This window comes from Hemitrygon akajei, chromosome 14, assembly GCF_048418815.1.
Source record: "Hemitrygon akajei chromosome 14, sHemAka1.3, whole genome shotgun sequence".
Taxonomy (NCBI): domain Eukaryota; kingdom Metazoa; phylum Chordata; class Chondrichthyes; order Myliobatiformes; family Dasyatidae; genus Hemitrygon; species Hemitrygon akajei.
Genome location: NC_133137.1, coordinates 20,264,758 through 20,499,786, shown reverse-complemented (window position 1 = coordinate 20,499,786; position 235,029 = coordinate 20,264,758). Strand labels below are relative to the sequence as shown.

The following is a 235,029-nucleotide window of genomic DNA, read 5'->3' as shown; positions in this document are numbered from 1 at the left end:
ACTAGTAAGAATTATTAGAGAGTGTGATTGCCTCGTTATTCAAGGAAAAAATGCAAATAAGTAGTGAATTAACTTTGCTTCGCAGTGAAAATTATACTTCTGGAGGACCTGTGATGGATGTTCTATGAAAACAGTATAATGTATTAATACTGGCAAAAAGTTTAAGCAAGCAATATAATTGCAAAACTGCACAGACATGTTTAATACTCAGTCTTGTGTTTACCTGCTCAAAATGTAATTTTTTTATACTAAATGCTGATTGTGAATGTGTTAACTGGGTTATTTTATTTGAAGCATTTTCAGTTGCACTTCCTTGTAAGGTTTACTGTGAAAAAGAATTGAAAGAAACAATCTCGACTTGTATGATTGTGATCTGTCCATTTCTGTGAGAAAGTTTGAGCTTCCACGCAGGGTGTTAACTTCTACTACACCGCTGTGTGTAGAAAGACCATTTACAATAAACCACTTCAGAAAACATTTTCTGGCTACGTAGTGATGAATATTAGCATAGGTCTACTGTTGTGGCTTGTAGGATTTTGTCTCTAAAAGTAGCTATTTGTTATCTCTTTGTCAGAAATTCATCTTTTTTTCAAAATAGATATAGTTTTAATAAAAAGTCAATAATATTTTTTTAAAAAGCATGCAGATTCATTAACATGCGAAGGCGATAGATGGTGTGTTTCACCTTTTTATCAACATGTAAACTTGGACTGTAAGTAACCAAAAAAAAATCAAAATTCTGACAAAAAGCATCATAATTATTTCAGTCTTCTGACAAAATGTGAATTTGCAGCTCAATATCAGCGTTAACCATTCAGGGATTTCTTTCCATATCTTTTCAACAAGTTTAATTTTATCTCGCGCTTCAGTAATGTAGAGTGGTAAAAAAGCCTTTACTTTGATCTATAACTCTAGGTAGTCTCATGTGTTTATAGATGATCTAAAGTATTAACCCTCAGGAGGACCACGGCCTTGTAGGGTTTGGCGGCTTGCATGCCTCAATGACCCGGAGAGCTATGTTGGCTGGAGTCAGGGCTTTATGCTTTGGCTCTTGGTAGGGTCAACCATGTCAATCAGGTCAAAGGGTAGAGGTGAGAGTCCCACCAGTCCTCCAGGTTGGGAGAGAGGGTTTAGCTCAGGGTTAACAACCCTGACTGGTCAAACAAAATTATTACAGAAACCGCAACGAAGAATCCTCCTACATCTGAGTGTGCAGTATTCTTGAGTCTCCGCCTAGGACTTGCGTGACTGACAGTCGTGAAAACCGGGAGGAAAGCCCTGAATGCCACCAGAGATGGAGCACCTTTATTGCTGCCCTAAACGCCAGTGGCATATTGGGCAGTAAGTAAGTAAGTGAAGTTTCAACATCTATATCCCTCTTTTCCAAACTTAAATAATTTACTACAGGTGGTATTTAATCATGCAAGATAATTTTGTTTCCTCTTCCTGCTTCCAATTTAATGTTAGTTAAATTACAGTAGCAAAATTTAACATCAACAGATTCCCAGCCTGAATAGTTGCTGTGTATATACTCTATTTCTTAATAAGGAATAATGATGTATACGGAAATCTTTTAGAAAACAAGAAAACTATCTGTTAGGGTCAGGCGCAAATGTAGCACAAATTCTTATCCAAGAATTGATGTTCTATTGTTTTGTTATGCTATAGGGACCGAAGTATCCTCGGTCTTTTTACCATGTATTTAACAAGAAAATAGAGCATTGATTTTGTATTTGGGCCAAAAAAGCTATAAAGCCTATTTTGGTTTTTAAACTAACACTCACAAAATGCTGGAGGAACACCGCAGGCCAGGCAGCATCTATAGGAAGAAGCACTATCGACGATTCAGACCGAGACCCTTTGTCAGGACTCGGCCTGAAACGTCGACAGCGCCTCTTCCTATAGATGCTACCTGGCCTGCTGCATTCCAACAGCATTTTGTGTGTGTTGCTTGAATTTCCAGCATCTACAGATTTCCTCATGTTTGGTTTTTAAACTGTTATTTTCTCAATGGCCATCATATATTTCCCGATTCAATCTGGATCTTAATTTGACACCTGACAAAATGTTTCCATCATTCCATCATATCCATGTGGGGTGATTTTTGCATGGTAGTTTTGTAGGATGCATGATCCCTGGTTTCCAGAAAAATTGAATTTTTCATGAATGGACGTGATGTAACCAAATGTTAGTAAGTGGGTCTTGTATTTGACTCTCCACTCAAAAATGATGCTTATAACCACCAGGTGTTTCTCTTTACTGGAAGCCTACTTTAAATAAGCTAAATAATAGCTCCTTCAAGGGTGATGTCCCATATGGGTGGCAAACGTGGAAGACCCTGAAATGGCATACACTGTTAAATTGCTTTGGTTGATTTTTGGAATTCACCACCAAGTTTTCCCATCACTTGCTTTCCCTCCACCCCTCCCCCCATTCCAGTACCTTTGGTTTGATTTATGAAGTTCACCACTAAATTTTCCCATCATTTGCTTTCCCCCACACCCTCCCCCCTCCTCCCCCAATCCCAGTACCTGTCAGAGTCGTAATGTCAGAACTTACTCCAATTTTCCTCCATTTTCTTCAAGATGTCTCCAAGCTCACTTTGCCCATGAAGTCCACCTTCTGCTTTTTTAGCCGTATTCCCACTTAACTATTGTCTGCAAAACATCTTTATGCGGTTCCCTAACACAGCTGATTAATTGAAAAAAATTTCCTTATCCCCTTTTACAAATCAAAATGCCATTTCCATTTTATTGCCTGAGCTTTCAATAAGTGGTTAAACATTAAATAAGTGGGGTTAAGCAGGAACAGAAATTTCACTGACATTGTAAGTTTCCAATCCACTGTTCTTAAACACCCCCCCCCCAGTATTATTCATTCCCTATCTACAAGCCTGATGTATTTGCCCCATGGTGAGATTTTACTGTTCACATCTGTGCCTTCATTGGGATGCTTTATTTCCCACCTCTTTACCATGTTGGTTCTGTCTCTCTGTCAACTATTGCTCAAAATTTCACACATACTTTTGTTTCCTCCCAACTTAATTATTTCAAAGGTTTAATCTAGACAATGCTTTAATTCTACACTCATAAGGTTGCACAGACTTCCAACTGTGCATTAATTAGCATCAGGACCTGTTCACCTATCACCCCATTCATGCTGACCCATTCTAACTCCTTGGTTCACAGGCTTGATTCTAAAATGCTCACCTTGTTTTCAGATCTCTCCATACCCTTTCTCGTTTTATAGTTCTTGCTTTTTCTTGATTCATTGTTTAACAATTTAACATTTTTACTGACTCACTTTTTGAAACAAGTTCTGCTCTGGATGGAGAATGTTGCTTCAGGTGCCAATGGTTAGTGAACCATTAACCCTGTCATTGAATGACATTTGAATTAAAGTCAAAGTTTTAAAAAGCTTGTAAGTATTTGATAGCAAGTTCCTCCAAACATAGCTGCCCCATACACCAAATGTCTCTTTCTGCCCAAATTAAATGCTCGCCGCACTTGCAGGCAAATATCCTTTCTTATTATATTGTTTTGCTGTAAGGAGGTATCTACACTAGCCATCCTTGCCACCATTTGAGTTTACTTATGGGGTGGCCTTGATCAAAAATTGATCCCTCACCTAGAGCTTGACTGTAGAGGTGGTCTTCCTGCCACACCAGATAAAATCAGAGAGCTCAGCACAAAGGAATCATGCCTGACCTTCTGAACGGAAATATGAACTGTATAATTTTTGACATTATATCCCCAAAGCATTCTTCACATGGGCACGTCTATTTAAACATTCAACACGTGTAAGGCCACATCTCTTTTGTTCTTGCTTTACATTTGAATAAAGTAATGCTGAGACACAACCTGTTTGAAAACAAAAGTATGCAAACAATCAAAAATTTGCAGGTGCCTGAATGTAATTGAATGCTGGTGTGATATTTCATCCATGTAAATATTACTTATTCACATCAATTATAATTCTTCAAACTTACTCATTTTTCATTAATCATATAACAATCACAGCACGAAAACAGGCCATCTCGGCCCTCCTTCTAGTCCGTGCCGAACTCTTAATCTCACCTAGTCCCACCTACCCGCACTCAGCCCATAACCCTCCACTCCTTTCCTGTCCATATACCTATCCAATTTTACCTTAAATGACACAACTGAACTGGCCTCTACTACTTCTACAGGAAGCTCATTCCACACAGCTATCACTCTCTGAGTAAAGAAATACCCCCTCGTGTTTCCCTTAAACTTTTGCCCCCTAACTCTCAAATCATGTCCTCTCGTTTGAATCTCCCCTACTCTCAATGTAAACAGCCTATTCACGTCAACTCTATCTATCCCTCTCAAAATTTTAAATACCTCGATCAAATCCCCCCTCAACCTTCTGCGCTCCAATGAATAGAGACCTAACTTGTTCAACCTTTCTCTGTAACTTAAGTGCTGAAACCCAGGTAACATCCTAGTAAATCGTCTCTGCACTCTTTCTAATTTATTGATATCTTTCCTATAATTCGGTGACCAGAACTGTACACAATATTCCAAATTTGGCCTTACCAATGCCTTGTACAATTTTAACATTACCTCCCAACTTCTGTACTCAATGCTCTGATTTATAAAGGCCAGCGTTCCAAAAGCCTTCTTCACCACCCTATCTACATGAGACTCCACCTTCAGGGAACTATGCACTGTTATTCCTAGATCTCTCTGTTCCACTGCATTCCTCAATGCCCTACCATTTACCCTGTATGTTCTATTTGGATTATTCCTGCCAAAATGTAGAACCTCACACTTCTCAGCATTAAACTCCATCTGCCAACATTCAGCCCATTCTTCTAACCGGCATAAATCTCCCTGCAAGCTTTGAAAACCCACCTCATTATCCACAACACCTCCTACTTTAGTATCATCGGCATACTTACTAATCCAATTTACCACCCCATCATCCAGATCATTTATGTATATTACAAACAACATTGGGCCCAAAACAGATCCCTGAGGCACCCCGCTAGTCACCGGCATCCATCCCGATAAACAATTATCCACCACTACTCTCTGGCATCTCCCATCTAGCCACTGTTGAATCCATTTTATTACTCCAGCATTAATACCTAACGACTGAACCTTCTTAACTAACCTTTCATGTGGAACTTTGTCAAAGGCCTTGCTGAAGTCCATATAGACTACATCCACTGCCTTACCCTCGTCAACATTCCTCATAACTTCTTCAAAAAATTCAATAAGGTTTGTCAAACATGACCTTCCACGCACAAATCCATGCTGGCTACTCCTAATCAGATCCTGTCTATTCAGATAATTATAAATACTATCTCTAAGAATACTTTCCATTAATTTACCCACCACTGATGTCAAACTGACAGGTCTATAATTGCTAGGCTTACTTCTAGAACCCTTTTTAAACAATGGAACCACATGAGCAATACGCCAATCCTCCAGCACAATCCCCGTTTCTAATGACATCTGAAAGATCTCCGTCAGAGCTCCTGCTATCTCTACACAAACTTCCCTCAAGGTCCTGGAGAATATCCTGTCAGGACCCGGAGATTTATCCACTTTTAAATTTCTTAAAAGCGCCAGTACTTCCACCTCTTTAATTGTCATAGGTTCCATAACTTCCTTACTTGTTTCCCACACCTTACACAATTCAATATCCTTCTCCTTAGTGAATACCGAAGAGAAGAAATCGTTCAAAATCTCTCCCATCTCCCTCAGCTCCACACATAGCTGACCACCCTGATTCTCTAAGGGACCAATTTTATCCCTCACTATCCTCTTGCTTTTAATATAACTGTAGAAACCTTTCGGATTTACTTCCACCTTATTTGCCAAACCAAACTCGTATCTTCTTTTAGCTTTTCTAATCTCTTTCTTAAGATTCCTTTTACATTCTTTATATTCCTCAAGCAATTCCTTTACTCCATGCTGCCTATATCTATTGTAGACATCCCTCTTTTTCCGAACCAAGTTTCTAATATCCCTTGAAAACCATGGCGCTTTCAAACCTTTAACCTTTCCTTTCAACCTAACAGGAACATAAAGATTCTGTACCCTCATAATTTCACCCTTAAATGACCTCCATTTCTCTATTACATCCTTCCCATAAAACAACTTGACCCAATCCACTCTCTCTAAATCCCTAAGCATCTCCTCAAAGTTAGCCTTTCTCCAATCAAAAATCTCAACTCTAGGTCCAGTCCTGTCCTTCTCCATAATTATATTGAAGCTAATGCTATTGTGATCACTGTTAAGTTTGATGTTAATGTAATTGACTACATTAAGTTTGATTAATTAATTAAGTTTGATGTTAATGTAATTCTTCATTAAATTTGCTTTTAATGATCTCTTCTGTAAAACTGAGGGAACAAGACATAATAAAATATTTTCTAGAAGTGCCCACCAGATTCTTTGAGTTACATTTTTGAATAAGATTTTGGCGGAGCAGACTGAATGGGCCAAATGGCCTAATTCTGCTCTTATGTCTTAAGATTTTGGAAAACCTTGTGGTAACTAGCAGAATAGAACTTCACAAAGAATTATCACTAACATCTGCAAACAGAAGGTAACTTAACTTCCAGTTCGACCACTGCACTATTTTATGGAAATTGGATCTCTAAATGACTAACTGATACTCCGGGAAAGGAGATAAGACTTTTTTTACCCCAGCCTTCAGCAACTTTGCCTATTGATTGTGCAGTGTTTTAGTTTCTGCAGGTATTAGCTTACCCTGCTGATCTGGTTTTTCTTCCTTTCCCACTTCAGAAGCTCATGTTAATGTGCAGTGTTCTGCTCATTGCTGCATTCCTAAAGTATGTGCTTAGATTATGATATGACTCAGAATGTAATCTGCCTGGGGGGGTGGGGGTTAACACATTGAACCATGCTACTTACTCACTGAGCAACATCCAAGTCACTGCTGAATGGGGGTGATCATGACCTATAAAAGTTGCTTGCATATTTGCATTTCAGCTACAACAGCGATGGAATGGCTCACAATACCAATGTGAAAGCATTGTCTCAAATTCCTGCAGAACAAACAATAACTTTAGACGCCTGGTGTATGTGATATTTATTGCCAATCATTGTCAAACCTTCTATAATGCACAGGTTCCCAACCTTTTTTATGCCATGGACGTCTACTGTTAACCAAGGTGTCCATGGACCCCGGTTTGGGAACCCCAGCAGTAGAGAGTTCATTTTGTTACAGACGGCATCTGGAGAGAGAAGAGCAGAGGTGAAGTTCCAAGTCAAGGACCTTTCATCAGAACTGGAAAAGTTATGGATAAATAGATTTCAGATGTTTAAAAGGGAGGGTGGAGGGGGGGAGAGAACAAAAGGCAAGGCCTGTATTAGAGTGAAGAGTAGCAGGGATTGAATTACAAAGGACAATGATAGAGCAAGGAGGTAGACAGTGTGAACAAGTCAAAAGGCTGGAATAGAGAAGAGATAGGTAGTAGAGGCAGAAAAAAGGTCCACACTGTCCCAGTTTTGACTGAGGTTCTCAGACCTGAAACTGTTCCACTCTCCACTGCAGCCTGACCTGCAGAATAGTTCCAACGTTTTCCTTCTTTGTTCCCCAGAAGTACCGTCTTCAGATTTAGGATACTGAGTTCACTGGCGGAAGAGATCAACGAGCAGGCTGATGAAGCTTCAGGTGCCTCCAATGATATAACTTCATCACGTGGACAGACCAAAGTTAGATCACAAAACATAGGAGCAGAATTAAACCATTCTCTCTTTTTTGTATGGCTCAGTTATCCATCATTTATGTGATTTGACAAGGCAAAGTTGCTTAGTTCTGTATAGTAGGACCATAAGACATAGGAGCTGAATTAGGCTTTTTGGCCCATCAAGTCTGTTCCACCATTCAATCATGGCTGATTTATTATTGCTCTCAACCCCATTTCTCCCCATAACCTTCAACACCCTGACTAATCAAGGACCTATCAACCTCCACTTTAAATATACTCAATAACTTGACTTCCACAGCCGTCCATGGCAATAAATTCCACAGATTCATTACCTTCTGGCTAAAGAAATTCCTGCTGATCTTTGTTCCAAATGGATGACTCTCTATTCTGAGACTATAACACCATGGGCTCTTGTTAAGCAGCCTCATGTGCGGTGTCTTGTCAAAGGCCTTCGGAAAATCCAAGTAAGTAAGCTCCACTGGCTCTCCTTCATCTATCCTGCCTGTCACTTTCTCAAAGAATCCCAACAGATAATGTCAGCCAAGATTTCCCCTTAAGGAAATCATGCTGACTTTGGCCTTTTTAATCAAGTATCCCAAAGCCTCATTCTTAATAATGGACTCCCATGTCCTCCCAACCACTGAGTTCAGGCTGACGGGCCCATAATTTCCTTTCTTTTGCCCCATTCCCTTCTTAAAATCTGGAATGACATTTGGAATTTTCAGTCCTCCAGAAACTTTTCAGAACCTATTGATTCTTTAAAGATCTTTACTCGTGTTTCCACAATCTTTTCAGCGACCTCTTTCAGGATCCTCTAGGTGAGTTGTCCACCATTTCATCTTCCCCTTAGTAATAGCAACAACACTCACTTCTGCCCCCCGACACTCTCAAGTTTCTAACACACTGCTAGTGTCTTCCACAGTGAAAACTGATGCAAATACTTACTAGTTCTTCCACCATTCTTTGTGCTCCATTACTATCACTGTAACATGTCTTTCCAGCAGTCTAGTGTCCACTCTCGCTTCTCTTTTACTTTTAAAATATTTGAAAAATCTTCTGGTGTCCTCTCTTACATCATTTTTAGCTTATCTTAATATTTCATCTTTTCTTTCCTTATGACTTTTTAATTGCCTTCCTTTGTTTTTTAAAAGCTTCCCAATCCTCTAATCTCCCACTAGTTTTTGCTATACTATTTGCCTTCTCTTTTGCTTTTATGTGGTCTTTGACTTCCCTAGTCAGCCACAGCTGCCTCGTCCTCCTCTTAGAATACTTCTTCATCTTTGGAATGTATCTATCCTGCACCTTTAGAATTGCCCCCAGAACCTCTAGCCATTTTTGTTTTGCCTTTATACCTGCTAGTGTCTCCTTCCAAACAACAACGTATGGAAGCCTATCCTCCCCCTTTAGAATGCTTTTGGGCCCGATCTGCAATATCCCTGACCCTGGCACCTGGCATCTGGTGTCATTACTTAAGTTATCGCTTCACACCTCCATGAGGGTCACAACCTTGCCATAGGGTTTGGAGGGTTACCTCAACGGCCCAGAGAGTTTTGTTGGCTGGAATCAGGGCTTTGTGCTTTGCTCTTGCTAGGGTCACCCATGCCAAACAGGTCAAATGGTAGAGACCAGCCTAAGAGTGGCCCACCAGTCCTCCAGGTCTGAGGGTTCAGCTCAGGGCTAACAACCCAGAGTGGTAAAAAAAAATTGTTACGGAAACAACAATGAAGAATCCACCTTAATCGGTGTGCAACAGTGTGGACAGACACAGATGGCGGACCTCCATTGCTGCCTAAATGCCAATGGCAGAAATGGGCAGTAAGTAAATATCATTTAACAGGAGGCAAGCTTCTGCTTCCAACTGGCGTTCAGAAATATTTTTAAAAAACTGCTAAAATGCAATATCTTCCAAAGTTACTATTATATCCATTGTTAGGACAACATTTTGTGATTTACATCATTATTATTACTACAGTATATCATTGATAACACCATATTTGTGCATTTCCGCCCTAAAAATACACAATGTCCATTTAAATGAACAAGCTTATACATACAGTGCCTTGACTAGCCTGACTTCAAACATGAGGACTTGCCCAGTGCATAAAAACTGGAGGCTTCCAGCAATCTTTCTTTTTTCACTCCATTCAGACCACATAAATGAAGCGGACTCTTGAAGCATCCCGTGGATAGTCACCTGACGGTTTAGGATTTGCGCCAAAGTACCCAAACACACTGGGCCAACTAAACACAAAACCTCAAACAAAGCTCTGAAAAATTCAGTGCATTATCTGAAACTACCAAAGCAAGAAGCTGCAAATAAATGCATTCTGGAAGAAAATGGAAGGTTCCAGTGTTAACGGTCGAGAAGGGAGGACGCAAGCTCACATAGAAGTCCAGTATCGACACCAAGGACCGAGTGGCTGAGAATTAAAATGAAAGGCAAGTTACAGTTTGGGATCAAATTCCGCAATGTAGTCTTCGGGCATTTGAAGGATGCAAAATTGGTGGTAACACATTGTTAATAACTGCTTCACCATGAAACAGTGCCTGAGCACTGGGTGATGGGAAGGGGAAAGTTGGTCATCTCCTGCTCTTCTGAGTGAGGTACTGTGGGAATAGCTTTTTGGGAGCGTGTCCTGGAGTGACCACAAAGGAGCTTGCCTAGATAATTCTGTTGCATGGGTATTGTCTCCAACCCCACCCCCCTTCACGTAATGCATTCCAAATTTCTAACTATTGGTACACGCAGCACATGATAACTTCGGAAAATAAGGATAAAATCTACAGATGAATTCCTCAGCTGTTCTCATAGTCCTTTGTAGAGACTTAGACAAAGGAGCAGAAGTCGGCCATTCAGCCCATCGAGTCTGCTGCACCATTTCATCATGAGCTGATCCAATCTCCCCTTTAGTCCCACTCCCCCGCCTTCTCACCATAACCTTTGATGCCCTGACTACTCAGATACCTATCAATCTCTGCCTTAAATACACCCAATGACTTGGCCTCCACTGTCGCCTGTGGCAACAAATTCCATAGATTCACCACCCTTTGGCTAAAGAATTTTTTTCACATCTCTGTTCTGAATGGGCGCCCTGCAATCCTCAAGTCATGTCCTCTCGTACTAGACTCCCCCACCATGGGAAACAACTTTGCCACATCCACTCTGTCCATGCCTTTCAACATTCAAAATGTTTCTATGAGGTCCCCCTTCATTCTTCTAAACTCCAAGGAGTACAGTCCAAGAGCGGTCAAACGTTCCTTGTATGTTAACCCTCTCATTCCTGGAATCATTCTAGTGAATCTTCTCTGAACCCTCTCCAATGTCAGCACATCCTTTCTTAAATAAGGAGTATTGGACTTCTGGTCCAATACTCGGCTGCTCCCATACCAGATAGAGATGCAGCTTGTCAGGGCACTCAATGGTATTCCAAAAAAATTCCACTAAGATGGGAAGAGGCAGGAAGCCTCACTTACCACAGTCTCCTTAGGAAGTGAAGGCTCCGCTGTGCCTTCTAGTTCAAGGAAGTGATATTAAAGGACCAGGCGAGGTCACCTGGATTTTGAACTCCCAGGAACTTGCTGCACTTAACTCTCTCTACAGAGGGGCCTTGTATTCTCAGAGGTGGGGTGGTTCATCTGCACCTTCCTGAAGTCCACAATGATTTCCTTGGCTTTCTTCACGTTTGGACTTTGGTTGTTCTTCTCACACCAATCCACCAGCTGCTCCACTTCCTCTCTCTACTCTGACTCATCATCACTGCTACACGTCATTAGACTTCCTTGCTAATAGTTTCCTACTATCTTTCCTATCTAAGCTCCTCATAACTTTATATATCATTATTAAGTTCTTCCTCAGCATCCTCAGCTCCAGACAAAAATAGCCCCTATCCTTGCTGGGAACGTGTCTTCACTACCATCTTGTGACTCTTCTTGCTCTGACTTCTCATCTTTTCTCCAGTTCGTCTTGGCCCAAAATGTTGACTGTTCACTCTTTTCCATAGATGCTGCCTGGCCTGCTGAGTTCCTCCAGCATTTTGTGTGCGTTGCTTGGATTTTCAGTATTTCTCGCCTTTGTGCTTAAAAAAAAATAAACCCAGGTAGATTCCTCATTATAATTGAAATACACCATCCAATGCAACATCTTGGTGAATCTCCTCTGCATCCTCTCCAGTGCAATTAAGTTCTACAGTGCAGTGAAAGGAACTGCATACAGTAATCCAGCCTAGCCAATGTTAAAATAATAGCACCAACCCCCTGCTCTTATATTCTATGCCCTCCCTGGCTAAGGCTCTGGATAAAGTGAGAAATGGCAGGAATTGAAATGGACATGGGTGAAGACAATGTCAACAGTGGTGGAGAGGAATCATCAGATGAAGTAAGGAGAGCCAATATCAGAAGCTTTGGGATGAAAGGTGATATCATCAGAAAGAACATGACAGAGGGAGAAACTAGAGAATTAATTAAAGTCTTTACACAAAGCCAGATGGGAGGAGGCAATAGAAAAGCCTTTCCTCTGGACATAGTAGTTAAGGAAAGGAAATCGTCAGGGATGGACCACGTGAAGGTGGATATTGGCAACAAAACAAAATCTAGTACACTGGATCCAATTAATGGGATCGCGCACTTTGAACCCGCCTATCAGTTACAATCCTCTGGGGTGATTCATCCGCTGATAACTATTCACAAGAATGCACAGTGATATTTAAATATTGTGCATGTACTGACTCAAAGATAACAAATGTCAGTAGGTTCAGCCTGAACAATCCTGGGATATAGCATTTTAGTGATGTAACAACTACAGGCATGAATTGTATGGTGCGGGGTTGGGGGTAGATACTTACGCCGGTGCAACTGTGGGGGATGGTCGACACTTCTGCAGCTTGTGCGTGGGAGGGGGATTTGGGGTTCTGGTGTTTCTATCATTCATTTTTTGGGGTTTGTTATTTCGTGGATGTCTCTGTGAAGAGTAGGAATTTCAGGCTGTATACTGTATATGTACTCTGATATTAAATTGAACCATTTGACTTGAACCATCAAAGTGCTGCAATTGCTGGAAGTTGCAGGTCTGGTCCTGATGAAGAACTGTTTCTCTTTCCACAATTGACCCCTCACCTGCTGATTATTCCCAACATTTTCTGTTCCTAATTTATATCAAACATCCCAGCTGCTAGAAACCTTAAATTGCTGTATTTTCACCCATGGAAAGGTAAGTAATATTTCCGATCAATGGCCTTCAATACCTGGCTGAGTGTTTCTGTGTTGGACAAAACATGGCTGAGACACAGCCAGGGTAAGTATTATTCAATGTGAGTTTATGAAGCAATTGCATTACCTTGGCTGGGACTATGCCCGTAGTTTGATTACATTTACCTGAAAATATGCACTTATGCCTCTATAGTTCAAGATCTTTTGAGCATAAACTCACTGTAGCTGCAGGGTTTCAATAACAATAAAGAAAAATTCTCACATCGATTGCCACTTAATGCTAAACAGACCTCAAGTTTTGTCCTAAAAATGGGCTCTGCCTGCTGTATTATAGATCCAGTGGCCCAGCTTCAATCCTGACTTCGGGCACTGTCTGCGCAGAGTTTGCACGTGCCGCCTGTCACTGCATGCTTCCCATCGCTGCTCTGATTTGCTCCCACATGCCAAAGACCGGTCGGCTATCCACCTCTGTAAATGACCCCTAGTGCAAATTGGTGGCGGAAGAGTTAGGGAGAGATAATGGGTTGTGACAAATACGTTGCAAGGAAATTGAGGTTTCACTATTTGACACTTCCAACCCACTGATTTCAAATAGATGTGAATACTGGGAAAAGCCCATTATTCTGGAGTCATCTCTGCAAACCTCGTTTAAAGTGATGGGTTTGCATTACTGTATATGCTCTACCTATACTTAGTCACGATGAAGGGTCTCAGCCCGAAACATCAATCTCTTACTCACCTCCATGGATGCTGCCTGACCCACTGAGTATTTTGTGTGTGTGTGTGTGTCACTTTACCTATAATTACTTATTTACAAGTTTGTGATGAGTTGAACCTTCACGAGCACGATCAGCTGAAAATGATCCCGTGGAGGATAAATTGACATGATTTAATTGAGATACAGTTTCCTGAGATGGAACTTCAAAAGGATGCCTTTAGTTATAGGAGAGATGTACGTAACTCAAATAAAAGAATCAAAAAATAAAAGGAATAAGTCTAGTAGTTTTAAGCCCTTCATTAAATATATTTTTTGTCTTGTATGAAAATGATCACAAGTTCAAGCTAATATGAGAGACTCCCCTAAATCAAAAGTTATAAAGGGAATGAAGTAAAATAGAGCTGAGGTGACAGATCTGCCATGGCCACACTGAACAGGTACAAGCAGCTGAATATCCTAATCTGGGTTCCTGCCCCAGTCCTGAGAAAAGGTCTCGACCCAAAACATAGGCTGTTCATTCATTTCCATAGACGCTGTCTGACCTGCTGAGTTCCTCCAGCATTTTGTGTGTGTGTGTGTTCCTGTTCTTTTGTTCTGATGAACATGGTATACGAGGTAGTTTATGCATGGAACCTGTCCATGCAGGAACTTCAGCAGCTGGGGAATTTTCCATCGCAGTCAATTTTTCTTCTGTTAACATTATTATTGTTTCTTTTCAGATGTGCCTCATTCTGAGTAATAAAGTTTCTCATCAGAGACAAATCAGTTTTTGAGCATTTACTTATTATCAGCCAATAAAAAAAAAACATTGATTTTTGACGACATTGGCAAGCGTTGTGAAATGCAGGATACAGATGTTCAAGCTAAGACTTTCTAAACCATACATATTTGGTTCACAATACAGTTCTTAAATAGAAAATGTGTAAGTAGATAAATTTGAACTATTGCTTACAATTTTAAAAATATTAGAATCAAATTATAACTTGTAGTTTACTAACAATCCTATAGCAATTGTCAGTTTATTGAATAAACCACATTCCATTCATTGCATTTCCCACATTCCACAGACTCTTGTATGAAGTAATGAGTTCAGATACAGATCTCTAACATTTTATCTCAAAGAATTAACTGATAGTCACCATTCCCTCTAAGGTATGAGTGCACACACTTTTTGCTACGAGCGCACAGAGGAATTTAAACTGCACACAAAAGGTTGTCACCCTCTACCTTGTTGGCATGTTCAGTATATTTCATGATCGTACACAATCACATCTCCTTTTCTGGTTTCTGATGTGGATGGTGTTGACAATGTGGAGTTTGCAATGATTTGTCTGCTGATTTTAGAACTGACTTTTTTGTACTGTTTTTATTGAAAAAATTATTCAGTGCGCACTTTGTTGTCACTGGGCGAAAAATTGCACAGCACAAGATTTTTGTGCACACTGGTCATTACAAATTAGAGGGATAGAGCTGATAGTGCAGTGTAAGTAAAGATGTGTCAAGGTCCACAGCCTGACTGTAATCAAGAAAAGTATATTAAAATACAAGTTTATCAATTGAGTACAGTTGTGGAAAACATCACCAAAATTTTCTGATGTACCACTTATGATTTTGAGCGAGATTACTTCATCCTGCTGAACATGTAATGACAGAAAATTGCAGTGAATGGTAGACTGTTGGGTCTCTACACTCCCTGCCAATGGTTCATCAAGTTTCAGATTTTGTAGGGCAATGAGCAAGACCATTTTTATCTTTCATTAATTTGACTCATTGCTTTTGCATTATTGTGCTATAATCTATAATTTGCATAAATTAATTGTAACATTTTAATGAAAAGCTAAAACCTAGTCAATTCGAAGGAATGCTATGAATATAAATACTGAACTGATCTTCCCTAAAGGTGCTGTATCTGAAATTAGAAAAGCTGCAGTGTACTTTTCCAACAGAAAGCAGTTTAATCCTGCTTCTGTTTTCTGGAAACAAAACTGTGCATAATCTGTCTCAGTTTGGCTCTCACTGTATTCTTGAATTTGTTATTTCTATTTTACAGGCACCACAGTTAGTGAAAAAAAATCTCATTGGTCAACAAAATCCACTTAAACCTTTAAATCGTATTCTTCTGCATGTGATGTTTTTGTGGTGTTGTTGAAAAGTTCTTGGGGGACCTGGGTCAGTTTTAAAGGCAATATGTAAGTAGGCACACAGCTCAGAAATCCCTGTTGAATTAACTGGCCTCATTTAGAGCAGTGATTGAGACGCCACCATTGGCATCCACTTCCAACAGCCTGCAGAGGAAAAAATAAATACAGATACTTCCTTTCATGATTGTTCTTGGACAGGAAATATTAAATAATGTGTGGATAGTGACTAAGAGTACCCAATTGCTGTATAACTAGCTGTTACTTAAGCCCCAGACTCATTCAATCACAAGATAGCTAACGTGAGACAAGTACCAGGGAGGAATTGCTGAAAAAAAATTCTCTTCAAAGTGCTTTTGTGCTGATAAGCAAATGCTCATAATATCAGGTGCCATTGTTAATCTGACATCTTTAAGCATGGCTGAAATGAAAACAGATTTTGTTACCTTTATGTTGATTTCGAAATAAATTTGCATTCATGAAACGGATAAGGCAAATCAGCATTAAATCCAACACTATTAGCAGCAGTGTTTGGCTGAAGTGAAGCTGATCAAAAAGACTCTTTCTTTGCATAAAATCAATAATTTCTGGAACAGCACAAGATGTTGGTCAGCACCATTCAACATATTGCTTCACCTTCAAAGCAATGCCCTTTCAAGGTATTTAGTTGTTTTCATTCTCTTTGGATGCCAGTTGACTTCTTATTCTTTCCATTTAACGTTTTTCAACACTTGCAGTTACTTCTTCTGTTTTACTTGCTGTGGTAATTATTATTTTCTATGTAGAAAACAACGTCTGTTTCTGGACACTGGAGAAGATGATCACAAACTATTTTCCAATATCTTTTTGATATACGTTGCAGCTGTGGCCTGCAACCATCGCCCTCGCCTCAGCCCTGAACTGGCTCTGTAGCCTCGGCCTGCAGCCACAGGCTCCTGAACCGGCCTCACCCACCTCAGCACTGAAGATGGTTTGTGGCTGTGGACTCACTTTCGTGGACTCCGTGATTAATGTTCCCTGTGTTATTTGTTTACATTTTTTAAATGATTGCATGACTTGTTCCTTCTTTTTTGCACGTTGGGTGTTTAACTGACTTTGTTGTGTGGCGGTTTTAATGGGTTCCACTGTGTTTCTTTGTTTTGTGGCTGCCTGCAAGAAGATGAATCACAAGTTTGTACATAATGTACATACTTTGTTAATAAATGTACTTTGACCGTTGAAATTGTTTTCTTAATATGTGGAAAAATAACTTCCTGATAAAACATAAAAATGTTTAAAAAAATGCATAATTATTGAAATTTACAGATTACTACATGGCCCACAGTCCTTAGCAATAACGTTACAAGCACAGACTGTCAAAGGAGCAGACATTGCTTCTGCTTCCTCTTCGTTTTGCTCTTCTTCTTCTTCTTCAAGGCACTTAGAGCTACAATGGAAGCTTCTTTAAAGATGTCCTCTATATTCTCACGGAATTTGGCTGAGCATTCCAAGTACATCACAGCTTTAATCTGGTGAGCGGTTTCTTCACCCTGGAACGGAAAAAAAATGTTGAAAGCTTCCACTTTGGTCATGTCTCACTAAAGCATAGAATGTTGAACAGTGCTTTAGAAGGACAGGCCATTCAGCCGCGATGTAGTGCTGAACCACTCTATTCCACTTTTAGTTTGTGCCTCTGCCATTCACTGCCATCCTGTGGCCTGGTTCGTGGACTTTGGTAATTTCATTTGATACTGTTCTCCATTTGGAGGTCCTTGCCAACTTTTGCATTGGTACCTGTGTTTTATTTTAATGCAGGTAACTTGTGATCCAGTGCATACATTGCTGTTATTCCCCTCCGTTCCTTGTTGCGCATCGGGCAGCAACCTTGCCATTTCTTTGGCATATTTGTCTGTGTGTTTTTTTTTTACAAGGCCGAGTCGCTAGTTCAACAGATGGATTTGAACCTGCGACCACTCGCCTCGAAGTCCAATGCTGATACCACTACACCACCGTGAAACGTCAACTGTACTTTTTAGAGGCTGCTGGGTTCCTCCAGCATTTTGTGTGTGTTTCAAGATAACCACTTGAATCTATTTAATTATTTAGAGATACTGCATGGAACAGGCTCCTTTTGCCCAGCAACCCACCTACTTAAGCCTAGCCTAATTTTGCAGGACAATTTACAATGGCCAATTAATTGACCTACGAACCAGTAAGTGTTTGGTATGAGGGAGGAAACCTGTGCATTCACGGGGAGGACGTTCACACCCCTTGCAGACGGCACTGGAGCTGAACAAATCCCAGCACGCCGAGCCGCGATGGCATTGCGCTCCCGTACCATGGATTTTGTGCACGCGTGCATGACAGTGAAGAGGAGTGGTTAGAGCATTCGGTAGCACGGTAGTGTAGCAGTTAGATAGATAGATAGATAGATACTTTATTCATCCCCATGGGGAAATTCAACTTTTTTCCAATGTCCCATACACTTGTTGTAGCAAAACTAATTACATACAATACTTAACTCAGTAAAAAATATGATATGCATCTAAATCACTATCTCAAAAAGCATTAATAATAGCTTTTAAAAAGTTCTTAAGTCCTGGCGGTAGAATTGTAAAGCCTAATGGCATTGGGGAGTATTGACCTCTTCATCCTGTCTGAGGAGCATTGCATCGATAGTAACCTGTCGCTGAAACTGCTTCTCTGTCTCTGGATGGTGCTATGTAGAGGATGTTCAGGGTTTTCCATAATTGACTGTAGCCTACTCAGCGCCCTTCGCTCAGCTACCGATGTTAAACTCTCCAGTACTTTGCCCACGACAGAGCCCGCCTTCCTTACCAGCTTATTAAGACGTGAGGCGTCCCTCTTCTTAATGCTTCCTCCCCAACACGCCACCACAAAGAAGGGGGCGCTCTCCACAACTGACCTATAGAACATCTTCAGCATCTCACTACAGACATTGAATGACGCCAACCTTCTTAGGAAGTACAGTCGACTCTGTGCCTTCCTGCACAAGGCATCTGTGTTGGCAGTGCAGTGCTTTCCAGCACCGGTGGTTCAATTGTTGCCTCTGTCTGCAAGGACTTTGTGTGTTCTCCCCATGACCCTGTGAATTCCCTCCGGGTGCTCCGGCGTCCTCCCACATTGGGCGTCATGGTGGTGTGGCTGTTCGTGCGATACCTCGGGGCGTCAGATTCTGGGGTTCAATTCCGGTGCTGTCTGTAAGGAAGCTCTGAACGTCCTCCCCATGGAATGCGCGGGCTTTCCCTGGGTGCTCTGGCTTCAACCCACAGCCCAAAAAACGTACCGGGTAGGCCAACCGGTCGTTGTAAATTGTCCTGTGATTAGGTTAGGTTTAATTGGGGTTGTTGGAGTGGCTCATGGGGGCAGAAGGGTCAACTCCGCACTGTATCGCTAAATAAAGGAATAACTTCCAAAGACATAAGGATTAGGGTTATTAAGTTGTGGGCACGATGACACTTGTAGGCTGCCCCCAAACACACCCTCGGACTGTGCTGGCCATTCATGCAAACAATGCATTTCACTGTGTGTTTTGATGCCACTTTGTTTAATCTAACGGAAATTTTTGATGTTGATAACCACTAAAGTTAAACAACTGAAACGTGATTAAGATCATATTTGAGTAGGGAATGATGGGAACAATCTTTACTTATTGGAGAATGGACATAATGACGTATAGCCTTGTATTCTATTATTGTGGTAAATTTTTAAGGAGGTCTGTTCATACTTTGAGCACTTTTAAGCAATATGAGAAACCAGAACATCAGAAATAGCTTATAATGAAAATTCCATCCTAGTAAACTTGTCTTCTGAGTAATGTACTCGTCAGGTGTCAGCCTTGGCTCTGAGACAATGCTGCAGCTTCTGTGTGAGAAAGACCAGGGCTTTCGTCCCATTCCGTAGACCTGAGTGCCTAAAGAGGCTGACGTCGGGAGGTGTGGTCTGATCTCATCACCCAGGTGAATATGACTGAATCAATGCCATTATTTAACGAGGACCAGGGGAGTTCTCCTTCTGCTCAGGATATATCGCTCAATCAACATCACTAAGATAGATTATATAAGTAAACATTATAACTGGCCAAGTATCCCGTGTGTATATTGATTACCAGTACCTACACTTTAAAACCACTCAACTCAGGCACGTCCTAAAGCTGTGAAAGATGTAGAAGTGAAAATTCAACTTTTGAAACACTCATCTTTATAAATATTTTAATTAAAAGTCACAAATTAATTTTTAAACTTGGCTTGCTTTTAATGTTTACATGACTTTTAAGGAATCTATTAATTTCTCAATTAATGAAATGACATGGTGACTAATCAAACAATGCAACATCTACAGAGAAGTGATCAGTTGATGGCTTGGATCAACACCTTTCTGCAGAGAAAAACATTTGAAAGATGATTACCCCACCCTTTGAGGCATTGGAGAGGATGCAGAAGAGGCTTACCAGATGCTGCCTGGTTTTCAGGGCATTTGCTATTTAGAGGCTGGGTTGTTTTCTCTGGAGTGTTGGAGACTGAGGGGAGATCTGATTGAGGTTTATAGGATTATGAGAGGCATAGATACGAGTGGACAGGGAGCATCTGTTTCCCAGGGTTGAAATGTCTAATAACAATGGAATGCATTGAAGGCGAGGGGGCTTGGGGTAGGTCATTCAAGGGGGATGTGAGGGGTAAGATTTTTTATTCAAAGACCCTGGAATGCACTGCCTGGTGTGGTGGTAGAGGCAAATACATTAGAGGCTTTTAAGAGATGTTTGGATAGGCACGTGGCTGTAAGGAAGATACAGGGATATGGACGTAGTTTAGGTAGGAGGGATTAGTGTTTGGGTGTTTTCGATTTGCTTTTTAGCTGGTGCAGTACAGCACTGTGGGCCGAATGGCCTGTTCCTGAGCTGTACTGTGCTGTGTTTACAGGTGCAGAAAAAGGGATAAATGAAAGTGGTCAAAAGGGAAGGAAGGATGACAAGGTGACAAAAGAGATGATAGTACATGAGTCACAAAGATTGGTCTATAGAGTTGCTAAAGAAAGAAACTGCAAAAGGGGCTATAATGAGAACGTTGGAAGGATGAAATGAAAGATGATGCCCTGAGTGGTGACAACATGACACTGTTCAACTGATTATCAGGTCCGAAAGGCTGGGAAGTGCCCGGGTGGAAGGTGAGATAACCCTTGAGCTATTTTGGAACAATGTCAGATGTGACAGCCAGACTACTTAGAGGGGGAGTGGAACAAAGAATTAGTGAAGCCAACGCTGACTCGTGCAGTGAATGCCAAAGCAGTCACCCGATAGGTGTCACATCCTTTTGAAGCAGAGGAGATCTCATTGTGGGTGACCAACGCAACACACCAGAACCCTGGATTACACTTGGGCTGCATTCCCAGTCACGAAAGCAGAAGTGGAATCGCCACGATAAGGGGTTGTTTTGACATCATATTGAAAGAGATGTGGTACAGACAGCACTACGCTGCAAACTCCTCTCTTCCCACTTCTGCGCTAGAGTGTGGGTGAGAGCATAACCCTCTGCTGGCCCTCTTCCAGCACTCAAATAGTTAAAGTGATCTCATTAGCGTGGCCGGGAGTGAGCCACAGAAGTTGCTACTTGTCAAGGCCAATGCAATGTTAGCATTCACTTGGAATGGACTCGAATATGAATGCAGGGATGCAGTACTGAGGCTTTATAAGGCATTCGTCAGACCACATTCTGTGTTTGGTGAGCAGTTATCTATGGAAGGATATGCTGGCATTGAAGAGGATCCAGAGGGGGTTTATAAGAATGAAAGGTTAATGGATGAGGAGTGTTTAATGGATACGTCACTTTAGATAGAGGTGAGGAATTACCTTAGCCACCGGGGAGTAAATCTGTGGAATTCATTGCCACAGACGGCTGTGGAGGCCACGTCATTGAGCATATTTAAACCAGAGGTTGATAGGTTCTTGATTAGAAAGGGTGTCAAAGGGTGACAGGGAGAAGGCAGGAGAGTATGTTTAAGAGGGAAAGTAGATCAGCCATGAATGACTATGGAGCAGACTCAATGGGCTAAATAGCCTATGCCTTATGGTCACTGGCACCTTAAAACCAGTTGCTCTGGGCAGATGGGGCTCGTTAACCACGGATGGTAGCTCATCTAGGAGAGGGAAAACTCTGATTTCAAACCTCCGCTGTCTTGCGGCTATACCCGCTCATGGGAAAGGCTTTGGGAGTAAACCCCGCGGAAAAATCCGGAGTCGGAGTCCCGAAGGCGGCTGACTGCTGTACCCAGCATCGGCACGGTAACTCCTACGATGCCGCTGGCACCAAACCGTATCGACTCTCGTCGTTCCTTTGGACCTGTCATCAGCATGGAGAGGGGGGTCCCACTGCATGGGCAACAGACGGATCTCCATATCAACTCTGCCCTGGCTTGCGCCCTGGAGAGGCCAATCCCCCGTGACTACCAGAGGTGCAGTACGCATGGTCGACCATGGCCAACGGAGGCCACAGACACAGACTTGGACAGTGTTGGGTGGATGGGAGAGATGGTGAAATCACTCTGTTGTGAGATGTGCAGCTCAGGGTTGTATTCCTGGCTAGCACAGTGAGTGTGGACTTGCAGTAACGATAGTCCATCGTATCCATGATATATCACCACTGGGTCTAGAATTTTGACCTGGCCTGTCAAAGTTAGTACGGTGTGTGATTTGCAGATGGAGATACACGTTCCCAACATGCACGAGAAAGTCTCACTGTGTTCATTGTTATGGTCAACACATGCAACGCATCCAGAGCTAAAAATCTCTAACACCTTGAGCCAACAGGGCAAGGATGGCAAAATGGCAACTTGACAAACTCATATTTCTCCCTTTATTGACTTTAGCTGGAGGGAATCAAAGGTCCGTGAGCCAGTCCTCATCAGAGGATCTGAGTTGGAGAGGGCCAGCAACTTTAAATTCCTAGGTGTTATTATTTTCGAGGACCTGTCCTGGACCCAACACGTAACTGCAATTATGAAGAAAACACAGCAGTGCCTCTACTTCCTCAGGAGTTTGTGAAGATTTGACATGACATCCAAAACTCTGACAAACCTCTATAGACGTGTGGTGGAGAGTATATTGACCAGCTGCATCATAGCCTGGTATGGGAACACCAATGCCGTTGAAGAGAAAATCCTCCAAAAAGTAGTGGATACAGCCCAGTGAATCGGGGTAAAGCCCTCCCCACCACTGACAACATCTACAGGAAAGCAACATCCATCGTCAGGGACCCTCAGGACTCACACAACCAGGTTCAGAAACAGTTATTACCCCATAGCCATCAGGCTCTTGAATCTAAGGGGAAAACTTCACTCAACTTCACTTGCCCCATTGTTGAAATGTTCCCACAATCTATGGACTCACTTTCAATGATGCTTTATCATATGTTCTCTATATTTATTGCTTATTAATCATTGTTATTATTTCTTTATTTTTGTACTTGCACATGTTGTCCTTTGCAGACTTACTGAACGCCCAAGTTGGTGAAGTCTTTCATGGATTCTATTATGGATTTATTGAGCATGTCTGCAAAATAAATGAATCTCAGGGTTGTAGATGGTGACATATATGTACTTTGATAATAAATTTACTGTGAACTTTGAAAGGTTATTTGGGAAGGAAGCTGTAATTTGCTCTGATTGTGCGTAATCCAGTCACGCAGTCACTAATCAGTCACTATACCTGATTGTACGTGATTGGTTCCTGCTGGGCAGCTCTCAGTCTTCTCAGGCGCTCTTTGTCCATTCGAAGGTCCGTTTTGCAGCCAATCAGGAGGATGGGAACCTCCTGGCAGAAGTGATTGACTTCTGGAACCCACTACCACGGTTGAGGAAACAGAAGTAAATCACCAATTTTACATCACTTGCAATAATTGTCAACATTTCATACTTGTCACTCCTCCACAAAATTGTCTGCCAAAGCTTGCCATATTGTCCTGTCAGTCTTTTGAGAATGAACGAGCTACATTCTTGACAATGGATGTGAGTGCACCTATTATTAGCCTCGGAGAGAAGAGAACTCAAATTTCAGGAAACGGTTACAACTGTGAATCAGCGAATCACTGGAATATGTCTCAGGCATGGAGTCAGGACATACAGCATAGGAACAGGCCCTTCAGCCCACAATGTTCATGCTGACTCTTTTCCCATCTTCATTGATCGCTTTTGCCCATATTAGGATGTGCATTGATAAGCTGCAGAAAATTGATACTTCCTAACAAAATAGTGAACGAATTGTGGAGGTTATATCATTAAACTAACTTTTAAAGTTCTGGAGGTTCATTGGGCTGGGGATCTTCTGCAATAACAGCCTTCACTGAGTTTAAACACATGCAATGTCCATGTACCCACAAGATATCTGCTATTGAGTTCCAAACCCACCTTCATCACCAAGAGGAAATGTAGAGCACCTCCCTGTAATAGTTTCCTCTGGTATTTGGATAAAAGATGATATGAGCAGATGCATGTGGGCATTTCTATTTGTTAAAAATGTGCCGAGCTGGGCTACCAAGGGACGGGAATAAACTAATAGAAGTTTTATTGAAATTAATGGCAGTTTGGGTCCCTGAATAATCCCGGCAAAATTCTAAAACTACGGTTGAAAACGGAGCATGATTCATGGTCTCACCTTGATGCGGACATTCTCAAAGCTTGTAGGATTTGTAACATCATAACAGATTAAGATAACATTTGTGTCTTGATAGGAAAGCGGGCGGAGTCTATCATAGTCCTCTTGACCTAAATCAGACAGAACAGGAGAACAAGCAGAAAGTGATGTTCCTTTGCTTTGTGTTTTTTACATGTTCCTTTTCAGTCCTCTATTTTTAAACCATGAATCAGATACATGCAACACAATGTATGATATTCTGCAGCCACACACAACACGGTATTGAACAGGATACAATACAGATCAAGTTAGTCACGCAGTCCTTTCAATATACAAGATAGTTCCTGAAACGTACAAGTTTACAAGAATTCTAGCCAATGTGTCAAAGAGTTATCTGTCTCTATAATTTTTCTTTAAAGTGCACCTTTTTTAAAAAAAACAGCATTTATGTAGCACCTGTAGGAAAGAAAATGGCATTATCAAGATACTGAAAACTAGTACAAAAGACAGGAAGTGAAGGCTTTTGCGTTTTAAATTGAGATAGAACCTTATTTCAGGAAGTATACTAGCTTGAATAGTATTGTAAGCAATAGACCATTGCAAATTTATGGACATATTTGATGCATGGCTCACAAAACATGATGGAGCTATTAAAAATTACAAACGTATTATAATATTAGGGTAAGCATACAGACTACAGTACTGTGCAAAGTATTAGGCACACGTATATAAATATATACACACACACACATATATATATATCTGGAGTGCCTAAGATTTTTGCCCAGTGCTGTATTTGTCAACGTGGTGTGGAAAGCAAGTATGTCAATCTGGCGCAAGGCAGAAGCAAATGATGTTGGGAATGGTGAGAGTGGAGCACTGTGGGAGTGGTGTGGGACAGGTGGTAGAGAAGGAGTGCCAGAGGGCAGGGAGGGGTGGGGTGGCAAGGGTGCAGCCCTAAGACAACAGGCAGGGCCATTTGATTCCAAACAATTGGTTTGTTGATCATTACTGAATGTCTCTCTGGTGCTTCCCACTCCTTCCCCTTTTCCCAAGCATGATTCTCCTCTCCCTGCCCTTTTCCCACTCTCAGTCCACAATACAGACACATATCACCACTCACATATGTCATAAAATTCATTTTTTTTGTGTAGTACTACAGTACTTTGCAAAATGTTTAGGCACCCTAGCTCTATATCTATAATAATACATGTATTATATGCATAAAATATTTATTAGTATCATTTTAAGACTTGGAGCATGTAATTAACCACCTCAAATTTTTCAAAGCTGAGCCTTCCAGAGCGACTGACTACTTTTGTGGAGAAAGCCGCTGTAAGAAATGGAGCACTTGACTGGTGAGAAGTAAATTCTACCCACCAGTAACGTACAGGGGGGAGGAGGAGGGCGAAATGCCAGGATATGTTGCCAGGAATGCTGACTGGCAAAACGTGAACCTTGGCTGTCTTGCCCGAATCAAAACACTTAGTGCCAAGCATGGCCCTTCCCAGCTGAGGTAACAGCTAGGTGCGTGCCAAGAAGCAATGAGCTGTCTGATTCATTTGGAAGAATACACACTCAAAAATGAGGGCGTGTGCAAAGAGTTCAAAGTAACTTTTATTATCAGAGTATATCACATACAACTCTGTGATTCATTTTCCTGTGGACATACTCGGCCAATCTATAGAACAGTAACCGTAACAGGACAAGTGAAAGATCAACCAGAGTGCAGAAGACAACAAACTGTGCAAATGCAAAAATAAATAAAGAGCAATAAATTACAAGAACATGAAATAACAAGATAAAGAGTCCTTAAAGTGAGATCATTGGCTATGGAATATCTCAATGGATGGGCAAGGGAGTGTAGTTGTCCCCTTTTGTTCAAGACTCTGATGGTTGTGGGGGTAGTCACTTGATCGCCAAGCAGGTAATGTATTTACAGAAGATAAAGCCTACACTCTATAGTGGGGCAGTTATGTGTCCTAAGGAGGCATTAGGGGAAATAGAGGTAATCGGCGGGGGTGGTGGTGGAGAGCGGCATTCAGGATTATTGGTGGTAAGCGGACCTGACCGATCGTGTCAACTCACTGCCGTCATCAACATCCAACAGGCAATCCCAATTTGTGTTAATCTTTAAAATTTTAAATTTAGCCCCACTAATGATGGATAAATACATATAGCCGGATCTCTATGAGTCTCAAGGCAGCAAAACCTTGGATTCTAATCCTGCAAAGAAACAGTAACTACAGAAAGTGTGTCAACACAATGCTATATACCTGGAGTATGGTTTGATTCCGTTCCCACTGGATCTGTGATGCCCTGCGTGTCTTATTTATAATACTGTATTGTCTAATGAAGCCATGAAACCATCAAGATTGCAGGAACACTTCCACAAAAGACATGCTGAAAAAGCTACTCATGGGATTATTCAGTTCCAGAAGATGAAAGAAGCATTTGAAAAGTGTTGCATACTCGAGTCATTTGTCAAGAAAGCTAAAAATGACCTTGATGGTAGTCTCATTGCTTCTTACAACCTTTACAAAATGATAGCAAATTGTGGGTTTCATACAACTGGTGGAAGATTAATAATGTCTGCTGTATCAGAAGTGCTCACCACTGTTCACAAAATGAATTCACTGTTCATAAAATCAATTCCTCTAAGTAATAACTCTGTAGCTCATTGCATTGACAAAATGAGTGAACACACTGAGCATCAACTATGCACAGAGCTACAGAGAACAGAATTTGGGGTACAACTGGATGAGTCAACTGTGCGAGAGAATGCGGCATTGCTAATGGCACGTGTACGGTTTAGCAAAAATGGAAAAGTTTGTTAACGAAATTCTTTTTTGTAAAAAGTTAAAATCATATCAATGGAGAATCAATCTACGACTAGCTCAAAATGTATATTGAGGATAAAAGTATTCTGATTAGGAACGTGATTTACCGTGCAACAGATGGAACACCATTTATGACAGATCACCGTGCTGGTCTAATGACATTTGTGAAAAAAAAACAAATTCCAAGTCTGTTTGCAATCCATTGTGTAATTCATCATCAACAGCCAAAAATCTCAGCCAGTTACTTTTTTCAAGATTGACTCTTGTAATATCTGCTATCAACAAAATTAAAGTTCATCCGTTAAATAGCAGAATATTTTGCCAGTTATGCCAAGATAACGAAGAAGGGTTTAAGCGCTCGCTTCTTCACACTGAAGTGCATTGGCTGTCAAAAGGCTGCTGCTTAAAACGTTTCTTTGGCATTTTTGACACTCTGGTTGAATTTTTGCTCAAAGTCGGTAAGAGCTTGAGAAACGAGATTGAACTTCTATGTGGAGATGTGGCATAACTAGCCAATCTGTATTCTAAATATGAAACTGCGGGGTGAGGATTTCAATTTAATCCAGGCAGAAAGTGCAGTGTCCACTTGGAAATATACATTGGGTGGGAGAAGAATGTTCTCACTGTTTCCCTGCAAGGAAAGTATGGCATTCTCTTTCACAGACAGTGATTTACAAGAGTACTGCTTACACCTGCAGCCACTGTAGTAGGATTTTCAGAATTGATTCAAGGTTTTGAATGATCTGGAAATTCTGGAATGGGTAATGGACCTATTTCTTTGCAAGATGGAAGAAGAGGAAAAGAGCTTGCAAAAAGAAATGATTGAAATTCAGAATGATAAAAAAGCAAAAATTCTTTACAAACATTTTGGCTTATGTGGTATGTGGGTACACTGTCATACAAAGTTTTCTGGTCTTTGGAGAAGAGCCAAACAGCTCTTCATTGTATTTCCATCCTCCTATCTTGTTGAAAGAGGTTTCAGTGCATTGAACCACATACTCACAAAAACCAGAAACCACTTGGACATTGTTACACATGGCAACTTAAGGCTTTTGCTGTCACAACTTTAACCAGACATTTCAACTCTTACTAAAACCATAAAGCTCAAGGATCACGTTGATATCAAAGGTACTGTGCAAGCTAGGTTTAAAGACAAGTAAAAATTTAAAGCAGAATCATTTTTCTCATGTTAGCAAATGGTAGACATGTTTTTGCACTATGGGTGTGCCGCAAAGTATATTGCACTTAAGAGGGATGTTAGCAAGTATGAAAATGCTTTGGGAGGCATTGGGCTAGAAAAAAGTTGGGAAACACTGCTTTATACTGAACCAACGGTGAAACTGAAAGGGTGAAAGAGTTGAGGTATTCTTGCATCTCAGTTGGGTCATGAGAGGAAGGAATTGCACCATATCATTAGGATTACAATAGGACACCAAGAATACATTGGAACCCAGCCCAGAAATGGAAACAAATGAATATTGACTGTTCTTCACTCGCCTGGAAGAGCAGGGACATTCTTAAGCTAGGTTTAAAGACAAATAGAAATTTAAAGCAGACTCAGGGGTGGTTGTTTAAGCATCAGATTATCTGTGGAATCCAGGAACTCAGCCCAAGGGAATGGCTGTCATGTGGGACATTGTGCGTATTGTCCATGCAAAACCCTGGAGTTTTCCAGAACAAGACAGGAAAATATAACCAGGAACAGGGAGTCCCTCTACTGAAGAGTGAAAGTGCAATCACAGTTGCCCAAGTGTGGGTAATAGTACGTACAGCTATGTGAGTGGCTGTAAAAATAGATAGATAGATAGATACTTTATTCATCCCCATGGGGAAATTCAACATTTTTTTCCCCAATGTCCCATACACTTATTGTAGCAAAACTAATTACATACAATACTTAACTCAGTAAAAATATGATATGCATCTAAAATCACCCTCTCAAAAAGCATTAATAATAGCTTTTAAAAAGTTCTTAAGTAGTTTACTTAAATACATTGAGTCCTAACCCCGGCACTTTAACATATCTTACTCCTGGCGGTTGAATTGTAAAGCCGAATGGCATTGGGGAGTATTGATCTCTTCATCCTGTCTGAGGAGCATTGCATCGATAGCAACCTGTCGCTGAAACTGCTTCTCTGTCTCTGGATGGTGCTATGTAGAGGATGTTCAGGGTTTTCCATAATTGACCGTAGCCTACTCAGCGCCCTTCGCTCTGCTACCGATGTTATACTCTCCAGTACTTTGCCCACGACAGAGCCCGCCTTCCTTACCAGCTTATTAAGACGTGAGGCGTCCCTCTTCTTAATGCTGCCTCCCCAACACGCCACCACAAAGAAGAGGGCGCTCTCCACAACTGACCAATACTATATATGCTCAGGATATGGTAATTTTATTTATTTCGAGACAGTGCGGAATAGGCCCTACCAGCCCTTTGAGCCCCACTGCCTAGCAACCCCCCCCATTTAATCTTAGCCTAATCACGGGTCAGTTTACAATGACCAATTAACCTACGTCTTTGGACTATAGTGGGGTGACTAGAACGGTCTGCAATTTGTTGGTTCAAGGGCATCGAGTGACATTTCACCTTGACTCCAGAGTAACTTGTTATCGCCCAGCCAAAAAAAAGTCTTCAATCTCAAGGCTGTCCAGTTGAAGCTAGAGTCATCGGCAATCAATGTACAACAAACCTGCCATGAGGACAAAAGAGATTGCAGGTGCTGGTCAGACAGCAACTGGGGAGGCAAACAGTGTACGTTGATGTCTCCGTTGCTGACCCTGCACCAGGACTGAGAAGGAAGAGGAAAGGTTTCCGGTTCCACCCAGCACTGACCAGAGAACTGGTCCCACTAGTCCCTTACACTGCTCTACACTGGAAACTTTCTTCCTCCCTCCCTGTCCTGATGTAGGCTCTCACCCTAAAGCATTGGCAATCACCTTTTGCGTCCACAGATACTGATTGATCCACCGAGTTCTGCTCACGCTGGATGGCAGATCCTATTGACATGGTGAACCCAAAAAAAAACTCGTGAGGGATCTAATCACAAACAAGAGATAATCTACAGACGCTGGAAATCCAAGCAACACATGCACACAAAATGCTGGAGGAACTCAGCAGGCCAGGCAGCATCTGTGGGAAAGAGTAAACAGTTGACATTTCGGGCCGAGACCCTTCAACAGGACTGGAGAAAAAGAGATGAGGTGTCAAGAGTTGGAGGGTGGGGGGAGGTTAGGGTGAAACACAAGGGGTTAGGATGAAACCTGGAGAGGGGGAAGGGTGAAGTAAAGAGTTGGAAAGTTGATTAGTGAAAGAGATACAGGGCTGGAGAAGGCCATGGAAGAAAGAAAAAGGGGGAGGGGCACCAAAGGGAGGTGATGGGCAGGCAAGGAGATAAGGCGAGAGAGGGAAATGGGGATGGGGAATGGTGAAGGGAGGAGGGTGCCATTAGAAGTGTGAGAAATCAATGAGGCCACACTCAGGTTGGAGGAAAAACACCTTATGTTCCGTTTGGGTAGCCTCCAACCGGATGTCATGAATATCAATTTCTTGAACTGCTGGTGAAGACCCACCCCTTCACCATTCCCCTTTCCCATTTCTCTCTCTCAGCTTATCTCCTTACCTCCCATCACCTCCGTCTGGTGCTCCTCACCTTTTTCTTTCCTCCGTGGACTTCTGTCCTCTCCTATTGGATTCCCCCTTCTCTAGCCCTGTATCTCTTTCACCAATCAACTTCCCAGCTCTCTACTTCACCCCTCCCCCTCCTGAGTTCACCTATCACCTTGTATTTCTTCCTCCCACCTTCTACCTCTGACTTCTCATCTTTTTTTCTCTAGTCCTGCTGAAGGGCTCGACCCGAAATGTTGACTGCACTCTTTTCCATAGATGCTGGTCTGCTGAGTTCCTCCAGCATTTTGCGTGTGTTGTGAGAGATCTGATATAGATTTAACCTCAGTTGACCAGAAGGATGTCACATGCATAGAACAGTACGGCAGATGACCCTGAATAGTGTAGCTGACAGGCAATTATTTTAGCTGTGTGTATATAGATGTTGTTCATGGAACAGGAAAAAAAGTATAACAAGTAACAGGAAAAAGTATGGAGACAGATAACAGGCACACTACCATCCAAAGACATGCCACTGCTAATAACTGGAGACCTAGTCTTATCACTGATACAATGATGGACAGAAAGTTGTGGCAACTTAATACACACCACACCCTGAATCATAAGAGGTCAGAGTAGAGGACAGCACAAGATTGAGTCCACACAGTCCATTGCACAAGTTTCTGGTTTTGCTGAAGTGTTTGATCATTCATTTCTTAAGGAAGGATACAACAGCTGTTGCATTAAATAACAGCTGCTGTAACTTTAAGACCTGCGACCATCTGTTGATATAAAGGTTCTGGTGAAGAGCCTTCGAAGAGTCTCTGAGGAAAAGCTGTCTGCTTTCACAAAGGAAAGCTATTGCAAAAGATGCTGCACATCGCCCTGTATCTGGGAGAGCAAAAGTCAAAGGAAAGCAACAGAGACACGCAAACTTCAGAGAAAAAAAAGTTATGTTGTCTGACAAAGTCAAGACAGGAAGAGAAGTAAAGCTCCCTATCTCAATCTTCACAGTAACCCCTAACCACATCCCTTTCCTTTCATCATTTCAGCATTTTAGGTGAACAACATATTGAGAACACAATGTTTTCTCAGTCATTCAATAAGTAGATTAAATTCCCAGTCCTCTAGTCTAGCAATCCATTAGAAAGAATTTCTTTATTATCCCATCCTCATGTTGCTTTAACTGAGTCATATCAAATACTTTAGAATTGTAGATGAATACAATGCCATACTTATTTATAACCAGGGCCATAAACAGGAAAAATTAGTAGTTTTTAATGGTGTTGCTTGAAGGAGCATCGTCAATGATTCAAAGACACGAAGTGGGGCTGCTCCGGGTTTTGTATCTGCGAGCTTTCTGGCAACTTGGCCGGTTGTGTGATGAACGGAGGCTGAGGCCGTGGGCCTGCTCCGGCCGCTCTGGACTTTGAGGCTATTGACTCACTTTTGTTTTGAAAGCTGTTGCTTCCTTTTATTGTTTGCATGATTTTGATGAAAACATGATTTTTAACAGTGTCTCCTCCCTCTCTCTGTGCATTGGGTGTTGGTCTTTTCTTAAAAAAATTGGGTTCTTTCGAGTTTCTTGTATCGTGGCTGCCTGTAAGCAGACGAATCTCAAGTTTGTACAATTTATACATTCTTTGATAATAAAATGTACTTTGAAGAGAACCATTAGTTTGACATTAGTTCTCTTACATACAACTCTCTGGCAAATTGCAGTTTATCTGCCCCTTCCTCCTCCCCCATATCTCCTGCTTGTAATCCCATGCCATCACAATCAACTGAAAGATAACATCTCTAAAGATGCAGCACCCTTTCAGTGCTAGACTCTCCACCTTTTGATATGGACAAGACAACAGCACAGATTACAAGATTCAAATTTCATAAAAGTGGTTTGGTCGGGCAGTCACACTAAATGAAACGTGCATTTCAAACTCTGACCCACTTTTTACTTATTGAGTAATAAAGGCATAAGTGAATTGTCCACACCAGGAGAAGGCAGGAGAAAGGGGTTGATAGGGACAATAAATTGGCCATGATGGAATGGTGGAGCAGACTCAATCAGTTAAATGGCCTAATACTACTCCTATGTCTTATGGTCGTATAGTCATTTAAGTTTAAACATTCTATATTGGATGAAAATCTTACTCATTCTACTAGTAAGCATATATAATCTATGGAAGCCATAAAAAGTCTCCAGAATATTTTTTAAAATACTAAAAGGCAAATTCGGCTGTTTCCTTAAGATTAGGGATTGAATCCATCATTTCCGGAAATCTAAATGATTCTTATTAAATCAAGTTACTAAGTTTAGATAGGGCATGTACATATAATTCCCAGTAGACCTGAGTAACAGTTGCTATGTTGAATTAACTAAACACAATAGACATGTTGGAGAGTGCTCGCAGAGAAAGGATTAAGATCTCTCATTGCACCAATGTGTCATTTGAGAAACTTAGCCAGAAATACAATTACAATTCTCCATCAGTAAAACAGACACGCCAACATTTTCTTACCAGCTTTTCTTTTCTGATTTAAGTTCATCTACTTGCATTGTGTGACTAAGGTTCTACGTCCTTCTAAGATTTGGTTAAAACAGTGCCAGAATGCTGGGGGATTTGCCAGAATTAAATTGTAGCACACCATTTTTGTAGTGGACTTTCTACCAGACATCACTGTCACATACAACCCAACCCAAAGGAAATCTCATATGACGGTTGTTAACAAACCTCCACGCAAAAGGAAATAATGCTTTAAAACAAAAAGCCACCACCTATAAAGAAAAAAAGTGAAATCCTGTTGAGTCCAGAAGTCTATCTATATTTTGAAAGAACGTAACTACTGAGTCTGTATAACCACTCAGGATAGACGAGTTCAAAGCTACTCCACCCTCTGAGGGAAGAAATTTCTTTTCATTTCAATCATAGAGTGCTATAGCACAGAAATAGGCCCTTCTGCCCATATTGTCTAGTCCCATCGACTCCACACCTGGACCATAGTTCTCTATACCCCTTCCACTTGACTTAAATGTTGAAATTGAACATGCATCTAACACATCCGCTGGCATCTCGTTCTATACTCTCACTTCTCTCTTTGTGAAGTTCCCCCTCAGGTTCCTCTTAAATAATTCATCTTTCAACCTTAACTTATGACCTCTAGTTCCAGTCTCAGTGGAAAAAGCCTGCTTACATTTACCCTGTCACTACCCCTCATAATCTTCTATGCTTCCATCAAATCTCCCCTCATTCTCCTATGTTTTAGGACAACTTGGATCATCAGTCCACATAAAGCCCATTGATAAGTAGCTTTCGTTGTAAAGACAGACTTTTTCTTTTGTGTATTGATAAGTAGCTTTCGTTGTAAAGACATTTTTTTTAGTTTCTGTCACAGCCCAAGTTGGGCTAGTCCAATGAATGCTCAGAAAATGCACTTTATGGTTCTCAACAGCCTACCATCCTCCCTTCCGTGCAATACAGTGCTCACTAATTATCAAAGGCCTCCTCTATCTTGCATCAAAAACTGAGAATGGAGTCAACCAAATAAACACTGTACTATTGCAAACTGTCATTCTGGGCTGAGACCTCTAACGAGATTGCTAACGGGGCTGCTCAGTCACTGCCCACCACAGCGAGTGCTAGCATCGTGCCTCATGCAAAGTTAAAAAAACAATGCTTTTTTTTAAAACCACAATCTCTCGCGAACCCTGATTGAGAAACCCTGCTTTAGGGAATTAAGTTGTAATATATTCAACCTTCCCCTATAGCCAGGCCTAAGCAGACTGCCCCTTATTCTGATACTGTGCCTCTGAGTAAGCTGCAGAGTTGTAAACGTAGTCAGCTCCATCCTGGGTACTGGCCTCCGTACTATCCAGGGCATCTTCAAGGAGTGGTGCCTCAGAAAAGCGGCATCCATCATTAAGGACCCCCAGCACCCAGGACATACCCTCTTCTCATTGTTAACATCAAGAAAGAGGTACAGGAGCCTGAAGGCACACATTCAGCGATTCAAGGACAGATTCTTCCCCTCTGCCATCTGATTTCTGAATGGACATTGAATCCATGAACACTACCTCACTACTTTTTAAAAACCTATTTAATATACATATATACACTTACAGTAATTCAGTTTTTCTCTACATTTATCAAGTATTGCATTGTACTGCTGCTGCAAAGTTAACAAATTTCACAACATATGCTGGTGATATTAAATCTGATTCGGACTCCTCAGCCAGAAGAAGTATTTACCCAGGTTAATAAGCTCTTTAACTACTGGTTCCGTGAGATCTCCTCTTAATTTCTAAACTCTGTGGAGATTACAATTGCAGTTCACTCACAGGGCAAATCCGACACTGCTTCATTCCCAAATAAAGAAGCCAAAACTGTACACTATGTTCAAGGTGCAGTCTCACCAACAAGTACAATTGGAGTCTAGAGCCCTTGGGAATTAGCACCTATTGTTGAGTAGCACGTTAAACTGAGTGCGTTCAGTAAATGTGATTAAACTCAATGAGGTGTGAGTTGTCTATTTTTGCAAATGACCATTCTGGTTTAAGGATCTGGATGAAGTACTTGTCAAGGGATTATCAATCTGCTTGTGTAATAATGAGTGGAGCAACATCTCACTAAGTGTTAAGTTATCAGTTCCTAAACCACCTTTTAAATCATAATTCTTCTGAAACTTTGTTTTAACAAAAGATGAAAATATCTATGTCTTTACCTCACTGTGACATCAACAGCACTTTATTTTCCATTAACACTGTGACAAGCACTTAATACACCATAAAAACAGTTTTCCATTGTTGCAGCTGCAAGTACCTAGTTATTAAAAGCCAATTGAGCCATGAAGTACAGGCACAAATGGTGAATGGTGAATTTATGTACAGCAATAATTAGCCAACACTTGAGACTCATTTCAATTCTATGTCCCATTCCCATTCCAACAAGTCAGTCCACGGCTTCCTCTACTGCCGTGATGAGGCCACACTTGGGTTAGAGGAGCAACACCTTAAGCCTCCAACCTGTTGGAGTGAATATTGATTACTCAAACTTCCAGTATTGTGCCTCCCCCCCCCCACCATTCCCCATTCCTGTTTCCTTCTCTCACCTTTTCTCCTTACCTGACCATCACCTTCTCCACACCCTTCCCTTTCTTCCATGGTCTTCTACCCCTGCCCATCAAGTTCCCCCTTCTCCGGCCCTGTATCACTTTCACCAATCAACTTCCCAGCTCTTTACCTCACCTCCTCCACCTCTCCCAGTTTCACCCATTACCTACCATCTTCTACCTCTTCCTCCCCTCCCCCCACCTTCTTGCTCTGACTTCTCAGCTTTTATTTCCAGTCCTGAAGAAGGGATCTTGGCCTGAAACGTCGACTGTTAACTCTTTTCCATATATCCTGCCTGGCTTGCTTAGTTCTTCCACCATTTTGTGTGTGTTAGTTGAGACTATTAGTGGATTTGGTGCCTCATTGTAAAAAAGACATAGAAAGTACAGAAGAGCATGATACTTGAGGGTTTCAAGCCACGCAGGAAGACTGGAGATGCTGATGATCCAAATTTCAGCATTGCAAAGGTGTACAAGTTAAGGTTTGTGCGGGAGGTTGTTGTGGGGGTTGACGTGCCTGTTATGTTTTTGTTCAATTTTTGTGTGGGGAGGGGTATGGCAGGGTGATAATCATGCTATTTTTCTTTCTTGGTTTCATGGCTACCTGGAGAAGAAGAATTTCAAGGTGTACACTTTGATAGTAAGTGCTTCTTTGAAGGATAGCAAATTGTGGGCATGCTATGTTCACACCAGAAGCAATGACATGCTGATGGGCTGCCATAACACAGCACATGGTCAGACTCTGTTGGTCATTTTACACAAATGATGCGTTTTCCTGTATGTCTCAACATACATATGACAAGTAAAAGCTCACCTTTAATTTCCAAAACTCAGATAAAACCAGGATAATAATGTCTGATGGAATGTATATCGTCAGATAATCTCCTGGTGGAAAAGTTTGTCACAGAGGCATTGATTTAAAATTGCGACCTAGAGCAAAAAGTCTTATTTTGCTGTGAGAAGAATATTGTTGAAATATCTGTTCCCGGAACAAGGATCAACAAGGAAAACAACCATCAACCACCCGAGCTACACATTTTCCAAATTATTTAGAGAACAAGGAATCCTTGGGTGACGCAAGGTAGGACAGGAAAGGTGGGTTTAGTTTTGAATTGCATGTAACAAAGAGCTGATAGAGTAACAATGAGCCAAAGGGTGCCCTTCAGGGCTGTAATGAGCACAGAAGAAACCATGGTTAATAAGGAAGAGTGACCTGATGGCTGTAACGAACAAACCATTACAGAAGTGGAGGTTAATTATCTCAAGATGGAAAGAAATTTGGTACTCACAAAGTCATAGAGTCAAAATGTACAGAAACATCAAATGACTATCTATACCGTTCCCAGTTCTTGGTCCATTGCTTTGGTCATTCAAGTGTTCATCTAGATGTTTCTCAAATACAACAAGTGTACCTGCCTTCACCACCCATCCAAGCAGTGTGTTCTAGATCCCGATCACCCTCCATGTGGAAAAGGTTATTTTTCAGTCTCTCCTGGCAACAGAAATGTTTCCTCCCAAACAGCATGCTGCGAATCTCCAGCACCCTTTCCAGTGCAATCACGTCCTTCCTATTGCACAGGAATGTTTCATGGCCTATCTAATGTTTTATAGAGTTCTACTCAATGCTTTTATTTTCTACGTCCTGGTCACAAGAAAACACCATCCATCGTCAGGGCCCCCCCACCACCCAGGATGTACTCTCTTCTTGCTGCTGCCATCCGGAAGAATGTACAGGAGCCTCAAAACTTGCACCACCAGGTTCAGGAACAGTTACTACCCCTCAAACATCAGACTCTGGAACCAAAGGGAATAACTTCACTCAACTTCACTTGCCCCATCAATGAAATGTTCCCACAACCTATGGACTCACTTTCAAGGACTCTTAATCTCATGTTCTTGATATTTATCGCTCATTTATTTATTTTTTATTATTTCTTTCTTTTTGTATTGGCACACTGGTTAAACACCCAAGTTGGTGCGGTCTTTCATTGATTCTATTTTGGTTATTATTCTATTATAGATTTATTGAGTATGCCCACAAATATATGTACTTTTGATAATAAATTTACTTTGAACTTTGCATCATCAAGTTAATCCTTTCCCTTGGGAATTTTTCTAATAACTAATTCCATAGAACTGTAATTACCTGCTTTAGTTCTACTGCCTTTCCTGACTAAGAATATCATATTTGCTGTCCTCCAGTCACCTGGCACCTTAACTATGGCCAGAGAAAATTTGAGAATTTTGCTTAAGATCCCAACAATTTGCTTCTTTGCCTCCCACAGTGGCATGGGACACATTTCATTAGGCCCTGGGATTTATCTAATTTTGTTCTCACCAAGATATTGACTACTTCCACCTTCTCTTAAAAAATGACACACTCCACAATTTCACTTTCTCCTTGCCTGAATTCTCCAATTAAAATGTCCTTCTAGTAAATACAGAAGTATTTATTTAAGACACCACATACATCCTCTGTCTCTATCACTAATCTCTATTTTAGTCCATAAAGAGACCTACGGGTTACCCTCATGTGTTAGTAAATATAAAAGACTTTAATAAATATAAAATATAATCTTCCTTAATCCTGTCTCCCAATCTTGCCTCTAAATTTCACAAATACTCTCAGTGGTCACTTTATTAGGTACACCTGCTCATTAAGGCAAATATCTAATCAGCCAATCATTTGGCAGCAACTCTGTGTATAAGAGCATGCAGACATGGACTAGAGGTTCAGTTGTTGTTCAAACCAAACATCAGAATGGGGAAGAAATGTGATCAAAGTGACTTTGACAGAGGAATGAATGATTGTTGGTGCCAGACTGGGTGGTTTGAGCACCTCAGGAATTGCTGATCTCCTGGGATTTTACAGAGAATGGTGCGAAAAACAGAAAATATCGAATGAGTTGGATTTCTGTGGGCAGACATGCTTTCTTCATGAGAGAGGACTGAGGAGAATAGCCAATCTGGTTCAAGCCAACAGGAACATAAGAGTAACTCAAATAATAACAAGTTACAATGGCGGTGTACAGAAGAGCATCTTTGAATGCACAAAATGTCTAACCTTAAAATGGATGGGCTACAGCAGCCAAAGACCACAAACATACACTCAGTAGCCTTCATAAATGCTTCTATGTTGTGAAATTGTGAAAAATGTCATATAGTTACAGATCTTCTATCGTCATGAAGTATTTCTTGAGATACATGCAATATGTTACAGAATCAATTATTTTTTCCATTAACCACTGACTAGATTCTTCCTTTGAAGAGGAATTACTCTCAGCTATCAGCAGTACCCTTGTCCTATACTGTAGACATCTACAGTATAATTCATTACCGGAGGAAATCTACTAAATCTCTTCCAGCTAAAGTGTTCAGCTAACACATGATATAGTTAGATAGATTTTTACATAGTAGGGGAATTAATGGTTATGGAGAAAAGGCAGGTAGATGGAGCTGAGTTTACAGACCATGATTTTATTGAATGGCGGGGCAGGCTCGAGGGGCCAGATGGCCAACTCCTGCTCCTATTTCTTATGTTCTTACGAAGCAGCTCTCTCCGATCCAGTCAGAGGAATCAGGAATTCACAGTGATTCTGTTTGAGACTGTCATTTCAATTGATGGTCAAAGTTGTGTTGAAAATGGTGTGCGATCTCAAACTGACTTCCTGCCTCTGTCCAAATTTAGTCCAGTAGGCAGGAAATGGCTTTTTACTGTTATCGACCACCAGTGTTTATACTCCCCGAATAAAATTATGCAGGTAGAAAATTTGCTTAAATATTATAAATCAGAAATGGAGATCTGGCATCAGGTAGAAGGCACAAGAGTCTCAGGAGTCATACCACCAGGTCACTAAGCCATAACCATCTGGCTCTTGAACAAAAGGGGATAACTACACTCACTTGCCCATCCATTGAGATGTTGCCACAACCAATGATCTCACTTTAAGGACTCTTTATCTCATTATCTCATGTTCTCATTATTTATTACTATTTATTTATATTTGCAGTTGCACGGTTTGTTGTCTTCTGCCCTCTGGTTGATCTTTCATTGATCCTGTTATAGTTATTATTCTCTAGATTTACTGAGTATGCCCGCAAGAAAATGAATCTCAGGGTTGTATATGGTGACAGATATGTGCTTTGATAATAAATTTACTTTGCACTTTGAACTTTGAGAAAGCGTTATGAGTTAAAATAATCATATGTTCTATGACAATAAAAATCAGGAGCTAACAAGAAAATGATAAGCAGACCAGATTACAAATTTTCAAATAAAATATACCATGTTTTTCAGACACTAAACATTATACCCATCACTTCATGTACTAGTCAAAGTAAAGTTATTATCAAAGTACGTATGGTAGTTTGAAGTATCCTGAGAGTTAACATCTTCTGATTTTCTACCCTGCTTCGCCCTTCTCCAGCTAAGAATAACATATGCCCAGTTGGGTTAAAGTCAGCTTCCACTTCCTGAATAGTTTTGATGAGGGTAGGTGACAAGAAGAAGTCATTGTTTGTACAAATAGACTTGCAGGTTCCTATTTATTTACTCATTGAGAGACAGCACAGAATATGCTCTTCCAGCCCTACGAGCCCTGCCTGCCCAGCAATCCCGCGATTTAATCCTGGCATAATCACGGGACAATTTACAATGACCCATTAACCTACCAACCAGTACGCCTTCGGACTGTGGGAGAAAGCTGGAGCACCCAGGGGGGAAAAAATCCACGCAGTCACAGGGAGAGCGTACAAACTCCTTACAGGCAGTGGCAGGAATTGAACTGGGGTTGCTGGTACTGTAAAGCGTTGTGCTAACAACTATGCTACTGCGCCATCTTACAGGTCGTGAGCTTGTTTTAAAAAGGATATTTTTTGTTAGGAAAAGGATTCTTTCAAGTGTTCTCTCTGGCGCAGGTTCAAGATATCTGCCCACCTTTAAGTCATCTCCCTATTGGCTATGATAGAGTCTAATATAAATGGTTACAGCTTTCTTTCCTGAATGTCCACCCTACCTTATTGGCTGGTTGATGTTGGGACTATGTACTGGAGCTCAGAGAAATTTGGAACAATCTCTTTCTCAGCCAATAATAAAACAAAAAATAAATTACTGTATTTTGGAATTGTAAATGAAGTTGGTTCTTTATGTATCATGTCGTATGACGTGGGCGATTATGGTCTTTCCATTGCCATGACTGTTCTTGGCAAATTTTTCCACAGAAATGACTTACCATTGCCTTCTTCTGGGCAGTCCCTTTACTAAACAGGTGACCCCAGGCATTATCAATACTCTGCAGAGAGTGTCTGCCTGGCGTCAGTGGTCACATAACCAGGACTTGTGATCTGCACCGGCTGCTCATACGACCATCCACCACATGCTCCCATGGCTTCACGTGACCCTGACTGAGGGGGGTTAAGTAGGTGCTACACTTTTCCCAAGAGCGGCCTGCAGGCTAGCGGAGAGAAGGAGTGCCTTACACCTCCTTTGGAAGAGACATATCTCCACCCCACCACCCAGTAAATGGAGTAAATCTTAAATATATTAGTGAAAGCATTACTGCAATCCAGAATCCTCAAATAATTAATAATCTAATTTCTAAATGAAACTGTCTACACAGATTTTTTCCTGTTAATTTCAGTGAGGAAACAGATTGCATGATTTTATTTTCAATTGAATTTTTTTAAAAATTCACATAAAAAGTCTTAACAGAAAGGTAATAAAGTCCATCATGGTTCAGTGAGATTATACACTGGGCAAATGAATAATGCAGAAAACACAGGAACCAGGTTTTCTTTAGTTTGACGTGACAGGACTGGACTAACCTTTGTCCAGGCTTTACAAAGAAATTTCACAACCACTGTGTATGGAATGAAGGGTGGAAACTAACAAGCCTTTGCCTGAAATTAATATGCCTACAATTTGACCTAAAAGTAGCAAGTTCTAAGATTTAATTTATTTTCCCTTGACTGCACAGCATAAAGATTTCAAAATTGTGACAAAAATCAGAGATACCACTAGGCGCAAGGACAGATTCCATCTTGCTGTTTTAGACTATTGAATGTTTCCCTCGTATGATAAGATGGACTCTTGACCTATCAATTTTTTGTGACATTGCACCTTATCTGTGTTCCAGTACTGCACTTGGTCACTACAGTGACACTTTATTCTGCATTCTGTTATTGTTTTCCCTTGTATTACCTCAATGCACTGTTGTAATGAACTGATCTGTTAGGACGGGAGGCAAGACAAGTTTTTCCACTGCCCCTCAGCACGTGACAAAAATAAATTAACTTAGCAGATAAAGGATAAACAAAACTTTGGAACATTGCTGCCATTTCTACTCAAATAATTACGTTGTTCCTCTCCGCACCTTGTCGCACATCGGGCGGCAACCTTTGCTGTTTCTTTAGCACTTGTCTGTTTTTTTACGAGGCCGAGTTGCTAGCTCAATTCGAACCCAGGTCCACTCCCCTCAAAGTCCGGTGTGGATGCCACTACACCACCGGCAGCTGCTCAAATAATCAATACTATTTGAATCATCAAACAGCACCTTTTCTGAGCATAATGTTTTTCTCTGCATGTTGTACCAATATAATTTAAACCTATACAGGCAATAAGAGGACTGGCTCAACAATGACAACTCTCACTGTAGTCTTGTCAGAGGGATCAGTTAATTTCACACAATGTAGCACCCACAGTTTCCTCTCCAAAGACTGAAGTCAATGATGGAAATAGTTCTGGCAGATCAGCACAGACACTAATCTACTAATGAACGTGAAAGCTCACTTATCAAAATTACTATCAATCTTATAAACTAATGATACACGTAGTGTTGCATTGTGAAGAAACATTTCATTCTTGCTTATCAAAGCCAAATGTCATTGATGACAAGATTGGGTGAAAAGAAAGAGATATCAATACTACACTGCTAGATATGGTTGTGTTGTCTCAGCTAGACAAGATGAGGGTCAAAGATCACATACAACCATAGAACATTACAGCACAGAAACAGGCCTTTTGACCCTTCTTGGCTGTGCCAAACCATTTTTTTGCCTAGTCCCACTGACCTGCACCTGGACCATATCCCTCCATACACCTCTCATCCATGTACCTGTCAAGTTTTTCTTCAATGTTAAAAGTGAGCCCGCATTTACCACTTCATCTGGCAGCTCATTCCACACTCCCACCACTCTCTGTGTGAAGAAGCCCCCCCCCTCAATAGAACCATAGAACACTACAGCACAGTACAGGCCCTTCAGCCCTCCATATTGTGCCGACCCATATAATCCTTAAAAAAAAGTACTAAACCCACACTACCCCATAACCCTCCATTTTTCTTTCATCCATGTGCCTGTCCAAGAGGTTCTTAAATACCCCTAATGTTTTAGCCTCCACCACCATCCCTGGCAAGTCATTCCAGGCACTCACAACCCTCTGTGTAAAAAACTTACCCCCGATGTCTCCCCTAAACTTCCCTCCCTTAATTTTGTACATAAGCTCTCTGGTGTTTGCTATTGGTGCAAACAGGTACTGACTATCCACCCTATCTATGCCTCTCATAATCTTGTAGACCTCTATCAAGTCCCCTCTCATTCTTCTACGCTCCAAAGAGAAAAGTCCCAGCTCTGCTAACTTTTCTTCATATGACTTGTTCTCCAATCCAGGCAACATCCTGGTAAATCTCCTCTGCACCCTCTCCATAGCTTCCACATCCTTCCTATAATGAGGTGACCAGAATTGAACACAATACTCTAGTGTGGTCTCACCAGAGATTTGTAGAGTTGCAAATGACCTCTCTACTCTTGAACTCAGTACCCCTGTTAATGAAGCCTAGCATCCCATAGGCCTTCTTAACTACCCTATCAACCTGTGCAGCGATCTTGAGGGATGTATGGATTTGAACCCCAAGGTCCCTTTGTTCATCCATATTCTTAAGTAACTGACCATTAATCCTGTACTCAGTCTTCTGGTTTGCCCTTCCAAAATGCATCACCTCACACTTGTCCGGATTGAACTCCAACTGCCATTTTTCTGCCCAACTCTGCAGCCTGTCTATATCCTCTTGTAACCTTCGACAACCTACAGCTCCATCCACAACTCCTCCAATCTTCGTGTCATCCGCAAACGTACTCACCCATCCTTCCGCCTCTATGTCCAGGTCATTTATAAAAATCACAAATAGCAGGGGTCCCAGGACAGATCCCTGCGGCACTCCACTAGTCACCGTATGTTCCCTTTAAACTTTTCCCCCTTCACCCTTCATCAGGGAATCACCCTCTTGATCAGTGACATTTCAGAGAAAAGGTGGTCTAGTTACCAATAACCTTAGCTCGGATGGACAGAGGGGAACAATAACATGTTCAAATACCCTGAAGAGGAAAGCAAGAATGGAAGTTGGCCTGTAGTTTACAAGAATGTCTTTTGAAGAAAAATGTTGATGACAGTGGCTTTACAAAACAAAAAGAGATGGAGCAGTAGATGAGGAGAGAAAACGATCAACAACATTAACTATCATGGAGAGTTGGGTATTATCAGTTAGGACAGATTATGATCAAAGCCTCTGGAGTTGAACATGCAGTCAAGTTCAAAGAGGGACATGAGGAAATACAAATGACTAAGATGTGTGCTTGGGCTTATGGCAAGAAACAACCATTAATGTTTGTCCCAGTGTCCTGCTGGGAAGACTTCGGTGACAATAGGCCAGATGGTGGCAATCTTAGTGACAAAGAAATCTCTAAACTCCTGGAAGGCGTTTGAGCCTGAAGATGCCGGAATCAGGAGTCACAAACAATCTGCTGGAAGCTATCTGCAGAACATACAGCATCGGTCGTCATTTCCAAAGATACTCCACCAAGATTGTTACCCTGTGAGTTCCTTGCTCTTTATGGAGGTGATAGTAGCAAAATATTGAAGAGAACTGTTTGCAATAGAGAGCAGAACCCTACAATAGGAAGCAATTCTGCCTGACAAGAATGGAACCTAGTTGCACTCTGGTCTAAAGAGTTCTGACAGTGAGTGGGTGAAGCAGTCATCCACCATGTTCCTTCGACTGGAGGGGAAGTGGAGTTGAGGTTTATACCAATGACCATTATGTATTGGTTTTAGTGTAGATTAGGAGATCAAAACTGCAGTCCAGGATGTGGTTGGAAGTCTAAGGATGAATTTGTACAAGTATAAGGTAATGAATTGCCAAAGATCCTCTTAGAGTATGCCGAAGAGGATACTTCGGCATATTGCCGAAGAGGAAGGGCTAGGATTTAGGAGGAGGATATGGGTGGAGTCTGATACCAAGAAATGATCAGAGGAGGTCCTATACTCGAGCACTGGTTGAAAATATTATCAATCAACACACTAACTTATGAATACTGAGATCTTTTTTTAATGCTGGAGAAATTATTGAAGATGGGTTCTGTTTCATACCTTCAATAGGCTGTCTAGATACTCCCAAATATGAAGTTTTCTGAGCAGAAAAATAAGAAGTAGCACTTCCCAATAATGGTGTTACGTGTTGTTATTTTAAGCAAACCACTCAGAGTGATGGTGAAATATTTTCTACGCAAAGGACTAATTGCACAAACTCAAAAACAGATCGGATATCTGATGTTTCTAATGGGCAGGAAGGTTTATGGAAAAATTTACTATATATCTTTAGACAAACTATTAAATCTTACACCCGTACCCAGTATACTGGGATTTTTCTAACTTTTAAATTATTATATGTCTTACATTAAGCAAATTATGCATATGTCATAACAAAGGTGGTTCCTGACTTTGCAAATTGAAAATTCACAACAATATTTGCTAAAACACTTCCCTTGTAATCCAGTTCAACTGTATTTCCTACTTAGTGTGAATGAGGCATGAGAATGAAGTGGTTGGTTGCTCTTCTGCTAATTACATTGGTACGTATAGTAAGATGGTAAGAAATACTGGCCTTCTGATGTAAAAGTGCCCCACAGGAGGAAAAAAAAATTACATGTGAAAATAATTTCATGAAAACTGGAAATGTTGAACATGTTCAGAAGATAACATTACTTTATATAATAACTTTAAATTTAAACCTAGAAGGTTCAAGTTAAATATTTTACTTCTGTTGATTGTCCTTCAACAGTGCTGAATTTGTTTTAAATGCAAATAAAGTGCAAAATCTAAAACTCATCTTTTTATCCTTGAGTAATAAATTGAAGACTTAAAATGAGATTCAAACTTAATATTCGGTTTGTAATCAAATTCAATTCTGATTTAAAATTAACAATCAATTATCAAATGGTCATTTTCTTTTTTGAACTTTTGTTGGCAATGTGGTCTGGCTGAGTTTAGATTTTCAGAAGTTCATGTACAATATGCAACTTTCTCTAGTTTCCTTGCCCACTTCCTAAGTTGCAAATTTAATGCACGGCTGGAATTTCATGACTCAAATGATAAATGGTGAAAGCTGGATGACACCCAGCTGGATGATGGGTGCATTTGTTTGATGGCGCCTAATTCTAATCCTCACTATTGCCAACATATTTTTCAAAATATTTCTCAATAAGCAGGTTAATTTCCCACTTTTTCTATCATCCAAATTGATCCATTCCCACCATATCCTACAACTTCCCTTAAAATTTAATCTGGTCAATTGTTACAAAGCCACTTGAGGTTAGATGGCAAAATCAGCAGAGAGCAGGTTTTAACCTGGACCCTTCATGGACTACTTGGCTTACAACACCTGACATTGCATGTATCCATGGATTTTACAGTGGAATATCCTACATTTATTACTTAATGGGATATCAAACTTTTTATCAAATGCTGTAAAATTATAAATGGAATATTTTACACTTTATACAGAATTTATATATTTATAAGATTCTGGCATTATACACATTTTGGCTCTAGACATTTATGAAAATACATTTTCTAATAACTAAATTTGATCTTAAATCTGATTTGCTGTGTACTTTATTCTAAATATTCATATAATGATTGCAAAATCATTACCTGCAGTAATAATTTAAAAAGTAAATTGAAAGAACATCGTAGCATGAGATTATAATAATGCAATCATATATACAGTATTTTTATGAAACAGTGGTAAGTATTGGGGCACTTTGTTGATGCCCCGTAGAACAGGTTGCAATTGAAGAGCACGATTTTGGGAATGAAAGTTGATCTTCCGTTTTAATGTGCGATGTGCCTGATATTGTTAAGCCTACAGTAGATAAATAATAAGTACATTTTATGTGGTTATTTTACACTCAAAAATGTTACTTACAATAACGTAGCTTCTCAATGTTTGTCTGCATGCTTAATTTAGTATTAGGGCTTGAAGAAATTACTGATCAACAACTTACATTGGAAGGATCCCTGTTGTGATTGTTTTGAGTGTAGTGTATGATGAATATTAAAATAATTTCTGTCATTTTGCATGAAGATCTGTTCTCCATATGCTATCTCTTTACTCTGTCTGCCTTGAAATAAAATGTAGACACGGGCTGCTAAGAAAATTAGAAAAGTATATGATAACTTCATTAATTAATGAAGTTAGTGGTTGTGTATTCCCAGCATCCACTATACACTGTTCTCGTGAATTCAATGCAAGTTATTTGTTCCTGTGGCTTTGGACTATTGTTGCCAAGTTTTGAACTAGGGAACCTGCAAACAGATATTGAGAAGCTATGTAAGTATTTGTAACATTTGCAATTAGGAGACTTTAATGATGGGAAACTTGTGTTCACATGCTGGCTTGTAGAACACGTTGTCCTGATTGTTTATATCTTGCTACAATCTGGAATAGGATAGCAATAGGACTACAACAGTTTTTGTTGAGGATGAAGAAGTTTTGCGTTTTTACTGAGCACGCGCAGAGGATTACTGATGGGGGAAGCGGTGCGATGAGCCTTGATCCACAGTCCTGAAGGGTGAGTGAATTATGTTGAATTGAGGTCCTGAATTGCATTTGCTTCCAGAGATCCCAGCTCTCAACTGGTAAATCTCTATGAACCCAGTAATTATTTTGTATAGCAGAATAACGCTGATGATAGCCTTTGCTTTGTTTTATAGTTTCACTAATGAATAGTGATCAATACATAGCATTAGATTGCAGAATCAGTGTCAAATCTACGCAGGTATTAGTTGATTTCAAGAAGGGGTCATTCAGCACTTTATTTAGAAAGGGGAAGTTTTATATTGTTCCTGATTACTGCCAAGATTTGATCAATAGTGGTGTATCCCTACACCAGATACAGTGATCATGGGGGTTGCAGAAGAATTTGTCCAATAAAACCAAAATTAGATTGTCACAGAGGAAAAATAGTGTAGAAATTTGTCTTGCATTTTCACATGGAATAGGCAAGATTGTCAGTTATATGTAATGATTGTTATTTAGCATCTTTGATGCTAGTGGAACTGAATAGTAAGGAGGTTGAGTACCTTGGGTAAAATATAATTAGCGGACAAGTATATTTAATATTTATCACATTTTAATGGCAGCAAAAGTTTCACATGAGTACTATTCAGCAAAAGTTAACATAAGAATCAAATATTAGACAGATGATCAAAAGATTTTTTGAAAAGGGTAATTTTTAAAGAGTGCTTCGGTGGAAGGAGATAGTAAATGGGGGGGGGGGGGGGGGAATTAGTGGTGGCATCCGTCGGTCTCGAGAGACCATGGATCTGTGCCTGGAGTTTCCAGGGCGCAGGTCTGGGCAGGGTTGTATGGGAGACCGGCAGTTGCCCAAGCTGCAGGCCTTCCCCTCTCCACGCCACCGATGTTGTCCGAGGGAAGGGCACTAGGACCCATGCAGCTTGGCACCGGTGACGTCGCAGAGCAATGTGTTGTTAAGTGCCTTGCTCAAGGACACAAACGCACTGCCTCAGCTGAGGCTCGAACCAGTGACCTTCAGGTTACTAGTCTGATGCCTTGCCCACTAGGCCACGCGCCAACACGTGTGTTGGGGGAGGGGGGTATTAGGGAGCTAAAGATCTAGGTATGTGATAATGCAGGCAAAGTAGTTGAGTGAACTTGGGAGATGTTGTAATTGGTGCAGCGTTGTGTTTACACTGGGATCCAGTATAGATAGTGAGGTCAAAAGCAATAGAAAATAAAGATGGTGTGCTAATTGGAAAGGAGTTTTTCTTGACTTTGATCTTGTGGACAGCAGAAAATGGGAGGTTACTACTGAGTGCATTGGAATTGTTATCCTAGAGAAGCAAGACAATACAGTAGATGATAGTTTCAATAAGAGATGTGTTGGACAGGGGTGGGGTCAGGTAGTGTAACAAAAGTGATGTTAGTTTCAATGGAAGTGTTGATACATGATCAAAAGCTCTGAGAATTCCAATCAACTTAGGATCTGCAATTTTGACATTCATTTATAACCAGTGACTAGAGCTGGAATTTTAACGAGTTAATTTTCCAACCTCAAGTTGGACATTGACACCAAGTGCAGACCTCTCTTGGTGATGCTGTAATTGAAACGAGTAGAAATGAAATCCAATGCTCTCCTTTATGAAGTATGTCAATCCCTGAGCTATCCAGATAGCACTTTGAATTAACATTCACCCAAACGGGAATAATTTGAAAACTCTTACCTGCTGTGTCATATAGAGTCAAGGTGACTTTCTTGTTCCTAATTGTGATGTCTGTCACATACTTCTCAAACACCGATGGGGCATATTGCTAATAGCAAGGCATGGAATGAAGAAAGAGAAAATAGATAAGATTTTAACATTACCTAATAAGCTTAGTAATGTTGCATTCTATTGTCCTACCTGAATTTCTGAATATAATTTCCTTTTAATGTTCTAAAGAGTGTATATATATAAAAATTCTAAATTAAAATAAGATTCTACAGTTGTGTATTTAATATTTCAATAATGAGTAATCTCGTATATATTGCCTGATTAAGTGTTCTTGTTTATTTAAATAATTTATTATGGGTTATATGTAAAAATATGTTAATTGCATACATCTGCATGCTACCATGTGATGTGTGTGCGCCTCGCATAAAATAAAATCGTAGTTACACCTGCATTCCTGGACTCCCGTGTTTCCTTTGGATTAATTTAATATTTTGTAGTTACAGAACATAACAGTGAAGCACTTGTTTTTTTTTAGCTGGACTTGTGCGACTCCTGTAAATCAAAGAGGAAGAATCTGTTTGTACTACGTACAGAAATTAGAGTACAACGCAGCAACTATCTTGCCCAGGAATGTTGAACTTAAGTTGCACTTAAAAAGTCCATAACATGATGCAGAATGCAACTTTTCAGGCCATTGACTCTGTGTCGCCATCCAATCATGGCTGATTTTCATTACCAAATCCATTCTCCTCCCTTCTCCCTGTAACCCCTTTACCAATCAAGAGCATATCATTCTCTGCTTTAAATATCCTCATAGTTATACAGCACAGGAACAGGCCCTTAGGCCCATTGTGTCTATGCTAAATATTAAGCAGTCATTTGTACTAATCCTACATGAAGTATTTTATTCTCTCTGTCTTCTCATTGGCTTCATCCATTAACCTTTATGTTTATTTCTTTTAAGCGTGGAGTAGGCCCTTCCAGCCCTACGAGCCATACCACACAGCAACCCGCTGATTTAACCCTAGCCTAATCACGGGACAATTCACAATAAGCAATTAACCTGCCAACTGGTACATCTTTGGACTGTGAGAGGAAACAGGAGCACTTGCAGAACACCCACACGGAGAATGTACAAACTCCTTACAGTCAGCGTCGGGAAGTGAACCCGGACTGCCTGTACTGTAGAGTGTTGTGCTAACCACTACACTACTGTGCCCCTTTATGCGGGAACTCTCCTGGATAATACAGAGAATTATCTTTAGGAGATGAGCGCAAATTGAAAACTGAAGCACATGGAGGAAACCCATGCGGTAACAATGAGGATGGGAAAACTCCACGCAGGGGTTTGAGTCCTCAACAGGACTGAGTCCGGGATATTGCAAGTGTGAGGCAGTGCTTCAAACTGCAGCATAAACCAGTACTTATTAAACTGAAGACACAGAGCTCTCTTAACTTACTAGGTGACAACACCTAATCCAAAGATAAGGTTATGTGAGGGAAGATCAGTTGAGAATATCATTTGAAGCAGAATTTGATTTCTCTAATTTGGATTTGGGAAAGGATATTCTCAGATTCCCACCCATCAGTCCTTTTCATGGTCAGTGGTGGGCACTATTTGGCTCCTAATCTCTAGAGTAGATAAAGGATCTAGTGTTTTCCCGGCGTATATAACGGATAAGTTTTCTCGGGCTTCCAGCCGGGCACAAGTGTCAATTATATTCGACGTTTCAATGACAAACTCTGCCATCTTCTTCAGGGATGATGCCTGGGAACGTCTAGTCCAATGGTATTTATACCCCCGTCATCTGTCCCTCCTGATTGATTAGTCCTCATCCAATCAGGTTTCCGCTCTCCCACCTTGTTTACAATTGAATTCCAGTTCTTACTTGGAGCAAGACCTTTGTCTTTGTTAAAAATCTTTTCCTCTTGTTTTATTTCAGTGGCTTCCTTCACCAAAAAGCCATTGGCGTGGCACAGTAGTTTTGTGCCATTGAATTCAATCCTATGGCCATTGTGAATGCAATGTTCTGCTACCATTAATTTTTCCAGGTAACCCCAATGTATACACCTCCTGTTAGCCCTTTTAAGGACCTGGTTGACCTTCACCTTGTAGCCATTCTGTAGGAACATTGTGTGCAATCGTCTTATTTCCTTGGGGTGACTCTCCAGGTTCAAAATAATTTTTGCCCGGTTAATTAAAGTAGAAAGAACTGCTCAGCTTTGGGAGACATAATAGAGCCTGCTATTGTTGAGATACAAGTCCATGTGAATAGGTTTCCCACAGACGCCATGTCTGAAGCTACCGTCCGGTTTGTGTCATATTAGAATGTCCAGGAATGAAGGGCAACCATTTTTCTTCGTCTCCATCGTAACTTGAATGTTTGGATGTATACTGTTAAGATGGTTGCAGAACTTGAATGTTTGGATTATACTGTTAAGATGGTTGTAGAACTGTTGGAGTGGCTGGAGTCCATCAGACCACAATACGAAGGTGTCATCGATGTATTTGAAGAAGCATTCCGGGGGTAATGGCGATGAACTCAGAACCCTCTCCTCAAAGTCCTCCATGTGGAATTAGCAATAGCTGGCATCAAGGGTGATCCCATGGTCAAAACCACAGTGCCAAATCAAGTTTTTTTGCAATGAGAGCGGGAGAAGTGCAAGAGCCTCTGACCTCTGGCTGATCACTTGGGCATTGAGTGAGATTTATAGGATGGCAAGTTCTTAAATGGGAACAACTAATATTGATGCTTATTTGTTTTCTATGTATTTCTGCCAAAACATGTCAGCATTAAACGGGAATAAAAATTCAGTTTTAATTGTACCTTTCACTTTCGTGAGTTGTAACAGTACTACGCTGACTGTGAATGAAGTACTTTTGCATGCAATATAGAAAGTACCTGGTACAGAACATAGAACATAAAACAGTACAGCACAGGAACATACCATTCAGCCCACAATGTTGTGCTGAATCAGCTAAAAACCAAGTGGAAAAACAGCCAAACACTAATCCTTCCTACCTGCACCATGTCCATATCCCTGTATCTTCTTACATCCATGTGCCTATCCAAATGTCTCTTAAGAGACTTTAATGTATTTCCAGACATCCATGTTTCTGAGTAACTTGCCCCTCACATCCCCCTTGAACCTACCACTCTCACCTTCAATACCCTCTGGTATTAGTCATTTCAACTCTATCTGCCCGCTCTATCTATGGCTCTCATAAACTTGTAAACTGTATGATTAATACATAAGGTATTATTACCAATACATTAGTTTTAAAATATACTCAAACTTGAACCCAATTGAATTACTCTAAAGACTGCACTCTGTCAAAAGTAGGATGATAAATTAGTCAACATTTTTAAGGTTACTACGGTTAATCTTCCTGCAATTATTTATTGTGTTGCAAGATTGCTCCTTTCTAATTTAGATTTCAATGAATTTCTCTCGAATTTAGTTCTATTGGTCCCAAACACTCTTAGATCACATACAAGTATTCAGTCCTCCCATTGGGACATTGGCATTAAGCATTGGCAAGTTGTCATAAAATTGAAGGACCAATGGCCAAATCTCCTCCAAGAGGTCCACAATCTTGTCATTGGGTTTAAAGGCTTGTGTGCCTCAATGACCCAGAGAGCTATGTTGATTGGATTCAGGGCTTTATGTAGGATCACCCATGCCAAATAGGTCAAAAGGGTTGAGTATCCCCTACACACTTCCTAGCAAGGTTGGGGTGGTTAGAGCATACTCCATCATCACTCCAGTTCAGCTCAGCTAATTTGCTACAGATTAGAAACTAAAGGTGCAGTTTGCCCGACTGCTCCAGGTTTCACGGTGATTTTCCCCACTGTGTGAACTGAGACTGAGGTTATGGGCCTGTTCCGGCTGCTTCTGTGGAATCAATTTAATTCAGAATGCTGTTGTTTGCTTTTATTGTTTGCACGATTTGTGCTTTTCTCCCTCTTTCTCTGCACATTGGGTTTTAAAATTGGGTTCTTTTGGGTTTCTTGCTTTGTAAGCAGATGAATCTCAAGGTTGTATGATTTATATATTCTTTGATACACATGTACTTTTGAATCCTTCTTGGTGGCAAAAGTTGCTTTATTTTAAGCATTAAGAGAAACTGTTTGCCAATGGTGCCTGTTCACTGTACACTTTCCCTGTTCAAACAGTTTGATGTGAATCTTCTGCTGGTACTTTCTAAGACACCATTTTCAAAATAAACTACTTCATCTTCCAATTGACATCAAAAGGGGGTTTAAAAACATAACATAGACAAAATTCAAACACTGAATCAGAAGTATTGAAATTTGCCATCCAGGATTTAGACAAAAAAAGAGGAAATTTAACAGTACCCACATCAGCTCGTGTTTTGAGGAAAACACAAAATAATTTGTAGCAAGTTAATGCAAGTTTAATGAAAGATATTTCATCAGCCACAAAACAAAAACAGGATCTTCCAGTCAATATCAAAGCGTATGGGAAGAAATTGTTGGATTTGTGCCCCGCCTATGAAAAGAACCTACCACACAGTTAACCTCTCTTTCACAATGGGTGATGGTGCCCTTAACTTACTGCTCAACTGTAGCAAAATAACAATGGGGATTGTGAAGAGGTTTAAAATATAAACCTTAGAGTTTACCCCCTTATATATTTAGTTTTTTTCCCCCTCCTCCCTTTTTTCTCTCTCTCTGCCCATCACTCTGCCTGTTCTCCATCTCCCTCTGGTGCTCCCCCCCCCCCACTTTCTTTCTCCCTAGGCCTCCCGTCCCATGATCCTTCCCCTTGTCCAGCTCTGTATCCCTTTTGCCAATCACCTTTCCAGCTCTCAGCTTCACCCCACCCCCCTCCGGTCTTCTCCTATCATTTCGCATTTCCCCTTCCCCCCACTACTTTCAAATCTCTTACTATCTTTCCTTTCAGTTAGTCCTGACAAAGGGTCTCGGCCCAAAATGTCGACAGTGCTTCTCCTTATAGATGCTGCCTGGTCTGCTGTGTTCCACCAGCATTTTGTGTGTGTTGCTTGAATTTCCAGCATCTGCAGATTTCCTCAAGTTTATCCCCTTCCTTCTTTTTCTCGCCATTCAGTTCATTGTTTTTATTTTTAATCTTTTGGTTCCCTTTCTTTGCCCAAATTGAGTCACAGAGTCTTGCAGCAATACAGCATGTAAACAGACCTTTCAGTGCTAATTGTCTATGTTGACAGTGCTGTCCACATAAACATCCTATTTGCCCAAATCTGCCTGACCTTTCCTTACCACATACCTGTCCAAGTGGCATTTAACTGCTGTTATTGTGCCTGTCTCAACCTCTTCCTCTGGCAGCTTGTTCCATATATGCACCACCATGAAGAAATTGTTCCCTTGTGTCTCTTTTCCCCTCTCACATTAAACCTTTGCCCTCTAGCTTTGGGAAAGAGACTCTCTGTGCTCTCGTCATTTTATACACTTCCTTAGGTCACCCCTATGCTCCAACAAATCAAGTCCCCAGATTGCCCAGCCTCTTCCTTTAACACAGGCCCTCGAGTCCTGGCAACATTCTCATAAATCACCTTGTAGCTTAACACTATCTTTCCTGTAACAGGGTTACTAGCACTGCACACGGAGGTCCAGGTGGAGCCTCAACGTTTTGTTCAACTGAAGCGGTCTTGTACAACATCCCCAGCCATTCACTTTGTTCTTCAGCTGCTTCTAATTTCATTAGATAAAGAGGTGGTCTGTTGGTCCTGACCTATACAAGGTCCTGGCTGCCTGAAGAACTACATTCAGGATGATCAACTGGCATTTCCATTACACAAGGTCTCAAAAATAATTGGGGCTGAAAGGTCCCTTAAGGTGATTTGCTCTGAAAAGTCCTGGGCCTTTATGCTGTTTGGTTAGTAGCACCTGTACCTCCCAGTGAGAATTTTGGAGTTCCCTATCAGGGTTATAAGCACAAGAATTTAGCTTAATGATGCAGTGTGGCATCAGATACTCATCAACTTACAAGTGTATATAGAGGCTTTGTCTCTTTAGTGAGCATAAATCCTACAGCACTATTTTGTACCAGCAGCAAGATTTCCTGAGCGATATTTATTTCTTATCTTTTTTGAAAAGGATAATACTGACATTGTCTTATTACTGCTTGCGGCAGCATTCTGTAATACACTAAACTACTTGTATCAAACCAATCATTCATGCTTTATACAAAAGCTATACTTCAAAACTACTTAATTGATTGTAATCTCCCAGTGGCCATGCATTTTAATTCCACTACCCATGGCCACTTCTACTGTCGCGATGAGGCCACACTCAGGTTGGAGGAGCAATACCTTACATTCCCTCTGGGTAGTCTCCAACATGATGGTATGAACATCAATTTCTTGAACTTCCGGCAATGGCCCCACCCCTCTCCTCCATCAGTCCCCATCCTCTTTTCCCTCTCTCACCTTATCTCTGGTGCCCCCTCCCCCCTTCCTCTTCTTTCTTCCAGGGCCTCCTGTCCTCTCTTATTAGATTCCACTTTCTCCGGTCTGTCACCAATCAACTTCCCAGCTCTTTACTTCTCCCCTCCCCCTCCCGGTTTCGCCCATCACCTTGAGTTTCCCCCTCCCGGTTTCGCCTATCACCTTGTGTTTATCTCTCCCCTCCCACACACCTTTTAACTCTACTTCTCATCATTTTTTTCCTCCAGTTGTGCTCAGGGGTCTCGACCGAAAAGTCATCTGTACTCTTTTCCATGGAAGCTGCCTGGCCCGCTGAGTTCCTCCAGCATTTTGTGCGTTAACTGACCGTGAAATGCTGTGAGGCACCTGGAAGGGGGCCAGTGAAATACCTTAAAACAGGGGTTCCCAGACCATTCATTAAATGGTTAAGGCATAAAAAAAGTTGGGACCCCCGCATTGAAATATGCTGAACTAAACACCCTCTACGGCCATTTTATTGTGTACATTCATTAACAAAATGATAATAGAATGGGAATCAAAATAGGAAGAATTAATAATGAGGAATCTAATAGAAAAAAAAACCTTCACAGGGAAAACAAAATTGGCGCTCTAGTCTGTTCCGTGTTCCCGGAACACCTACCGTAATTAGTTGCACTTTGATGAACACAGGAGATTCTGCAGACGCTGGAAACCCAAATGCTGGGGGAACTCGACAGGTCAGGCAACATCTACAGAGAGCAATAATCAGTCTAAACGTGAGCTGTTTATTCCTCTCCATGGAGGCTGCTGGCCTGCTTCGAGTTACAGTACTCCAGCATTTTGTGTGCCTTGCTCTAATTTGACCTATTCAAGCTCTTAAACTAGATCTCCAATCATTAAAGAGATTGCAGTTTGAGATGGTTACAACTCAACCCGCTACAACACTCATCTCTGAGCCCACGTAACCAGCTTCAATTAATTTGCAACTGGGGCACGGCATTTTGATTTCCAGTCCTTTCCCAGGAACAAATGTTTCTTTCTTAAAAGAAACCCTTTATAACTCTTCTGTCCGTTGGCATTTCTTTATATAAGGGGATAAACCCTTGCGATTAATCCTAATGCTACTTGTTTAGTAAGCAGGTTTAGCAAGAAATAACTGGAATTTGATGGTACTAACATGAACAATAAATATCATGGAGTGTGACGAACGCTCTACGGCTAAGCAATATGAGGCGGTGGGACATTTATCGTAAAACTGGAAAAGACCCAATCGTCTCGTTGCCCACTTCCTGTTCTCTTCATCCCGCTTCTCATCTCTCTCTCTCAATCGTCAAAGTAGATTCTGCTTTTGGCGCCGCCACCTTTCCACAGACCCACCCCTTCAAGACGAGTTGACTCATCTGCATAATTTCTGTGAAATTCGTCATACCTGACACGAATTTCTACAGACTTTTACCGCAGCTTGAGCTACTTGGTTGTGAGATGGTGCTGATTGTGAGCTGAATGATCTCTGCCCCTTTAGAATACGATTTGCGGAGGAGTGCCCAGTATCACAACTAAAACGTTAGAAAGAAATCTGCAACGATGATTTCTACTGTATTAGTTCCAATACAAAAGTCCAAATCTCTCAAGTTACTTTGTTGTACATGAACAACATTATCGCTACTAATATCAAAACCAACCATTCAGTTTCACAGAAATATGACAGGATGCTTGCAATTTCACCGGCATCACAGTACAGTTCTTAACTAGTTATAAGCCAATATTAGTTCAACTTACTTCTGGGAAGTCCCCCTTGGCAAATACCATAAGTAAAGACGTTTTCCCACAGCCACCGTCCCCAACTATCACTATTTTCAGCTCTTTTCCACCGGCGTCTGTAGTGTTCTGATGATGGCCATTTGCCATGGCCATTTTGGGTATTTCTTTTTTGCAAAGAAAATAATTGGCTTCCCTCCTCTAAAAAGCGATCAATTCCTAGAAATTCGGCCGAACTTCAGAGGTGTTCATCCAGGTTATAAATGTGACAACTGTCGGCGCAACCTGCCGAAGATCGGCGCATAACAGTGCCGCCTTTCCTGCAGTCAACTCCACGGGACGCTGAAGAATCGCCGCGCCAGCCTGATCACCGTTTTCGCATTTTCACCGGTCTGGGACTGCTTTGTCCCCGCTTATCCGAAACGACTGTTACCCGCGGCACGGTGTGTGGGGTAGGTGTTCACATCTCAAGGACACTCCCGCTCTGTGACCCCGCCTCTCGTTAACCGGCCTCGGGCTGAACAGCTCAGTTTCTGGTCAGGGACTGTTGCGTTATTTAATTGATTTCCGTGGTATGTGCTAGTTAACCCTTTCCATTCCACATGGTCCCCGGAAAGAATAAAAGCTCACCGAAATCACTCGAAAATATAATTGCAATTTACGAACAACCATAACTTGGCTGGTAGGTAAAAATCATTAGTGCCCAACTATGAATAACCATGATTCTATAAAAGCCAATCTGCCGTTGAGCTTAGGCTTCTCCGATTTTACACTTTATTACAGATACTCAGCGATAAATCGGTATGTCAGGTCGCACTGAATGACATCATTTACATGGTTATAGTCCGATTTTATTTATAAAACCCGTACGGAGCACTTCATCGCCATTTAGCACAAGGTCTGAAGACAATGTCGGTATCTGATGCAAGAAATACCTACGCACAGAAAACGTTATCCCGCTTCGAGCCGGCTGGATTCTAACTGGGAAATGCAGAACGCCGATTGTAGTGAGCCCGTGTTCCGCACATGATACAGATAATGCTGGAAATACTTCTCAAGTCAAGCCACATTTGATTTTATGTTTCAGTTCACAATGAACTAAACAGTTAAAAGCAACACACACAAAATGCTGGCGGAACTCAGCAGGTCAGGCAGCATCTCCGGAAAAGTCGACGCTTTGAGCCAAGACCCTTCGTCCAGCGGATTGAAAGAGAAACGTCTAATTTTTGACAAAGCTCTGTCCAGTGCTTACAGGTGACATGAATGCTTTTATCGCTGTAACCGAGCGAGGCGCCCAACTCTCTTTATGCCCTAGGAAGGAATTATTGAATGCTTCTTGATATGCTGAATATTCCCCGTTTTTTAAAAAAAGTCACAGATTGTCCACGTCTACATTATTTTTCTTCGGAAAGATTCCGAGAACAGGGGAACGGCGCCACATCAGGGCGAAGACACGTGCTCAACTGCGCCGATGTCCTCAGCGTTTCCTCTGGCATACAATGTGGGGCAATTGTTGAAACACAAATTTAATGTGGAACCAGGCATTTTTTGGGAGGGGGGACGAGGCTCTTATGACTGTTGAGATACCGTCTCCTTCGGTTTAGATTTAACTAAACAAACAAGCTTGTGTTTAAAATTTAAATCCAGCATTAAAGCCCCGTGTAGACAGACACACGCCACCTCCAGTAAATGTGAGATGCAATCAGGCTCACCATGAACCGTTCCGCTGGATCTTTCCACTGGACGCATGTGAAGGTTATGTATAAATGATGTGCCCTCCTCTACATCGGGGAGAGCGCAGAGTGCGCAGCCGATTTGCCTGTTGTCCCCAATGGGCATCTTCATCTTTCAGTTACAAATCACTTTCATTCCAATTCCTCTTCCCCTTCCAACTTGTGTTTTTTTTTGCTCTAGATTGCAAGCAACTGCAGTTTCTGGTTTCGTTGCCACCGCGTCTTAAGGGGCGAAGACGAGGAATGGCGGAAGAGCATGAGGCTGGACATTTATCATAAAGTGAAGCAAGCCATTCGGCCCAACCAGCGGCTGCTGGCCTTTGTTGCCAGCCCGAATCCCAAGCACTCCCTGCCTCAAGCATTCTGAATCTGAGTCCACCATTCTCTGTAGCCCCTTGTGTTCCTTTCCATTGGAGCTTTCAAAGGTCAATCGTTCTGCTCCTGTTTCTTCCCTTTCTCGCTCCTATCCTACACACGCTTGATCCTGCCCTCTACTGACGTCCAGGCGAAGTTCTCTACGTGACCTCCGGTTTTATCTGAGTGTTCTAGTTCGCCCCCGCATTCCCAAAATGAGCAGGGTTGGTTGGCTAAATGGCTACTGGCCAATTCCGCTGTGGTGGAATGTGGGTGGGGCAAAATTGTTTAGGGTAGGGTAAATTGATGCTCTACGCTGACTTATTGGGCCAAATGTCCTGTTTCTCTACTGTTTATGGGTAATTACTTTTACTTTGGATGTTTGGGAAGTCAAACCAAGGTAGGACTTAATACAGTGAAGAATCATGGAGTGGTAGAACACGACAGCACAGAAATAGACCGTCCAGCCAAACTATTAATCTGTCAATTCCTATTGACCTGCATCCAGACCACAGCCGTATCTACCCCTCCCATTGCTATACCTATTCAAGCTTTTCTTAAATTTTGAAATCAAACTCAAATCCACCACTTCTGCTGGCAGCTCATTCCACACTCTCACTGCCCTCTGAGTGAAGTACCCTCATGTTACTCTTAAATATTTAATCTTTCACCCTTTACCCATGATCTCTAGTTCTAGTCTCACCCAACCTCAGTGGAAAAAGCATGCTTGCACTTACCCTCTCTATACCTTTCATAATTTTGCATATCTGTCAAATCCCCTCATTCTCCTTAGCTCGAGGGAATGAAGTCCTAACCTATCCAACTTTTCCCTATAACTCAGATCCTCAAGTCCTGGCAACATCCTTGTAAATTTTCTTTGCACTCTTTCAATCTGATTGATATCTTTCCTGTAGGTCATATATGTCAAACTCAAGGCCCACGGGCCAAATCCGGCCCGCGGTGGAATTATCTTTGGCCCGCGAGATAATATCTAATTACTATTAAAGCTGGCCCCAGTAATCGAAGCGCCTATGGCGTATGATATGGCTAATGCTGAGTTTATTCAGGTACCAGGTTTTCAGGGTTTTTAGTGTTTACTCGGCAGTCTTCTTCATAAGAAACGGAATTTGTAAAGTGAAACACTTTGTAGTTATAGCAGAGACTGAGACACATGAGAGCAGGCTGAAAAAATGGAGGCAACGAAAGCTGCGTTTGCACGCGTCCGACTGATCCGGCCCGCATGAAGCTGCATTTTGCTCAATCCGGCCCGTGACCTAAAATGAGTTTGACACCCCTGCAGAACTGCACACTTAGTACTCCAAATTAGTCCTTTACAACTTCAACATAACATCCCAACTCCTGTAGTCTTTTGATGTATGAAGGTGAATGTGCCAAAAGCTCTCTTTATGATCCTATCTACCTGTGATGTCACTTTCAGGAATTATTGATCTGTATTCCCAGATCCTTCTGTTCTATCACACACCTTAGTGTCCTGCCACCCATCGTGGAAGTCAAACCTTGGTTTGTCTCTGCGAAGTGCAACACTTCACACTCATCTGCCTTAAATTCCATCTGCATTTTTCCAGCTGGTGCAGATCCAATTGCAAGCTTTGAAAGCATTTCTCACTGTCCACTCTGCTCCCAGTTCTAGAGTCATCTGCAAATTTGCTAATCCAGTTTACTACACCATCATCTACATCATTGATATAGATGACAAAAAATGAGGGACCCAGCACCAATCTCTGCAGCACACCATTAGTCACAGGCCTCCAGTCAAAGAGGCAACCATCTACTACCACTCTCTGGCTTCTCCTGCGAAGCCAATGTCTAATCCAATTTACTACCTCATCCTGAATGCCAAGTGACTGAACCTTCTTGATCAACCTCCCTTGCGGGACTTGGTCAAAGGCTTTGCTAAAATGGTAGGGCCCTGAGAATTCTGAAAACTAGGAGTACAAACAAGTACACAGTTCTCTGAAAGTGGCATCAGAGTTATACAAGGTAAAGAAGGCCTTTGGTATGCTGCCCTCAGGGCTTTGAGTTTAGGAGCTGGGGCGTTATGTTGCAGTTGTACATCAAATTGGTGAGGCAATACACATCTAGACTATTGTGTTAATGGTAGAGATCTGGTTAACCTAGGATAGGAAGGATGTTATTACACTGGAAAGAGTGCAAAGATTTACAAGAATGTTGCCAGGACTCTATGACTTGAGCTATAGGGAGAGGTTGGACAGGCTAGGACTTGAGGCAGAGGAGTGAACTTATCAAGGTTATTAACTCACAAGGAGCAGAGAAAGGGTGCTAAGGAAAATAAATAAAAAATTAGAGGTTATAGTTCAGTGGAGAAAGATTTAATAGGTGTCTGAGGAACAAATACATCATGCAGAATGTATATGGAATGAGTTGCCAAAATAAGTGCTTGAGACAGATACACCAATAGTATTTGGACAGGTACTGCATGGATAAGAAAGATTTAGACTTTAGAGGGATATGGACCAAAAGTAGGCAAATGAAACTATTGTCACCATGATTGTGAAACCTGAAGAGCTTTAAAATATGAAGTGGGGTCAGCATGAAAATGAGTAACAGGAGGATAAGCAAAAGTAGCAGTACTAAAGTACAAATGAAAAGCTGTTGCACCTGATTGCAACACACAAAGTGCCAGAGGAAATGAGCGGGTTAAGCAGCAACTATGGAGAGAACTGGGGAGTCAATGTTTTGGGTCAAGACTCCTTCATTTGGACAAGTTCAGGTGAAGGGTCTCAATCCAAAACATTGACCGGGTAGGAGTGGATACTGATGAGGACCAAACTACTCAGCTAATTGGATTTAATCTTACATTTAATCAGCTAACTGATGAAAAGAAATAGTTGAAAGAGCTGCAATTCTGTTAAAGGCTGCAGATAATCACAAGAGGAGAAAAATGATTTGCCCTTCATCCTACTGGACACCACTTGTAGCTTTCATAAGGGCAGTTTCACTGGTTGAATGGGAATGGAAACCTATTTGTGGGAAATTAAAATATACAGAGAAAGGTAATGATTTACTTGGAGACAAAAATACAAAGACTTTGGGAAAGAAATTCAATTTGGGCTTAGGTGGTGTTTGGCAAGACCAGATGGATCAATGAGGGAGGGAGACAGGCTAACCCCTATTGACATCAATGGATCTGGGGTTGAGAGGGTAAACAGCTTTAAGTTCCTTGGCATAGACATCACTGAGGGTCTCACATACTGGCTGTGTAGTGAAAAAGGCACAACAGTACCTCTTTCACCTCAGATGGTTGAATTAGTTGGGTATGGGCCCCCAAATCCTAAGAACTTTCTACAGGGCCACCACTGAGAACATCCTGACTGGTTGCATCACTGCCTGGTATGGGCACTGTACTTCCCTCAATCTCAGGACCCTGCAGATGGGTGGTGCTGACAGTCCAACGCATCTGTAGATGTGAACTTCCCACTATTCAGGACATTTACAAAGACAGGTGAGTAAAAAAAAAAAAGCCCAAAGGACCATTGGGGACCCCAAGTCACCCCAACCACAAACTATTCCAGCTGCTACCATCTGGAAAGCAGTAATGCAGCATAAAGGCCAGGACCAGCAGGCCCCAGAACAACTTCATCCACCAGGCCATCAGACTGATTAATTGATGCTGAGACAACTGTATCTCTGTTATATTGTTGTACATATTTATTATAAATTACTCCAAATTGTACATTTAGATAGGAGTAAGATTTTTACTCCTCATGTACATGAAGGATGTAAGTAATAGTCATTTCAATTTAATTCTTTTGAAGAGATTTGTGAGATTGAAGGAGAGAGCAAAATTCTTGTGAACCAATAATGTGTGTGTCTTGCATTATCTGCAGTAAATATTTCAACTCTGTCTTCTGGATTCATCTCACCTTCTATCTTTCTCCCTTACCCTTTGAAAGCTCCAATGGAAAGGAACACAAGGGGCTACAGAGAATGGTGGACTCAGATTCAGATTCATTTATTTATCTCATGTACATCAAAACATACAGTGCAACACATTACAGGAGAAAACCTGCAGATGCTGGAAATCCGAGCAACACACACAAATGCTAGAGGAACTCAGCAAGCCAGGCAGCTTCTATGGAAAAGAGTATTGTCTATGTGTTGGGCTGAGACCCTTCATCAGAACTCATGTATTTGCATTAATAGCTAACACAACATAAGGATGTGCTGGGATTAGCCTGCAAGCACCACCATTCATTCTGCCACCAATATGACATGCCCACAAAACACACCAGCAATAACAGCAAAACAAGCCCCTTACCTCCCTCCCTTCCACCCATCCATACGCAGAGTCCTCCAATCCCAGGCCGTCTCCAAGCTTCCAGTGGACATCATGGGTACAGCTTTCCCCACCATTGAGGGCATCTACAAGAGTGATATCTGAGGAAGGAAGCATCCATCATCAGGGACCCCCAACAACTGGACCATGCCATTTACACAATGATGCATGAGTTGCAGGAATATGAAGACTCATCTAAAGGTTCAAAACCAGCTTCTTCCCCAGTACCATCAGGTTCTTGAACTGACCTGAAAAACCTTAATACTTCCTTGGGCTACTGTATATATATTTTTTCCTCTGTCTTAACCTTGCACTAGTGTTATGTTAATATTGTTGTTTATGTTTGCACATGTTGTATGTTTTGTATAATCGATATTAGTTTACATTTACATTAATGTTTGCTCTCATCATGTAATGTACCATGCTGCTGCAGCAAAAGGCTAATTTTCACACCATTTATATCCTGTGTATGCATGCCCATAACAATAAACTTGAACTAACCTCGTTCTCCCCCGAATGCCTTATCAAACGATTGATGTTCACTAAAAACAGAACCGTGAAGGACACTTGCCCTATTCCAACTGCTCAGAGAAACTCCAGCTTCCCAGACCTGCTCAAAGTGAAGAATGCACCACTCGAGATCCTCCTTTCTGCAATGCACTCTGGCTGTTTTCAGTAACTTTCTACTTATTCTTAATTGAAGTTACAAAATAATCCATGATAGATGTTTCACTGTTTGATCTCTTAAGAGTCCAAAATAGTACTTTAAAGTGTTTATCTTATTCCCTCACAATCCTTGGCTATATCCCTTTTACAGTTCCAATATTTGGTTCCTCATTTGTATAAGGAAATTTTCTTATTTATTATCGCTCATTGGACTACTGACCAATTAAACATTTATAGCCTCTCTAACATCCTTCCAGTTAACCCATGTATGCAAATTTCATGTTTATTTATAACCATAGGCATAAACACTCAGTGGCCACTTTATTTGGTACACCTGTTTGTTAACTATCTAATCAGCTAATCATGTGGCTCAGAATGGGGAAGAAATGTGATCTAAGTGGTGTTGACCATGGAATGATTGTTGGTGCCAGATGGGTAAAAAAAAATCCAGCGAGTGGCCGTTCTGTGGGTGAAAACGCCTTGTTAATGAGAGAGGTCAGAGAAGAATGGCCAGACTGGTTCAAGCCGACAGGAAAGTGACAGTAACTCAAGTAACCACGTGTTACGACAGTGATGTGCAGATGAGCATTTCTGAGCACACATTGACTGGCTGGGTTACAACAGCAGAAGAACACCCTGGGTTCCACTCCTGTACCTAATAAGCTGACCACTGAGTGTACGTACACAGGGTACAAATGCAATGAAAGCTTGCTCTTTGCAGCAGTAGTACATTACAAATGTAAGTTAACATAAGCTTAACATTAATTGTACATAACTTGCATGCCAAAAAATCTAAAATAATGACATTTGCACAAGTTGAGAGAACAAAGGAGTATAGTCTGAGGTTAGAGATAATACTTTATTGATCCCAAAGGAAAATACAGTGTCATAGTAGCATTACAAATGCACAGATACATAAATATTAGAAGTAGAATGAAAAATAAGTTACCTCAGATAACAGGGGGGAGGGGGTCATCATTTCCCTGGCTATAGGTTGATTCATTATAGAGCCTAATGGCAAGGGTAAGAATTACCTCATATAACACTCTTTGGAGCAACACAGTTGTCTTAGTCTATTACTAAAAGTGATCCTCTATTCAGTCAAAGTGGTATGAACCCTGCCAATTGCTATTTGTTCTTTATTGACTTGCTGCCCCCCCTCTTTATGAAAACTCTTCTAATACATGTTCCTCCCCATGCCTACAGGCACATTGGGCAGCAGCCTTGCTGTTTCTTTAGCATTTGTTTTACAAGGCAGAGTTGCCAGCTTGACGCTCACCCAGCACAAATGGAAAATGTGCAAGGAGCCGGCTGGATTCGAACTCGGGACCACTTGTCTCATTCTGGTGCGGATGCCACTACACCACCGGCTGGCGATTCCAATATATGTAGCATACTGTTTTTTTGAGAGATTTTCCTCAGTGTCTCCATGTTTCATTAATTTCATCACAACTATTTGCCCTATGCCTTCAGTTTTAATCTCTATATTAAATCACATTGTTCTACAGTCCAATTTGGCAGTTTATCTTGTTATTGCACTTCAATCACCTCATTACTTTCCCTTTTGTCTGAGTCATAGACTCAGCGTGATACAACACAGAAACAGGCCCTTCAGCCCATCAGATCCATGCTAATTATCAAACATCCATCTATATTAATCTCAATTATGGACACTTGATCTATGGCATTCAATGCCATGGCAATTCAAGTGCTCATCTAGTAATCTAAATGTTATGGGAGTATCTCCCTCCAACATCCACTGCATATTCCAACCACCCTCTGATGGTGGGGGGGGGGGGGGGGGGGGGGGAAGACCCCAGGTTCCTTCAAACTATTTTACTCCTTATCCATACCTATGCCCTGTAATTTTATACATCTCTGCTGTGAGGAAGTTTCCCACTATCAATCCGATCTGTACCATCACAATATGAATACCTCTATTAAGTTCCCCTAAGACATCTTGGTACCAAGGAAAACGTCTCACCTTTCCACAATACTCCAACCAAGGCAAAGTCTTGATAAATCTCCTCTGCACCCTGCCTTGTGTAATCCCATACTGTGGTGATCGGAACTGTACCTAGCACTCCAACAGTGGTCAAACTTATATTTTATAACACCACAGTGTCACCTTCTTGCTCCAGGCCTGACTAATGAAGTCAAATATCCCGGATGCCTTCTTCATCAGCTCATCCATCTGTGCTGCCACCTTCAGGGATCTTTGGATTTATACACCAAAGTCATACTGTTCCTTAATACGTCACAAAACCCTAAGATTCATTGCGCAAGTCCTACCATCGTTAGTCCTTCTTTACATTAGGATGAATTCCTGTCGTTGACCAGCCATTTTCCATCTGAACAACCTGTACATTAAGACAAGCATCCTCACAATCAACAGAAGTAACAACTTTGTGACATCTGTAAACTTATTAATTTTACCTCCTACACTTGCAAACAAAATTAAATTACATTACAAACAACAATGGTCCCTACACTCTTCTCTGTGGTCCACCATTGGTCAGAGGCTTCCAATCACAAAAGCAGCCCTCCCCTATCCCCTTTGCCTTGGGTTTCACAGCACTATAACATTTGTCAACAGTCATGCTGAATATCTTTCAATTAATATAGCTCCACTAGGGTAGGTCAGCCCTGTCCCTCAGAAATTTTCTCAATTACCGGTAACCTTTCATACCATTGATGTTAGATCGCAGGTCTGGAATTATATGAATTATCCCTGATGCCTTTCTTGAACGGGTACATTTTTAAAACTGCTGCACTTACATTCCTTGACTTCTCTAGTGCCTTTAACACCATCCAGCCCAAGATCTTAAGGCACAAACTAACGGAGATGGGAGTAGACTCTCACATGGTGGATTGGATAGTGGACTACTTGACAGATAGACCTCAGTATGTGCGGTTGGGAGACTGTAGGTCTGACACGGTGGTCAGCAGCACAGGAGCGCCGCAGGGAACCGTACTCTCTCCGGTCCTGTTCACCCTGTACACATCAGACTTCCAATATAACTCGGAGTCCTGCCATGTGCAGAAGTTCGCTGATGACACGGCCATAGTGGGGTGTGTCAGGAATGGACAGGAGGAGGAGTATAGGAAACTGATACAGGACTTTGTGATATGGTGCAACTCAAACTACCTGCGTCTCAATATCACCAAGACCAAGGAGATGGTGGTGGACTTTAGGAGATCTAGGCCTCATATGGAGCCAGTGATCATTAATGGAGAATGTGTGGAGCAGGTTAAGACCTACAAGTATCTGGGAGTACAGTTAGACGAGAAGCTAGACTGGACTGCCAACACAGATGCCTTGTGCAGGAAGGCACAGAGTCGACTGTACTTCCTAAGAAGGTTGGCGTCATTCAATGTCTGTAGTGAGATGCTGAAGATGTTCTATAGGTCAGTTGTGGAGAGCGCCCTCTTCTTTGTGGTGGCGTGTTGGGGAGGAAGCATTAAGAAGAGGGACGCCTCACGTCTTAATAAGCTGGTAAGGAAGGCGGGCTCTGTCGTGGGCAAAGTACTGGAGAGTTTAACATCGGTAGCTGAGCGAAGGGCGCTGAGTAGGCTACGGTCAATTATGGATAACTCTGAACATCCTCTACATAGCACCATCCAGAGACAGAGAAGCAGTTTCAGCGACAGGTTACTATCGATACAATGCTCCTCAGACAGGATGAAGAGGTCAATACTCCCCAATGCCATTAGGCTTTACAATTCTACCGCCAGGACTTAAGAACTTTTTAAAAGCTATTATTAATGCTTTTTGAGATAGTGATTTAGATGCATATCATATTTTTTACTGAGTTGGGTATTGTATGTAATTAGTTTTGCTACAACAAGTGTATGGGACATTGGAAAAAAGTTGAATTTCCCCATGGGGATGAATAAAGTATCTATCTATCTATCTTCTTGAATCAGCTGGTCAGCAAAGAGTGAAAAAAAAAAGTCAGAGCCCCAACAATCTCCTTGCCTCCCATAGCATTCTGGGACATATGCCATCTGGTTGTTTTTTTAAAATGCCTCTTTAAGGATTGTAATAATTCTTTTTTAACATCTACAATTTCACTGACTCCTTGCTGAATTCTCTAACTGCAATGTCCTTTCTTTAATGAATGCAAATGAGGAGTATTAATTTCACACCTCATCTACATCCTCTGGCCCCCATACTCACATTGGCACCTTGGTCTCTAATACCCATACTCTCTCCCTGGTACCCCCCCCCCCCCCCCCCCCCCCCACCACTATCCAGGCCATCAGAGTTATAGAGGCTTTAGGCCCCTCACCACTAGAGTCAGGAACATATTAACCTACAACCAGCAGCCTCCTGAAATGACATTGATAACTTCAGTTATCATTACACTGATCTGACCCTATGGCCTACAGACACTCTTTTAAGGACTTGTTACAACTTTTATGAGCAGTTTGTTTTCTCTTGCAGATTAGTTGTTTTGTCAGTCTTTATGTACAGATTTTTGCAAAATTCAATTCTATTTTATTCTTGTGAATGTCTGGAGAAAAATGTCTAAGTAGTATATGGTGTGTATATATATGTATACACACACACACTTTGATAATAAATTTACTTTGAATTCTGGTGATCCTCATCTATATCTCCTGACATCCAGACTTACTATTCTCATTTTCACCTTTGTCAGAGTGCTCCCACTTGTTGGGTATATATGTAATTGCTTCCAGTCTACTTCTGTCAGCTCCCGTCCCGTGACATTGAAATTAGCCTTCCTTCAATTCAGGACCTTAATTTCCACACTTTCCTCATCCCATGCTACCTTAAAACCTACAGAGTTATAGTCTGTCTCCAAAATCCCTCCCACTGAAACTTCATTCACTTGCCCATTTCGAGATTACGCCCAGTGTTACCCTTTCTCTTGTAGGACGAGCTCAATGAGCTCTCCTGAATGAACTTTAAAAATTCAAGCCCCTTTAAGATTTTCACAGTAAAATAATCCCAGTTAATATCAGGTAAATTGAATCAGAATCAGGTTTATTATCACCAGCATGTGACATGAAATTCGTTAACTTAGCAGTAGCAGTTCAATGCAATACATAATCTAGCAGACAGAAAAAATAAATAATGAACAAGCAATTATATATATTGAATAGATTAAAAAAGTGCAAATAACAGAAATACTGTATATTAAAAAAAGTGAGGTAGTGTCTAAAGATTCAAAGTCTATTTAGGAATTGGATGGCGGGGAAGCTATTCCTGAATCACTGAGTGTGTGCCTTCAGGCTTCTGTACCTCTTACCTGATGTTAACAGTGAGAAAAGGGCATGCCCTGGGTGCTGGAGGTCCTTAATAATGGACGCTGCCTTTCTGAGACTCCACTCCCTAAAGATGTCCTGGGTGCTTTGTAGGCTAGTACCCAAGATGGACCTGACTAGATTTACAACCTTCTGCAACTTCTTTCGGTCCTGTGCAGTTGCCGCTCCATACCAGACAGTGCTGCAGCCTGTCAGAATGCTCTCCATGGTATATTTATAGAAGTTTTGAGTGTATTTGTTGACATGCCAAATCTCTTCAATCTCCTAATGAAGTATAGCCGCTGTCTTGCCTTCTTTATAACTACATCGATAATGTTGGGACTAGGTTAGATCCTCAGAGATCTTGACACCCAGGAACTTGAAATGCCCTAACTATAATGCTATTACACTTACATCTCTCTTTGATTTGTCTGCATATCTGCCTCTTTATCCCTTATTAACTGTTAGATGGCCTGTACTCTCAGCAACATGAGTGCCCCTTTTCATTCCTGTGTTCTACCCATCTGCCCTCTCCTATGAAGACTTCTAAACAATCAGGACTGCAACACCACTTCTTATACCCTGCTGTTATACCCGAATATTCTTTATCCTGCTATGTCGAGTTGCCAGTCCTACCTTCTTTCAACCCTGCCCATGATAGTAACATTATCTGTTGCTCAAAGATCGATATTCTCTGTCTTACTAGCCAAGATTCTATGCATTAAAATAGATGCAATTTAGCCCTCTATTCTTCCTGTATGCCTTGCATCTGCTCCAACTCCTGGACTGATCTAACTTCCGGATTTAACTATCATGCAAGGCCTTCATCGGTGTTTGATGGCTCTTGGCCTGTACTCATAGGAGTTTAGAATGAGTGGGAGGATCTTATTGAAACCTATTGACTATTGAAAGGCTTGGATAGAGTGGACGTGGGGAGAAGACAGAAGGATGGTATTGAAAAAGAAAAAATAAATCAGCCATGAACAAATAACAAAGCAGACTTGATGGGCTGAATGGTCTAATTCTGCTCCTATATTATCTGGAATATGCCCTCTTCTTATTACTACCATTGGAGAAGGTACAGGAGCCTGAAGACCCACCCTCAATGATTCAGAAACAGCTTCTTCCTCTCTGCCATCAGATTTCTGATCGGTATTTTATATAGTAATTTTGTCTTTGCACTGTACTGCCATAAATTTCATGTCATTAGTTGGTGACAATAAATCTCATTCTGAACTGTACTTCTCCTCCATCAATCTATCTACTCTGTATCAGATTCCCCTCCCAAATTAGTTGAAACTCTCCCTATCAGCACAAGCAAACCTCCCTGCAAGAATTTAATTAAGAGAGTTTAAATTCTCAACAGTGGATCTTGAAATTGCATCTTTGGATCAATCTGGTAACTTTACTACAAACCATTCTGCAAGACCATTCATAATTTTAGTCGTCCTATCACTGACAGAGTGCCTTCAGCTACCAAGGACTTGTATACTGGAATTCCTTCTCTAAAATCTACACTTCAGTCTTCTTTATTTGCGAGCATTTAATCCTCTGATCCATTATTTCTTTAAATACCTTTTTGAAAATTCTGTCGAACAATACTCCAATGAAATGCTTCTAAATTTTACATAATTTAAGGGTATCACATGTATACATTGTTACACAGAAATAACATTTTCTGAAATACATTAATTTCATTGTTTTCTGCACATTAAAGTCAAAGCAGTCACAATATAAATGAAAAAATTGCTGAAATTCTTAAGAGTATAAGTATGTACAGGAAGTTATTACTGTATATTTCAATTACACAAAACAAGTTAATATTTAATTGACACAAGAAAATGCAGATGCTGGAATTCCAAAGCAACACACAAAAGACGCTGGAGGAACTCAGCAGGTCAGACAGCATCTATAGATCTGCTGAGTTCCTCCAGCATTTTGTGTATGTTGCTTAATATTTCACTGGAAGTTTTAAAAACTCTTAATATGTGAACTGTTGCAAATGCTGTACTTTATGGCTTATTTTCACTTTTGTCTATGGTACTGCCACCTTTAAAGCAAATATGGAGCACTTCCTGGGAAAGGAATGCAGAGGCTTGGTGCATGATTAATTCAAATGCAAATATTTACCTTTTCACTGTAATATGGGGTTCCAAACAGCCAGCTCTGATTACTCAATGAATGGCTGAGCTACTGAGGCCAGGATATTCTCATGGTTAGTCACCAGCTTGATGCTGACTTTCACTGGGATGGTATTAGGGATACTAGTCATCCTCAGAAATCCAGCGATAGTCTTCCATATCAACTATTCAGCTGGAACAAAGCCAAGCTGCCTATTGAATAAAAGGAGCACAAGACTCACATTTCAGCAATCATTGTTGTTTAGTCGGATGGTTATTATAGCTTACTCTTGAACATGTAGCTTATTACAGAAATTACCAGAAACTCACATAGAGATATTTTATCCAATCTTCAGGACTATCTTTTGACAGGATGTTACAGATTATTATCTGGAGTCAAACAACTCCAACATTTAGTTATACTGTACATTTGTTATTGTATTTATTACCCACATACTGCAAATGGAAACAGTGAATGGCATCTATATAGATTTACAATAGAAATACCACTTGCAAGGTTTCTTTTATGACTGCCATATGAAAGTTAATAAATAGTTAACTTTTCACGTGCCTGAACATGTGAGAATGAAAAATACTGGCCCTCATTTTTTTTCAGGGGCATAGCCCTACCAGAAATTTACTCAAAGATTAGCGTTTATCTGAGAATAGCTAATATTTACAGATGTCCCTCACTGCTTTCAGTTGCATTCTTAATACATTTCTTCAGAACAATAAGTCTCTGCATCTCGCAAACATATGCATGTCCCTCACTTCTCTCATGCTCGTCTGCGTTTGTTTTTCATTTTCCCAGTTTCGCACCTTTTTTCGCTTTCTTCATCACTTACCCGAAGTAGCACTTTGTAAAGAAAGATCTTGAACCATTTCCGGAAAACACCAATGACAGAAAGTGGCCATCTGGCTTCAGCTAAACATATTTTTATCCGAACCATGATGGGGTTGGGGGTTGGAGAGATATTTTGGCGGACAACTGGGTGATCATGCTACCAACATTCATTCCATGATCTCTCGCATGAAGGAACTGACTGAAAGAATGCTGGCAGGGTCTGGACTGTCTTCCTCGGATGGATCATTGCATTGTGGTAGAAATTTGGGGTGGGGGAAGTGTTGAAAGAGAGAGCTATGCAAAGCTCACACCTACCCAAAATAAACTCGCTTTCAACAGATACAAACAAGTGGTAAGAAGAACTAAGGGCGAGTGCTAGAGCCTTCGAAAGCAAATTCATCCCTCGTTCACAGATTCGGTCCATATCCATTCTAAATCTCCTCAGCAATTGTCTCAAGGAAGAGCCACTTGACTACTGCACAATACTCACCGTGTTATATTATTGCTTCTGGGCCACATGACGCTATTCAGTAATGACCTTCGGCTGATATTTACTTGAGCGCAGGCAATGAAATGACTGCAAGATTTAGCGGCTCTAACGATTTTCTCAAATGTGCGCCACTGCCGCCAGAACAAATGGCCTCCATTTTCTTCTCCTCACCCGTTGAAGCTCATCAGCATAATTTAAGGCTTGTGGGGAGGGGGGGGGGGGTGAAAAGAGAGAGAAAAAAAGGGCTTTTTTAACCGTGCTGCGTTTAGAATTACTGGTGGGAAATATTCTGAGGCCAGTCTAAAACGTGCTTTTACTTTCACTGTTTCCACGGTTTGCTTTCCTCATCGAAACAAACGCATTTCGCAGCTCACACGGAGAGACCACGGCCTACACCTTCCCGCAACTAATCTAAAAAAACTGTAGCCACCAAATAAATCAGCAAATCTGTTTACTCTTTCTCAGGCCAACCGCACCAGACGTCGGCTCCATTTTGTTTCGGCAGCTCCATTTCTTTGCTCAACAGCCTGTCTACACGACAAAAATAGACAACGCCTAAAGGCCGCCTGTAATCCGAAACCGTTTCTGGAAACCACAGGCGCCCACACCTCAAACAATACAAGCACGAAACCTAGAAAAGGCTAAAAAGTGTTCTTTTTCTCTCTATCAGCAGCCTGCGATGACGTTAGGCTCTAATAACTTACATTCCATCAGAATGGGTGGAATCTTTTAAATGCATGTAGAACCATAATTTCCCCATAAATCAGTTTTTTTCGGGTGCGTCGATTTTTAAATCTTTACAAGTTTACTGAAGAAAAGGGCCACGCTGGCAGTACTGGATAATCACCCTTTGAAGTCTAGATTCTCGAAATGCTCCAGTAAGGCGTAAAGATCAAGTGGAATGCTGTGCAAAGGCCTTCGAGTGAAAATGAAATGCCTCAGACCAATGCAGGCGCAATTTAAACATTGCTGTTGGTATGCGATATAGACAATTAGAAACATTCAAAATAGTAGTAGTTGAATCATACATTAAAAATCTGTACTATCCATACTAATGGCATTGTTCCAAGCAGTCAGTACTTTCCTGAATTCAGATTATATAACAAAAGTGGTACAGACCTTAGTTTTAATCCAGGTTTAAAATAATGTCTCACACACACACACGGCAGTTTACGGACACGCCACCTGCCATAAATATATTTTGAGACAAACATCATGTTTGCTAAAAATATCTTCATACAGAAATAGCTTGCCATATAAGAAAGCATGGAGAGGCCAACGGCAGTCCTGGGTAAAGATCCCACTTTAACTTAAGAACAAAAAGGACGTCGGAAGTCAAACGTATATTTGTTTTCCTTTCAGATGCTGTCTCAGAATCACACGACTTTCAAAGCTATATTTATCTGGAGTAAAACGTAAGGGGTTAGAAATACAATTTCGAAAATGTTTTAGTCGAAACAAAAAAAAAGTTGCTTTTTAATAGGTTGTCTGATATGTGTTCTAGGATAGTGTATTGAAACGACCATGTTACAGGCCACAAATACACCAATTAAAAATAAAATTGAGTGTTAGCGTTGTCAAATAAAGAACAACGCCAATCTGCCTCAAGAAAAAAATATTAAAGCAAGCCATCCATTGTGTAAAGTTGAAAATAAATGTTGTCTATATTGAAAAATACAATCTGAGAAATATGAACATCTTTTAAAATGAAAACCAACCTTAAGACTTACATTACATTTACAAATACAAATGTACTGCTAAACGATTCCTCTGTCTTTAGAAAAACATCCTTTTATAAGAATTATATAAAAACACATTTTGCTTCATTTTTCTTTACAAAGGCTTCATTTCAATGTAACTGCAGACGGGTATGCCGTGACCTAGTTTCGACCCCAAGATGAATTCCAAAAAGGAAAGGTTTTTAAAAAAAATAAGAATATTCTTCAGTACTTCGAAAGAGTGCATCCGATTCGTCACCAGCTCTTCAAATGTGGCGGAAGATTGAAGAATCTAGATTCCTGATTTGGAAAAAAAAGGAGGAAGCCACTGTGCTGGGGAGTGGGAAGGACAGCCCTATTCCAAGGTAACACGGCCAGCGCCGTCTCCACGGCTCCTATAACGCTCCCATTCGCACACAAAGCCTAATGAGAACCTCTCTGTTCCAGGAGCTGCTTCAAAAACCGCACAAGCCCCATGCAAGCCCCCTTCTGATTGGCTGCCTTTGCCAACCACCTTTTAACAAGCAAAATCGGCCAACCATTCAAACCACTCGGAAGTTAACTATTGTGTGACGGAGCGGCCGAGTATCCCCGGGCCTTGCAACGGTGTCGCCGTCAAAGCAACGACCGGGGACAGCTCGGCTGCGCGGACGGGCAATGGCGAAATGGAAGTTAATGCTCAATTGGAGTGCTCAAACTTGAACCACCTATACCCATCTTGTTTGGGGACCCAATTTCACGCTACGTAAATATGGTTGGATTCCCACTTCTGATTCAAAATTACTGTAAGTGGGTTTGAAGCCGGGTAAATCACGGAGGTGGCGAAATCTGAGGCGCCCAAAGTCCAACTGCGTTGAAAAAATACACGTTTAAATTGTTGTTTCGACCGGCCGAGTGGGTCAATATTTTTTTTTGGAACGGATTGAAGCGTTGAATGTGCGGAGGGAATGGAAGGCTAGTTAATCTCCCCGGAGCAGGCGGGTGGATTGTGGGATACGTAGACTGAGCAGAAGCACACAATATGTGTTGGCTCGCAAAAAGGAGGCAGGGGTTCTACAATGTAATCTAATCAGCGAAATGTAATTGTTTTGCAGATCACGCCGTTCGGTCCCAAACCTTAGAAATCGACGACAATGTCTTTCAAAGAGCTGAGACCTGGCGAGAAACCGAGGCACCACGAAGATCATGGCAAGAAACAGAGTTCAAGTGAGATTGTTTTTCTCTCGTCTCTCTTTCTCTAATGGTCCAACGGGCTTAGATTCCCCATTTAATTTGCAACGCATTCGTGGAAGGCAGAGGAAAATATGAAGAACTGAGGCACTGATCAGCTTTGTTTGAAATCTTCTTGTGGTTTTGCCGTTTGCAGGTTTGATCAATGGGATGGAGCACAGCCACGCAGGAGGGAGTTCAGCAGAGAGAAAAAGTCACCATTGGCGAAGTTATAAGTTGATTATTGACCCAGCGTTGAAGAAGGGACAGCACAAACTCTACCGCTATGATGGCCAAAATTTCAGTCTCCCCGTGAGTATTGCTGTGGCAGTGTTTGCCTCGGTGTTTGCTGTGTTTTGCAGAGGATGCTGCCATTGTTACAATGTTAGAAGCGAATAAAGTTACATTATGGTTTGTCCTGTCAGGTTCTCTTAAACTTGTATATTCTGTTTACTACACGTTCTTCACTTCCCCCCTTCAAAGTAGTGTTAAAACATTGTCGTTACAGAATCCCGGTGTTCCACCGGTTGATACCGTCAGAGACCCTCGGCTTGGACGCATGTGGACCAAAAGCAAAGAGATGGTTTTGCCTGTTCCAAAATTTAAAGTAAGTTGAGGAAGTCGGGACGGTTTTTCCACTATTTGAATATTCATTTTTGTCGGTAGCATATCACTCCAACATTTTTTACTTTGCAACTCCAGAACGGGAATAAACAAATATAAAACTTCTCTTTTTGATTAGAGATAGAGGGTAAATTTGATTGAATGTACTCCTGGTGCCAACAGATCGACGAGCATTACGTGGGACCCGTACCTCCTAAGCAGGTTACGTTTGCAAAGCTGAATGACAACATTCGAGAGGGGTTTCTGCTGGACATGTGCAAGAAATACGGCGAGGTGGAAGAAGTGGAGATACTTTACAATCCCAAGAATAAAAAGCACTTGGGAATCGCTAAAGTGGTGTTTGCGACGGTGAAGGGAGCGAAAGATACAGTCCAGCACCTCCACAGCACTTCCGTGATGGGAAACATCATCCATGTGGAACTCGACACCAAAGGTGGAAAGAAGTTACTTTTATTTACGTGCGTTCTACCGGACTGGCTGTCGCTAAGGTCATGTTCGTTTTATTATCGGGGTTGTCATTTAAATATGTAATATTGACTCATTTTCACGGCGTTTGCTAGTCACGTGGACATACAAATGCAAGTTGTTTAATGTTGCTAGGAAACAGGGACTGCTGCAATTTGTAAAATCTTCCCATCCTGTGCATTTCAAGAAACTTGTTAGTTGTTGATACATGAATGAATGGCCGTTGACTATGCAGCCCCACTCTTTTGATTTGATATCATTCGCGGCAAGTTTTTACCAAGTAGTCAGTTTTTTATAAATACATCAGTCACGTGGAATTGGGATCAATATGTTGATTCCGGTAATGAAGGGTGTCGTTTGTTTCAGTTTTGAGGGGTGCCCGTCTGTTCTCTTCAGCGACTGGCTCCGGATTGTGTATAGATTTAGCCCTGTTTTCTGACTGAACGCTCCGTAGTGATCACGCTTCTGATATCCTCCAGGTGAACATCGGATGAGGTACTACGAGTTGCTGGTCAGTGGTCATTTCACCCCCCAGACGCTTCCTGTCGGTACCGATGCCTTTTTTGACTCCTCTCCCATAATAAACAATGAGTTTGGACAGGTATGGACAGTTTTATTGTGCTTGATTATACTGTAACAGCCGCTTTATAACTCGTGCGTTGAAATAATGTGTTTCAGTGAACCCCACTAGGCAACTTTACGGTTATATTAATGCGGTCAGTTTAACTGGGGGCGCGAGAGCAGAGAGTCAAATTTTTGAAATAAAAACTGGCTTATCGATGATTCTCACCAACGCCAATGTGAATATTTAGAGCCAAGTCCCCCATGTGAATCTCAGTACGCTGAGTGTAGCGACGCAGTCAAAGCTCCTTAGACCGTTGCGCGGTTTTAAAGCTCCTTATCGTGGAGGCAGTAGATTAACGGGACTTGCCGATTCCATCCAACGTTTTCAATAGGAATAGAGTGGGTCTGAAAGAATTAAAATATCTATAACATAGCAGTTCAATAAATTTCTATTTCTTTTAAAATGGAAAAACTATCAGGTCCTGATTGAGCACCTTATTCAAAGTTGTTGATGCCTTGATACATTAGAAAAAGAGGATTGCTATTCAAAACGTTGAGCGATTTCCACTTTAAAAGTCAAACTCTGTTTCCTTGTTTGTTGATATGGGAGATCAATCATTGATAGAATTTTATGCACAGTAGGAGGCCTGTTGGTTAGTTATGTTTACGGGGGAGTGGGTGTTAGTTTGAGGGAATTAATCCAACTTTCTAAATCAACAGCCTTGTAGATTGTAGCATAAATGTTCATTGGGGTGTTCTTCAGCATGTTGGGGGGAGGGGCTTCTGTCACAAACAACTTTCTTAGACAGTGGTTCTGAAGATGTGTCTAAAACAATAACTGTACTGTGATGGAGACCCTTCATCCACCCCATCAATTTTTTTTCTCTAAACTTCAGATCTGTGCTATCTAGTTATGACCTTCATGTTTACTCAATGTAGGTTTCTTTCAATTTTATTTTACACTGTGGTGCAAAGTTGTTCCTGATCGTAATGTATCTGGTTATGCATATCTTGTGTATGGTTCAAAGTACATTTATTATCAAAAGTATGTGTATACATTATTTGATACACATATGCAGTGAGCCAGACTGTCCCAGTCTTTTAAAAGTGGCAATGGGATGACTCATTGCTGTTTTTCTGCTCAATTACTGTTTTATAGAAAAAATCCAAATTAAACGTTTGCCCCAGCTTTTCATAAATAATTACTTAATTTGGTTAAATCTAATTTGACTTCATAGAGCTGTTAAGTAGGCTTTGCTTGAGGCAATTGCTAAAAAGATATATAGTTAAATGCCTAAATAACTTTAAATTTTCTCAAGTTTCATCAATACTTTTGAAATTTTGCCCATACTTAATGAGAAAATATCTTAATTTATTTAAAAAGTAATTGTGACAAGACTGCTTTCTTCAAATTGATGGTTAAAACAGTTTTTTCAACCTTTGTCTCTAAAATATGGAATACATTAATCACTGACCCAAGGTTAGTTTCCAAATTAGTTCCCTGTTGTGTTTCAGATCCAATGTATATCTATAACATCAACCTTGGAAGTGTGTGAAGGAAGTGGTCAGTGGTAGTTTGTTATCTGGTGTTTTCTTTCGACATTGTGGGGAAATGTCTGTGTCTGGGGTCCAGGTTTGGAACCTCCTGTGGCTTTTTTTCCCGTTGTGGCCAATACATGGGAGATTACGGTGGGAGAATCCTTTGTGATACCCTGTCAGCTAATAATGGTGATTATATAGTAATGCATTGGAGCACAAATCCGGCCTTTTATTTCATTAAAAGTGAAGGACTGTTCACTGGAGAAATTAACATTATCAACAACTCCATAAGCTGCAATAATCCAGAGTTATTTAATGGGTGTTACTCAGTCTCTGCATAATAATCTGTATCTTGTGCTGATATTTTCCAGTTTAATGCCTAATGGTTAGCTGAGGTAGACTAAATCTTAGTAGCTGGACTCCTATAACTTGTCTGTCAGAATGCCACAATATGCACTTAATGAAGACCTTCAGAATAGGTGCTGGGATTCTTCCGTATCAGATTACGTCACAGGCTTTCTGTGTGGAAAGTAAAATAATGCTAAACTCTGGGAAAACACACCATTTAGAGTAACACACACAAAATGCTGGAGGAACTCTGCAGGTCAGGCAGCATCAATGGAAATGAATAAACAGTCGACGTTTTGGGCTTGGACCCTTCCTCTGGACTCATTTATAGCCATTTAACATTAATTATAGCTTGGATTATAGCATTAACAGTTTAAGTCTTGATGTTGAACTTTGACTAAAGCTTCAAAGCTGTTTTGTCTTGCCATTTTTATTTCTCATTTCTGTATAGACCACAGACCTTAATAACTGCATGAATTATTTGACAGTGTATTTATATTTCCAGATGCTACAATCTCCAGGGTTTAAATCTGTATTTTGTTTTATCTATCTCAGGCAAGTTGACTTTAAGAATGTTATGCTTGGCTTTTATGAGGCTAGAAAGGACAATTGGTCACTGCTCATTCATCATCCTAGAGCATTCACAACAAAATAACTGGCTGAGCAGAATCTGCTTCAAAACACATTCTGGCAATTGTTTCAGGATAAACATGAGGACAAAACTTTAGCTGCCCATCAACTCCCCATGCAATGCAACTAAGCTTATAGAGACAGAACTAATGTTTCGTCGCATCATTAAAGTTAAGAGCTGTCATGGAGAATTTTACATTTATCACTGACAGTGAGCTCACTGACACGTCTCACGTCTTAATAAGCTGGTAAGGAAGGCGGGCTCTGTCGTGGGCAAAGTACTCGAGAGTTTAACATCGGTAGCTGAGCGAAGGGCGCTGAGTAGGCTACGGTCAATTATGGATAACTCTGAACATCCTCTACATAGCACCATCCAGAGACAGAGAAGCAGTTTCAGCGTCAGGTTACTATCGATGCAATGCTCCTCAGACAGGATGAAGAGGTCAATACTCCCCAATGCCATTAGGCTTTACAATTCTACCGCCAGGACTTAAGAACTTTTTAAAAGCTATTATTAATGCTTTTTGAGATAGCGATTTAGCTGCATATCATATTTTTTACTGAGTTAAGTATTGTATGTAATTAGTTTTGCTACAACAAGTGTATGGGACATTGGAAAAAAGTTGAATTTCCCCATGGGGATGAATAAAGTATCTATCTATCTATCTATCTATCATCCATTTTCCCTTGTATCGATGTGTACTCTACTAGTTGTTCAATGATTTCATTTGGCAAAATTAGCATGAGGACGTAGGGTGACATAAGAATAGGTTTGTGTGTGTGCTTCCTTTTGTCTTGCTGGGCTCCTGGTAATATTGGTGGTGTATTGATTGTTAATAATTATTGTAATTATGATGTATCACTGTGGTTCGAGTGTGTTGGCCTTTGGGAAACACTAATAGAAAGGAAGAAATTATAAGGCAAAAGACAAGTTTTTTTTGTAATATAGAAACTTAGGCTGTGTAGCTATGAAGTTTTAGTGTCTTACATTATGTATATTGTACTTTTATAAGTTTCATTTCAAGGACTGTTTTACATTTAAAAAGAATTGCGGATATATGTGTGCATAGTGTGCATGCTTTACAGTTGAAAGTTGCCTTGAAAGTCTGCTGAGGTGGACACTTTTTATGCATACAGCTTGTATTTTCAGGTAGTACTGTCAAGACTCTAATCAAATTCTAGCTTTTCTTAACAGAAACCTAATGATCAGTACTTAATTGTTCATCACGTGCCCACTCCATAGTCTAAAGACCACTTATTAGCCATCTCCAATGAGATCCCACCACCAAGTACATCTTTCCCTCTCTCCAACTTTCTGCTTTCCGCAGGGATCGCTCCCTACGCGACTCCCTTGTCCATTTGTTTCTCCCCCCCATCCCTTCCCATCGACCTCCCTCCTGGCACTTATCCTTGTAAGTAGAACAAGTGCTACACCTGCCCTTACACTTCCTTCCTCACCACCAGTCAGGGCCCCAGACAGTCCTTCCAGGTGAGGCGACACCTTCACCTGTGAGTCGTCTGGTGTGGTATACCGTGTCCGGTGCTCCCAGTATGGCCTTCTATATATTGGTGAGATCCGACGCAGACTGGGAGACTATTTCACTTAACACCTATGCTCTGTCCTACAGAGGAAGCAGGTTCTCCCAGTATCCACACATTTTAATTCCACATCCCATTTCCAATCCGATATATCAATCCATGCCCTCCACTACTGTCGAGATGAAGCCACACTCAGCTTGGAGGAACAACACCTTATTTTCTGTCTGGGTAGCCTGCAACCTGATGGCATGAACATTGATTTCTCTAACTTCTGTTAATGCCCCTCCTTCCCTTCTTACCCCATCCCTCTATCTATATATATATAGACAATAGACAGTAGGTGCAGGAGTAGGCCATTCGGCCCTTCTAGCCAGCACCACCATCCATTGTGATCATGGCTGATCATACACAATCAGTACCCCGCTCCTGCCCTCTCCCCATATCCCTGGACCCCGCTATCTATAAGAGCTCTATCTAACTCTCTCTTGAAAGCATCCAGAGACTTGGCCTCCACTGCCTTCTGGGGCAGAGCATTCCACATATCCACCACTCTCTGGGTGAAAAAGTTTTTCCGCATCTCTGTTCTAAATTGCCTACCCCTTATTCTTAAGCTGTGGCCTCTAGTTCTGGACTCACCCATCAGCGGGAACATGCTTCCTGCCTCCAGCGTGTCCAATCCTTTAATAATCTTATATGTTTCAATCAGATCCCCTCTCATCCTAAATTCCAGTATATACAAGCCCAGTCGCTCCAATCTTTCAACATATGACAGTCCCGCCATTGCGGGAATTAACCTTGTGAACCTACGCTGCACTCCCTCAATAGCAAGAATGTCCTTCCTCAAATTTGGAGACCAAAACTGCAGACAATACTCCAAGTGGGGTCTCACCAGGGCCCTGTACAGCTGCAGAAGGACCTCTTTACTCCTATACTCAATTCCTCTTGTTAAAAAGGCCAGCATGCCATTAGCTTTCTTCACTGCCTGCTGTACCTGCATGCTTGCTTTCATTGACTGATGTACAAGAACACCTAGATCTCGTTGTACTTCCCCTTTTCCTAACTTGACTCCATTTAGATAGTAATCTGCCTTCCTGTTCTTGCCACCAAAGTGGATAACCTCACATTTATCCACATTAAACTGCATCTGCCATACATTTGCCCACTCACCCAACCAGTCCAAGTCACCCTGCATTCTCATAACATCCTCCTGACATTTCACACTGTCACCCAACTTTGTGTCATCGGCAGATTTGCTAATGTTACTTTTAATCCCTTCACCTAAATCATTAATGTATATTGTAAACAGCTGCGGTCCCAGCACCGAACCTTGCAGTACCCCACTGGTCACACCTTGCCATTCTGAAAGGGACCTGTTAATCGCTACTCTTTGTTTCCTGTCAGCCAGCCAATTTTCAATCCATGTCAGTACTCTGCCCCCAATACCATGTGCCCTAATTTTGCCCACTAATCTCCTATGTGGGACTTTATCAAAAGCTTTCTGGAAGTCCAGGACTGGTTTTCCCTTGTCCATTTTCATAGTTACATCCTCAAAAAAACTCCAGAAGATTGGTCAAGCATGATTTTCCCTTCATAAATCCATGCTGACTCGGACTGATCCTTCTACTGCTATCCAAATGTGTCGTAATTTCCTTTTTTATAATTGACTCCAGCATCTTTCCCACCACTGACGTCAGGCTAACCGGTCTATAATTCCCTGTTTTCTCTTTCCCTCCTTTCTTGAAAAGTGGGACAACATTAGCCACCCTCCAATCAGCAGGAACTGTTCCTGAATCTATAGAACATTGGAAAATGATTACCAATTCATCCACGATTTCTAGAGCCATCTCTTTAAGTACCCTGGGATGCAGACTATCAGGTCCCGGGGACTTAACAGCCTTCAGACTCAACAGTCTATCCAACACCGTTTCTTGCCTAATATAAATTTCCTTCAGTTCATCCTTTACCCTAGTTCCTTTGGCCAGTATTACATCTGGGAGATTGCTTGTGTCTTCCCTAGTGAAGACAGATCCAAAGTACCTGTTCAACTCGTCGTCCATTTCCTTGTTCCCCATAATAAATTCACCCGTTTCTGTCTTCAATGGCCCAATTTTGGTCTTAACTACTTTTTTGCTATTCACATACCTAAAGAAGCTTTTACTATCCTCCTTTATATTTTTGGCTATATGTAATTTTTTTCCCTTTTTTTTCTCTCTCATTCCCTCTCACAATAACTCCTTGCCTGTTCTCCATCTTCCTCTGGTGCTTCCTTCCCCCTTTCTTTCTTTCAAGGCCTTCCGTCCTATGATACCCCCCCCCCCCCACCTTCTCCAGCCTTGTATCCCTTTTGCCAATCAACTTCCTAGCTCTTAGCTTCATCCCTCCCCCTCCTGTCTTTATCATTTCGGGTCTCCCCCTTTCAAATCTCTTACTATCTCTTTTTTCCGTTAGTCCTGACGAAGGGTCTCGGCCCGAAAAGTTGATTGCTCATTTCTATGGATGCTGCCTGGCCTGCTGCGTTCCACCAGCATTTTGTGTGCATTGCTTGAATTTCCAGTATTTGCAGATTTCCTCGTGGTTGCTGCCACTTACTAGCATGTAGTTTTATATTGTTGCTGACAAAAGATTTGCTTTTAAAATATAAATGAGATTATGATTTAATGGAGAAATATTTTAAATGCATTAATGTTTTTAAATAAGGGGAAACTAAGATGTAAATAGACAAAATGTTCTTCTACAATATAACTAGAACTACTGCTATAAATTCATCGTATTAATTTTTGTTTGTTCTGATTACCTTCTGTATTCCCGTTTTTTGTCTTGTCACCCATTGATTCTATGCAGACAGTTAACACTTAGCCAGTGAATTCTTTTTACAATGTGTTATGAAGTCTCTGGAAATGATTTGGGTGCAAATTAACTTTTCTACTTTGTGTTGAAAGATAGCCCGTTTGGTGGAGTCTGTGGACCCTGTTAGAGTTGCATGAATTGACAATATAAAGAGAATCATAGGGCAAATTTGTGGTCCTTTTTCTGTCTGCAATTATTCTCACTGAACTGTTGTGCTTTGGTTTCATATTACAGGGTCTGTCCATGTCAAACTTAAATTCTTGCACGTCTCTGCTAATATGGAAGAGTGCCATTAATGAAGTGATTAATGGAATGACATTTAAATAGCCTTTTTTGTTAAGAGAAATGTAATCTGAAAGAAATTGTTGCAGAAATTCAACCCACTTGTAGTTTTGTTTGGCTTGGTAAAATGCAGTGTTTGAAAGGTAGCCTTGAACAAAGATCTCTTCATCTTCCCACATGTGAATCAAATTGTGTCGCTGCAAATAGCACTCCATAAATAACCTCCCCCCACCCTCCATACTACCAATCATGTAGCTTTGGATTCTGTTTAATTTCTGTATTAATGACCATAATTTGGCATTTACAGTCAGTATAAGTTCTAGTTTTGTGGTTATTCCTGTATTAATCAAGTAGTTAACATGTTTCCAATGGCCTGATTGCTGTATGTGGAGCCTGGTGTGAAACTAATTGGTGTAAGATAAATGGATTTATTCTGGGCAAGCAGTAGACTACCTGTCATTGCTCACTGGATTAGAGAGGCAAACCATTCCTGTTCTGGAATTGCCAAAGACTTGAACTGTAAAGTATTTGGTTATGGGCATTGGATGCTCTCAGGATCAAAATTAGACAGAATGCTTCTCAGTATCAAACAGCCTACCAATACATGCTAACAGAAAACATGTCATTTGGATGTGATGGTGGAACTGTATTGTTGCCAAATAGAGAAAGTTGGAAGGTCGGGCAGGAAAGCAAGAGAGGGAAATGACTGATCTAAAAACCTGAACTGAGTCTATGAATTTATACAGTTTCACTGCTGCTAAGTGAATGAGTTGTCTTTTTGGGAATTTCCAGTTAAAAATGTTCATTTCTGGCTGAATTGTTAATTGCAAAGAGTAGTTCTCAGATATTAATGGTTGTCATAATTTCATAATTAAGTAGTTAAAACTAATCTCATTAGGGGTGGTACAGTGGGACAAAGATGAGTATCGATCCAGTGACCTGGGCTCATTCCTGACCTTGGGTGCTGAGTGTGTGGATTTTGCTTGCTACCTCTGTGACTGCATGGGTTCCAGTTTTCTCTCACTTTTGGTTGGTAAATTGACCACTGCAAATGGCAGGAAAATTAGCTAGAGTTGGGAGCTGATGAGTATGCTAGAGGGAGAAAGATATGATTAACATTGATTGGTGCTGGATAGTTGGTGGGCCAAAAGGTGCTTTTCCTAAAGCTCAATATTTTGGAAAAGGTGTTCTACATTATTTAGGTATGTGTCCAAAAGCATCAGCTGTTGGAATGAATTTTGCAATGAATACTGAGTTGTGTAGGCAAGTTTTGGATCATTGATAGTAATAAATATGGCCATTAATAGATGATGGAATTGTTAAAATGGAACAGAAGGGAGAGATTTGAAGAACAATTTTTAAAAAATGCAGTAAACATTTGACAGCAGTGTCCAGTGATACAATTTCTTTAGTTTCTGAATGGGTTTAGTTTCATTTTTGTGAATCATGAACTTGAGACAGCTGTTAAAATGCATCTGTACTTAAGCCAAGTACTTCAAAATACAGTTTTTTCCGGTTGATTTATACTTACAGAAAAAAAAGATAAGTTCAGGATTTTGGGTTTCTGCAGTTCCTGTCACACCTTTGAATTAATTTCCCCTTTAAACCACTTAATGCAACTAATTTATGGGTTATTTCATTAGGAAACTGGCTTAGCAAAATAGCAGACTTAATTGTTGATTTTTTTTAAATGTGGACGTTATTTGAGAAGAAATGCTTGGAGGTACTCTGTAAAGCTGGTGGTACAGGTTTCCCCCACTGTCCAAAGGTAGAGCGTTCCTATGAAACCGTTTGTAAGCCAAAACGTTGTAAAGCGAAGAAGCAATTACCATTAATTTATATGGGAAAAATTTTTGAGCATTCCCAGACCCAAAAAATAACCTACCAAATCAAACCAAATAACACATAAAACCTAAAATAACACTAACATATAGTAAAAGCAGGTCAAAAGCATATAGTAAAAGCTGTATATATGATAAATATACAGCCTATATAAAGTAGAAATATTGTATGTACAGCGTCGTTTCACTTATCAAAATTGGGAAGACAGCGAGTCAAAATCGATTTGGAGAAAAAAAATTGGCATGTACATGCCTACGCACGTACATACATGCGTACGTACACGCATGAGCACACAACTGCCCGCACAAGGCTTCACGGTCATGGTAGTCTTTCTTGGGGTAAACACACGTATAAAGCGGGTGTCTTTGGTTAGCGAAAACAGGTACTAATGTAGGTCTTTCGTGACAGCGAGCTGTCGTAAAACGAACATTTGTAAAACAGGGGCACCTGTAGTTCACTGTAGGTTCATATTGCTGATACTGCAAAGCCTATGTTTATCTTAGCCAGGCTAGTTGGTGGGGTTTAGGGAGGTTCTAAAAACATAGAATATTAAGATTCAGCCCATATGTTCCTACCAGGTATTGGTGAATTGATCATTTTGTTACCATGTCTGACTTAATGACTGGCTGTGAAACTGTATCACACTAATGGCTTGGCACACCAGCACTACATCTATCAGCATTTGTAAAAACCCAGGGAAAACTAAAGTGGATTCCAGATAATTGGGACACTTCAGGATCAGTACATTTTGGCCCAATTAGCCAAAGTTCCATGAAAATAGTTAAAAATGTACAAAAGACCAACTACCGTTTAAGTAATAAATTATGTATTTAAATGAAATACAGAACAAATTTGAGTACTATCAATACAGTACTATAAAACTGTATTAGTTCCTAGCAGTTATTGATGGAGGAATTCATCTAGTGTATGCTGCCGTGTTCTTTTGATTGTCTGTAAATGAACAAAATTGGCGCAGACACCTATTTTCGGCAATTGCATCCTCCAAATCTTCATTTTCATTGTGACATTCAAGATGATTGTCAATACCTTAAATCTTCGTAGTCCCTAACTTGTTGAAGTAGTGAAATTGTTTCATTTACACCCCCTCTTTCCCACCCCACCCCCACAGTTTCTGGCATCTACAAGTCAGTTCTGAATTGACTCGCTGCTTATTTGAACTATAGCTTCGTTTTGAACATGCACAATCGCATGTAACTGACGCTGTTTAAGAGTCGTTCACTCTCAGCACGGTGTAGCATCTAATATCCATACAAGTGCATGTGTCTGACACTAGTTTGAAACTGTTCAGCAGCAGTCTCTTGCCGCAATTAAACGACATAGTGACTCAGATAAACTAAGGGAATCCCAGCTATTTTCTGGATTAGTTTTTGTTCCAAGAGTCGTCCCAAATAAGTGGATGCCCCTGTTAACAGATGGCCCAATTAACTGGAATCCGTTGTAATTCAGTCCACTCATAGTAGTACAGCAGATGTGCCTTCTGCAGTATTTCTGCTTGGAAGGATTGTTTTTTGATTCTGCACGATGATTTTAACCCTGTTCTTTTAAGGTGCATTATAAAAGGCAAAATAGGATGCTCACTCGCCAGAAAGAGACCGGAAGTTGTGTATCCTTAAAGCCAACTGTGGAGTGGCAGTGGTTATGGCCATTGATCTAGTCATCTTAGGAGTAATAAGAACTCAGCTAATTTCACAGTAGCTGAATTTCTAATTTGAATCTTTTTCTCCTTTGCTATTCTATTCCACCATAATATGTGCAATTGTTGAATATTGTTAGAGTAGTGTTCTCAAGTTGTTGAGAACACTAAGCTGTCAGTGCCAAAACAAGATATTTAAATTTGTTAAGGCTCAAGCAATAATTCTTTGTCTTCTCATTGCTACAGGTCAATGATCTCCAGAAACCTCGAAGCGGTGAAAATTACCTTCCCGTCGGACCGTCTGTAACCCCGAATAGTAGCACCCCTTTCTCCCATGATACTGCTTATTCCAGTTGTCGCCAGGATACTCCAAATTCGTACAGCCAGTATACGCCACAGTCGTCCCAAGGCACACCACATACCCCACGGTTGGGAACCCCCTACTCGCAGGATTCCAGCTACTCTAGTCGGCAGAGTACACCAGCTTATTCGTACTCACAGGAGTCTGGGTACAAGTCCAGAAGACCGGAATCCAATTATCAAGATTCCTTCAGGAGATTGGGACACCATTACTCACATAACACAGGAACGTATAGAGGTTCTGAGCTTCCAATTAACACTTACAAGTCAGCTCGCTCCGAGAGTGGATCCTTTTCACATAACCCTTCAGTGAGCCAGTCTGGGACAAACTACCAGTCAGCCTTTTCTCCCTACCAAAATGTGCACTCTACTCAACCATTTTACCCCCGTACCTTGGATCAGCAACATGGTCAGTCATCCAGAGATCATGATTACAGAAGACCTGTGCTACCATCCGATGCCTTTGGGCAAAATAATGCCAATTTGGATGTTGGGCCTGCAAAGGAAAAAATGGAAGATTCAGTTTCTTTGGAGACTAACATCTCAAATGATCAGACACCTGCTTCCTTTACCAAATCTCCTGAAAGGTCTGTGACTCCTGAAGCCCTAGTACCTGAAACAGCTAGTAGCTCAACTCAACCAAACAGTTTAGATTCTCGTATTGAAATGCTTTTGAAGGAGCAACGAACGAAGCTTCCCTTCTTCGACCAAGAATCTGATATTGACATCAAAATGGAGCACAGTCCCATATCTTCCTCTTCCTCCCAACTATCCCCATTGCCGCTTCCTGGGTCAAACACTCACTTGCTTCAACGAGGTCCTACTCCGTCCTCTCGCCCTTCCAGCACGGGCCTGGAGGATGTAAGTCCAACTCCCCTTCCGGATTCGGATGACGAGGATCCTATTTTTGAAACTGTCCAACAGAACCAAAGCTCAAGGTCCGTGTCAGAGGCCGGTATGACACCTGTTGATCAGTCCAGTCAGATGAGTAGGTTCTCCACATCTTCTGATAGTCGGGCACCTGCAGTTAAAGCAGAGACCTGCGAGGCAAATAATGAAGCTGTAGAACCAACGCCTGCTCCAGATGTACTGGAAGAAGTGAGTAAACCAATTTTCTGCCTAAGTTTTGCATTGTACTTTGTATAGCTTAACACACAGTGTGCTATTCTGTATAAGATTCCTCATCTTTTTGTGAGGTGTTCTTGAACTTGATCCTAATTTGAGAATCAGAACCAGGGTTTAATATCACTGGCATGTGAGGTAGTGTTCATGGGTTCATGTCCATTCAGAAAACAGATGGCAGAGGGGAAGAAGCTGTTCCTGAATCATTGAGTCATTGAGTGAGTGTCTTCACACTTCTGTACCTCCTCCTTGGTGGTAACAATGAGAACAAGGCATGACCTAGGTGGTGAGTGTCCTTAATGATGGATGCCACCTTTTTGAGGCATCGCTCCTTAAAGATGTCCTGGATACTACAGATGCTAGTGCCCGTGATGGAGATGACTAAGTTTACAACTTTCTGCAGCTTGTTCTTTATGTCAATTTGTGTGCTAAATAGAACCTGTTACCGTAGCTAGGCTTTACATTATCATGGATTTGTCTTTTTCTTGTTTTCTAAATATATTTTATAATGCCAGTTGCCTTAACCAAAAGGAAACAGATTTGTTAATTCTTGAAATCCTGGTTGAATGTCATACAGTAGTCATTGGCATTGCTTTTCAATGAGTTCGGTCTGTGCTATAATTTGCCTGGAGTTCCACTAATTTGCTGCTGTTCAGCTTGAAAGTAAGGGACAAAAAGAAATGAACACTGCCACTGATCAGGTCTGTATTTTTGAAAGTTGTTGATGTGAGTACAACTATCATAGTGGCTTAGTACATCTAATTCCATTTTGTAACTAATTGAAGTATAATTCTTCGGAGAGCCTTATACAATTATCGTACCACCTCAGTACAGACGAAGCAATTACAACTATTTTGTCTGTGCTGACTTTTTGAAAGAATTAGTCCATTAGTTCCACTCTCTTGCACACTTCTCAGTCACAATGTGCCAAGTTTTCTATTCCAAAGTTTTCCAAAATTCCTTTTCTGACAATTACTATTACTGTTTTTCATGCCACGTATTCCAAATTATGATTTATTACGTAAAACATCCTGTTTCCCCTCTGGTTTCTATGAGTTGGCTCTATTTCCAAATGTAAAATTCCTTCTAGCTTAGGAATGCAAGTCCAAGTTTCAGTTTAATTTGCATTTATTTACCACTTTGCTATCAATCCCCCCTATGCATTCCTTAGGATAACTACGTGTTCCTTTGCATTAAACTCTCATTAAAAAAAAATTCTCTCAAATTATCCAGATTCCTTGGCAACTGGGCACAATCTTTCTACTCTTTATAATCCATTCCTGTTTGTGAATTGACACACTTGAAAAATTGTGTTATTCTTTCTTTCTTCATGTCATCAATCAAATTAACAAAAGGCCACAGGTAGCAATTTATCCTTGCTCAACCATTCTAAAGGCATCACCTGGTAATAGCTGTGTCTTGTATTGCTTTTGAAATTTTATTACATCAAAGCCATTGATATTGCTAAAGTTAAAGATTTATAGGTCACTGGGCTTAATATAAATTGCCATCAGATGTATCATGTGCCAGCCCTTGACAAAGTTCTTACATTTTGTGACTCTTAAGATGCAGCCAATTTTGTATCTTTCCTTTGCTGAGATGTTTGGAAGTCCATCAAGCCTAGAATGGTACTTCCTTGCAAAGTCTTAACATGACACACTTTTGTGGGTAATGTTATCCTTCTCCTTCCTTTCCCTTTTCTGTAATGCAAGGCCATGTCATTTGTGCATAGATCAAGAGTCAGCAGATTGAAAATAAAGTAAAATTCCGTGAGAATTAATTTTATTCCCAGTTTCAAATTTCTAGGTAGTGATTATCAATTCTGTAAAGGCAAACAGCCATAACACAATGGTCACCTGTACTCTTGATTTATCAATCATATTATTTGCTGGATCCTTCAAAGGCCCCAGAATTTTCTTTCTGTTTTTGATTTCATTACCATGGTTTGAGAAACCAGCTTGTCAGAGCAGCACAACTCAATGAAATGGATGGGATGTTATTAAGTTACATTATCTACCTGCTTTGTTTGTGTTTGAATGAGCTGTGTGAGTGGAAATGGGCACTGGTTATCTTCAAAGGGTTTTGTTTAGTGGTTATCTCTGATGACATACTCGAGCTGCTTGACTGCCAGGTAACTTCAGTAGAGACAAAGTTGTTTTCCCAGAATACTTCAGCAGGTCCCTCACTGTAACTTCCACGTTGTTGCTCTCAAAGTCTTCCCTCATACAAGTCAGATTTTAAAATACTTAATTCTTCAATTGTGTTGAATCAAAAAAAGTACAGATGTCAGAAACTGCAACAAATACATTGAAAACTTGAATCTTAACTTACGTGTTCATTTTAGGGAAGCTGATGTTAAAACTCTTGTAGATTATTTTTATTTGCCTAAAACATCTAAGTCGCCTTAAGACTCCTGTATTGCCACCCTTTCAGTGACACTTCAGTGATACAGTGATTCAGTGATAGCCAGGGTTTCTTGGTCACTTAAATTCAATGTTTTTACTGAAAAGCTGTTGCACATCTTATCAGATTTCAATATTTCAGTCCAGGTTCCACATTTTAAAAAGTATATATTTACTAAGGGATGGATTGCAAATGCAGTTTGTACACCTGTGTAAATTCAACTAGTGTCTTCACCACATGCATGCTAATTTTTAAGGAGCAAAGTTGTGTGTTGTTCAGCACTGTGCAAGTGTTCACTTCTAGAGTTCATGATCTGATCAGTTTTTTGATACTGGAGAGGCACTGGTGAACACAACATGCCTTCCCAGATACAGCATGGGTTTGTTAGCTTGTACCATTTTATATTTTTATTATCAACTTGACACAAATCATCTGCTTTTCTTAGTTGGATAATTGTCTGAAGGGAGGGTGAGGGCATTGGACAGGGTGTAGTGTATTAATCAGGCTATGAAATACATCTAAAAATGTGAGGCGTTGTGACCTTGAATGCTGAATTGCATAAAGAGTATGGGTGCTAAGGCCAGTTAAGACATTACTTTGAAGTTGCCAGAAATTGTAGAGCTTCTATTTGAGACAGGATTTGCTTTCTAGGGAGTCTAAGTGAGGCGCAGCTGGTGAAATTACACTTTGGTGATCGTTTCCTCCTCTGGTGTTGAAGGTGAAAGTAATTGTGAAAGTGGTGATTTCACCCCCCCCCCCACCCACCTTATTTCAATTGGAACTTTTCAAATTGACTCAATAGGGGTGGAGGTCTGAAAGAAGTTAATTTTGCTCCAAGGTGGGCCTGTGCCCAGTTTATTCTCTGTAGTCCACCAATGTTGGCATTGGAATGTGTCGTGATACTGTGAGTAGCCCATGGCACATCCTTGTGGTGGTTGTTAACTCAAATGAAGCATTTCACCTGTATGTTTTGATAAACATAGAAAACCTACAACACAATACAGGCCCTTCGGTCCACAATGCTGTGCCGAGCATGTACTTACTTTAGAAATTACTGAGGATTACCCATAGCCATCTGTTTTACTAAGCTCCATGTACCTATCCAGAGTTTCTTAAAAGACCCTATTGTAACTGCCTCCACCACCATCGCCGGCAGCCCATTCCTCGCACTCACGACTGTAAAAAAACAAACTTTCCGCTGACATCTCCTTCTTCCAAGCGCCTTAAAACTGTGCCCTCTCAGATAGCCATTTCAGCCTTGGGTGGGGGGGGGGGGGGAACCTCTGACTATCCACACAATCAATACCTGTCATCAACTTATACACCTCTATGAGGTCATCTCTCCGTTGCTCCAAGGAGAAAAGGCCAAGTTCACTCAACCTGTTCTCATAAGGCATGCTCCCCAGTCCAGGCAACATCCTTGTAAATCTCCTCTGCACCATTTCTATAGTTTCCAAATTCGTCTTGTAGTAAGGTGACCAGAACTGAGCACAGTGGGGTCTGAACAGGGTCCTGTACATATGATAAGTAAATCAATCTGAATCTCAGCTTGGCCTATCAGAACATTTTACAAAATATTTTGGGAGAAAGTTTAAATAATATGAATGACCAATTAAACTAGGTCTGTGCGTACCTTTAACTTTTTTTTTGTAAAACGTGCACAATTGACTCTTTCCATTATACTTAACTGGGTAAAAGTATAGTTTGTGCGCTTGAATCCTTGTCGGTGCTAATGATTGACCTTGGCACAGACACTGGATGAATACACCATACAATATCAAAGACTGTCCCACATTTTTTTAAATATATTAACTTTTGGGAGGAACTCTGTGGAAATCATGACTGCTTTGTTTGCTGAATAATTACATGAAGCAAGAGTATAAAGTTGCTGAGGATGTAGTGCATCATTGGGCTGGGAAATACACAAAAAGCATAAGTGTGAACAAGTGGTTTACATAGGTGTGAAGGAATGAGGCCTCTTGCCATTGATCTGCCCAGAGCCTGAGGTCATATGCATGAGGGGAATGGCAGACTTTACAGAGCTTGAAGGAAGTGATACTTTGACCTTGATATTAAAAGGCGAAAAAGAAGGCTGTGAGTGGGCCTAAAAACAGGTGCAAATCTCAGCTTGTTGGAATTTGGGAGTACTGTAAATTTTAAGATCCTTTGCAACACACATAAAATGCTGGTGGAACTCAGCATCTGTGGAACGTTGTGGATGAAAACCTTCTTAATGACTGAGAAGGAAGGGAGGAGATACTTGAATAAAAAGGTAGGGGGAGGGGAAGGGGATAGCTAGAAGGTAATAGGTGAAGACAGGTGGGTGGGAAAGGTCAAGGTTAAGAAGGAATCTCATAGGAGAGAAGAGTGGACCATAGGAGAAAGAGCCTTTAAGTAAATCTTTCCAGATTTCTCCTGACCCCTGCCTAAATTGACTGTCAGGCTGGTGGCAGAGTAGGAATTTAACGGCAGGACAGTCATTTGCTGATGAAGCCAGGCTATGAACTGAATGAAATTTAAATTTGAGAGTTTCAGGCTACATCCACACTACGCCGGATAAATCCGTAACCGAAGCTTTTTCTCTTTGTTTTCACCCTCCGTCCACACTAAAACGGCGTTTTCATCTCCTGAAACCAGAGCTTTTCAAAAACGCTTTCCAAGGTGGATATTTTTGAAAACGCTGCTTGGGCAGATCAGTGTGGATGGGGTAACCGGAGACTTTTGAAAACACTATCAGATGGCAGCGCGCTATTTCATTGTTTTCTTGAATGCAATCTAACAATTTCAGAACAGACGGCAACGAGACTGAAGCCAGATGAGTTAGAGATGTACTCACCAAATACCTTGACCCATAACTTACTGAATAAATAAGTATACTCACTTTGCCCTGTTTTCTGTCCTTGCTCGTATGAAGGTGGTTTATCTATTTATGCAAGTACTTCTCTGACAATAGATGTGTAACAGCCTAATGTAACATTGTATGGAAATACAAGATAATACTGATGCAGACATGTTTTATACATTTAACAAGGTGCTTTATTAATGCAACATAGTCAGTTTTTCAATGTTCGTCATCAGCCGGGTCAGTCTGTCCGTGAACTCCCTGTCGGTTGCCGCTGTATGCTCCAGTATTTGTTTCTTTTTAGTTTTAAGTTCTCCTGCGTGCGAGCCAACAGCTGCCCGTTGTTTTAAGTTTTTCTGGTCTGTAACTACACAAACGCACGCTTTTACGGTGAGATTCGACACCAAACACGTCGCTTGTTTTCAGTAGATGTGTCTGTGCATGCACAGGAGGAGGAGATTCGCCAAAATCTCCATTTCAGTGTGGATAGAGATATTTATAAAAACGCATAGTGTGGACGCCGGTCTAGTGTGGATGGAGCCTCAGTTAATGGAGCAAAAGGGTGCAAGTAAAATGGGCTGGGTGCAATTAAAAATTCCCTTAGGAGCCTGGGGTAAACATTTTGGCTTCCCCTGCTCTTCAACAAGAATTAAAGTATTTAGATTCAACATTACAAGGTTCCTTACACTTTAAAAAAAAATGCAATTAATGATATATTTGAGTGTTGCTGGAATGTGTGCACTATGATTGATGTGAAAAGGCAGAATTATTTGTGAGGTCTTCATTGGAAGAAAACTTTTTCTTTAGGACTTGTGGAGATCAAAGTGGAAAGAGAGCAAATATGGGATTAAAAACTTACAAAAGAAATGTTGCTGCTGGAACAGATTGGCTTCCACAGTGGAAATATTTACTTGGATATTGAATGGAAAGATTCAGTTATCACTGATGCACATGATCTGCTATATCCTATCACTAATTTTTCTAGTTATCATATTGCGGTTGAATATTCATGGTTTAGCAGGCCAAAATTTGTTATGGAAAATGTAATAACAAGCATAATTCATAATGCACAGAAAATGGTCTTTAGGACACTGGGCTTGCAACCAGTAATATAAACTATGTAGAGAAATTGGATGTTTTTCCAAGCTGGTTGTTGATACTGCATAAGCATATGTCAAGATGTTGAGCCCATATGCACATTCAAACATTAAAAGGTAACGTATAAAAGCTCTTTTGCACATTGGATGGTGTTAGCAATAATTTCTGAATTGATTTATGTAATGTGGTCAGGGCATTTCCAAGCGAGATGCATATCTGATTTTTTTTAAAACACACTTCAGGTGTACAGTTGACAATGTCATCTGGTGTGCAGTTCCTATTTTTGCATTTCAACGCCCAATTCCTGTCCTTGAGGAAATAAACTATCGTCTGTGATTATACCTTAGAAAAAGAAACCCAGGAGAAATCTTCGTAACAGGTTGGCAATTGATCCCCAATGCTCTGTGGGTCAATAGTTCCACGTTTGTCAGCGTCAGATTTGATTGAATGCCATATCACTCACATTGTTGCACAATTCACTCCATAGATGCATGAAGCAATCTCTGCTAGCATGACAAGTCAATGGCTGGCAGTGGCACAGGGCCAGTAGTATCGGGTTGATTGATTATGGGGTGGGTTGGAGAGTGTATTTGGACCAAGCACACTGAAGATGCATGTTTTTTCTCACCTTCAGAGCAGCCTTTCCTTTGGATGATCTACGTTTGCCATGAAGAGAGGTAATTTAGGCTGCCTCCTTCCCATACCTCATCCCCTCTTGCTGGCATCAGCCGGGCTCAGAAGCGTTTGCACAGAAATCTGGTCTAAAAACCATCCCTTTAATTTCTTTTATCTTGCTGATTTCCTAATATTTTTGTATGCTGCGCAATTGAGTATGTTGGCTCTGTACAGCACCTGTTTGTGCACCAAGGGAATGTGAACTTCACTCCCTAGGCAAAATGTTTATTCTCAATTATATTGGAAGGCTTGTTAATTTGAAGGTCAATGGGGAAGGTAGTAATCTATACTTTTTTTTAGTATGGTTTTTTTTTTAATATAGTACACCTATGTACCGTTTGCTGTTGAAATATAACGTGAGAAATCTATTTTTTTGGCTATGTCTTCCAATGAGTCCCTGTTGAATTCATCTGGAGAGGGCCATTGCTTGACAGCCTTGTATGCACTGCAGTCATACATTTGCAGAATTAATTTTTGATTAATTCTGGTCTTCTGCAAAGTCTCATCTACCTGTATCCGGACCACATCCTCCAAACACCTCCCATCCATGTATCTATCCAAATTTCTTTTAAATGTTACAGTTCAACTGGCATCTTCTGCTTCTGCTGGCAACTTGTTCTACACTTGCACCACTCTCTGAAGAAGTTTCCCCTTAGATTCCCATTAAATATTTCACCTTTCTCCCTAAACCTATGACATCTAATTCTGAGGGGAAGAAGGCTGCACTGTAGATTCACCATATCTATACCCCTAGACGATCTCCCTTCATTCTCCTGCACTCCCTCTAACTCAGGTCATCAAGTCTTCACAACTACCTTGTAAATATTCTCTGCACTCGTTTACGCTTATATCTTTCCTGTAGGTAGGTAACTAGACCTGGCCTCACCAACGTCTTGTACAATTTCAATTCATCATCACAGCTCCCGTACTCAGTGTTTTGATTTATGAAGGCCAATCTACCAAAAGCTCTCTTTACAACCCTGTCTACCTGCGGTTGACCTTGTCTACCTGCGATGCCTCTTTTCCTGTGTCCTGTTGTCGTACTGCTCGCCTCAGAGCTTTGCTGTCCACTGTGTATGTCTTAGCCTGGTTTGTCCTCACACCTCAAACTTGTCTGCATTAAATTCCGTCTGCTGTTTTTCAGCCCATTTTACTAGCTGGTCAAGATCACACTTTCAAGCTTTGATAACCTTCTTCACAGTCCACTACACCATCAATCTTGGTGTTGTCTGCAAATTTGCTGATTCAGATGATCACATTAATCATAAATATAGATGATAAACAGTAATGGATGAAACACTGATCCCTGTGGTATCACAAACCTCCGATCAGAGAGACAACCATCTACTACCACTCTCTGGCTTCTCTTACTAAGCCAATACTGAATCCAAGTAATACACGCAAAATGCTGGAGGAACTCAGCAAGCCAGGCAGCATCGAGTAAACAGTCGAAGTTTTGGGTTGAGACACTTCATCAGGATCTCTGCCTGAAATTGAATATTGAATCTAATTTGAATGCCAAGTGCCTTAACCTTCAGGACCAGCCTGCGATGCGGATGCACTTTTCAAGTTACACTTTATCGTGTTCACCTTGTTCTGAATAAACCTTAATTTGTTAAAGTATTTTTGCTGTTCATTACTGCAAATATCAAAACCCTGTAAAGCTTTCTGTTTACTACTGTATTGTAGTGTCACTGTTTCTTGCCATACATTTGTCTCAAAGATGCATAGAGTTAGCTCTCACTCAAGGTTGTTGTGGTTCTGTTTTACAGTAGTGCTGGGGATTTCCAGAATTTAACCCAGCTCTGAAGGAGGCTTGGTTGTGTATTTCTAAGTAAGGATTATTATTTGATGTTAATCATGCAAAACTTGCTGTTGTACTTCTTGGGTATAAAAGTCATGGGGCAGATAGGTGCTGTTGAAATAACCTTAGGAAAATGCTGCTTTGCACCCTGCAATTTGAAGCTATCACAGTCACCATAATCTGCATTTCTCTGTGAGATACAGCACAGAAACAGGCCCCTTGGATAGTGTCAAATAGCTGCAGCTCTCTATTTGAGAATTTGTGCTCAGAGATTTTGGATATTAGTAACTGGAAGGTCTGGAGAAGTTGGAGATGAATGACTCATCTCACGCCACAAAGAACAATTAGAATAAAGATTAGATAATCTGTTTGGTTGAAGTTAGCTGAGCAGTTAACTTTAGCTAAGGCACCGGGAGAATTTCTGGCTTTTCATTGAATAATTTAGTTTTACGTCTCAATCAATAACTGGCATCTCCAACGTTGTATCAATCACTTGTGACTTGACTGATGCCAGTTTAGATTATGGATCCAATTTACTGAATCAGCTGAGCATGCTACATGGTTAGCATTTACCCTAGGCCTCTGGTTACACCCATATATCGAGTAATGATTGCTACCAATGGAAAAGGAAAAGATTGTTCCTTAACCTTCATCACCATTTTGATCATCAAGCACTAGGGTCAGCATAATTAACATGTTGCTCTTTCTCATTTTGTGCTTGGTGCAGTTATGTTTCCATTTGCTGTTAGCCAAGGATATGATGGTGTTGAATCAGAATCAGATTTAATACCACCGGCATATGTTGTGAAATTAACTATTTTATATTTATAAGTTAAAATAAGTAGTGCAAAAAAACAGAAATAGAGTAATGAAGTAGTGTTCATAGGTTCAATGTCCATTTAGAAATCTGATGGCAGAGGTGAAGAAGCCGTTCCTGAATCACTGAGTGTGTGTCTTCAGGCTTCTGTACCTCCTTCCCAACAGTAACAGTGAGAAGAGAACATGTCCTGGGTGAAGGGGATCCTTGATGATGTCTTGGAAACTACGGAGGCTAGTACCCATGATGGAGCTGACTAATTTTCTACAGCTGATTTTTGATCTTGTGTAGTTGCCTCCCTCCCCCTCCGCCCCTCCAATCCCATACCAGACAGTGATGCAGCCAGTCAGAATGAATCTCCACTGTACATCTAGAAGTTTTCAAGTATTTTTGTTGACAAACCAAATCTCCTCAATCTCCCAACAAAATACAGCTGCTGTCTTGCTTTCTTTACAGCCGCATCATCTGTTGTGTTCAGGTTAGGTTCTCAAAGATGGTGTCACCCAGGAACTTGAAATTGCTCACTCTCTCCACTTCTAGTTGTGTGGACCTGATGTGAGTGGTGTTGAAATTCAGGGATAGCTGAACCTTCTTCAAAGTGGTGATTGGATATTAGTGGGCATATACCCACTGTAAACTGAAAAATTGTGATTTGAAGTTCCTCAGAAATATTTTGCAGAATTACAAAATGATTACAATGCAGGAGGAGGCCAGTCCATATTCAAGAACAATCCACCTACTCCCACTCTCCTGCCCTCTGGGCTGGTACTGGCTGGTAGTGTAGTGGCATCAGTACTGGACTTTGAGGTGAGTGGTCCCGGTTCAAATCCACTGGCTCATTGCACGCTTTCCACCGGTTCTTGGCTGAACGTCAAGCTCGCAGCTCGGCCTGGTAAAAGCAGGAAAAAGCTAAAGAAACGGCAAGGTTGCCACCCGATGTGCTACAAGGCGCAGAGAGGAATGACAGCAATCTGGGTTGGTTGATCAATCACTTACAGCAGTTTGCTGCTGATTGTGAGAAGGTTGATGAGGCAGTAATTAACTGAATTTGATTTTTCTTGCTGCTTATGAAGAAAGCTGCTCGGACACTTACAAATGCCAGTGTTAGAGTTCGTTTGGGACAGTTGAACTGGAGAGGTCCAATGGTTGAGAGCCCTGTTTTGTGTGCACTGCAATCATATATTCACAGAATTCATTATAGATTTAGTTTCAAACCAATGACTAAATTGAAATTTATGATAAATTAATTTACCCTTGTTTGTCCCAAGATGGATGGCTAGGAGTAATATTGGTAAACATCTTCAGGCTAGACTGCTAGCCAAGAGCGTAGATATGTTATAAAGACCAAAAAGGTAGTAAGAGTGGGAAGAGCGGGTTTAAAGACACTTTAGCACTTTTTTACACAATGTTTGTAGAAAAGCTGCTGCGATATTTCATAAATTGGCATTAATTTACAATTGATCATCTCTAAGTAATAGTTTTTCTCTTTGGGAACAGGAAGTTAACATTTTTTCTGTAATGGTAAGATGTATCCCTTGTAACTGTGACAAATAGGGGTGAATTTCAAATATATACTATTAGATATAAAAATTACTATCTCACAACTTCCAAGAAAGAACCCATTTGGCCCAACATGTCCACACTGGCTATCAGGCACTCAGTTACATTAATTCTGTTTGTCCTTTCAAATTTGTCAATTGCCAATGAAGTCTATTTTTGCGAGATTTCTGTTGTAAATCCTTGAAAGATCAGCACAGAAACCAATGAAGTACACATTGAAATAACCTTGAAATAAGTGAATTGCTGGCACCATGTGTAGACTGTATAATCAGCCCATTTGCCTTAATGAAAGCTTATTTTGTCTACTTCTGCACTGCAGGTTTTGTGTGTCTACCCTTTCCTCCCTTTTTTTTGCCCAAATCTTTGCTCTTATTTTGATGTATTTTCTAATGGTAACTTTAGCTCACCTAAAATGGCACTATTTCCACTCCTGTCACCGTTATTTTCCAAATCTTTATATGAACTCCACAAAATTGTTTTCAGTTAGTTTTCTTATGAGGTAGCAAGTATTTTAATGTAGGATTGACTTTTTTTTAAGATTCATCATTGATATTTGTTTAACTACTACACTTGTATTTTCCCTCTCTTGAATCTTTCCCTTGCCTCTGTGCTTTTAATATTTTAAGTTGTCTGCTTTGCTCATGGATTTGCTTGCTGGCTTTTATTTTGACTCCCTATTTCCATTCTTGATTTTCTCTTACCATATACAATTCTTCCTGAATTGTAGAACATATTTGAAAGTCTTTCTTCATGTGTGGAATTCTATGTAAGTGCAAAATTGTTTTCCTTATGAATAAACCTTTCAGTGTTTTGGGTGTATGTACAGAGACCATCCTAGTATAGAATTTGTTTTGTAAATCTTGGTGACGGAAGGCTTTAGAATGAATATTAAAATACTCTCAATTGTATAGAAGGCTCTGAATAATCAAGCTCATCTGTATATTTTGGAGTGTCTATCCCTTTACATCCCTAATTATAATCTTAGATCCATGAATAGTGGTTTGCTTAGTGATTTTAGAGACAAGTGTATAAGAACTGGTGATATGGCTTTTTGCTTTTATGCACCAACAATCTGAAATACTCTACTGACTGAGATATGCCAGTCTGGTAATGTGGAACAGTTCAAAATTATTCTAAACACCTACTTTTTAAATTTGGCCTACTTATACAATTACTTAATGCCTGTTGATGCTGATTACATTTATATAATTTGGTATCTTCCATGTGGTGGTGTGCTGCGGCAATGGCATCAACACAGGTGATGCCAACAGGCTCTATTACACTGGAGGCCGTGGTAGAACGAAGGACCCTACGGAAAATCCTGGCAATTCTGGACAACGTTTCTCACCCTCTGTGTGCCACCCTGGCCAAACAGAGGAGCACTTTTAGTTATAGACTTAGACAACTGCGCTGATCCAGAGTGCTATATGACGTAATTTTTATCCTTGGCAGTTAGGCTCTATAATGAGTTGACTTATAGCTGGGGAACTCCTGTTAGACTGTTTGAGGTATTTCTTATTCTTTCTATTTCTCTTCTAATATTTGTACATTTGTATATCTGTGCACTTGTGCTACTGTGACACTAATTTCTTTTGGAATCAATAAAGTATCTATATTTGATTACATATTCTATATAATGTTTGCCTTATGATTTTTAATTTTGTGTAATTTTTATGACTATATTACTTCATCTTTACAACCTATGCAAGGCATGTTGAGCCTGTATCTTAATGTATGAAAGGAGCTGTATGAATAAATTTATTATTATTAGAATTTAACCATCACATTTGCTCACTTCTTTGCAGCTATTTCTGGAATCTGTTGTTGTTATCTTTATTCAAATTAAGTTGGTAGTGTTGTAACTGTAAAAGTGAAAATGCGGTTTCAAGAAAGATTTTTCTGTTCACTTGCCTTCTCACTTCTCAGTTTTCGAAACTCCAAAGTGTGCATGCTCTCTCCTGCTGTGCCGTCCAGAATGATTTGTAAAAAAAATCGTAAAAACATTTATCTCTTCGTTCATTAAACCCAAAACACACAACTCAGTTGGCCAAGGTCAAATTTTATTTCATCTTAATTAAAAGATGCTCTCTAACCTGACTATTCCATTGAGGGCTGATATTTTTCTTTCCATCATGATGGAAGTACTTTAGTTGTAGATAGTCTGTCTACTCCATGTGCATGTTTGGAATCCTAAAGTTTGAGTATAATTTATCATTGTAGTTATTCTTTTTTTTTGAGGCCCTTAGCTCCCAGTGGAGGATAGGCCATTGATGACCTCCCAACTCCAATACCCAAAGTCAGCGGTTTAGTTGGAGTTCATCAATGTTTTTGTACTCTATTGTATCCACTGTCCAAGGGATTGGCCAATACAGCTTCACTGGCCCTGTATGTGGCCTTGCCTGTTTCCACCTTTCGCAACGAGGACATAGGGTTGGACTTTGCGAGCCTGTTGTAGTTATACAAGCCTTCAAATTAATAAAGGGTATGTTGCAGTGAAATTAGTATCCCAGTTCCTTCATTATAAACATTTTATTCATAGTTTGTATTAGTTGTTTTTAAGTTTTTTCAATGCAATTTCTGCATGTATTCTACCCTAATCACTAATTTTACACATTACTTTTTCTATGCTAAGCACCTGATTCAAAGGTTAAGTCACACACTTAATCTTTATTGCAGTGTGTTTTCAGAGACTGACAAGAATATGGAATGTGTGTGCAGTTATTTATATAGTATAGTAAATGTGATGTCTGTTTCTGTGTTATTTCAGGAAATTTAACACAGAGAGAATACACCAGACCTCTGCAACAAATGACCATATATTAACTATTTTTTTAAGAATCAGTTGTTTAAGCTGTAATTTCTCACCCTTTTTATCCCCTCCTCACACTGACTCACCTGAAAGCCTCTGTTTTTGAACCTCACTATCTGCCCTATCACCATTTCCATCTCACTGCTGAGCATTGTTTAACATTTGTTTTAAGATAACTATGGAATGGAATCCTGCTAGTTTTTTGGAAGCTTTAAGTTCACATACAGTATTGCTTTTAATTCATAAGATGCTTTCAAAATTGCGTTAATTGAGGTACTTCATTGGCTTGGAAGGAAAGCTTTCAGGTATGTCATTTTTTTAGTAAGAGGTTCTGACCTTTGATATAAATCAAAATTGATTTCACTGTCATATATATTTTTGGAAGAGTTTATTTTCTTGAACCAGCTAATGGAATGTTCCTTTCAACTATGGCAGTAAATTAATTTGCCTGGTCAATTTATTTATAATAGTAAAAATAATATGTGTGTGTGTATGTGTAATATAAAAATTATTTTATAGCTGAAAAATTACTCCAATTCCCTGATGTTATGGCCTCAGAATAATTGACTACTACTGATCAGCATTCACAGGCAAAAGATTGGGGTGTTTTCAGATTCAGATTCAGTTTATTGTCATTTATAAACCACAAATACAATGCAGTTAAAAAATGAGACAACATGTGGAAAAGGCCCCCATTTGACATACATTTGTACAAAGCTTCTCACCACTGAGGGGAACCTAATGACTGCTGTGTTGAATAGGCTCAAGCAGGTGTTTATTTTCTCTCTATCTTTTGAACCTTGCAGCAAAATCTTTCTTAGCCAATTATTTTCTACTGACCTGTAACATCTGCTCTTGCATCTGTTTCCAAACATAGTTGATATTTGTCTTGCTTTGGTAATACCAAAGGTCTGACATATGGACTTGTCAGGGGTGTTTGATATCCTCTTAAATGGAATTGACCTGATGATAACGTAATAATCTGCTTTTTAACTGAAGCAATTAAATTTCTCCAAGCAGCAGTAAATTTCTTCCGTTGGCAGACTTGTGGATTAATTCAGTTTGTTGGAGATATTAATGTAACTTAAGATTTAAATGACTAGATTTGAAAGATGTGAAAACTAACCATGAAAGACAAAGCTTTCCTAATTTCTGCAATTTTTAAATTGTCTATAAAAGTTAATGTCTGCAAGAACATTAACTTTATTAATATCAGTGTATTGTATAAACCCCATTTCCAGAAAAGTCGGGATATTTTCCAAAATGCAATAAAAACAAAAATCTGTGATATGTTAATTCACGTGAACCTTTATTTAACTTACAAAAGTACAAAGAAAAGATTTTCAATAGTTTTACTGACCAACTTAATTGTATTTTGTAAATATACACAAATTTAGAATTTGATGGCTGCAACACACTCAACAAAAGTTGGGACAGAGGCATGTTTACCATTGTATTACACCACCTTTCCTTTTAATAGCACTTTTTAATCGTTTTGGAACTGAGGATACTAATTGTAGTAGATTTGCAATTGGAAATTGTGTCCATTCTTGCTTGATATAAGACTTCAGCTATTCAACAGTCCATGGTCTCCGTTGTCTGATTCTACTCTTCATGATGCGCCATACATTTTCAATAGGAGATAGATCTGGACTGGCAGCAGGCCAGTCAAGCACACGCACTCTGTGTCTACAAAGCCATGCTGGTGTAGCCCGTGCAGAATGTGGTCTGGCATTGTCCTGCTGAAATAAGCATAGATGTCCCGGGAAGAGACGTCGCCTTGACGGTAACATATGTCTGTCTCTAAAATCCTAATATACGCCTCAGAGTCAATGGTACCTTCACATACATGCAGTTCACCCATGCCGTGGGCACTGGTGCACCCCCATACCATCACAGATGCTGGCTTTTGCACATTTCACTGATAACAATCAGGATGGTCGTTTTCATCTTTGGCATGGCGAACTCGACGTCCGTTTTTTCCGAAAACTAGCTGAAATGTGGACTCATCTGACCACAGCACATGGTTCCACAGTCTTTCGGTCCATCTGAGATGAGCTCGGGCCCAGAGAACTCGCCGGCGTTTCTGCATAGAGTTGATGTATGGCTTCCTCCTTGTGTAATACAGTTTCAAGTTGCATTTCTGGATGCAGCGATGGACTGTGTTAAGTGACAATGGTTTTCCGAAGTACTCCCGAGCCCAGGTGGCTATAATTGTCACAGTAGCATGACGGTTTCTTAGGCAGTGCCGCCTGAGGGCTTGAAGATCACACGCATTCAACAGTGGTTTCCGACCTTGCCCTTTATGCACTGAGATGTCTCTGAATTCTCTGAATCTTTTCACAATATTATGTACTATGGATGTTGAAAGACCTAAATTCTGCAATCTTGTGTTGGGAAATGTTCCTTTTGAACTGACTAACAATTTTCTCACAAATTTTGGCACAGAGAGGTGAGCCATGTCCCAACCTTGCTTGCAAAGACTGAGCCTTTGATGAACGCTACTTTTATACCCAGTCATGATACCTCACCTGCTACCAATTAGCCTGCTTAATGTGGAGTCTTCCAAACCAGTGTTATTTGAATATTCTGTGCACTTTTCAATCTTATTTTAACTCTATCCCAACTTTTGTTGAGTGTGTTGCAGCCATCAAATTCTAAATTTGTGTATATTTACAAAATACAATTCAGTTGGTCAATAAAACTATTGAAAATCTTTTCTTTGTACTTTTGTCAGTTAAATAAAAGTTCATGTGAATTAACATTTCACAGATTTTTGTTTTTATTGCATTTTGGAAAATATCCCAACTTTTCTGGAAATGGGGTTTGTATTTCTAGCATTAAAACATTTGTGATATTTGGATTCTGATCATTTAAATTTTGTTACGTATTGTTTACATAGATTGTTAAAGACCAAGCAAATACAATAGTAAGATCTTGAAATACACAATTTAATACTTTTTTTGCTGTTCGACACCTTGCTGCAGTAAGCTAATGGAACGGTTTTCTGTTTTGATCCACTGAGGCTGAGTCATTAGAATGAAACCATGCTTGTAGGTTGCATTTTCATTTAAGATGGAAATTGCTGAATTTGTGAGCAACAGTATAAACCTGTGCAACTTGTAACTAAGCATGTAATTAACAAGTCATCTTGGGAATAGACAGCTTGAAATACATTTTTTGTAAACAACATGAGATATCATCAAAATTCAAGGAGGACTGGCTGCTCATTTGGAAATAACTAATCTATTTAATAGTTAAATATCAGAGAATATTTATAGTATACAACCTGAAATTCTTGCTCTTCACAAATATCTACAAAACAGGGGAGAGGAAAAAAACCCAAAGAATGAATGACAGAAAATGTTATGGATGGAATAGGCTAGTTTGCTGGTTTTAATTATGACTAGCCTTACCAGCGTACCTTGTTATCCATCTTAAGCTAAGAGAATGTGCGTGGGCTTGTAGCTAAAGTCACTATTCTTGATGCACATAATAAAAAGTTTACAATGTGTCTCAATTCATGCTATCTAAATGTTGAGCAGTAAAGTTGTACTACTGAATTAATGAGCTTTGACAACTAATGAGGATGACTAGTGGCCCATCCTGCACAGACATGAAAGTAGTAACAGTAAACATAATCATAATGTGTAGAAATTTCAGAGCGCTTTTGTTAATTGGTCAATATAATTGGGGATAGTAATTTCTATAAGAATTAAATGTATAATCTTAATTACCTAACTAATTTAATTTTCCTACGTTGATTGTTACTAATGTATCAAACATATTCTTTTGACACTGATACTTAATGTGCTTTGGTCACTGAAAATTTCAAAAATATGAAGTCCACAAAAGCAAATTACTGGATGTTTTGGAAGATTGTAAGATGGGAATTAAAGATAAAATGCAGATTAAAAGCAAAATTTAAAAAAAAAGCACTTTATCGCCTGGCACTGTAGAACTAAATAAGAAACCAGAGCAGGTTTTTATTGCTGATTTCTGTTGTCGTTGAAACTGACGAAGTTCCCAGACTCGCAAGGATGTTGTCCATCAGAGGTCCAAGAATTAGGATGGCTAAAGATGTCAGTTTGTACCGCTGCTGGACTCCACGTAACTCTAATCCTTTGGAGTCTAGCAGTGAACCCCAACTTTGCTGGGATTTTCCAAGGGAATTGCCTTTGTCTTTGCCTTGGGAGCTTTGTCCCAAGTTTGACCCAGTGCAGGATCTGAAAGGACATTAATTTCAATGGGGATTGTAGGGCAAAATAGATATTAAATGATAAGCATGAGAAATTTTGCAAATGCTGGAAATGCAAACACACACACACACACCCCCCCCCCCCCCCCCCCACCGGAACGCAGCTGGTCAGGCAGCATCTATGGAAATGAATAAACAGTCGATATTTCAAGCTGAACCCTTCTTCAGGACTGAAAAGGAAGGGGGAAGATTCCCAGAATAAAAAGGTGGGGAAGAGGAAGGAGGATAGCTAGAAGGTGATAGGTGAAGCCAGGTAGGTGAGAAAGGTAAAGGGATGAAGAGGAAGGAATCTGATAGGAGAGGAGAGTGGATCATAGGAGAAAGGGAAGGAGGAGAGAGGCCAGTGGGAGGAAAGGGACCCAGGGGAGATGATGGGCAGGTGAGAAGAGGTAAAGGGCCAGAGTGTGGAAATTACTTTTATTTTGCTTTATTGTAATATGTAGATTCTTATGTTTTTAAGTGCTTAGATTTTTAGAGTAGATTTTTAAATCCCTGTGAATACCCAGGTCAATTTTTAGATGAAGTGGAATGACAGCTTATACATAGAACATAGATCAGTACAGCACAGGAACAGGCCATTCAGCCCACAATGTTGTGCCAAACCAGCTAAAAAGCAAATAAAAACACCCAAACACTAATCCCTCCTACCTGCACCATGTCTGTATCCCTCCATTCTCCTCACATTTATGTACCTATCTAAATGCCTTTTAAAAGCCTTTAATGTATTTGCCTCCACCACCATTCCAGGCAGCGCATTCCGGGTATCCATGACCTGAATTAAAAACTTACCTCTCACAGCCCCCTTGAACCTTCAATGCATGTGCTGTGGTATTAGACATTTAAACCCTGGGAAGCATACTCTCTGTCTACTCTATCTCTTCCCCTCAGAATCTTTTAAACCTCAGTCAGATCTTCCCTTTAGCCTCTGCTGTTCCAGAGAAAACAACCCAAGTTTATCCGGCCTCTCATGATAGCACATGCCCTCTAAACCAGGGAGCATCCTGGTTATCAGCTGTGTTCAGTGCCTTTTATGGGAGTTGTGGAGTGGGGGGGGGGGGAGGCTTGTTCATGCTGTCAGGGCCATGTTGCCTTTGAGATTATGTTGCTGGACTCCAGCCCAGTCAGATGTACCCAACTAAGTGCAGCCTACAGGCGATATACCAGGCTGGTATGGTCCAGCCTATTATCTTTTCAAGTTAGTTACAGTCCTCATGCCTGTGATAAGATTGCAACTATGATTTTGACCTCATTGCCTTTTTGCATGTAGCATAGTGAATAAATGCTTTGTAGTTAAATAGCTGAACTGACTGTTTAAGGATTACAACCTTCAGTCAGTAAGTAAAATCCAGAATGAACACAATTTCCTCTTTCTGGGAAAGTATCTGATCACTAGTTGGGATTTTCCACTGAGAAAAATGTTTGGGACCAGGCTTATGTACAGCCCTCCCAGGTTAATGCAGGGTTCAGTTCCTGCTGTAATCCAGATGGTTTGCTAATCAGAAATGTGGCTGCAAAACCGGGTGCTGCATGGCAGAAGATCCCTAAATGTTTAAATGCCATCCCTAAATGCTGGTCTGAATATACGGGCAGTAAACTAGTCAGGTGTTCTTCGTCAAGCTGGGGAGGACCTGCCATTATTTAGGAAAACTTAAAATTGCCCTTATGAATTAAATGAAGGTGAAATTCAGGCACCAGATGGTCCAGAATACCTCAGAAGTTTTGAATCAATTCATACAATAAACCATCTTGGAGTATGGTGACTGGTTACAAAAGGAAATGTTATGTAAGCTCATTAGTTGGGGAAAAAATGAGACTTCCATTTACCTAATGCAGGGGTTTCTAACCTTTTTTATGCCATGGGCCCCTACTATTGGCCAAAGTTCCGTGGATTCCTGGTTGGAAACCCCCTGAAATTACTTTCACAGCTGTGAGATCTCTTACAGGAGCTTAGTTAATGGAATACTCTTGAAATATTGTATTGTGGGTTAAAGGGCAAGAAGTGACTAGCGGCAGTGGCTTCTCTGATGGTTTAATGTAGTCGCTGGTGTACCAGCCCAGACTTCATACGGTAACGTACAGCATGCTGTTGGAAAAACCATAGTATGTTGGCCTTTGCTTTGATAGGATTTGAGAACAATAGTAAAGGTGTCTCCTTACAGTTGCATAGGGCCTTGGAGAGACCACAGCCTGAACACTGTGCACAATTTTGGTTTGCTTAATTAAAAGAGGATAGGCTTTCTGAAGAGACTGGACTGAAGATTCATCAGCCTAGTTCCTGGGATTCAGTGTCTGTCATAAGTGTGATTGAGTAGATGAGTTCTCTAGAGTTTTGAGGAATTGAAAGGTGACTTTATTGAAATGCATAAAACCTTTACAGGCCTCAATAGAATATATGTGGGAATAATGTTAAAATAAAGTTTTAAAATTAGGGTAGTTCACTTTGGACTGAAGTGAGGAGAATTGCTCAATAGGTTGTGGATCTTTAGAAATCCATACCAGGGAAGGTTATAGAAGCTGATTGCAATAAGTCACTGGATTTTTAAAGTAGTTGAGGATAGTGCGGTAAAATAGTGTCTGAGATATCAGCTATTGTTTGTTGGTGAAGCTGAGTCAAAGGATCAAATAGCTAGCTCCTGTTCCCATTTCTTGTTGTGGTGGTAAATTGGCTTATAGTTCTCCGATTCAGATAAAAGGATGTGGGGACTTTATGTAATCTCTTGGTAAAAAGGCAATTTTTATTTCTTGAATTTTGTGTTCTTAGTGATGTCTATAACCATTTAGAAACTCTGCTTTCTTCAAATTTTGGCCCCTAACACCCTTTGCTCCATTACACTCCTTCAAAAGGCTTTGACAAATTTGATTATGTTAAAGCATGTTGTACACAATTGTGTTTGTATAAAAAGGGTGGTGGCAGCCTTTTGAGTCCCGTTAGCTGTGATGAAAATCAAAGTACTCTTGAAAAGTTGGAAAGCATAGAATAAGTTCCTTGTTGGTTTTTTATGTAACTTCACCCCGGGGGAGTTGATTATTAGGGCAAAAATGTAACCATTTGTTTCAACAAATTGTGATGTCTCCTTACAGAACAATTCAGTCAGCCTCACTGACCCCAGTTGCTTAACATAACTCTTGAATTTATTTTTGCTGTTTCAACGTCTTTTTAACTCTTTTTTGAAAGTCCCACCTAGTGTTGCCACTGCTCTTAGAGCATATTTTGCTTTGTGTTATGCTTGAATCTTTTGCTCATCATCTGTTCCTTAAGCCACTGGAAATGAGAACATCCTCTAGTGTATAATACCACTAATGCTTCTAGATTTGAACAACCATCGCTGCTTCAAGGAGAACAACCTCCTCCTTCTCCAGTTTAATCGTGAGGTTTAAAATTCCTCATCCCTGGGAGAATTCCAGTATAATCTTTCCTGCACCCTTTTGAGGATGTTTATTTCCTACTTAAAATGCTGGTGGCCAGAATTAGATGCACGTCTCCAACGTGGGTCGACTAGCAAATTGCACACAGAAGCAGGCTAGTTAATCATTTCTAGGTGCCATTTTGATAGACTTCATTTGGTGTTAATGATAGAGCATACTGACACCGTCTCAACTTCTTGTGCAGCACATTCAGAGTCAGAATTGGAATAGGGTTTATTATCACTGTGTTATATGACACTGTTCTTTTATGACAGCAGTACAAGGCAAAATATATAATTACTATAAATTACAGAATAAACAAATAGTGCAAAAAATGGAATAATGACATGGTGTTCATGAACCATTTAGAAATCTGATGGTGGAGGGGAAGAAGCTGTTTCTGAATCGCTGAGTGTGGGTCTTCAGGCTCCTGTACCTCCTCGTTGACTATAGTAACGTCCCGAATGATGAAGCTCTTTAAAAATGAATGCTGCTTTCCTGAGGCACCACCTCTTGAAGGTGTGCTTGTTGGTGAGGGGCGCTGTATGTTTTGTTGGAATTGGCTGAATCTGCAACCCTCTGCAGCAGCGTCTCCATACCAGGTTGTGACACATGTACCATACATCTATCAATACTTGCAAGAGTCTTTGGTGACATATCAAATCTCCTCAAACGTCTAACAAAATAGAGTGGCTGGCATTTCTTCTTGATTGCATCAATGTGTTGACCTGGGACAGATCCTCTAAGACAGGGGTTCTCAACCTAGGGTCTATGGACCCTTCAGTTAATAGCAGGGGTCCATGGCACAAAAAAAGTTGGGAAAACTTGCTCTAAGATGTTGGCACCCAGGAACTTGCAGTTGCTCATCCTTACCACTGCTGATCCTTCAATGAGGAGTGGTGCGTGTTCTCCTGACTTTCCCTTCTTTAAATTCACAATCAGTTCTTTGGTCTTGCTGATGTTAATTGCGAGGTTGTTGTTATGACACCACTCAACCAGTTGATATATCCACTTGTGTACGTCTCTTCTTCGCCATCTGAGATTTCACCAACAATTTCAATTGTAGACAGTATGTTAAAATGAGTTTGAACATGCTTTGGCATGTTTCTGGTTATAAGGCACTGAAGCACTGTTTCAGACATCTTTTAGGTTAAATTCATATTTATTTCTACCAGGATTCTGCATTCATACAGCAGACAAAAAAAGAAGTGAAATCCATTTCTTGGCACAGGAATGGGAATTTTGGCCATGTTTTCTTTCTGCTTCAGATAATAAAGGCAGTTGCTTTTCTATAGGCAGTGACCAAGCTATTCTGGGGCAGGAAATGCCTGACTGAAACCACAATGATTTTTAGTTAATTATAGAGTTAGTTACATATATTCTATAGAAATAAAAATGCAGAAAATAATTAGGGGTAATCATTAAGTTGTTTAAAAAAATAACATGCAGCCTGATTCTTGGGGTGGCACATTCCTGTGTTACAATTACTTTTGTTTTCAACACAATTTGGAATTGCTTTATTTCCGTTGTACCTCTTGTCTGCACTTCATCAACTCCAAAATAACTCATATTACCTAGAGAAGATCTGCTGGAGTTGCTAAAATAAACTGTAGACATAATTCCCAATGTATCATGCTGTTTCCTTTTTCTGTTTGCTGACTCCTCTTGACATCAGATTTAGCTTTTGTGTTCCTATTTTATTACTATTTCTCCTAAATTGCGCGCAGACCTGGCAGTTGCCATAATTATCTCAGCTCACAGAGCAATATATTGTCTGCTTATGGCTATTGTTTGTTGAGCACTTAGGTGGCAGACTGGGGTGTAGTATTTGCTTTTGATGTTTCACTTGCCTGTATCGTTGGTGCTAATTGAGCTTTAAGGGACTATCATTCAATAATTCAGTTTATTGCTAACTACTTGATTATTAAGCATTCCATCAGTTTGCTACTTTGTGGGGGGGAGGTGTATTGGTATGACTTTTATTGCTGGTGTTAGTTTTAACTTATTCAAAGTGTGTGGATAATGTTGTAGTGGACAGGTTGGCGGATTTGGAGTTACAAGACTCCATTGAGTGAGATGAGGATGTTTCAAGGTCTTCAATACTGATGCTGTCTTTTCATTGAGTTCAAGTATTTTAGTAAGTTTGTGACTTTTTTAACTGTCGTGTGGTGGGACTCAAATTTGTCACTTGATCCATTTCATGTATGATGAAATTATTCAAAAATGATTTGATTAGCAATAGTTGGAGGCTGAATGTAACACTCTCATGGTAAGAAGGATTGAAAAGGCGAGGTGTCAGGACCAGAGGCAAGGGTCAGGCTGGTTCTGCTTGATGCTCTGCGATGTCTCTGTGCTGAACCGAGGCTGAGGCTGTGGTCTGCTCCGGCTTCTCCAGGCTTCTTGTTTGTGGGATCTGCGACATTTACTCAGCTATGCGCCAAACTGGGTGGGGTTGATGCTTTGACCTGTTCCGGGGCTTTGTGTCTGTGGACTCATTTTAGTTCTAAATGCTATTTGCTTACTTTAATTGTTTCTACAATTTGGCTTTTTTAGCTCTCTCTGCACATTAGGTGTTTGACAATCTTTCTTTGATTTGTGGCTGCTTGTAAGGAGTCAAATCTCAAGGTTATATAATGTATACATACATTGATCATAAATGTACTTTGGAGAAATGGGACACTTTACTGTAATCCCTAAAATTCTTTTACAATATTTTTATTAATTTTCACATAGAAGAATACAGAGTACATGAGGATATATATTATGAATAAAAAAATAGAATAGTACCGAATACATTATATTTAAATCACACTTGCAATCGCAGCACCCTATATTCATAATCAAACATTACATTAATTAAATTGTAATTTGAATTGTACTAATTTTATTATAAAAAAAGAATCTAAACCCACTACCAAAGTCGAAGCTGTTTGGTAAAGAAAGAAAGAAAGAAAGACAGAAAAAAAATCCTTATCACATAGTGATTTATGTTATTAGCCAACATCTGTACTTTAACACCAAATCAAAGGTTTTGAAAGTAGTTCAAGAATGGTCCCCACAATGTTTGAAAGTCTTGGTTAGAATCAGAAATTGAACAACGGATCTTCTCTAAATTTAAGCATGACATAACATCACGTTACCATTGAGCATGAGTAGGTGGAGCAACATCCTTCCATTTAAGCAACAACGCCCTCCTAGCTATAAAAGAAATAAAAGCTAATATATACAAATCAGATGTCTCCAAAGTTATGCCTTTTTTCTCCAACAATACCAAACAAGGCAGTCAAAGGGTTAGGCTTAAAATTTACCTTAAAATGTACAGAAAAATCCCTAAAATTCAATTGAAGGTTATCTGACACAAGCCAGTTTAATGGTGGTTGATGAGGGAGTTTGAGATGGGGGTGGTCCAGATTCTCCTTTGATCTATTATAGATATTGTATTAGTCCCAGGTGCTTTAATTATCAGTCATCATATTTATGCATCTGATCCTTAATTTACTAGCTGGCAAGAAATTAATGGCTTTGAGTGTTGCTTTAGTAGAGCTGTCTGTGCTGTCCAGCTAAGCAGCTAAAGTCCCTTCTGCCCATTGCCTCACCAACGGCTGCATGCTAGCAAAATGCTCTACAATACCAACAATTGGGGTACCATTCTCGCTGTTATCTTGGAAGATGGTTGTATGTTCTCCCTTTAATGGTGTGGGTTTCCTTCATGTGCACCAGTTTCCATTCGTATTCCAAAGATGTATGGGTTAGTAAGGGTTTGTGAGTAATGGGTATGTTATTTTGGCATCAAAAGCATAGTGACACTTGCAGGCTGCCCAGCACGTGTTAGGGACTATGTTGATTGTTGATATAAATGATGCATTTCATTGCAACACACACAATGCTGAGGAGCACAGCAGATCAGGCAGCATCTATGGAAAAGAGTCTAGTCCTGTATTTTCCAGTCCTGATGAAGGGTCTCGGCCTGAAACATCAACTGTACTCTTTTCCATAGATGCTGCCTGACCTGCTGAGTTCCTCCAGCATATTGTGTGTGTGCGTGTGCGTGTGTTCGTTCCCAATTTCCCTCGGGATCAATAAAGTCTGTCTGTCTGTCTGTCTGTGTGTGTGTTGCTTCGATTTCCAGCATCTGCAGATTTTCTCATTTGTGATACATTTCATAGTATGTTTCAATGTACAGTATTTGTGACAAATAAAGCTGATCTTTAATTTATTTTCCTAAATCCTTGCTCTTCCTTTGAAATTGAGTTTCAGGTTGCTTGTTTTAACAGTAGCCTGAAGATGTTGCTTCCAGCCTCTCCTGCCTCGTGAGTTTACGTGGTAATTTTCTGACTGGATGCAAGTAAAGCATAGGGTGTCCTCAGAATGTTTTGGTCATTGATGCAAACAACACATTTCACTGAATGTTTTGATGCACACGTGACAAATGAAGATAATCTTCAAAACCTTTTTCAACAATTCCATATCTTCTTTAATCCAAAGCAAGCTCCAAAGGCCCAACAGTTCATCTTTAATCAACCAACATAACAAAGGGATGGATTGAAAATACAGAAGCAGACACTTTGTTATAGCCCTCATTCTACAAGTGAGGATACCTGAGAAATTTTCGCTTTCGGGTTACATCCCTACTAGTACAGCTTGACCAGTGGTAGTTCTGGAGCATATTTTAAGCAGTAGTACACTGGTGAATGTTGTAGGTGGGAACCAGCTCCATTATAGTCATGACCATTATAGTTAGCTCGAGGAGAAAGATCATGAGAACTAGTAACTTTTATAACCATGTTCTTTACCATCTGACGAAGGGTCTCGGCCTGAAACATTGACAGTGCTTCTCCTTATAGATGCTACCTGGCTTGCTGTGTTCCACCAGCATTTTGTGTATGTTGTTTTCTTTACCATCTGTCAGCTTATAACCTTTATTTCTTCTTGTGCCCTCATTGCCTGTATGGCGATTTGAGAATACATGTATTTTTGCCTTAATTTTGTACATTTACCATTTTTCCATCTGCTGATCATTCATAGATACACCTATATTTAAATGTTTTTTCCCTTTGCCATCATATTCTTTTACTTGTTATTGTTACTTGTTTTACTACTTTCCACTGGTGCTTTGTGTTTTCTTTAACTTGCTGTATTTCCATTCATCTGAACTAATGTCAATGTAATAATGCTCTCTTTCCCCTATACTACTGCCAGAACCCCATGTATCGACCTTGGTATCAAATCTGCAATCTCATTGACCTACAGGCAGTGTGCCTTGGGTACAGGCAGTGTAGCTTGGGTATTTATTCAGAAACTTTTGCTATTGTGATTCTATTTAAGTTGGAGCCAAACTGCTCTTGTTCCATCAGTGCAAACACTTTCCTGTTCCTGTGTTGTTGGCACTGATGGGATCAAGGTGACTGATTTTTGTCGTCCTATTCAAAGTTCCTGAGATGTCCTTAACCTTGGTACTGGGTAGGCAATGCCATACCCTGGCAGCTGCAGGAAGCAGTATCTTTTCTTCCTGCTATACTGTCCACTGTCGTCATTGTATTCCGTATCATTCCCTCGGTTAGAATAGTTTTTGTGTCAGTGCTGTAGTCGGGTTGTTCTTTCTCTCTAGTTTCTGCTCTTGTCCACAGAAGTTGTAAGAACCTCAGGCCTGTGGGATAAGTGAAAGGACAGAAGCTCTTCCAGGGAAGTTCTTTGGATCCCCAAACCGATACTGTTCTCTTGTTCCTGTCCGCTAAAATTTCTTTCTTCACCCAATTCCTTCACACACCAATTCCCATGTAGAGTACGCCACAGAAGTTGTCTCTAGTGGTGGGACATTTTTGTGGTAATAGTAGTAATTCAGTTCAATTTAGCATACTCAATGATAAAATTAAACTAAAGATACTAACAAAGTAAACTGGATAGTAAACAGTATAGTAGGTTCGACTGTATCAGTGGATCTTTTATCTAATATTGCCTGACTTCTGAGTAACACCAGCATCTTTTACTCAGATTTACATGCTTTTCATGTAAAGAAAATATAATAAGTGAAGAAGTGATTGGAAACTAGATTAGAGCAAGGCCAATGGGACATATTCAGTGGGGTTCAGGGTAAGCACTTTCATCTAGAGGTCCCTGAATACTGAGCGTAGATGGTAGGATAGGGAAAAAAGAGAGAAGGCTTGAATGGTTTTTTATTGTTTATTTACTGACATACAGTGCAGAATAGGCCCTTCCAGCCCTTCAAACCACACCCAGTAACCCCTGATTTATTCCAAGTCTATTCACGGGACAATTTTACAGTGGCCAATTAACCTACCAATTGGTACGTCTTTGGATTGTGGGAGGAAAGCAGAGGAATCCCACTTGGTCACGGTGAGAACCTACAAACTCCTTACAGGCAGTGCAGGAATTGAAGCTGGGTCGCTGGAACTGCAAAGTGCTGTGCTAACCACTACGCTACCATGCCGCCTCCATTAGTATAGAAGGTGAAATTGTACTTAAGAAAGCAAAGGGAGGCATGAGAAGTATTAGCATGAAACACCAAATAAAATCCAAAGTATGTAATTAATTAAGGAGGGATAAAAAAACAATCTATTAGGTGCCAAAAGAAAACTTTCTGTGGAGGTTAAGGATTAGGGAATCGATCTTAAATGAGCATTTTCTGGGTGTCTTCACAATTTGGGTGATGATGATATTGGAATTAAGGAGAACCGGAGTGAAATTTTGGATAGAATAAATGTAGTTAGGAAAGTGTTTGCCAGCTTGTAAGTGAAGCAAAGGAGTGGATTACAGAGGTTGTGACCATCATTTTTTTCAATTCTCCCTGTCCACAGAACTGATTCCTGTGAGGGAATTGCTGACTGCCAACATTTGCTTAAAAAGGAAGAGATAAAGTGAATAATGTAGAGGCAGAGCTGAATTGAGTAAACAACCACATTTGCTATATATTAACTTCTGGGGAAATTAGGATTACAAAAACATGGTGCGCAAATCCTAGAAATCTTGTTTTTGGCTTTGATTTCCCAGAGTTCAATGAATCATCATTTAGTAGTGGAAAATATTAAAAGTATTTTATCTTGGGTAAGACAGAGGTTTTACTTTTTTGAAGAACTGTTCACATATAGATATCTGCAGGATACCCAAGCATGAGATAATAAACAGAAGCCTTTCACAACTGGAACGAATGCAGAAAATCCAAGAGTATTGGTGCCTCAGCTGCCACAACACTGGATCGCTTGCTTGCTAAACAGAAGCAGCATGATGCAGTCTCAATCAAGCAGACCCACCACAGATGAAAGCACTGCAGTGCTGCCATGTTCAGTTGTGATGATGGTGACAATTAAACACCTAGCAGGCAGGGACAGTTTCAAATTCCTCACCAGAAGTGGCAAAGAAAAATATGAAACATTTGCAAACATCTTAAGTCAGAAGTGTCAAATAACTCAGTCTGTTTTAGCCTTCTGAGGCCCCTGCCACTACAGAAGCCAGTGTTCAGCCAATTCAATTTACTCCAAGTGATAATCAAGAAATGACTGAGAGGACTGGGTAGAGCAAAGAATAGGTAGCTACCAATCTCTTAAAACCATAAACTCGTACAAAATTTGTGACACTGGAGGCCAGTCAGCTCATCATGTCAGTGATATTTGAAAAGGAGCCCCAAAGGCTAATCCCATCTTTTAGCACTAGGCCCCACAGTCTTGCAGGGCACAGACCTTCACATCACATCCTGATGAAGATTTATTCCCATTTAGGCGATGAGTAAAAGATCTCTACCAAACCCTAAATAAAAAAAAAAACCCTCTTCTAGTCTTTCTACTAATTACTATGCCCCTGTCTGTTACTATGTCTCTGTCTGTTAAGAGAAAGAGTGTACGTTATTCAAGCCATAGTCTAGCTTGTGTTGCAAGCAGTTCTAACATAGTCTCCCTCTTATAAAATAAAGTATTTGTATGCCTTTTTAACCACCGTAACCAGTCCTGCAATCTTGTAGGATCTTGGAATATATATGCTTTGAACATGGTTGGTGGACAGATGTGCCCTGCAAGACAAGTGTCATTACCACTGTCTGCAACTTGTCTTAATTCTAAACCACAATGTTGACATATCTAATCCTAGTTTCTATCTCCATTAACAATCTGAATCTTGAAACCAAAATGTGTCAAATCTCATGCATTGTGGGGGATAATATGCAATGAGATTTAAAGAGAAATGCTGTTATCTTTGCCATTGAATAGACAAATACCAAAATTACAAATTGCACATTAGTTTTAAAAATGCAGCTTGTGTATCTGGCGAATGTACAGATGATTTTGTAGTAAAGAATATACCTAATGCAGCTAGGGTTAGCTAATCTCCAGTAGTTATATCCCATTGTAGAGAGCTGATCTTTTCTAGGAAAGGTCTGACGAGCAAATGCATTTGATTAAAACTTGTGCCATTCATGCACAGGACTTTCTCCCACCTTCCTGCTTCACAACATTATAATCAGAAGAGCTGCCCAAGCAGATCATGTCCTGGAAATACAGAAAAGTAAATGTTTTTGTGAGAATTGACATTGCAGTGATGTGAAACTTATTATTTTCAAGCCTTGGGTAACTGAGAGCGTTCAAATTTATTGCTCATGTCACCCAAGGAATAATGTGTTTCCTTTAGTACTATATCCAGATTTTGAAGATTCAAGTCATGAGCACAAATTTTGAGAAATATCTTGGAGGTAGAATGCTCAAGATGTTTTTGAACCATTTCAAAACCAATTTTTAAACTAAACATTTATCCAACATTAGAACATAGGCCCTTCATTCCACTATGTCTATACCATATATGTCAAACTAAAATGAGTTTGACACCCCCGGTCTATACTGACTATGTGGCCATGTAAACTATTCCCATCTGCTTGCACAACGTCCATATCTTCCTATTCTCTACCCAATCATGTATCTATTTGCTTCTTAAATATTGCTGTCATATGCTTCAACCATTTCCTTTGGGTGCATGCCCCAGGCATGCACTTTCCTCTGTGTAAAGGGAACCTCTTGAACGTTCTCCTTGCACCCATAATCTATGCCCTCAAATCCTTGACATTTCTATCTTGAAGGGATGGGGAACTCTGACCATATAGTCTTATTTACACCTCTCATAATTTGATATACTACCAGATCACTCCTCTGCCTCCATTCCTGAGAAAACAGTCCAAGTTTGTCCCTTCTCTCCTTGTAGCTAATCTTCTCTAGTTCAGGCAACATCATGGTGAACCTCTCCAAAGCCTCCACATCCTTCTGGTTAAGTGACAACTGGAAATGACAGAACCGGTTTTATTCAGCTCCAAACATGACTTGTCGATCTTTACTCAATGTGCTCCTAATGATGAAAGCAAGCATGCTGTACAATGTCTTTACCTTACCCACTTGTATTGCTACTTTCAGGGAACCATGGACTTACACAGGAACTTTGTACTCAGGGCTCCTAAGAGTTTTGCCATTTACAGTGTAGTTCCTTCTTGTATTTCACCTCCCAAGATGATCTGTCTCCTATGAATAAGCCAGTTTCGACTCCAACTTGCAATTAACTCACTGTGGATTCCATGTGTCTGGATCTGCCTACCATAAGGGGCTTTGTCGAATGCTTTACCTAATTACTGAATTGTAACCATCTGATCTTTAAAAGACTCCCACATGTCAGATGTGGATTTGCTCAAAATCAGATGCTCCCAATCTACTCTTCCCAGTTCCTACCTAATATAGTTACATAAAGTTAAATTAGAAAAAAAATTGAATGAAATGGTTTTGATTTAAGAGACAGAAACTGAAAAAATGCAGCTGGTCAAGTGGCATCCGTGGAGAGAGAAACATGGTTAATGTTTAAGATCATTGGGTAGCTGTATTCAGAGGAAAAAATAAAAATCAAGTTTTTTTGGGCTTCAGAAGATGGGGAATGGTAGAGGGAGCATAGAGAACTATGTGACAAGATGGAGACCACGAAAGATGGTATGAAATGAGTGGTGATGGTGAGAGTTAGTGTTGAAAACACCGCAGTGATGCTGAGGGTGTTACTGCTGCCCAACAGGTTCATCTACTTAGGGGTTCATACCTGCGGAATCCATGTGTTCTCCATGTCACCATATGGGGCTTTCCTCTGGGGGTTCCAGTGCTTCATCTCACATCTCAAAAGATGCATTAGTAGGTTAAATGGTGACTGTAAGCTGAATTCGTACAGCAGATGGATGTTGCTCTATATTCCAGCATCTGCAGTCAGTCCTGTCTCCTGGGGAAGTTCACCGATAAGCAAGAGAGACTAGATTGTACTGGAACAAGAGGGAGGAGATTGTTCTGATAACCAGTATATATGGGTTTAGTGGCATCTTTCTATATAAAAAAGGAATATGAATATGAAAGGTTTGTAAGTTGCAGCTGATCTGTCTAGAGGAGATATAAATAGAGAGAAATCATGCAGCATCTTCAAAGGTTTCAAATCTACATTTAATGTCAGAAATATATACAATATACGTCCTGAAATGCTTTTTCTTCGCAACCATCCTCGAAACAGAGGAATGCCTCCAAAGAATGAATGGCAGTTAAATATTAGAACCCACCTCCCCACCCAGCTTCCCCCCCTCCCGCATGTAAGCGGCAGCAAGCAATGGTCGTCCCTCCCCCCCACTGGCAAAAAAAGCATCGGCATCTGTCACTGAGCGCTCAAGCTTGAGCAAGGCAACGGCAGAGACACGACTTGCAGTACGCCAAAGGCTACATTATTCACCCAGTACTTGACATACCACAGGCTGTCTCTCTCCCTAATAAGGGAGAAAGAGGTGTCTTTCACAGCGAGAGGGGAGACATAACAAACAACTTGCTGGTTTACAATGTTAAAGTGCTGTTGCGTCACTTTTTCTGAGCTTTGTGTGCCCAAAGATCTCAGGTCTCTGGGCACACAGCCTTAGATCTTCCATCTCCCACGACACACCAGTCTTCTGCTTGGACACCAACCTTCAATCCCCCGTCTCCAGAGCCATGAGATCTCGGTCCTCTGAAGGCGAGTGGAGCTCTTAGGCTGAGCCCTTGGCGTACCGAACAACGGCCAGTTGTGAAACCCCGAGAGCGGGTCCCATTCCGCAAAGAACCGTAGTCAGCGTGTAACTCCAGGTCAGGGTCTTCAAAAGAACCCTGAAAGGGAAAAATAGACATATTAAGATGGAATTACAGTTGTTTTTGAAGATGCAAGCAAAGGAGTTGCTGATAGGCGCCTTTAACCCTCCCTAGCTCCACCTTCACCATTCTTTGAATATAGAAAACAGTGTATGGGTTGTCAAACTTTAATTGGGGCTGGCCAGTTCTCATACTAACTAGAAAGGCTAGTTCTGTGATGATGTTGAATTCACTAAGCCCTGAGACCTATAACGTACCTATTCAGAAGATAAGATGCCTTGCCTTGTGGTAAGCTACACTGGAACAAGTAAGAGTTCAGACTGTGAATGGAATGGAGAACTAAAGTGACTGGAACTCGGCCACCCTTGGTGACTGAATGGAAGAGCTCTGAAAAGCATCCAGCCAAAATCTAAAACACAAACAAGAGATGCTGGAAATCAAAGTAATACTCACAATATGCTGGAGGAACTCAGGAGGCAACTGTGGAAAAAAGTAGACAGACCTGATGAAGAGTTTGGGACCAATACATCAATTGTTTACCTTTTTCCATAGATGCTGCATGGCCTGCTGAGTTTCTCCAGCATTTTATGTGTATTACCAAAATGTTTCTGGTTTGTCCACTGTAGATGAAACCACATGAGTGCACGATGTGGTGGGTCAGTTTGGTGGAAATATAAATGGGTCGTTGTGTCACCTGGAGTTTGGGAAGGGAAAAAAGATGTTACATCTCCTTTGATTGCTTATATAAAAAATGCTATTAAAGAGGGTGGAAATGCAAGAATGAATCCGGGAATTCTGGAAGGCACAGGGTATTGGAATGAAAGTGAAGGGAAGATATGTCAGGAGGTAGCATCATATTAAAGGTGGTAAAATTTTGGAGCATGATCTATTGAATATGGATGCAGTTAATGGGGAAGGTAAAGAATCCTATTCTTGATCTGGGTGAAAGAAGTGAGAGCTGAAGTATAGGAATGGAATGGGTTTGATTGAAAGACTGTGCAAGGGCTGTCCATGCAGCTAGGAAACCATTCATTATCTTTCCAGACAAATTAAGTTACTAGTTACAGATCATTCAGAAGTTTGGGCATCATTAGCAAGGGTGTCATTTACTACCCGTCCCAAATTGCTCTTGAATTGTTTATTGGTCTATTTAAGAAACCGTGAATAATCAACTGAGTCCGGAGACAGCAGTCTGGGTTGGAACAATACTGCAGTAAGCATGATGAGTTTATATTAGTCATGAATGTTTCCAAAGTCTAATCGGTGGTGATGGGACATTTAAAATATTTTGTATGTATACGTTGTAGAAGTTTCAGATTCAGCTGGTTGACTTAGAGGAGCATTAAGATAATTGAGGTGTTTTGATGGTGAACAGTCTCTTTCGTATCACCTTTAGTTGACCTTCATGAGAGATGTTTTCATGGGATGAGAATCAGGTTTAAAATCGCCGGCATATGCTGTGGAATTTGTTGTAGTGAGGTAGTGTTCATGGGTTCAATGTCCATTTGGAAATCTGATGGCAGAGGAGAAGAAGCTGTTCCTGAATTGTTCAGGATTCTGGACATCCTCCTGATGGTAGCAATGAAAAGAAGGCACGTCCTGGGTGATGGGGGATCCTTAATAATGGACGCTGCCTTTTTGAAGCTTCACTCCTTGAAGATATCCTGGATGCTGGGGAGGTTAGTGGCCCTGATGGAGCTGACTGAGTTTACAGCTTTCTGCAGCTTATTTTGATCCTGTACAATGTCCCCTCATCCCCAACCCCATACCAAATGGTGATGCAGCTAGTTAGAATGCTCTCCACGGTACATCTGTAGAAATTTGCTAGTGTTTTTGGTGACATACCAATTCTCCTCAAACTCCTAATGAAATATAGCCCCTGCCATGCCTTCTTTGCACCTGCATCAATATGTTGGGTCCTGGATAGAGCCTCTTGATATATTGACACTAATGAACTTGAAATTGCTCACTCTTCCCACTTTTGATCTCTCTATGAAGACTGGGGTATGTTCCCTCATGTTACCCTTTTTGAAGTCCACAATCAGGTCTTTGGTCTTACTGACAACACGAGTGAATCTGCAGATGCTGGAAATAAATAAAAACACAAAATGCTGGCAGAACTCAGCAGGCCCGACAGTATATATGGGAGGAGGTAATAACAATGTTTCGGGCCAAAACCCTTCATCAGGAGTCGTTATTACCTCCTCCCATAGATGCTGTCTGGCCTGCTGAGTTCTGCCAGCATTTTGTGTTTTTATTTGGTCTTATTGACATTGAGTGCAAGCTTGTAGCTACATCACCACTCAATTAGTAATACTGCTAATACTGGCATTTCTTATTCATACTGAAACTAAGAGGGCAGCTAAGGATCAATGTGGACACATGAACTAGACAGACTGGGCAAGGATGGCAGATTTCCTTCCCAGAAGTGCAATAGTATGTATGTGATTTTTTGCAACATTCTGGTAGTTTCATGGCTACTTGCTGCTGAAGCTGTATATTTATTTTAAATTTTAAATTTTATTGAACTATTGGAATAAAAACTGCACAGTTGCCATAGTGAGATTTGAACTTTTGCCTGTTAATCAATGGGCCTGGACTTCAACTACTAGTCCTTGGCTAACATAATAATGCTCCAACTCTTTTGTACTTTTGTCTCAGTTTTGCATTATTGTAATCAGGTTCAGCAAACACCCTAATTGTATGTATTTGTGTATTCAAATAATTCAGATATACTCTTATCTAGCTCAAAAATGGCACCCTGAATGCCAGATAATAGAAATGCAATATTATTGCACCATTACTCTTGAGAGATTGGGATAAAATACCATCCTTGGGTAAAGTGAAGGAGGCTTTACTGTAATTCTGGTTCCTGCTACAATGAATCTGGTTCTGTTTGATGTTTACAGGTCAGTGTTAAGAACTGTACTTGAGAAATTAAGTGTGGTTTAGAACCACTCAAAAGTTAAATAAACAAAAAGGGCCTGGGATTTGTTCAGGAGGTCAGGCAGCTTGTTTGAAGAGTCAAATAAGGTGTCTTGAGAAGATTATCTGCCATTAGAAATGGAACAATACAAAGCTACAGTATGTTTTAAGCAAGTACAGGTGGAGAAAGTAGAGGGGATTTAAAAATAAATTAAGTTGGATGAATGGCTGGAAGTATTTGTGTTCAAGTAACAATATGATGCTATAAAGTCAAAACAGGATAGAAAGGAAGCAAATAGCAAATCAACAGTAATTGTAAACAACTTCAGTGAAATCATTTTCTGTTATTGTAATCTGAATTATGGTAACATATCTGAATATGTTACTGTAATCTCTGAGGACCTAACCTGGTCCTGGCATATCTTCTTAATAAAGAAGGCAGGACAGCAGCTTATATTTCATTAGGAGTTTGAGGAGATTTGGAATGTCACTTAAAACATTTAAATTTCTACAGATGTGTACCATGGAGAGCATCCATCTGGTATTGGGGGGGGGGGGTGGGGGTTGCGGGGGTACTAACTTCTGTAGTATCCAGGACATCTTCAAAGAGCAGTGTCTCAGGAAGGCAGCATCCATCATTAAAGGTCCCCACAACCCAGGACATGCCCTCTTATTGTTATCGTCAGAAAGGCACGCATTCAGCGATTCAGGTAGCACTACTTTCCTTCTGCCACCTGGTTTCTGAATGGACATTGAAAACATGAACACTACTTCACTATTTTTTATTTCTGTTTTTGCACTACTTATTTAATTTAACTTTTTGATATATACACACACTTACTGTAATTCAGTTTTTTTTCTGAATTTATGCTGTGCTGCATTGTACTGCGGCCAAAAAGTTAACAAATTTCACGGGATATGCTGGTGCTATTAAACCTGATTCTGATTCTAAAGAGCTTTTAAAGAAACCTGAACTAGTTGTTGAATCCAGAAGTCTTGATCAATGTATGATGTGCTACTTCTCAAGTTTCTGCTGAACTTTGCTGAAGGAAGGCAAGGAAAGAGCAGGTCAGAGCAAGAATGGAGCAGAGCATTGAGGGTGGGTAATGGGAGTCTCATTTGCAACCTGATTGGAAGCTTTCTGTAAAGCAGTTATCCTGTTTAAGTTTGGCCTGCCTAGCGTTGAAGAGCCCTTACGTTTAAAGCAAGCAGTATATCGGCCAGATGGGGCACACGGTAGAAACCCACATCAATGAGCACAGGTGGTGTAGCTAGTTGGTTTACCCGGTGAAATCAGCAGTAACAGAATATTGTGTTCGCAATGGCCATAGGATTGAATTTGGCACAAAACTATTGTGCCGCACCAACGGCATATGGGACTGCCTGGTAAAGGAAACCATTGAAATAAAACTATAGGGAAAGAATTTTAACAAAGACAAGGTCTCTCTCTAAGTAAGAACTGGAATTTGATTGTAAACAGGGTAGGAGGGTGGAAACCTGATTGGATGAGGTCTAACCAATCACAAGGGACGGAGAATGGGGGTATAAATACCACGGGACTAGACATGCCCAGGCATCATCCCTGATGAAGATGGCAGAGTTTGTCATTGAAATGTCGGTTATGATAGATGTTGGCACCCGGCTGGAAGCCTGAGAAGAGTTTATTCAGCAAGTTGTATATTTTAAATGGTATTTCATCTGTATGGTTCCAGAGCACCTTGGACAGTGTGAAATACATGTCTAACTGAGATTGGTGTTTAATATTAACCTTTCCTCCCTAGCAGTGATGAGATGATGTATAATAAAAACAAAAAAAAAAGCCTGAAACATCCAGCAGTATGAAGAAAAGAGAAACAGCTTTAGCCTCTGTGACCTTTTGTTAGAACTAGGAAAGAGTTTTCGGTATAAGAGAAATTGAACGAGGAATTGGTAGTGCAAAGGACATACTTTTGACAGGATGAGACTAAATGAGTGTATGAAATAGAATCAGGTTATATTTCTTTGATTTTATTATGAGTTACAAATAGCTTGGATGCAGAACTGTTTGAGCAGGCAAGGTTATAGGCAATAGACAGTAGGTGCAGGAGTAGGCCATTCGACCCTTCTAGCCAGCACCGTCATTCACTGTGATCATGGCTGATCATACACAATCGGTACCCCATTCCTGCCCTCTCCCCATATCCCTTGACCCCGCTATCTCTAAGAGCTCTATCTAACTCTTTCGTGAATGCATCTAGAGACTTGGCCTCCACTGCCTTCTGGGGCAGAGCATTCCACATATCCACCACTCTCTGGGTGAAAAAGTTTTTCTGCATCTCTGTTCTAAATGGCCTACCCCTTATTCTTAAACTGTGGCCTCTAGTTCTGGACTCGCCCATCAGCGGGAACATGCTTCCTGCCTCCAACGTGTCCAATCCCTTAATCTTATATGTTTCGATCAGATCCCCTCTCATCCTTCTAAATTCCAGTGTATACAAGCCCAGTCGCTCCAATCTTTCAACATATGACAGTCCCACCATTCCGGGAATTAACCTTGTGAACCTACACTGCACTCCCTCAATAGCAAGAATGTCCTTCCTCAAATTTGGAGACCAAAACTGCAGACAGTACTCCAGGTGGGGTCTCACCACGGCCCTGTACAGCTGCAGAAGGACCTCTTTACTCCTATACTCAATTCCTGTTGTTATAAAGGCCAGCATGCCATTAGCTTTCTTCACTTATATCAAGGAAAGAGAAGAGACTGGGCTAAAATCAGAGGTGGCAAAAATGGCCAGGTCTGTGGCAGATAGTCTGAAAGAAACTTAAGAATGAGTTGTCTAAAGCTGAAAATTTCAGTATTGAGTTCAGAAGGCTTCATGACCCAGGGGGAAGATGTTTGAACTGACGTTCAGCCTCATTGCGACAGTACAAGACGCCACAGACCGATGGGTTAGAATTAAAGTAGAATGGGAAATTTAAATGCCAGGTAATCAGAAGCTTGGAGTCACTTCTGTGGAGTAAGCACAAGTGGTGCACAGTGGGATCACCCAGTTTGGTTTCTCCTGTGTAGAGCAGGCCGCATTTTGAATATGAAATTCAGAAAACTAGGTTGGAAGAAGTGCAAAAGGATTACTACGCTGCTGGAAAGACTGTTTGAGTCCCTGGATGTTGGAAATAGTAGAAGTGGAAGGACAATATCACAGGAACTGGTGGGTGGAGACAAGAGTGACTCAGGAAACCACAAAGGGAGCAATTCCTTCAAAATGATGAAATGGAAGGAAATAAGTTTCTGGTGGTGAAATCCTTTTGGATCTGATGGAAGTGGCAGTGATCCATTGAGTGTGGAGTGAAAGCAAAGGACACTCCACATTCTTTTTCTTTCCAGGAGGAGCAGGGTTGTGGGAAGTACGCAAGATGTGGTTAAGCTCAGCAAAAAGGAAGGCACCTCTGAAGCACGTGTAGAATGTCTCCTCAGTGGATTGTAGTGCTCTGGCAGTGTGTGGTACCCACCTGCTTCAAGCAGGCTTCAATCATACCAGTGCCCAAGAAGAGCGTGGTAACCTGTCTAAATGACTATTGCCCAGAGGCATTACATCCACAGTGATGAAGTGTTTTGAGAGGCTAGTGTTGAAACACGTCAGCTCCTGTTTGAGTGGTGACTTGGATCCACTCCACTTTGCCTACTGGAGCAACAGATCTACAGCAGATGCCATCTGGTTGGCTCTTCACACAACCCTGGAACATCTGGACAGCAATGTTGCATGCATCAGGATGCTTGATAACAGCATGGCATTTAATGCCATCATCCCCTCAAAACTAATCAATAAACTCCAAGACCTGGGCCTCAATACCCCCTTGTGCAATTGGATCCTGGATTTCCTCACTTGTAGACCCCAGATGACAAAAGGAGTACCACAGAGATGTGTACTTAGCCCCTGCTCTACGCACTTTACACCTATGTCTGTGTGGCTAAGTACAGCGCCAACACCATATACAAGTTTGCTGATGACACCACTGTTGTGGGCTGTATCAAAGATGGTGATGAATCAGCATACAGGAGGGAGATTGAAAATTTGGCTGAGTGGTGTAATGACAACAACCTCTCACTCAATGTCAATAAGACCAAGGAACTGATTGCTGACTTCAGGGGAGAGAAACCAGAGGCCCAGGAGCCAGTAATCTCCAGCCAGAGATGGAGAGAGTCAGTAACTTTAAGTCCCTGGGTGTTAATATCTCAGGAGGACCTGTCATGGACCGATATTATAAATATTATTGTGAAGAATGCACAACAGCCCCTCTCCTTCCTCAGGAGTCTGCGGGGATTCAAAAACGAAGGTGAACTTCTATAGATGTGTGATGGAAAGTGTGCTCACTGTCTGCATTACAGCCTGGTGTGGGAACACCAATGCCTTTGAGCGGAAAATCCTGCAAAAGGTAGTGGATTCTGCTCAGTACATCACGGGTAAAGCCATCCAAACCATTGAACATGTCTACATGAAACATTGCCACGGAAAAGCAACATCCATCATCAAAGATCCTCACCACCTAGGCCATGCTCCTTTCTCGCTGCTGCCATCATATAGAAGGTACAGGTATCTCGACTCGCACCACCAGGTTCAAGAACAGTTACCACCCCTCAACCATCAGGTTCTTGAACAAAAGGGGATAACTACTGTCACATTAGGACTCTTTTATCTTGTTAACTCGTGCTCATTATTTATTGCTATTTATTTATTATTTGCATTTTCACGGCTTGTTTACAATTCCTGATGTTTACAGTTTACAGATCCTGTTTACAATTGCTGTTCTATAGATTTACGTAGTATGTCCACTGCAAAAGAAACTCAAAGGTTGTATATGGTGATGTGTATGTACTCTGATAATAAATTTTACTTTGAACCTGTCAGATAAACTGTGGTGGAAAGTAGAGTTGTGTCATTTGTTATCTGCAGGCTGCTCCGATCAAAATCGCCCAAAGTAGCAACAAAAGAAAAGAGAGTGACTAGAAATTGGAGAATTGAGAGAGATTCCCCAACAGGAAGCAGCTCTGGGAGCTGTGGGCTTGTAAAGGGTGATTGTGGTTTGCGTCTCTGCTGAGGTGGACACGCAGAAATCCAGAAGGAGAAATGTCAGAGTTGGATCATGTGAAGGTGGGAGCAGGGTGGAAATCGTCAGTGGAAGTAGTGATGCTTTTGAGCTCTGAGTGCAGGAAGCAGTGGCAATGTAGTCATTGCTGTACCTGAGAAAGGTGTGAGAGTGAGAGTTTCTTAGTAGGAATGACTTTTCCAAATGTCCCACAAAAAGGCAGGCAGAGGTTGGACATGTTGAAATGGAGCTCAACATCTCGAAGGATTTAGGTTTCAATCAGATGAAATTATTTTGAAGTTCCAACTTGTACAAGATCAGTTAATTGCAAGCTTACCAGTCTCTTGCTTGCTACTGCTGGTGGAAACTGCATGTGACAGTTTCTCTCCTCACTCGCTGCTCCCTGAGGAAAGCCCCTGTGTTCGAATGCGCTCTCGCGCTCTCCCTTTCACGGAGGATTGTGATAGAGTCCTGCGTCTTGGGCGAGTTCAATTAATGTGGTTTGTGGATTGCTCTCTAGTTCACGTTATTGCATGTATATATATTAAGCTGAACTGAATTTGCCTGGACTCTTTCAATTTTGAGTTTTATATGCTGTATTTCTTGCTTGTGTTTTTTTTTGCTGTTTGCATGATTTGTTGTTTTTTTTTGCGTGTTGGGGGAGGGGTTTGATGTTTTTCCTTGAACAGATACTGTGGTTTCCTTTGTTTCGTGACAGTCTGTGGGAAGACGAATCTCAGGGTTGCGTACTGCGTACATACTTTGATAGTAAATGTACTTTGAATAATTGAATTTCAGACCTTGTCAATCTGACAAGGCACTCCACTGATGATCTTCCTCAACAGCACTCTCCAATTCTAATAGTGTTTTTTTAAACCACTTGGTTTGACTAAACTTTTGGGCAGTCCTTCCAAACCTTGGTATGTGGTTTCTCATCTTTTTGTGATATACCATGTGGGTTTCTTTTCAGTAAAGGTACTGTAAAATAATACAAATGATTTCTGGTGAACAACTCAGCTGAATATTCATGTGTGTTCATCGAAGGTTCTTGTGCATTTATGCAATATATCCACTTTGTGTATTAAGCAGCACTGGACTGCACTAGGAAGGTGGAAAAGTAGCAAGGATACCCTTTCAGATAACTTAGTAATGTATAGAATTTGCATCTTAGAAACAGTGTTAATACTCCACGTGAACCTATCTATGCCAGCTGCTTAACCATCAGTATCCTTTCCCCATTTTCCTTAAGCTACCTTCTGCTTAAATGTATCTAAGTTATCTACCTCATTCCTTGATAGCAAATTGCATATTCTGATCAAAGGATTTATTGAATAAGGCTCATTTCTAGAAGAGTCCAGGCCTTGAATACTGTGAACATTCACACGTCCTGTGTCGCACCTCCTCTTCAATTACTGACATTAATTCACTCATACCACAGTGTTGTGGAAATTGGGTCACAAATACCACAATTATATTTAACAAACATTTGAGAATAAGTTTAAATGATTAAACTAATCATTACTTGATTAAACTCCAACCCCTGGAATTCTGTCAGCTGAACTCCTCAAAAGGCATCTACCAGTTTCAAAATTGTTAGAGGAGGATCATTCTTCACTTCTCAGTGATGAATACTTAGCAGAAGTTTTTGATGAAGTTGTGGCTAGAGTTAACTCTGCCATGGATGGTCCCAAACCCGACTGCAAGAGGAGGAGGGTTGGGTATAGGACTAGCAATCCCATCCCATAAAAATCCAGTGCTACAGAGATGCCAACAAATGCTCCTTGGGAGAGGAAGGATACACCAAGAAGATGGGCAACATCTGGGGAAGTCCAGTTCTGGTCGCCTCACTATAGGAAGGATGTGGAAGCATTGGAAAGGGTACAGAGGAGATTTACCAGGAAGCTGCCTGGTTTAGAGAGTATGCATTATGGTCAGAGATTAAGGGAGCTAGGGCTTTACTCTCTGGAGAGAAGGAGGATGAGAGGAGACATGATAGAGGTATACAAGATATTAAGAGGAATAGATAGAGTGGACAGCCAGCGCCTCTTCCCCAGGGCACCACTGCTCAATACAAGAGGACTTGGCTTTAAGGTAAGGGGAGGAAAGTTCAAGGGGGATATTAGAGGAAGGTTTTGACTCAGAGAGTGATTGATGCGTGGAATGCACTGTCTGAGTCAGTGGTGGAGGCAGATACACTAGTGAAATTTGAGAGACTACTAGACAGATATACGGAGGAATTTAAGGTGGGGGGTTATATGGGAGGCAGGGTTTAAGGGTTGGCACAACATTGTGGGCCGATGGGCCTGTACTATGCTGTACTATTCTATGTTCTGTGTTCTATGAAACTTGAAAGACTGGCTCAGGACAGAGGACTCTGGCAATCTGCGGCTGACAGCCTGTCCCAGTTGGGGTGATGGACTTAAGAAGTGTATAGAGTTCAAGGGAATAATGCAATTAATGTAGGTTTCCAGAAGGCTTTTGATAAGGTACCACATAACAGGCTCGTCATCACGATATGAAATTGGTGAAATAACAGCAAATGGTCATGATGAATGAGTATTTTTTTTGGATTGGAAGAAGAGAAATTGTGGATATTCGTAAGGGGTTGGTGTTGGGGCCATCTATCTTAATCAATAGAGAGTCCAAGTCACTATTTACATTTGATGATGATACAAAACTCAGTAAACTGAGAAGAGGATAGTGATTGCAGCAATATATAAACAGGCTGGTACAATAGGGAAACACACAGAAGAAATTTAATATGGAGAAATGTGCGATGATATATTTTGGTAGAAAGGGTGAGGAGAGCCTTATGGAATAACGGACACTTTGAAAGAGGTGCGGAAGTGGAGGGACCCGATGTATGCGTATAAATCACTGAAAGTGGGAATATAAAAGGACAGTTCTGCTGAACCTTTATAACATATTGCTCTTTACCTCATCTGGATTAGTGTGTTCATTTCTGATCAACTTGTAGAAACAACGTGAAGCCTTTGTGAAGGTCCAGAAAAGATTTATGAGAAGGTTCTATAGTTGAGGGACTACTATCGCAAGATTAGAGAGATTAATTAGATAGATTAGAGAGATTGGTATTGTTTTCTTTGGGAAAAAGAATGCTAAGGAGAGATTAGATGGAAGTATGTAAATGAGAAGAAATCTGGCTGTTTGCTTTGTTGAAGGGGTCAAAGTTACTGGTATTAAAGTAGAAGAGAGTCGAGAATGGCAAGAGGAAAAATATACTTTTTTGTGTGGTAGGAACCGCGAAAGTGATGCCTGGAGGTGTGGTGGGGGCAGGTTCTATTGTGGCCTTCAAGGGGGAATTAAATAAGTACCCTATATGGGTAAAGCAAAATTTGCAAGGTTATGGAAAAGAAACTTGTAGATTGAACTAATGAGTGGTTTAGGTGTGAGCCAGTATGGATACAGTGGACTGAATAGCTTCGTTTTGATATCAATGCTATATGATTCTGCCCTGTGATTGTCACTGCCTTTGTATGCCATAGTACTTCCTGCAAAAGTGCTGCCTGTGCTGGTAATTTCTTCAGTCCATTTCTTTTTTATCTGCTCAATTGTGACAACAATTAGCAATAAAGCAGCTACCTCAGTATCACTTAGCCCCTGATCATAGATCTTTTAGAAAAATATTGCACTATGCTTTTCTACTTGGTACTTGGTCAAAAAGCAATCTGTACCATTTCTAACATTAGTTGGAGTTCAGTCCAAATTGTTTTTTTTAATGTGTTTTACGCTTATAATTAAAAAAATAATAATTTTTAAATCATTTACTTGAAGTCAGTTTTGGCACATTGCATATCAGCTTCCAAAATATGTGGAAATTAGCTTGCTGAGTTGGCAAAAGAACTGAGTTTACATTGCGAGGTCAATTAAACATAGAGAAGCAAAGCTGAAAATATTTGTTATTGAGGGTGAATCCATCATTACACATTTCATATCTGTATAAACCCCTGCCTTTTGTGAAGATGCTCACTTCAGTTCCTCCAGTGTCACTCATTCTCCAATATCTTGCTCTGGCACCTGTAATTAATATGCAGGTCCCATTTGGGAACATTGGCAGACTATTCAGTTTCAGACACAACACACATCCAAGTCATTACCTGCCGTTCACAATAGATTTGCAGGCCTAGCATACCTAGTCCAGGAGATTTAGTTTGGTCTTCCTCGCTCAGGATCAACGATTATGAGATCCTGCAGACTTTTGTATTGTGCAACTAGTTACTGGGTTAACTTAATAAGCCATTGAGAAAGGGCTTAAAAAAGAAGGGCATTTCCTAGCTGTATTGAATAGATTGTGTAGTGTTATTAAGTTAATACAGTGCATTTGTTTGTATTATTCTGTTTCAATTCTAATGAAATCTAGACAACTTCACAAACATTACTCATCTAGCGATACAGCGCGGAGTAAGCCCTTCCACTCTTCGAGACATGCCACCCCAGACAACCCCGATTTAACCCTAACCTAATCACAGGATCATTTACAATGACCAGTTAACCTACCCTGTATGACTTTGGACCGTGGGAAGAAACTAGAGCACCTGGGAAAAACCCACGCATTGCACGCGGAGGGCACACAGATTAATTCTGATTCCTGCATTGAGCAGTTCTGGTCGCCCCACTATAAGAAAGATGCTGAGGCTTTGGAGAGGGTGTAGAGAGGTTTACCAGGATGCTGCCTGGTTTAGAAGGCATGTGCTATCACGAGAAGCTGGGTAAACTTGGGTTGCTTTCTCTGGAGGGTCCAAGGCTGAGGGGAGAACTGATTTGGATTTACAAGATTATGAGAGACACAGAGGGGATAGAGAGTATCTCTTTCCCAGGGCTGAAATGTCTAACACCAGAAGGCATGCATTGAAGGTGAGAGGGGGTAGGTTCCAAGGGGATATGAGGGGTAAGTTTTTTTACTCAGAGTTGTGGATGCCTGGAGCACACTGTCTGGTATGGTGGTAGAAGCAAACACACTAGAAGCTTTTAAGAAATGTTTGGATAGGCACGTGGATATAAGGAAGATGGAGGCATATGGACAAGGTGTAGGTAAGAGGGATTAGCGTTTGGGAGTTTTTGATTTTTTGGCACAACATTGTGGGCTGAAAGGCCTGTGATGTTCCTGTGCTGTACTCTATATTCTAGGGTGGGTCATAAACCATGTCTGAACTTATTTATGATGGAACGCAGATTGCTAATGAAGTAACTGAAGGTGGTTGAGCCTGGGTGACAAGGAAAGTAGTTAATGCAGGAAAAAGAGGGAATGTAATTTCCGATTTGTTTCTCCCTTTTTATTCTGATGGTTGGAATATACTATTTTCTACTGTGTAGAGGTGGGACTTGCTTAACATATATAAATTCAGGCTTTCACGGTGACTGTGGAAAACATGAATTGATGATGACTGGAAACTTGGCTGTGAATGGGAACTAGGAACTAAAATGCTGTACGAGCTAAATGCTGCTTATTCTTTCAGGACTCTTTGTGGGACAGGAGGCCTCCTACTGGTTCCCTATGGATTTGTTTGGCTCTGCTAGCCCTGATCAACACCCTGATTCCTTTCTCTGCACACTTTCTCCATCTCTCTCCCACAGACTAGTTTCCTTGTCCTGCAGGGTTCATCGGCTACAACACGAAACAGTGGCAATAAAGTTAGTGGCTCTACATTACTTTTGTCAGAGTAATTCCACTGCGGACTTTGGGCTATTTTCCATCTCCTTTCTGCTTACTCACACTTCCTATTTTTCCATTAATATCAAGTCTTTGAATCTTATTTCAGTAAACAAACAGCATTATGAGTTAATAGATGATCATACTTCTTTGGTGGTGTACTAAACTTCAAATCCTTCTTGACTGTTTACGAGCTAACAGCATATTGTAGATGAATCTTGCTCACATATTAATATGTTATTCTCATTGTTAGTCATGGAGAAACCCCTTCGTGCTCTGATGGTGCAACAATCCCTGTTAGTTTAAGTAGGTTAAATATACAAATTTCATATACATTGTACACAGGCAGGCCCTAGGTTATGTAAGGGTTCTGTTCTGTGAACTCTCTGTAAACCAGTTGTTCCATTAGTAAGAAATGTACAATTTAATGAAGGTTGATTTCCATGAACATTTCAGTTGTTGAGTCCCCCTCTGAATGCTACAGAATCAGAATGTTCCACGTTCAGTGGTGAGTTTTGATGGCCTTAGAGAATCAATTGTTGGATTAAATATGTAATAGTTGTCAATAGAAGTGATTTACCTTGTCACTTTCTGAAGCAGATCTCTTAAGTGGCCTCCCACTGTGAACTGGCAGCTAGTTTTTAAAAACAATGTGGGAGGTTATGTATAAACAGTCTTTGAAGATTGGTTGCCTTTTGTATTAACAAGTTACTAGTCCTTTTCCATACTGAAGGTGTTTGCATTCCAGTCTTCATGAGTGTTTAATGTCATTTCCAGTATGCAAGTGTAAGGGAGAACGAAACAATTGTTACTTCAGATCCCATGCAGCATAATAAAACATAATAAGACAAGGAACACAATAATAAATAATACAATACAGATAAATACTTAAGGTAGCATATATATACATTGATTGTAAGTACCTAAAATAATACAAGGTGCAGGAGTGTCTGTATATACAGTGATTTTGACAGATAGTGATGATGTAGTAGTGGTGGGGTGGGCTAGTGGCTGGAGATGTCGATCAGCTTTGCTGCTTGGGAAAATTAACTTTTTTTAGTTTAGAGCTCCAGGCATGGATACATTGTGAAAAGGTATTTTAAAAATTTATGGGAGAAGTTTGATTCCCTTGGACTCTGGATCCCATTGTCCTTTCGTCCCTCCCCACTAGTCTCCCTCCTGGCACATATCGCTGCAAGTGACAGAAATGCTACACCTGCCATTTACCCCCTCCCTCACCTCCATTCAGGGCCCCAAACCATTCTGGGTGAAGCAACAATTCACTTTTGAATCTTTTGGGGTCATCTACTATATCCAGTGCTGGCTGATGTGGCCTTTTCTACATTGGTGATACCCGACGTAAATTGGGGGAACACTTTGCCGAGCAACTCCTCCCCCTCTCTCCCCCCCTCTTCCCCCTCCCCAAAAAGCAGTATTTACTGGTGGCCAACCATTTTAATTCCTAATCCTGTTCCAACATATCAGTCCACAGCCTCCTCTTGTGCAACGATGAGGCCAACCTCGGGGTGGTGGGGGTGGGGGCAACACCTCATATTCCATCCAACTAGCCTTCAGCCTGATGGCATGAACATCAATTTCTGCTACCAATAATTTTTCCCCTCCCCTTATTCTATACCCCACACTGGCCTTTAACCTCTTCTGCTCATGATACCCTTCATCCTTCCCTTTCTCCCATAATCTACTCTCGTCTCTTATCAGATTCCTTCTGTTTTAGTCCTTTGCCTTTTCCACTATCACATCCCAGCTCCTTACTTCATCTCTTCCCCCAACCACCTGGCATCACCTGTCACTTAGCTTGTCCTCCTTCCCCTCCTCTGACCTTTTTATTCTGCCATCTTCTTCTGCCTTCCTTTCCAGTCCTGAAGAAGGGCCTCGAGCTGAAAAGTTAACCGTTTTATTTATTTCCATAGATGCCATCTGATGTGCTGAGTTCCTCCAGCATTTTGTGTGTGTTGCTCTGGATTTCCGCAAGTCTGGTCTTCCGTAACCTAGTGAGCCCTAGTATTGGAATAACAGATGATCCAAGGATTGCTGACAATCTCGTTAATTATTACCAGTGGATGGACTTTGCTGGCTCTTGATTGCTAGTTCATCTGTTACAGTTTGAAGTGTTGAGCAGAAGGATTAGGTTTGATAGATAGGATACAGGTTTTGATTACAAGGCAGCTATTCAAGTTAAAACATTTGTCTACATGTAACTGGAAAAATGATCTGTCACCAGACATGTCAGCTGTAGTGCGTTTGTAGATTATCTTGGAATTAGTTGCAACTGGTGTAGTGCCAGACAGGGCTGTCTGCATTGAAATTTATACTGTACCTCTGCCACATTCACAGCACATCATTATTAATTGTGCTTCATCTCAATACTGTTTTTCCCATTGCACAATTAAGGAAATGTTTTGCTTGTGGCTGACAGAGGTATGGTGCAATATTTAGTGCAACTTTTGTAAGGAAATTTGAAGACCTGACTGCCTCCAAATGGTGCCAAGATTAGGCAGGTTCCTGGCCGGCAGATGGTCTTCCACTGATAAGTTTAAAACAAAACGCACAAAGCGTTAAGGGAAAGGGATTAAAATGATGATCTTAAGTTAAAGTGTTTATTTGACTCAGGGAAATGGTAGTTTGTAAAAATTTGCGCATGGCAATTGTTGTTCTTAATAAAAAGGATATTTGAATGAACAACACACACACAAAATGCTGGAGGAACTCAACAGGCCAGGTGGCATCTATGGTAAAGAATACAGTCAGTGTTTCGGGCTTAGACCCTTTATCAGGACTGGAGAAAAGAAGATGAGGAGTCAGAGTAAGAAGATGGCAAGAGGGGAGGAAGAAACAAGGTGATAGGTAAAACCAGGTGTGAAATAAAGATCTTGGAAGTTGATTGGTGAAAGAGATACGGGGCTGGAGAAGGAGGGATCTGATTGGAGAGGACAGAAGGCCATGGAAGAAAGAAAAGGGGAGGAGCACCAGAGGGAGGTGATGGGCAGTCAAGGAGATGAGGTGAGAATGGGAATGGGGAATGGTGAAGGGTGGGGGTGGGTGTATTACCGGAAATTCCAGAAATTGACATTCATGCCATCAAGGTGGAGGCTACCCAGTCAGAATATAAGTGTTGCTCCTCCACCCTGCCTCATTGAGACAGCAGAGGAGGCCATTGACCAGCCTGTTGGAATGGGAATGGGAAGTGCAATTAAAATGAGTGGCCACTGGAAGATCCTGCTCTTTGCTGGTGGACAGAACGTAGGTGCTCAGCGAAGTGATCTCCCATCTACGCTGAGTCTCACTGATGTACAGATTCGCCCCCTCCCACTTACTTCTGACTCCTCATCTTTTTTCCCCAGTCCTAATGAAGGGTCTCGGCCTGAAACGTCGACTCTACTCTTTTCCATAGATGCTGCCTGGCCTGCTGAATTCCTCCAGCATTTTGTGTGTGTTGCTTGGATTTCCAGCATCTGCAGATGCTCTCTGTTTGTCATTTCAATGAACATACAGTTTTTGTAAACAAGCAAAATGATAAGAGTGTTGCTGAAACTCCACAGCATCAGGTTAAAAAGCAACCTTCCTGAATAACAATCTTACTAGAAAATACAAGCACGAGTGTTCGTAAATTTAGCTTAATGGTAGTATGCAGGTTCAGTTTGGCTGCTGTCTGTAGGGAGTTCATGCGTTCTCCCCGTTAATGCCTTGATTTCTTCTGGGTGCTCTGGTTTCCTCAAACATTCCAGAGATGTATGGGTTAGGAGGTTAATTGGTGTAATTGGGCGGCAAGGGTTTGTTGAGCCAGAAGGGTTTGCTAAGGTGCTGTAATTCTAAATAAAAAATAAATAAACTCTAAAAGGTTTCGGACTTTAATAAATGTATTCTATCCAGCAAAATGAGGGCAAAATTATTGTTTATTTTATGTTAGGTAATTTGAGATTCTGCCTAAGATGTCCTCCCATATCGATTTACAATGTAATCTTTATTTACTTTAGTTTAAAATTGGAGAACCTATGAAAATACCTGAAACATTGCCAAATGAAACTTGTGCTTTAGGGTGGGATGCTTTATCCCCTTGTTCCACCGGTGTCCTATCATTTCTATTCATCAAATTGCATGGAAATTTTGGAGAATCAATTTTACCCCAACAAAGATTCCCATTGTTCTCTCCAAGTTAGAATAGGCCCCTTGAGCTGATTTAGCCATTCACCGTGATCGTGGCTAATTCTCTTTGTCTTGCTCTATCTGATGATACTTTTCATATTTAGAGTTTCTCAACTTTTAGCTTGCTGGCTAATGAAGTTACAATAGCTGATTATAATTGTTTTTGCATTTATATTTTGTAGCTTGTTGATTCTCCTTTGTGTATTACTGATCTGGTGGTCTGGAAAATCCATATTGGCATTACTCACACTTCAAAGATAAATCAAAATCTCAAAATCTGTTTGCAGCAGCTCCCTTGATAATCTGGATGTTATTAATGGGTTTTCCATGGGCTCAAAAGCAAAACAAAGCTTTAGTTAATAAATTTGTTTCTATTAATGGTCCCACTGGAAATGAAAATTTGAAAGATGTAAAACAGGGTATTAATTCATTTTTATCTAATTTATACTATTTATTTATGACACTATCGCATCCTGAGATTATAACATGGCAACAAGCCTATTTGTAAGAGCAGAAATTAGTGTGAGAAACAAACTTTATAAAAATATATATTTACATCAGTTAAATTGGATATATTCCATGCAGTGTGCTGCTAATGAATACTTAGTACTGAATTTGAATTATTGCTTCAATGGCTGCTATTAAATCTGTTCCTTTTCGACCAGCGGTTCTTAATTTTTTTTGGGTTACAGCCCCATTGGTTCCCAGACCACCTCCCCAGCACACCCCTCTCCCTTTCCAGCTGTTGCATAAAAGCTATGAAGAATTTTGTATTACAATGCACAGTGAAAGAAAATTCATTGCAAATTCAAAGCAGTGGCAAATAATTGCAAAAAATATTCAAATCTATTTAAAGCTTTTCACCTTTCAATGAGATGGGTAGGCTTGGTGCAGCTTCTCAACATCAGGCTGAATGTCAGGAGTCTCAGATCTCTACATTCAGTAATTTGCAGTTTATTTAGTTGCTTTGAAAATAGTTGGGTGACCTCACTGAAATTGCGCTGTACTAAATATGATGTTGGAAAGGCAAAGAACATTTTGACCTTTTACCAAAGTGCAGAACAGTGTTCATAAATTTCTTTCTGCAACCAAAAGTCTTGATATAATCTTTTGAACTTCACCTTCAGCTCAGTTATGATTTAGTCAGATCAGTTCTTCCTCCATCCTTCATATTAATTCCTCATTGCAAGTGTACAGGAATGAATTTATTCCCCAATCTGGAATCTGGATCAAGAGATGATCCTGAAATCTGAAGTTCACCCAGTTGAGCATAGAATACTTGATCATCATCTAATATCCTTTCTTTTTCTTTTCTAACTCCTAGTGGCTCGGAAATTTGAAAAAGGTCACGATGACCAATGTTGCACTCAAATAGGGTTAACTTGGACAGAAATGTCTAGATGCCTGATTTAACTTTGATAAGATTCACATAATTTCCTTGCAAATGAAGATTGCTTTTATTAAGCTTTGCGAATGTTTCTGACAAAGCAGCGTCAAGCCTGATATTTTTGAGTTGATTACTGAGTGAAGCATTCCAATCTGGTAAGGAAACACCAATGTCCTTAAACAGAAAATCGTACAAAAATAATAGATACAGCCCAGTCCATCATGGATAAAACCCTTTCTGCCATTGAGCACATCTACAGGGAGCACTGTCGTAGGAAAACAACATCCATCAGCATGGACCTCCACCAACCAGGCCATGCTCTCAGCTTGTTGCTGCCATCGGGAAGAAGGTACAGGAGCCTCAGGACCATACCACCAGGTCAGGAACAGTTAATACCCCTCAGCCATCAGTCTCTTGAACCAGAGGGGATAACTGCACTCAGTTTCACACCCTGCCCATCACTGAACTGTTCCCACAACCTATAACTTACTGTCAAGGACTCTTCATCTCATGTTCTTTATTATTGCTTGCCTATTTATTTATTGATTTGTTTTGCATTGGCACAGTTTGTTGTCTTTTGCTCATTGGTTGTTTGTCCATATTGTTGGATGCAAGCTTTCATTGATTCCATTATGTTTCTTGGATTTTCTGATATGGTGCAAGAAAACAAATCTCAGGGTTGTATATGGTGACATATGTCTGCTTTGATAAATATACTTTGAATACCTAGTTTTTTGTGACAAGATGTTATTTGTGATATACATAATAAATGGTATATATGTAAGGGACATCCTTTTTCAAGAAAGTAATAACCCCATGGTGGGGTCCATCATTGGTGTTGCCCCTGCTGTTGTACAAGCAAGAATGTTGGTAAGCAGAATGTTCTGCTCTTTGAAAGATTGTTCAACAACCTGAAATACTGACTCCCACTTCATATCTCTTTTGTAGTTCCCTTGCAAATAACAAACTTGAATCATGCTTTCATTTTTATGAAGCGAACATAACCAAAAAGCAAAGATTCATTGCCTGGCAAAGTTGATTCATCCAACTGCAGAGCACATTCTATTGTCCCATACATGTTGCACAATCTGTCTTCCACATTCTCAGACATTTCATCAATTCGTCTTTGAACAGAGTTGTCGCTGAGCGGAGTCATTTCAATTGTTTGGCTGGTGATTTATGCAAATCAATACTCAGAACCTCCCTTACAACTGGCAGAATCAGTTCTTCTCCAATTGTATGAGACTTTCTAGATTTAGCAAAGAGCAATAAATGTGGTATGAAGCATGCGCATAAGCCACCACTGTTTCGTTGTGAAGTGCTGGCAAACAAGTTTTGAAGTACTTTCCGTTTCTGAAAGTTTTCACGAAATGCCAGGAAATAAGCCAAGTTCTTGTTTGCTTTGTCAGAGTATATTCTCTTCAAATGTTGCAAGAGCCAGGATGATTTAATTGCCTCATTTGGAAATGAATCTTTTTCACACTACAGACACATGGGCGGCTCTTGGTTGCTTGATGCTAGCATAAATCCATATTTCAGATGCTCCACACTATACTGTCTACAATGCTTTTTTGTTTGGTCTGCTTTTGACATTCTTCATTAACAACCAGTCAATCGCCTATTGTTTAAGTTCAACATCAATAAAGGGGAAAGTTATGATGTCATCATAGCTCAGGCAAAACCTGACTGCCTGAAGATTCTTAAAATGGGACAGCAGGTTAAGACCTACAAGTATCTGGGAGTACAGTTAGACGAGAAGCTAGACTGGACTGCCAACACAGATGCCTTGTGCAGGAAGGCACAGAGTCGACTGTACTTCCTTAGAAGGTTGGCGTCATTCAATGTCTGTAGTGAGATGCTGAAGATGTTCTATAGGTCAGTTGTGGAGAGCGCCCTCTTCTTTGTGGTGGCGTGTTGGGGAGGCAGCATTAAGAAGAGGGACGCCTCACGTCTTAATAAGCTGGTAAGGAAGGCGGGCTCTGTCGTGGGCAAAGTACTGGAGAGTATAACATCGGTAGCTGAGCGAAGGGCGCTGAGTAGGCTACGGTCAATTATGGAAAACTCTGAACATCCTCTACATAGCACCATCCAGAGACAGAGAAGCAGTTTCAGCGACAGGTTGCTATCGATGCAATGCTCCTCAGACAGATAGATAGATAGATAGATAGATACTTTATTCATCCCCATGGGGAAATTCAACTTTTTTCCAATGTCCCATACACTTGTTGTAGCAAAACTAATTACATACAATACTTAACTCAGTAAAAAAAAAGATGAAGAGATCAATACTCCCCAATGCCATTAGGCTTTACAATTCAACCGCCAGGAGTAAGATATGTTAAAGTGCCGGGGTTGATTGTATTTAATGTATTTAAGTAAACTACTTAAGAACTTTTTAAAAGCTATTATTAATGCTTTTTGAGAGAGTGATTTAGATGCATATCATATTTTTACTGAGTTAAGTATTGTATGTAATTAGTTTTGCTACAACAAGTGTATGGGACATTGGAAAAAATGTTGAATTTCCCCATGGGGATGAATAAAATATCTATCTATCTATCTATCTATCTATATCTCAGTTGGGCCATGGCCTAGGTGGATTCAGTCAGGTCCATTCTAAATGGCAGATTCTGAATTTTAGCCCATTGAACGTCATAACCTAATTCACAGGAATTGCATCACTGTGTAAATAGAGCATGGGAATCGCACTAGGTAACTGTATTACAGTGGTGAACGGCAATAATATGGGGGCGGGAACCCTAAATGGTAGTGTTTTTTTTCAGTCCAGATTTCTCATAATATGTTAAATAGCAAAGTGTCACATTACTTTTCAACAACTATAACACACTCTGGGCAAAGTCTAAGAGAATGGTGGGTCAGCAAGAGATAAGGTGATTACGTGATCATTGTAATCAATTATGAGGCGCTGAGGATCAAATGCTTATGATTAAGTATTTTCTTAAATTAGACCTGTAATCCCTCAGGTGCCCCCCATCCCCTTTATCTTTATCATTCCCTCAGATACTCCCACCACCACGGGGGGTGGGGGGGTGGGGGGAGAAGGGGGGTGATATTGCCCACTTTAGGAACCATTGTTCTGGAGCATTAGAATAATGCAGAAGAAAACAAGGACATGGATATTTACTAGCACTTATGTTCTGTAACCACAAAACATTAAACTAATTCAAAAGGAGACATGGGAGTCTGAAATTACTTATTTCTTTATTTTAAGTGAGGTGTACACATATCACTTGGTAGTGTGATGATGCATTTATTTATACAGTTAACATGCAATAAATTATTTAAATTAACAAGAATGCTTAATCAAAAAAAATATATACACAAGATTATTCAAATATTACTGAAATATTAAATGCACAACACTAGCTAATAAAAATGTTCTTCCTCATTGGTTTTTCAACAGTCTGTTGTAGTGGGAGCCAAGATTATGAGGGGCTGCAAGGTGTTGTCTTTATCCTTCTTTCTTTTCTGAATTTGTTGTTCCCTTTAACATTGATGCAGCTTTCCCTTGCAAGTTTTGTCATTCTGAATGCTGCCAAGTACCTAGAAGTGTTCAGAAGGAAGGATAACACTTCTTCATTAAGTAATCTGCAATAAATATTGCAAAATATAAATCAAAGAAATAACAAGGAATAAAATAACGATTACCGAGTTTGTAAAATAAATTTTATTTTCAGGAATCAATAAGTAATACTATGATAAAAATATAAGTTTTCATTTCTAAGCTCTCAAATCTTTTCAAGTTAAAGAATGCAATCGCTGTGTGTGTTAAAGATGAATAAAATGATTTTAAAAGATATACATTTTACATGTATTTTCCTTGTTAAATATTTTCTCTAAATGAGTTTTTAAATTTGTTTTCATTTCTATCTTGTTTTGACAGGCTCACCAGTCATCGGGGGAGGACATGGAGATATCAGATGATGAAACGAATGCGAGTCCAATAACCAGTGCAGAATGTTCAGAAACTATAGTGGTCAGCTCCTCTGCTTCTGCAATACCTATACCACCACCTGGATTCCATCCGCTACCCCCACCTCCACAAGCAGGATTTCCATTGCCACCACCTCTTCCTCCACCTCCCCCACCTCCAACGCATCCAGCTGTTTCTGTTCCACCCCCTCCGCTTCCAGCTCGGCCAGACCTGTGCCCTCCTGGAGTTCCCCCTCCTCCCCCACCCCCACCCCCACCACCTCCGCCTCCTCCCCCACCTCCCCCTCCCCTGCTCCCTCACCTGCATCCTTTCCCTCCCAACATGTATCCAATGATGTCCATGGACCTGATGAACTGCATAGGCAACCAGTGGGGAAGCATGCAAATGTCTTTTCAGATGCAGACTCAGATGTTGAGCCGTATGATGCAAGGCCAAGGGCCGTCTCCTTACCCACCTTTCATGGCTGGTGGTATAACTCTGCAGTTTGGCAATGTGCAACCGTACCGTCCATATCTGATGAACTCAAGTCTCGCTCATGGTCTGCCGTGGACTCCATTGCCAAAGTTTGATCCCACGGTCCCACCTCCTGGATATGAAATCAAGAAGGAAGATCCTCACAAAGCCACCATCGATGGAGTCTTGCTGGTGGTCATGAAGGAACTTAAGAACATAATGAAGCGAGACTTGAACCGCAAAATGGTTGAGATGGTGGCTTTTAGGACTTTTGATGAATGGTGGGAGAGGAAAGAACGCAAAGCAAAGGTAAATGTTTATCTACATGTAATTCTGGCTCTGATCAACTGCCCTCCTTTATTTGCTTAAAGCTTTGGTACTTGTAAACTGTTTAAAGTGGATGTTTTAGAGAATACACAATGATACTGCAAGATTGCTCCCTTGCTAATCTTCAGAGGATACATTTAATATGGGAAGTTTAGACATGGAGTTATCTCTTCATATGCTGCAATCTTTGCAGATAATTGTCCAATAAACCATTCTTACAATGGCTAGATACCACTATTGAAAATGTCAGTGCAGTTACTTGCTCATATCAATCAGTAAATATATTAGAGGTTAGACTTTCTCATTAGAGTTATAATAATGTAATAATTAATTTCTTTTTCTATATCATTTGATATTTTATGATTGCAGAGCTACTTATCATTGACTGTGATCATTGCGTTTGCAGTTGTGTAGTATTGCTGCAGTAGTTTGAACTAGGAAATTACTTCACAGTACAACTCTGCAGCAGGCTAGTCTGTCATCAGCACAAACCAATGGAGAGAGGAGATCAAAAGTATAGCCAGAATGGAAGGGACAAATTGCTGGGCAGGATATGTATAATTAATTAAATAGCTGTGTCATTTTATGATTGTTACATTGTTCTTGAATATGTCAGTTGTTTGTAAGGGCATCTGGCAACACCCTCTTCCTCCCCCCCCCCCCCCCCCACCCCCGGTTTATTTTAATATTGTTTTATTAGTTGAATTTGATCGTTTCCAGGCATCCTGCTTGACAGCCAATATGCTACTGTTGTGAAATGCATGTTAATATCAGGGTACCGTGTGAGATATTTATTAGTCAGAGAAACTGAGATGTGATGAACTGAAATGAACCAAACTGCAAGCTACAAGTAAGTTGAACTAGATTCCAATTTGCCAAAACCAATGGATTGCGGTCAGTTTTGAGTTTAAAATTCCTCTATTAAAATAAAGGTTCATTAGAAAGGTTGTACTGATAATTAATTGTAATGACAAGTAATATGCAACACTGCACATTAAAGACCTTACATGCAGGTGTAGTCCGGAAGCAGGCATCCTGAGGGATTACCTAACAGAACAATGACATGTAGATGTATTAAAGCAAACGGAAATGTTTCCTTGCTGTTCTTCTGGCAGCTATTTTCTCCCATTGACTTCAATGAGGCCATAATAGATGGCACCTGCTCAGCAGGCAGATCTCTCAGTCCGTGAGCTGAGATAGCAGTGAAGGCCTGTGCTACCCCACTGGACTCTATGGAGAGTCCACATGCAGATTGTGGGGGTGGGCAGGAGCATGGTGGCATGAAGTTCAAAGTAAATATACAACTCTGAGATTCGGTTTCTTGGACGCATACTCAGAAAATCCAAGAAACATAATAGAATCAATGAAAGACTGCACCCAATAGGATGGGCAAACAAACAATGTGCAAAAGTTGACAAACTGCAAATATAAAAAGAAAAAAAAAAACAAATAAATAAACACTAAATACCTAGAACATGAGATGAAGAGTCCTTGAAAGTGAGTCTATGAGTGATGGGCCGAGTGAAGTTGAGTGAAGCTATTCACACTGGTTCAAAGCCTTATGGTTGAGGGGTAATAATTATTCCTGAACATGGTGGTGTAGATCCTGAGGCTCCTGTATCACCTTCCTAATAGCAGCAGTAAGAAGAGACCATGGCCTGGATGGTGTGGGTCCTAGATGATGGATGCTGCTTTCCTGCAACAGCACTCCATGTAGATGTCCTCATTAGTGGGGAGGGTTTTACCCATGATGGACTGGTCCGTATTGACTGCTATTTGTAGGATTTTGCATTCAAGGGCATTGGCATTTCCATATCAGGGAGTGATGCAACCTGTCAATATACTCTCCACTATAAAGTATGTCAAAGTTTTGGGTCATGGAAGATGGAAAGTATAAAGCAAGATGCTGTTTCAAATTTGAGCCAGTGCAGTGCATAAGTTTGGGACTTCTATAAAGAAAGAGGTCAAATCTAACAGGTTGACACTCCAGAGGAAAGATCTCACTCCAAGTAAGTGTAAGGCCTAATATACTCAGTGGCTACTTTATTAGGTACATCTGTGCACCTGCTCATTAATACAGATATCTAATCAGCCAATCATGTGCAACAACTCAATGCATAAAAACATGCAGGCATAGTCAAGAGGTTAATTTGTAGTTCAGACCAAACATTAGAGTAGGGAAGAGAGGTGACCTAAGTGACTTTGATTGTGGAATGATTGTTGGTGGCAGGCAGGGTGATTTGAGTAACTGAGAAACCACAGATCTCCTGGGATTTTCATGCATATCAGCCTCTAGGGTAGGGTTGCTCAACTGGGGTTCTGCTAGAGGTTGCTAGAGATTGTTGTTCAAAAAAATAAACTGGGGTTCTGCGAGTTAAAAAAACATCATTTTGGCACTTTCAGTGGTGGACAGAGACAGAGCAGCCTTGATAACAATCTCATTAGAGTTCTCAGGCCAGTATGGCGATGCACAACAGGACCGTGTTCATTGGGTTGAGTCCATTCTTAGTGTTTGACGAGGGATGGGGAAGCCCGTTGATGGTTGGTAAGTGCTGTGTTGCATGGAGGGGAGGACAGTAGGCTCACGAGAGTATGAGTTGCAAGTTTCAAGCTTTGAGTGGGCGTGCCCAATTTTGGCTGTGACAACCTTCAGAGTCATTTCACTGCACTAGTCCAACAACAGATGAAAAAGAAATCCATCTTTACAATAAAAGCTACTTTACAATCAAAGGGTTTTACCAAATTATCCTATTCCATTGTGCCTAGTCTATGGCAACCAACAAGCACAGGTTTCATATGCTAGGCCTGTATTTGAGCCTAATCACGTCACTTAGTAAGAAAATATGTTTTCAAAATCATGTACAAAATTTTGTCTTAGGCTATATTTTTATTCATATTGCGTTGGCTTTTCATTTTTAGCAACTACTATTCAACATTGTCAATAATTTTCATGTTGTAAATAGCATTAATTAAAACCAATTTACAAGCTTAAATCTACTGAGCCTACCTTTAGCAAAGTTAAATCCCAATTTGGCTTAAACCAGTTATTTAACAGAATGTATTATGTTTGCCTTATGAGTTTTTAAAATTTATGAAAGAGGAAGAAAGAGATTACTTTCAAGAAAGGTTAAGCTGAGCTTAACTACCTGTTTTTTCAAGAAAGGTTGGCTAAAAATTTGTTCTCTACTCAAAAGAGCATTGACAATTAGTTTTGGTTTATTATATCTACAATTTACTGGAGACACTAATGCACTGTCAGCTGTAGATACAATAATTTTTACGTAGGGGTACCCTGTGACATAAAAATTACTTCAAGGGTTTCTCCAGGGCAAAGAGGTTCAGAAAGACTACTCTAGAGTGCAGAAAGCTGAAGATATCCAGTGAGCAGCAGTTCTGTGTGAAAACATCTTACTAGTGAGAGAGGTCAGAGGAGAATATCCAGATGGATTCAAGCTGACATGAAGGCAATAGTAACTCAAATAACCATGCATTATAGCAGTGGTGTGCAGAAGAGTATCTCTGAATGCATAGCATGTCAGACCTTGAAGTGCATAGGTTAAGGCAGCAGAAGACCTTCACTAGTGGCCATTGTATTAGGTACAGGACGTACACTGTGTGTAGAACATACACTGAATGATGGAAGATGTCTCATATCCCTCACCTTGTTCTGAATTCCCCAATCAGCAGAAATTGCTTCTCCCTGCCTATCTTAGTGAATTCCTTTATTTTAAACTCCACTCGAACCTTCCACCTATACTTAGGATAATATTATCAATATTTTATTTAATCCTTTTTTTGCTTGCAATGTATCACCATACAGGCAGTAGCAGTTGAACTATGTGGCTCATACCTGCCTTCTCAGGGACTGTTAGGGATGAAAGGTTTCCCATAAATGAATTAAAAACATAGTGCCCTGCTGTTTTTCCATTTTAGCATGAGATGATGGCGTCTATCCAGGTGTGATTTTGTTCTCCCTGTGTTTTCATACTTTATCTCTCCTTATCTTACATATCTTTGACTTCTCATTTTATCATGTCTGCCTTTTTCACACCATTCAATAACTAGAACAAAATAACAAATCAATATTTTTCTTATTTCACTACTCTGAGCATCCTTTTGTGGCCGTGCCTCAAACCTGAGGTGTGTGGGATCCAACACATTTTTATCGTCAATTATAATTTTAATTCTGTAGTGCTTCTTTACTTATCTAACTGTGCTTTTAACTTTAAAATATTTAATTATTCCATTGTGTGTCCCTCCCTTATTCTGGGTTCCATTTCTCTGTTTATCCAAGGTGTTTATTCTTCGTTGATTATCTTGGTTTACAATTGAGCATATTTATCTTGAAATCTAATGACAATTTTTTGTTTACTTGCTACTGCAGTTCTACCTTTATACTTAATCTAAGTCCTAGTTGTCATCTTTCAAAATGAGTTTTTTGATTCTATTGTTATCTTTGTTTTATTTGTGCTTTTTTCAATGGCATGTTATGATCTCTGCTGCCAAAGTATTGTGTTAATGCTTAGCTGCTGTGCTGTTTCCCAGAACCAGCAGTTGTTTCTCGTGAGTTTGACATCTTTCATCTGTCTGAGAAAGGACTTGCCCATCATATAAGATGTCCAACACAAGAGGAAACATAATCTTTCTGATTAGTGGTGCGATTGTGATAAACTCACTGCAGGAACTGGTGGATATGAAAAACTTTATTCATCACAATAAGTTTCTTTTGATATCAAACATAAGTTTTATTCATAATGTTAAGAAGTACAAAAAACAGGAACAATGCAAATCATGGTCAATACATTCAGTAGTGTTAAATTTTTTAGACTATGGCACATCAAGGACAGGTATACAGAAAAGAGCTATTGCCATCATGAAGGATCCCAACTTCCCTCCTCATGGACAGTGTCCCACTCCCATCAGTGAGGAGGCTATATAGCATCCGCACCAGGACCACCAGATTAAAATACAAGCAATACGCGTACAGACACTCCTGTGCTTAACATTCTCTATACACGTGCATTCTATCTATGTATATAGCTAGCTTATGTATTTATGCATTTTTTAAATTGTCATTTGTTTTTTTGTGTGGTGCATCAGATCCGTAGTAACAATTATTTCATTCTCCTCTACACTTGTGTACTGGAAATGTCAGTAAACAGTCTTGAACCTTTGTCACTCATGTGGCCCCCGGGGTGAACCACTATATCATTGTTTAAAGAAGCCTGACCACCCGACTCGGCCTCTCCAAGTGCAGTAGCAGAAGGAATGTAGACGGTGGTCTTTCCCCACAGTTCCTCAGCTTCAGTGCACCCCTCAGCATGTTTTCCTGCAGAATGGACTGTTCTAGTCAGCAGCATTCCATTACCTACATCTCACTGTGCTGGAAGTCAACAAGTCTTGGGCAGACCAAAGAGCAGATGTTCTGTTGGAGTTCCTCACAGCAGAGTCTCCCAAACTCAAAATCCGTCATGTTCTTATTCTCTCAAAAACAATGCTAACAACTGCTGATTCAATACAATTTCAACGAACACAATGACATTGTTTACTTCAATACCATGTGTCTGACAAATGGTTCCTTTGAAGTACATGTTTATAGTGGAAGCACACTGTAACTGACAAGACACCTCTGAAAGTGCAGACACCTTGGCTGGAATTTGTGTATTTCACACGGGTGGTCGAAGAGCTTCTGAGGACGGAGAACCAGACACCCAAAATTAATGTTGTGAGGGCTGACTCTAAGTACGCTAATATCTCAGTTATTGCTGGAGCAGATATTTCTAACCCCACGTTTGATGTGCTAAGTGACAAAATTTAGTCTGGTCTAGCAGCCCTCTTTGATTTCTGGAAGAAGAGCCAAATTATCGAAACAAAGGTGTGTTTGTTTGATGTAGGCCAATTAATGTAACCCCATTGTATTATGGTTGGTTTATACAAAAACAGCATCTGCAAATTTTCTCTTGTTTGTGATCTTTGGGTGGTATCAGTTTACAAACCTTATATTTTGAGCAGCCCAGCCCCCTGCTGTGGGCCAGCAGCCTATTCTCTGTAGGTGCCTTTTAATTTTAAAAGTTGATTTACTGCTTTTATTTTGCATTTCAACAGGTTTAGTTTTGAAGACTGGTTGAATCTTGTTTATACTAATACTTGCTTAACCCTATTCTATAACCACTGAAAGATGACCAGTGAATGACAAATCCCTAACACTCAGCACTTATTTTTATTTGCTTATGGGATATACCATTGCTAACAAGGAAAGCACTTATCAATCTTCTCAGGGAGCTCTTGGGAAAGTGGCTAGAAACTGCTGCCTTAAATTACTCCCTTCCCCATAATGGACATGGAGCTGTGCAGTTGGGGTAAACCAGGATTTCTAATGGTATAAAGAAATAGCAGTATATTTTTGAGTTAGACGATAGACAATAGGTGCAGAAGTAGACCATTCGGCCCTTCGAGCCTACACCACCATTTTGAGATCATGGCTGATCATCTACTATCAATACCCAGTTCCTGCCTTGTCCCCATATCCCTTGATTCCCCTATCCATAAGATAACTATCTAGCTCCTTCTTGAAAACATCCAGAGAATTGGCCTCCACTGCCTTCCAAGGCAGTGCATTCCAGACCCCCACAACTCTCTGGGAGAAGAAGTTTTTCCTTAACTCTGCCCTAAATGACCTACCCCTTATTCTCAAACCATGCCCTCTGGTACTGGACTCTCCCAGCATCTGGAACATATTTCCTGCCTCTATCTTGTCCAATCCCTTAATAATCTTATATGTTTCAATCAGATCACCTCTCAATCTCCTTAATTCCAGCGTGTACAAGCCCAGTCTCTCTAACCTCTCTGCGTAAAACAGTCCTGACATCCCAGGAATTAACCTTGTGAATCTACGCTGCACTTCCTCTACAGCCAGGATGTCCTTCCTTAACCCTGGAGACCAAAACTGTACACAATACTCCAGGTGTGGTCTCACCAGGGCCCTGTACAAATGCAAGAGGATTTCCTTGCTCTTGTACTCAATTCCCTTTGTAATAAAGGCCAACATTCCATTAGCCTTCTTCACTGCCTGCTGCACTTGCTCATTCACCTTCAGTGACTGATGAACAAGGACTCCTAGATCTCTTTGTATTTCTCCCTTACCTAACTTTACACCGTTCAGATAATAATCTGCCTTCCTGTTCTTACTCCCAAAGTGGATAACCTCACACTTATTCACATTAAACGTCATCTGCCAAGTATCTGCCCACTCACCCAGCCTATCCAAGTCACCCTGAATTCTCCTAACATCCTCATCACGTCACACTGCCACCCAGCTTAGTATCATCAGCAAACTTGCTGATGTTATTCTCAATGCCTTCATCTAAATCGTTGACGTAAATTGTAAACAGCTGTGATCCCAATACCGAGCCCTGTGGCACCCCACTAGTCACCACCTGCCATTCCGAGAAACACCCATTCACCACTACCCTTTGCTTTCTATCTGCCAACCAGTTTTCTATCCATGTCAATGTCTTCCCCCCCAATGCCATGAGGTTTGATTTTACCCACCAATCTCCTATGTGGGACCTTATCAAATGCCTTCTGAAAATCGAGGTACACTACATCCACTGGATCTCCCTTGTCTAACTTCCTGGTTACATCCTCGAAAAACTCCAATAGATTAGTCAAGCATGATTTACCCTTGGTAAATCCATGCTGGCTCAGCCCAATCCTATCACTGCTATCTAGATATGCCACTATTTCATCTTTAATAATGGACTCTAGCATCTTCCCCACTACTGATGTTAGGCTGACAGGTTGATAGTTCTGTTTTCTCCCTCCCTCCTTTCTTAAAAAGTGGGATAACATTAGCCATTCTCCAATCCTCAGGAACTGATCCTGCATCTAAGGAACATTGGAAAATGATTACCAATGCATCTGCAATTTCCAGGGCCACCTCCTTTAGTACCCTAGGAAGCAGACCATCTGGACCTGGGGATTTGTCAGCCTTCAGTCCCATCAGTCTACTCATCACCGTTTCCTTCCTAATGTCAATCTGTTTCATTTCCTCTGTTACCCTATGTCCTTGGCCCATCCATACATCTGGGAGATTGCTTGTGTCTTCCTTAGTGAAGATGGATCTAAAGTACTTATTAAATTCTTCAGCCATTTCTCTGTTTCCCATAGCAATTTCACCCAATTCATTCTTCAAGGGCCCAACATTGTTCTTAACTATCTTCTTTCTCTTCACATACCTAAAAAAAGCTTTTGCTATCCTCCTTTATATTCCTGGCTAGCTTGCGTTTGTACCTCATTTTTTCTTCCCTTATTGCCTTTTTAGTTAAGTTCTGTTGTTCCTTAAAAATTTCCCAATCATCTGTCCTCCCACTCACCTTAGCACTGTCATACTTCCTTTTTTTTTAATGCTATGCAATCTCTGACTTCCTTTGTCATCCACTGTGGCCCCTTTCCCCCCTTTGAATCCTTCCTTCTCTGGGGGATGAACTGATTTTGCACCTTGTGCATTATTCCCAAGAATACCTGCTATTGCTGTTCCACTGTCTTTTCTGCTCGGATATCCGTCCAGTTAACTTTGGCCAGCTCTTCCCTCATGGCTCCATAGTCTCCTTTGTTCAGCTGCAATACTGACACCTCCGAGCTGCCCTTATCCTTCTCAAATTGCAGATAAAAACTTATCGTATTATGATCACTACCCCCTAATGGCTCCTTTACTTCAAGATCGCTTATCAAATCCTGTTCATTACATAACACTAAATCCAGAATAGCCTTGTCCCTGGTCGGCTCTCGTACAAGCTGTTCCAAGAATGCATCCCTTAGGCACTCTACTAACTCTCTATCCTGGGGTCCAGCACCAACCTGATTCTCTCAGTTCACCTGCATGTTGAAATCCCCCGTAACTACAGCGACATTACCTTTGCCACATGCCAATGTTAACTCCCTATTCAACTTGCACCCAATATCCATGCTACTGTTTGGTGGCCTGTAGACAACACCCATTAGGGTCCTTTTGCCCTTACTGTTCCTCAGTTCTATCCACACAGACTCTACTTCTCCTGATACTATGTCCCCCCTTGCAAAGGACTGAATCTCATTCCTCACCAACAGGGCCACCCCACCCCCTCTGCCCATATTTCTGTCCCTACGATAGCACGTATACCCTTGTATATTCATTTCCCAGGTCTGAGCCCCCTGCAGCCATGTCTCCATTATATACATGAATGATACATGAACTAGCAATAGTGATTTATCGAATGTTCATGCTTGTCTCATTCCAACTTGTAATCTTGCCATTATTAGGGTACATTTAAAACTAGCCTTGACAATTATATTGTTTAATGGTTTATTATGGTCAGTGATGTTATATAGTTACATAGTACATTCTGCACAGTTTAGTGCTGGCAAATGGGATTAAATTTCTAGGCAAGTATATATTCCAACTTTAAGTTTTGTCCTCTTGTAGTTAACTGGTCTTGAAAATTCACCCGTGTCATTTCATTATCCATTATGTTGAACTGTATTACATCAGCTCTGATCATCTTTGAGTTTTACAAACTGTGCTTGTCCCAACTCTTAGTACCATGGATTGAGGACAGAGGCCAATATTTAGTTTAAGCAAGACTGCAGAGTGAACAGGAAACAAAGATCCAAGATTGAAGATTGTGTAGTGTCATTTCCAATACACAAGTGTAAAGGAGGAACAAAGTAATTTTTACTTTGGATCCGAAGCAGCACACACAAAAAAATCAGATAAAAAACACAACACTTTTTAAAAATAAGCAATAAATATAAATACATAAGACAGCTTGTATACATTGATTGTATGTCCATAAAGTGTCAGTACTAAAGGTGACTAACAGGAAAAGAGAAAGTAGTGGTGGTGGGGGTTGTGCAGGGTTGGGTTAGTGGGTGAAGGTTTTGATCAGCCTCACCTTTTGGGGAAGGTAATTGGTTTTGAATCTGGTGGTCCTGGCATGGATGCTCCCAGGTGGGAATGGGACAAACAGTCTGCGAGCAGGGTGGGTGGGATCCTTTATGATGCTGGCCTTTTTCCAGCACCTTTCTGTATATGTGCCCCTAATGAGGGGTAGGTTGGTGCTGGTGATGTGTTGGGCAGCTCTGTCTACCCATTGTAGAGCCTTCCAGTCTGCTGCATGCAGTTTCCATACCATGCAGTGATGCAGCACGTGAGGATGCACTCTACTGCACATTTATAGAAAGTTGTGTATAGTCCAGTTCTCTTCAGCCTCCTTAGAAGGTAGAGATGTTGGCGAGTTTTCCTGATTGTGCAGAATGTGTTCTGGGACCGTGAGAGGTGGGAGAGCTATGCACTGCCAGGAATTTGAAACTGTGTTGTCAATGTAAAGAGGGGTGTGAGTGGTGTGAGTTTTTCTGAAGTTGATGACCATCTCCTTTGTCTTCTTGATATTGAGGAAGATGTTATTTACCTAGCACCAGACCTCAACTTCTTCTACCTCCCCTCTGTAGGCCGTCCCTTTGTGGTTGATGAGCCCCACCACTGTTGTGTCATCAGCAAACTTTGCAATGGGTATTTGGCCATGCAGTCATGTGTGAGCTGTGTACAGCAGTGGGCTTGGCCATGTTGAGAATGATTGGGAGGGAGGAGCAGTTGTGCGTCTTGACTGAGGTCTGTTGGTTAGGAAATCCAACACCCGTTTGCACAGTGCAAGTATTTCGTCTGAGGAGTTTGTTCACCTAGCTCTGTGGGACAATAGTGTTGAAATTCAAACTGAAATCCAGAAGCATCATTCTGACATAAGTCTGCTTGTTTTCTAGGTGTGTCAGGGCCAGGTGCACGACAGATGCTATGGGATCAGTGCTACTGGGTGGTAGTCGCTTAGTTCTGAAGGTGTGGGCGTAACTGATAAGCCAGTTCTGTATAAAAATAGCAGTTTTCTATCCTGACTTCAGAACAGTGTAGGTGACAGGGGCCATGCTGTTTTCCTCGTGCACGAGTAAAATAAAATGCTTGAGTGAGAACAATATGTGTGTTCTGTGCCCAGTTTTTTAAGTTCTTTTATTTTCAGCAACAATAGTGTCACCGAGCTGGGTGGTAGTCAGTTAGTTGTGGGACGTCGAGATCTTTGGTACTTGAATGATGGTGACTGATCTGAAGCCTGTGGGGACAGCAGCCTGGATGAGTGAAGTGTTGAAGATGTCCATGATGTGCACGCTCCCTGAATACTCAGCCTAGGGTGTTGGCTGGCCTGGCCACCTTGAGGGGTTGATTCTCTGTAGAGTTCTTCTCATGTCTGTTGCTTTTATAGACAATGAGTGGTGGCTGGTGGCTAGCATTGTGTTGCATGCCTCAAGGAGTACGTAAAAGTTGTTTGGTGCGTTTAGGAGGGAGGAGTCACAAGTAGGGTCAACATTGTTTTTCCTTGCCTTGTCAGTAATCCCCTTGATGCCCAGCACATTTGCTGGATAGAATGGATGACTAAGTTTAGAGCAGGAAAACTGAGAGACAAAGATGAATTGATGATGAAGATAGAGTGATTTCAGTCCATTTGAAAGCATCTATAAGCTGTTTATACTTTAACAAAGCCTGAAAATAGTTCAGTAGTCTTTGGCTGGAAGATTGTAGAGCAGGTTCAACAGTGAACCAAAGGGAAATGAATGTCACTGAAAAGGAATGATTTTTAGGGCTAAGGATGTGGAACTATGTCAATGGTTCTTTTTGGAGAGACAACACAATAATGATGGGCTGAATAGTTTCTTGGGCAGTGTAGTTCTAAGATTTAAACAACAAGTGTTACAACATATGTCAGTGGTAATAAACCTGGTGCTGAATCTGATTCTGATAGGGTTTGCTTAATGAGAACAGGTACAACTGAGACCTAAATCTGTAGAATGGTTTAATCAGTTTAATTCTGTGGCCCCAGGGATTAATAATGTCAAAATGAATTATTGTGTATTTAATGTAATCTGGCTACTGTTTTTGAAACTGTAAAACTAGATTTTGGGTTGGAAAGCTACTTGGAAAAGGATTTCTAATTATTTTAATAATCAATTTACAATTAATGGTGGAAGCAAGTAATTTTAATGCCATAAATTGCTTCAGTTTGGATCTCGGGAAAGAAAAATGTGCTAGCTTCAAATTGAGCTGTTTGCAATGGAAGATAAATGCTGCAGCATGGAGAATTATAATTATAAAATAAATGCTTCCGCCAGGCTATTTTATCTGGCTATACATGATTTTTGTTCTGGATATGTCTGTAAATTAGACAACCCTAAATAGTGACATCAGTTCAATAGAATGATGCTTGCTTGATCCTCCAGGTCTTTCAAACTGGATAGTTTCCATTAGGAGATCTTAAATCAGTTTATTTTGTGTAATCCCTTAAGTGGTTAATATAATGTTCGGTACTTTCTATGGCCAATGAATCATGTTTTGTTGACTGTGCAGTGAACAGCTGGTGTTCCATTCAATATTATGCTCTGGGCGTCAAACAACTGAGTGGCGGCAAAATTGCAAAGAGACTGACCAGTTACATCTGTGTGTCATCTCGTTCCATTTAATTTCTATCATATTGTGTTGTTTATCAGATGGGTACTTAAGATTTGAATTGAATAGTTTTCCTTGTAGTCATTGCCTGTATTTCCTTCTCAGAAAGAGTTGCTCTATCGGTCTAATCAAATTTTGAACAATGTTATAATCAAAGATTGAGACTGATTGTGTACTTTAAATGGTTTTGCCAAAATTGTAGCTTAATGATACAGAAATGGAAACGTCATGCTCAGCTAAGTTTTACCTCCTTCATAAATCTCACTATTCTACTGTTTTCCCTGTTGCAAGTATATACCAGAGAGCAATAGGGGAACGCACAGGATAGGCCAGTCAGCTGTTTGAAACTGCTTTGCCATTCAATATGATCACGGCTGATCCTTTAGCTCAAAACCATATTCAGCTTTTTCCTCATATCCCGAGATATCTTTTGTATCCAGAAATTTGCCTGGTTGTGTTGCGTTGTTCTCTAATCCTGGCAATAACCATTTGCAAATGTTTTGTCACCATATGAGGAGACATCATCAGGGTGCTGTTCACTTATGTGGCCTCTGAATGCTTGGCCTTTATATACTTATCAATTAGTTGATTGGTTGTCATTACGGAAACTCAATTGTGACCTAAGGAGGGGGTCTCATTGCTGATTGGTTGCTCCGTGCGTTGTTTGGAACTTTGCACACATTGGCTTATAAATGGGAATCAAGGTCTACATGTATATAAAGACCATGCATTCAGAGGACACACCACAAGTGAACAGTGCGCTGATGATGTCCCCTCACATGGTGGCAAAACGTTTGCAAATAGATTGCCAAGATTGGAGAACAACTCAATCCAATAGCTGACTGGCCTATTCCTGTGCACTTCCCTATTGCGCTGTTTGTTTCAATATAATGGAAACAGTAAGTCACCAGAGCTACACATTTTCTAAGTTATTTCCAGAAATTTGTCTCTCTCCTTAAATTTATTAAGTAACTTGACTTCTTCAATCATCTGCAGTAGAGAATACTTCATGTTCACCATGCCTGAGTCTCCTCATCCCAGTCTTAAATATTCCACCACTGTTTCCCCAGCATAAGCTAAGGATGTTGAAAGGTGTTGGTTTACACCTCGGCTGTCTAGGTGCTGAGTTCTTCCGGCACCACGTGATGTAGCAGATGTAATTAATGCATCAGATCGACCATGAGGAAGTTGGTTATTGTGCACATCTCCTCAAGAATAATTTGGCGTAAACCTGCCCCGGGGAATTCACAACGGGATAATGATGTAAAGTGTTAAGGGACCAAATAAATATTGACAGGAAATAGAGACAGCACAGAAAAGTGTCCTATGGCTCCAGCAAGTCTGTGCTGACCATCAACCCCACCCTTACATGAATCCTACCCTCAAAGTCCATAAATGTCACCAAATACTACCCTGAGATTCATTTTTTGCATGCATTCAAAGTAGAACAACGTACAATAGAATCAGTGAAAAACCACACACAAAAACTGACAAATAGTGCAAATTCAAAAAGAAACAAGTATTAATAATATATAAATAAGTAACTAACTAAACAATACCAAGAATATGAGCTGTGGAGTTCTTGAAAGTGAGTCAAGAGTTTGTGTTCATTGATCATTGTTGTAGTGAGTGAAGATATGAAGTCAAAGTAAATATACTATCAAAGAACGTATAAATTATACAACTTTGAGATTCATCTGCTTTCCGGCATCCACAAAGCAAAAAACCTGAAAAACCCCAATTAAAAAAAAAAGACTACCACCCAATGCACAGAGGGAAGAAAAACACACAAATCTTTGAAACAATAAAAGCAAGCAACAGCATTCAGAGCCAAATTGTGTCCAAGACCCAAGGCCCGGAGCAGCTGGGGTAGGTCCATAGCCGCTGTTGAGTTCATCATATAACAGGTAAAATTGCCTCAAAGCACATAGCAGCCAGAGCAGACTCAGCACCAAAGAGAGCAGAGTAAAACGTCGTGAAGAAGAAACAGCTCGACCCTTACCTCTGGTCCTGACACCCTACCCTTTCAGTCCTTTTTAGCCATTTAAATTGTCCAAGCACTGGGTTGTCCCCTGCGTTGAAGAGTCTGATAGTTAAGGGGTAATAACTGTTCCTGAACCTGGTGGTGTGGGATTTGAGACTCCTTCCTGATGGCAGAAGCGAGAAGGGATAATGGCCTGGATGGTGGGGGTTCTTGATGGATGCTGCTCTCATGTAGCAGTGCTCCTTGTAGATGTGCTCAATGGTGGGCTGACAAACTGGATTTATTCTCCCTGTATACCTGTGAACTTACTTCCAATTCTCCCATCCACCCACACACTAGGAGCAACTTATAGTGGCTAATTGACCTACCACTCTCCTTTAGGGATTTTGAAGGAAAAAGGTAGAGTACCGAGAGGAAAGCCAATCAGTCAAAGGGAGAGCATGCAAACTGGGGACTGAACTCTGGTTGTTGGAGCTGACAATTAGCTGCCAGGTGTGCAGAGTCTTCAAAGAGCTTGCAGCTTTTAGATTCCCTCCTTTGCCACTTCCCTTGATCATCATTCTTCGCCAACTAGTCATGGTCCTTCTCTTCTTCGACCTTCTGCTGGAGCACCCTGCACACTCTTGTCTGGAGTGTGCAGTTCAGAGCGGACAGTGTTTTGTGCAGCCTGATTTAACACTAGAATTCCAGTGATAGTGATGTTTTCATTGTAGCTTCACATGCTGAACCACAGACAAGATTGGGAAACCAAGGAAGAAAGATGTTGCATTAATTATGTTTTGATCTACATGTGATAAAGAAATACATCTGATATTGAGGCTTTGAGATGGTGCAGCTTCTGAACTGTTGCAATAGATCATAGACTGTCCAAAAATGAGAGTCTTGTGTGCTCCCTAAAAACAGGAAGTGATCAAGAAAATCTTCCTAAGCTTATTTTTGCCATTAGTGTTGGGAGAGTACCCTGGTTTCCGAAAAGGGGCCTTACTTGCCACACAAGTGTAGTCATTGGAAGATGGCAATGCTGATGAACAACTGTGCCCAAAGACAAACTGCTGGTGGAACTCGGTTAGGCAACATCTGTGGAGAGAAATGGACAGTTGACATTTTCGATCAAGACGCTTTATCTGCTCTGCCTGATGTGCTGAGTTCCTCCAGCAGTATTTGCTTCAGATTCCAGCATCAATCTCTATTTTATTTCAAAAATAGATCTTATTCATAGTGAAAACTATATACAGTACAAAAGGAAGAAAAAAAAGGCATTTATATTCTTTGTCAGTACATTATGTGGCGAGTGGGGGAAAAAATAACACAAACTTGGCACCGTTACCAAACAAGGTCCTCTGTGATGATACCCCTTTCATTGTTTGATCAGCTTTCCCACCCAAGTCCTGCTCCTGTGTATGCAATAGCATAATGAATCTATACTGTGGTCCATCCTGTCAGAGCCTTCCTTTTGGCTTCACCGAGCTTCTGTCTCGAAATACCCTGTGTGCTTTCATTACCATGGTCTTTCTGAAAGAAATGTTGACTATGTCTATTTCCTTCACTATCCTCCTCAAAGTGACGGTGAGCAGCAAGCAGCAATTTGTGAGATATAATAAATCAAAAATGAGCTACAAAAACCTAAAAACATAACTGAATATGAAATGAGAGAATGTTTCATTTGTAGAATAAGGTGTTCTTATTTCAATAGTACCAGTGTAGGTTTAAATTGTTGCTACAACGTCTGTTTGAAACGCTATTATTGAATCTCCCTCTATTGAGGGTGTGGTTTACTCTAGAGGCCAGGTTTTGTCATCTATCTTGAATTATAAACAGAAGAAAGGAAAACAGGCTCTCTTGGCCTGTTCGTGTAATATAATATGTAAACACATTCTCTGGTGGATTGAGTAGGTTGGATTAAGTGTCTACTGGAGCTGCTGTTTTCCTCTGTTAACATCTGACTAATAAGAAATAATTGGAATTTAAAATACAGCTTTTCAAGACACACAATTAGCTATTTTGGAAATGTCACTAAATAAACTCTAATGTCGCTGAATACTTAATTAGGATTTTCCATTGGTGCACCTTACTTTTATGAAAATGTGTCTTTGACTAAATGGTTAATGAAACCCAGAATGAACTGCATTATTTCTGACATTGAGACTTTTAATCTAATAAGTTTTTTTAAAAACATTGTTTTTCTTAAGATTGAAAAATCTGAAATGTGGTTCCTTTCAGTATTCTTCCTCCAATCTTCTGCCATTGTAAAGATGAGAAAAAATACCAGCATTTTAAATGATAAATAATTGAATTTTTTTTTTTGCATTTTAAAGAATGTAAAAAAAAACTTAATGTCCAAACCAAAGACCCTTCCCATGGACTTGCAGAATCTATGCATGGGGGATATTTTCAATTTCTTTCCTTGGGAATTCAAAGAGATCATGGTGATACATGGATCTTCCTTGCTTCTAAGATCGTTGTTCACTTGAGTTCATTTATAGTGTATGTACTGTTTAAAAATTTTTAAATTTCTGTTGAGATATTGTACATGATTTACATGTGATGTTTCACATGTTCTAGCTACTGTTCGATTGGACTAGTTCACTTCTTTGCTGTACTTCCTGCGATGTTTTCTTTGGAGTGCTGCTGGATAAACATTTGTCAGTTATAAATCTATAAATCCCATTTTTAGTAATTTGAAGTTGTAAAGAATTAGACTTTTGTTGTACATTTTCAAATCTTAATTTGGTTACAGTTCTTAACTTCTGCTTGTCAGCAGATTGATACAAACCTTTAATGAATTCAGTCTATGTACGCTACATAATATTTAATGTGACATTGTGCATTGGTTTAGAAATGTTTTAAGTTCCCTAAAAAGGGCTTGTGATATAATTAGCACTTTGGAACTCGTCAGAGACTGCTGTGTTCACCGGTTCCTTAGCAACTTCTCATATCACAAAGCTGTTTTGCCAAAACTTTCTATTTTGGCTCTTTTGTTTTCTGTGCCTTAAATATTGATATTGTGCTGTGCTTTCATTCCAATTTATAGTTGTTTGTGTTCATATCTTCAATGTGTGTGTTTATTGGGAAAATCATCCCAAAGCACTCTAGACACAAGAGGTACTGCAGATGCTGGAAACCTAGAGCAAAACACTCAATGTATTGGAGGAGCTCAGCAGGTCAGGCAGCATCTATGGATGGGAATTTACAGTTGATGTCTCGGCCTGAAATGTAGACTGTTTATTCCCATCCATAAATGCTGCCTGACCTGCTGAGCTCCAGGGCACTTAAAACACCAGGATTTTGTCACACATCTGAACTGGAGCCAGTTATCTGTTCAGCATGATTTCAGGTTGCCACCATGAAAGTTTAGTAACTTGAATTTAGTTTAAAAATTGTAAAAATGAAAACATATCTTGTAGCTGTTCAGCTTGACAGTAAAAGCCAGACCAGGCAGAGGAAATTTGTCAAATTTACCCTTGTGCTACAGTTCCATACCATTAAACAGCACTCTGAAATGGTTTAACAGGTCATTCAATTGGAACAGCCCCTGAAGGTTGAAGAAAGTGTACAGCCATGCTCATAGAGTAACTGGATTTGGGCAATAATGCCAGCTGTGTTTATGATATGTACAGCCAATATATTGTTTTTTGGGATCAATTGTATTTTGAAGGAGGAGGATGGGGAGGTGAAGAGGCAGAGGAGATCAGAGATAGAATTTTGAGCATGAGGCTTAACTAGATGAAAGAATGGTCACTAAATGTGGTGGAGGGAGACAAGGACATTGAACTAGCTTTGAATGCATTTCATTTTGCATCACTATATATCACATTGTCTTTATTTTTAAATGTCAGGCACTGTACTGCTGCTCGAAAACAACACATTTCACCACTTATGCCAGTGGTAATAATACTGCAAATTCTGATCATGAATGTACATTTCTTGCTGCTCTCAATCTCAGGACAATCCCCAAGAATGAAATTTCTGAAAATTACTGTTGTAACATCGTACAGAAACAAATCGGTGAAGTAGCTTGCTTTCATGTTTAAATTTGCTCTTAGCCAAGCGTATGCATCTTGGAAGAGGTTGCCCTCTCTGTACTAAGTGTCAGTTGGGTCACTAAGAGGAACTCCTGCTAGAAATTACTGAAATATCTACACCACAATTAACCTTATGACGTGTTTCACACTTAAACCGGGAACATTTAAGAAAGATACATCAAACCCGCAAAAAGGCAGTCAGATTTGCAGTAACAGATGGAGGAACTGAGAGAAGGGTATATGGTCCATACAGGGTGGGAGGAAGAGTAGCCAAGGTAGCTGTGGAAGTGCAGTGGTTTATGGTGGCTATCGGTGGATGGTCTGTCTCCTGAGATGGGGTCACAAATCCAGAAAAAGAAAAGAACTACCAGAAATTGTCTGAATCTAATGGCAGGGTGAAAGTTAGTAGCAAAGGTGATAAAATTGAAGAGTTCCACTTGAGTGTAGGAAGCAGCAGTCTTTACTGTAGTGGAGAAGGAATACGCTTGGAGCAAGGATTGTTCCATGTAGCCTACAAAAATATAGACAAACTGGAGCCCATGCAAGTGCCCATGGCTACACGTTTGATTTGTAGAATGTGGGAGGAATCAAAAGAGAGGTTGTTGCTGGTAAGTACAAGTTCTACCAGGCAGACAATAGTGTAGGTAGAAGGAAACTGGTTGGTTTGTTTCAGAAAGAAACCTGTTTTTAAGACCTTCCCGATGAGGTATTGCGGTATCTTTACACTGCCCCATCCTCTTCCCATGCCTGGTTCCATCTGCCCATCTCATACTGCCCCCACCCATCTCATACCCCGCCCCTTCTCCACTTCCTCCCCACCTCACCTTGTTCTTCTATCACCTACCAGCTTCTGTCTCGCCATACTCTCACTTCTGTATGCTGGCTATCTTCCCTCGATAGTCTCAGTTTCAACCCAAAACGTTAAACATCTATTTACCTTCACAGATGCTGTTTGACTCACTTCCAGTTGAGATTCCAATTTGGGTTACTTCTGTATGCTGGCTATCTTCCTTTTATGGTCTTAGTTCTGATGCAAGGTCTTATCCTAAAGCACCAAGCATCCATTTGCCCTCACAGATTCTGCTTGACCTACTTCCAATTTTTCCAAGTTTGCTTTTTTTTGGTGTAGATACCAGCATCTGCAGTTTCTTGTGCCTCTGATGATTTTATTAAATGATAGAATAGATTTGAAGGACTGAAAGGTAATTTGATCTTCCTTTGTTACTAAATGGAAACAGTATTAGTATGGGGAAGGAGTGAGCTTGATGATGCATAACGATTTTTTAAAAAATTGATGAAAGTGCATCTTAAAGTGAGGTGATAATTGCCAGAATGCAAATATAAATGCGCTGGACATTTCTTGGGGCGTCAATTGTTTTTGATCCAAATAGACTTAATTAAATTTTCAGTTTAATTTTTAATGAGTGGCTATCTCATTCATGTCTTCTGTGATTTTTAACATCTTTAATTATTTTGTAAAAGAATGTATTTGTGAGCAAGAGAGCAAAATTTTCCCAGCCCTGTTATACACCAGAAGTCCCTAGATATATAAAGCTTCTATTCCTGACAACTGTCTCTTAACCAATTACTTTCTAAGTCTATTTTCTATAGCTACCCATATTGTATTCTGCCAGTATTCGCTATAATTCTTTCATATCATTAAATATTCATCCAACAGTATCTACATAATTAAATTAATGCAATATGAAATATATGTTCTGCATCTAGTCATTAATAAGCACCAAAAATAGTTTATTACTTTTTTTTAATCTGTCTTGAAAAATACTTTAAAAATGTATGGGAGAATTTGAATAAAGCCAGATTTCTTGTGTAACTAATGGCAACTTGTTCCTTAATTTTAATGACTAGAAGAAAAAGAGAACTGTTGTGGCACAACCTGAAAGTATGAGTTAAAAATCGGTGATGAATCTATGTTAGACCAAAAGAGTAAATTGAAACTTCTCTGGAAAATTTCCTATGCATTTAATCTTGTTTTCTGACAGTTATCGCTTTATTTGCTTTTTGCTATACAAGTTGATCCACCGCAGACTTGGCATGGGCGGCATGGTAGCATAGTGGTTAGCACAATGCTTTACAGTACAGGCCATCCAGGTTCAATTCCCACCACTGCCTGTAGAATTTGTACAGTACAAAGACTTACTGGTTAATAGGTTAATTGATCATTGTAAATTGTCCCATACTTAATCGGGAATTAAATTGTGATTGCCGGAAAGGCCAATTCAATCCTGTATTTCAATAAATAAATTTTAAAAATAAGACTCTATTTCAGAGTAGGTTAGGTTATCTGCAATTAGGCACCAGTCCTCTTTTCAATCTTCCTTCCTGCAAACTCCTCACTGGAATGGAATTAATTTACAAGATGAGGCGGAAGTTTCAATATTCATCATCTCCATTTCAGAATCAAGCATATCAAGTTACTTTTTTGATTCTGTTCATAGGCTAAACTATCTACTGTTGATTTCCTTGCACTAATCATACAAAAGGTCCTCCACCAACCCTCCCCCACTTGCATAATGCTACACAAGCTCCTCCCTCCTTTCTTCTGCCACCCAGCAGTTAAGATCTATGTTGAAATACCCACTTGGTACAGTCACTTCCCATGTCTTGGGATGCATCACACGATGAAGGGCTGTTGTCAATGTTGAAATCCACTTCTGCCTCCAGTGTGCCAAAACACCATTTCCACATCTGTTTTTTTTAAAAAGTGCTCAAAGACAAAGATCTTAGACTTGGCAGAAAACTCAAGGTCCATTAAACACCTGTGACTTGAAGCTTGGTCAACACACACTAGAGAGACACCACCTGTCCTCCTCCTTTATCTTTGAGTTAAATTACTAATTCCTACTTTGGAAAATAAAGCTGAAGGCATGTTGGAGCTGGTGGAAGAGGGAACACCAACCATTTGTCTGCCCAGGCAGCCAGCGCTATGGGAACTTATCGCAAATGAAACATTGAAAATAGAAAGAACATCAGTCATTCCATGTCGTCTATCCTCTGGAAGAAGTGAGGGCATAATTACTCCCTTGTCTTTGTAATGCCTTTTAACTATTTCTGTAGAACCAACTAATTGGGGCAGCCACTTAATTGGGCCAAAATATACTGGTTTTGTTGTGTCCCAATTATCTGGTATCCACTGTACTTACATGGAGCACTGCCACAAGAAGGCAGCATCCATCATCAAAGACCCCCACCATCTGGGGCATGCTCTCTTCTTATTGCTGCCATCAGAAAGCAAGTACAGGAGCCTTACGTCCCACACTACCAGGTTCAGAAATAGTTATGAATTGGAGTGCACCTCTACTCTGAACTGGCGCCACTACCTACAGACTCACTTTCAAGGACTTTTTACGCATTGGTTGTCAATCTTTGTGTAAATTCTATTAAATTATTATTCTTTTTCTGTATATGTCTGCAACAAAATGAATCTCAAGGTAGTATATGGTAACATATATGTACTTCGATAATAAACTTTGCTTCATTCGTACTCTCCAAAACTCTATGAGTAATGGTTTTAAAGTTGCCAATTTGAAATCCATGCTTGGCAGTTATGGTAGATGAGACACAACATCTTTGCTGTTTAATGCTTTGAAAGACACCAAAGGTGTGGCTTATTGCTATATTTTGCTTCCCAAGCTCTTAGAAGTCCAGTAAAGTGGTAGACCTCAAGACAGTGTTTGCAGAGGGTTTGGGTGGGCAGGTGGCAGCTGTGAACGTAACAGCAGCAAAGAAAGCATGGTTGTAACTCAAAACACTGAACTGCAGATTCAACCACATGAATATTTTCATTTTCTTTTGAAGAAGGTTAGCTTTGATAAGGAGACCGAGTGACAGAGGAAATGTTCTCCACTGCAGGAATTATAGTCAACAGCTACTGGATTATGCAGATACTTATTTTTTAAGAATATAAAAAAGTTTTTGAAGAAGTTTAAAGAATAATTAGTTATGGATTAAGTTTAAATAAAGGAATATGTAGAAAAGTGACTGAACTCTTCTGTTTAACTAACTTTAATCCATTTCAAAGTACATTTACCATCAAAGTATGTATGCTGTATACACCCTTGAGATTCGTTCTTCTTGCAGGCAGCCACAAAATCAAGAAACCCAATGGAACCCAATATTTAAAAAAAAGACCGCCAAACACCTAATGTGTAGGGGGAAAAAACAAATTATGCAAAGAACTGAAGTTCATGAAAGTGAGTCCGCAGCCACGAAGCCAGTCATCACTACAGCCAACCCAGTAGCCCATTAGTTGTAGGCAACATCTTCAGGAGCTGGTTGTGGATTACAGGAGGAATGGAGACAGGCTAACCCCTATTGACATCAATGAATCTGGGGTTGAGAGGGTAAAAAGCTTCAAGTTCCTTGGTATCCACATGACAGAAGCCCTCACATGGTCTATGCACGCGAGCTGTGTGGTGAAAAAGGCACAACGGTGCCTCTTTCACCTCAGATGATTGAGGAAGTTTGGTATGGGCCCCCAAATCAGAAGAACTTTCTCCGGGGGCACAGTTGAGAGCATCCTGACTGGCTGCATCACTGCCTGGTATGGGAACTGTACCTCCCTTAATCGCAGGACTCTGCAGAGAGTGGTGCGGATAGCCAGGTGCATCTGTAGTTATCAACTTCCCATGATTCAGGACATTTACAAGAACAAGTGTGTAAAAAGGGTCCGTAGGGTAATTGGGGACCCAAGTCATCCCAACCACAATCTATTCCAGCTGCTACCATCTGGGAAGCGGTACTGTACCATAAAAGCCAGGACCAACAGGCTCCGGGACAGCTTCTTCCACCAGGCCATCAGACTGATTAATTCACGCTAATTTGAGTGGCAGATGGCACATTTTTAGATAGAGATGTAACGTAAAGATTTATGTAAGAAATAAAGTCAATTCAATTCAGTTCAGTTCAGAAGCAGAAGTGGGTAAACCTCATGATATTTGATCAGTATTTGGCTATTTCAGAAATACTATGGTAATATGTTTCACCTGCAAACTGTGTACTGGAGTGTTGCAAATATTTTATTGTCCAGCAGTGAATCAGTTGAAATTCCCAATCCGATTAGGTAGCCACTGCATACCATCAGCAACTATTAGAGATGAATAAAACCAAATTAGCTTCTTATGTTGGTCTTTGGTGAATCTTAATGAAAGGAAATGGTCCAAGCTATATCTCAAATAACTGCAAGAAAAAGTGATAACATTTAAAATTTTGTTTTTGAATGTGGAGAGAAAAGCTATTGCAAGCTTCATGGAGAAAAGTTCAGAGTTGGTTTGAGATAATTGAATAGTAGCTCTCAAGATGAGTTTTTTTTTGCACTAGACCTGAAGTTCCAAACTTCCTATAGTTTCGTTTTCATTTCAGGCTACACCCTAACAGAAAGAGAAAAAAAACACCTAGAATAACTGACAATGTCTTTAGCATTTCCTACGGCAACTTACAACAAGTGAATTGGTTTGTTTGTCCAGATGTCAGAACAATTTAGTAATGTAATTTTTATTTGTGTTCCTTGCATAAAATGAATTTTATAAATACATTTGCCAATAATGAGGAATTTGGTACTTTGATGATGATGAGCAGATCCTTTTAGGATAGAAAGTCTGCAAGTGCTGGAAATCCAAAGCAACACACACAGAATGCTGGAGGAACTCAAAGACCAGGCAGTGTCTATGGAATCAACGGTCTCCCAATTGATAGCAGTAGCAGAGAGATGAAAAAATATGTGTGGCGTATAGTCTTTGATAATAAAACAGGGGAGATTGGGAACTGGTGTCAAAGAAACCAGCTGAATGAGGCAGCGCACAACTGAGTGGAATTGGATAGATAGATAGGATGAAATAAGACCATGGATATATTTTGGAGCAAACATTTAATTTCTCAGGATACAAAGTTCAAAGTACAGTTATTACCTAAGTATGTATACGTTATACAACCTTGAGATTCGTCTCCAAACCGGCAGCCACAAAACAAAGAAACCCCAAAAACAAACCCCATATATATGAAAGAAGACACCCAATGTGTAATGAAAATAAAACGTCATGAAACAGTAACCTGCAAGCAAATAGTGTTTCTGAACTGAAGTCCACAAGAAAGTCCCATGATAGTTCAGCACAGAGCTGAGTAAACGTTGTGGAGCAGCAATCTTAATCGGCCTTTACCTCGCCTCAGGCCCTGACACCCTGACGTTTTCATTCTGGCCCGACGTTTAACTCTCCGCCCGAACAATGGACTCTGCTGCTTTAAACAGCGATTCAAACGGGCCCGTACCTTGCCTCAGACCTTGACGCCCTGACGTTTTCAATCTGGCCCTGGCCCCGGCCCTGGCGCTTAACTCTCCATCTGAACAACAGGTTCTGCCGCTTGGATATGCCGAGTTTCGCCCCTTCAGTTCAGCCTATAAATCTCCACCCGCATGTCGTTCTCAGTCATGTCTGCGGGAAACCAGATGGATCCGCTGGCTATATCTGAATATTTGTGGAAGTAGGAAAGTTCTCAAGGAGAACTACTTAAGACATCAAATGTTGAAGGAAAGAATGGATAGTCAGGAGCAGATGTGCAATAGGAGGAAATGGGACATAAGTGGAAATTCCTTTGGAGTAACTAAGTGGCTTGTCTCAGGATGTCCAGAGAAAATATTTGCCCTCTCTTTTGCAGTATCTAATGTTGATATGGTACATTTAAAAAAATACTTGATCATGAATACTAATAATCCATATGATGTGCTATCTTCTGTGAATGCCCTGTTTAATCCACAAATTAAGTTTCCTGAGTGTGGGCACAAAATTCCTGTGCAATATAATTAAATTATAGCAAGTGTTTTAATTTGAAGGAGCTGAAATTATCTTTTCAATTGAAGCATTGAAATTGCCACAGATTGATGATGTAATTCTTTCCTGTCACATTATCAGAACTGTGCCAAGGCCCTGAAACAGCAGCTTCCCTTTGTATATCCTTAACACTGTACTATAGACATGTGACAATATAGGAGGAAGTGCAGCAATTTATAAAAGAGAGCTTGCAACAAAGGAAAAAGGAACCACTCTGTCACATAAACACTATTTTGTTTGCTTGTGGAATTGTTGTTCCGTGTGGCAGGTGTTTTTCTCTTAACATTTCTAATTGGTTTTTGTCAGGCCACTCCTCCAGCTAGTGGCCGCATCACCACGGCAAAGCCATCTCGGATTGTGGTGAGGGAGCATGTCTGCACCACGTAGAGGGTGTCCTGGCTTGATTCATGATGAAGTGTGGCCCAGGAAGGGCAGATTTGTGTCTGTCCATTCAGGAGCTGGGGTTCGCCTAGCATCTTGTGGAATATAGTGTATTGAAATTTAGCCCTCCTCAGCTTGAGCTTTGGCTATTAAAAACAATTACTATATGTCATTGAATCTTAGAGTTGTACAGCATAGAAACAAGACCTTACATCCTGAGTTAGTCACATTTGCCTCAATTTGGTCTAAACTAGTGGTTCCCAATCTGTATAATTTTCATGGACCCCTGCCATTAACTGGGAGGTCCATGGACCCAGGTTGAGAACCTCTGCTAAACCTTTCCTAGCCACCATGCTGGCCAAATGTCTCTTAACCTTTTAATTGTACTCACCTCTACCAATTACTTTAGCTAGTATCTTCATGATTGCGGTTAATGAGATCACATTTCTTGTTTACATTTCAAGTTCAGTTACTTATTTTAAACTTCAATTTGCTGTGCTTGGTTGAGAGCTTGTGAACTAGATCAGAGTCACTTGTTCAGAGTTTGGCTGAAATTAGTAACAAATTAGTGTTACTTGTGAGAAATAACTTTTATGTTCTGTAAAGGAGAGCTGTAAACTTAGTCAGCTCCATCATGGGCACTAACCTTCATGGCATCCAGGACACATTCAAGGAGCAATGCCTCAAAGAGGCTACATGCAACAATAAGGACCCCCCCCCCCCAATGCCCTGTCCTCATTGCTAACATCAGGATTGAGGTACAGAAGCCTGAAGACACACACTCAACTATTCAGGAACAGCCATCTGATTTCTGAATGGACATTGAACCCATGAGCACATATATATACTTTAATTTGGGCAACAAATTACATAGCATTTGCCAGTTAAATTAAACTTGATTCTCTTTCTTGTATCATTTGGTTGCACCTAGGGAAGTAAATGCTGGTCATTTCAGGATAAGCTCATAATTGGCCTACCTGTGAGATTCCGGTCTCTAGTGTCTCCGCAGTCACTCCTGTGGTCTCAGCCCTCCTGATTTCTGCTCTTTTCCCAACCTCCTCCTGGTACAGCACAATATGATAAGGCTGTAGAAATAGTAAATTATAATAATTAAAGAACCTGAGTCTTAACATGTTTAATTTGTAGCCATGGTCTTATTCTACAGAAATAATCCTTTTGGTATCAGGCTTCTAAATTTGGTTCAAACTGAGTACAGTAGCTATACCTCCAATGCTCCTGTAGTGTTTTGGTTGGCTTGAGGATTGCCACTCTGCTGCCCCTCTGGTTGTGTGGGAGAGTTATTATCCCTTGTCAAAATCACATGAGGCTGTGTTTCCTTTTGAGTACAGGAAATCCGGTGCATACTGGCAACTGTATCCTTCAGTTTCCACACACTGTACCTACTACACACCACCCACCACATCCCCTCAGACCACAGGCAAGTTTTATGTTTCCATTCACACCGTATCTTGATTTTTTAAAAAACAGAATTAGTTTAACTGCTTTTGGTTATTTAATAAAATGAGTTGTATTTTCCTTGCTGAGTGTTTTAAGTTACTTCCCAGCTTTAAAAGCAGAAAAGCAAAAAGTTACCAATCTATCACTTAACTGCAGTTTGTACCATCACTTCACTGGTATTCAAGATTCAAGGTAGGTTCAGCTTTTGCCACCTATACTTGCGTTCTCTTTTGGGTCAGTCTCCCATGCCATTTTCTGTGTCTTTCTGTGATTCTGAATGGAGTCTGATGACAGGAAGCCTGTGTGGAGGGGTATTTAAAGTGAAAAAGGGTTAGCACTGGGGCAGTTCCACTCTTAACCCCTGGAGTCTGGGTCCAGCGGTACCGACAGGTGTCATAAACCGGGGTCTTCCTTGGTTACAGTGAGTGACTGTGATGTCTTCTGTACCTTGTCAAGCCCTTTGCTCTCCATAGACTGTTACAGTGCCGCCTCTCTGGCCGTCAGATCTCACTGTAGATCTCATACGCCCAGATGCTGGAGCTGACCGCAGATTGTATGACAGGCATGTCCCTGTCACACTGTATGAGGCCAGCGGCTACCTTCAGCTAGTTGTTAGTAAGCCTGTCGAAGCGGTGTACTGGGCCATGGCCACTGGCATGCAAACAGCTACATGGAGCCACAGGTGAGAGCTGAGTGTCCGGTGGGGACCAAAGGTGAGTGAGCTGCCTGAGAGTGGACACAACGAGCCCCTACACCAGAGGTGCTACCCCTCCCTGGACACCCTTCCAATATCCCCACACTCCACCAATCTGGCCACATGTGCATTCCCAGGTTTTGTTAGCCCAGCAGCAGTGGCCATGACTTCAGTTGCCTAGACATTAAGCTCTTTAAATTTCTCTACCTCCTCCATCTGCACTCCTTCAAAGCAGTTTTTGTAGCCTGTCCTTGAATAGCATAATGTCAATGTTCATGTGATAGAACTTGTGTGAAGTACATCCTGGGATGGTTTAGTATATTAAAGGTCTTGTTGATATATGGTGGTGTTTCTGTGTTGCAGCTATAAGCTGGTTGTTATTAAATATATTTCTATTAAGTCAGATTGTTCATATGTATCTGAGAACAGAGATGGCAAAGAAATTATTAAATACTTAACATCTGCAGCCCAGTATATATTCAGAATGATACTAAGTGTAGTAGTTTTTTAAAAAAAATTGTTAATAAACATCATATGAATTTGTTTAATATGAGCATTTGCCTGGAGCTACTTAATTTTACATTGTATGCTTAATAAATACCTGTCTTGGCACAGGGGTGCTCTCATTTAAAAGCTTTTGTATGGTGAAATGCACTTAATCCTGTATACCACACTGTTTCTTAACTTACATTCATTAGAAGCATACTTGAAATGAATTTTGTTAGCGGAGGTCTCTGACAAATATGAAGCAGTCCATCATAAACCACCTAAAGTTTAAAAAAAATCTCCTTTTACGTTGTTTGCACTGTTCACGCTGAAGTATGTTCAGAATCTTTTGTTCCCATCAATGCTAATTGTGAAATTTCATGACAGTAAGATGAAAGAGCATTATATAAATATAGAAATGGAGAAGCTTTAGACCGGGAGGGAGAAGCACGTGAGGAACAGTCACAGTTTGTATTTGCCGCAAATCACAGATGTTGTGGAGTAGAATTAGCTGAGAACCCATCTTTCTGGATAATTGGAATGATGCAGCTTTTTGCAAGCACTCTATTAGAAGCAGTCAAACCAAGTTTGCTTTTATTAAAAAGAGCTGCATCAAATTGCTCTAGCATTGGCATTTGGGACAGTATGGTAGTGTAGTGGTTAGCATAACGCTTCACAGTCCAGGCTACCTGGGTTCAGTTCCCACTGCTGCCTGTAAAGAGCTTTTACGTTCTCCCTCTGACCACATGGGTTTCCTCTGGGTGCTCCAGTTTCCTCCAAACACTTACTGGTTTGTGGGTTAATAGGCCTTTGTAGATTGTCCTGTGATTAGGCTCAGATTAAACCAGCTTCTTAGTTGATATTATCTGTCAATGTCAATCAGTACTTTTGCAAGAGTGCTAAGCTTTGTTTATCCCTTTTCAAAGTTTGTTTTTCAAAGTTTGTTTTTCTTGCCTTCTTGAAGTTTGACTATTATAAATGTGGCTTGCTACTACTTGATCAGGAAGGAGGAGCTCTGTGTGGCAGCAAAGAAAGACTTGTTTTATGTTGCAATTACTCTACAAGTGAACAGCTGGTATGTAGCGCCCCATCTAGTGGGTGACTGAGAAACAACTACTGATCATCGCCAAGGAAAACGAGTCAAATTGCAAGCAACTTCAGCTAATGCTTCCATGTTACTGCCTGGCTTCCCTTTTAACTGTTAAGCTCTTTCTGCAAAAGGCAATTCCAGATTAAATTTGAAGCATTTACACATATGTCGGTGTCTGCAGTAAACATTAGCTATTATGTGGATTGACCCTGACACTGTTTGCAAGGTGGAGAGAGTTGCAAGTATAATTTGAAGTGGTTATTAGTGCTTCTGTTGTTCATCATGGCTGTTGTTTTAAAAACCTGTGACTATTAATGTTGAATTTTTGTACTTACTGTGTTGGGGGTTGGGGGAGTCTATCATCATCACCTGTTTCAGAGGAGTTCCATTGAATTTTAGTATAGAGGCAATCCATAAAACTGGCTCCACCACCCGGCTCCCGGCTTTGTCATGCTGTCAGGGGAAGAAGTTAAATCTACTTCCCTGTTTCTTGCCCCAAACCTTTGACTTACTTTTAATTAAATATATGTCCAATTTTCTTTCAGCATTAGCCTCCCTGTTCAGCAGTGCACTTTGGATTATATAAAAATTGTGTTTAAAAATATTACTTGACTCCATAAATACAAAAAGAAAATACAGGAAATCCAATATTAAAATAGAAAAAGTTGGGAAAGTACTGGTAGCGTTTGTGAAGAGAGAAACATGAGTTAATATTCAAACATTCAAAGTACATTTATTATCAAGATGTGTCTGTAGTATACAATCCTGGGATTCATCTTCCCACAGACAGCCAAGAAATAAAGAAAACCATGGAACCAATTCAAAGAAAAATATCAAATCCCCCTCCAGCGCGCAAAAAAAAACAAATCGCGCACACTACAAAAAAAGAGTGAGAAAACACAGAAAGCAAAACACAAAATCGAAAGAGTCCAGGCATAATCAGCCCGATGACTTTTATATGAGAGCTGCCAGCAGGTGAGTAAAGTAGGGTGGATTACAGGAAATATTTGTTGTACCAAAGATCTGTAAATAATATGTAAAATACCCTGTATTACAGACATTCTGCGTTAGATTATACTCATGAAAGGTTGTTGACCTCCAGAGATGTTGGAAACCTCAATATTTCCAACATCTCTTTTTTTTTAATCTCACCTCAGTCCTGATTCATTTGCCAACTATCTCATATCTGTGTGCCCTGGCTGACAATGTTCCTACCACTGGATACAGTTTTTCCAATCATGCACTAACTCTGAGGGAATTTAATCGTAATAATTTATTTCTAACACTAATTTTTCCCATCCCCAGCTCCAGTTATTGTTTCAGTAGACTAAGCAAGCAACAGGAGCCCTGAAATTTAAGTTAAGGTGTTATAGTTGGGAATTAACTATCCATACTGCCCAGCCACAGGAGGGAAATCCTTTTCTTGACTGTTATATTCTTTTACAGCTGTCTCAAACCCTTGCATTAAAATATAACAGAAGTACACACCTCCTAACCACAAACTTGTCAGATGTCCAACACACAAGGTCTAATATAAACTACTTGCTGGAAATACTTGGCAAGGCAAGCTGATCCATGGAGACAAGAACAATGTGAATTACCCTTGAAAAGAACTGAGTATTTTCTGCATTTCTAATTTTATTTCAGATTTTCAGTGTCTGCATTTTTTACATATTCTATTTCTTTACATTTTGTTTTATTTTTAAGTATAACAAAACAAGGATAAACTCTTAAAGTGGGAAGTTATACACAGAAAGCATAGCAAACTATAGTGAATATGGTGAACTGATTGTGCTGATGGCAGAGAACAGCAAGCTGACAGCATCAGCTCTTGATAGACTTTTGCACCACAAGTACAGAATAAACTTAAATTCACAAAAATGTAAATTTAGCTGTTTTTGCTTAATTTGCAAATAAGCCAATATTCGTATTTAGAGCAGAGTAGGCCCACAACCCCCTCAATCAAGTGTGCTCCGCCATTTAACGTATAGCTGATTTGACTGTTAGCTCAATTCTGTATTCCTGCCCACCATTTTCCCTTAACCTTTCACCAGTGTGTTTTCAAATATCTGCGATCTCAAAAATGATTCAAAAGCTGTGCATACCATCTTCCCTTGAAAGGTAATCTGCCATTCCATGTATCAATGGAATAAGCATTTTTTGGGCTGCATTATTGTCTTTCCTTCAATAAGACAGCCAAAATCACATATTGTAGTTAAAATGTAGTCTCATCAGAGCCCTACAATATCTTGTTACTTTTCCCCTCACAATAAACAATGACAATCTGTCAGCTTTCCTGATACTTGCAGTATCTCCTCATAAGCTGTCAGTGAATTATGCACTAGGTGTCTCTGTGCCTCAGTTCTCACCTATTTCGATAATGTGCTTTTTCACTTTACTTGCCAGAATTTACAGTTTCCCATGTTCCCAGATTCACTATTTACCCAATCTTTGCTTCGTTTCTTCACTTATCCATATCTTCTTGTGACTCCTTTAAGCCTGGAAACTTATTTTCCTACCTGTTAATGTGACATCAGCAAATCGCCTTGCTAACCAGTAAAAAAATGTATGCCCACACGAGGAAATCTGCAGATGCTGGAAATTCAAACAACACACACAAAATGCTGGTGGAACACAGCAGGCCAGGCAGCATCTACAGCGCTTCTCCCTAAAAAATGTATGCCTACTGTTTCCTGTTAGCTGGCCAATCATACCTGTGCCACAATGTTATCTCCCATGCCACAAACTTTAATTTTACAAAATAACCCTTGATTTCACTCTTTCCTTGTGTTTTTGCTAATTAACAATAATTTAACATAAACTCTTCTCGCCTGGTAGCCAAGAAGAGTTTAATTGTCCGGGAAACATTAAATCCTTTATCAATAGTCTGACATGTTTTACATCTTAAATTTTTATTTTTTAAGTTACTTAAGAGATTTCAATAATTAAAAAATGTCTCTTCATTGCTGAGGTCTGTTCACCAATTGTGGTTGTCTGTGCTTGCAGCTATTAGGAACTGTGTGTCTGATTGATATGGCTGTTGAAGTTTACATATGGCATTGAGCAGGTCCAATTAGTGATTTGTACTAAGCAAAATCCAGCCTAATATCTGCTTCTTGTTAGCTGACTTATCTCAGTAGGAAATAATCCTTCAAATCTTTCACCCAGTGCTTATTTAACATGCATAGAAGTTTATAAACAGAAAATAAATACTTTGGCTGTCATGTCTTTCACAACCTGAAAACATTCCAAAACTTTGTTGCATCCCAAGATAACATGGCCAAGAAAGCAAAGTTGTATATGTAAAGGAACACTTCTACAGTCTAGACCTCATCCCAGGAATCAATCTAATGAACATTATCTGCATTGTCTCCAGAGTAAATATTCCATGTAAGATAAAACTGTATCAGTTCTCTTAGAGTGAAGTGTAGACATACCAAGTTCAGGGAACTTTGGCTAATGAGGAGTATCAAGATTTTGGTAAGGAAGAAGAAGGAAGTGTACGTTGCATTTAGGCAGCTGGGTATGATGAATCCCTTGATGAATATAAACAGTTAGATAGATAGATAGATAGATACTTTATTCATCCCCATGGGGATGACCAGTTTATGACCAGGCTTCAAGGAAAAGTCTGGAGGGCAAAAAGAGGGCATGAGAATGGGTTAAAAAATAATCTCAAGATGTTCTTCAGTAAGTTAACAGTTAAAGGGTGATTGAGTACAGACAACATCCTTTGAAATACCTATGTGTACAGCCATGGGAGGTGGGTGAGATTTTTAATGTCTATTTCTCTTTGATGTTTACTAAAGAGAATATCATAGACACCAAAGAAGTGAGGGCAATCAGTAGTGAAGTCTTGGAGCATATGCAAATTAGGAGGAGAGTGGTATTTGTAACCTTGAATAGCATTAAGATGGGCAAATTCCCACGGCCTGACCAAGTGCATCCCTGGACCTCATGGGAGGCTGAGGAAGAAATTGTGAAAGCCCTTGTAGAGATATTTGCTTCACTGTTAGCTACTGGTGAAGTTCCAGTAGACTGGAGAGTGGCTAATGTTGTTCTGTTGTTGAAGAAGGGTAGCAAGGACAGGCCAGAGAACTACAGATTAGGGAGTCTGCCCAGTTGTAGAGAAGTTACAGGAAGGAATTCTGAGGGACAAGATCTACTATCACTTGGATGGTCAAAGCTTGATTGGGAACAGTTAGCATGGTTTTATACATAGGAGGTCATGTCTGAGAAATCTTTTGGAGTTTTTGAAGAGGTAATGAAGGGAATAGATGGAGGTAGGACAGTGTATGTTGTCTATATGGATTTTAGTAGGGCCTTTGACAAGGTTCCTCATAGCAGGCTGATCAGGGAGCTTGTGTTATATGCGATTCAGGGGGAACTGGCAAGGTGGATTCAGAATTGGCTCAACAATAGGAAGTAGAGGGTGATGGTTGAAGATTGTTCTCTGACTGAAGCCTTCTGACTAGTGAAGTGAGCCAGGGGTCAGTGTTGGGATCTCTGTTATTCTTAATTATGTAAATTATTTGGTTAAAAATGCATATGGCACAAATAGTAAGTTCTCTGATGATACTGAATTAGGGGCATCGATACTGAAGCCGGTTACAATGAATTTCAAAGCGATCTTAATCAACTAGAGAGATGGGCTAAGGAATGGGAAATTGATTTGAAGATTAAATGTGAGGTGGTGAATCTGGACAGTCAAACTAGAGTAAGGCTTGTATAGTGAATGGCAGGGCACCAAAACAAAGGAACCTGAGAATTCAAGTGCATAGTTACCAGAAAGCAGGGAGGTGAAGAAGGCATTTAGCATGCTGGCCTTCATTAGTCAGAGCATCAAATTTAGGAGTGGGGCATTACATTGCCATTACATAAATCATTGGTGTGGCTGCACAGGGTATTGTGTACAGTTTTGATAACTCTGGTAGAGGAAAGACATTGTCAATCTGAGAAGATGTAGAAGAGATGTATGAGGATACTACCTGGTCTAGAAGACCTGAGTTATAGGGAGAGGTTGGCCATGCTGGATCTTTATTCCCTGGAGCACAGGAGAATGAGGGGTGACCTCATAGAGGTTTATAAAATCATGAGGAGAATGGATAGGGTGGACTGTCATAGTCTCTTTCCCAGGGTTGGAGAGTCCAACCTAGAGAGCAGAGATGCAAAAGGGGAAAGATTTAATAGAGACCTGAGAGATAATTTCTTTAGCCAGAAAATTGTGAGTATGTGGAATGAGCTGCCAGACAAAGTGGTCAAGGCAGATACAATTACAACATTTAAGAGGCATTTGAATAGGTATATGCAGGGGAAAGGCTTGGAAGGTCATGGGCTGAACATGGGCAATTTTGACTACAGGGAATAAGCTGTGATCAGCATGGACTTGTTGGCAATAGGACTTGTGTCTGTGCTGTAGTACTCAATTGTGATCTCAATTACACCTTACAAAAATTGCATCTAAACTTCCATATTTTTAATGTTATTAATTCTTTGTAAGAAAGATCAATATTCCATTAGCTTTCCAAATCACCTGCTGTCAGTGACATTAACTTCTCAGCTTGTCAAGCTTCCTTTCAATCTTTTACGTTTCGTCTCTCATTCTTCTAAATCCCAAAGAGTAAAGGGCTCAGCATGCTCAACCTTTCACCATGTTATCCCAGGAATCAATCTAATGTGCCTTCTCTGAACTAACTCAAAAGCAAAAAAAAGTCCATTCTTAAATTCATACATTCTTTATGTGCTGTGTCGTACGGTGTGGGCGATCAAGGACCATGATTGTTCTTGGCAAATTCTTCTTCAGTTCTGGTTTTCAATTACCACCTTCTTTGGGCAGTATCTGTACAAGCTGGGTGACCCCAGCCATTATCAATACTCTTCAGAGATTGTTGGTCAGGGGCCGGTGGTTGCATAACCAGGACTTGTGATAAGCATCAGCTGCTCATACTACCATCTACCATCTGCTCCCAAGACTTTACGTGACCCTGACTGGGGAGTTATGCAGGCGATACACCTTGCCCATGGGTGACCTGCAGTATAGCAGTGGGACAGAGTGCCTTACACCTCCTTTGGTAGAGACATATCTCCACCCTGCCGTCCTCACTCTTAAGGAGATCAAAACTGTTCTCAGTACCATGCCAAATGCCCAGTATCATCACTTACCAAAGGCCTGTATAACTAAAACAAATCTACCCCTCTTTTTCATATTCCTTTTCCTTTGTAATACAGCCCAATATCTCATTTGCCTTCCTAATGCCATACTGTACCTAAATACTCACTTTCTGTACTTGATGGACCAAGACTCTTTGTCCTGCTTAATTTTATAGTCTCTCTATTTAAACAAGATTCTTCCTTTCCACTTTGGATATCCTTGCATTTTCCCATGTTATACCCCATCAGCTATGTCTTAAAAAGTGCTTGTATGCATTTCGTATTTAGAGTGGAAGCTACTTACTGATCATCGTGCAGTGACACAACTGATATGAAAGTGTAGTTGAAGTTCAAAGTAAATTCTATTATTAAATTACATATATGTCACCATATGCAACTCTGACATTCATTTTCTTGTGGGCATACTTAATAAATCTATAGAATAATAGCCATAATAGAATCAGTGAAAGACAGCAAATGTGAAAATATTCAGCAAGCCAGGCACTACCTGTGGAGAGTGAAAGAAGGCCTGAGGTGGGGTGCGAAGCAGGAGAGTCCCCAGACCTTCTCTCTGTCCTTCCACCATCATGAAGCAGCTGAGTTTTCCTTGATATTTTGGCCTATATATATATATATATATATATATCCCTCATTCAACATCATCAAAAACAACAGATTGTTTCACCATTATCACTTTGCTGTTCTTGTTTTTAAATGGTCTACAGCTTTCTACTTTCAGCAGTAACTAATACTTTAAAGGTCTTAATGTTTGATGTGAAAGACATAAGTTTTTCTTTATACCCTCTGCACAGTTAAATCAATTTCATAATTCTCTCTATTTTCTAAACACTTAAATGCATATGTTTGTACATAGGGTATCTCTCACCCAAAATTACTTTGTTTTCTTTATTAATGTATGTTTGGTCTATAAATTATTCATTATAAATAATTCTTTTCTTAATTAAATTTGTTAGCTGTGGTGTTGTATTGTACATGTTCTGTAGATTTAAGAATAGAATTTTCATATGAACAAAGCATAAATGACACGTGCTGATAGTGAAGCAATACCCTAAAGTGCGGATTTATGCACTTCCGGGGGATAAAAGTATTTGAGATATATAACTTCATCTAAAACAGTTGATCCATTTTCTTGTTTTTTCCAATTGATAAATAACTCCCAACACTTAGTAGACCAAGTATGGATAATGCCATATGCAGTATGATCTATTCAGTGGGTTTCAATTCAGTTACATATTGACTAAATAATTGAATGAAATCTTGAGTTATTGCTGATACAGTACATTAGCTGGTAAGTGCTTGTTCAGAAACAAAACTTGACTGCTAGGAAATTCCCTTTGCATTATTCATGGGCAATATTGCATAATATTGCCTGCTGTATTTTAACCAAATACAGAACTAATGTTTGGAAGATATCAATATGTCATCTACCTTTCTACCTCTTTAAAAATAGGATCATTGCATATTGATTTCTCCTTTAAACTCAAATGATTTGAGCCTTTACTCACGAATACTTTGACAAACATCCAACCTCAATAATGGAAAACATTTGTTTGGTAATGACACAGAGATTAATTGAATTAGGGGAAACAAAGGAATTACTGAGAAATTATTGATTGAATTCTTAATGTATAAATTGACCACCAGCCAAAAGAAAGTCTTTTTTTCATCTAGTAATTACTATGTTACAACTTTACTTGGAACATCCAGTTTTGACAATGAGTTTACTTTCATACTTAGTTGCTGCTGGCATTTAGGGCAGCAATGAAGATCCTCCATCTCTCTCTGTAAAGAGGGATTCTTCATTGCTGTTACTGCAAAAATCATTTTTTGACCAGTCAGGGTTGTGAGCCCTGAGCTGAACCCCCGAACCTGGAGGGCCGGTGGATCATTGTTCGTCTGCACTCTACACTTCGACCTGTTTGGCATGTGTGAACCTACCAAGAGTCAATGCACAAGACCCTGACTCCAGCCAGCCTAGCTCTCTGGATCATTGAGGCATGCAAGCCTCCAAACCCTATAACAAGGTTGTGGTCCTCTTGGAGGAATGAGTTTCAAACTGATCAAGTTAAGAAAATTAGAGAATTTTAGGAAGGAAGTTTTAAGAATAGGATCAAATCCAATATAAGAATAGAGAAAAGTGGAATGAAGTAGTGAAGATTTCAGGCTAGGAAAGATTGTACTTGTATGGTACTTCAGTGAAGTTGAAACTCGACTCACTGTTTCACACCACTCTCCTTACATCTCCTAATGGCAAACCTATAAATAATACTAGATCACCTCAGTGTCATACAAATTTCACAATCCAAGAAAGGTAAAATCTGTGTTTGCACTGTTGAGTGATTTCCACACATCAAATGGACATAATAAAACTTCCTGAGAACACGCTGGTGGCTGGGAGCCTCTTCTGGCAGCAATTTGTAGTTCAATAAAATAACACCTTAGAGTCCTCTGTTAATCAGAATCAGGTTTAATATCACCAGCATATGTTGTGGAATTTGTTATGTTTGTGACAGGTGTGTGTGTGTGTGTGTGTGTGTGTGTGTGTGTGTGTGTGTGTGTGTGTGTGTGTGTGTGTGTGTGTGTGTGTGTGTGTGTGTGTGTGTGTGTGTGTGTGTGTGTGTGTGTGTGTGTGTGTGTGTGTGTGTGTGTGTGTGTGTGTGTGTGTGTGTGTGTGTGTGTGTGTGTGTGTGTGTGTAAATAAGTGACATAAAAATATAAAAAAGTAGTGAGATTCAATGTCCATTCAGAAATCGGATGGCAGATGGGAAGGGGCTGTTTCCGAATTGTTCAGTGGGTGGCTTCAGGCTTCTGTACCTCTTCCCTGATGGTAGCAATAAGATCAGGCAGGGCATGTCCTGGGTGATGGGGGGTCCTCAATGATGGACTCTGTTTTTTGAGGCATTACTCTTTGAGGATGTCTTTGATGCTTTGAGGCTAGTGCCCATGATGGAGCTAACCACGTTTACAATTGTCTGCAGCTTGTTTACAATTCTCTGCAGTTTATTTCAATCCTGTGCAGTGGAATCACCCCTCCCCCACCCATACCAGGCCAGATGGTGATGCAGCCAGTCAGAATGCTCTCCAAGGTATATCTGTAGAAACTTGCAAGTGTCTTTGGTCACATACCAAATCTCCTCAAACCCCTAATGAAATATAGCTGCTGTTGTGACTTCTTTGTAGCTGCACCAATACGTTGGGCTCAGGTTAGATCCTCAGAGATATTGATACGCAGGAACTTGAAATTGCTCACTCTTTCCACTTCTGATCCATCTATGAGGACTGATGGGTGTTCCCTCATTCTACCCTTTCTGAAGTCCACAATTGGTTCTTTGGTCTTACTAACATTGAGTGCAAGGTTGTTGCTGCAGCACCACTCAACTAGCTGATATATCTCGTTCCTGTATGCCCTGAGAATATCATAAGTTCATTATCTGGTTTTACAGAATTTCTCGTGAGGGAACAGCCTGTCATTATTGTTTCTTCTACCATTTATTATGAAAAATCTTACTTTAGAATTTTAGGCTTCATTTACATTTGGAACATTCTGGAATCTGGTTCAAACTAAAACATTCAGTGATTAAACAGTGTTAGAAACAGATATTATGATGGAGTCTGCAAATCAGACAAAAGAAGTAAGTGACAGGCCATTAGTCCTGCTGTCAACAGTTGAATTAAGTTGTAATGCTGGAGGAACTCAGCAGATCAGGCAGCATCTATGGAAAAGAGTAAACGATCAACATTTTGGGCGAGACCCTTCATCAAGACAATGTTGTGATGTATTTTACATTTGCATGTTTCTTGATTTATAATTGGGAAGGAGTAAATTAGTGTCAACAGGGCTGTACTGGGTGCAGACATCTTGGGTTTTATACTAATTGTTGCAGCAATATTTTCTGTAGGAGAAAGATACAAGAATTGTTCACCATTTTGCAATTTTAATGCAGTACTAAACTTCTTTTGTTGGAATTATTTCTGTGTTTGTCTACATCTGCTAGTCTCACTTGTAGCCCAGCTTTTGTGTGTTATTCCTCTGTGGGTCAGCCAGTTCTCTGGTTTGCTGGCTGCTAATGTTAGAATGAGATTGTACTACAGCACAATCAATCTGATGACATCAGAAAGCAACCAAAACTGATTATTCTATTGAATCTTGTCAAGGAAAAAGTTCCACTAAGTTTATTTATGCTTAGGGTTAGCACGGTGTTAAATAGTAACCAGAAATTGTGAAAAAGCATAAACTTTGTACACAGTGAAGCTGGTTTTGTTTTAAACCGTATGCTGTCTCTGCAATCAGCAATGTGTGCAGAGTAATTTCTTTTAAGTTTTCCTTACAATATGAAGGAACCCATTTGGTTCCTTATTGGTACCAATCTTCTATCTATTGTTTTATAGCCTATTTTTACCCCATATTCACCAACAGTCCCCCACGACCTTTATTCTCCTAGCTTCCTTACGATTGATGCTGTTCCTTTCCGCGCCTTGTGGTACATTAGGCGGCAGCCTTGCCGTTTCTTTAGCATTTGTCTGTTTTTACGAGGTTGAACTGCTGGCTTGGTGCTCAACCCAGCACGGATGGAAAGTGCGCAAGGAGCTGGCCAGCTTTCCTTACAGTAGGGACAGTTTATAATAGCCAGATAACCTACAAACAGATCTCTGGGATTTAGGTGGAAAGCCGAGCACCCACCCAAGGGAAAAACAACACAGTTCAAAAGGAGCACCTGCAAACTCTACAGACACGAGCTGAGTTCAGAACTGAATTCTGGTCACTGATGCTGCATTGTGCTGTCCAACGGTGCCACCCACTGGTGTGCTGTTTCCTGCCAGTCAGCCTGGTCCATTAATTTATGTATCTCTGAAGGAATATTACAGAGCAGTGTTTGATGTTCAATAGACCTTGAGCCTTCCAATGAATCTGCAGCTTTCAAGCAACTTATCTCCTACAAGTGGTGATGGACTCCATCATTTGTGTTATTTCTAGCTCTAGGCAGATGAATTTTATCAGCGCATGACAAAGTGGATTGATTCCGCTTTTTGTCCTGGAAAAATGTTTTAACCATTAAAATTGTACATTGATTGTACTGCTATGAATTTTACAAATGGTTGCTTTTGTTATTTGCAATTTGCTATGAGCAGCTGTTCAGATTACAAATTGGTTTATGTTTAACATTAAAACCAATTGCCATAATTTGTAACTAGAAGAGAAGACTTCCAATCTGATTTGTTGAATAGATGTATATCCAATCTTCAGAATTGAATCTGAATGCTTTTTTTCTAACACTTGTGTAGATTACTCTAGTATGCCATTGTACCAAGTTTTTTATGTTTTATTTAAATACAGACACATCTTTTTCAGCCATCAATAATAGCTAAATAAATACATTTCATTTAATCCAGTGGCCTGGTTTCATAATCAAAAGAACACAAATCCAAATCACACACGACAGTTTCAACAATTTAAATTGCCTGCAAGAAAATTAATTTCAGGGTAGTGTATGATGACATGTATGTACTTCGATAATAAATTTATTTTGAGCTTTTGAACTTCAGAGATCAGGAATTAAGACATTGGAAGAGTGCCTGTGGAAAAAAAATCCAGCTTGTTCACTCAGTATTTTTACACAGTCTGGCCTTTAGATGCTTGTAGTTCACACCTCACACTAATGAATACCCCAGCTCATTCCTATGAAAATATTGGAAAGAATGGTCAGAATTATGTGTGCTGGGACACTAACCCTCAATTCTGAACACAATAAAGACTCACCAATTCCAGTTAATACAGTAAGCTTATTCTCCTGAATGCACAGGTTGTGAAAGATTTCTCATGGGTTATTTAGCCTGGTGTAATAATTCTCACCAGGCACAATTAGATCAATTAACTAATGCTCTGGACTAACTGTTCTATCTTCCACAAAAATAATGAAAGCAAAACCAGGTTTAAGTTAATTCAAACATCAGTTTTTGCTCAACGTTCACTTTGTTCAAACTACATAGTACAACAATATCTGTATTAATTAGTAATACTCATGGTGGTTGCTTATTTGGATCAGAATTTTCATTTGGATTTTCTATTTTCTTGTAACAAAATCATTATTCCCTTCCACAGGCTTCACAGACACCAGTAAAATCAGCAGATCAAAGTAAAGATGAGGAGAGACCAAAGCCTAAAGAAACAGCTCCAGCTTCAACATGTCTGCTGGAGACCTGGCCCAAAGGAGAAGGGCTTGGCTATGAAGGCATGGGGCTGGGTATGGGTCTGAGGGGTGCAATCAGATTACCATCCTTTAAGGTAAGTGAAACATAGACCACTAAAAGACAAAAGTCATTTTATGAAATACCATATGAAAATAAAATATTTGAAGAATTTAAGTATATAGATCGAAGAATATACTTTAAAGGAACTTTGGAAAATAAATGAAAATTTTTCTATTAAATGAAGAGAGAAGAAAAGAAATCTAGAGAAATTGCAGACAGTTGCAAAAAACATAAGGTTGTGATAGTAGGTGATTTTTTTAACTTTGCAGATATTGACTAGGATCTCCAACCTGTAAAAGGGCTAGATGGGAAATAGTTTGTCAAATGTGTCAGGAAAGTTCTCTTAAATCAGTACATAGAAGTCCCAATTAGAGAGAGTGTGATACCAGATCTCCTAGGGATTGAGATAGGGCAGGCGTCAGCAGTTTGTGTTGGGCAACGTTTTGCATCTGGCGATCATAATGCCTTTAGCTTCAAGATAATTATGGAAGAGAATAGGTCTGTTCCATTTGAGATTCTAAATTGGAGAAAGGCCAATTCTGATGCCATCAGCAAGGATCTGGCAAGTGTGGATTGGGACAGGTTGTTTTCTGGAAAAGGTGTATTTGGTAAGTGGGAGGCCTTCGAAAGTAAAATTTTAAGAGTACAGGGTTTGTATGTTCCTGTCAGAATAAAAGGCAAGGTTAGCAGGTTTAGGGAACCTTGGTTTTTGAGAGATATTGAGGCACTGGTAAAGAAAAAGAAGGAGGTGCATAGCAGATTTAGCCAGGCAGGAACAATTGAGGTACTTGAGAAGTGTATGAAATATAAGAGGACACTCTCAAAGGAAATCATGTCATGTCAGTACCTGTTTCCCAGGGCACCAATAGCGAACACAAGAGGACACAGGTACAAAATTAAGGGAGGGAAGTTTAGGGGAGACATCAGGGGTAAGTTTTTTACACAGAGGGTTGTGAGTGCCTAGAATGTCTTGCCAGGGATGGTGGTGGAGGCTAAAACATTAGGGGTATTTAAGAGCCTCTTGGACAGGCACATGGATGAAAGAAAAATGGAGAGTTATTGGGTTAGTGTGGGTTTAGTACTTTTTTTAAAAGGATTATATGGGTCGGCACAACATGGAGGGCTGAAGGGCCTGTACTGTGCCGTAGTGTTCTATGGTTCTATGTGGGCTAAAAGAAGGCACAAGGTTGCTCGAGCTGATAAGGTGAAGGAGATTCCTAAGCAAAAAAGATAGCAAGGGACAAAATTGGTCCTCTAGATGATCAGAATGGTATTTATCATGAAGCCTAAAGAGATGGGGGAGATTTTAAATTGTTTTTTTTGCATATGTATTTACTCAGGAGATGGACACAGTCTATATCAACACAGCAGCGAGGTCATGGACATACAGATTACAGAGGAGGAGGTGTTTGTCTTGAGGCAAATTTGGGTGGATAAATCCCCAGGGCTTGACAGGTTGTTCCCTCGGACCCTGTAGGGGGCTAATGCAGAAATCACAGGGGCCTAGCAAAGAGTTTTAAAACATCCTTATCCACAGATGAGGTGCTGGACAATTGGGGGATGACTAATGTTGTTCTATTGTTTATGAAAGGCTGTAAGAATAGGGCAGGAAACTGTACACTGGTGAGCCTGACATCAAGTGGGAAAGTTACTGAAAGATATTCCAAGGGACCAGATATATAAGTACAGTGAAACCCCGTTATAATGCGATTGTTTGGGTCCATAAAATGTCATCACGAAAAAAGTGGGGTTGCGCTAAATCAGGGTTCAGGAAAATCAGCATTCAAACTCACCCAGTGTTGACCTAACATCCTAAAACACCCCTATTTTCGCCCTGTTTGACCCATTTTTTGCTTTAATACAAAAAAAACAACAAATTAAAAACATCCAAGAATATTAGCAATCATCATTTACAGTTTATTTCTTTAAAAAAAGATCGAGTGTTCCTTGCTTCAACGTAGCATGTTGCTGGCTGCGAGCAAAATCTAGAATGCTTCTGAGTTGGAGGTTTTTATGTGGTCCACCTCCTGGGTCTCCAGCCAACAGAGGCTAGCCTCGAGGTGTTCAATGGCTTCAGACACTTTTAGGGGTGGGGGTAAAGGTGGAGGCTCTTCATTATCATCTTCTTGTGGCTCGAGAACCAGTACACTTGCCTCCGCCGGTGCTACCGTTACGTTACGGACGATCTCGGCATCCATATGTTGGGCTTTCGTCGTCGGCAGAGTACCACTGGTGCAGCTCTTCTTTGTTCCATTCAGACAGCTTCTCTGCCTCACGCACATCTTCCTCTGTGAAGCCGTACAAATCTGGCTCGTCATCATCATCTTCCGTGGTGGATTGGCGTGATGAAAAGGCTGGCCCCAGAATCTTCTCCCAGCATTTCTCTACACATGACGTGCTGACTGCTGCCCAGGCCTTCCCAGCCACGAAGTGTTGATTCCGGTATCCCAAGGTCTCGTGCAACTTGAGTTTGACTTTTAGTCTAAAAAGTTTTTCTTTTTCTAGCAGTTTGTTCCATTTTGAGCAAAAGAAAAGGTCCAGTGACTCACACAAAATTCTGGTGGTACGCAGCAGGCCAGGCAGCGTCTGGTCAAGACCCTTCGTCAAGACTAACAGAAAAAAGAGTAAGAGATTTGAAAGTGGAAAGGGGAGGGAGAGACCTGAAATGATAGAAGACAGGAGGGGGAGGGATGAAGCCAATAACTGGGAAGTTGATTGGCAAAAGGGATACGAGGCTGGAGAAGGGGGAGTATAGATTGACATGGACATGGAGTCCAATGGCAACGTGTTATATGCGAATTTGCGTTAAATTGGGGTTTCACTGTATTTGGATAGATGAGGACTTAATAGGATAGTCAACATGGCTTTGTGCATAGTAGTTCATGTCCAATCAAACTTGTAGAGTTTTTTGAGAAAGTTACCGTGAAAGTTGATGATGGCAAGGCAGTGGATGTTGTCTACATGGACTTTAGCAAGAGCTTTGACAAGGTCCCACATGAGAAGTTGGTCAAGAAGGTTCAGTTGCTTGGCATTCATAATTAGGTAGTAAATAGGATTAGGTATTGGTTTCAAGGGAGAAGCCAGGGTGTGGTAGTAGATGGTTGCCTCTCTGATTGGAGGCCTGTGACTTGTGGTGTCTGTAGGAATCTGTGCTGGGTCAATTTTGTCGTGGTTTCTCGTGCCCCACCAACGACCGGGAGACACAGAAGATTCTTCAAGAAGTATTAAACTTTAATTTGCAAATCAAAGCTGAGACAGTCATTGAGCTAGTCGCTGATTGCCCACCGATCCTTGTACATAGCATTTTTATAGCAATCTCCTGGTTTAGTTGCATTAGCATATCCAATCGGTCTACAGTTGTGTATCACAAGTACATCCGCCACTGTTGTTTCTACCCATTGACTTAATCATGTTCTAATCTACATCTCTTAGCTACCTCTCATTAACACACCATTGTCTTCTACATTCTTAAGATTTCATTCTCCTACTGAATTGGATAGATGCATAGCAAATAGCAAGTTCAAAGCTGACTACATAGTTTTGGTTACACAGCAAACAATGCAACTTTTATACTCCAATATATCCCCCCTTTGAGACTCACACAGAGAAAGAAGTCTGCGCACAAAAGCCCCAATAAACTCAAGCACTTATTCCCAAATCTCGGGTTAAACTATAATTTTCTGCGCCAAGACCTCAAAGTATTCTCTCCCTGTTACCCTGGGCTGCTGAGCCAAAAACCTGTCCCTTTGTACCTGAGACAGGGAAAAAGACTCAGAAGCCCTTACAATCTACTCCCACACTGTCATTTTGCTCTTGTTCATCCTGCAGGTGTTGTAGGCTGTAACGATACATTTTCGGTGTTTCTTTCTCCACTAAGCTTGCTTCAGTAATTGCCACGAGCATCGGAAATTGTTTGGTTGCAGCACACACTACAAGACAAGGAAGAAAACAGCACAGCTCAACAATACAATACTGACAGTTATTGCCATTTTAGTCAGCCATGCTCCCCATCCTCCAAGTCTACTTTCTAACCGGTCAAATAACTGATGTCCGAACCCTGCATTCTGTGCGCATACCTCGCACTGTGACAAGACAAAGTCCACTGAAGCCTGTAAATAAGGTGACCAAAAACCATCCTTCTTTATTTTCTTTATCACTTCTCCCCTTGCACAATGGTCAATCCCATGCGCTTCTGAAATCAGAATCGTCAGTAGAGAGGTGGGCGCTACCAACAAACCATCTTCCATGCTCCACAAGCCTTACGGGTTCTGCTTGGCCCCCCTTCGTCTCCACATTGTCTGTTCTGCCAAAGTTGCCTTACCTTGTATTTCAGTTAGATCCTCTACCACAGGTTCTGGAGCTAGGCTTACCTGGGGGGTAACGACAGCTGATGTACATCCAGACGCTTTTCTGGCTGCCTCGTCCGCAGCTTGATTTCCCTTTGTTATTACATCATTTCCCTTTTTATGTGCCTGGCATTTTACTATAGCCAATGCTTTAGGTTTCATTACGGCTTTTATTAAGTCTAGAATTTGCTGACAATGTTGTATGGGATCTCCACTGATTTTTTTTTTATAAACCTCTCTGCTTCCACACTGCGCCGAACAAGTGGCATACTCCATGAGTATATGGGTCCATTGTTGTTTGTCGTCTATATCAGTGTTCTGGATGATAATGTGGTAAACTGGGTCAGCAAATTTGTGGGTGACATCAAGATTGGGGATGTAATGGACAACGGGGGAGACCATCAAAGCTTGCAGAGGGATCTGGGCCTGCTGGAAAAATTGGGCTGAAAAATGTCAGGTGGAATTTCATGCAGACAAGTGCGAGGTGTTGCTCTTTGGGAGGACCTACCAAGGTAGGTCTTAACGCAGTGAGCAGTAGGGTACTGAGGAGTGTGGTAGAACAGGGATCTGGAAATACAGATCCATAATTCCTTGAAAATGGCGTCTCAGGTAGATAGGATCATAAAGAAAACTTTTGGCACAAGCAGATGGTATTGTAAACAAGAGTTTTGGTAATTTAGCCTTCATAAATCGATGTGTTGAGTACATGGGTTGGAATGTTATGTTGAAATTGTATAAGACATTGGTGAGGCCTAATTTGGAGTATTGTATGCAGTTTTAGTGTTACAAATGTAATTAAGATTGAAAGAGTGCAGAGAAAATTTACAACAATGGGAGTTGAGGAACTGAGTTAAAGGACTGAGAGGAGATTTGGTAGAGGTACACAAAATTATGAGGGTATATAGATAGGATAGATGCAGGAAGGCTTTCTCCACTGAAATTGGGTGAGACTACAATGAGAGGTCATGGGTTAAGGGTGTAAGGTGAAATATTTAAGTGGAACTGAGGCAGACCTTCCTCGCTCGGTCAGAGGTTGTTGAGATTGTGAATCAAGCTGCCAGCAGAAGTGATGGATACAGGTTTGATAGCAACATTCAAGACGAATTTGGTTAGATACATGGAAGGGAGGGGTATGGAGGGTTATGGTCTGGGTGCAGGTCAATGGGACTAGGCAAATTAATGAAAAGATGCAAGAAAGGTTCATTAAGAAGTGGTCAGGACAGTATGGCTTAAGATATAAGGAGAGACTGGATTGACTGGGACTGTATCACTTGAAGCTGAGAGGTGACCTTATAGAGGTTTAGAAAATTGTGAGAAGCATAGATAATATGAATGTCACAGTCTTTTTCCCAGGATAGAAAAGTCTAAAGCTAGAGATTATAGGTTTAAGGTGCATGGGCAAAGATTTAAAGGGAGCATAATGGACAAGCTTTTTACACAAATGGTAGTAGATTCACAGAACAGGCTGCCAGAGGGAAAAGTGGTGATGGTAGATATTTGGACAGATATATGGATTAGAGAGGTTTAGAGCAGGGGTTCCCAACTTGGGGTCCATGTTTAATGGTAGGGGTCCATGGCATAAAAAGTTTGGAACCCCTCCCTTAGAGGACTATAGGCCAAATGATTAGAGCTTGATTTGAATGGATGAATTGGGCTGAACCATCTGTTTCCATGCTTTGTAACTCTATCGCCCTGTGACTCAATGAATAACAATTGCTAACATCGAGCTTGACAGCCAGGGTTATGAAAGAAACCAATTTTCTTTAAATTTTTAAGAATTTGCAAGATCAAATTCTCTATGTGTATAACTGCTTAACATAGCAGTAATGAAATCTCTCTCTTAGTTGAAAATACCAAGATAATCCATTCATCTAAAGCCATAATTGTTATCAAAAATAGGTATCTTGTTTTTGCCTAAACAGATACTTAGTTTGGGTACCCATTGTTGTAAACTTTTACATTATGCTCTGGAGTTAAATTATTCTCATTGCTACTCTAACTAGATTGATAGCTTGATTAAAAGCTTCCTGCAAAGGTAGGACTTTCATCATATATTTTTGACTATCATACTTCCCCCAAGATGTCATCATCCCAGTTGACAAAATGACAGATTATTTTAATCTGACTGTCACAAACCCAATGAAAGTAAGTGCCTGTCAGACAGATAAATTGAACATAACAGTTTTACAACAGAATTTCCATTGGCTACCTGAGCCTTCAGTTATGAGAACCAACAATGGTGCCTTTCATCATATTGAAAGAGCGCCACTGTAGCGTAGAGGTTAGCATCATGCCATCACAGCTCAGAGCATCTGGAGTTTGAAGTTCAAACCTGTCGCTGTCTGTAAGGAGTCTGTACACCCTCCCCATAGAATGCGTTGGTTTTCCCCGAGTGCTCCAGTGTCCTCCCACAGTCCGAAGACATACCAGATAGGTTAACTGGTTACTGTAAACTGTCCCGTGATTAGTTTAGGGTTAATCGTGTTTGTTGGGTGTTGCTGGGGCAACATGGCTTGAACCTATTCCACGCTGTCTCGCTAAAATTAAGTAAATAAATATTGTGATATTCTCTGCAGTAGAAAACGTTTAAGACTTATAATCCTCCAAGTAAATAAGTTACTCCACATCTCTGTCCAAAGCAGCCCTGACACCTTGTGCCTCCTAACTTAGTATCTCAACATCAAGCCTATATTTCCCTGCCAGAGTGTGGTATTAACTCTCATTCTTCTGAGCTAACTCAAGAGAATCTCTCATCACCTAAGATGTCAAAAGAACTATAGATTTGCTCTGAGTTCGGCACTTAAATGGGAAACATTTTGTGCTTCTACTATTGACGATTCCAGTTGCACCACATAATCAATGAAGCAAGTTTAAATGACATTCCTGCTTCTGTAGGAAATCCCCAAAAGAAACCAGTCCTTCCAAAGATGGTGTTAGCAGTGAGGCAGAATTCAACCCAGGATTTTTCCTGCATGGCAGTGAAGTAGCCCAGTGGTCCAGCTACTGATAGGTTGAGCAGCTCCAACAGCCTGCACAGTCCATCAATGTGATCATTTTTCTCAGGTACAAGACGATGTGGAAGAGCAGAACCACATCATGGTATCTGTCCTGACTTACCAAAAATAGCCAGCTTCCATGATCCAGAGAAATTGGATGCTATTACTCGAAGAAATTAAAAAGGCATTAGCAATTACAGGGCAACACACACAAAATGCTGGAGGAACTCAGCAGGCCAGGCAGCATCTATGAAAAGAGTAAAATCGATATTTCAGGCTGAGACCCTTCATCAGAATTTCTAGCATTTTGTGTGTGTTGCTTTGGATTTCCAGCATGGGCAGATTTTATTGTGTTTGTGAATAGCAATTACAATTGTTTATTTAAGGGTATTTGTATTCAATAGGTCAGTGAGATTTAATAAGAAAGAAGTATAACCAAGGTCAATCAGTATTGATTCAGACACAGCAATTGTACAAAATGAACAGTCAGCCTTTAGCTGTTTATTCTGACCTTTTGTATGTACCAGCATTGTGTACTTTCAAAGGTTCCCAATGTTTTCAAGTTCCTGGTTTTAAAATAAATACCTTTTTTTTTCTAGTGAAGTTCATACAGGTCGCAGTTTTTCCTCCTTGAAAGGTTCCAATGTCAGCTACTATTGTTATTGTAAACTAACACTATGTATTGATGAAGAATTAAAATCTTAATCACCAAATTGAAGGCATGGCAGAACAATTAATCATCCATGTGAAATACGATCTGGATATGAGCCATACAGGAAGTCTTGGTAAAAGTATTGCTATAATCAAGAGAATTAAAGGGTTTAGTGGAACCAAAGGAAGGTATTTGATCTCTAATTGTGGTCATTAGTGCATTATTAGAGTGTTACGTACCCCGTAACTGGGTGTCTAACCAGCAGAGAAAGAATAATTCGTTGGAGTCTGGTGGTACCAAACTAAAGGTGTTTATTAATAAAAATAAGCAAAACCATATCAATAATGCAAATATACATATAAAACCAGTTAGCAGTTATAAACCTAAAAGTGTAGGAATAATAATAATCAATAATAAGCTCTATCGATGTCTAGGGGTAAATAAATTGTCATAGAAAAGTATAAAGTTAAGTTCAGTTCATGAGTGCTGATCTAGTTATAGTTGTATTGTAATCGTTGGGGGGAGGGAGGGAGGGAGGGAGAGATAAAAAAAAACAGCTACAGTCAGGCAAACCTTCCTTTGCTTTCTTAATCCATCGTATCAGTGTGGTCATTCAGTTATGACCTCTCTGTCCTTCTGCTAGACCGTTCTTCTGTGGTGGACTCGTCACTCTGGCATGAGTGGACACACACACAAGTCCCCACCGGCCCAGCTTTAACACTGGTAGCCTTAATGACCGACCTCCCGGTTCGGTCTTCAAAGCCCCCACCTTTCTTGTGGGTTCCAACACTCAATCAGTGTCCACTGGCGTGCCTGGAGGGTGTCTCTCCAGACCTGTCTTTTTATCCCTACTAAGCTATCCATCACTCCTGAATGACTGTGTCCATCAAATAAGGCCACTCCTTCAGTCCACTGAGGAATGTTCATGAGCAAACTATTGTCCTTGCAGCGAAACAGTAAATAATTCAAAAAGGAGTCACAATACGGTTAATCAGCAATTTCCCCCTCTCTCTTACCTGTCGCCGATGTTCTTGCTTGTTTTTCTGTCTCTCTTTCTCATGGTCAGCATAGCAACAGTAATAGTTCGTGTTTCTCAGTGGGGGGATGGTTAACTCTGTACCCCATTGTCCATCAGATCTGTTCATCACTCATAACAAGAGCTTTCTCGAATGAATTTAAGCACAGTTTACTGATGAAAATCTTATTCTTAACTCCTTAACTCAAAGAGGATATTCGCATTATATTTACTGAAAGAATTTCCAGTGTTAAATGTTAGACAATTTCCAGGTGCAGGGTAATTGTTCCTCCCTTGGTGTGTTCTGGACTTGTTCATTTGCCTAGAAATCCTGATGTTGCTGACAGTTGCATGAGGAAATGTTGGTAGTCACAGAGGGTAAAATAGACATTTCTGCATAAAGAGCTGTGCCAATGTTTTTTAAAAATCGCTTGATTGCAAATGATTGTCCTAAAATAAAGTTTGTAAGTAAGTATAACTAAGTAAATATAATTTTGATTTAGAGTTGAATATGTTTCACTCAGATTATACTTGTTGATTTCCCTTTTTCTTGAACCTAGCATCTTGTTCCCCAGCATGTCTCTATTACGTTATCCTTTTATTCTCCCCAAAGAGGCCATGTTAAATTTATTATCACATCTTCCCATTTCTGCTATTGTAATGGTGATTGTGGCAATTAAGAATATTGTTTTGATGGCAATCAATCAATCAAAAGCTAAGATTATGTTCTTGTAGGTAGAATTGAGGTAAAATACATCAAATGCAAAGGTGATGCTGCTCTACCACTGTGTTGGTTTGCATTTGGTGGTCTTGGAAGAAGTTTTCTTTCCTCTTAGTGCTCCTGGATTCAGCAGCATGATTCATTGTTTTACTACAGTTTAAGATATCATTCTTCAGGAAGCTGTCTATTAAAGTCAACATACTTGTCATAGTCTTTTTTGATACTGGATCAATTTGAGTCGATAAGTGAGCTATGGTTCTATGATGTTTCTGCACAAATTAAATGTTGACTAATACTGAAGATTTTTCACTGCCTCCTGGAACTTTATTTCATGGAATCATTTCAGAATCTCTGGAAACTTAGTGTCTGTACCTGTTAATAGTGTACTTGTGGCTCCTACTGCATTGCTACATTGACCAAAGTATTCCATTAGAAAAGTTCCGAGATCTTCTCATGGTCTCATTACATAGAGCTTCTGAAGTGCCATGTCTTTGGAGCCTTTATCATGCAGGTACTGTGCCAGCAGCAGTCCCATTTCCTCAGTACATTGTCATTAGTTAAAATACTGGCACAAGCTGACTGAACTTGAGAAGCTCAGAACCGTTGCTTGGTTTGCTCATATTAGCTTGTCTTAACACCTTGAAGCGTTCAATGTATTTCCCTCCACAGCAGCAGCTCATAAATATGCAAATTATAGTTATTTTTTGAAGCTGCAACACTTCTGTTTACATAGATAAGTCAAGTGGGATTTTCAAGAAAGTTGTTGCATTATTTGTCTGTAATAATTTACAGGTAAAGAGGAAAGAGCCTCCTGAAGCAGCCTCCTTGGGTGATCAGAAGAGAATTAGACCATCCACACCCCTGGATGATGATGATGAAGGTTGGCATAGATTTAATGCATTTACACTGCTGTCTGAATTTGATATTTATAATTTTACAAGCAGAAATTAAGGGGCTTTCTTACAATTCTCCAAACACTTTTTATGTTACCTATGCTCCTGGTTTCACTTACGAATTTGGAATTCTGTTTTTGACTTTTCTTTCCCCTCTTTCTAAAACAGCCCAGTCCTGCCTGCTTTTGCTTTCACATCTTCTCCACTTGTTGCTCACTTGTTATTGCACTGTCTTTATAACCCTTGGGTTAGCTTGTTACGTAAAGGGTCTTTTTTGACTTTGGGCAAGTTACCTGTTATGTACTTCATGCACTTTGTGAATAAAATATTCTGTATAACATATGATTCAATTTCTGGCTAATCTACTGTTAAAAATATACTTACATAAAATTGTGGGAATAATGTTAATATAGCAAACGTTATATGAACAAGATAATGAAAGGTTTATTTTTTGAAAAGATGATGACATAATGGTAGAGTGGGCAGTGGCTGTCTGGTTTTATCACCAGAAGTTTACTGTTTTCTTTCTTTGTAACAGAGTCTGAGCGAGACCGAGAGATGTCAGATGTTGCCAGTCATTCTTCTGAATTATCTAAGAGGGACTTGGAGTCTGTAACTGAGAGGAGGAAACCAGCAAAGCCATTAAAGCTAGACAGTGAGGGAGAGGAGGAAGAGGAAACTTCTGGAAAAGAAGAAGAGGAATCATCATCAGAGAAAGAGGATGAAGAGGAACAAGACGAAGAGGTTTCGGAAAAGGCTTCATCGGAGAAGGTTATTTTGTTCTTCAATATTTTATGATGAAAATTAAGATGGGAAATTTGTTTTAAAAGCCTTTCCAGTGCATTGTGCCACCAATTTCAATTCTGATGATCAATTTTTGTTGAATTGAAATCACCTACTTAATAAGGGTAGCAGAACAGATTTCAGCACTGACTGTTTACACCACTTTAAAATTGACAATAGGTTGGTAAATGGTTTGAAATAGAAGTCCTGGACTTAAATGTTGATTTATTTGAGGACAGATATTTGGTCTTTTGACTGCAAGACTGGTAAATAAAATTGGAATACAAAAGAAAATGACAGAAAGATCTTGCAGGATCTGTGGAAAGGGAAAGAGATTTAGTGCTTTAGGGTTAAAGTCACTTAATGAAAATGAGAAACATTAGTTTAAGTTGCTGAGAAATGAGGGAGGGATGAAGAGGAGAGTGAAGCCAGGATTGCCAGGGAAATAAGTTGTAGAAATTAGGTTAATGGGAGTATTTAAAGAGAGGGACAAAGTGGAACTGAAGTACAAGTAGCAGCTAATTGAAGTGTTGTAGCGGTGTGCTACATGCAGCGCTAAAATAACGACACGGAGTCGGTAAACTGCAGTCAAAGACTAAGTTTATTTCAACTTCACAGTCTTGCTTTAAAGCCTGTCTCTCCCACCGGATACCTCCAGAGGCACGTACTGAAACCCCCTCAGGCTTTCTTCCTTTGTGCCTGCACTCTGGCTAATTGTCAGCCGGTTCGAGTGTGCTAGTAATTGGGTCGCCACAGTGTAAAAATACTGATTAAGCAATATGAAGATATGTGAAATGTACTCTAGGTTTGTTGGATATGTGTAGCAAGTGAGGCTGTGTTAATAGAAATAGAACAACTGAGGCAATGTCACAGCAGGAGAAACTACAGCAGAAATATCTGTTTCTGACACTGTCGGCGAAAGGTAGCTGGCATTCTAGAATTCAATAGTAAGTCAAGAAGGCTGCAATGCACCCAGTTGGAAGATAAGGTGCTGGTCTTCAAGCATCTCTTGTGCATTATTATGACAAGGCAGAAGTCAAATAGGTCAGAGTGAGATGGGGAATTAAAGAAGCAGGGAACATGGAGCCTTGAATTACCCTTGCAGCCTGAATGTAGGTGCTCCAAGAAATGGTCATCCACTCTTGTTTGGTTTCTCCAGTGCATAAGGGACCTCATTGTAAATGCAAGACATGGTACACTAGATTGAAAGATGTACTTGAATGCATCTTTTATGAAGCCATGCTGCCTCTGGTTGATTAAATCATGATTTTTCCATATATTCAATTATTACATCCTTCACAAATGCTTCCAGCATTTTTCTAGTAATAAGTTATGTTTAACTTGCCTGACGTTACCTGTTCTTTTTGTTTCCAAATTGTTTTGAATAACTTTGGATAACACAAGGCTAGTTTTCCAATTCAATATTATGACTATGTTGATATAATGTCATTGTGATGTTAAATAGATGTTTGATCTGGACACGATAAGTAATCGTAAATTATGCAGCCATCTTTGTCCCAGAGCTCTGTTTTTGTTCCCAGTGTATTACTGTAGATTTTTTTAAAGCTACTGTTTATTGAAATGAATCAAAAGTAAATTTTACTGAACATTTTCAGGAGGAAGATGGTGAAGATGAAGAAGCAGATGCTGAGACCAGTGAAAAGGAGGGGCTAGATTCTGAAGAAGGTGAGATCTTGTCGATGGGTGAACCAGAGCTTATGGAAGGTGACATTGGATGGCAGTAGACCAGCAGTTTAACTTCATGTGATCTTTAGACATTGGGAAAATCAGGAGAAAGTGATGCAAAATAGATATTGGCAACCTGTAGTTCCTAAAATATGTATAGGATTAAAAAGTTTGACTACTGTTGGATTCTGATGTTGTAATCGATGAAGTCAGGAAAGTAGCACAAAACTTGTTTCACGAACATTTTATTAAGCATTGATAGAACAAAGAGAAATTGAAATGAACAGTGATAGAGGTCTACTAAGTGAAGGGAAAGACAAAAAGCAAAGATGGCACTACCTTATGGCCAGCTATTTTTATACCGATAGATAAAGAGATAAATTCAAATTTGTAGGTAAGAGTCAACCAATGAGATGCACTCTAATCCAAAAATGCAATACTAAAAGAAGTTTCCAGAATTATCCCAATATAGCCACTAGGGGACACAATAAACAACTGCATACACATACGATGACCACGAGGAAGCACACTAGGCAGTTGCTTGTATATAAATAATTATATAAACTGAAAAGAAAATAACAATTAAACATCTAATCTAAGAGTTAAACAGTTGGATTCAACACTATATTGCAGAATTCAATAATTATTTTCTTATAGTTTGAGTGTCTGCAGTCAGTTAGTGGTTAGTCAGAAAATTTATGATTGACATCTTGTATACCAGACTGGAGGTATGTTTAGATAGTTTAGATTAATACTATACAATTATTGGGCTGGATCTCACTAGAGCTGGCTTTTACTTGGCATCGGTGTCTGCAATCCCTTTGCACCTATCGTATTACATGCCCACTGTCACCTGGACCACTTCTGGAAAACCAATGCTGCCGGCCCAAGACAAGTACTGAGGCCTAAGCAGCATCTTGCTCTCAGGTGCTATGGGGTCATTACCTCATGCCAGTAATGCTTGACTGGTATCAACAAAAGGCAAAGCTACCATTCTGAGAATGCAAATCTGCATCTAGCTTCAATGCAAGTCACCAAATGCTGTTGGTTGCAAAGATTCAGCTTATTAATTTTCTCTCTTTGTCAAAGTTGCAATGTATTAGAGTCTTTTCTTTTGCCCGTTACACCGCTGGCGTTTAGAGCGGCAGTGAAGGTCCTCCACCTCTGGCGGTGTCCAGGGTTTCCTTCATCGTGTCAGCAGCTTCCTCTCAGTTTTCACTACTGCCAGTCATGCAAGTCCTGAGTGGAGACTCAGGAATACCATTGCACTCACATTTAGAAGGATTCTTCATTGCTGTTTCCACAGCAGTTTTGTTTTACCAGTCAGGGTTGTTAGCCCTGAGCTGAATCTCCAAACTTGGTGGCCCACTCTTAGTCTGGCCCTTTGACCTGTCCGGCATGGGTGACCCTACCAGAAGTCAAACATAAAGCCTTGACTCTGGCTAACGGAGCTCTCCGAGTCATTGAGGCATGTAAGCCTCCAAACCACAACAAGGTTGTGGTCCTCTTGGAGGATTAGGGTCCCTTACTGTTGCTCAAAACATTGTATGTTGTAGTTGTTGTACCATTGATAGCCTTTTCATTCCCTGCAAATCTAATGTATTGGATATTGCAAATAACAGAACAATTTCTACCTTTGCAGATGAAGTGAATAGTGTTGCATCATCAAAAGTGGAGGTGGAATATTCCGATGACAGTGATGAGTCCTCAGAATATGAATCCAGTTCGGAAGAGGAAGAAGAGGAGGAGGAGGAAGAAAAGGAAAAAGCACCACTATTGGAAGAGACCGCAGTAGAAACGGAAATAGCAGCACAACAAATGGAAAAGGTAGTTGATATCCTGAGTGAGAGTATCACAGAGGAAGCTCCTCCAGACACAGAGCTAGTTGTAAAACCAGCTCCATCACCGGAGAGAGTTCCAGGTAAGATAACTATTTAATTACAAGTAGAAATCAGGCTGTGATTCCTTTTTACAAATCCTACTACTACAAACCTCTTAATCTTGGGTTGCCAACCTGGGGTCCACGCACCCCTCGGTTAATGGTGGGGTCGATAGCATAAAAATGGTAGGGAACCCCTGCTTGAAATCTACATACTCCGATTTCATGAGGTAGAAATTCTTTGCAAACTGGAGAGAGTGGCATGTGGTTTGGTAGCTGGAGATGGGTGGTGGGTGGTGATGCCCATGCCAGCTTAACGCTAGGCCCCAAAGCTCTGTTATTGTACTGGCTGTTAGTACAGTTAAAAGTGTGGTGAAACAGGCCTTCAAAAGCAGAGGTTTCTGAATGGGGAATGATTGGGACGTGAGGGAGATGAACAGATGCGTGTGATGGAACTTGAGATAGTTGGAGGGCCCAGGAGTGATCAGGGCAATTTGAGAGATGATGAGGATGGTGATTTGGTGATGTTTTAATAGAATATCAGAATCAGGTTTAATATCACCGGCATATGTTGTGAAATTTGTCAACTTTGCAGCAGCAGTACAATGCAATATATAATAAATATAGAAAAAAACTGAATTACAGTTAGTATATATATGAAATAGTTAAATTAAAATAAGTAGTGCAAAAATACAGTGGGTTCTATGTTGATTGGATGTTACAGGGAGTCTTGGAAAGAAGATTTGGGACTACTGGGAGAAAATGAGGATGCTGAGATATTCTGGAGGAGTCAGAATGTGTTTATTATGTGGTTGGGGAGAAATCTGGAAGCCAAGAAGTTGTGGGTTGGGAGGTGGGCAGGTTGGATAAATGATCAAAAGGAGAATGAAGAAAGGTTCCTCAGGTTCACTGGTGGTAACCTGGGCAGAGCTGGCTCTTTCACACCAACTCAGACGTTGACTTGCCATTGCTTGAGCCCCACAGCCCCATGCTGCACACAAGTCTTGTGTCTGTGATAGAATTTTATGTGAGTTATGTCAGCCATGTAGTGTACTTAGCAAGCTACTAATCTCTATGGTTCAATTTCTCACACTCTCCGAGTATGCAATACATTAAATATTGCTTCGGATTTAACAAAATTTACTAGACTGGTTACAGTTAATGAAGAAAATTAATTTTGGCCTTCATTATACAGTTAATAATGCTGCCATTATTATTAGAGATACAATGCTACTATTAAAATTAGATTCTCCTTTGTTAATGTTTGGGGTGCAATACAGATTTGAACCCAAAATATTAATTTCCCTATCCCTAATTTTGTTTTCAGTCGTTGACAATTTATCAGATTGACATTAAAGTACACCTGTCAACTCTTTTTGAATGCAACTTGCATGCCTGAACTCTAAAACCCTTAACTAGTACTAAGAGCTTTGGATAAGAATCAAGAAAGCAAGTTTTGAAATATAGCAAAACATCGCATCATTAAGATTATTCAACCAAACTGATCTCTTCTTTCCCCAGGCCCCAGACTCTTTCTTCCCAGGCCACCCTGCCTTTCTCTTCCACAACCCTACCCCCTCACCATTCTTGCATTTCACTCTTTCTTTCTGCTTCTCTCCCTCTCTCTCTCTCTCTCTCATCTCTCCTCATTCGCTGAAGCAGCCAACTGGAAATCACGAAGTTGTGTTCTGATTTAAGAGGGTTTTGACAGGTTACTTGGGACAAAAAAAATGTTTCCACAGGCAGTGTGGTCAACAGTTACAGAATAGATTTTAAAGTGATTGGCAAAAAAGTCAACAATGAGATTTTTTTTGCCTAGATGAGTTGCTATAATCTGGAAAACCCTTGGCTGAAAGGGCATTTGAAGCACATTCAACAGTAATTTTAAAGTTCAACAATATCCAAATTTCAAAGAAATGTATTAACATTTTAAAAGAATACGGCTGAATGTGCTGTATGATTTTTTTAAGAGAGAGAAATAATGATGGATAATATTTTATAGAACAGTGCAGGCCCCTCAGCCCATGATGTTGTGCCGACGTTTTAACCTATCCAGGATTAATCTAACCCTTCCTTCCCACATAGCCCTCCACTTTTTCTCATCCTTGTGCCCAAGTTTTCTTAGAAGTGTCTCTGGATCGTAGCAACTCAGGCGGTTGAAGTTTGGTATGGGCCTCCAAATCCTAAGAACTTTCTACTGGGGCACAATTGAGAGCATCCTGACTGGCTGCATCACTGCCTGGAATGGGAACTGAACCTCCCTTAATTACAGGTCTCTGCAGAGAGTGGTGCAGACAGCCCAGTGTATCTGTAGATGTGAACTTACCATGATTCAAGACACTTTCAAGTACAAGTGTGTAAAAAGGGCCCGTAGGATCACTAGGGACCCAAGCCATCCCAACCACAAGCTATTCCAGCTGCTACCATCTGGGAAGTGGTACTGCAGCATAAAAGCCAGGACCAACAGACTCCGAACAGCTTCTTCCACCAGATCATCAGACTGACTGATGAACTCGCGCTGACTTGAGTGTACTCTATCTAACATTGACTGTTCTATTTATTATAAATTACTATGATTGCACATTGCACATTTAGATGGATTTTTAATCCTCATGTATGTGAAGGCTGTAAGAAATGAAGTCAATTCAATTCAATTCAATTTTAATATTGTAATGATGTTCTTTGTAGGAGAGGAACTGGATCCAGATATTGAATTAATTGAGCTTCCGAAGGTCGACACAGCCGATGATGTTGGAATTCCCAAGCCACCTACTCCAACAGGAGCCCTTGCTGCTCTGTCAGTTATTAAAAGCAGTGTTCTGAACAAGTCTGATGACAGTGACTCCGAAATGCGTAACAAATTGAAGTTCACCTTGTCGACGACAGATGAGGATGATGGTCTTCCACACACACCTGGCAGAGAAATTTCAATTCATTTTGATTCCGATACTTCAATTTCATCCCTCGCAAAACCATCGATGTCCATCCCAGCAGTTCCTCCGACACCTGGCAAGCAGGAGGTACTTGCCGTCACTCGATCTCCAGTACCTGAACACGCAGCCTTGGTGAAAACAGCTTCTGAAGATGGCCCGCCAAGAACTCCTGGGCGCGATTTTGTGGCTGACCCTGTAAAAGGTCTTACAACATCTCTGAGCACTGAGACAATTCCACAGACTCCAGGCAGTGAAGGGCCATTAACAGGAAACAGTTTGACTCTTAGTTCTCCTCACATTCCTGGCAGTCCATTTATGTATCCATCTCAGTCACCTGGTGTAAATTCTGGAGTCCCCCGTACTCCAGGAAGAGATTTCAACTTTGCTGCTTTTCCTGAAGCAAATACTGTTGCTGGATCTCCATTGTTAGCATCCAAAAAGTCTTCACTGGATGGAGAAAAGGAAAACCTAACACATAAGGAACCATCCAACACCTCCCCATTGTTAAGTGTGAATAAGTTGCTATCGCCTTCTCTTCCTCTGCCAGTCACGTTCATTTCTCCTCCTAATTTCCCAGTAGAGTTGGGATTATTGCCTGACTCTGCCTTGAGTCCATTAATAAAATCTGCAATGGTGCCAAATAAGGAAAAAATGGAAGAGGGAGACAAGTCTGAAGCTGAGAGAGTATTAATTTTGCCAGAACCTGTATCACCATTGCCTCCTGGCAGTATTCCAAACCAGAAGGTCCCTCAACACAAAATCACCTATGCAAGAGAAAAGCACGCATCTCAAGCACCAGTCCCGATTTTTGAGTCCCAGTTAAAAGAGGAACCAGTAGATAAAGTGGTCGGTAAGATATGGCCTCCTTTGCAGGCTAGCACAATTGAAGCTGATACTAAAGACCTCAGTTGTCCACGGGTTGATGATCACTTTGGTCTGAAAGACCCAGCGGCTGTCACATTAGACTTTAGGGAGGAAAGTGTTGCTACTTTCACTGAGATATTTGGGGACTGTAGAAGCAAAAAGCAGCTAAAAGAATCCGACAGGTTGATTTCGAAAGAACTGCAGACAAAGATCAAGGTTGAAGCTGAGGATGATGAAGATGAAGAATACGAAGATGAGAAACAGAAAGCTAAGTTTAAGGAAAGATGGACTCGAAGGCATAGGAAAAAATATGATGAGTGGTATGATGATATACCATCGTCTGATTCCTCTCCACCAAGATCACTATTTAAACCCCGCTCTGAATTTGAGGAGATGACCATTTTGTATGATATATGGAATGAAGGAATAGATGAGGAAGATATTAAATTCATGAAAATTACATATGATAGGATGCTTCTGCAGGACAATTGCATGGACTGTCTAAATGACACACTGTGGGTCCATCATCCTTATATCCTTTCCAATTATTATGCCTACCTGAAACGTTCGTTTGTCTTTGAGATGAGAGTTATAAATACATTGCAAATCATTTAAATAATACTTGCATCTCTTTGGGTGATAATTGGAATAGTGAATTAATGCAAAATAATTGATCATCCACATTCTCGTCCTTCAGATTCTAAAAGCAGCAATGGGGTTATTGCGTGACTCTATTGTACGCAATGCAAATACAAATAATGTGATTTACCTACTCAAAAAGATGATATCTATCACAGAATTTCTCATTTCACTAATTCTAAATCTCCAGGCATTCAATACTGCTGGTTTTGGTCGCCTACTCTGCTAAACCTTGGGGTTGCTCACTTTAAAGTTCTATATCCAGTTCCTGAGATTCCCACACCAGTTTCCAATAATTTCAACAGCTCCTCTCTGACGCTACTGGGAAACAAATCCACTCCTGCTCAGTTGAAAAGCGTCTCTAAATAACGCTAGATCTTCAATCTGTTCCAGGGTCAGGCATCAGTTCCTAACCCCGCTGTGCCCTATCTGTGCTAATAAAACAGTATTTCTTTTCTAGTGGACTGAACAAAAACATCTTAAACCTATGCTTATGAAGCCCTGAGTAACCGTGAGCAATGCCACAGGCAATTTACTAATGCAACCAAAAATTATGCAAAATCTTCAGGCTTCATTAATATTTAGTTAGATGTTTTATATCAGTGTTTACAACCAAAGCTTTTGCAATGGAGTTACCTGTTTCTTAGTACGTTAATAACTTATAATAAGGAAAGCCAACAATTTATAAGGAAAGTCATATGTTGCCACTTGATTTCATTATTCATCAATATTCTAATCAAATTATTCAAATTGTTTATAAATGTTTGAATTTTATTTATTACATATAATCAAAATATGTTTTGAACAAATGATGCATTTAATGTTTTGCAGTTGTTCAGCTATCTACAAATTGTCACCTGTGTCATTTAACCTTTGCCTATTGGTCTTACTTGAAGCTTGCCACTTCTGAATTCCCCAAGCTGGAATCCTCTGTCCAATATTTGTGCAATACTTTTCAGAATCAATTCAAACCCAACCAAATAAAAAATAATAAAATCAATTAAACGTGCAACAAAAAATTGTAGGAGGTGAAAACTATACGTATTTTAAAACACTGCTACTGATGAATATCAGAGAGGAAAGTACTACATTTTTTATACTTCATATTACGGTCCATACTGATAACGACAAAAATTAGAAAATATACGAAATGACACATCCCACACACTTTGTACTTTCTCAATCTAAGTTGAATTGGTTTGAAATTAAATTTTGAAAGCAGACAAAAATAATTGTAATTATCACCTGTTTTTTTTTAGCAATTTTATGTGAAATGGGAGGTAGGAACAGAAAAAAGAAGGAAAGTGATTCTGAAGAGAAATAGTGAACTCAGAATACCACATTTCATTTCCAGTAATGAATCAATAAACACAAAATGTAATGTTTGCAGAGACCTTTTGGGAAGTTACAAGTCATTGAAGTTTGTCTTTGAACACATCCCTTAATTACATGCTGTTATAGCTAAAATACCCACCCATCCTCCACCAATGACTTAAGTTTATATTCCCACCTGCTGGAAAAAGGAGAGAGAGAGAGAGCTACCGCTTCTACCTCTTCCAACGATTCTGAGTGAGGCACAGAGAGATCTGTATTTACTGACAATTACCTTTATTGTTCAAACTAACAAGTACGTGAATTCAGACACTAAATACCTTGTGCGCACACCCGCTAAGTATCCCTGACTCTCCTGGATAGTCAAAGAATAGCAAAGGTATTACCCAGGCGGAGGAATTTACACTGGCCAGGCATTCCTTGTTCCTCATGGTCCTGATTCACTCTCCACGTGCTTCATGCAGGGTTCTTCACGCTTATATCTGCGATAGTTATTCTTCAAAGTTACCGCCACCAGCACCCACAAAGCATCCACTTTTATATCCATTTCTTATCAATTCAAATGTCGCATGCCCGTGTCATTGGCCGCAGGTCAAGTGTCTGGCCTTTAACACCTGGTCATTGGCTCTGGTCCAAAGCAGCATCCATCTATTGTCCTCTCCCCATCAAGGGACAGTTGCTGACTCATGGCTCTTTGTTCTCAGTCAGCAACTGAGCTCGAATCACCTCAGGCATTCACAATCCTGCATGTTATAGCCAACCAAAGAACACCTCACAAATAACTCCTTATTTGGAAATGACCTCCAGTCCAGCATGTCAAGCTCACAAAATGGAGAATAGAGTGTCTTCACAAAATGGCAGCCTCCATCCCCCAAGCACATGGCAAGAACAAAGACCGCTTCCACTGTCCTTGATTCATTTGAATTCACTGATTTGAAGATTGTCATTCTTTCTGGCCAACACACCCCTTCTCCTCTGATCTACAATGGTTGTTGATGCCAGACCGAAGATTCCAATGCCAATCACTTTTTTAAAAAATCTAATATGTTTCAGTGCTTCTTAAGTCAATGATGGTCAGTTGTTAACAGTCGGATTCCTGGCATTACCTAAATCCAACATCAGACCAAGTTCTGGTAAACCCCGCTTACCAGTGCACAGTAGTTCAATTTCAGATATTTGGCAAAAAATTAATTCATAACTATGATTTGCACAGGTTTAAATATAATGATATATCAGTACAAATGTAATATCCTAGTGAAACATTCCTAATAATGTTTATTGTGTTACTTTAAGATTATTTGATCCATGCTTTTATATTGAAAGAAGATTGTGGGTGAAGCTCACTGTCTTAACTGCATTATTTGGGTTATGAAGTTACATTTATTTGATTATCTAGAAACATTTCCTTAACACTTTGTACATACCAATACTTACACTGTTAAGAAGAAGAAAAGGGAAGATGGAATGAGGGAGCACATAACTGGCTGTGCCCGGAGTGAAGGTTATTACAAAATCAGTAAGAAGGACAAGGCAAAATACCTCAACATCAGTGGCACATTAGCTGATGAGCCACCAGCTGACACACAAGTAAGATTACTGTAATAGTTTGAGGCATGAATGATATGATGCGGCCATATAATGTTGAATTCTGAATCCACTTTAAAGCTCGTGTCACTATATTTCTTCCTTTATGTGGAGAGAGGGTAGTTTTCTACCATACTTGGCTTTTATTTGGATCTTGAATATCCTAGCTAAACTGACTGGAAGAACTTCATACAAATAGGACTATGTAGACATACAATCTTTAATTTAATTTTAATTGTTCTGCAGTCATTTGGATGAAGGAGAAAAGATACCTTAACACTTTTTACTTAGCCATATTTGTACATATTGCATGGCTTTAAACATCATGTCTTTAGAGATTTTCAGTTTCTTGTTAATAAATACTTTTTGAGGTACAATCTTCAGTTTTCCAAGGTCTTTAAAAGAAAGACTTAATAGAATCAGTACTCAGAATTTTATAGGATTTCTAAGTAACATCGTCAGAGTCCATTCACAATGAACAACTTGCTCGACATGTTCTTTACAATTGTGCTGTTTATTAGATGTAATTAATTGGACCAAAGAAACATCTGGGACCCATTACATGCCTTGATTTTTCCAAAGTTTAATTTAGACTTAATTCCAAACTAAAGCTGTCTAGTGGTCATAGAAAAAAAGTCCATTTAATTGAGCTATGTGTTTAGGTTGAAGGTTGAGCAGTTCTGTTTCAAATTGTCTCTTAATTGTGTGTTGTAACCAAGGAAATGGAAATGTTACAGCAAAAAATGTGTAGTTACTTAGAAATGTTGCAGACAGGCAGTGCTGATCTGAATCTGAGGGGCTTTTCTCGCTCACTAGTAATTGGTCATGTTCCTCCTTGAGTATTTCGTAGAACCATTGTTCCCACGTCTCTTTGTCTTTTGCCAGTGCTCTGTGGAATCCTAGCTGCTCCTCAGGTTTTGTGTGGAAATTCTTAACATAGCTGAACATTCAAGGTTTTAAACTTGTTGCATTGAATAGTGATCAGTTCCTTAGACCAGGGGTTCCCAGCCTTTTTTATGCCATGCACCAAAACCATTAAACAAGGGGTCTGTGGACCCCAGGTTGGGAACCCCTGGCTTAGATCATTAGGATTAGAGAAGTGCTATAAAAAAGTTTTGCATGTCACCTGCTTATTCTGGTGACGTGCATGCCTATTAAGTATTGCAAGTCAATGAAAACTGATGACTTGTATAATGACCAGCAGCACAAAATTTAATAACTAATCATCAAAGCTTTTCTTACTTGACGTGTGCGGAAAAAAGAAGTATTGTACATGATAATTCCAGCAGCATCGATATCACTAAGACATCCTTTTCCTCACAGGGAATGAGTATTCCAGCTCAGCCTCATGCTTCCACTCGAGCAGGCTCAGAGAGGCGGTCCGAACAGCGCAGACTCTTGTCCTCCTTTATGGGCGGCTTACCTGCAGACAGCGATCTCCTTAAATTTAATCAGCTGAAGGTTTGTCGTTTCACTACCATTCACTTTGATTGCAGTTTCCTTATCCAGGACTTTAAATACAACAGTAATTTCTCCATTACTGGATATTCATTCTTGGTAAGGCAGTACCCACTTTTTCTTGCCTTGCCACTTGGATTGTTGGCCGATTTTTTTTTTAAAACTACAGTGTACGATCATTTGCTAAAGATTATGGGTAGCTAACTGTATAGAAAATCAACACTAAAGTCTGAAGGATTTAAAAGTAATCAACATGTATTCTCTTTACTTTATATCTTTCTGTTGAAGGGTTTCAGTGGAACTGTGTGTGCACTGTTTAAGCAAAGGATTTTATTTTCACCTTTTACTGGTGATTGGATAGCAATCCTTTCACCCATCTCATCACAAACACTTCCCTCACTAATACCTGCCACTGTCCTGTCTGAGACCCCCTAATTTTACATAAAATGAGCAATAATTTGGAAACTCCCTAGTCTTTTTGTTTTTAACCACCCACTGTTTTATCAACTTTGCTTACTTACTGCCTGTTACACCACTGGCGTTTAGGGCAGCAATGAAGGTCCCCCATCTCTGTCTGTTCGTACTGTTGCACACAGATATAGAAGGGTTCTTCATTCCTGTTCCCATAACAATTTTATTTTTGGACCAGTCTGGGATGTTAGCCTTGAGTTGAACCCCTGAACCTGGAGGACCAGTGGACCACTCTTAATCTGGCCTCTACCCTTTGGCCAGTTTGGCTTGGGTGACCCTACCAAAAGCCAAAGCACAAGACCCTGACTCCAGCTCTCTGGATCATTGAGGAGTGCAAGTCTCCAAACCCTACGACAAGGTTGTGGTTTTTTGGAGGTTATCAGTTTTGCAACTCATGAATTTTTCCAGTTCTTATCTCTCAGAATATATATTTGCATAGTGTAAAAGGAAGAAGACAAATAGTTAAGGACTGTGTTCATTTATTTAACTTTCAATATCTGCATTTTAAAGGTCTAATTCATAAATATTGCCACAGTCTGTAAACATCTGTGCTTTAGTCATTTATCCTCATAGAATACCAACTGAGTTTATGTTGAGTCACCTGTTCTCATTTCGACTTTTGTTTCTGTGCAGTTCCGTAGGAAGAAGCTGAAGTTCTGTAAGAGTCATATCCATGAATGGGGACTTTTTGCTATGGAGCCCATTGCAGCGGATGAGATGGTCATTGAATATGTTGGACAAAACATCCGACAGGTAGTTGCTGCTTAATGTTCACCTTTCTTTTTGTGCCTTTGTTGATGGGGAGAATTCAAGAGCTGAGGACACAGGCAGCTAAAGACTGTATCAACAGTGATGGGGTGATTACGGTCAGATATGTGCAAAGACCAGATTTTAAAAAGCACAGAGATACTGGGTTTATAGCACTGGGGGAGATTGTAGATTGTAGCCGTGGACGGTTTTTGAGGAAAAAGTACAAGAATTTAACAGCAGTGAGACTAGGAGATAAAAGGTGAAGAGTGATCAGGATTCAAGGAAGATTGTTTTGTGAATGAATTGAAGAAGACAGGGACCTAGTTGGGCGAGCACCACAATGCCTGAGTCTAGAAGTGCCGGTGAGATTCAAGCAATAGCTGATGAGAGGCAGGCAGGGGTTGGGTGGCAGCCAGAAGCTTACTTCAGGGTCATATAGGGTAGTAAGAGTGTCAATAAGTTAGAGCAAGTTCACAAAGGGGATAGGGCTGGTTTTAGGGGACAGAGCTTATGGTGAGGACTAAAGATAGTCGCCTAGAAATATTTCTGTGAGTTGATGAGAAGCCACTGGACTTTGATATTGTACCTTGCATTTCCCCTGTGCAAGGGGCTTTAGATGTTGTGCATTTTAGGGTGGAGTTTAAAGGCATAAACTAAAACAAAGATAGTTCCTTTTAACACTCCCAAGATTTAGATTGTGGAAGAAACGAGTTGCGTACTAGTTTCAGGGGGTAGCAGTGAGGAGTTGGTCAGTGAGTACCGTAGATTCCGGACTACAGAGCGCACCTGATTATTAGCCGCAGGCTCTAATTTTAGAAATAAAATCAATTTTTTAATTGTAAAGGCCGCACCGGATTTTAGGCCGCACCGCTACTTTTAAATATACATACGTATCGGTAACACAAATTACGTTGCATATACTTTTTTACTGAACAGCACGAACAACATTCCAATATCTCCTAGCGACTGGTAAAAATATATATATTGCAGCCTACCAGGAAAAGTTATTGATCGACTTTAACTTAAAAGCAGCGTTTTCGATCGGGTCTAATCGGGTCTGACGCTTGCGCAATGCGATCGGGTCTAATCGGGTCTGACGCTTGCGCATTGCGATCGGGTCTAATCGGGTCTGACACGCTTGCGCAATGCGATCGGGTCTAATCGGGTCTGACGCTTGCGCATTGCGATCGGGTCTAATCGGATCTGACGCTTGCGCAATGCGATCGGGTCTAATCGGGTCTGACACGCTTGCGCAATGCGATCGGGTCTAATCGGGTCTGACGCGCTTGCGCAATGCGCTCGGGTCTAATCGGGTCTGACGCTTGCGCATTGCGATCGGGTCTAATCGGGTCTGACGCTTGCGCAATGCGCTCGGGTCTAATCGGGTCTGACGCTTGCGCATTGCGATCGGGTCTAATCGGGTCTGACGCGCTCGGGTCTTGCTTCGAGTATTTTCCATGTTGATGAGGGTGAGTACAAATGACTGATTTACAATAATTTAATTGTGAAAGTGCGCTTGATTTATCGTACAATTTCATTGGACCTCTGTGAACTACTCATCAATTTTATTGGTCTACTGTTACGAGGCAAAATGTTTACGAGGCGGCATGAAAAAAAAACCATGTATTAGCCGCTCTGGATTATAGGCCGCAGAGTTCAAAGCTGTTCAAAATGTGGGAAAAAAGTAGCGGCTTATAATCCGGAATCTACGGTAATATTACTTGTGGACAGTATAGAGGGGCTTAATGAAATACTGATGAGAGAGATACTGTTGAAACAATTGGGGACATCAGCGAGGCAGTTAATGGTGGAATGGGGTGGAAGGCTAAGTGATGTTGGCATTGCGGATTAGGGAATATTTAGAATTTTATCTCTTAGTAGGTGCATCAGAAACAAGAGGGCATAACTTCTAAGGAGGGAGGAATGATTTTTAGAGGGAATCTGAGGAGTGATCTTGTATACACATTTGGAGCATATCTGGAACTTGCTATTTATCGTGACTGACTAAACTGAGCCATACTGAAACTGTATGAGAGATAGAACAATCTTCACACAGCAGATCTCAAAGGTCAAAGTAAATTTATTATTGAAGTATGTACATATATGTCACCATATACTATACAACCCTGCGATTCATTTCCATGCAGGCATGTACAGTAGATCTGAAGAGAATCAGGTTTAATATCACTAGCATATGTCACGAAATTTGTTGTTTTGCAGCGGAGAAATCTGATGGTGGAGGGGAAGGAGCTCTTCAGTATGTATCTTCAGGCTCCTGTACCACCTCCTCGATGGTAGCAATAAGAAGGTGGCATGTCCTGGGTGATGGGGGTCCTTAATGACAGGTGACGCCTTTTTGAGACTCTGCCTTTTGAAGGTGGCATGTCCTGGGTGCCAGGGAGACTATTTCCCACAATGGAGAAGGCTGAGTTTGCAGCTCTCTGCAGCTTTTTCCAATCCTGTCGAGTGGCCACTCCATTCCAAATGGTGATGCAGCCAGTTGGAGTGCTCTCCATGGTACATCTCTAGAGATTTGCTCGAGTCTTTGGTGGCATTTCAAGTCTCTTCAAACTTCTAATGAAATGTAGTCACTGTCATGCCTTCTTTGTAATTGCATCAATGTATTGGGCCCAGGATAGACCCTCAGAGATGTTGACACTCAGAAATTTGAAATTGCCCATCCTTTCAGTGTTGAATCCTCAATGAAAACTGGTATGTGTTCCCTCGACTTCCCTTTCCTGAAGTCCACAATCAATTCCTTGGTCTTACTAATCTTGTGTACACGGATGTGTTGCAACACCACTCAACCAGCTGATCTTTATGCCTCTTTGTCACCATCAGATATACTACCAACAACAGTTGTGTCATCAGTATATTTATGGATGGTGTTTGAGCTGTGCCTAGCCACAGAGAGAGTAAAGCTGTGGGCTAAGCACACATCCTTGAGATGCACTGCTATTAATTGTCAGTGAGGAGGAGCTGTTATTTCCGATCCGCCTGACTGTGCTCTCTCAGCGAGGAAGTCAAGAATCCAGTTGCAGAGGGAGGTACAGAGGCCCAGGTTTTGGAGCTTGTTGATTAGAGCTGAGGGTACGATTGTGTTGAACATTGTGGTGTACTCAACCAACAGCAGCCTGATGGAGGCATTGCTATTGTCCAGGTGATTCATGGCCAAGAGTAGAGCCAGTGCTACAGATCTGGAAAATTGCAGTGAGTCCAGGTTCTTGCTTAGGTAGGAGTTGATTTTGGCTATAATCAACCTCTCAAGGCATTTCATCACCGTAGATGTGAGTACCTTTGGATGATGGTCATTGAGACAAATCAAACTGCTCTTCTTGGGCACTGGTGCAATTGTTGCCCTTTTAAACAGGTGGGAATTTCTGACTGCAGCAGTACGGGATTGAAGATGTCCTTGAATGCTCCCACCAATTAGTTAGCACAGGTTTGCTATCTACCAGGTACACTATCAGGCCTGGTGCCTTTCAAGGGTTCACCCTCTTGTAAGATGTTCTGATGTCAGCCTCGAGACAGAGATCACAGGGTCACCGGTGTTACGTACACTCAATGGTTTAAATGAACCAGCAGCAATAGACCACGACTGGAGTCTGGTTTTGATCTAAAACCACTATTTGTTTGTAGTGTTCTCGCACAGGTGTAAAAGAACTCTGAACTAAACACCAAGCATAAACCAGTCAATGAGGTGGTCCCAGTAAGATTAACCGTTTACTGTTCACTCTTCCACATTAACGTATGGTGGAAACTGTTGATAAAACAATACAAAATATATACAGTATTTGTTTCCTTCTTGACATCACATTTACATCATAAATACTTGCAAGAGTAAAACTACAGCAACTATAGTACATTAAAGTGCAACATACAGTCAGAATCTACCTACGCCATCGACTGGCTTTAAATACACTTCAACACAAACTATCCGCAACTCTTTAAATAACAAAAAACATAAACTTTATCAACCGTCATTACTTTTAACAGAATCAGCGTTGACATTTTTAATTCAACATATCGATTATCTCATGAACTTACGGCGTTGCTTCACTGATGTTTCTAGTGCGTAGAAAGAAAACTTTTCTCGTGCTGATCCTGCACACATAAGCCCCCTCCTTCCCGTTTCTCCAAACCGGTATTTTCCCACAAGACGCGGCGTAACCGGGTGTGACGTCATCGCATGCTGCGATATATCACAGACAACGAATTTACTTTAAACAACCTTAACTTTAACTAGAAAACGATAACAAATGAGTTACTAAAGCGAAAATGTAATAAACTAAACAAATGCCTTAAAGGCAACACATTATTAGTAACTACTTAATATAGTAACTTAAACCAAGTAAATCAAAAGTTAGCAGTGTTACAAGTTTTACAATGGTAATGTGAGAAAGTTTAGTTCAATGCACGGAGTTGGTGGGGGGAGAGAGAGGTGTCTGTAAGCTGAGATGAAATCCACAATAGGAGAAGAATGAATAAACAGTCGTTGCCGTCGTCGGACTCCAAATCCACCCTCGAGTTAACCAAACGTTGCTTATCACGAAGGGTGCTGTCTTCGAGGGTAAACACACTGGTAGCCTCCACAGGGTCAGCCCTTCTACACACCGTGATAGCTACTGATCGATTCTCCTGATTGATCCTCAACCCACTCTTGTGGGCACTCGAAAGTTCCATCCAGTGACTCTTCTGTCACTGGTCTCCTTTCATTCACCGGTTGCCTTAACCGGTGTTCCACTGTGTGTCTGTGAGGGAGTCATCCGACCTTGCTTAAATAAACACGCTGCGAGCTTGCATAAACCTCGAACTTGTCCATCACATAACTCCACCTCTCTCACCATAGCAACCCAGAAGCAAGCAGCAGTACTGTAGTCAGTTTCTCTGTCTCTCTCTTAAAGGCACAGTCCATGTCCGTCACACCAGATGCTGTCAGGGATTTGCACAGGTGTTGTTTTATTCTCCCTTTCAAAGTGTACGTCAAAGGTGTTGCACTCATCTGGGAGTGAAGAATCACAGCCATTCATGATGTTAGATTTTGTTTTGTAGGAAGTAATAGCCTGCAAGCCCTGCCAAAGCTGATGTGCATCCAATTCCATCTCTAACTTCAATCGGAATTGATTTTTTACTCTTTGGTAGATCATAGCTAAAAGCCTTTATAGTTCTGGATCAGTGGTCTTAAATGCCACTGATCTAGCCCTCAGCAGACACTACATCTCCTGGTTCACCCATGGCTTTTGGTTTGAGTATGTTCTTGAATGCACACAGTCATCCACATGCGTCTTGATGAAGTTGGTGACAAATATGGTGTATTCATTCACATTCAAAGATGAATCCCTAAATATTGTCCAGTCCACCAACTCAAAGCAGTCCTGTAAATGCTCCTCCACCTCCCTTGACCTTACCTTCTTAATCCTCACCACTGATGCTGCGGCCGTTAGTCTCTGTCTGTATGCGGGGTGTAGAAATATAGCCAGGTGATCGGACTTTCCAAAGTGTGGGTGAGGGATGGCACAGTAAGAGTTCTTGATGCAGGTGTAACAGTGGTTGTGTATTTTGGCTCCTCTGGTTCCACAGTGATATGTTGGTGGTAGTTGTTCAGAGACATCTTCAAGCTGGCCTGGTTGAAATCCCCCGCAATAATAGGGTGTACTGTTCGTGATGGCTGATCATGGCGTTCAGCTCCTCCAATGCCTGCCTGACGTTGGCCTGAATGCACACCACTACCAGGATGACGGTGGGAAATTCCCTCAGCAAAGAAAATGTACATTTGACCTTCAGGTGTTCCTGCTCGAATAAGCAGGATAGAGACAAAACCGCCACGTCTGTGCACCACAATGAGTTAATCATAAAGCATACTGTGCCTCCTCTACCTTTTAGAAGACTCAGCAACCCTGTCTTTTCTGTGGATGGTGAAGCCCTCGGGCTGCACCGGTGCGTCCAAGATGGTGGGGGTGAGCCATGTTTCCCTGATGCTCTGCTGGTACAGTACTGCAGTCTAGCTCGGAGATCTTCATCTCTATTTTCCAGAGACGGTACATTCACCAGCAGGATAGTCAGGAGTGGGGGTCTAAGTTTCAATCGTACTTGCAACCTGGCGCCCCATCCCAGTTTCCCTTTTTTTAAAGGGGAACTGCACTCGTGTCCTGAGACCGCTCTCTGGAGGCCCACCAGTTTTGGGGATCGGTAGTTTTTAAAAAATGTCAGATCCCTTTGAATATTCAGATACTTGTTGCTGATCCGAAATCTCTGAGCACAAATTTCAGACACCCAAGATGTACTTTTGCTACAGTGGGAGATGGCTCCCTGAATACACAACTTACCAGAATATAAAGTGGCTAAACAGACCTGTCCTGAACTGCTCATTAACTGGCAGGATACAGTCGGCCCTCCTTATCCGCGGGTTCTGCACGCGCGGATTCAGCCAACTGCAGATCGGGAAAACCCGGAAGTCCTTTCTCCAGCACTCGTTGTTTAAGCATGTACATTATTCCCTAAACAATACAGTATAACAACTATTTACATAGCATTTACATTGTATTAGGTATTATGAGTAATCTAGAGATGATTTAAAGTACAGGCAGTCTTTAAGTCGGATTTGTTGTAGTATATAGTATATATTTTACCTTTCTATGCATATAAAACACTTGAGAAACGTATGTATTTCAATCATTAAACCACTGCATTGCTTAGCAATAATTGTAACTTTCATCAGGGCACAGCCTTTCGCATATTCCATTATTCTCACTTTATCCTTTAAAATTATTCTGATCGTTGACCAACTGTAGCCTAACGCTTGTCCAGTGACCGATGACATTTCACCTCTTTCTGATTGCTTTATTATTTCCACTTTATTTTCAAACGTGATCGTTTTCTGTCAACGGAACAGAAACTGCGGATTCAGCAGCAGCCGCAGGCAGTGGGTCATGAGCTCCACTGGGTCCTAAAGTCCACCGCACTGAGACAGGTTAAATAAGGTCCAGAACTCCACTGGGTCCTAAAGTCTCACTGCACTGAGACAGGTGTAATAAGGTCCGGAGCACCGCCAGGTCCTAAAGTCCACCACTCTGAGACAGGTTAAATAAGGGACTTGAGCATCTGCATTTTTTGGTATCTGCGGGGGGTCCTGGAACCAATCCCTCGCAGATAAGGAGGGCCAACTGTATGTCTTTAACAATGTGTTAATACAGGAGGTGGTCACTTAATGCCTTTCTTGGTCTCATTCTGGAAGCTCAGTGGCTACCAATTAACATAAACATTCCTCTTTTGTCAACCCCTGCGTAGTTTCAGTGGTACAGAATCAGAATGTCCCACACCTAATCATTGGTTTCAATGGTCTTGAAAGTATCAGCGTAAGTTAAGTTGTAAGTAGGTTTTATTTCCTGAAGACTGTTTCTCATTTAATTGATAACTGCTATCTATAATTTCATAACTCCAGAATAGTCCTTGACACTGCCTATGAGTTATGAGCAAATGGAGGCTTTGTAAAGCACTAGTGAGGCTTCACCTGCAGTATTATGTTGCAGTTTTGGGCACCTTTTCTTAGAAAGGATGTGCTGAAACTGGAGAGGATTCAAAGGTGGTTCGCAGGAATGATTTCAGGATTGATCAGCTTGTCATATAAATAGCATTTGATGGCTCAGGGCCTGTATTCAGTAGAATTCAGAAGAATGAGGGGTGATATAATTGAAACCCATCGAATGGTGAAAGGCCTTGATAGAGCGGATGTGATGTTTCCTATGGTGGGAGAGTCTAAGACCAGAGGACACATCCTCAGAGTAGAGGGACATCTTTTTAGAACAAAGATGAGGAATTTCTTTAGCCAGAGGGTGGTGAATCTGTAGAATTCTTTGGCAACTGTGGAGGCCAAGTCTTTACATACTGTATATTTAAGGCAGAGGTTGATAGATTCTTGATTCGTCAGGCTATGAAGGGATACAGGGATAAGGCAGGAGATTGGGGCTGAGAGGAAAAATGGATCAGCCATGATGAAAAGGTGGAACAGACTCCATGGGCCAAATAACCTATTTCTGCTCCTATATCTTACGGAATTTGGTAACAATTAATATGTTTTAGAAGCTTTCAAACAGGCATTCAGATAGAGAAGGCATAGAAGTGGGGAAATGGGATTAGTGTGGATGAGCAAAATGATTCACATGGGCATGAGATGGCCTGAAGAACCCATTTCTGAGCTGAATGACTCTTAGTCCCTACTATGTCAGTTAGTAGGTTGAGGCGTAAACCTTCTTAAGAGTTTAAATCCTCGGACCACTCCAGAAATCAGAAATGATGGTGCAGGGACCAGGAAGATATATAGTTATTGGTGTTGAATGAACTAAAGGAATAGAATAGGACAAGTGGACAGGACTTCCCGCACGGACAATGAAATTGCTACCGAACCATGATTTTGCTGGAAGATCCTTTCCTTTCTTCACCGGTTCCTTCTGTGTCGGTGGGTTAAAATCCTGTGGCTCTGTCCCTAAAAGCTTTACTCATGACCCAAGGACTGCAGTGGATCAAGAAGGCCACTCACCACTGCCCCCTCAAATGCAGTCACCTTGTAAAGGGTTTTGTTGAATTTTTTTATAGGATCTGTTTGATTTGTTATTTTTTAAATGAAAAACATCCAAATTAGGTTAATTATTGCAGTTGATAACTGCATTATCCCAGTCTTGACCACTAGATGGCTCATTTCAGTTATTAAATAATTTAGACGTAGATAAAGTCCATTAACTTTGCAGGTTATAAGACTATAAGGTATAGGCTATTTGGCCCATTGAGTCTGCTCTGCCATTTCATCATGGCTGATCCATTTTTCTTCTAAGCCCCAATCTCCTGCCTACCCTCCGTATCCCTTCATGTCCTGACTAATCAAGAATCCATCAACCTCTGCCCTATGTATACATAAAGACTTGTGGCAACGAATTCCACAGATTCACTACTCTCCGGCTAAAGAAATTCCTCCTTATCTCAGCTCAAAAATGATGTCCCTCTGTTCTGAGGCTGTGTCCTCTGGTCTTAGACACTCCTACCATAGGAAACGTCATCTCCACTCCCACTCTATCAAGGTCTTCCACCATTCGATAGCTTCCAATGAGGTCGCCCCTCATTCTTCTGAATTCCAGTGAATATAGCCCCAGAGCCATCAATTGCTCTACATGTGACAAACCATTCAGACCTGGAATCATTTTCGTTAGCCTCCTTTGAACCCTCTCCAGTTTCTGTGCATCCTTTCTAAGATAAGGGGCCCAAAACTGCTCACAGTACTCCAGGAGAGGCTTCACCAGTGCTTTACAAAGTCTCAACATTACATCCTTGCTTTTATATTCTAATCCTCTTGAAATGAATGCTAACATCGCTTTGCCTTCCTCACCATGGTCTCAACCTGCAAACTAACCTTTAAGGAATCCTGCACAAGAACTCCCAAATCTCTTTGTGCATCAGATTTTTGTATTTTCTCTCCATTTAGAAAATAGTCAACCCTTTCATTACTTCTATCAAAGTGCATGACCATACACATCCCAATTCTGTATTCCATCTGCCACTTCTTTGCCCATTCTTCTAATATGTCCAAGTCCTTCTGTAACCATAACCATATAACAATTACAGCATGGAAACAGGCCATCTTGGCCCTTCTAGTCCGTGCCGAATGCTTACTCTCACCTAGTCCCACCGACCTACACTCAGCCCATAATCCTCCATTCCTTTCCTGTCCATATACCTATCCAATTTTACTTTAAATGACAATCTCGAACCTGCCTCTACCACTTCTACTGGAAGGTCGTTCCACACAGCTACCACTCTCTGAGTAAAGAAATTCCCCTTCGTGTTACCCCTAAGCTTTTGCCCCCTAACTCTCAACTCATGTCCTCTTGTTTGAATCTCCCCTACCTTCAATGGAAAAAGCCTATCCACATCAACTCTATCTATCCCCCTCATAATTTTAAATACCTCTATCAAGTCCCCCCTCAACCTTCTATGCTTCAAAGAATAAAGACCTAACTTGTTCAACCTCTCTCTGTAATTTAGGTGCTGAAACCCAGGTAACATTCTAGTAAATCTCCTCTGTACTCTCTCTATTTTGTTGACGTCTTTCCTATAATTCGGTGACCAGAACTGTATACAATACTCCAAATTTGGCCTCACCAATGCCTTGTACAATTTTAACATTACATCCCAACTCCTATACTCAATGCTCTGATTTATAAAGGCCAGCATACCAAAAACTTTCTTCACCTGTAGCCTCTCTACTTCTTCAAAACTACCTGTCCCTCCACCTGTCTTTGTATTGTCTGCAAACTTTGCATCAAAGCTGTCAATTTCAACATCCAGATCATTGACATATAAAGTAAAAAGAATTGGTCCCAACACAGACTCCTGTAGAACATCACTACTCACTGGCAGCCAACCAGAAAGAGCTCCCTATATTCTCACTCTTTGCCTCCTGCTAATCAGACAGAGCTTTATCCACGCTAGAATCTTTCCTGTAATACCATGGGCTCGTAGCTTGTTACACAGCTCCATATAACTCGGAGTCCTGCCATGTGCAGAAGTTCGCTGATGACACGGCCATAGTGGGGTGTGTCAGGAATGGACAGGAGGAAGAGTATAGGAAACTGATACAGGACTTTGTGATATGGTGCAACTCAAACTACCTGCGTCTCAATATCACCAAGACCAAGGAGATGGTGGTGGACTTTAGGAGATCTAGGCCTCATATGGAGCCAGTGATCATTAATGGAGAATGTGTGGAGCAGGTTAAGACCTACAAGTATCTGGGAGTACAGTTAGACGAGAAACTAGACTGGACTGCCAACACAGATGCCTTGTGCAGGAAGGCACAGAGTCGACTGTACTTCCTTAGAAGGTTGGCGTCATTCAATGTTTGTAGTGAGATGCTGAAGATGTTCTATAGGTCAGTTGTGGAGAGCGCCCTCTTCTTTGTGGTGGCGTGTTGGGGAGGCAGCATTAAGAAGAGGGACGCCTCACGTCTTAATAAGCTGGTAAGGAAGGCGGGCTCTGTCGTGGGCAAAGTACTGGAGAGTATAACATCGGTAGCAGAGCGAAGGGCGCTGAGTAGGCTACGGTCAATTATGGAAAACCCTGAACATCCTCTACATAGCACCATCCAGAGACAGAGAAGCAGTTTCAGCGACAGGTTGCTATCGATGCAATGCTCCTCAGACAGGATGAAGAGATCAATACTCCCCAATGCCATTCGGCTTTACAATTCAACCGCCAGGAGTAAGATATGTTAAAGTGCCGGGGTTAGGACTCAATGTATTTAAGTAAACTACTTAAGAACTTTTTAAAAGCTATTATTAATGCTTTTTGAGAGGGTGATTTTAGATGCATATCATATTTTTACTGAGTTAAGTATTGTATGTAATTAGTTTTGCTACAATAAGTGTATGGGACATTGGAAAAAATATTGAATTTCCCCATGGGGATGAATAAAGTATCTATCTATCAATCTATCTATCTATCTATGTGTGGCACCTTGTCAAATGCCTTCTGAAAATCCAAGTACACAACATCAACCAATTCTCCTTTGTCTATCCTGCTTGTTATTTTTTCAAAGAATTCCAACAGATTTGTCAGGCAGGATTTTCCCTTGAGGAAACCATGCTAACTATGACTTATTTTGAGCCTCCAGGTAACCCGAAACCACATCCTTAACAATGGACTCCTATATCTTCCCAACCACTGTTAGACTAACTGGCCTATAATTTCCTTTCTTCTACCTCTCTCCCTTTTTGATGAGTGGAGTGACAATTGCTTTTTTTCCCCAGTCTTCTGGAACCATTCCAGAACCTAGTGATTCTTGAAAGATCATTACTAATGCCTCCACAATCTCTTCAGCCACCTCTTTCAGAATCCCGGGATGTACACCATCTGGTCCAGGTGACTTATCTAGGAAATCTGGTTGAGGTCTTTGTACTTCGAATATGAGATGAAATTTCCATTAATTTATCTGACCTTATTTCCCTGCAGGTTATTGCAGACATGCGAGAAAAGCGGTATGAAGATGAGGGAATTGGAAGTAGCTATATGTTCAGGGTGGACCATGATTCCATTATAGATGCCACAAAATGTGGCAATTTTGCCAGATTTATCAACCATAGCTGCAACGTAAGTATTTATTTTTGATAGGTTTATTTTACATTTTAAGTTTGAACTGAGTATCTAAGGTAAGGCAGAAACTGCATCAGTAACTTATTTGTTGTAATTTCTGGCAAACTTTTTGAAATAGAACATAGAACATAGAACACTACAGCACAGTACAGGCCCTTCAGCCCTCCATGTTGTGCTGACCTATATAATCCTTTTAAAAAAAAGTACTAAACCCACACTAGCCCATAACCCTCCATTTTTCTTTCATCCATGTGCCTGTCCAAGAGGCTCTTAAATACCCCTAATGTTTTAGCCTCCACCCCACCATCCCTGGCAAGTCATTCCAGGCACTCACAACCCTCTGTGTAAAAAAAAACTTACCCCTGATGTCTCCCCTAAACTTCCCTCTTTTAATTTTGTACATATTAGCAAAAGTAAATCTAAGCAAAAGTACCAGGAATATTCATTGCGCTGGAATTTGCTGAGGTGACAATGGTCCCAGTATTCCTGGAGCTGGCAAACCTCCCTTGGATTTTCAGCCCACTTTTACGTGGGCCAGAATAGAGATAAACAGGTAGGAGGGTCGCAGTACTGACTCTGCCTCAGGTAGTGGACCATCTGCAACATCCCACATAGATTTTCACAGAAAAGCAAAATTAATGACAGAGCTTGTAATGTGGCAAAGGCTGTTAATTGAGTTTAACAACTTTAAAATGTTTTGGGCATCAGAGACATTTACAAAGCATTAAAGCTGATGAACATTTTCCGAGGACTTTATTCATGACATCATTGGGAGTGGAACCACGAACAGTGAGTTTCAACCTCCCCGCAATGTTATGAATAAAGCTGTCTTCACTACGAGGTCCGAAATGTCCGAGTGGTGTATTTGAGTAATTTCTGTAACAGAACTCAAGTTATAACTGAACAACAGGAATATACAACAATTCAAAAGTCTACCTAATTCATTGTTATACATGAATGGTCAATACAACAATGATTTACACAAGCTTTAATGGATAGTCTTCACACATTCAGAGAATATTGAGTTAACTTTCAAGGAAATACAAATGCTAGCACTAAAGATGTCAGGCTTACAATCTTGGCGCAGAAAAAAAAACAAACTCTTGTTACCAAGGGACTGGACTGACCTGTCTAATTATGACTTTCTGCTCTCTGTTATCAGCCTAATTGCTACGCTAAAGTCATCACAGTGGAATCGCAAAAGAAGATAGTAATTTATTCCAAGCAACAAATAAATGTGAACGAGGAGATAACATATGACTACAAGTTCCCCATTGAAGATGTGAAAATCCCATGTCTGTGTGGTGCAGAACACTGTAGAGGAACCCTCAATTAAAGGGGTCTAAGACAGAGATGCTCCATTTGAGAGCAGTAACCTAGATGTGGTTGCACTTGCCAAACCAACAATTCGCACTTCTGCTGAACCTAAGGCTAAAAATGCACAATAAGTGTTGGGACTGCATTTAGGATTCAGGTGCTCTTCCTCTGGAAAGAAAGGTGTTTACCACTTTGTGTCACAGTTAACTAGTATAATACTAGTTCCTCTTCCCCAGGTCCATGCAGTAGAGCAAAGGACCTCACTCTTCCTTCTGCCTAAGTGAATGCTGCTACTATTTTTTTTCTTTTTAAGTTTTTTTCCTTTACATTAAAATAAACAATATGGGAAGAAGTGGCCATTGAATACTTGAAAAGGTTTATGGTTTGCAGCTCAAATTACATTTCTACGAAGGTTCTTAAAGTAGTTGATGGGAATTAGTGGCCTCAACAGTAGCATCACGTGCATCTAGTCTAAGTTTGGTGCTTTTACTTTTGAAATGCTTTATTCCCCTTTCCTCTACAAATTTTGATTATAATAATTTTACAAATTGTAGATATGCTAGCTTAGCGATTTTTATTTTTGTGCTAATGCACTAGGGTTTGGCCTACGGAGGCTTTGTGCACTATTCGCTTTTAGACTTGCACGTGACTTTTGGTATTCACTTTCTCTGTACAAAATTCCAGGGTTTTTTTGTGCTGTAGTGGGTATCCCTAACCAGGAGAGTGTTCTTCCTGTTGTTTATATTGTACAAAGTAATTTCTATCTACAAGGGGAAAAAAAAATCAGAAAAAAAATCTTTCTAACCTCTGACAGAATTTTCACAAATTTCATTTATAATTTTTTTGTGAAGTTTTCAGGGATCATTTCGAACATGTAAACATTTTAAAAACAAACAACAAAAAAAAATTTTTGAGATCAATTTGCATCTTGTATATAGTGCACCCAGGTTTCTCCTCTCTGAACATTGTTTCTTGTAGAAACATATCCTTTCAAATAAAAAAGAATTTTGCTGGTTCCTTTGTACTTCAAAAGCTTGTAAATAATTTATTAAGAAAGTGAATATTGTAATTTGAGTTGTTAAAATACAGCTCTAACTAGAGGAGGCAAATTTAAAAAAAATGTTTAACAATGAGCTGGTAGCAATTTTTTCAGCTTGTGTCAAGCTTTGTATCATGTAAATTCTGTATAAATATTACCTCTATCAATTACCTAGATTTATTGGAAGCATTAAGGAATACAGTGAAAATGCTAAAAGGTCAGGCTTTTTCATCTCTGATACCTACTGTGCAAATTGTATTTATTTGGAGGAAGAAAGGAGTGTACAGAAATTAGGAAAATGGCATCTCTTGTATGTGTGTTAGCCAAGCATAAACTGGATATAAAAAGTTTTTTTTCCTCAATATCCATTATAATATTTTCTCAAACACTGTAAGGGACATGGTACCTAATAAAGGGTTATTATTTAAAATCTAGCTCATTTGCTTGTTTTTTCCTAAAATATTATAAATGCTATTATTTTAACCCTTTCACTCATGGATACCAGGTTGCCAGATTTCATTCAGTTGCTTTCTAGACCATATATCCTTGTTAACCCATGTATGTAGAAAAGCTGTCTGATCATCACTATTGAATCACAAGCTATAATTTCTGATTGAAGTCATTACCAGCAAAAGAAATATATATTTATTCATACACCTTTGACGTTTCTGTAGTTTTCCTATCTCAATTTTTTTAATCAATCTTTGACACTTGACCTAATGCAATTTGTTTATAACTTTGCTGAGAACAAGATGTCCAGTGACTGGTTGTAACTAGGAAGAGGTGTGTGAAAGGGTTAAACCTACTAAGGTTTTTTTTCCTCTCCAGGAAAATAAGAGTGGGGGAAACCTGGTGAATTTCCGAAGGTCTATGTGTGAAAAGATTTGAAAAAGCAAGAAATATACTTGTTAGGTCTAGGGTTTTGTTTCATTATACAGTTTCTGCTTTGGTGATGTAGGGATTACTTTTGTGCTTGCAACTTTCCAGGTGGAATCAAATGAATCTGAGTGTTTTGTTTTGTGCAAATAGAAGCTGCGTTAAGTGTTTCATTTCGACGAAAGTGAAACTGTTCTGTGGTTGTGTTTTACTTGTAAATATTTCTTCATATTTTTGTGAATTCATTACTATGTAACAATGTATGATAGTACCTTTTATAAAGCAATCCATAAATATACTGACCTTTTCTTACAGATAAACTGGATGTTGTCATTTATTTTGTAAAGAGAAATCATTTTCCATCCTTTGGGATTTGAGCATTATTTCAATTCAACTTCCATGCTTAATCGCTACCAGAATGAGATTTATTGGAGTGATTTACTTGTGTATTTGAGCTGTTTCTCTATTCCCTATTAATGGTAATCAATTCAAGCTTCTTTTATCTGTGCATCAGTTAGAAGAGCTGTTTTGAACAATGCTGCAAAATCAAATAATGGACAATTTCTTAAATCAGTTCTGTAGACAGAGCAAGAAAAGCAACAAAGATTTGATGTGTGATACCAGTATGAAAATCCCAGCGAGAATAAAAAAAAACATATTTCTTTAACATGATTCTAAGCAATTGCTACCTCACCAGTAGGCAGAAACAAAAAGCGGAGAGGTGCATTTTGTAAAGTGATTCTTGAAATGGGAAGCAAGTGAGAGGATCAATTTGTGACTTGATTCCAATATGATGGTTCAGATTTCACATAGAGGTTAAATTGAAAACTATGTGATTTTTTTTTCTTCCACTATTTCAATGACTTTATCCTAACAACTGCAGCACTGGAGCTTTCCTCTACAAGATAGAATAGAACAAAAATTCGCTGTCAATGCTCAAGACAATGAGATTGCAGTGTTGCTCCACTCTGTGCAAAACAGGTATTTATAATGCATGCAGTATGGTTTAATTTTTTAAAATCCCATATTTGCATGCAACAAGTGACTTTGATAGTTCTTAACACCCAAAGGCCATTGGAAAGTTGGGTGTGGCATTATTCACCTGCACAACAGCCCTCGGGAAGAAGCTGTTTTTCAGTCTTACTGTCTTGGCTGAGGTGTTTCTGTATCTCCTACCAGATGGCAGGAGATTGAACAGACGGCGCCCAGGATGGGATGGGTCTTTAATGATGTTATGAGCATGCCACAGGCAGCGAGAGTTGTAGATAGTCTCCGGGTCCAGTAGTTGAGTCCCAGTGATGTGCTGAGCCATCTCAATCACTTGTTGGGGTTCTTTGTGATCTGCCTTGCTGCAGCTAGAGTACCACACTGCCATTCTGTATGTCAGTATGTTCTCTATTACACATCAATAAAAGCTGGCCAGCAACTTTTGGAGTAGATTAGCTCTGTTGTAACTTCCCTACTATCAAGATTGTGTTGAGGGACCAAGAGAGCTCCTCGGTGACGTTCCTCCCCAAAATCTTGAAACTGGAGGCCCTTTCCACTATCGTTCTATTTATGAATAGTGGGGCTTGCCTCTTGCCTTCCTGAAGTCAATTATTATTCCTTTTGTCATCTTGATGTTGAGTGATAGGTGGCGGCTCCTGCTATTTTACTGCATCTAACACAGAAGGAGCATTTGCTCTTCCTCTCGTTAGGAATCAGATTACATTTGCTTTGAAAAGAACACTGCAACACTGTGTGTCAGACAGAGTGGTCAGCAGCACTGGGGCTCCACAGGGGACTGTCCTGTCTCTCTTTCTATTCACCATCTATACCTCAGACTTCAACTACTGCACAGAGTCTTGCCATCTTCAGAAGTTTTCTGATGACTCTGCCATAGTTGGATGCATCAGCAAGGGAGATGAGGCTGAGTACAGGGCTACGGTGGGAAACTTTGTCACATGGTGTGAGCAGAATCATCTGCAGCTTAATGTGAAAAAGACTAAGGAGCAGGTGGTGGACCTGAGGAGGGCTAAGGCACCGGTGACCCCTGTTTCCATCCAAGGGGTCAGTCTGGACATGGTGGAGGATTACAAATACCTGGGGATACGAATTGACAATAAACTGGACTGGTCAAAGAACACTGAGGCTGTCTACAAGAAGGGTCAGAGCTGTCTCTATTTCCTGAGGAAACTGAGGTCCTTTAACATCTGCCGGACGATGCTGAGGATGTTCTACGAGTCTGTAGTGGCCAGTGCTATCATGTTTGCTGTTGTGTGCTGGGGCAGCAGGCTGAGGGTAGCAGACACCAACAGAATCAACAAACTCTTTCGTAAGGCCAGTGATGTTGTGGGGGTGGAACGGGACTCTCTGATGGTGGTGTCTGAAAAGAGGATGCTGTCCAAGTTGCATGCCATCTCGGACAATGACTCCCATCCACTACATAATGTACTGGTTAGGCACAGGAGTACATTCAGCCAGAGACTCATTCCACTGAGATGTAACACTGAGCGTCATAGGAAGTCATTCCTGCCTGTGGCCATCAAACTTTACAACTCCTCCCTTGGAGTGTCAGACACCCTGAGCCAATAGTCTGGTCCTGGACTTATTTCCACTTGGCGTGATTAACTTATTATTATTTAATTATTTATGGTTTTATATTGCTATTTTTCTACACTATTCTTGGTTGGTGCGGCTGTAATGAAACCCAATTTCCCTCGGGATCAACGAAGTATGTCTGTCTGTTTCTGAACCAAGTACTCTTTTCTCGTCACTCAGTTTAATCTCCTTGCAAATTTCACAATGGAGTAAACATACTTTGGCTTTCATACACCCAGAAATAATTGGGTCAATAAATCATCGTTGTGGCTGACCCTCAAGGTCGTGGATGATGGTCTTCGTTCCGTTTATCTATTTATGGGCTCTCAAGTGGCCCATGAGTCCAATCTTGGCTTTGAAAGTTCTTCCGCATTCAGGACAGGTAGTTCCAGATGGCAGATTGGGTTTTGGTTGTTGCTGCCTCTCTTTCCATTTTCTTCTAATTCTGCACATCTGCTGTCTTCGAAAGCTGCTGTTCCTTCTCGGATGATGGTTTGCCAGAGTTCCCTGTCCTTGGCATTGGTTTTCCAATTGTTGATGTTGATGTTACATTTCTTCATGTTGACTTTTAAAACGTCTTTGAATCTCTTCTGTTGTCCGCCTCTTTTACGTTTGCCTTCTTTAAGCTGGGAGTAGAAGATTTGTTTCTGCAGACGTTCGTCTTTCATCCGAACAACATGACCACTCCATCTTAGTTGGTTCTTGATGACGTAGGCTTCAATGCCTGTTGTTTTTGCTTCATTTAGCATGCTGACATTGGTTCTTCTATCTTCCCAGCTGATATAACCATATAACAATTACAGCACGGAAACAGGCCATCTTGGCCCTTCTAGTCCGTGCCAAACCGAACGCTTACTCTCACATTTATATTATATCTGATATTTAAGATGTTTCGAAGACAGCATTAATGGAACTTTTCAAGTGCCTTCAGATGTTGTCAGTATGTTGTCCAGGTGTCAATAAATACCTGTCACTCTTATGCAGACAAATATTGATGGCCAGATCCTGCAAACAATGACTTAGCTGAATAGTGTATTTGTACTTGGGTGGAGATTATTGGCTTTATGAAAAGTACCTGAAGGAAAAGTTATTACAAAGTTCAGGGAGGAGGACAGTGGAGTGGGGCACTAGTGCAGTAGATGGGTTTTTACCGGGAGCTCAGCAGTTTCATAGTGATACTTAGTGATGATGTTTGTGTTTTATTCCAGTTCATTTAATTAATTAATTCTGCCACTGATGAAATCCAAACTCCTGTCCCTGGACCATTAGTTCAGCCTCTGGAGTTCAAGCCCCACAATATAAACACATTACTACTCCACCCTGTGTACAATAGCAGTCAAATTCTGACACTGCTGTGATGCAAATGAAATGTACTCATTTGGTCCTTGCTCATGGGATATGAATGCATGTGTCACTTGGGTGTGTGTGTTTATTCTTTCTGTAATTAAGATTGTGCTCTTCTTGTACCTTGGTCTAAGTTATGCTTCTGGTCATAAATCTCGCAGTTTCTCCCTTCTGGCATCCTATTTGCAGAGCATGATTATTTGTGGTGGGGGTAGTGTCAGAAAGAGTGAAATATCGATTAGGTAGAGAAGGCTGCACTTCCACCACTGCCATGTATCTTTTAATGAGCCATTGGCCAATGCAGCCTTTTCACAGCAGAAAATAAATGAGTAAGCCTGCAAATGAAATGATGGGCATAGCTGCTGAAATCTGGGGCAAAATTGCAAACTGCTGAAGGAACTTGGTGGCATCTGTGGAGGCGGAGGGATGGTCAAAGTGTTGGGAGACAACCCTGCCTCAGGTCCCAGATGTAAAGATAGAGTGTATTTCCCCAAGTCGCTCACTGTTCTAATGTTCCTCTCTTTAAAAGACTCCATTCTTTAAGAAGGGAGGAAGGCAAAAGAAAGGAAGGTATAGGCCAGTTAGCCTAATCTCAGTGGTTGGGCAAGTGTTGGAGTCCATTATTTAGGATGAAGTTTTGGGGTACTTGGACACTAATGATAAAATATGTCTAAGTCAGCATGGTTTCTGTAAAGGGAAATCTTGCTTGACAAACCTTTGAGGAAGTAACAAGTAGGGTGGGCAAAGGAGGGGCAGTAGATGTCATTTACTTAGATTTTCAGAAGGCATTTGATAAGGTGCCACACATGAAACTGCTTAACAAGATAAAACCCTATGGTGTTGCAGGAACATTACTGGGATGGATAGAGGAATGGCTGACCGGCAGGAGTTAGTGAGTGGGAATAAAAGGGGCCTTTTCTAGTTGGCTGCCAGTGACTGGTGGTGTTCATTGGGTCAGGATTGGAACTACTGCTTTTCACATTGTTTGTCAATGATTTGGATAATGGAATTGATGGCTTCGTAGCAAAGTTTGTGGATGATATGTAGATAGGTGGCGGGGTAGCTAGTGCTGATTGCAGCAGAACTTGGACAAATTGCAAGAAAGGGCAAAAGAAGTGTCAGATGGAATACAGTGTTGGGAAATGTGTGATAAAGCATTTTGGTAAAAGGAACAATGGTACAGACTACTATCTAAATGGGGAGAAGGTTTGAACATCAGAGGTACTTAGGAGTCCTCGTGCAAGTCTCCCAGAAGGTTAATTTACAGGTTGAGTGTGTGGTAAAGAAGGCAAATGTAAAGTTGGCATTTATTTCAAGGGGAATAGAATATAAAAACAAGGAGATAATGCTGAGGATTTATAACTCACCACTGGTCAGGCTGCACTTGGAGTATTGTCAACAGTTTTGGGCCCATATCTCAGAAATGATATGTTGTCATTGGAGAGAGTCCAGAGGAGGTTTACAAGGATGATTCTGGGAATGAAGGGGTTAGCGTATGAGGAGTATTTGGCAGCTTTGGGCCCGTATTCACTGGAATTTGGAAGAATGCGGGGGCATCTCATTGAAACCTACCGAATGTTGAAAAGGCTAGTTAGCATGGATGTGGAGAGGATGTTTCCTATGGTGGGGGTGTCCAGAGCTAGAGGGCACAGCCTCAAAATTGAGGGGCGACCCTTTAGAACGGGGGTCAGGAGGATTGTTTTTTAGCCAGGGAGTAGTAAATCTGTGGAATGCTCTGCCACAGACTACGGTGGAAGCCAAGTCCGTGGGTATATTTAAGGTGAAAGTTCATCATTTCCTGATCAGTCAGGGAATCATAGGATATAGCAAGAAGGCGGATGTATGGGGTTGAGTGGGATCCAGGATCAGCCATGA

At 40.5% G+C, this 235,029-nt stretch overlaps 2 protein-coding genes and 1 long non-coding RNA gene across 4 annotated transcripts; 1 reads left to right on the top strand and 2 right to left on the bottom strand.

Annotated features, from left to right (window-relative positions):
* Positions 1–14,396: 14,396 nt before the first annotated feature.
* On the bottom strand, positions 14,397–75,627 carry rhof (ras homolog family member F). Of its 2 annotated transcripts, none has more exons than XM_073065590.1 (5): positions 75,423–75,627; positions 49,519–49,606; positions 24,417–24,526; positions 23,472–23,606; positions 14,397–17,301 (listed from the first exon to the last, which is right to left on the bottom strand). In XM_073065590.1, exons 1-5 carry the CDS (start codon positions 75,435–75,437, stop codon positions 17,128–17,130), a joined length of 522 nt encoding a protein of 173 aa, XP_072921691.1. In that variant the 5' UTR covers positions 75,438–75,627; the 3' UTR covers positions 14,397–17,127. The 2 variants fall into 2 exon arrangements, with proteins under 2 accessions (XP_072921691.1, XP_072921690.1); XM_073065589.1 differs by lacking the exon at positions 75,423–75,627 and adding an exon at positions 57,698–58,574.
* On the bottom strand, positions 65,588–74,581 carry LOC140738368 (uncharacterized). Its single transcript, XR_012101365.1, has 3 exons — positions 73,473–74,581; positions 72,149–72,351; positions 65,588–67,107 (listed from the first exon to the last, which is right to left on the bottom strand). It is a non-coding gene; the product is annotated as an uncharacterized lncRNA (long non-coding RNA).
* A 143-nt stretch (positions 75,628–75,770) lies between the features above and the next one.
* setd1ba (SET domain containing 1B, histone lysine methyltransferase a) lies at positions 75,771–229,539 on the top strand. Its single transcript, XM_073065588.1, has 19 exons — positions 75,771–75,975; positions 76,285–76,396; positions 76,557–76,711; positions 76,908–77,006; positions 77,186–77,456; positions 77,968–78,089; positions 88,980–90,191; positions 146,122–146,934; positions 188,710–188,892; positions 199,381–199,468; positions 200,020–200,252; positions 201,881–201,950; positions 203,593–203,871; positions 206,518–208,161; positions 211,021–211,184; positions 212,505–212,642; positions 213,744–213,863; positions 225,858–225,995; positions 227,161–229,539. Exons 2-19 carry the CDS (start codon positions 76,324–76,326, stop codon positions 227,332–227,334), a joined length of 5,976 nt encoding a protein of 1,991 aa, XP_072921689.1. The 5' UTR covers positions 75,771–75,975; positions 76,285–76,323; the 3' UTR covers positions 227,335–229,539.
* Positions 229,540–235,029: the final 5,490 nt, after the last annotated feature.

What these genes read in the sequence shown, in the direction of transcription:
- rhof (XM_073065589.1), bottom strand. Translation starts at nt 57,832, where the DNA reads ATGGCCATGGCAAATGGCCATCATCAGAACACTACAGACGCCGGTGGA. An exon ending in GACTCTATATGACACAGCAG is followed by an intron (nt 24,527 to 49,518) that starts GTAAGAGTTTTC and finishes TGTCTGATTTAG; the next exon opens with GTCAAGAGGACTATGATAGA. An exon ending in TTGAGAATGTCCGCATCAAG is followed by an intron (nt 23,607 to 24,416) that starts GTGAGACCATGA and finishes CAACCGTGGTAG; the next exon opens with TGGGTTCCAGAAGTCAATCA.
- setd1ba (XM_073065588.1), top strand. Translation starts at nt 76,324, where the DNA reads ATGTCTTTCAAAGAGCTGAGACCTGGCGAGAAACCGAGGCACCACGAA. An exon ending in TGGCAAGAAACAGAGTTCAA is followed by an intron (nt 76,397 to 76,556) that starts GTGAGATTGTTT and finishes TGCCGTTTGCAG; the next exon opens with GTTTGATCAATGGGATGGAG. An exon ending in TGCCTGTTCCAAAATTTAAA is followed by an intron (nt 77,007 to 77,185) that starts GTAAGTTGAGGA and finishes TGGTGCCAACAG; the next exon opens with ATCGACGAGCATTACGTGGG.